Source organism: Macrosteles quadrilineatus, unplaced genomic scaffold (assembly GCF_028750875.1).
Source record: "Macrosteles quadrilineatus isolate MER2022 unplaced genomic scaffold, UCM_ALF_1.0 Scaffold_4__1_contigs__length_99947679, whole genome shotgun sequence".
Lineage (NCBI taxonomy): Eukaryota > Metazoa > Arthropoda > Insecta > Hemiptera > Cicadellidae > Macrosteles > Macrosteles quadrilineatus.
In genome coordinates, this window is record NW_026542597.1 from 65989666 (window position 1) to 66241599 (window position 251934).

The following is a 251934-nucleotide window of genomic DNA, read 5'->3' on the forward strand; positions in this document are numbered from 1 at the left end:
ATTATAATCTAGAATACAATTATGGCTTTTTTTAATTGCATAAAAAGTGTATAAAATGAATACAACTATAAGATATACAAATAAAGCTAATTTAATAGGTGAAAAACATTACGTAAACATTGATTTTGCGTAAGAGATTTTCTGATTTCAACTTTAAAATGGCAAAAAAGCTTAAATTTAATAATTTTGAATAGGATTATGGTATTATAAATTACACAAAGAGTATATAAATGGAATACAATTCTAATTTAGACAAAAAATCATATTTAATGAGTGAAAACATTACGTAAACGAAATACTCAAATTATTTTTGCTAACATTTTACTTAATTTGTTTATTTCCTTGCAGTTTATATATTTTTAACGCTTGAAAATGCTTTATTACACTGAAGGACTATATACTCAATTGTATAGAACCAATTTAGACTATAAAAAGTCAATAGTTTGCTTCATAATTCAAAAACAAAGTCAGATTTACAAGAATTTAAGCGAGTTTTGTTGTGCAAACCATACATTATTTGTTAATATTTTTCAAATTAATCACTATTGACTTTTTAAAACCTCATATATCAAAAGAGTACTAGTTGGAGCAAGGTAAGAAACCAAAAAATACCAATAAAAACCTATAGTTTATGCAAGAATTAGGTTTTAACACAGGAAAGAGCTAAAGACCACCCACAGTGACAAGGGGACTACGGACACCTGTGGTCACTATTACCTACAAACAACCATGATATGACTCATGATGACATTTAGTTTTTTTGGTCAGATATTGTAAATATTTGAATTATATACATCCTGCAGTTAATCCCATACTGATTGGTTGAAGCGTTCAAAAGCTATAGGACTTTGAAATTTCAAATTGAGACAACTTTTTTCACCCAAAAAATCATATTATTAGTCTTATTTTCAATTAAATTCTTGAAATTTGTTACAATTTGTCCTCTTGATTTAATGCTTAAAGGTATAGCATACCTAAAGATTGTTTTATCTTATTCCTTATCAAGAAATTGTGAACATTCATAAGCATACAGACAGGCAGATCCAGTGTAAGAGTTCCTTATCTATTATCAGGCTCATGTAAGGATACCTATACTTATGTCCTTCTAGTGTCAGTGCTGTAGTTTGAACAAGTTGGTCCTTCCCCCCACTACTGCTCAATTCATACAGCACAGACAGGACAGGAGGTCCTGAGGAGTGCCAGTAAATCCTGGCATAAAAGAATTGCATGGCAGAACGACAGCAAAGTTGAAACCTTTTTTCACTGTTGCATCTTCATTCTTTATAAAAAATTCCTCTTGATAGTACTGTATAAACATTTTAATTACAATAGATTTCTTCCATAAAAAACTTATAATATGTTGTTGAAATTAAATAAATTTGTTTATATTCTTATTATGGTTCTTTTATAAAATTTGATCAACCCTAGATCTGGTGGTCATTTTTATTCACCAGTGGCGGGTATATTTTGGCGCTTTTGTAGTGGTATCATATATTTTGCCACAGAACATTTATTTGTGAATATAAGTACACACATATATATATTTTCTATTTCAGTGATGAATTTAGAATATACTAATATAAAAATAATCTTTTCCTAGCAATGCGTTTAGGCGTAGTAGCAAAAGGTTTGCAAATTTTTGGATTATGCAAATTAGAAATTTCAAAAGCAACCTTCAAGAAAACCACAAAATAATTTTCTTACATATTTGATCTAAATGTAAAGTTTGTGTGAAATATAATTCCCTACGTAGAAATATCAATTTTTTTTTAAATACTCATAAAAATAAATTCTTTATACATATTTTCTTTTTAGAAAAACTACCAAATTTCTTTTTGTCACGTAGGAAATAATAGAATGCATCAACAAAAAATGAAATGATACTGTATAATAGGTAATAAAAAGATTTTTCTGAAAATATATAGTTATATTTAGTTGAATTCTAAAATGTCGGAGAAATTTACGTCTGAATGTAAAATTTTGAAGATTTTTTTACAAAAACATAATATTTATGACATTTTTAAAAACAAATAACATTTTTACAATCAACCTTATGGATTCACAGGGAATTGTAGGGAATTTATTGTAGTTTCGGAATATGTACTAATATTGTATACAATTTAATTGACAATCACCAAAAACAGCTGTTTTTGTAGTCAGGTGACCAAAACTTTCCACCGCCAAAATCTATTTTGAACTCTCTAGTTTTTCAAACTACCGTTTTTCGCTACATAATACTCACTCAATAATGTTTTATGCATGAAAATGAATCCTCAGAATCTCATCTTTCTAATGGTATAAGATTTATTGCGTTTAAAAACTGTTTTCATATTTTAATAATAGAAAAACCCGACCCATGTCATCTTGGTCTATAATCGACCAGCGCCAGATAGAGAGGGTCAAATTGAACAACTTGAATCGTAAAATACAAACATTTATGGAAGATTTTATGAACCTTGAAGAGGCATATCTCTCAATGTGTAAGGCCTATAATCACCATTTTGGTCTTAAATTGTGAGTAATTTAATGCAGTTTCAAAGCAATTATGGTTGTTTTAATGAAAAATAACGATACAGTTATGCATAAGGGTTAACGTTAGCCAAACTTTAAAAAAATTCAAAATTTGGTATTTTAGCCGTTGTTTGCGGAGTCATATCTTGAAAACTATTAGGCCTGTAATAACCATTTTGGTCTTATATGATAGGTAATTTAATGTACTTTAAAAATGGTTGTGGTTGTTCTTTATGAAAAAGTGATGCTTTAGGGTCAAAATCGGACAAACGTAAAAATAGTGCGTAATTCTGCCGATTTTTAAGCTTTTTGGAGGTGATCTGGAAGGTCGCCGAGGTCGAAAATTTGGATTTAGCAACTTGTTTCAATTACAAACAACATAAAAAAAAGAAACCTACTACCCCATTTCATGCAAGGTAAAATGCGTTAGGTTACTGGATTATATTAAATTTGTTATAATATGTGTGAACAGTGGTCTACAATTTCCTGTGATAAAGTCGGCATTGACATGTGTAAGTGCAACAATGCAAACCTTCCTCACTTCCAAGAGTGATGAGCTAGAGTGAAGATATAAAATGTAAACTGCATATTTTAATATCAAAATTTTATAAAAAAAAGTACCTATATTTGAACAAAAATTAGTGAAATTTGATTAAAGAAGGTCCGTCCTTGTTACAAACATTAATAATTACAACATCAAGAACTTAAACTGTGCAGAAGACATCAATTTTGGTAGACATTTTCTTTCCTTGGAAGCCATTAGAACATTTTTTTCAGGCCTAACTTTTGGAACATTTGTACTAACATTCTAAGTCAAGAAATTGAGGCTTATTCAGAACTTTAATTAATTCAACGAATCAGAAAATAATTTGAACATAGTTAATATTTCAAAACAAAATTTAATAAGGCTATAATAATGACAAGATTAAATTAAAATGCCGCTCGATCGCCCCACCTGAGATCAAGATCCATGCAATATAACCCCTGAACATAAATTAGAACTATTGTAATAGGCTTAGCTTAGCTTTAATAAGTAAATTCATTCCCCACTCTTTGTAAACTTTATTGTTAACCCTTTCTTTTCTTTTACCATAAATTTTGTATTGTAATTAAATAAATTTAAGTGTTGATACTGTACTTGGAGTTTCCATTGTATTCTTAACTTTAAGGTAGATTACAGTTAAATTAGCTTAGCTTAGCTTTAGATTATCTAATCTTAATTTAATATAGAATGGATATTCTACATAAAAAAAACACCATCCGTTAAAATTCATATATTATTAAATAAATTAAAATACCCAAGTACCCTAAAAACATTTTATTTTGTATCACTTGCACGTGTTTCGGCCATTTATGCCATGTTCACAGTGGAAGTACTTAACCTTATAATTTACTAGCTGTACCCGCGGGCTTTGCCCCGTTTAACTTCATAAGTATTCGCATGGCTCATTCACGTCCTGGTTGAAGTTCGTTCGCTACGCTCACTCACCTTTAGGTTGGAACTCGTTCGCTGCGCTCACTTGCCTTCAGGTTAGCTCGTTCGCTACGCTAACTCGCCTCCAGGTTGAAGTTCGTTCGCTACGCTCACTCACCTTTTGGTTGGAAATTAGCTATTGTCATAAAAAAAATAATAATAGTGCTGCACCCTGTTGGTAATCCTTGTAACTTTTATGCTATTGAACATCATAGAACAGAACCAACTTGTTTAGTTGAAACAGCTGTTAAGATTCATTAATTCCTTTTAAATATGAAAAATCATAAGGTTAACATGGGGAACTACAGAGCCACTGGGGCGGAGCCCGAAAGGATTTTTGGGATAAGAATATGCTTTAATGTTAATCGGGAATGTGAGCTATCATCATGCCTAATTTCAGCCCAATCCGTCCAGTAGTTTATGCGTGATTGAGCAACAAACACACACACAAACTCACAAACTTTCAGATTTATAATATTAGTAAGATAATATTAACTACAAACATTAGTTATTTCTTGTTTAAGAACAGGTGATATTTTATTTCAAGGGAGTAGATGGTGTTTTTCTTTAATATTAACGAGATGATGGCCCGTCCTACGTACGGGAATCGAGTTGTCAACTAAAGCGGAATAATTCAGAACATCTAGTTTACACGCATAGACACAAATTCTGGCAGTTTTAATGAGGAAGATCACCTTATTAACAAATGTCACGTGACCACGTATTTATTCCATTCGAATATAGACCTAAAATATGGCGATATGCATTTTAAATCTGATAATTTTACCATAAAACAGCATTTATGTCGATTTGAAAAATCTTGAAGTGAGATTGGCGACCGATTCACACTGGTTTTAAGTAGAGTAGCTACATGCCACCTCCAATTGCATACTGTACTACTTACAGTACCTTATCTTACCTCCGTGACCACTGAAACCTTTATGAGGATTCTTGCCTCCCATTCTCTTCTATCCCCTGCCTCTTCAAAATTTAGATCCCAGTCTGAGGATGCATTTAATAACTTTCAAATTAAAACAACTTTAAAACTATAATATAACTATAATATTAAAACTTTTTAAATTATAAACAAAATTTGCTTTAAAAAATAGGGTTTGCTTTTCCGAGTTTGGTTGACTTTTCTATCCGACCGACGCTCATGATTGAGGTCTCAAATTGAAGTTATGCACTCAGACATCACATCAAGCATCGGCATATATGTGATTTATTTATTTACTGTATTCCTCGATCAAAACACATAAATTTGATTTATTTTCAAATTCTTACTTCAATTTAAGGTGCATTTCACCAGTTATAATTATTAAGTCCTATATATTATGGTCTAAGAACCTCCAGTGAAATACCGGCTATCATTTGAGCTATTAGTTATTCAAATCGGACGAGTTTCAAGCAAACGCAAAGTAAACAATTAACATAAATTTTTTATAAGGTTTTTCTATTATTGAAAATCAATACCTCCAGTATCGTTTAGGTATTTTTATATATTTTCGACTCAAAATAATCAGTAAATTATAGGCAATAATTTAACCCATTGGTCGTTTGAATCCGTTAATTTCAAGATACTGTATTATTCAATGAAAATCATAGATTTGAATATTTCTCGGATATTACATTACATTTATTTTAACGATGCGGTGCAGCATGGGTAATCTAGTTTAGTTTTTATTTTAATCAGTAGAATAATAAGTACTGCACAACTGCTACCTTAACGGCTAATGGGGTTCTATTTGGACATTTGGTATCAACCATACAAAATCAACACACAATATCGTCCAGCAACTGGTGACACTGGGAAGGTGCATCGACCGCTTTGCTACCCTCCTGCAGGTAATCGGGGTTGAGATATTCAGACTTCAAAATATTAACTCTAAGACATGATCTAGGGGTTGCATTTGGACGGGTCAGTGTTAGGTCTTTCGTGGAAATTAGGCGGGTGAATGATTGGTCCTTCCTGGAATTAGGGACACCAAGATAACTGCGCTGGACGAGCACTGCGCTGTACGAGCACGCGCTGAAACAGCACGACACCCCTTCGAGCTTCTGCCAGCCTAAAGTATTTCATCTTTCAATGTGTCTAGTAATTATGACCACTCGGTATACTGGATATACTCACGTAATAATTTTTATTTTTACGCCTAAAAGGTATCAAGGCTGTTTATACAAATTATTCACAAATTCACTACGTAATAATAATAATATCTGCCCAAAAACTAACTCATCGTGCAAAAAAACTAATATTTATTGCACCATTCAATAAAGAACAGTTACAGTTGTTAAATAACTAATTCGTAGTTCAAACGAATGAAAATGTGGGACGGATAGTTTTACAATTGAATGAAAACGTGGAACGGTTGGTTTACAGACGGATGAGATAGTTGACACGGCTGATTCACATGTGATAGAATGGATAGTTCATCCGGATAAATATTAAAGTAACCATCGGATGAATCGGTTGGCGCGCAACAACCGGATGAATCGTTTGTTTCTATCGGATAGTTCCCACGAGACCTTGCCGTCAGACCGCCACCGCCCACCGCCGCGCCGTGCAGAACGGGAACACGCCAAGGCGCCACCACGTCAACCCGCCATCAAAAAGAAGAAGAAGTTTGAGGTGGCGGGTTGACGTGGTGGCTCGTTGTCCTGGTGGTGCTTAGACATGTTCATACACGTCAACCAGCCACCTCTTTAGTGTGGTGGTGGGTTGACGTGGTGGCTGGTTGACGTCTACGTGCGAGGTGGTGGGTTGACGACACCGAACATTGAGCGTACACGACAACCCGCCACCTCCTAAAATAGTGATGGCGGGTTGACGTGGTGGCACGTTGTCGCTTACATGTGAGGTGGCGGGTTGACGAGAGTAAACATGGGGCGTACACGACAACCCGCCATCTTTGTTGGCAAAAGCCGCTGTTGTCTGTGTATTATAAAATGCATCACTTTTTGCAGTTTACCTGGACTTGTGTTATCTAGTTTACTGTTGAGTTAACTAGACATTAGTTATTGTGAATTCATTAATTTTCTAATCGTTTTCCTAAAAAAGATCTGCCATAGAAATATTGATCATAATAAGAAATATTTAATCTTAATAAAAATTGTAAACGCGCATCCACGCAAGACAATTTTTCTTTTTAATCAACGGTTATTGTTTAAAAAAAAATTGTAAGATAAACTCACTACTAATTAACGACTTAGGGTCATTCTAGAATTACAATAACAATATTTGTTATGTTTTCGCTTTAAGACAAAAACATGAAACTTTCATAATTTTGAAAAATAAGTTATTAGTTTCATAGGATTTTGTGTAGGTGTATACCTGGTATAATACACATACTTATTTTCTTTTTCACTAGACTCGACCCAACCGGTAACGTACTTTGACCTCTTGAGTCAAGGGTATTGCCCAGAGAAGTTCAGACCAGACAGATATCCAAAAATCTCATTAGGAGATATCTTAAACCAAGATTTCTATTTAATTTATCATGCTCTGCTTGAAATTCCATTTCATGTTTCAGGAAATACCGTACTTTGGTACTTTGGTATTATTCGGAGGCCACTTGTTTTCTAGAGGGATTTTTTTTACCTAAGACAAAAAAACAAATAATTAGAAAGAACATACTTTAATTAACTTACTGTCCAAATATGAAATGATTGCAATTGCAATTAATTAGTGGTTTTTGAGTTCTGCCTCCCAGAAGGCAAGATTGATTTGAATGCGTCACCACCCCTAGCTGCCACACGAACTCCGCCGAGTAGATACTGAGTAAATACTGCGCGCTGTAGCGGTTATGTTAGGTTGGGTTTCCTCGTTTCATTATGAATCTAACAATACAACATGAGTGACGGTGACGATACCTGAAATACAGGCGGTGACAGGTGATGCGCGCGCTCCGGCCATTGGTCAACGACCTGACCTTGGAGGGGATTTGGCGATGGTATGACTCATCTGGTATCATTCCATCCACAACGAAACTAAGAAAGTTCTACAAACATATTTATGATAACCCAACCTAACATAACCACCGCAGCACGCTGTATAAGGTTGGCCTCCGGACAATATCAAAGTAGGATTAATACCGTACTTTTACTCTTGGCACAATGGGTTCGGGACATTCCACTAATGTACTGTTGAAAATTGTATGAAATAATTTATTCATATTTAAAAGTATCTTTACTAACTAAACTAAATCTGTGTACAACTTGTAAACAAATAAAATATAAACAATAACAATAATCACATAATAATTACATCTATCTATCCATCTATCATCTACTAAATCTATCTATACTATTATAAAGAAGAGAGGTGGTGTTTGTGTGTTTGTATGAGATAAACTATACGCTACTGAACCGATTGGACTCAAATTGGACAAAAATCAAGCTACCGCTCCGAGGATTAGAACTACCCCCCACCTTCGATATTGAACTAGTACTGCGGCGTATTGCATCTGTAATACGAAACTTGGGTTGGTGAAATTATTACAATGGAAAAAAGCGAGAAATCCTGGACAATTTGATATAGGCTAAAAATAAAACTGAATTAAAATATGCTACATTTCTTGAGCAATCATTGAAATAACCGATTTGCAAACAATGGAAACATAGAAAAAGTCATAGAACACAACCAAGTAGAAGAAAAGAAATAATGTATTTTTTTTAATTTATAATCGTTATTATAGACAATCTAATGCGGCTATAAGAGAGAAAAATTTGTAGAAACACTAAAAAACAAGATCAGCTTTTTGAGAAAAGATAAGATATTTACAAAAGATTTTGATTATATCTAACTGTTGTGTAGATCGTGAGTATTTCCATAATCTTCTGGTTGATAATTAGGTTGCCATGGGAAATGTGTTGGTTCTTGTGGCGCATCAATCATTACGTTTGAGTTATTTGTAAGTCGTAACAAACGGTTTCCATTTGGGTTTGTGGTTCTGCAACCCCATATCTGATGTTTACAATTTAGGTCCCCCATAACAACAGTCGAACAATTTTCTGCAAACAGCACCTGCAAGTCATTATTGTGTAGCCGTTTGTTCGGGGGTTTGTAGACAGAAATTAAGCGAAAGTCTGCACCATGACTTAAATTACTTTTACACCAACAGCTTCTACCGAAGATAAACGAGGTAAAAATATATTATGATGGTCCAAAGTTCTTCGCACAAAGATTGCAACGCCACCTGAAGCTATTGGATTAGGCCTATCTTCCCTGTATATAGAATACCCATTAATTTTGAAATTTTCCACATTGGTCAGGTGTGTCTCAGTAATGCACGCAATATCGATGCTATGTCTAACCATAAACGCGATAAAAGTAGCACGTTTATCTCTAAGCCCATTGGCATTCCAGTTTAGGAGGGTTAAATTGTTAATTTGAAAATAATTGACCTGATCCATTTGAGAGAATAGAGCTTATCACATTACTTATTATCTTTTTGAGAGTAGGAATGAACGATTTCACCACATCTAGGATTATTTGTTCAAAGTTTTGAAACACAGACGTATCAGGAGCATCATCAGATTGTTCTTGTGAGAGTGAATTATTAATATTGCGGCGGCTCGTAGCAGCAACTTTAGCAAATGAAACTCGTGATGTGGAAGGTTCCTGAGGCGAAAAGTTTGTATGAATCTCAGGAAAATGAGTAGCAGAATTCAAATCAGGGGGAGAAGGAGTATTTTCTTTTTTCTCAGTAGCATTTTGATGGCGATTGCGAGGACTACCCCGATTGTGATCCTTGTTGGTTATTTGCTGGTATACTTGACATGCTCTGTAGTTAGCTGTGTGGCTTTCGCCACAATTAACACATTGAGGAGCTGCAGTTTTTTGTTTAGGACATTCAGAGTAGTGATGTTGACCAGTGCACCGCACGCACCTTGGGTCCAACTTACAAAAGTTCTTCGTGTGCCCATCGCGTTGACATCGAGTGCATTGGGGAATTTGCCTAGATTTTCTTTTCATTTCGACACTTACAACTGCAAAACAGATTGTGGTTAAATTAAAGATAGCTTTGCCGTCGTCGTTGTTTTCTAAGTCTACTGCACAAAGAGGGAGTGGAAGTTTGTTTTTGTTGAGTAACCTAGTGACTCTAATGACAGGATAGTTTTGATCTGTTAGCTCAGTTTTAATTTCATTCTCAGATAATGATGTAGGGACGTTCCTGACAATCACTTCTAGTTTTTTGTCATGTAGGGGTTGAAAAGTATGATATTTAATGTTAGAAGAATCATAAAAGGCTGTCAAATTTCTAAAGTCATCTATATTAGACAAGTTCACTTTAAGGGACTGCCCTCGAACTTGAATCGAAAAAGTTGCCTTTACCATATTTCGGACATCTTTTATTATTTCTTGGTGGTCGTTTACGTTGTGCAAAAATATAGGAGGGATTTTTAACTTTGGTTCATTTACTTGGTTTTCCAAAGTAGAATCATCCATCTCGTGTGATTGATCCACGCCATTGCCATTACCATTAGAACTATAAGAATGTTCAGATAGAATTTGATATATTTATTGCCTTTACATAGTTCACTTGAATCTAAAACATAGCGTGTCGGTTGAGATTCAGAGGAAGAAAAGGTAAGTTTACGTTTTGGAAAGACAAAATCATCATCAGGATCACTTACATTTTCATCAAAAGGCATAGCAAGGAACTCGTTTGTTTGTTGTACATTATACTTAGCTTTGTTTACATTAGTTGTTGACATTCTTGTAACAGGAGGAGCTTGTAGATTAGACCTATGTTTGAACGAAGTTTTATTGTTTAATTTAACTATTTCCGCGATTCTATGAAACAAGTACAAAGAACAAACAAAGAATTAAACTTGTCACAACTTTAAAAGAGAGCCCGAGCTCAAAAATTCGTAAAAAAGATAATTATTCACAGAGCAAAAATCAACACAGTCACTATAAATAAATAAGAACCAGCTGTATCTCCCTACAAAGTTTAAAAATATAAACAAGCAGAACTAACTGTCAAATGAGTTTTGATTTCACAATTCCACACTACAGCTGGTTCAAACATATTAAATACTGCACGAATATTAGAACAGAGAGGGTAAGGATTATAAATTTAAAATAATGATGTCACTAGCCCGAATGTAAACATTATTTAACATTACTTAAATGGAGCTGTCAAACCATAATTATGTTAATGTAGTTTCATCAGTTACTCCATTTGTTTATGTTTATGATCTATTATACTGAGTCTGTTCTTATATTTGTGATATGCTGTAATAATATTTTACAGGGAATAATTCATTGTAAAAGAAATCATTCATGGATATAGGAAATAATTAAGATTCTATAATCATTGCCAAGCCATTATACTGAGTTTCATGAGGTTTATTTTTTTATTTATTTTTGTGTAAACAGCAATATAATCCCTCTGCCGTAGCAAATTTATAGACTTAGTGAATTTCCATTTACCTGATTATAATTTCATTAAAATTGTTAAATAAATTACCCTATTCTTCATATTTCTATTTTCCTATTTGTTTATATTTTTCGGTTTGTAACTGTTGTGATAGTTTTTTTGTTTGCAGTGCAAACCATTTAACACGTTCTTTTATTGTACCTTAACGTCTATCATTGGTTTTGTATCGTAGGTAGCCTAAATAAGTACTCACAGTATGAGTACTGTACTTATTTTTTACTTATACTTTTCCCCCTCAATGAATTCGTGTATTTCACGAAGGTGTCGAGACAAAACCCACCGATTAACAAAACTCTTATCACAAAACTGGCATACATTCATTGTTGACAAGACAAGCCAATAAACGATGAAGTACAAGTACACCACGCGACAGACAGCATTGAATTTTACGTTTAAGTTCGGCACTGCTCGGTAAGATTCGGAAGCGTTCGGCACAGCGCAGTAGTGGGGGTGGGGGAAGCTGAATTTTTATTTCAGCTGCAGTATTTTTAATACGGTCAAAATCGGAGTATTCTATTGGCTGAGGGAACACCATTACTGCAACGATACGGCATATTGCCATCGGCCTCGGTGGTCTAATGGATAAAGTGCTGGGCTGAGAAGCCAAAGGTACCAGGTTCGATACCTAACGGTGGCATTAACTTTTTATCTAAGATCTTTGCATTATCAGTAAGTTTGGTTTGTTTGGTTAGGTTATGACAGTTTAATTTTATAATCAACAAAATTTTAAATTGAATTTAAAGCATTTATAGTTTTATTTTATGAACAGAACTATTTTTTTTTTTTAAGTAAACCTTCATTCAATTTTTTCATTATCAGCAAGTTTGGTTAGTTAGGTTAGGTTATAACATTTTTATTTTATAATTAAAAAATTAATTTAAAATTTTTTAATTTTTATATAATTTTTTTTTCTAATTTTTAAACTCTCATTTTGTCCGTATTAAAAAACTGCAGCTGAAATAAAAATCGTGCGGCCGGGACCTAGCTGACCGATTTGAGTTGTCGGTACCAACTTGATATTGGATCTAAGTGAAATGGTACCTAGGTGAAAGGTTGCCTAAAAGAAGGCCTCCCCAATATTATTTTCAAAGCTCGTATAGATTATGATCTGTAGAGTAAGTGAGCTGTCCCCTACGAGTCCTATCTTAAACAACAGACAACTGACCATCCTAATGGTCTATTCTCTGTGCTTAAACCATAGACTAACCAAACACAAGGGAGTATGTTTTATCTATGCTTAAACCCTGCCTCTAGGCATCATCGTCGTCTGCCTCCACTCCACATGTGGTCTGTGTCTGTGGGTAGCAGAATATAAATATAGGCTTAGGCTATCTTGTCCGTTTATGCTTGATGGTTGTAGGAAGGATGAAAATTGTCTACAGCTGCCGCTGTGTTGTGTTGTGTTGTTTGTTTGTTGACAAGACAATGCTGCTGCTGGGTTGGATTTTTGATTTAGAATCCGAATCCCTGTAAAAGTGAGTTTTGTAATTGTAACATTTAAGCAATGGATAAACCTGAAAACAACACTAGAAATGCGTCTCAAAGCGTGTTGAAATTGATTCAACCTGAACTTCTATCAGTAGAAGAACTTGAAAATATCCTAAAAGAGGTTCGTGCCGATATACTTTCATAGATATCATGTTTGTTATTTGTCTATTTTTTATATTTCGAATCTTCTTACTAAAAGATAAAATTAATTTAAAACTCCAAAAAAGTGGTACAGTTTCTTAACTGGGCAACGCTAATATTGATTGTAACTATCGATTAATTACTAAACCTTCATGAGATTTTTTCACCATCAGCAAGTTTGGTTGGTTAGGTTAGGTTATGATAGTTTAACTTTATAATAGACTAGCTGTGTGCCCGTTCTACGCACGGGGATCTCATCATAGTCAGTTAAAACCTTCTTATATAAAAAAACAGCAGTTGGTTTGCATACTTTCAGATATGCTGACAAAACTATTCCTTCGCAAATACGGTATCTGACAGTTTCAAGCCAAAACTAATGCTTTGCAATTAAATGTCACCAGGATCTTGTTGGTCCATATGTTAAATGCAATGATTAAACTAAAAAAACGGTATCGGCATTCTTGACACATACTTTCTCCCATAAGTTTGTCAACAACCTTTATCATGTGTAAGTGGTGAGAGTAAATATACGGTACGGAAATGGGATTTGTACAATTTTGTTCAGAATTTAAAGGACTATAACATAATGGTTAAAGGTATTTAAGGTACTACCTCAAACTCATAATTTAACACTTTATTCGGGTTGACATTTTCATTATCAAGGTGATCTTGTCCTTTCCGTGAAACACTGAGAAATAAGGACATTAATGCGCTACCAACAGACATACACACAAAAATACAGAACTTAATTAGGGAATTTGCTACGCTTTAAGCATAAAAAAGTACATATAAAATTAGTATTTGAAATCTTTGTTAATGTCATAAAATTTTATCATAACAATTTATATTTGCTTGGACGGGAGATGACCTGAATTTCTGTCGAAATGCTAAGTATCTGAATCGGTTTGCTATATGAAATGAAGTACAGTAGGCCTACTATAGACGATTTAGATTGGTGATTTATAGTAAAAATTACCAAAATAGGCCACGAACTATTGATACATAAATAACGTTCAAAGCGTTTGAACAATTCATGATGGTTTGCTGAATAAATGTTTTACTAAAATGCGTTATCGTTTTCTTAGAATAAACTAACATTTTGGAATCCAGACAGAAAAAGCAAAAATTATACAGTTAAGACATCAATAAATTGAATAGGCCTACTCCTGTAATAAATAAGGTGCAACACCACTAACTAATTTTTAAATTACTGTGATGTGTTGGTACCTACGTAAAAATGATTCTTGCTGCTACCAATGGTTAAAAGGAAAAGAACCAGTACCGTACCAAAAACAACGTTTACAGTTAAGAACTGTAGTAGGCCTACATCCGACCAATAATATGCGTTAATCAAGATTATTGATGTCTTGGTTTTGGATTTTCTCGTAAAAAGTTATTGGCAATCAAAGTTATTTCCCATTAATTGCTTTATTTGTACACAACTCTTAATGTAAACTTATCGGTGTCAGTTTGAAAAAAACAACCTTATACAACATAACTTTCTGTTATTTAATATATTACGTATTCTCTAAACAATGATTGCTGGTATATCTATCAACATTATAAGGAAATGTGACAAAAATCACACAACGTTGGGTTTTTGGACGTTTGTAATTTTATTTCTTTAGTACCTAGGTAAGCCGTGTATTCTATGGAAATTACCGGTATCAAGGATCGTTGTCGAAAAGGTTGTTATAAATAATTGGGTAAGCGTACGTACCCAAGAGATGGGCTATGGGCCTATTGGCTGTATGGTCCAGCGATTGCATCACACGGTGAGTAGGAACTATTGACTATATATAGTCAATGGTAGGAACAGAAAGTGACACATTGGAAAATCGAGCTTAGCATCATCCGTAAACCTCTGTTACAATACCCCTCTGCAGTTGTGATTTTTTACTTCACACTTTACACAACCGCCATTGAAGAGCCGCCAATGAGTGGAACCTTGTTTCTAAGCTATTGATTGGTGACGATCATTAGTAAATTTAAGTTTCCCAGCCGTATACAACACTGATTCAATGTCTTCTTTCTGGTTATCAAAACTCCAGAACAATTTTATACACAAAGAATCTCTGGTTCCTGACCTGGATGATGCCTAGTTATTTAATTTACGATTACACTATATTATTCCACTTGCGATTAATTAAATCCTTTATGTAAGAAAAACGTTTTTAATCTCACTTGGATGGGATTTGCCTTCAAAACGTGATCGGAAATGGTTGCGGTGTTTGTAAACAACATTTGTAAACATTTCAGTGACAGCTAGAAAAAATAATCTTGATCCGAACAGCCGTTCGTTATTTCATAGATGATTATGTGATAAAAATTGGACGAAAACTTGACAAAAATCGCACAAAACTGCATTTTTGAACGTCCGTAATTTTAATTACAAAGTAGTGAGGCCATATTTTAATGGCTAAAGACACTCTCGCCAATCCAGCGAATACATTAAAATGACTTGGGTCTTGATAGGTACTCTCGTTTTCCTGGAGAAGATTGCGTAAAATGCCATCTTGAGTGTTACAGAAAGATTGAAAGACAGACAGACAGACAGACAGACAGAAATTTAGATGAGACTTGTTTCGGCTTCTTTAATGTATAAAACGTAAAAATAACCTAAAAATTTATGATTCTGAGCAATATACAGACAAAACTCTAATTTTATTTATATAGATTTATTTTAAAATATCGATTATTATAAATATTTTCAATTCGATAGTTTCAATCAATATTAGCGTAGCCCAGTTAAGAAACTGTATCCCAAAAAAGTGTGCACTACAAGAAGTGGTGCTTTAGTAAGAAGGTTCATAACTTCTGATGAACGTGAATTACCGGTAGATCTAAACTTGTGCCTATCTCTCAGTTTAAGCGTGTGTAAATTAAAGGTATAGGTCAAGGTAACTTATGTGAATCACAATTAATTAATATGATACTAGCTGTAACCCGCGGGCTTTGCCCCGTTTAACTTCTTAATTTTCAAGATTATCTCGTTCACATGGCTCAATCACGTCCTGGTTGAAGTTTGTTCGCTACGCTCACTCACCTTTTGATTGCAAATTAGCTGTTGTCATAAATGTAAAAGAAATAATAGTGCTGCACCCTGTTAGCAATTTTTGTAACTTTAATGCTATTGAACATCACAGAACAAAACCAACTTGTTTAATTGAAACAGCTGTTAAGATTCAATAATTTCATTTCTCATAAGGTTAACATGGGAAACTCCAGCCACTGGGGCGGAGCCCGAAAGGATTTTTGAAATAAGAATATGCATATATGTTAATCGGGAATGTGAGCTATCATCATGCCAAATTTCAGCCCAATCCGACCAGTATTTTTCGCGTTCACTTGTCACAAACATACATCCATCCATACATCCATACATCCAAACTTTCTCATTTATAATATTAGTAGGATTAACTTTTTTGTTTGTAACTTCTATTAGTATTAGTACTACTAGAAGGCTATTAATAAGGCCTTTAGAAGGCCTATTAGTACTTCTTGGCAATCAAACATGTGTTACCCTAAATGCATTCTATTTTGTAGTGTTATAGGCCTTTGGGAACCTTGGATGATGTGTGTCCTGCAATAAGTTATATCTGCTTAGTTAAGTACCGATGGCTTTTCAGAATATGTTTTAACACCGAAACAGTCGAGCTGGAAAAATTAGGTTGGGTCAATAATTAAATTCTCCTTTCATTTTATAGGGATTCCACCATCCACTTAAAAAACTCTACAAGCAATTTTTCATTATTTTTGTTTATTTCTTTTTTTAAATTTAAAATCCTGTAACCTACTTACTTAAATGTATTTCCCTAGCTCTTCCTATTTCCCTTAGCTACTTTTCTAAACGTCTCAATTGTTTCCTTGTCTCTCATCAAGTTTTAGACCTTTCCTTTCCAAGACTTCTTCCTTTTATCTCCTATTTGCCTCCTGAAGTGCACAATTCATCAACATGTAACTCATTTTCTCTATTTTTTGCACAGCTGCATACTTCCTCTTCCACCAAGATACATATTCACAAATTCACCTTGAAATTTTCCATGTCCTGTGACAAAGTGTGTTGAATAATAGCTCAATCTCCCAATCACACCGAGTCCAGTCTCCCCCTGATGTTTGGCATTTATATCCGAACGTTTCCCTATCTTTCTTAATCAATAAAAGGTTACAGTACCTGCAGACTGCCTTGTGGGTTTTGTTAATCCAGTAGGATTACGTACAATTCGGCAAATATATTGCCATCATCAGATCCAGAACTTGAAGGTTAAAATCTTGATTTTTCGACACACATGGTCACGTCAAAGTTTAAAATAGAACACATACACAAAACGAACATTAAATACATGTAGGCCTACTATTAAAAAACCGAACAGGATATAATATGATGCAAGCATCTCTCTTGCCGAGTCTCGACTGGTGGTCGTCAGGTCCTGTGAACTGGACTCTGACCCCAAGGCATCCTGTATCATAAGTGTCGGTCTCTGTCCAGTTGTATTAAAGTTTCAAATAATAAATTTGATTGAAGTGTACTTTTATCATTGACTAGGTCCTGAGGGCGGGTTTTTGTGGCCTTATAAATTTCGTAATTTTCCAGAGTTGTCATAGTTGTTCCTTTACAGCAGATATGTAACGCTTTTAAATTGTTACCTAAATCAGTGTAATTATGATTTTTGTTCACAAGATGTTCTGCGAAATTTGACTTTTCTGACTTAGTAGCTCTGGGAAGATGTTCTTTAAACCTTTTTCCAAAAGATCGCCCTGTTGACCTATGTAAATTTTATCGCAGTCATTACATGAAACTTGATAAATTCCGGTTTTCTCTTGTAATTCCTTATCATTTTTACTAGTGTTTAACATTTTCCCCAATTTATTGCTTGTCCTAAATGCTAATACTTTACCATGTTTTTTTTTCATGTTTGAGAGACATAGGAAATGAGCTGCCGTATTCGACTGGGACATAATCAGAATTTTTCCTGTTAGCAATGTTTGTTTTTGACATATTATTAAGTTGTTTTTTTATTAAATTATCGATAATGGCAGGGCTGTAACCATTGGCTATTGCGATGTGTTTTAGTATGTTTTTCTCTTCCTGATAAGCTTCTGGTTTTAACGGCACTTTTAACAAGCGATTCACGAAGCTATTGTAAGCTGCCATTTTGTGTGATAAGGGATGATGAGACGTTGCATGAATCGTTGTATCTGTAGTCGTGGGCTTTCTATAAATTTTAAACAAGAACTTGCCATTATCTTTTTTCAGGGTGATGTCGAGAAAATTTAGTTCATTATTTGTTTCTAATTCTGTGGTAAACTTTAATTTAGGATGAGCGTTGTTTGTGTAGTTATTGAATGGAGCTAACTGTCTTTGGCTTCCATGATATAAGCTATCTTTCTTATCCCAGCGCATTTGCCACTCATCTAATGTTTCCTCTCTTCTGGCACTCTTGCTTTCTGACGTAGTACCTGCGGCCTTGTCTTCCAAAATCTTAATCCTTTCTTCAATGAGCCTAGGTTAAGTGATATGGCTCTGGTCCAAAACCTAATCGTATCATGTGATACTGTGTTGTATGATTTCCCTACTTACAACAAAACTCTTCTTTGCATTCTCAAACGGTTTCCTTTAAAATCTTATCTTCCTAGCATCCTTACACCAGAACTCGCATACATAAAGCATTGCTGGCTCTGGCCTTTCCTGCTAAATTTGCCAGGACTTTTACGATATTTGCACATTTCCTCCTCATGTTTTTCAAAAGTCATTCCCTTTACCTACATTCACTCATTAATCAAGCCTGACGACATAGCAAGATTCCTGTTTTACACAACAATGACGTTTTCCAGAACTGTTGGGATCCGCCCATCCTACCTTCTGATATAGGCCTAATCAAATATTCTTTTTGGAGATAAAAAAACATGCAGTAATATCAATAACTTCTGATCATTATTCTTGTGTACCTATCGTAAATAATCATGCAGAAGAATGCAGGTGCCATCTCTTACAATAGGCCAGATACAATTGGATAAAAAAAATAATTATTGTTTCTTCGATATTTCTCCACTCATGAAATAATATCCCGTTATTTAGTTTCAGTAAAACAAAGATCTTATAAAATCTCATCAAATATGCTTAGTTTTTAAACTAAGCTTATTATTAAACTAAGCTAAAAGATGCTGCATTGTTGCAGTTAACTTTTAAATTCATTGAACCTTTAAAATAAATGTGTTTTGCAGTGAAACACAAATGTTTAAACCACAAAAAAAGAGTAGCCTACATTTTTATCATTTGCAACAAATCTAATAAATCCTTATAGCCCAGCTTGTTTTACCATTAATTTCAACTAGTGTAGCCTACATGTTGCTCGAAATCGAGCAATTGCAAAGAAGTAAGTTAAAGTGATTATTTAAAAACAAATCACTTATTTAAAAACGAATAAAAGTCATAGTTTCCTATGAGTTTAAAATACTCAACTCAATAGATTACGTACCTAACAGTTCCATATAATAGAGGTTTCTTGTAAATATTTTATCATTTTTCAAAATCTGATCTGGTTGTTTAGTGTATTCTACAAATTAATGTTACCCACTTAGGCCGCATTAAGTTGTCCATATTGAACTTCGCCAATGGTAATGTAATCTGCATGGTACCAACCATTGTCGCCAGGACGTTTACAAATTTCAGTACCGGTAATTTTTTTATAGCGATAACATTTTGTTTACATTAACTTACTTAAGAACTACCTGATTTTCTGCATAACCTCTCTGTCACAACTTTATTTGATTCAATTGGCATTAATTTGGCTAGTTACTGTTATAACGTAAACGAGAGGTCGTCCAGTGGTCGAAACTCGACCAAAGTAATGTAATGTACTCACTTCTCTATTTTCACCCCACACTGTAAATAAAACATGTGATTGGAGTTTCTTCCATTTGTTTTGATTTCCTGTTTATATTTTGTTGTTATTTCGTCACCAGCATGGCAACGCATAAGATCCATGTTAATTCTTTCAAATCTTTAAACTCATTTTTTGTGCTTATCTTTGAGCCTATTTAAATTTCTAAAGGGATTCTGCACACCTACAGGAAAATAGCTTTCTAACGGTATGCGTAGATTTTCCCTACGATGCACACGAGCTGAGAAAAAAGGTTTTAAAGAAACATGCTTGCCTATTAATATATAGATAGATTATACTTAGGCCTACCTAAAAAAATGCTGAATTCAAAGGCCTGATGTTGTTCTGATGGTTTTTTTGTTTCTCTTAAATGTGAATAATAATGTGAATATTGGTGAATCCTTCAATGAAAGTTTTATTAAGGTTTCTTGGATGTAATCATATTCTTTTAAAATCACTTGACTTTTATGAAAATACAAATTTAATGTCCTTGCCGTGCCAGTTTAATTCCACTTTCCTCAATCAAACATCATAAAGTTAAGTCCTTGGTTTCTACAAAATAGTAGCACTTCGGCTAAAATCCTTGTTCATTGTTTGTGGAAATCTTCATATTTTAGGTGTTCTTCATTATATAAGTTGACTAGCTGTACCCGCTGGCTTTGCCCCGTTTAACTTCATATGTGAGCTCGTTCGCATGGCTCAATCACGTCCTGGTTGAAGTTCGTTCGCTGCGCTCACACGTCCTGGCTGAAGTTCGTTCACTACGCTCACTCACCTTTACGGTTGGAGCTCGTTCACTGCGCTCACTTGCCTTCAAGTTAGCTCGTTCGCTACGCTACCTCGCCTCCGGGTTGAAGTTCGTTCGCTACGCTCAATCACCTTTTGGTTTCAAAATAGCTTTTGTTAAATATTAAAAAAATAATAGTGCTGCACTCTGTTGGTAATCCTTGTAACTTCAATGCTATTGAAAATCATAGAACAGAACGGGGTAGCGGATTTCTACCCCCGGATATTTACCCCCATGAAAAAACGCCTACGTCATTTTGACGTCACGAGGGGCGGGGCTTATACACGTTCGAGAAACAGCCCGCGACTGGAAATCTACCCCCGGAAATCTACCCCCGGACATCTACCCCCGGACATCTACCCCCAGACATCTACCCCCGGACATCTACCCCCAGACATCTACCCCCGGACATCTACCCCCGGAAATCTACCCCCAGTGGTCAGCTCTGCCACGTATCGGCCAATATTCATTGTGTTGTATAATTGATTTTATAAATTGCTTTACCTTCTTATATCCAGTAGTAAACATGCGATATGTCGATGTCTGTTTTAACATTATCCATATTTATAATTCAATAAGTTGTAACAGTCCTTTTCAACCCGACCTACTTCACTGATTTTTACGATTGAGGTGTCTTTTAAAAGCTTAAGATCTAGCGCAGCACAAAATGGTAATTAAAAGGATATTTCGATTATAGCTTAAAAAGGTTGACCCCTAAGCCTTTGATTTATTCCTAGAAGGTGCTTCCAATGGTTGACCAACTTTTACTCTATACAGTAACAGTTTAAAAGTGAAATGTGAGGAGTACTCATCAGATCAATTTTTAAGTCAGGTTGTGAAAACATGAATGATCGTCTGCAACTGTAAACAGGAGATGAAAAAGTTATGAAAATAATATAATATTGCGCACTTTTCACATAGTCAAGTGTTACATCGTACTGAACCATTGTTTTTACACACATTTCTTAAAGGATAAAGTGAATAAACTGTGGTGAACTTCCGGTTTATTCAATGTAGGCCTAGTAGGAATAATTGTTTAGTAAACCAAAACTCAGTTGTAAACTGTTAAATTGAGAAAGAGGATCAATAAAAGTCAGGTGTATAATGGTAAATTTTTCATATCACCTAGTAAAAAAATTAGTTTCTAGGATTTAAATGCATACTAAGAAAGGATTTAAAGTATTTTCTCTTAAATACCTAAAATAAGAAAATTCAGTTGTAAACTGTTAAATTGAGAAAGAGGATCAATAAAAAGTCAGGTGTATAATCGTAAATTTTTCATATCACCTAGTAGTTTCTAAGATTTTAGATGCGTACTAAGAAAGGATTTTAAAGTATTTATTTTCTCTTAAAGACCTAAAATAAGACAATCATTCAAATTCAAAATAATGGCCACATTCAATTTTTAAGCATAGCCTAACATCTTTTAATATATATATACGCCTAAATACCCCCATTGCAGCACATTCACATATTCAGAGCATGTATAAAGTCTTATTGGAAAATCCTGCCTTAAAACAAAACTTGTCAACTTATGTCCACAAATAAGTTTTCAAAAGATTCATTCATAAGAATACCATATAGGAAGTGAATAAGCAGGTTTCCTGCCAGTAAAATGTTAAAATGAGGCATTTTAAGGTAGTATACAGAACAGAATTAGGTTAAACCCGTCGATACTGACGGTTACTTTCAAGGCTTATGCTAATTCATATAACTGCGATAAATAGATTGAAGTAATACAAATTTTGAGCATTTAGCTCTTTAGCTTTTTTGATGAGTAATAAGTGTAAAAGCAATAATGACTATTGCGTTAGTTACAAAATATGGTTGATCATTCAATGAATAAAATATTTCCCATACCGTACGTCATAAGAGTTATTATTACAATGTTAACCGGTTTCTCTTCTTTTGGAAGAACCTTTAAATAGTATTAAAATCGTATTGGTCAATCTTTTGTGATAAACACTTCCGATCCGCGCTCGTGCATGCGCCGTTAGCTGTTACTGTATGTGAAAGTTTGTCAACCATTTAAATCACTGTCTGGAAATGAATCAAATGCTTAAGGGTCACACTTTTGAAGCCCTTTATCAACATATGGTTTTAAATACCATTTTGCGTTGAGCTGGATCTTAAGATTTAAAATTAGACCTTAATCATAAATATCAGTGAAGTAGTTCGGGTGAAAAAGGGCTGTTACAACTTATTTTATTAGGAAGATAGATAATGTTAAACAAGGCAATGACATATCACATGCTTAATACTAGATATTAGAGGGTAATGATTAACCGAAGTGACGTTGATTTACATAAAATAATTAATAAAATCAATTACAACAATGAATATTGGCCGATACGTGGCAGAGCTGACCACTGGGGGTAGATTTCCGGGGGTAGATGTCCGGGGGTAGATGTCTGGGGGTAGATGTCCGGGGGTAGATGTCCGGGGGTAGATTTCCAGTCGCGGGCTGTTTCTCGAACGTGTATAAGCCCCGCCCCTCGTGACGTCAAAATGACGTAGGCGTTTTTTCATGGGGGTAAATATCCGGGGGTAGAAATCCGGCGACCCAACAGAACCAACTTGTTTAATTGAAACAGCTGTTAAGATTCATTAATTCCATTTAAATATGAGTACTCATAAGGTTAACATGGGAAACTCCAGAGCCACTGGTGTGGAGCCCGAGAGTCCGATTAGAATAAAAACCACTTAGTTTTCCTATTTAATGCCTAAAGAATCAGTGTACCAAATTTCAGCGTCCTAGGGAAGTGGGAAGTGGGAGAATTAGTGATGAGTGAGTGAGTCAGTCAGTCAGTCAGTCAGTCAGTGAGGGCTTTGCCTTTTATATATATAGATAACGATGGTATTTTTTTTTTAAATCTCTATTTCTTCTACTTGGTGGCGTTCTATTTATGACTTTCCTATTTATCCATGGTTAACAAATCGGTTCTTTCAATTATTGCTCAAGAAATACAGTAGGCCTACTATGTTAATTCATTTTTCTTATTTGGTCAAATAAATAAAATTTTCCAGGCTTTCTCGATTTTTTACATTGTAATATGTATGAATGTAAATTGAAATAGTAAATAACAAAATCAGTAAATGTACTCAATGCGTTTCATTGAATTGAAAAATAAATAACAGCAATTAAATTAATACAGCTGATCAAAATGTAAACAATTATGTTCTTCATAAATATAACATGGTATACCCTTTTTAAGGGGAGTCCGAGGTCCTATCTTTAGTAATGTTAACTAAATGTCACTTTTCTCAGGAGTTAGAATAGGTAGGATAGTGAAACTTGGCATAATTTTATATTAACTAATTAACTAGACACAGACACATGATTTTTCATTTAAAATTTAAAATAACTATTTTATGGGTTTTTATAGATTTAACAAAAATTTGTTTCAAAAATAAAATTTATAAATTTTTTTTACATGCTTCTACTAAACATATGATGAATCCTTATGTCTGTGTTTAGAATAAGTCACTAAGACTACATGGTAAAAATTTCACAGCTGTATGTATTACCAGTCCTGAAAAAAATGACATTAAAGTTTAAAAAAGTAAAGTTGCGCAAATCGGCAAGAAAAGCCTCTAAGGGTCAACCAAGGGTCTACTAGTTTTACCTTTAAAACGTCACTGCAATGTTATGGAAAATATATTTTTTTATACATTTCTAGGTTAGTAATCAAAAATGTAAGTATACCATTTTTAAGAAGAAATTCTGTGCTATAAAAAGAACATAAAAAGTAAAAATTGAAAAAAATAAAAAAATTTTGACTTGGACTCCCCTTAAGATACCAATTAGATATAAATATAGAAGATTTTGGGGCTGATTATCTCACAATTTAATTTGTTCTCTGGATCACGGGTTTCAATTAAATCAATGCCATCACATGTTAAATCAATATACGTATTTATTAAATAAAATAAAATTTACTCTTCAAATAATACAGTACTAGTGTACCTGTTGCTCGAATTCGAGCAATTGCGAAGCATTACAGGCGTTATTTTAAAACGAATAACAGTCATAATTTCCGATGACTTTATAAGAGTCGACTCAAAGATTATGGAAATACTCAAGATGTACACAGCAGTTAGATGTAATCAAAATTTTTTGTAAATATCTAATCTTTTTTCAAAAGCTGACCTTGTTTTTTAGTGTTGTCTACAGATTTTCCCCACTCATAGCCGCATTAGGTTGTCCATAATAACGATTATAAATGAAAAAAAAACAAACATTATTTCCATTTATTCTACTGTACTTGGTTGTGTTCTATGACTTTCCTGTTTCCATTGTTTGCAAATCGGCTCTTTCAATTACTGCTCAAGAAATGTAGCAAAGTGTTAATTCAGTTTTATTTTTAATATATCAAATTGTCCAGTATTTCTCACTTTTTCCATTGTAATTTTAAAAATTACACCAACCAAGTATCGTCTACTACAGATGCAATACGCCAAAGAATATCGTCTACGTGTAATCTCCAAGAAGTGGTAAAAAAAGGCAGAAACCAAATCATACAATAGATATAAGTTAACTCCATAAGACATAATTTTAAGAGTTACTGTGATATTAGGATTTTCCACTGATTTGGTAATAGAACATTATATTGCAAAACATGGCACGATTCAGAAGAAAATTGATCTTAAAATCAGAAAAAACCATTGCAAATACTTAATTTTGACAAATTTAGTAAATCACAATTTAAATATTAACAGCTGTTTCATTCAAAAGTAGTGTAAATGTATGCATATGGTCGTAATGTAAACACATCTGAAGAGGGAACTTTAAAGGCCTCTGGGGCAGAGCCCGAAGGGAATTTACCTTGTTTCTCTTTTGATGGCTCATCTACAGACTAAGACCTCTCTTTAGAGACCCCTACCACGTTTCTACGCCCAGCCTTTCTCTGTAATTAGCTGTGACAAAACCCCGTTTTTCCTCCATAAGAATAACATGGGATAAGAATTTAAAGGCCCAAAGGAATTTACCACGTTTCTCTTTTGATGGCTCATCTACAGACCAAGACCTTTCTTTAGAGATCCCTACCGAGTTTCTACACCCAGCAGTTCTCTCAAATTAGCTGTCACAAAGAAAAACAGTTTCAAATTAATATATAGATTCTCAAATTAGCTTTAACCTCGTATCATATGCTTTAATTAATTAAATTACTCATCCATTAAATTATAGTAATGTCTACTACCTTACAATGACGTATATTTGGCCAATCTCCCTTATTCCACTCGAACTCGTCTGTGAAAAATAACCCCACAGAGCATTAACAAATTATAATAATAAGTTAACAAATAAAATTTGCTGATATCTAAAACCATTTGAAACATGAATAATTGATTTGCTAAAAGAAAAGATTTGCAAAAGTGACTAACATGATTTAGAATAAAATACAATTCAAGACAATTTACATCTGGTTTAAGAATAGTTTTACAAATGAACCTTTTGGCTTAGAAATTTTACATCAGATAATAAATTAATTAAATAAAGAAACTTACATTTTCTACGAGTAGTGTTCGTTTCGGAAGATGCCAATACAGTAACCGTTTATTCAAATCAACCTAGGTTAAGTCGGCGTTGTCAATGCCTTTTGAATCTACTAGTCTTAACCTATAATATATAGTACAAAATGACTATCGATTTCATACATAGTTTATACAGGGTGTTTATAAAAAAACTTTACAACTTTAACATTCTCCCATTCATGATCCATGGGACATAAACGTTTCCTATTGACACCACATGAAAGGGCTGCTCAAAAAGTTTTAATCAGCTGGCAGTTCAATCAGCTGATGGCCTTACATTGTTGTTTGGTAAACAAAAACAAATAATTGACAAGTCTCATTAGCATCGCAATGGAAGCACGAATCAAAGCGCAGTGTGTGGAGTGGTTCATTGAAACGAAATCTGATGTTGTTGTTCAACGGAGATTTCGGACAAGATATAATAGGAATCCTCCTTCAAGACCCACAAGATCAGGAGAGCGTTTGATGAAATAGATCATTCAATTTTGCGTCGTGTTTGGTCAGAACTGGAATGTCGACTTGATTTTTTGCGAGCAAACAACGGGAAACACATTGAAGTTAGGTAAACTTCTTATCATGTAAATAAAACTTGAGAAAATTTCCTAAATTTTAATTTTTGTTTCATAGCTGTAAGTGAAAAAATAAAGGTTTTATGATTGTTTAAAGTTGTAAAGTTTTTTTATAAACACCCTGTATTTCTGTGAAGATTTTTTTTAAACCTAATATTCGGTATAAATTCTCTCCCACTTGACAAAAAAAATTCTGAACTTCTAAATATAGTAAAAGAAAATTTCTTTAACTCGATACTGAACATACAAAATTTAAAAACTTTTAAAATGTAAAAACATATACGATTTCATCTTCTCCTAAAAAGTTTACATTTCCTTAAAGAGCTTAAAATTATTTAAAACATGATGAGTCATTATTCAAGGCTGACCGTTCAAATTCCATAACTCCCAGTTTATCATGAGCGAGCATTTCATGTTTGTAACTAACCAGATTCCTTATCAAAAACGGGTTTTCCAAATAGCTTTTAACCATCCTTCGGAATTATCTTTGTTAGTTGTGTCGTGTCCATAAATCAGGTAGTAGTTTGTGCGTGTAATGTAGGTAATGCAAGTAGTGCGCGTGTGTATGTGTGTCTATTGTCACAGTGTTCAGTGTAGTGAAAGTGTGAAAAAAAGCGAAAAGTGCAGTGATTGTGTCGTCGTAGGTGTATCCTTTTCAAACAATTACTCAATTCATTCGTGCTCAAACATACAACATTTGCTAATCACATTTATACTCCGATTCATATATCTTACATTCTAACAAGCGCATTTCATCCATACTATGTCCAACTAGATATTTCCGAAGTCACATACCATTCATAAAATACCAAAATAATAACAAAATCTAGGCCTAAAATAATTCTAGCTATTTACAAATATGAAAAGCTCTTTCCCTACACATACATTTCTTTTCATTCCAAGTCTAAAATACAGTTTACAAATTCATTTTCTTTACCAACATAATATGGTTCCGTTTTCAATAATATAATTTTTTTAAAGAAATTATATCATAAATAATTAGCACTTTATTTTGTTGAATTACAATCAAATATGGCGTAAATAAACATTTCATAGAATGCCATGTTTGTTTACCTTTAAGCTAATCATCGCCTAACTTTAAATCGACAATATGAATTTTTCTTACATCAGATAGATCACTAACATTTTGCACCAGAACTGTTACATCAGTTATAAAGTATAAAATGCGATAAGGTCCGATGTATCTGAAAGCTAACTTCTTCGAGAATTTATTCAACTTGTTGCTCAAATAATGAGTCTTTATATACACAGTTGAATTTTTCTTGAAGGGGTGTTTGTTTCTTGGATCACAATATTTAAGTCGATTTCTATTCTTCATGTTACTCCTCTTGATATTATTTATGGCTTTCTTCAAGTTTTCTCTCTTCTCATCTTCACTAAGCTTGCTTGAAGTTAGATCTTGAATATCCCACAAGTTAGACAATGTATTGTTGCAGTCGTGGTAAAACATCATCTTGAATGCTGATTGTCCGGTTGACGAGTTTTGTGCAGTGTTGAGGCTTGTTTGAATTAATCCCAAGTTTTGGTCCCAATTTGTTTGATCGTGGTGATAAAAACAGCGCAAAAGACTATTAACTTCTCTGATATAACGTTCACAACGATTTCCATTTGCTCTGTATGCTGCTATTCGCCTGTGTTGGATGTAGTTCTTAAATAAATATGATTTAAATTCTTTTGAAACAAAGTAGCTGGCGTTGTCTGAGACTAAGATTCTTGGTATGGAGAAATCTGTGAATATTTGCTGTAATTTATTGATAATTAATTTAGAGTTGCATTCCCTCATTGCATGTAGCCATACATATCGACTGAAGCCATCCACCACAACTAACATAAATTTATTTTGATTCTTGGATCTTGGGAGTGGTCCTAATATATCAATAAATACAGTATTCATTGTTTGTTCCACAGGGATTGAAATTAATTTGCCTTCATACTTAATTTGACTGCTTTTTGACATCATACATATTTTACATTTCTTCACTTTTTCCCGTACGATGTTATTTAAGTCTGGGTGGTAAAAATATTCATTGATCTTGCTTTGTGAGCGTGCGATGCCTAGATGTCCACCTAATAATGAATTATGATAAAATGTAAATATCATGTTTATCAATCTCTCGGGTAGATAAATCCTAGCTTTGTTAGATGCCGCTTTATACATCAAAACATCATTTTTCATAAAATAACACTCTTGATTTGTTTTGTTATTTATACTCTGAATAATTTCACAACATTTTGCATCATTTTGTTGATGATACTTTAAGTCATTAAATGCTAACGGTATTTCACTTATCAAATTGTTAAAATATAAGTTTTCTTTCATCAACCTTTGTTTCATCTTATAACTACTATTTACAGATTCATTTCTTTCAATATGTTTATTTACATTGTTATTTAGTTCTCTTGTGATATTTACAATTTCCTTAGTTTGCGATGTAGATTGAATTTTATTGTCCTCAATCGTTGTATCATCAGTTGATTCTTCATATAGCCTAGACAATGTGTCGGCTAAAATGTTGTCCACACCTTTCCTGTGCTCTACAGTAAATGGCAAGTTTAACAATCGTTCTACCCATCTAGATAGTCTACCAAGTTTCCTTTGGGTGTTCAATACATAGCTTAAGGCTTGATTATCAGTGATAAGTGTGAATGGTCGAACTTCCAAAAATTCGTGCCATTTTTCTACGCATAAAATCACACTATAAGCCTCTTTCTCGTAGACGCTGTATTTAAGTTCATTGCCGTTAAACTTTTTGGAGTAATAGGCTACTGGTAATAAGTCGTTTTCTTTGTTTGCTTGCAGTAATACTCCACCAGCTGCGCGGTTAGATGCATCAGTTTTTGAAGGACAAACGGCTTATTAAAATCAGCCAATTGTAATATAGGAGGGTGTGAAATATTCTTCTTAAGTTCTTCGAAGGCGTTCTGGCAATCCGCAGTCCAAATAAATCTAGCTCCTTTCTTTTTCAAAGCGTGGAGTGGTACACAAATGTCCGCAAATCGTGGTATATATTTTGCCCAGTAGGAACACATTCCCGTGAATTGGCGCACTTTAACATTTTTAGGCACAGGGAAGTTCTTAACAGCAACTGTACGTTCGGGATCAATCGTTACTGTATTGTTCTTAATAATGTGACCTAAGAAACTGATTTCTTGACAAAAGAATCTTGCTTTATCTACATTCACAGTTAACTTGTGTTTAGCTAATCTGCCTATAACATCCTTGACGTCCTTCAAGTGATTTTCTTTATCTTTGCTGTAGATAATAATATCATCGCAGAAATTAATGACGTATTTAAATTTGATGTCATTGAAAACTTTGTCTAAGTAACTTGATAACACAGAACTCCCAACTTGTAAACCAAAACAAACTCTTTTCATTCGGTATTTGCCGAAGATTGTACTGAATGAAGTTATATCCCGTGAGTTCTTTGCTAACGGACATTGTAAAAAGGCTTTGTTAAGGTCGATGACTGTGACATAATTTGCACCTCTTAAATGCTGGTACATGTTCTGTAAATCTCCAATTGGGTAATTCATTTTAACTAATTTTTTGTTTAACTCCGAATAGTTAACTACTAGCCTATCTTTAACTGTTAAAAATGCCGGACTACTCCATTCACTTGTGGAAGGTTCTATTATGTCTTGTTTTAACCATTCATCTACAATTTTCTTCATTTTATTTAAAGTAGGGGGACTTAGGAAGTATGGTCGAATGCAAATAGGTTTGTCGTCTGTTAACTTGAGTTCAACTTCAAGGTCCAAAGCTTCACCAATGCTGTCTGTAAAAACATTAGGATAGGCTGTTATTAATTCTTCTACTTCTTTCTTCATTTCCGAACTTCCGATCTTGATATTGTTAATACTTAGGTCGTCCAAGTCCATATTTAATTTAATCTTCATTTCAGGGTCAAATTTAAAATAACAATTTTGTTCTTCTAAGTCTATCATCAAACCTTTGTTTCTCATAAAGGGAGCGCCTAATATCATTTGGAAATGATTTTGTTTTATAACTAAGAATTCTTCCGTCCAAGATTTGTCATCTATTTTTATTCTTAGTTTGCATGCCATAATTATATGCATTGGATTATCATTTGCTGCAAGTATAACACCAGACCATTTATGACGCCTCAAAATTTGTTTTGACTTGCTTAACTTGTCATATAATTCTTTACTAATAAAATTTTTACTTGCTCCTTTATCTAGTAAAGAGTTAACCGTTATGTCTTTATTTAAGGATATATTTATGCATGGTAAAGATTCAATTACTTTTCCCTTTACTTTGGTTAGGTTAGGTTGTTTTAGTTTATTCCAGGATTTTACTATATGTCTTAAATGTGTCTTAAATTGTTTCTCATTTCTGTCATTGCAATTATTGTTTTGTGAGTTGCATATGGGAGTATAAGAGGCAGGGTGTGTTGTACAATAACTTATAACTCCCGGCGTTACTTGTTTTTTGGAGCTCTAAAACAATGTCTAGCAATGTGTCCTTTACGATTGCATTGATAACATATCTTGACTTGGCCTTTATCTTCATCCCATTTTTAATGAAACACACCAATTCACTTTCATTTAGATTACTTCTTAATACTTTGCTATTTATTTTTATCTCGTTGATGTAGATAGATAACGGTTCTTGAGGTTGCTGTGGTCTGAAGATAAGATCTTGTTTGAGTTTTTCCCTGAGTGTAATAGGTATGAATGTGTTTAAAATGTCCAAATGCAGGTTTTCAAGGGACTGTCCATTGTTTCTGAACTCTAAAATTTTGCTGGTTAAGGGAGGTTTAGTGTAGATTGGTAGTATCTCATATAACTCTTGTGAAGTTAGGCTAGTCTCCATTTGGATAGCTACTAGGTTCCTCAAAAATTGCAATAATGGATTAATCTCCAAGCCGTTACATATAGTAAATTTTTCCAAATAGGTTTGTAAAGGATTACTGAGTTTGTTGAAGATTTGTGAACCAGGCTGACTTGAATGGCTTAGATTTGTAGCTACCTGTGGATGATTTAGGTTAGTCGCAGGTAAAATAAAGGAGGGTTGTGTGATAGGAAGTTCCTCATTTATATTCATTTGTTCAGTTGATGATGTACCTTCTTTATTTATATGCACGTGTTTACCTATTTCTGAATCCATTTCTTCCTCTTCTATCATAGAATCATTCAATTTTTGTTCAAATGCAGCTAATGTTTCCTCTTGAACTCCTGTCTTGAGTTTTTCAAATTTAGTTTTATTTTGTTGTAATTTTTCCGCAATGCTTTTCAGTTTTTCAAAGTAGGATTCACCTAGCTTACAATTACTTAGATTGCTTATTCTCAGCGTTAAGTGGGCGATTTTTGCTTTTATTTTGGCAATTTGTAAGTTTGACGTGCTTTCCGTACATTGCTCAAGAAGCAAAGGTAGAAATTTTACTTTCAATATTCACAAATTCATCGCTTAGTGATAATTTCCCTTGTAGATAGTTTACACTTGTAGGTATCTCCTGAGCGGATCTTAGCTGTTTTCTCAAAGCTTCTACATTATTGTGAACAATAGTCTGACCTCTACAAATTAGTTCATAGGTCAGTTCTTCCTTGGCTAAATAATTTAGATTAAAAATAGCCATGACAATAAATCTTAATATAGTTATTTACAACTATTCTACTTGATGGTAATGTTCATATAGATTTATCATCCAAGATTACCCATACCAGTGATCCATTTGTGAGATTAATAGGGTTGGTAGCCTATTTATTTTTGACAGCAGAGTGGCGCATAATATTTATACCCTTTTTAAGATACCAATTAGATATAAATGTAGAAGATTTTGGGGCTGATTATCTCACAATTTAATTTGTTCTCTGGATCACGGGTTTCAATTAAATCAATGCCATCACATGTTAAATCAATATACGTATTTATTAAATAAAATAAAATTTACTCCTCAAATAATACAGTATTCTCAAATTAGCTTTAACCTCGTATCATATGCTTTAATTAACTAAATTACTCATCCATTAAATTATAGTAATTTCTACTACCTTACAATGACGTATATTTGGCCAATCTCCCTTATTCCACTCGAACTCGTCTGTGAAAAATAACCCCACAGAGCATTAACAAATTATAATAATAAGTTAACAAATAAAATTTGCTGATATCTAAAACCATTTGAAACATGAATAATTGATTTGCTAAAAGAAAAGATTTGCAAAAGTGACTAACATGATTTCGAATAAAATACAATTCAAGACAATTTACATCTGGTTTAAGAATAGTTTTACAAATGAACCTTTTGGCTTAGAAATTTTACATCAGACAATAAATTAATTAAATAAAGAAACTTACATTTTCTACGAGTAGTGTTCGTTTCGGAAGATGCCAATACAGTAACCGTTTATTCAAATCAACCTAGGTTAAGTCGGCGTTGTCAATGCCTTTTGAATCTACTAGTCTTAACCTATAATATATAGTACAAAATGACTATCGATTTCATACATAGTTTATATTTCTGTGAAGATTTTTTTTAAACCTAATATTCGGTATAATGGGAACGTCAAAGCCATTGGGGTAGAGCCCAAGGGACTTTTTCAAAAATGTTTGGCCAGTTTGCAAATATATGCGACACGCTCTTTCCAATGAGACAACAATGGATAAAATCGGTTAACAAATGGCGGAGGAGTTCAACCAACAAACTTTGTGTTCACGTAGATTTGATTATTTTTTATTTATTTTTATTGTTATGTAGATTTTAGTTCAACCAGCTGTTTCAAATATTAGTGTAAATTTCGAAGTATTCATCTGCCCAAATAGAAACAAATATTTTATACCTAAGAAATAACATGGGAACTATGAAGCCCACTGGGTCTCTGATGGAATTTCAAACATTTTTCGTTTGATGGAAAATCTACATGCCACAACCTATCCAATGATTTCCATCATTAAGGGCAACGACAATAAATAAATAAATTAACTGCGCCTTTAATAAATAAATAAAGCACTCCACGACTTTAACACCCAGGTTGAGCTGATGTGTAACAACTTCGGTGTTACATTCGTGGAGGCTAACTCGTGTGTTGGCAGAGGGGATCTACCCTGCTTTCTCCTGTACTGGGCCATGACGCGGTGGCTGTAACCACAGCCACCTCTAATACAAGGCCGCAGCGAGCAAAAAGTGGCAACGTTGCATCCGTGTCTTGGTCCGCGGTCGTCTTACCATTACAGTGAATGGAGGAGTCGCGTACCGACGTACATAATCGCGTTTCTACTACCCTTAATCATTAGTAATGACATTGAACTTGTTACTACATACAGCATGCCAGATATATGTGATGTGCCTGGATGCAAGAATAGTTACGAAAGCTCAATTAAAAACGAATAATACATACAGTGTTCTAAGATTCTAAGTGATCCGCTGTGTAAGCAACAATGGCTTCCTGCCATTCTTCGGTCAAATTAAACATCTTAAACAATTCTCGTTTTTGTGTGAAACATTTTCACGAATATGAAAAAAATGTAAGAATAAGACAATGATTTGTGTAAATATAGACGCGAGAAGCGAGTTTTAAGTATGAGAATGTCGTACTCTTTCCTTATCTATTTGTCTATCTTATTGATAAAAGCTGTTTTTAAGTGATTAAAATAACTTAAATAACTAGCACTTCAAAGAAATAAACTGGTGTTTCTGTTAAGTAGGCCTACTAGTAAAAAAATATTTACTACACCATCTCATAATAAAAGCATCATCGTCAAGACTCCAGTCTGAATGTTGATGTGATAAAACAATTCTATTAATACTATGGAAAGCCATATGGAGGCCTAGCTTCTGAAATCGTTTTAAAATATGGCAAACGTTTTGCATAGTAATTATTCAATGAAAATAAATTATTTAGTCAGTATGCCTTCAAAATTGAAACTTCAAATTTTGTTGTCGCCAACTAATGGTTTCCTCAGATAGACTAAAACATAATATTCCTATTGAAAATTGAAAATAAATTTTATTTGAACAAATTGTTAGATGTTAGTCTCTAAAAATCCCAAAGTCTCTACAAATATTGAAGTGGCAATAAGTTAGTCCTACTGTATATTGCCATTCTTGGTTGGTATAGTAGCTATATTTTGTAAAATTTAAGCCCAGTCTGTCTAGTAGTTTTTACTATATTGAACAACACACATTTATACAGAGACACCATGAGATTGTTATATAATAGTATAGATTATCAAATTAACAAAGGAATATGTAAAGTCCATCTATTTCCACATTCATCATACTTACAATACGATAAATGCAACCAAAAACATTATGTTTGTATTTTTAGTTTTAGACATATTGTGGTAAGTAGCAATTTTTCACTAAATAAAAAACCTAGATTCTGATTTGTCTATTTTACCATACCCCAAAAACCACTAAAATATGTAATTTAAATACTTTCATTCATTGATACAGAGCAGCAATACTCTCATTGTGGTTAATAGCCTAGCGTCTGTTCTTGACCCAGGCGGCGGGTGAGTGCGGCGTTGCCAGTTCGAACGTCGCGGCCTTGTATTAAAGGTGGCTGTGCTGCAACTGACTGTGACCATGGCGGCAGTCAGAGTGTTGTCACTGTGTCGGAAAACTAGTCGGAGAGGGAGGTGTGGGCAATGTCAGAATTGGTCACCTAAACATACGCTCTTTGAACACCGGATTCACTGAAATGTGTGAACTTGTCCTGGATTCAAATTTTGACATTTTTGGTGTGACCGAGACCTGGCTTCACCCTGACACTCCCTCAGACAACTTCAATATACCAGGATACAGTTTGTTGCGCTCTGATCGTCACCACATTTCTGGCTTATTTGAGGAGGAGGAAGCCGGTAGGGGCATTGCTTTATACATCAGGGAAAGAATAAAACAAGCTAATAAACATCCCCCAAAGAATTACCATGTCACTTCAAAAACTTCAAATAGAAATTGATGATATTTTTACACATGATTTTGAATTTAAAGAGAAAAAAGAATTGGTTTGAATTTGAGATCAAAATTACAGTTGAAAGAATTTGAACTTTGGTCTAAATTACCATGTAAAGGTAGAGGAATAGAATTATTCAAAGAAGTGCCTAGTAGCAACACATGGATATATTTAAAAAATGGCCTTACTACAGGAGAATGGATCACTTCATTAAAAATGATATCTGGTGTTGTACCAGTACGCAGCGTACCAGGGCGAAGCCAGGATGGAACCCTTTGCAGACATTGCAAGGAGCCTGAAACCCTTCCGCATGTCCTTGGCTCTTGTCCCTTTGGTGCCTTACTGCGTAATGCAAGACACCATGCTGTAAGAGCAATGATCGCAGAAGAACTACGAAAAAAAGGCTGGCAAGTAGTAGAAGAAATACATTGCACTGAAGATGGTGGATCGAACAGAAGATTGGACATTTTAATTTATGATACAAAATCTAAAAGTGGAATTGTAATTGATCCAACAATAAGGTTCGAAACATCAACAAATCAACCCCTAGAAGTAGATGAAGAAAAGAGGAAAATTTATAGTAAATGTGAAACTTATTTAAGAAACAAATATAATCTAAATTCTATATCAGTAATTGGCATAATGATTGGTGCAAGAGGGACTATTACAAAATTTTTTGACGAATTAAAAAAAAAAATATAATCTTCCATCAAGATTAAAAAATGAAATAGTCATAAAAGTGTTAAAAGAATCATGTAAAATCATTCAAAATCATTTATATGGACAACGTTATTAATCTATGTTACATGTTATTTATATCGTAAATTTAAGTTTTTTTTTACTGTGTCTAATAGGCAAAGTTTATTAATAAACTCAGTTTTCAAAATAAATAATATATGACTAACATATTTTTCCAGCCAACCTTCCACCTGGTATAGAAACACTTTCTGTTGTCATAAGACTAAAAAGCCAGAGACTGGGTCTGTATGTAGTATACAGGCCTCCCCTGGGATAATAAATGATGTATAATCCATGCAAGTGTTCATTCAATCTTAGTCCTGAAAACCCTGAAAAGGTCTGATAGCTGTACAAAGGTAAAAACCTGAGAAAGTACGTTACACCGGATAAGAGGGAGTCTATTGTATTTGCGATTTCTCTCTTAACTTACTTGTTTAGGAGCTACAGGATGGATGTGCAAGCCATTTTTCTTAGGTGTAACACGCTGTAACTCCTAAACGAGTAGCTTTAGAGAAAACATTTCAATAATAAAAACATTTTTAAATTGAATTGAAATTCTAAATAACAATCATAAAATAAAGGGTGTTACATTAGAAATATTTAAGTTGTTTTATAATACTAGCATTTACCCGGCGTGTGTTTCTGCGCTAACAACTATTATTTTAAATGGTAATTTGTTCTTTACAATCTATATCTTTATATATGTACTAGCTGTAACCCGCGGGCTTTGCCCCGTTTAACTTCTTAATTTTCAAGATGATCTCGTTCGCATGGCTCAATCACGTTCTGGTTGAAGTTTGTTCGCTACGCTCACTCACCTTTAGGTTGGAGCTCGTTCGCTACGCTCACTCACCTTTAGGTCGGAGCTCGTTCGCTGCGCTCACTTGCCTTCAGGTTAGCTAGTTCGCTACGCTAACTCGCCTCCAGGTTGAAGTTTGTTCGCTATGCTCACTCACCTTTTGGTTGCAAATTAGCTGTTGTCATAAATGTAAAAGAAATAATAGTGCTGCACCCTGTTGGTAATCCTTGTAACTTTAATGCTATTGAACATCATAGAACAGAACCAATTTGTTTAATTGAAACAGCTGTTAAGATTAATTAATTCCATTTCTCATAAGGTTAACATGGGAAACTCCAGAGCCACTGGGGTGGAGCCGATTGGACGGATCCCATGAAATTCTACACGTATGTACCAAGTTTCGTGGCAATCGGTTCAGCGGTGTCTGAGTTTATCACTGCCAAACATATATATATATATACAAACATCCTCTTTTATACTTATAGATTAGGTCTATAAATTATTATTATTAATTATTACATCTTTATAAATATATAGGTTTTTACTCTTTATGTTTACATATTTAATACAGTAGGGGAGAATTTAAACGTTGTTGAGTGCTCAGGTGTGCTTTGATTGGAATTTAATATATTTGGACTCATCTAAAAGTAAAATTGTTTTCTGTACTGCATTCTGTGGAAACATTGTGGCACAATTCCAAATAATGACTAATACAGAATGTTGTGATTATTCAAACCACTTACACTAATTGTTGTTGATCAGAAACAAATCTAGGGTTAAGTTTGGTCAATGGGATGCCTTTAGTTTACACTAATTTTGTTAAACCTTTACAAAAGGAGTATAAACTTAAAAATAATAACTGGGTCAGGGTACTTTAGTGGTTTTGACGAAGAACTAAGCTTATCTCAACACAGCTTTATTTGACCTTTTCATATTGACGAAGACAATTTCCAAAATTTCAATCAGGGAAGCCTTTTTATCACCATTAACCACAACACCAAAGCTACCAGTGTTGCTACCTGTGTAAACCAGTGTTTATTAACAAAAAAATATAGCCTATGTTTGCTGCATTTAGCAGGGGTAAACCTCTGGAGTGATTCAAATTATTTATTGAAAATAACGTCAACAGAAACAAACAAAGACAATCAAAAAACTTTTTTACATAAACGATATGGTGTACAGGGATATCTATTCTGACACATAGATAATATAATTCTTACAATAGTTTGTTTTACATTTGAGCGCTTTAGGGACTTGAGTCCCAAGCCACTAGTTATATTTATTTGTAAACATTGTAGTTCCAATAACACTTCCACTTCAGGTGAGACATTCCATAGAAAAGTAGTGGGCTATTTATAAAACAATATTTAATTATTTAATTCTTGGATACACTTTTTATTTTTTATTCCAAAACGTTCCTTAGTTTCTTATTAGGCCTCTTATTTAAGGAAAAAATATCATGCTTTCTAAATGGGTTTGAAAAAAATTTAATTGTATAAAATGTACAAATTGGTTTAGTTCTATAAGTAGGGTAGCCTAAATGATCTGTTCAACCATTTTTATTTTAAACTAGATTTGACCAATTAAAAAAATGTGAACAGGTTAAATATTTATTAATAGATGAGTTTGTTTTCATAAATGTATAGCTCTTGGTCTTATTATCTTTAATATAATCTAAAATTGGCTCAATATTTTTTTTTAAAGTAGGCCTATAAATACTAGAAAACTGTAGTATTCATTTGATATCCCCGAACTTGTGGTTTTTAGAGAAGTGTTCCATCTAGTAAGCTGCCTCAGTCAAAAGATGAATTAGTGTCCCTCTTCAAGACCGTTGCATTTCCCCTCCCACAAAGAGAGTTTCGAGAGAATTATAGAGGCTTAATGCAATCAAGGAAGAAAGCTGAACGCAAAAGAATTTGTTTAGCTTCAGTTAGCGAACAGTGAGTATTAGATGTAGGCCTAGTGGAAAGTTACCAGGTTCTAAATCTTATTTAAGTTACATTCTATTTTGCATTTTCAATGGCAAATCACAGGAAAATCCCAAACTTTGGATAGCTAAGAAGATTTTCTCTAAATGTTATGTTGTGGATATTCAAATGTTCTTCTTTGTTTGAAGTGAATTTTTGATGAGATTATTTGAAGTATTGTTATGGACATTTTCCATTAATATTTTTTACTCATATCGATGAAAAATGTCCTATAAAAAAGATAAGATGTGCACTTTCCAAGCTTCCAGGTTGATATCTTAAATAACTTTACTAATAAGTGGATTGTTGACTTTGTAATAAAGAATGACAGTAGACAGTTTCTGTGATGGTTTGAGTAGCCTATATTTTGGCATATTTGACAAAGTTAACAATGCAGGATAAACAACTTGAATGTGCTCCACTGGTATCAATTTAATTCTTAAGACAGCGACACACACTTTGGTCCGTATTGCTGAATATGAAGGGTGAGTGTTGAATAAGGTGAGTTTGTCTGCGTGGCCTTGTTCCTAAATATGACTAGTTGTTTCTTAGCCACGATTATTTATAAAAAAACCCAGTGATCAATGACAGCTGGGTAGCAGTTTCAAAATTTCAAAAAGCAAAATTTCACTTTTCAATGGATAGAACCAGTGACCTTTACGTTACCAGGCGAGGACCATATCAACTCAGCTACTAGTCTATTATCTCAATAGCAATACTATCTCCTGAACTAGTTTGTTTAGAGAGAACTTCTGATTAAGAACTTTACCTTAATTTTTATGTTGGGTAGTCAATGCTTTATGGGCGGGTGGCATATTTATTTATTTACGGTAATAGTTGTAGAAGGGAAACGGTTATTTCTGATGACTAACTATTTGGTGGTTGTACAATGGGTCTAATTAGCCGCTTGACGCTACTATGGTACTACTTTCCCCATACAGGAAATTACTCTTCCCCGTGAAAAATTGCTGGGATCATATAAATGGCTTGTAAACATTTCCCTTAAATTAAAATATTTCCCAATAAATAATATAAACAGAATTTTTTGTGGGGCGTTTTGTGTCTTGGCAGACAGTTCCTAGGACCGATCCCTGTGCAGCCCTAGAAGTGATGAGGATCCGACGCTGATCTTTGGTGGTGTTATTAAAAAGCAAGACACGGTCCGAAAGGTAGGACTTGATCATTCGCAGGAGGTAGGGAGGGACATGGAACATATGCTTGAGCACCCGCATCATGTTGCTGCACCTGGCGGAGCTGGTTGTTTTTTGCATTAGGTACTTGAATTACTGTTACTCAAAATGTACTACTGTATATTCAAACTCTGTTTCTTAAATCAATTGACTTTTTTACCATACAGTAGAACCCCCGCTAACCAAAATAAAGGGGGTAGAACCGTTTCGCATAACCATTTTTTTTTTGTTAATCCGTCATATGCTAAAATAGCCTATGTATTACGGTGTGCAGGAAAAATGAATTTAAAACAATTTCTATATAATACAGTGTTTTATTTTAGCAATAGAAATGTCACAACTGGTTAGGAAATATTTTAAACTAAACAACTGAAGTTACTTAAGCATTTTATATTATGTATTATTTATATTTTAGCCCTCTATTATTTTATTGAACCGTTTCGGTTAACCGGGGTTCTACTGTATCATTAATTGCATGTAAAAAATGTAATAATGCCTTTGTTTTTCAGTAAAAGTTTCACCTTTGGAGTAAATGAAGCTTCTAGTTCAACAAGACATCCAATAGAGCAAAAAAGTGATAGACTCAAACCACCTCCTGATTCAATCAATCACGAAAGGAAAAAGATACGTTTGAGTAGCAATAATAGTACTGATTTGGATAAAATTGTTATCAAAAAACGCAAACCTTCAGAAAGAAGTGATTCAGTTGAAGACAAACAATATTGTTTAACTAACCACCAGCCTGAAAATGAGAGGCTGTCATCCACCACTAGTGAAGATAAAAGCAGTGATAGTTGTAATGGTAGTAAAATAAGTAGGCCTAAAAAAATATCTCTAAAAAGGAACCACTTAGTTTCAACGGTAAGTTTTAGTCATTCAATTTTTTTTAATTAGACCTTTTTTGAGACGAATAATAACCTTGCAATTATTTTGTATCAAGTACGGTAAGCCTTTAGTTAAAATTATCAAGAGCTTTAGGTATACTTCAAGTTTCTCTGCAACCATTAGGAATTCAAAAATACTTCAATGTAAGATTAATCGTTTTAAGCTCCACACTTTTTTTAAGTTGAGTAATTTTATGTTTTGAGGATCCATAATGTAATAATGCCTTTGTTTTCCAGTAAAAGTTTCACCTTTGGAGTAAATGAAGCTTTATTTTACGCTGGGGGAAAACCAGACACTGGTTTGTTTACACATTTGTACCAAATTTGATGAATGACTTGTGTTGCTTGTATTTGTTATGATTGTTTTAAATGTGTTATTGAAAAATCGTTACTAACTCAACTGCAAAGAACTTGTGGCTTGAAAAAGTGCTGTAGTTACAGAACACTTCTGAGCTGCTCAAAATGTTCAAACCAATGGCTATTTATTTAATTGAAGTAACTTTGCCTTTTGAGTGACCAATCTTTGATCTAATAACAACTCTTTGTCTTTCATTGTTTTGTTGATTTGAAACCTTCTTTTTCAGTCATCCATCTCTTCATGTGAAAGCACGCCTGAAAAATCTCCATCCGAACCAGACAAAAAACGGAAACTGATTACTTGGCCCTAAACAGTTTTATTTAATTGCTGTGGTATTTTAATAACAGTAAGATTTACTGTACCTAGCCTTTTTATTTAATTTTTTAAGAGTGTTCTAAAAGCTTTGTGTAAAATTTAAAACTGAATTTACTCTCAGAATTGTATAGGTAAATTTAAATGATGATATCAAAGAAGTTGTTTTTTAGAGAGTGATTAGAAGTTTGTGTGGATTCCATTAAATTAAATGTGTTTATCTTTTGTTACAGAGAACTCAACACACCATTAAAATTCATCCATTCCTTATCAACCTCTCACGTAAATTGATTTTATCAGTAATTCTTGTTCTTGTTCGCTTGAAATTATGTTAGCAAAACGATTTTACAAAAGCAGGGGTTATAAATCTTGAAATAGCGTAGTCCTATAGCAGGTGTCTAACCCGTAGAGATAACTTTCCCAAAGGCCCAGTCCTTACTAAAAGGAAGACCAGTGTGTCCAGAAATAGGCTGGTCCTGAAGGTGACTGGGTGTTCTTTTCTGTATATACTTCTGAAATGTTAAGTGATTGTCATAAACAGCTTGTCACAGACAGTTTCTAACACCCTCTGGTCCAAGATGAAAGCAACTGATGTAGTTTGTCCAATTTTGTCTAAATCATCGGGTCTTTTTTTATGTAGACGAGTGAGAAGAAACAAGATGATGAGTTAGGGTTTCTGTGTTAAAACTAATCAAATATTTGCCGATCTGTGGTTGTAGTGTACTACAGTAGAACCTCACTAACTTGACAGTCAACAGCTGACTAGGCGCAGGCAAAAATAAGCAACTTTTCCACAATATTTTAGTTTTAATTTAAATTTAACATTTAATATTTGACATTTCTTTGAAGATTGTTTACTCAATATATGAAAATACATATAATACAATATGTAAATAATACATTTATATGTAAAAATTAGGCTGTTATGAATTTATTACTTTACAACCCCCAAACTCGAAAACCTCAGAGTCCACAAATAGTCGAGTTAGTCAAGTTTTACTTTAATTTGCTTCTTGATATTTATTTTCTTATTGCGTCCCTAGAAAAATAATAGGTACCGTACCGTGTCAAATTAAGAATAAAAGGTGCCTACATGGTTTTAATTGTTACCGTATTAATTTAAGCTATTTATTTATTAGCTGTTTCAACAAAGCTTCTAGAACACTAAATGTAATGAATGTATGTTTTAATACATTGAGGGATTTTAAATTTATTACAGATCAATTTTGTAAACATTGTTAACATAGTGATAAATATCAATTTTGTTTAGTGGTTTTATCCATCTGTGTGCAGTACTTGTTAAGTTTAAGTGCAAACTGTGTGCCAATAGATGTAAGATTAGCCTTTGATTGATCATAGCATGAAAAAGTCGAATTACATTTTTTACATTTGTTTGAATAAAATACTTGAGCCAAAATATGGATATTTTCAAGAAAATTTGACTATAAAACATAAATTAATATTGCATTAATTAATTGTAAATGTGTTTTAAAGCAACTAGTCATTAATTTAAGTTTAAGATTGTTAAATTTTGAAGTCTTTAAGGAATCCTCTAGGACAGAGGTTCCCAAACTTTTTGGTCTGGCAACCAACGTTTATCTTTCACTTTTTTCATGACCCTCCTAAATAATAATAAATAATTTGATAATTAATACGTACAACTATCATCTTATACATTAACTAGCAGTTACCCGGCACGCGTTGCTGCGCTTAACGACTATTATTTTTAATGGTAATTTGTTCTTTACGATGAATAAAAAAAGTGTACCTATACCAAAAATTAAAATATAATATTTTACTTAATTGCCATTGGATAAATGTTTTTTTTGTTTTTTCATTAGGTGTATAAATATAAACACTTTTAGGCGTACCTACCACCAGTGAGCACGCAACATACAGCTGTTCGTGTGAAAAGCGTGCATTTTCTAAATTTAAACCGACGATATTCAGGTATTGTCCTAGTGCCTTATAATGGTGATTGTGAAAGCAAGACACAAAGGAAATTGTAGTTGCTTATATTCTTCTTGTCCTTGAAAGATGCTTAATAATGCCTGAAAGTATCATTACAATCTGTCGAACGGTTTTGGAGTCCATAACGTACATACATAGTTCCTCTTTTATAGATATAGATATATCGAATATGTTTTAGTACACCACTTGCGAACTCGCTTTTCTGGTGCTCTCATGACTCATGACTGGACAGTAAAAATGGTAACTTACCCAGCTTTTGATTCTGGCCGAAAATATGTTAAATGTTTGAACACTTTCCGCGACCCATCAAAATAGATAACACGACCATAGTCATGACCAATAGTTTGGGAACTGCTGCTCTCGTATTAGAAAAATATTACAAACCATATTTTAAACAGTATTTTGCTTCATGAAACCCATTTTAGCTTGTAATGCATATCGATTTCAGACTAGGTTCATGAAAACTTTAATTTTCTCATAGTTAGTCCCTTTGCCTTAAGAGGGTTCCACCCGTCGGCTGGGCTGGTTACTGCATAAACATGGTCCTACAAAAAAGAACCTCGAGGCATTATTAAAGTGTTTATCGAGGTGAAATAAACTGTAGAATATTCACAAAGATCAAAACTATGTATTCGATAAACTGAAACTTCGTTATTGTTTTTCTGAGTATTTACAAAATAATTTTTAAAATCCGTAAATTAGTATTTTTTCACATGTGATTTTAACTTCTGAATAATAGTTAAAAATAGTTATTTGTGTAACCAAAGTCCCACTTTGCTGCACACGAGAGCAAAGCGCCGAGTGCGGAATGATCTTGAGTGCAGCAAAGGCCTTTTGCACTCGTGTTACACATTATATTTTTCCTACAGTCACTATAAAGCATATAAATAATTAGTTTTTCAATCATTATAGTTGACGTTTTTAGGTTCAGCTGGCAACACAAATAGGTGCCCTAGAGAAAGTAGTCCCCGGTCCGTATCACTCCGCTATTTTTTCCTCGGCAAGCAATGTGCTCCGCGACTTGAGAAAATAGTTCCGTATATTTTTGTAATTTGCAGTGGTTTCTGCGCCTAAAAAAATGCTTTAAAGTTATTTTCTTGTTTATTAATATCGTAGGAATGTTTTAAAAAACGTCCAGAAAGTTCAGAAATACCGAAAAGAGAACATAAACTATAAACACGAAATGACAGGTTAAATCGTAGTTATAATAGTCAATCAGCTGCTCATGGTATTATTTTCTTTAAGTGTTGCCATCCTATTTCCAAGCGTACACGGATTACGTGCATAATAGAACCACGATGTTTTGTGTTGTTTCGTTGGAATCCTGATGTGCGCCAAAGTATAAACCGTACGAAAAACTATAAACCTTACGAAAAAGTATAAATATGCAGCAATTAGCAGCTTTCTGTACTACAAACAGTACAAGGAAGCCAACTTTGTCGGGTGACTGTAGGAAATAGTTATTTGTGCAACTAGTGAGCAAAGGGAAAATTGACTCACTCGAGAGAAATACTTACTCACGAACCATAGGCGAGTGAGGAATGGTTTCTTGAGTGAGGCAATTGCACTTTGCACTTGAGTTGCACATTATATTTTTCCTACAGTTACCATAAAACAAATAAATTGGTAAAGAAACGTGACATATTTTTACACAGAAGTGAACTTTTAATATAAAATTTAATGATACAACAGTACAACAGCTGACCAGCTGATTTACAGCCAGTGCTGCCAACGTATTTCGCGCGCATATGACCTTGTATGCATGTTACGCGCTCACTATTTCGTGCCTTCACGTTGCAAATCTGGAGTGAGTGGAACTGTAGGAAAAATAATTTTTCCTCATTCATTGCAAGCAAGCTCTGATATGTCAAGAGCACACAAAAAAACACGCAATCATTGAAAATAATGTTGAAAGCTTTTACAATAGAGGCTTGTAATATGTTCTATCCCGAACTATATTACAATCCATATAATCCACCATCTTGAATTGAAATTCAGTCTGCCAGGTAGAACCCACTTAAGAGAGGAAAATACAATGTTGAACAGTGTTAAGATCACCCTGTGTTTAACATGTGGGATTGTAACAAAAGTCATAATGTTTGTCTTAAGTGTAATAGTGTTGCATGGTTATTTTACTGACTCTTGTCATATTTTAAAATATTTAGTTATTGCCATTCATATGGTTAGTGGGTGATGTCAGATGTTTCTATCATTATGAGCTTTTATTTTTCTGAAATAACCAAATATGATGTTGGTGTTGTGTTATGCACTTTCTTTTACATGCATAGCCTACAAACTTTCAAAATGAATTGAGTTGTAAAAATAACGCCTTAACTTGTTCGCTGCTATGGATGTTCCGGAACGTCAGCGAGACCACGGCGCCAGGAGCTAGGAACGTCCCCTTTCATTGTTGTTTAACATTTCCATGGATCAGCCAGCTTGTCACGAGCGTCCTATATTTCTTTGCAGCTCGGGACGTACTTTTCTGACAATAAAAAATATAGTTTCCCAAAATCACCACCAGGGTTTTTTTGTACAGGGCTTTGTCCCACCTCTTTCCTGCTGGATACTAGATTTCAGATAGTGACACTACTTTACTGACTACAACTGCGTAGTGCTGCTGACTATCAGAATCGCTTAGTACTATGTCAAAAACCAGTTTTATTGCAGAACATTGCTATCCAGTATAACTACTGTTGTTTTTACTTTAATTCAGTGTATCAGCAGCGATGTTACACAGCGTTGAGTGCTAGTTCAGCTCCTGGCGCAGTCGTGGCATCTAGCGTTAGCAGCAAACATGTTAATATCCTTTAGTCTGCTTTTCTAGTTTAAACACTTGTTTTAATATGTAAAAAAACTGAAGATGATCTTGCTAAACAGTAAAAATAAAGTTAAACAAAAAGATTAAGGATTTTTGTGAGGATAGTTCGTTAAGCAGGCTTACCTCCTAACAAAACTTTACAACACACAATTTTTTTCTATGCTTGTAGTATTGTTTTTTTTTCGTATGGGGATAACAGTTATGATAGAGTTTTACTATGTTATTTATTGCGTTCACTCTTTCCCATTCCTGTAAGCCTATTGTACAAAAGCCCCCAAAACCCGGGCATTTTACACTATTAACCTCAAAATTCAGGGTATGTACTCAGTAGTTAGGTTTACAACCAATGTCATATTTTCACAGCGTACAGGTCGGTTTTGCCATGTGGTATGCTTTTTAGGAAGGGTTAGGGATACTATTTTAAGTGAATGGAAATTACAGTAAAACTCCAATTATCCGAACTCCAATTAACCGAATCTCCAATTATCCGAATCGCTTATTTCAACAATTTTAAAAACGTAAAGCTACAGTAATAAGTTTTGCAAAATATCAAAGAATTGTTATTAAACACATTTAGCCAATTTTGGACTTTGATGGAACACTATTGACTTAATAACATGTATAGAACACTTGTACTATGAGCATTGTAAACTGTAAAAATGTTCTGATTGAAATTATTATTAATTAAAAGTTCACTTAGTACCGAAAATGAGGATTTTTCTTTAAAATTCCCGGAATACCGGTAAAACTCTGATTATCCGAATTTTTGATTATCCGAATGGGGTCTGGTCCCTATTGATTCGGATAATCGGAGTTCTACTGTATTTAGATATTTTAGTTACTTACTGTCTTTGCAATCCAGATGTATACAGCCACTACACACACCCGTTACACTACAGCCGTTTTAGAGATAACTCCATCGTCGGTTGCGTAGTGATACACTAAACCTGATGATTGTTCTTGCAGTTAACACAAAAATTCTTTATTTTCATTGTGTCTACAGTTAAAAATATTAGGTACATATTATACAACACATGACATGACACAAAAACATTGGAGCATGTGTACAGCAACATTTGCGAAGGCGGTAAAAAATAAAATATTTTCTACATATATTTAAACTCAATCCACCACATATTATGTTGTGTTTCAGAATTAAATTTTAGCATGGTAGGTAGACCTTAAGGAATAGATATTTTCTAATACAGTACCAAAGGCAGGATGAAGATCCAAACCATTTAGGCCGCAATTATTTTAAATTTATTCATTCTGTAAATTTACAATATTGTCTGGTTGTGTTTGAAAACCATGAATCTTAGGTGACCATACTGTGATAATAAATTTAAATACTAAATGTCAATTTCTCTGATGGTGTAAACATATTTGACTAGCTACTTAATACAATGTAAACAAACTTTTGATAAGTCAAATAATTTCAGAAATTTTATAATTGTTTAGTTTTAACTAACTAAATTGGTTAAACGAAAGTATGTATAAATTGAAACTAAAACTTGGGGTGGTTTTTAAAGCTTAATATTTATGTCAGAGTTGGATTAAAGCATTGGTTTTAAACCTCAGTTGTTGATAGTCAATGATCAAGGTCACTAAATTTAAATTCGATATATTGAACGCATGAACAACGCCTCTGTGTTCTGCCTATGATTCTATGTATCCAATGAATTATTATTTTTTTCCTTACTTACAGGATGGTAAGCAATCATAAATTTTTACTAAAGAGACTGAATCTGTGTTTTTTATAAGATTTTAAAACAATAAAGAATGATAAAAAAGAATATACTGTAGTTTAATTTTCATTTCACCACGAATTATTCTATTGTGATGAGTGTTAAATTTCCTCATTATTCAATAAATAAATAAGAGACTTTATGTTCATGAATAATAATATCCACCTGAGGCGGTGATACCGCTGTCTGCGCTGTGACATGTTACACTTCAGATTGTTTGAGCATATTGCTTATTGTTGTTTCAAATGAAGCAAGTCACACTGCTGCAGTCTTGGACTCCAACAGAACAGGAGCAGACGTAAAGTTTCGTCTTTGGCCTTGTATGCACACTGGACCCATCCACGTGGCGAATACTAAGGCCTGAGTCAAAATTAGGCCATATGATGTTTGCAGACGCCTGTCGCGGTGTGTCTTGAGCATCTCTGCAGCGTAATGTTACGGTGCATACGGCGGTGAGTCACCACTTTTAAAGCAAATACAGATATAAGGATTTGTTATTCTTGCCACAAATTTCCCAGGTTAAGAATGATTTTTTTGTATATTAATTTTATCATGTTGTGACTTAGAACAAGCTTGAGAGCACTTAAAAATATCCAATAAAACCATTAGACATTCTAATAAAATAAAAAGGGGGGGGGTTGGCCACCCTATCTATCCCATGTTAATTTCTTCAACTTAAGGTAAATTTTTCTAAGAAAGTAATAGAGTTAGGGATCTAACTTTTATCTACTGAAAATAGTGTATGATAATGAGTAATTCAGCTGGCAACTTTTTAAAATATCAATTGGGTAATTTTTAAATTTTGTTGAAAAACATCTGTTTTTATTAAGTTATTTGTATATTTATTTATTTTTAACTAGCAGAGTACCCGTCCTTCGTACGGGGTTGGCATACAAGTATAAAATGCTTATTACATTTATGGGAGAGGACACGGTTTAAGAAAATTTGGTCTTTTAATTTATAAGGTATCCTATAGTGTAGCACACATCTACAATAGCCCTAATGTTCTATCACTGCACCTAAACCATAGACAAAAATAAAGTTCTCATTGTGTGCCACAACTTTTTAGCCCGACAGACGTTGTCCTGTCCTAATGTGGTTTTATGTCAAATGCTCGTTCATTTTCAAGATGAGCTCGTTCGCATCGCTCAATCACGTCCAGGTTGAAGTTCGTTCGCTACGCTCACTCACCTTTTGGTTGCAAGTTAGCTGTTGACATAAATTTAAAAAAATAATAGTGCAGCACCCTCTTGATAAACCTATTACCTTTTTAATGCTATTGAAAATCACAGAATCAAATTGTTTAGTTGAACCAGCTGTTAAAGATTCTTTAATTCCATTTAAATATACTCATAAGGTTAACATGGGGAACTCCAGAGCCACTGGGGCGGAGCCCGAAATAATTTTTGAGATAAGAATATGCCTAAACGTTAATCGAGAATGTGAGCTATCAACATGCCAAATTTCAGCCCAATCCGTCCAGTATTTTATGCGTGATTGAGCAACACACAAATATACAAATGCACAAACTTTCAGATCTTACTAATATTATAAATCTGAAAGTTTGTGAGTTTGTGTGTATGTTTGTGTGTGTGTTTGTGTGTGTGTTGCTCAATCACGCATAAACTACTGGACGGATTGGGCTGGAATTTGGCATAATGATAGCTCACATTCCCGATTAACATTAAAGCATATTCTTATCTCAAAAACCCTTTCGGGCTCCGCCCCAGTGGCTCTGTAGTTCCCCATGTTAATCTTATGATTTTTCATATTTAAAAGGAATTAATGAATCTTAACAGCTGTTTCAATTAAACAAGTTGGTTCTGTTCTATGATATTCAATAGCATAAAAGTTAAAAGGATTACCAACAGGGTGCAGCACTATTAATTTTTTTTTAATATATGACAACAGCTAATTTCCAACCAAAAGGTGAGTGAGCGTAGCGAACAAACTTCAACCTGGAGGCGAGTTAGCGTAGCGAACGAGCTAACCTGAAGGCAAGTGAGCGCAGCGAACGAGCTCCAACCTAAAGGTGAGTGAGCGTAGCGAACGAACTTCAACCAGGACGTGAATGAGCCATGCGAATACTTATGAAGTTAAACGGGGCGAAGCCCGCGGGTACAGCTAGTTTATAATATTAGTAAGATTTTCTATCTCCTAAACTATAAAAGATATGTCCTTACATTATTTATATCAATTTTAATCTGGTCTTTCTGAAATTTTTCCATTAATGACATTCTGATATAATATGGTCTATATTTTTTTAAATATTTATTTAACCCAGTAAATTATTAAAAAAAAAAATATCCAATTTATATTTTTTTAAGTTATAGCTGTACTCATAAATATATATACACTCTTTCAGTGACATCAAAGGTAGATCCCTAACTCTAATACAATAGACTCCCTCTTATCCGGACACCTTTTAACTGGACATCGGTTCAACCGTACTATACTCGGCGGAAATGGCATCTCTTTAACCAGACAATTTTTATCAGCACATTGGTTTAACCGGACTAGATCGGCAGGAAGTGGGCAGTACTGAAACGACTGTTCTCGTGGGAAAGATTTGAGACCAGTGGTGTATAAACACAATGCTCTCCTAAATTTAAGTTAAATATTTGGGTTGCATGCATTTATGCGTTTTAACGAGTTTTTGGGGACTTAACAACCTGAAAACCATTATCTTATCCGGTCCCGAGGAGTCCGGATAAGAGGGAGTCTACTGTCTTATTATGCCATTTGCTTTCAAAATAAATGCTTTTCTTTAGAGAAACAACTATCTAAACTAAAAACCCTTAAACAAAAGTACTCAAACAATCTCAAAACCCAAAATATCTAACAAGCGCAGTCTATAAATTAAAAATCTGGCTGCAGTTAAAATAGTACAAAATGGAAATAAAAAACGAGCAGAAAAATGTGGTTCTGATCCTATATGCAGTAACACACTTGCTCGATAAGTCAGTTAATGAAACTGCACTAACTTGAGAATAGCGTGCAGTCTGCTGCTGAACTTTCAACTGAACAAACGGCAATATTTTAGAAAGAAAACCTCTAGTAAGACCAATGAAGTGTTGAAAAATCCTAAATAGCAAAACTTATTACAGCCTACTTAGTGACAGTCATAAAAATAAAAAAAAACACTCATAGATCAATGTCCCTTTTAATATTTGCTCCTTGTTGGACCTGTTGCAAAGTTTGATTAAATAAGTGACAAATATTACAAGTGACTTAACTAAGAGAAAAGAAACTTATTACCTTTTAGCATTGACTATATTGGGTCCTTAAAATTGAATAATGGTTGTATCAATAGTTGAAAGCTTTTAGTAATAGCATTAATAGCTTTGTAAATGGTAATAGGTAGTACAGTGACATGGAATCAGCATATAAAGTTCATGGCCTAGTCAGAAATTGCGACACTCTTCATTCTAGTATCTCTACCTATAAAGCTTGTTCACACTCGCTGCAACTAGAGTAGCGGCTACTAATCGCTATGTGTAAACAGAAAGTAGCGGCAACACAGTATGGTATATGGTATAGTTAAATATTTTAAAACGGATGATAAATAAAAACTACATAGAATGTCCATAAGATTAACATCTGAACTTCAAGGGGTTTTAGGTTGTAAGCTTTTTTATAAAATCCCTATGAAAACTATTAAACTTCCCTATTTTTTTACCTGAATAATGAGTACGGTATAGGTACCAAATTTCAGTCTTCTAGCTAGGAAAATAGAGAATTAATGATAAATCAGTGAGTGAAAAAAGGGCTTTCAAATTAGCAAATTAGCTGTATTAGCAATCCAATACATCTTCTTGGTATAGGCATATTGGGTATCAATTTAAAGCTCTTATCCTCTAGATGTGCCTTTTGTTGGTTTGGATGATATGCCGTAAAAGCCCTTCGTCCTATAGGCTTTAAAAATTTAATTTGAGAGTTTTTGTGCTGTATTATAATATGAATCATTTGAACTATTTCAACTTTACATTTGTTTACATCAAAACAGATGGCCATGATACAGTTTTGTTTACATCCATATGACAAATTTGAAATATGTGAAAAATTTGTAATTTTTCTAAGATGCCTCGAAGAGATTGTACACACAATGAAAATAATAGGGATATGAAGAGAAATAATCGTTTTCAGCCTTCTATATACTACTACTAGCTGGCCCGACAGATGTCGTCCTGTCCTAATGTGGTTTTATGTCAAATGCTTGTTCATTTTCAAGATCCAGGTTGAAGTTCGTTCGCTACGCTTACTCACCTTTATGTTGGAGCTCGTTCGCTGCGCTCACTTGCCTTCAGGTTAGCTCGTTCGCTACGCTAACTCGCCTCCAGGTTGAAGTTCGTTCGCTACGCTCACTCACCTTTTTGTTGCAAATTAGCTGTTGTCATAGTTTACAAAAAAAAAGTAATCGTGCTGCACTCTGTTGGTAAACTTATTAACTTTTTAATGCTATTGAACATCACAGAATCAAATTGCTTAGTTGAACCAGCTGTTAAGATTCTTTAATTCCATTTAAATATGAGTTATCATAAGGTTAACATGGGAAACTCTAGAGCCACTGGGGCGGAGCCCTTTTGACGGATCTGCACCAAACTTCACAGAAACCATCATTGAATAATGCTTAATAATGCCTGAAAGTTTCATTACAATCTGTCGTGCGGTTTCGGAGTCCATAAAGGACAAACAAACATACATACAAACAAACATACATTGGATTTTATATATATAATGTATAGATAAGTTATATCAAATATAGCATGGATTTTGAAATCTTGAAGTGAGGCTCACTGCTAGTTTTCATTAACTGTTTTCACTCTAGCCAAATATTACATTTTCGCATTTAAGCATAAAATGTTTTACTGTTTATAAACTACATTACCTTAATGTAAATTAATTTTGTAACGCATATTTTATTTAAGGATCTTTTCACGGTGCATTTCCCCCATATTCTAATTTTTATAGTTAATGTGTCAACTAATTAATACATTAAATTGACAACTGGGCCCAGAATCAAATCTTTAAAATATTTCATAACTCATCACAAGCCTGACTTAGTGACCCTTGCTTTCAAGATACACACTAACCATTCTCCTATCCAGTCAGTTGAAAAAAACTCTAAAATAACAGCTTACAATACTATTTTAAAAACATCCAGAGATCTTGTACGGTACTACAAGTGTAGCCAAAAACACAGTAATTAATTGAATGAACCAATAAAAACTTCATTTTTGAATATTTGGTGCTGTTTTGTACTCATCAGGAATTCATGGAATTGTTACTTTCCTGTCTCAATCCATTACTAATGTTCTGTAGATTGAGGTTGGTAAAAACCAGTTTAACAGTGAATGGGAAGGCAATTACTCCAAGGACTTGTTGATGTGCAACATATAATTTTGGTCATGTTACATCATGCTGACGGACTGCCAGTAGTGCCAGTCTAGATTACCACTATCATCTGCTGCTTCAGCTGGTCATCAACTCAAGGTATTGTATTCACTTATTTAACCTCAACACTTTTGTCCCATATTTTGAATTTTGAAATTTTGTTTTAACTTTGCAATACCTTACCAAAATTAAGAAAGTGTTTTGTTTATTTTAACATGACACTATATTTCACTGGTAAAAAAATATTGGTAGTTAAGTGAATAAATCACTTGATAAAATTTAACTAATACAATATAGTTGTGGTATAGCTAATAAGCATTTTGACAACACATTCATTGGAGTTTTAAAAAATTGGTTCAATAAAAAATACACAGATATGGTTTAGTCGTAAAATATGTTTAAAGAAAAATATTTTACTTAGTCTGTTACCTATAAAATTGTGTTTTACCTATAAACTCTTAAGTTACTTGAGTCAAGATTTAAATAATATCAAAATAAGGTTATTAGAAATATGATAATACATAATTCATAGAAGGGTATCGGTAGTCCAAATACAAACTTAATTGATGCAGGAAAGAGAATGCATGTCTAGTGTTAAATTTTAGATAAACGTCGTGTTAGTTGCCTGTACATATACAATAAAAATCACTGATTCGGTGGTTAAATTTAATCTCTTAATGTGCCCAATATTGATTTCAGACAAACATTAGATCCTATATTGGTGAAATAAAAATAGTTTCCTCTAAACCAACTCGAAGGATTAACGTTAAACTATTTCAAAATGTTTGTTAATGCAGGGTGTACAGAATCCAGAGGTTCACTAGTTAGTTAAAATTTCACAACTGTCAAACATAAACAAACGTCTACATAATTTTAAAGCTATTATTGGTATGAACATTTTTGTGCTTTCAGATTTTGAATCTTTTTATTTGTTTCAAAATGGCAGCCCTTTATATGTAGAAAATTCTGTACGAGTACTGTACCCTGATTTTTTTTATACAGATATCTTTATTTTGACTTAAATTCTAAATTTCTTAGTAGCTAAGCAATACTTTGACATGCTATAATACAATAGTACATATCCCAAACAATAATCAATAATGTAATAAAAAGTATTTTTTTTAAAAATAGTTGTTAAGAGGTCCGTGAAGTTGGCGTACCCATATTAGCGTATCCACTTTTGATCATACCAATCGTTAGTTCATCGTTAGTTCTCGATAGTTCCCAAATTTTTTCGTTAGTTCTCAAAAAATAAAAAAGTTATAGCCGATTATAAGTGGGTACGCTAACTTCACACTTCCGGGTTTTAGCACGCACCGTTTTCTGAGGAGAAATGTTTACATCTATATACCAATCGTTAGTTCTTCGTTAGTCCTCGATAGTTCCCAAATTTTTTCGTTAGTTCTCAAAAAATAAAAAAGTTATGAGGCATACAAAGTGGGTACGCTAACTTCACAACTATACAATTTCCAGCGGGCACCGTTTTCTTACTATAAATGCTTATATCTATACACCAATCGTTAGTTCTTCGTTAGTTCTCGATAGTTCTCCAATATTTACGTTAGTTCTCAAATAATAAAAAAGTTACGAAGCATAAAAAGTGGGTACGCCAACTTCACAATTATAGAATTTCCAGCGGGCACAGTTTTTTTTTACTATAAATGCCTATATCTATATACCAATCGTTAGTTCTTCGTTAGTTCTCGATAGTTCTCCAATATTTACGATAGTTCTCAAAAAATAAAAAAGTTAAGAGGCATACAAAATGGGTACGCCACCTTCACAATTATAGAATTTTCAGCGGGCATAGTTTTTTTACTATAAATACCTATATCTATATACCAATTGTTAGTTCTTCGTTGGTTCTCGATAGTTCTCCAATATTTACGTAAGTTCTCAAAAAATAGAAAAGTTAAGAGGCATACAAAATGGGTACGCCAACTTCACAATTATAGAATTTCCAGCGGGCACAGTTTTTTTACTATAAATACCTATATCTATATACCAATCGTTAGTTCTTTGTTAGTTCTCGATAGTTCTCCAATATTTACGTTAGTTCTCAAAAAATAAAAAAGTTACGAAGCATAAAAAGTGGGTACGCCAACTTCACAATTATAGAATTTCCAGCGGGCACAGTTTTTTTTTACTATAAATGCCTATATCTATATACCAATCGTTAGTTCTTCGTTAGTTCTCGATAGTTCTCCAATATTTACGATAGTTCTCAAAAAATAAAAAAGTTAAGAGGCATACAAAATGGGTACGCCAACTTCACAATTATAGAATTTCCAGCGGGCACAGTTTTTTTACTATAAATACCTATATCTATATACCAATCGTTAGTTCTTTGTTAGTTCTCGATAGTTCTCCAATATTTACGTTAGTTCTCAAAAAATAAAAAAGTTAAGAGGCATACAAAGTGGGTACGCTAACTTCACAACTATACAATTTCTAGCGGGCACCGTTTTCTGACTATAAATTGTTATATCTATACACCAATCATTAGTTCTTTGTTAGTTCTCCAATATTTACGTTAGTTCTCAAAAAATAAAAAAAGTTACGAAGCATAAAAAGTGAGTACGCCAACTTCACAACTATAGAATTTCCAGCGGGCACTGTTTACTGACTATAAATGCCTGTATCTATATACCAATCGTTAGTTCTTCGTTAGTCCTCGATAGTTCTCCAATATTTACGTTAGTTCTCAAAAAACAAAAAAGTTACGAGGCATACAAAGTGCCTATAATACAATAGTACATATCCCAAACAATAATCAATAATGTAATAAAAAGTAATTTTTATTACTTCACAATTATACAATTTCCAGCGGGCACCTTTTTCTGACTGTAAATGCCTATATCTACATACCAATCGTTAGTTCTTCGTTAGTTCTCGATAGTTCTCCAATATTTACGTAAGTTCTCAAAAAATAAAAAAGTTACGAATCATAAAAGTCAGTAAAATCGAATGAAGGTATAGTTCTGTTCATAAAATAAAACTATAAAATGGCTCAAATTTAATTTGATAATGTTTTAATTATAAAATTAAACTGTCATAACCTAACCAAACCGACCAAACTTGCTGATAATGAAAAAATCCGAGACAAAAAAGTAGTACCTAAGGTGAGATTCGAACCCGGCTCCTTCAGATTATCAGCTCTGCACTCTATCCACTATACCGCTGAGGTCGATGGTATCATGCCGTATCGTTGCGGTAATGGTGTTCCCTCAGCCAATGAGAACAGCTGGAGGGTAGAAGTTTCGCTCCCGAACAGATTTGTTGGGCAGGGACTAGCCGTTAGTATTAGTATGTTGTTTCTCATAAATTTCCACTATATTCACTGTTGACAGTCCAACAATAAAACCTGTTGTTTATGTGCTGTTTGCCGGTTTGATATTACAGTACAGTAGACTCCCTCTTATCCGGACACCTTTTAACCGGACATCGGTTTAGCCGAACTACACTCGGCGGAAATGACATCTCTTTAACCGTACAATTTTTATCAGCACATTGGTTTAACCGGACTGGATCGGCAGGAAGTAGGCAGTACTGAAACGACTGTTCTCGTGGGAAAGATTTGAGACCAGAGTGATTACGTGTCTACATAGGTACAATGCTCTCCTGAATTTAAGTCGAATATCACAAAAACAGTCTGTTTTAACGAGTTTTTGGGGACGTCGGTTTAACCGGAAAACTTGGTATCGAGACTGGCCTCAATCCCGAGGAGTCCGGATAAGAGGGAGTCTACTGTACTATCCTGTTGCTATCAACGTTTACGAAGAGAAAGAACTATATCCTTTTAATATAATTTTATTAGCTAGCATTCCAATCAAACAAAACATCTCAAACCGGAAAATTCAGTCTTGAAGTAGAGAGAAAATATTCAGTTGATAGCTGCACACTTTATACATGGTGTCCTGTAATTAAAAGACAATTAAGGAATATGTTTTAAGGGTCAAAATAAAACGAAAATCAAGTATAAAAAAAAACTGTACCAAAATAATTATCTTTTTATCGAGATATGTTTAGATTTTTTTAAAACCAATTTATATCCTTAAAAACTATAAAAGATATCTTTATGATGATTGGTATATATGGTTTGAAGAAGCAATAGACTATTTGCTAAAATAATCATTAAAAAACATTTGTTGTTTAAAATGAAGTTTGTTCAATTTTTATAACTTAAACTACGGTACTAAAAACTGGCTGATTTAAAAAAATATTTCTAGAATACTTTTATTTTGCATTTAAAATCTTTTATCTTTTAAGTTAAAAAAGATTAAATAATATATAGCTGGAAAATCACAAATTTTTTTTGTAGGGGCCAGGTAAAATTAGGCACACCCAGACAGTTTGGCCTTATTTCCCAAAAATTCGCAATAAGATTTTGTTGACAACAGCTGATATCAAAATTAGTCATAAACATTTTCTCGTAAACTACAGTGTAAACGAGGCTTTTAGCTGTTAAATTCACTACTGGTATTTTTTGTAAGAATAACTGATTTTTTTTAACTCAATGATTGAAACTCACTTTTATGTTCCAGAAAATGGACGAAGAAGGAACAAGATGGATTGATGAAGAGTTTTTAAAACTAGCTCTAAAAAACGAAGGCAAAGATGAGTTTTTGACAATCTCTAACTTCACTATTAAACCAGCTGTAGAATCTGGTAATAATTATTGTACCCAGCTGTATAGAGTGAAGCTGAACTACCAGAGAGGAAACGACAATCACTCAAAATCTCTCATCATCAAGGCTCCTCTTGATGAAGGTTCTCTAGCAAAGCCAATAATTGATGAAATTGGCTTGCTGAAAACTGAATATATCATGTATAAAGAAATCCTACCAGAAATATATGCTATTTCCAAACATCAATTCGGTCCAAAGTGTTATTTTTGCAAGAGAGAGGATGTTCTGGTGATGGACGATTTGACAGAAGACGGTTACATCATGTGTGACCGCTTGCAACAATTAGACGTGAACCATTGTAGAACATTCATTGTATCTCTTGCCAAGTACCATGCCACGACAGTGGCTCTTCACAAGAAAAATCCAAACTTGGTAGAAGCTAATGGTACACACCCAATGTACAATGGCACCACCGAACTCAAGATGATAACCTACCATGAGACCATGAAGCGTAATGCATTTTTAACGATTCTGCAAAAACTAAATGGTATGGAAGATTTGATTGAAACGATTCAAACTCATGGAGACAATTTGAGAGATGCTTTGGTGAAAGTGTTCATAGACGGTGGATCGGTAAATGTTTTGAACCATGGCGACTGTTGGAACAACAACATAATGTTCAAGTACACGGAGAGTGGCGAAATATTTGACTGTAAACTGATAGATTTTCAGATCAGATCGTACGGAACTCCAGCCGTTGATTTGTTGTATTTTCTGTTCTCTAGTGCCAAAAACGAGGTGAGACGAGACCATATGGAAGAGCTGTTGCGACTTTACTGTGATACTCTAAATGAAACGCTTTCAGGTTACAACTGCAAAGAAAGACTTTCTTTTGAAAACCTCCAACAAGAGATGAAAAATTCTTCTCCTTGGGCACTTCACATAGTTATAAACTACTTGCCAATGATATTGAACGAACCTGACGAACTGTCAGAGAAACTCAAAGAAAATTCTGAGAACTTGAACAGTTTTGATATCAATGTCAATCCTGTATTGAGAACTTTACTTGGTAAAACTTACAATGCTGTATTGCCAGAAGTCTGTAAAGATCTACTTGCACTGGGGTTGGTTGATTACTTTAAACAATTTAATAGCTGATACACATAGTAGGTTAGTACGAGTAGGTTGTACAGTAAAAATTTGAAATCTTTGTCAGAATCTCAGAATATTTACATAAATTAAGAGACATTAAGAAATGGTTAGCGAGTTTGTTATTACATATATTGCGATAGTTTTTCAAGTGTAACAAAAAGAGTTTGAAATATAAGAGTTGCTGAAGTAAGAAATAAAAAGGAGTAAATCAAATTGTTAGGTATAGAAAAACTGAAAATTGGACAATTTTAATGATGACAGAATTAAGTCTATATGTAAATAAATAGTAAAATAGGGAGCAATTGCTGTTAGCAGTTCAGTATTTAAATAAAAATCATCATTTTAAAAGTATGTATTTTTTTAAATTACACTCTCCTTTATGTTAATTAATGAATAGTCAATGAATAGTCATTTATTCCATCTTTAAACAATACAATATTGTAATTGATTTTGTCAAAAAAATCCTTAAACTAATACACAAAATTATCACAGTAGCTATAAATTATATCACAGATTGAGATTGGCTGCATTTAATTAATTGTAAACATGAAAACGACCAATATTCGACATGGCTACACAGTGTGAATTATTGATTCTAAGATAGAGTTTTTAACAACTAAAAGATGACAATAAAAATAATTCTAAATGGAATTCTAATAATAATCAACAAAGATAAAAAAGTTTATCAATCTGCAAAATTGATGACTTATAAAACTATATTTCCATGTTTAAAAAATTCTTTGGTACAGTAAAAGGGGTTTGCAGAAAGCCAGACAGACAATTTCTTTTTGAAAACCTTAAAAGGAAGTGATCTTGATTCACAATTCAGGTTGTTAAAAAACCTAATTTCTGACACAAAATGACTTTTGACAGTTGATTGTAGTCTACACTGTGGTAAATCAACCAGACTTTTGTTTCTGGTATTATAACTATGTACATCTTCACGTAGCTTACAACTATTTTTATTTTTCTTTATATTAACAAGACAATAAAATATATAAACATTAATAACAGTTAAAATACCTGTGCATATAAATAGCGGTTTGCAATGAGCTAGCCTATCCGATTTGGTAATAATCCTCACAGCATTTTTTTGAATAAGTAAGATTTCATGTATGTGAGAACTTCCTCCCCACAGCATATTGCCATAGCTCAAGACTGAATGAAAAAATGCAAAATATGCATGACGCAAATAACAAGAAGGTATATTGTTACTCAAACTCTTAAGTAGATACACAACTCTAGTTTTGAACAAACAGATTCAATATGTGGTAACCATGTCAAATTACAATCTATGACAATCCCAAGAATTTTTATATTACTTGTTTCATTATTCATGTCAGGTCTATTTTTTGTTCGACAGATTAAATGCTGTGTTTTATTTTCATTTAAAACAAGACCATTTGCACAAAACCATTGCTTAGCCTCAGTTAAGGTTCTTTCATAAATGAGAAAAAGATCATTTGTATTTACACCTACACTAAGAAAATATGTATCATCAGCAAACATAGTTGTTGAGGAAAGTGATACATTAGCTGGTAAGTCGTTTATTGATAAAAGAAACAATAATGGACCCAAAATCGAGCCCTGAGGCACACCTGTTTTCACTTCCACGCATGTTGATCGCTCACCCTCTGCATCAACAAACTGTGTCCTTTCACACAAATAGGATTGAAAAAATTTCAAAGGCACACCATGAACACCGTAATGTTTAAGTTTGCTTAATAGAATAGAATGATCAATCAAATCAAAAGCCTTGCTCAGATCACATGCAGTGATCTGAGCAATGCTCTTGTCCTCAAATGCCTTTATGACTCTGGACAACATTGAGTCTATAGCATCTACAGTTGACAATTTTTTCCGAAAACCAAACTGAGTTTCACTTAAAATTTGATTATTTGCTAGAAAGGAACACATTTGATCATAAACAACACGTTCAATAATCTTTCCAAACAAAGGTACTAAAGATATGGGACGGTAATTACTCACATCTGATTTCTTCCCCTTTTTGAAGACTGGGACAACCCTTGAACATTTCTGAGATTTTGGAAAAATACCCTCTTTTAGACAAAGGTTGATACAGATTGTGAGCGGTGACAGAATTGCACTGATCACTGACTTGAGAACTGTGTTGGACAAACCATAGGCATCTTTACCTTTTGATAATTTTAACTTAGACACAGCACTGATCACATAATCTTCCGACACAGGATCCCACTCGTTCAATGAACTTCTTTGATGGAACTCCATGTTCTGTAGTAGATCCGCAGAAGACACCATAGATGGTGGGATGGTCGCCTTGGCTGCCTGCACCGACTCGATGAAATATCTGTTGTGTTGCTCAGCCGAGATACCAGTGTCCTCCCTTGACGTTGATGATTCAGTAGATTTACGAATTAGGGACCATGCCGCCTGACATTTATTATTGGCATTTTCTATAAACTTCATATTAGCAACCATTTTGGCTTGTTTTACTGCATTTTTGTACAAGTTTCTGAAAGTTTTGTAGGCTAATAGAGCTTGGTTGGTTTTTAATGAGTTATATACTGTTTGATAAGCCATGACAGTATTTTTCATTGCCTCCAATTCAGGAGTATACCAATGAATTTTGGGTTTGATTTGAACTTTAGCAGTTTCTGCTTTCTTTGTAAGAATTTTCATAGGACAGCAATAGTTGAAGGCTCACTACTAGTAGGCTAGTTGCCTACTTTTTGTTGATTTATCTTCAACCTGAATCAACAACTCAAGCCCCTCATGGTCAGCTATGTGCGGATGAACAACAGAGCACTTGAAGTCTGTTCCACAGAGGTTTGTAAAAGCGTTGTCAAGACATGCTTCTCCTCGGGTAGGCTGGTCGTTAGTATACCAAAAGTTAAACTGCTTAAGGATATTCTTTAGTGCTTTGACAGAGGGGATCCAGTACGGATCGCACACGTACAGGATTCGAACCCGCGCATGTAGAAAGACCTCAACGCTACACTCTGTGCAACACCTTAGCCAACTGAGCACTTACCATGCCTCTGTCAGCTGAATAAGTGTCGATTTCCACCGTAAGCACACGACAATATAATTTAATTGTATAACGCCATTCTGGTGCAACATGTTGTACTCCTGAATAAAGATTATATGACTATGACAACACTGGTGCTCATAGGATTCAATGTACTACTTCGACCATCTCGCGATGAAATGCAGTAACGAGCTACAATCAAGAGTCGTCATCAATGGGTAAACAGATGGATATCTGAGAAACTGCAGCAATAATTAAAATTTTTCTTTCAAATTGACTATTGCGGAGTTAGCATCTGATTTAATGTTTTTTATCTGACTTTTTATCTCAACACATAACCAAATTCTTGTTAAAATATCTGCCCTAATAACCTTTTTAACAAACATAAAAGTATAATTAATGATTATCAATTGGACAATTTCTACTTATGTTTCCTCTTCCTTATACTACTAGCAGTTACCCGGCGTGCGTTGCTGCGCTTAACAACTATTATTTTCCATCCTTTTTATTGTTTAAAATACTTTTATAATGGTTTTTATGTTTACATATTTAACATTGGAGAAAATGTTGTTGAGTGCACAGGTGTGCTGCAATTGGGGTTTAATATATTTTTACTTATCCAAAAGTAAAATAGTTTTCTGTGCTGCTTTCTGTGGAAACATTGTGGCACTATTTAAAACCATAACTAATACAGCATGTTGTGATTATTCAAACTTACAAAACAGATGCCTGGTAACATCTGTCATATTTATTACTAGCGTCTAGACTGCCAGTGCAAGTCCGAGGATCGTGGATCAGATCAGTAGATCACCCCCCACCACCGCACCATGTCGTACGCTTCTGAATCATACCGGCGCATCAGCATAGCTTATCTAACTGTTTGCGGAAAATTGTTATCTGTATCACTGTCGCTGTCAAAACGTATAATTTGTAGATTAAATTTGAATTAAATATAATTAAACTATCATAACCTAACCAAACTAACCAAACTTGCTGATAATGATAAACTCGATTGAAGGTTTACTAATCGAAAAATAGCTCTGTTCTAAAAATAAAATTATAAATGTCTCAAATTCAATTTTACAATCTTTTAATTATAAAATTAAACTGTCATAACCTAACCAAACCAACCAAACTTGCTGATATGAAAAAAATTGTTGACAAAAAGTTAGTGCTCCCGGTGGGTTTCGAACCCGGCACCTTCAGATTATCAGCCCGACACGCTATCCACTATACCACAAAGGCTCATGACACAGTTCCGTATCGTTGCAGTAATCGTTGAAGTCACGCCATCGGCACTGAGCGGTGGTGGGGGGTTTTTCAATCTGATCCACGATCCTACCGATCCTAGGAGTTGCACTGGCAGTAGATGCTTATATATTTATTTGTAAACATTGTAGTTCAAAAAGTCTGACATTGGCCCACTTAAAACCCTCTGGGGCGGAGCCCTTTTGACGGATTTGCGCCAAACTTCACACAAACCATCCTTGAAAGATGCTTAATAATGCCTGAAAGTTTCATTACAATCTGTTAAGTGGTTTTGGAGTCTATAACGTATATACACATAGATATACATACATAGTTCCTCTTTTATAGGTATTAGTCAACGTTAAGACTATTAATTGTAATAAACTATGTGCAAAGTGCTAAATTTCCCGTCAATTAACATTTAATAATAAGGAGCAGGCAATATGTATCACCATTGACTTTTAAAATGCTATCCAACATTTTCATTGGCAAGTGTGATATATTCCAATGTGTTCTAATTCAAAAGAAATGCTTATTTAAATTGGTAGAAAATAAAGAGTATAAAAATCATATAAGCATTTTGTTGGTTTTCATAGAATAGTTTACTTGTTTACATAGCTACAAAACTACCTGCATTCAAGAACAATAGAGAAGGCTAGTAAAACAACAGTTTTATGATATGTTAATTTATTAAATTGTTTACTTTAATTTTAATACTTTACCATACAATCAAAAAAATAATCCACTTCATAGCCTGGATATTATAATAAATATTTAATACCTTCCCCAATAACTCCAACAGTTAAAATAAAACTTAAGAAAATAAAACAATCTTAGACGTACATGGAGATCTAGCATTACCCAAAATTGTACATGATATAAAAATTTAAAGTAATTAGCGTAACAGTACAGCCTTTGGGTTTATACAGTTAACTGTCCTATGTACATATCAAAACATATCTACACTCTGAGGCTTACGCTCGCCACAGTTGCGAAAACCAGGCACTCCTCCGATACAGCTGCGAATCAACATGAAAAGCGATATTAGGGTAAGCACCTTTACGCTAACAATAAATTAAAAACAAGTAACAACCCTAGAGCCAGGAACAATAGTGATGAACAATTATGATAGACATTAACACCCAGCTGGTACAAGATTGCTAAGTTTGATTTACAGAAATATGATTTACGATGATTAGAAAGCTCACAGATTAGCGGTCAACCTAAAATGTGTGTTATAAATTATGCTTTAGATTATGTAAATATTTCTCATTCTCAGATTACTTAGCCTAGCGGACAAAAACACAAAAAGACAAAAATATCTATTGATGAGCAAGTTTTCAAAATTTGTTAGGTACACAAAACTCTTCTGAAAAAAGTTTGAATAGAAACTTTTTTAGTCTTTTATTGAATATTTTTAACATTAAAGCTCTTTATTTGAAGCCACATCCAATATAAAATCTATTTTTTTACCCCTATAGACTCAAGAAAACAACAGAAAACCAGAAAGAAGTCTTTACTAAGGTAATAAGCTCCAAACAATATTAAAGTTATATCCAAAACATTCATCTAATTTCAATTTGATTATTACAATTGAGAATAGATCCACTACCGAGTGCAAGACATTACAGATTTAGCTACTAAAACGCAGCAAGTAAAAAATGATTCGTATGTACTTGGCCAATACAATGGCACATACCTTCAAAACTTTAATATTATTTCAATGATTTTTTCAGTCTACAATCTTGATGGGGGTTCAGCCACTGTACAGATTAGTTTTACTTTGCTGAAACTATTAATGTCCACTTAAATATTGTGAACTGAAACTCAAAAATTATTAACTTATGAAAAAAATGATAAAAAGTTATTAATGCAAACTTTTTATTTAAAATGGAAGTAAGTGATAGAATATTGTACAAAATACCAAAAAGTTTTGAAGCTACAGACATTCCAATTCTACTAAAAATAAACAGCTGCAAATATTACAGATTGCAGTTGAAAACTATTCTCAAAACAACAATGTAAGTACCTATAATGACGGATTTATGTAGTGGTTGTAAAAAATAAGGGTAAATTGAATGTTTCAATCATTAACGTTAATGCTTACAAAATAAAAACCAAAGGTCATTTAAAAAGGATCTTGGACGTACAACTCCATATTCATGATTCCTTAGTACAAAGTTTATACTAAATCACATTGCAATACTTAAGCAGAGCACACATCATATTTCAACCATCTTAGGACTTGTAGTGTGAGGGGTTGAAGAAGGTTGGGTTTCCTTTACCGTATCCACCCTAGAAACAGATTAAAACTATAAATAAGTGATGATAGCAAATTTAAACATTAAAATTTATCTGTGAAAACATACTTTTAGAATAACTTACTGATTGGCATTTAGAAGTTGGTGTACCACGAAGGTCAAGTGTGAGGAAGAAACAAAATTCTCCAAATTCGCTAAAAATTAATGAAGTCGTTATCATCTAATTTCTTTCATTTACACCGAATTTCATTATTGTTACCTTCAAACCGGTTTTAGTATTTTAATTTTTGAAGTGATAATAGAAGAGGGATATAACAGTATATGATTCATAAGGAATCTTTTGAACACATCTGTGATGTTCCATCTCGTATTAGTTCAAACTTGTAAATACATCCTTGGACATAAAGATCTATCAGTACTGATAGTCATTATGTATTTTATCAATTATACTAGGTAAGCACAGTAGTTATAAGTGAAACCTCGATAACAAGTCACCCTTGATAAAAAGTGTCATATTCAAATATCCTTAATCTATACTTATTTAATACGCAAGCAGATTTTTTGTGACAATTACTCCTCCGAAACTACTGAACCGAGTGTCATGTTTTTGGTGTCATTGGAAAGAGCGTAACGTGAAGTTGTGCAGGAAACTGTCTGTTTAGGGAAATAATGAGAGAGTGAGGCCATGGAGCCCTTTAAAGTTTCGTATTTCTCCATAAGATTAACATTGGAAACAAAAATTGTTATGAAACTCCAGCTGTTGTCAGAAATGTGAGAAGAAGAGCATATGTTAATTGTAAACAGTCAATAAGTTTTGCTAATTTAACAGTTTGCTGCAAACTTGCTGACTTGGTTGAAATTCGTTTTAAAATAACGCCTGTAATACCATAGATAAAACATACTCCACACTCAGCAATTGCTCGATTTCGAGCAACAGGGACACTAGTTTTATATAAACCCTAATCACATGTTAATTCAAACCGCCAAGCTTCATTACAAGTCTTATTTTATAATCCCGATGAGAGACTGAGGTTTTACTGTATATAAATTTAAATCTTGGAATTTAAAATACTAAACAAAAAGCATCTAACAGGGTGACGTCTTTGAGATAAAGTATGTTTTTAATCACAATAAGGTAGAATGTTTGAAATAGAAATAGTATGGTTGAAGTAAATGTACGAGTATGCTAGCTTACTATCAAGGATTTTTACCCAAGTATAAATTAACCTGAATAATTTATTTTACTACTATTAAAAAAGCACTAATTACACACAGACGAAGAATTTGCCTCATGATAAAGAAGTTAATAAAGTGGTACCAAATATAAGTTACAACTTACAACTTCCAAGGGTTTTCTTTTCTGCCAAATAAATGTGCTGAACATTTGGCTTTTCGTTATCAATATTAGATACGGACAACTCAATTCTAAGTTTATTATGAAGTGACAATATTTTTCTATGCGACATTTAACACAAACTGATTTTTCATAGGATGAGAGTGGGTAAAAAAAACTAAAGGTTTGGCTAAAGTTTATGCTTTGTAACCTAATATTATTTCATGCTAAATTTGATTTGTAGGAGTTTAAAATTCAAATGCAAGTTAACAAGTACTAAAGATGTATTAAATTTAAAAAAAAATTAAAAAACGTTAATGCGATGCAAAATTCAAGGGATACTTACTTACTATAAACTATTAACTACCACATTCATTTACAGAAACAGACTGTTATAATTATAAGTGAATAGCTAGGGATGGCCGAAACAGAAGTACCGGTAATGTTAAATTATACTAGTGCATGTTAGTGAAGCGAAGGTAAAAATTAAACATGCAATGGGATGCAGTTTCGTATCAATTAATTATGGTCATTCTCAAATAAACTTGTGTAAAGATTAAACAGGCTTAGAAATAAATCTTAGGCCAATTCCAAAATGGGTGACTGTCCAAAGTAAATAATTGATTAGTTTAGTATTTGTTGACTAATCACTGTTTTGGCTTGAGAAAAATACACGGACAGTTCCCTTGCTTAAGACGCAATTTTTTTCTAGATAGGGGAAAGATGGCATGGATCACAATCTTTATCACACGGCAAATTGCGATTGGCAAATTTTGAATACTGGACCTTCCAGCAACAAACTACGACTTTCAAACCACTATTTTAACCTCAATATATTTCTCCAATAGTTTCAACCATAAAATAATCCTAATTATAGGTCGGCCGTTTAGAAAACGACCTGCGCGAAATTTTTAGCGCATGTAGGGGAGGTAACGAAGAGGGAGGGTACGTTCCCCCTCTCCGCCAATGGCCTTTTTCTAAAGGTGTGTGGATAGTGACGTCACGTGCAAGCTGAACGTGTTTTATTTCACCAAATCATATGTTTTCTTGTAATTTCCCAAAGACTTTCGAATGACAATCATTACGAGTTAGCATTGAATATACAACACTATTAAGCGTTTTATATCCAAAATAGTGTTGTATTTAATATTGAATATAGTCATAGTGTTATACAGTACAGGGTGTGGCAAAAAACCGAACCATTTTCTGCAGAGCACTGTTCAGCGACAGGTTGTCTGAAAGTGGTGGGAGTAAGCTCGTTGGAAAGCCCACACAATGTCATTTTTTCTAGTCACAGAGCAGTGGTCGCCTGAGCTACGTGCGGTTGTTATGGAGTTGTTTTTAAAAAGTATTGAATTCATTCATTGCAACTCAGCAGCATAAGCAGTTTCGTGCATTCTTTCAATTAAGGCGACATGGAGAAGTTCCGTTGGGTATAACAATAATGCGGTGGGTTACTAACTTTAGAACAACGGCTTCTGCGTTGAAAAGGAAGCTGAAAGGCCGACTAAAGTCAGATCGGATGCCAGACAACATTCGACAGAGTTCGTACTGCTGTGGAAAACAGTCCTCGCAGGCCCACCCGAAAACAAGCGGCTTGCCGAACATGTCTGACTGCTCAGTTACACGAATTTTGAGGTTAATTTTCATCCCTACAGATTAGTTAGAATAATTATCTGTTTAATGGTGTTATCCATACAGATAATCACGACGGAACCTCTCCATGCAGAATTAATAAATAAAAGCACGGAACTGCCACTGAGTTGCAACATAGACTAAGCAAAACAAGTAGACTCCTCATCCCATTGTAAATATTGTAGCTTTGTTTTTCGTGTCTAGTTCATGTACGTCCACACTGATCGTTGGGGTAGACAACATTTTGTTTCTATTATTTTTGGGTTATTTTCATGATTTGTGCTTTACTATATGGTTATATAATTAGAAGACCAGTTATTGTTTATGATTAAATCGTTTTATTTGGTTAAATGAGGTTTTAAATTACTGAAATAACAAGAAACAAAATGTAAACAAAACATAACCTCTACAGTTGGACGTACAGAACTAACAATAAAATACCCCCGCCATGGCATGCCTGCAGACTTAGCGAATTTCCATTTGCCCGATTGGACTTACACTAAAATGTCTCCTTAACAATATCACATTTATTCCCTATTTAAATAGAATTAGTTTAACGAGTAGGTTTGCTGAAACAAGGAAGGGTAAAAAATTGTGTTTTTTATGTAAAATGTTAAAAGGTACTGTAGTTTAGTAAGAAATTAATGTTTTTTTCCAAATTTGATCAAAATTAGTTCATAAACAAGTAAACTACAACAGTTGACTTATTCTCAATAAGAATAACATGGGAATTTTAAAATTACAACTTTTTTGAATTTTTCTCGTAACCACCAGGCGCATAATAACGCTTCAAATACTAAATTATTTGTTTTTTAAGCTCTACAGAATGGTTTAGAAAGAAATTGTGAAATTTTGCGTTTTAGGGTCAAAAATGGGAAAACCCTATTTTTACCCCATAAAACAGCCCATAAACGGACAATCATCACGAATCTCGCCGCGATTAAGATATAGCCGCAATCACAAAGAGTCATGGAAGCTGAGATAATCGCAGGAGATTATCGCGGATGTTGCCACGATTGTGTAAGACGCGAATAACGCGACTGCAATTAGCCTATAATGGTGTTGCCACCATCGCAAGTAACGATCACACATCTTAGTGACGGCCTTTTAGTGAATTTCCTATATGGGTATAAGCTATCACCGTAGTACTCATGGTTAATACCTCTGGACCCGGGATGGCAAGGCGTATAAAAGAAGGTGTGTGCACGCACATTCCCCACTCCTCCAATCAGCCAATCAAGTATTTACTGCTTTACTGTTTTTCGTTTAAATAGTAGTGTTATATTGTATAACACTACTACAGTATATTCATTCAATGTTGAATACAACGCTATTTTGGATATATAAAACTAAATAATAGTGTTATATATTCAATGCTGATTCCTAATGATTGTCATTCCAAAGTCTTTGGAAAATTATAAGAAAACATATGATTTGGTAAAATATAATGTAAAATAAAATAAAGGGTGGTGGTGGGGTGGCAGAGGAGTGGGGGAAGAGCCATATTCTGTCTCACTCCCACAGCTCGGTATCTCTCTCTCGCACCAATGCTACGAGGAGGACGCTTTCTAAGCGGCTGACCTATAGTTAGATTATCAGATGAAATCTACTATTAAAAATATAATCAACTGTTGGACCATTTTACAAAATTCTATGATTTTTCATATAACACAAAAAAATTTCTAAAGAAGCCCCTAAATGAAACTGCTTGTAAAAGAAATCTGAACAATAGTTCTAAGAGGGGGACACTGATGGAAGAATTTAAGATGGGACTCAAGTCATGGGAAGCAGTGAAGAAAAAAGCGACAGTCAAGAGAGCCCATTAGTCTGGTTGCCGGTCAAAAAACCTGGAAGTAAGGTCCACCCAAAGTTTTATGGTGTTTTCTGTTTCTTCAAGACCTACATAACTAAAATCTGCAAGGTGCCACTTTGTCACCTTTGAGCAAATTGAAATATTCAAGATGGCGGCCAAGATGGCTTAAAAACTGTATATTTGCTGTATCTTTTCCTATAGAAGAGACAGGATAATAATTTTTGTGTCTAATTTTATGTTTTAAGGGTCAGAGAATACCAATAATTGATTATCTTAGTAATAAAATACCCCCGCCACAGCAAACCTGCCGACTAAGCGTATTTCCAGTTGCCTGAATTGATTTTCAATTAAATGTATTTAATTAACATTAATTTTTATGAGTACTTAGGCTTGCTGCTACAGGGAGGGTAAAAAAGTGTTTTTTTTTAATATTAATAACTTAGTATAAAATAAATAAATTTACCAATTTTGATCAAAATATATCCTAATATAAAAAATATATATAAAATATAATCAAAAATAACATGTGAATTTTAAAATAACAATTATTTGTATTTTCTCCGTAACTAATAATGGTACAAAAACACTTTGATATACTAAATTATTTGTTCTTTTAAGCTCTTTAAGAAGGTTTGAAGAGAAATTGGAAAATTTTGCGTTTATAGGGTCAAAAATTAGAAAAACAAATTTTTACCCCATAAAACCCCACGTAAAACCCCGTTCCCATGGTCCGATCATGCTGGTTCGGTTTACTAATCCTGTATATCTGCTGTATCTTTCCCTATAGAAGAGACAGGATAATCATTTTGTGCCTAGTTTGATGTTTTAATTAGAAAATTACCCAAAATAATAAATCAATATAAGTTTTTAATAAATTTCCACATTAATTTGTTGCCAAGTTACCTTATCAACAATGTTTTCAAGTATTTACTTGACTTAAAACATTATATCTATGGTTTCTGAGGATAAGTGCAAAGTGCTACATTCAAACAGAACACAGTCATCAAATCAGTTAACTTACAAGCAGTTCTCCTAATTGATGCTTGTGCTGTACTGGGGACAGTGCATTATCCTTCTTCAGGAACAGTGAATGACTTTATCAACTGCTTTTTAAATTATAGTTTTCTTGAATTAAGAAAAAAACACTGTTCTTTAGGCTAGTCAAAATACGGTCCAACATCAAACTTAAGGTAAAAGAAATAAAATATATTTCTTCCCCATATATTCCAAAATATATGGGATTTTGTCAAAAAAGGTGTCAAGAATATTATACTAAAAATCAAGAAAATCCAAGTGGTGGAAAGCCGCCATTTTTGAAAAACTTCCGCCATATTGGATTTATGTAAGCTTTTAGTAAAACATCAATTATTTGACAACTAATCGTCTTAACGATTTGCGGTTTGTCTTAATAGATTCCTCTTCAAGTTTACTTTAAGATAATAATAACCTTATACCATTTCATTATTGATTTATTTAAAATAGACAGCTTTAAATTGAAACAATAGCAAATTTCGAAGATTTTTTTTGTAAAACCTTTAAATGTTTGCAAATACAAACTCAGGTGATAAGAACATTCATATTTTGTGGCTCTTAAAAGAATCTGAATACAATTTTCAACAATTATCAACCTCATATCAGTTTGTATATTGCTTTGAAGATATATTATGGGATATATTGTTATTAGTCTTCAACTTGGAACGCTAGTCGTGACGCGGGCCGCACCACTACATCTAGTTCGATTAAAATACACTTTGAGGTGGGAAAAATTGCTTTGAGAACATTTAAAACATATTTTGGAATCATACATTCATACATATAGGGCAATGTATAAAAAGATCTGACAAAATCCTAGCATGAGAACACTGAACACTGTTTTTCATAATATGTTGGTGCAGACAAGCCTTGTATGGATTTGCACCTATTGTATAATATGCATGTATTCATTATAGTTCAATAAATTGATTGATTGATTGATTGAAAAAGTTGGGGTTTTGAAACATACCAAAATTCAATTTTTCATAATAGACAATTACATATATGTGTCCGTGAACACGATAACTTGAGTAATTTTTATACAATTTTGATGAAATTTGGTTTGAAGGTAACCAAGGATAAGGGTAACCAAGGGTAACCAAGGATTGAAGGTAAGGCAGGATAAACTTGAATGAGTTCGAGAAACAGCATGATCGGACCATGGGAACGGGGTTTTACGCGGGGTTTTATGGAGTAAAAATTGTTTTTTTCTAATTTTTGACCCTCTAAACGCAAAATTTTCCAATTTCTCTTCAAACCTTCTTAAAGAGCTTAAAAAAGCAAATAATTTAGTATATCAAAGTGTTTTTGTACCATTATTAGATACGGAGAAAATTTAAATAATTGTTATTTTAAAATTCCTATGTTATTCTTATGGGGAATATTGTAAAATGTTGTAGTCTGCTTGTTTATGGATATATTTTGATCAAACTTGGTAAATTTATTTATTTTATACTAAGTTATTAATATTAAAAAAAACACTTTTTTACCCTCCCTGTAGCAGCAAGCCTAAGTACTCATAAAAATTAATGTTAATTAAATACATTTAATTGAAAATCAATTCAGGCAACTGGAAATTCGCTTAGTCGGCAGGTTTGCTGTGGCGGGGGTCTTTTTATTACTAAGATAATCAACTATTGGTATTCTCTGACCCTTAAAACATAAAATTAGACACAAAAATTATTATCCTGTCTCTTCTATAGGAAAAGATACAGCAAATATACAGTTTTTAAGCCATCTTGGCCGCCATCTTGAATATTTCAATTTGCTCAAGGGTGACAAAGTGGCACCTTGCAGATTTTAGTTATGTAGGTCTTGAAGAAACAGAAAACACCATAAAACTTCGGGTGGACCTTACTTTCAGGTTTGGGTGAAAAATGCCTTTTGGCAACTAGACTACATATGCTCCAGGTCAACTTAGTTTATACCAGTTTGTATGATGAAACAGCCTTGTGGGTAATTAGGAAAGTTTACCAAATTTTCCGCATTAATAAAATTTACATACATAGTAACCAGTCAAATCTATCTGATTTTGTTACAGTTAGGTCCCGTAATCTTGGAACCTGAGGTTATTAGAACATGTACAGAATTGAGTTTGTGGAATGTTAACTACATGAACAAATTTGCAATGTCACAAATTTCAATATACCACTTAGCATAAAGACAAATCAAAATGTCTTTTGCACTTGTAAAAGCACACACTTGCGATTGACCTTTTCGGCGAACTATGGAACTCGGTATCTTCAATTACAGTTACAAAGCCCCATTAAACGGGCACAGTTTCTTTACTATTAGGACATAGCGTTACTTGCAGACATTAAGACCCTGACATATGCAGTTAATTGTGAGCTAGCTAATCAGCACTATGTATTTCTTCAAGTTAAATTTATCATTTAAAATTAAAAGGTGTTATGACATCGATGAGAAATAAAAGGTAACTGTACTACATCATGTCTCGGTTTTAATTTCGGCTTCTTTTTCCAATGACCCGGCACATTCTGGTCCACATTAAATTTAGCTTTGGGACTGTAACAGTGTTCTACAGGAAGGTTTTCAGCGACTACAGTGTTGGGTTAGGTGAGGTTAGTTGTCTACTCACCGAGCGATGCCCAGGCCCGGCTGGCCGGCGGCTCATGTAAAACGTCACCTCACGAGATAGAGAGCTCGCCGAACTGCTACGGGACAACTACAGCAGCACAATACAACCTCAGGATTCGTGAGTTGGAGAGACAGATACAGAGGGGTGGGGGAGGGGGCTGCAGAGCTGTGCGGTAACTTAACTATTGTACAATCAACCCCAAATATGAATAAAAAGATTATTGTAAATGTTTATTTAAGTTTCAATTTCTTAAAAGTTCATGGAGTGTCTAGTTTGATCATTAGTCAAAAGTAGAATTGAGTAAGTAGACCAGTTATTTCATTAGCCAGGACCATTTTATTAAATTATTAAAAATCATAATTATTAAGGACCCCTGTTTCAACCCATTAAAAATCTAATGGATAAAAAAAATTATTAAAAAGATGCTGATAACTGGACAAGTGCTAAACCACTCAGCTAACCGGCCATAATAGTTAGACTAGTTTATTAATTCATTGTGTTGAAAGACTGACACAAAAGAGTAATTTTGTTTTTGTCGATAAACTAAATACAGAATAAATTTAAGACATTCCTTATGTCTTATAACATTAACTCATTGTTAAAATTATAACAAATTTATTTGATAACTCTGAATATGTTTCTGCTCCATTAGTAGGGTACCAAAATAATCAACATAGAAATAACTAAGTTTACAAAAACTTTACTCCTCCAGCTAAAAAATCATGTGTAGAATTCCAGTTCTTGTTTATTGCAACACACAGTAGGATTAAATATTTTAAAGTATCAAGTATTTCAAGAATTTTTAAATTTTTTATGGAGCTAGATAATTATACAATTCAACTACATATAAACACAGCTTTGCAGCCTAAGCCAAGGATGTTCATTAATGATTATAAGCATTTTAAACTTTAAGAAAAACAAGAGTAGAAAGTTCATCCCAAGGTGAAATAACGTGTTAATAGTGTTAAATTAGGACACAGCATTTCAAAACACTTTTGAAAACAATTAAATAGACCAAATTCATTAAATACAACCATAGAACCCACACAAGATACAATTACAAACAAATATAAAATTATCTGAGTGATAAAAATCAATACTAAGCAAATTTGAAGTGAATAAATCATTTTACAATATAATGTAAACTGAATTTATACCACTAATTATTATAAAAATAATATAACGTCAAATTGATTTAAGCACACATGAAATTATCAACACCTATGCATATTGAAATAAAAATAATACTCACTTTTTAATAACCTTGATTAAAAATTTTTTAGTTTAGTAAATAAATATTGATTTAAATTTTGGGCAAAATTACAAGAGGCCTCTTTATATTAGCATGCAACTCTTTAAAACTCAAGTTTTAAACTCTCGAAAAACAAATAATTCAAACAAAAACACACTGCATCCCAAACAGTACATCTCGGACCAATTTAAAAAAATATAAGATTTCCAAACTAAATATTTTTAAGCATAGAAGACTTTTTCCAGCAAGAAAACCCAATAAAAACAACCAAAATACAGAGAAAAACAAACACCAAGTGCAAAAGCCCACAACAAAATCAATCAATATTAACACATTCACTTATTTTATTGCCAGACAAAGTAAGTTGTCGATTTGTGAACAAAGTTAGAATATTGATTTACTGAAATATGCATAAAAACGTGTTTGATATGCAGAGTAGCCTTAGGTAATGCCCAGTGCAAACATTCAAATTGGGACCAATTACAACTAAAAAAGTTTTGTCTTACTAACAATACCAAGGACTCTCCAGCATCATAAGAACGATACTTATTAAACTAACAGTCTTGGTAATTTAGTATATTTTGTTTTCTTTTGTATTAAAAGCCACGGGTAGGCTTTAAAATATGAGCCTAGATTGCCCTAGCATGAACAATTAGCTTTGAGAACTTAATTTAAGTATTTTACTTCAAGAGTAAAAACGTGTTAGTGTTAGTCTCAAATCTCAAGTCCAAGTTAAAGTTGTTTCAATGATAATATTAAAAAAATGTTTTTCTCGCTGATGTGTTCCTATTTTGAATCAGTTCAAAAATTATACCGTTAATGCCATAATGAAAACAAATTTTGAAAGCAATTTGCGGCAATACCTGTGATCATCTCCTGTGATTGTACTAACTATATTCCATTCATAAAATTTACGTTGTTTCATAGTTAGGATGAAGTGGAGGGGATAGATTTGCTTCTTCTTAAACCGCCTAAATTTTGTTAACGGACCATGACTGGATCACTGGTGTGTTTATTTATAAAAACAGAGAGAGCCCTAGGCAAACCCTTACTATACTCCGTTCACAAAATTTAGGCGGTTTCAGGGGAAGAAATCTATCGCCTCCACTTGACCATAACATTAAAATAATAGCTTAACATCTGAGGTTTGCCAAACAAAAGGTATCTAGAAAATAAGGCATGCTCATGATGTTTGAAAACATACTCAAATGCATCCATCATGCCTAAGACTAGTCATCTAAAACTTAAGATAACAAAAAAGGGAATTTGTGCAAGTTTTCAAAAAAGAGCCAATATATTAATCATTAGCATTGTTAATAGTTAATTTTGTGGTAAATTTTTACAAAAAATTTTAAATTACAATATTTAAAAATGTCAAAAAGGATAAGCAAATAATTTGATATGTAGGTGTAAGAAAAACAAGCAATGTAATTTTATAAATGAAAATACACTGCCGAGGTTGTTTTTGGGTATAGTTTAAAGGAATCTTCTTTTGTGAGGAGCACTGCTCTATGTGAGGGTATTCAACCACTGACCATACTAAAGTACAAAAATACACGCACTCTGCATCCAGTCTACAAGTACCTATATAATAGCCATTTTAATGTTTTGTTGTTCCGAAAAAAATATTGTTTTACGTGAAGTTATCATCAATATTATTTGCAAAAACATCATACAGAAGTAGAAAATGATTTGTACTAAATGGGCTTTGTTAATAAACTAAATAAAAACCCTTAATAAACGTTTAAAACACTGCTTAATTTAAAGGGAGGTTAGTTCAAACAAATGTAGCATTATCATGCTTTTTTTGAAAGGGCCGAATGTCTAAAACCACACGCAATAATCCCTACCGAAATCCAAAATCTTCAGCGAGCCTGACTTTGAATGGGTCAAGCTGCTTCCCTAGAACATTTTGAAAATTTAAAACTAATGAATTAAAAACATAAAATTGCGATGGGGCTAATTACTGCAATAACCAGCAATATATCCCCAGTAGATATTTTATGTGGACTTGAAATGGAAGCTGATAAAGGTTTTTCTCTCATAAGAAGCCATGGTTGCAATGTGAAAAAAGAAACCTCATAATATATGTTTATGCAATCGCAAACAATGATAAAACCATAAACTCTAACTGACTAAATGAGCCCTGTTAAAATTTTGTGATTGAAATACAATATTCGTTGGATTTACTATCAATATTATTTTGTGTAACAATAAAAATTAACATTTACCAAATATAATTTTTTTAAACATACTGTTTTAACGCACACTATGGACAAAAAAGACAAAAACGTGTATACAAAACTACATTTACTGATGACATACTTATTATTTACTTTACAATGTCACAAGTGCGACGTACAGTGCTTGAGCAAAGCAAACGTGATACGAAGCCAACATTTAGTAATGTGAAATGTCACAACACTCACAGATTATTGTGACTCTCCATCCGCACCCAGCTGCTCGGAAAGCAAATCAATCAATAAACAATCAAATAAAATATCAACAAACGGGAACTACAAGCGAAAGCTCATCAATGGAGGTAATGAGATCTTTCTTTTTTTTTGGAAATTATTATGATAGTTTAAATTTATTATGGAGGTTAAATTTTCTCATCATTTTTACTGCACTTTTATCATTCTTGACAATAACTTTCAACGTTATCTAGCAGATAATCTCATTCATAGAAAACCATCCTTGAATATACCTTACCTTAAATTTGTTGAGAATTAAAACAAAAATCTTTAGTCACATTATAAGTTTAAAATGTAATTCTTGCTTCAGTTGTTTACAGGTACTTATGATAGAGAATCTTGAATTGTCAAGGGGAACTAATGTCTACAATTCACAATTGTTTAGTCACTACCACAAAAATGATTCATAACAATTACAGTGCTTTCCCGTTGGTGCAAAATGACTATTAAGTGTTCCATATAAACCCTACCTACAGTTGAAATTAAAATAACTGCAGTAAAAACAATTTAGACGTGATTCAACACAGAATTGTCTACATGAATAAATTTTAAATATAATATATAATTTATAATCATGCAATCCTGAAAATATAACGTGGTTACACATTGAAAAGAAAGAAGATTCAAGCATCGACACACAAATTTAGCTGTACACAAATTAAATTAGTATGACAGTTTCCAGATAGGATAGCAAGAACGTTAAATTACTAAACAAGATATAAAAAGTTGATACAAGAATTTGTGTGTAATATTTTTCACCCTTGATATTCATTCAATAGGTAAAGTTCATTAAGTTTAATGTTGCTTTAAACATGACACTAGAGTAAAAAGGAATACTGAATGACTAACAATATATAAAGGAATTTCAATACTTACAATTTACAATAATTTTGATTTATAAATCTAATGCATTCTTTATTTATCACGTGAAAATGAAAAGAGGAATGGACAAGGTTTCATCTATGCAATAAAAGTCAAATTGTGAAAATTAGAGGTGTCAATTAATTTATAAAAACATAACAGATATATTTTTAAAATAACTTTTGGTTTAGGTTACGTAAAAAATTGATTTTGTTATTCAAGTTTTATTCATCAAAATTATTTAAAAATCAAAATAAATATTTCCAACTTTTCTTCAGTTCTGGTCATTATAATTAATCAATTGAATTTTACGTTTTGAAGTAAAAAATGATGATAAAATATTATATGAACACCTACTTATATTGAACTTTCCAATTTGAAATAAAAAAAAAAAACTAATTTTGTTAAATAAATTTTGTCCATTCCACTAATAAATGTTGAATGTAATAAATTATTAGCTTTGCATGAGAAAAACAAAGCAAATATAATATGTAAAGCTTTTAAGTGTTACATACCTGGGGAAGTTGGTCGTCAGGTTTGGTTGCGGAAAGCTCAAAACTCACAGGCCCCGAGGGACTGAGGAAATCTACTGGGGCGTTGTCATTGCCTGAAACTGAAAAGTGAAGAATTTTACAAATCATTATGACTATCAGGTTTGGTTTAATTTGAAAAGAATTTTCAGAAAACCATCCTTATATATAATATGTGAAGGCGATTTCTACAAAACATTACTCCTCCGTTAGTAATGGACGGATTTTTACAAACAATGTGTCAAAATGAAGAGTTTTTTTGTGTAGACGCCCCCTTTCACCAATTCCAGCAATAAAAGTTCTCGGGCTTTGCCCCACAGTCCATCAAAATCCCAATGTATTTCTCATGAAGAAAAGATTATGTTTAATTAAACAGACGGATAATTTGCATAATTACAGCTATTCATAGTAAATACATGATACACATAAGAGAGTTCGTTTTCAGTTTGAATGACTGGAGTGGAGTAAGCTTTTGTTTTCAGTTTCGATAACTGGGGTGGAGTGATTGATTATAGGCCTGTTATCTTTGAGTTGACTCTTTTAAGTCATCGGAAATTATGACTGTTATTCGTTTTGAAATAACGCCTGTAATATTTTGCAATTGCTCGAATTTGAGCAATAGGTGCACTTTAATATATATTATTTGATGAACAATAATAATAATTGTTCATTACTGATCTTTAATTACTGATTGATTGCTGATCAATTATGAAGTTTTGTTAGGTAGCATCATTAATACATATACCAAAGACAAATAGCCTACCATCTGGGTTCATAACCGTTGGGTTAAGACCCCATAATTTAATTTTTAAATTATGATATAATTAACTAAGAGCTTTTAATTGTAGAATAAGGAAGAAAGCAGCTAGCTTAACTTGTGCAGGTAGGTCATAGAAGGTACATAAGAGACACTGAACACACAATATTTCATCCCCTGAGGGACATTGGAAGTGGTTCTCTACATTTGACAAAATTGTCACTACAACCACTTGGCTATCCAGACAATCGGTTACTTACTGTGCTTAGTATAAGTGTTTGTGTTACCTGGGGCTGGTATGAAGAAGTTAGTGACAGGAGCTTGCGGCATGGGGGCGAACGATTGATTGTTCCCACCCGTCACTGTCTTCTTGTTGGAGGCCATTACGTCAACATAATTTGATTTCATACCTGGAAAAGCATATTTAATAATAACCTAATGCTTATTCAATTAACTGATGTTTTTTTTAGTTTCACTCAAGTGTGAACCATCAATAGTCAAGAGCAAAACTTGCAGAGATTAAGTAAAATTCACAAAACTTTCCTTACCATTTTTCTTTTCACAATGGTGGAATAATTTCATAATTCAGTTAACTATATAGAGTTCAAAAGGTTTATAAGCTTTTTAAGGGGGGAGGGGGGTATGGTAACCCTAGCTATTTAGAAACCCAACAGCTATAGGACAGTAATTTGTCTTGGTTCCTTTGCCTCATGTTCACCTTTCCAAGAAATTGCAACTTTATCTGGACTAGAGCTGGACAGGACAGTCTAACTACAAATATTCATTGGATTCTACCCTTGTTGTACAAAATCTGCATTAATCTGTTTGGCACAGTTTCTAAGGCGCATCCTTAATGATTCAGCGCCAGACAATAGCTGTACCAGTTGAACAATGTCGCCTTTTTGTAAAAACTGAATTCGTTTCCATTTCATTCCTGTGGTACATAATATGCTGATAATATCAGTATGATTTTTCTATTTAATAATGTTATCAAAATAAACTTACTCTTTCCTCTCTGCAGCTTGTATTTGTTAGTGGAAGCAGCAGGTGGGGGTAAGCCGGACGGGGCTGTATTGGCCATGGTGGGGCCGGTGGGGGCTTGAGTAGTCATGTTGGGGGCACCCATGGCAGGGGTCGCTGTTTGTAAAGCAGGACCAGCGGGGGCAGCAGGGGCAGGGATTGTGGGGATTGCTGACCCGTTCAGCTCACTAGCCTTGGGCGGTGGCTTCAGCTGGACTTGCTGTTCGTTTTCTGTAGAATCTGTGTTCACCCATCTCTTTGTCTTATCATCCCATACAATCTGTGCAAGTACATGTTGGCAGTCTTAAAATATGTCTTGATTTCAAATCAGTTATTGTATGAATAAAAAATGTATAATAGGTGTAAATGCAAACAATATTAACAGATATTTATTAATTATGTAGTCAAACATCAACACACAATCATTTATCTATAGTATCGGGGGACCGAGCCATGGCTCGGTATGGAAGTTGGCGGTTTCTTTTAAACTAATTTCGGCTTTTATTATTTATGTTTCAGTGGAATTTCAATTTATTATGATGGAAATTTTAACTTGGCAATCTAACACATTAATTTATTTTAATCTTGTACATTTCTTATATTGTAAATTAATAAAACAAATGTAAAAAAAATAAAAGAAGTATTTTTTACATTAGTATATATAGTAGGAATTAATATACAATCACAGGTAAATATCGTAGCAATCAGCTACAATAGCATTTATACAGCATAGTACAGCGTATGTAAGGCGTGTGTTTATTTCTTGGCACTAAATTCAATTTTTCTTTAAGTATAAGTTAAACTTCAGCATGAGCATACTCTCTAAAATACTATCATTTGATGGATTAGCTGAAGACAGTTAAGTCCGATTCAAGTGTATATTGCTCAGCATTTATCAGGATCGATGTAAGACAAACAAACGTGACTTACACATTTCACAAGACAAGTTGAATAAAGGTTGAGGCAACTTTTTTTTAACTTCGCCTAACTAATTGTCTGACATTTAAGCTACATAACAACTTGTTAACAACAAAGATGTGAGAACCAACTGGGCTATGTCAAAGTGAGTGTTTATGATCTACAGTGAAACTAATTGCCATTTTAACAGTACCAGACAATATGTACAATATTAAAAGCAGCTGAAATAGCAATATAATATAATTATTAAACTTCACACAAATATAACGTACAGATGGGTTTTTGTCGTCCGGCAGGATCATCTGGTTCTTGGGGCGCAGCGCCAGTTTGTCCCAGATGCCGCCGAACCAGCCAGAGCCACTTTGTGTCTTGTTGGCTCGGCGCTTGGATTTGTCCTTGCTATCAGTCTTGTCACTAGCGGACACTCCACCGGACGGCTGCTCTGCCTAGACACACACATCGGAACCACAGTGTACAACTATACAATCACTACAGGCACAGTAAAACAATCAGTAAAAATTATTCTTAAACCAATCTCTTTAAAGACAATTGGAAAAATTCACTATTTGGGTAAATAATTTTACAAAAGAAAAGAAGTAAACTTTGCAATATAGATAGATAAGACAAACCATGACATAATCAATGATAAAAAAGTAAAAAATGAGCAAAAATTAATAATACCTCAGTTCAACCCTAATTTATTTTATAACACATATAGGGCAGTTATATAATGATTGCTAAAGGCAATTCTGAATGAAAGAAAACTAAATCTTTAACGTTTCATTCTAATAAAATGATGGGTAAAATGAGATGAAAACACTAGGGACTATTGGTATGTTTAAACTCTGCCTAATGCTTGAAAAAAGCCAAAATGTCACAAAACAAATTTTTTTTGTGATTTGGAAATAATGGATTTTTCCTTTTTACATTATTTTTAGAAAAAATTGTTCATTTTTATAAATGCTAAAAAAATTAAATATTTCTGTCGCAGCCTGACTAGAAGTCTATGGCCAATCAATCCTCAGCCTAAATGGGTATTAAAACATTACAAAAAATACTTAAAATTACTTTATTGACAAACTCTAAAAATATAATTTTGATTCCTATACACTACTGTACATAAATGCATCACTATGCTAAATTTATCACTTCCGAAAAAACAATTTTGTAAATGATTATCGTAATTAGTCCATCCAACTATGAATGACACACTATCATAAAGTGGAGGGTTTTTTAGTTCTAGCGGGCGACATAGGCGCGTCAATTTCAAACGTAGGCACTGATCTAGTCCTGAAACTTATCGGTAAGTCTATCGGATAAGTTCCGCCGAACACAAGTTTCGGCATCACTCTAGAGTGCGGCCTCGGCTCGAAAATGTTCAAACTTCGCTTCAACGTGCGCAACAAGTTAGTTTCGCCCTGGCTGCGGTGTCCGTAGGGCATCAGCGCCAAGGGGAAATGTTCACGAGAGCAAGTTGCACCGCAGCAGCTGTGGGTACTTACAGGTTCTGGCTTGCTGACCGTCTACAGCCCAGACAGCATAGTGCAGCATGCAACATTCACATAGCAACATTCATCTGGCTTTGAAAACTCACAGATATCCCTTTGACATTTAAGATGAGAAACAATGTAATCAGTCTTATATGACTGGTGTGTTGTGTGTTTAGTCTTTTGATACCTAACCAGCATTTAGAAACTGAAGTAGTTTATATCTATACTTTCTGAAGGTTGTTTTTAAAATATTACGATAATCTGGTAAGGTTTATGTTATGTATTGGCTTAAAAGCTTTGTAGTTATTGTAGTACATGTCCTAAAACATAAACCTGTTCTTGATATGTTTGACTTAAGAATAACACAAAAAACTGTAATAGATATAGAATTTAAGGAACAAAATAAATGTGAAATAAAAACTACAGTAAGATAATAACAATTCCTAAAGTTTTTGAAAATGAATTTACATTCTAGGAACTCGAAATATCTTTCTTAGATTTTATCTTTATAAAAGTTTAGGTCATACAGTGAAAATAAACAAAAGTATATTGTTTCCAAATTTTATATTCATGAAAGTAAAATTTAGCTTACACCTGAAGTCAGTTCAAGTTAATTAAGCAGTGTTCAGTTAAGAAACATTAACATTTTAAATGTTAGCATGGTTGTCTTTACACATACATCAAAGTCCACTTTACCTCAAATGCTGTCCATTAATATAATGTAATGCTGCATTTATTAGTAATGATTACAGTTATAAAAAAATAAATCTATGCTGTATTAGAAAATTCATTCTGCAAAAGAGTATAAATCAAAATAGAAGGAAGCAATTTTTTTCTAACAGTTGTTTCCCACTAGGACTTCAATGGTGGACATACAAATGTTAGTTTATCTTCATTGTTGGCCATGGTTAAGTTAATGTTATATAATGAATGTTTGCAGATAACTTTGGTAAAAAGTTTTACAATGTTACAGTACTATGTTAAATTATTATAAAACCTTGTTTTTTTCTTTGTTATAATGTTTTATCTTATTTACCTAAAATATTCAGAACTTTGTGGAGAAATTTTCTTAACCTGCAACTGTTAGTCAATACTCAACATGCTACCAGTTTAAATAATTTTTCTCTCAAAACAACCATCAACTACTGGTCACTGACCTGTGGTTTGTGTTCCTCGGTGTTGGCAAAGTATCCGTAGCCAGACTTGACGGTGACCTGAGGTGCTACGGGCGCAGAGTCAGTAGGCTGCGGGGCCTGCTGTGTCTCCCACCCCCCGCCACTAGACACAGACCAGTACTCCGGGGACGAGCTGTTGTCAGGCGACATTGGCTCTGTGTAGCCTTGCGTCTGACCCATGGTCTGCGTAGGGTCGTAGTACCCACTCTGTGGCTGCTCATAATAGTCCTGCGTGTAACCGGTGTGTGGTTCAGTGTACGCAGGGATCTCCTGGGGCTGGGTGTACGTCGGGACTTCTACAGGCGCAGGCTACGGAGTGGATGTGACATTAGTTAGAGGACAGGTATCATGATTTTCTTGAAAAGAAAGTCTTGAGAAAGTAAAGAATGTGCTGCATGGAAAGGAAAAGGTGAGCCTAAAAATAAAATGCACGCAGCACCAGAAAATGGGAATCCTCAGATAGGGGAAGAAGAGTCACTGAGATGTGAGATGTAAAAAAAACATTTTATAGAGAAATGCAGGTAGGTACAACAACTCAGCCAACAAAAAAAGGTAAATCTAATATCATACCTGTAAGTTGTGTTCTCCGTTGTAAGAGATCGGCTCCATATCAGACACTGTGGAGGTTGACACACCGTGCGTCATCTGAGCAGATAGACTTGTTGGATCCTGAAAAAACAGGTACAAAAACAAAATTAGAAGATGTACAAATTTAAAAACTATTTGATACAACATAAAAGCCATTGTATAAAATAGAAATTTTCAGCAGAACTTGGATGGTTAAAACACCAAGTGACCAGGGTAGAAATTTGAATGGTACAAAAATTCAAATTAGATTGGTTGAGTAAATAAGTCTTAAAAATGGAAAACCACACATCAATGGACACAAGTGTTAAAAAAATTGTTGGTTTACAAAATGCTATTTTATCAGCAAGAGTCAAGGATTTGTAGGTTTGTTATGGCTCTGATAACAGCATTTCTGCTTAATTTTTACAGATCTCATAAATTGTTTGAAAGGAAATTAAATTAAATGTTTATTTGTCACACAGAATTTACATTATTGTGATAAATCCCCAGTATCATATGATACGTCAGTTTCTTTTATAGCTAAAAGGTTCACTGTTTATTACTTCAAGGGTATTGTACAAAACAAGTATTAATGACAACAGTTTGGGTAGGAAGTAGGCTGAACGCAATTTAAACATTATTTTAGATTTTCCTACTCTCTACCATAGCAAATATTGAGCAGTTCTATAACCAAGTATTGCAGATCACCATATCTCAGTAATATTACATTACCATTTTAAATTATTTTAAGTAGTTCATGACCCAATAAATTTTCAAAGGGGTAAGGGTTCAGCTAGCTAACCAGAAAAACTTTTGACCAGGGACTAAGAAATACACAGATAAAAGTAGTGATGGTTGAAACCAGCATCTCAAATTTCAAACCTAAATATGAAAATTTTACTTGTTTAATTAACTTACAAGAAAATGCAGGTAATAATAAAATTTTTATAGGCAATCAAGATTGAAAGAATTTGGAAAACCCTGACAAAAAATAACATGAATATGTGACTAGTACACTTTGACCTACTTTTGCATTATACCAAATTTCAACAGAACGTTTTTGACGGTTTTTTTAGCTTTGGGTCCTAAAACTCCCTGATTAAATTTAGAAACTAAAGTATTTCCGAAGTTTTTTGATTTGAGATTCGATTTTGACACAACATTACTAGGCTAAATATAACATTACAAAACATAACACATTACAACACACAAAACACTATATTACAATACTATATTACCGTACTACATTATAGTAATAACAATATATTATTTATTATACTATATTACTATATTTGAACACTGATATTAAATCATAATACAACACTTTTTCAGTTTAAAGAGAAATGTCAATTCTTTTTCAGAAACTTCAAGTCTAACTTGGAAAACAATATCACATAATTTACCTTAACTTTCATCTTTCCAAACGATTCCTAACCAAAAACAAAAGTATCATCATCACCTGCATTGTCTTGGCTTTTCTTTCAAATACAACTAGATATCCGACAGTACACATCTATTAAAATTTCAACTGAAGCACATTTGGCAAAATTGGACTTTGGAACACTCACATTGGTATCCTCGACGTGTTGTTTGAGCCGAGCCAGCCAGTCAGGGTCACTGGCCAGGTCTCCGGAGAACGCCAGCGATGTGTCCGCCACCTTTACCCTGTCTGCCATGTTGATGACGAGCTGTGCCAACGGTCGGTCATCTCTGGTGCTGGGCAGACGTACCATGTCTTGTGACAACCACTCCAGGTACGACAGCGCAGCTGGGAGATTACCTGCAGAACATAGATTGTGAAATCATAAGGCAGTAACAGTAAAGAAACATTTGTAACAAGTGTTGTAAACATTTTACATGCTGTCAAAGTCAACATCCTGGAACTCTTTTCTTGTATAAGTTGGATGTTAGAGAGCGAGTGATGAGTGTGCATGAATTTAATGACAGCTTTCTTCCTAAGATCAGCTAGGTAGGTATCCATTCCTTCTAATGTATCGCTAAGCCCCCTTAAAACAAAGCAGTAAGCTAAACTTTTTACTTAATATTCAATTATACTTCTTGACTTTTTAAGTATGATGTTTAGGTACGATTTTGCAAATTGAATCAAAACATGGTGATTCAGGAGAATTAAAATTTTGTTATCACAAGTGAAGTAAAATATGGTCAATGGATTCCATCCATAAAATGGTTTTTAACTTGATCAAAATATAAAATTAAGACAATAAAAACCAGAATAGTAAAGACTATATTTTGATGTGGAAAAGGAACAAGTGAAGTTATGTAAAGCCTCGTTCACACGGGGCGAGTTTACACGCTACTCGCCGGCGTGTAAGAAGCCGGCGAGTTGGCGAGTGTGCTTGTATTCGTTCACACGGAGCTTGTCCACTAGCCAACTCGCCGGCGTGTAGAAAGACGCCGGCGAGTCGGCGAGTGCGCTTGTAGTCGTTCACACGATGCTTTTTCCACTCGCTCAGTAGCTGGCTTGAACCAAATCCTCCACCATCTTTGAATAACACGCGCACAAGCACAAGCAACTGTGTTCACACTGGGCTACTTTACACGCCTACTCGCTCAAAAGCTGGCGAGTTGGCGTGTAAAGTAGCGGCAGCGTCAACTTTTTCCAGAGCTTTTTTACAAGCAGCTTTTGAGCGAGTACGTCGTTCACACTGAGCTATTTTACTAGCTGCGTGTAAAAAAGCTGGCGTGTAGCTTGTAAACTCGCCCTGTGTGAACGGGGCTTAAAGGAGATCTCAATGGATCCCTATGGTAGATTTAAGCTTAGAGTGAACGTAGGCCTACTAATATATTATCAATTATATTGTGTGGTAGAACAATTGTTGAATCTAAGGGTTTTCACTAGTAATAGTTTTTCTTAACACATGAAACGATGTACGTAGTTACTATGTCATTAAGATGCCTACATTTTTAATTTGAATAGCATTTCTTCGATTACTAACATCAATTTTTTATAGGGCATTACCAATCCATAATGGTACGTAGCAGTGGAATATTAAACAAATATCGAACACTGCAATATCAGAAAACCACTCGTAACTTGCTTAACTATGTGGCAAAAGTAATTTAATATTTTTAGTTTTATTATAACTGTCAAGATTTGAGGGAAAATCATGAAATTTCCAAAAGCTTCACCAACCATAGTCGATCAGTTTGCAGGCCAGCAGGAACTTGTAGTGACGCAGGGAGGGGATGCACCAGTCTTTGTTGCTGAGCTGCTTAGCGAACTCGTAGCAAACTGTGAGCATGATCGCTCGATAGGAAGCGAACTGAGCAAACGGTTTGTCCACCGACGCGCCGAGCAGTACAAGCTTCGGCTGGCGGTCTGAGTAACGGGAGAACTCCAGCTGAGCAGTCAAGTAGCAGAAGTGAGCTGCGAACAGCCTTCCTCTACCAGCTGTCAGGAGTCAAACCAAATATGTTTAATTCCATCCGACACAGATGCATACACTACAGTTATTTACAAGTTCATAACTTGTTTATTTCAAATTGTTGACTAAGACAAGTGTAAGTTTACATAGATTGGTTACAATCTAGATACTGTAAAAAGATTTAAAGGTGATGGAAACTGAAAGGTATTTATTAATTTATAGAATACAACTCTCTTGCAAAACATAAATTTGAATATGAAATTTTTGTTTCGCATTTCACTTTACAACACTTGAAAAAATGGTATCCATAAACACTTGTTGTTGGTTGTTGCTAAAGTAGACCTAAAATACAGTGATATTGAATTAATTTGTTAGCTAACAAGAAACATAAATTATATTTAACACAGAACAACGTCTTATTTTGGTTATTTTAGGATTAAAATTTAAGTAAAAAATATTTCTATGCTATAAGTAGTTCTGGATGTTCTTCGTCCTGTCGAACACATTTTTTAAAGTGAGCTTACAATCTGTGTTTAAAATATTACCAAGGCTAGATTAAGAATTTGAAATAAGGATAAACTATTGTGTATCCTTATAATAATTAATATTATAATCAAATTATGTTATTAATATGTAATATTTGCAATATCAAACCGTCCATTAGGTAGGACAACTTAAAATTTTAAAAAAAACTAATGATTAGATATCTGGGAAGCTTTCTGTCTATTCCTGATCATAGAATCCCAGAGGGCTCTGTCCCTTGAACGTCTAAATTTTTCTTGTTTTATTCTTTACATTCTTACTCCGTAGCAGAACACGAGAAGAGCTACCAGACATTAAACATGTGTTCCTGGTTACCAATATTTACCTAACGAGTCGCCCAGTGTGAGAATAGCCTTGCGATCAACCTCTACATTGGGAGTGCGGTTGCTCAGCATCATAGCCAAATGAGGTCTCCAGTCTCCCCATCTCTTGTCAGCAGCGCACTGCAACAACAACTTAAGATTAACTCTGTATAAAGAACACAGCTATAACACAGCTGATTTACAACTTTGTGAGCACATTGTTAGACAATAATGGCAAAAACAGCATGAAACAATAATCATTAATATCGTAACATTTCAGTACAAATAGTGGATTCAGTATACATCAATATGAGTTTGAGGACAGTAAATATTGAAATGTCAAAAAGGTAATTCTACTACTTCCTTCTGGAGAATCCATTTTGAAGGGGAGGAATATCCAATAAATTGTTTGGGAACTTTTTGTGTGCAAACTGCCTGGAACACTTTTCTTGGAAAAGTTAGTTGTGTATATTGTCATTTAAATGGACCAAGCGGTCCTCAATCATTGGGCTTCGAATAGGTAATTGTCTTGACAACAGAACCAGCGAATCTTGGTTAAAGATATCATTTTATCCATTTGACACTCAACTTTAACTTATAATACATTAGTCCAGTCAATGAATGAGCCAAAAGTAGGTGTAGAGTGCGTGAGCAGGTAACTAAGCGATTCCTTCAGAAACTTGTTCAGGGGGCTTAGGGTGTTAACATACCAAAAGTCCTGACTCCTAGGTGGTGAGCCAGGGGGTGGAGGGGGGAAAAAGGGGGGGAAAAAGGTACGCATTTTAGGTTTTTTGATTATATCTCGAAAACTATCAACTTTTTGTATACTATAGTAAATTATAAAATTGAAGAAGATTAAATTTTCTACAAGAAAAGTATATAATGTGTTTATTTTGGTTCAACAGATTACGAGTTATAAGTTATTTAATTGATATCTTATTAAAATACTCCTTCCATAAGAAATACATGTAAATTAGTATGCGAAATGGGGCGAATCCTATCCGCCCAAAGGAAATATAACTGATATTCTGGAAATCTTTACAAAATTTCCAGTAATTTGACACTTTAATCATGAAATTTTGTCAAAAATTAAAGCGAGGGTGAGCGTTTAAAAATGGGATGATTTAAGGTTTTTTTTATATTTCCAATAAAAAAACACCAAAACTCGACATTTTGTTACCTCGCCCTCGCCTTAATTTTGGATCAATTTAATGATTAAAGTGTCAAATTACTGGAAATTTTGTCAAGATTTCCAGAATATCATTTATATTTCCTTTGGGCGGATAGGATTCGCCCCATTTCGCATACTAATTTACATGTATTTCTTATGGAAGGAGATTTTAATAAGATATCAATTAAATAAGTTATAACTCGTAATCTGTTGAACCAAAATAAACACATTATATTCTTTTCTTGTAGAAAATTTAATCTTCTTCAATTTTATAATTTACTATAGTATACAAAAAGTTGATAGTTTTCGAGATATAATCAAAAAACCCAAAATGCATACCTTTCTCCCCCCCCCTTTTTCCCCCCTCCACCCCCTGGCTCACCACCTAGGAGTCAGGACTTTTGGTATGTTAACACCCTAAGCCCCCTGAACAAGTTTCTGAAGGAATCGCTTAGTTACCTGCTCACGCACTCTACACCTCATTCCTTGACTGGACTAACTCTAGTGTGTTGGTGGTGAATTAATGTTATCTAGTTTTCCTTTAAATTTGAAATTGACATTCTGCAATTTATCTTCAAGGAATCTATATATTAATTTGAAACTGTTTTTCTTTGTCATAGCTATTTTGAGAGAACGGCTGGGCGTAGAAACTCGGTAGGGGTGTCTAAAGAAAGGTCTTGGTCTGTAGATGAGCCATCAAAAGAGAAACGTGGTAAATTCCCTCGGGGCTCTGCCCCAGTGGCCTTTAAAGTCCCATCCCATGTTATTCTTATGGAGGAAAACGGGGTTTTTGTCGCAGCTAATTTGAGAGAACGGCTGGGTGTAGAAACTTGGTAGGGGTGTCTAAAGAAAGGTATTGGTCTGTAGGTGAGCCCTCAAAAGAGAAACGAGGTAAATTTCCTTGGGGCTCTGCCCCAGAGGCCTTTAAAGTTCACTCAGCAATTTTGTTTACATTATGACCATATGGATAATTTTACACTACTTTTAATGAACCAGCTGTTAATATTAAAATTGTATTCAAAGGTCTACTGAAACTGTCAAAATTAAATGTTTACATTATTGTTTATGATTTTAAATTGATTCTCCACTGCATGGCAAGTTTTTTATAGTTTCAACAAAATGATGATTTTATGATACGTTTTAAATGTTTTGTTCAAAAATCTATACTGTATTGCTCTTAGAAAATTTTAAATTATGAAATAAGTGTGACATATCATTTTCAAAGGAACATATAATTATTCCTTATCGGGTTAGCTTATATATATTGTAAGGTTGGCACTTGCCTTTTTTCCTACTTTCAATCACCACTTATTTTTGAATTCAAGAAAGAACACCAGAAATTCATTTATTGGTATGACAGTTTTCGATAATCGGGTTGAAAATTGTGTCAAAGATGAGTAACTTGAGGATGAGAGTTGTGTTCAAATTTTGGAATAGGCTAACTACGGAGTATGTTTCATCTATGGTTTTGGTGAAGTAGGTGAACTAATGTCAATTCAGGTATTTAAAAAAAATGTGTAGGCCTACAGGGTTTTTACTTTGATGTACACATGTAGCTAGGTCGAACAACGCATCTAAACCTCACTACATACAAAACATTCGGAAACACAACAGTGTCATCACATCTCATTGCATTTGCATAATTTGTTACCAAGGCTGGACTAGGTTATGGATTTGGTTCTGCAAATGTTCAAGATTTGTGATCAAATTTCCTACAATTATGGTTCATTCCATCCTCGAAAAACATGCACAGCTTTATGTGGTCGATATGGCCAGGCAAAACTACCCCACAAGTTAATGAATTATCAAGTAAGAACAGGATGATTAAATACACGGGTCGATGTGGCAAGAGAAGGAATTAAAATTGCTTAGATCGAAGTAAGAATGTTACTACTATCTGGAGAATCAGATATTTTTATCAAATACAAAAAAAAACTTATTTAAATGCTGAAAAAATTCTGTATTTTTATGACCAAAGATGAAGATTTACTTATAAATCTGGATTCAATCTGAATGATTTTTCTAAAGCAGATGGAATTAGTTGTTAGTAATAAATATTGACTCTTTCCGTAACATGATAGACAATTATATGAACTCATTCTCCCATATAGTGAAAGTGGCTTTGACATGAAACAAACTCATGAACAAACAATTATAAAGACTCCTAAAAAACCTTTTGGGCAACCTAAATCCGATAAAAAAGTAGGAAATATTGTGTTAAACGAATTCAACAATCACGTTTTTTAGGGAACACAATCGTCATACTTATTATTATGCTTATCCTCCCTTCATTTAACTTAGATTTTAATGACTTCACTCTATCTATCGCAGTTAGCTGAATTTACATAAAACCGCAAGATTAACCGTCGATTTCGACGGGGTTCCACTAGTAATAATAAACCTTGGAAATGAGGTAAAATAATCTGAATTATCAAACTACAAGAGTAATGCCACTCTTCCAAAACCAAGAGGGCTTAGTTAATCTATTGGCTTTAGTCCTACCGTGGCAGCTTGAGGCTCGTGGCCGGACATGAGTTGGTACAACGTCTGCAGAGGATCGTTGGTCTGCAGTCCATTTGCAAATCGCACCATCACGTTGTTGTGGGTCCGAGAGTCCATCTTGGACGCCAAGAACAAAGCATGTCCCCAGTCCTTGTTCTTAATTGCCCACTCTGCATAACCATAATCATGTTTATTGCCACATAACGTACAGAGTTTACAGGTAAATGTACAGCTGCTTGTCGTCTTCTTATAACATTTAAAATAGTCCTTTCTTAATTAAAACTAGATAACAGTCTTAGAAGAATTAAGTAATAACAACCAAAACATTTTGTAACATCTAAGAAACATATTTCATAGCCTAACTGAAAAGTGACAAAGATAATGCCAAGTTTAAAACTAAATAACAGGATTAATATAATTTAATAATAACATCTGTAAAACATAAAAAATGTACAAAACATTTATGGTACGGTAGTCCTGCAGATCAAACCATTTATTGTAAATTAACACCAAGAGAAAATAGGTGCATTTTATGATGTTTTAGTTTTTCAACCTGAAATTAAGGAAATGTACGACCATGTAAGGTTTTTAAAAGTAAAGACTTATTTTTCATGCTTTACTTTTATCAACTTTAATTAAATTATATGACATTTGCTCAAGTGTTTTTTAATATGTCGATGTATTGAAGTTGAACTGAAAAAAATGTTAATAATCTGAAAAATAGATACTTAGAGTTTTAGTGCTGAAAAAATATATTAAAGCTATATCACATTTAAAGGAGTTACATTTCTTATTTTATATAAAAATAAAAAGGAGATGACTTGAACTGTGAGGATAGTCTAATATACCCACCTAACGCCTCAGTCTTGTTGCCTTCTAGCAGCAGATCTCGGAAACGAGAGGTGACCTGGTGTGGAGAGAGTGGCGTAGAGTCTCCCCCCGCCACTGTCGTCTCAGGGAACAGTTCACCTTCAGGTTGACTCTGTCTGTAACTCTCCATCAGTAGGTCTGCTACATCTGTCATGTCCACTACCTACACACCAACATCACAACATAAACAACAACAGGTGACTGAACTTGCAGACTCAATCCATCCAAAGTTAAACTTACGTATGTTGTAATATAAGGTGAAAAACTGGGAACTACTACTTAGTACTTACATGGTTTTTAAAACATGATATTAAATGAATGGGGTTTAAACATAAGTCAACGAGATGAAGATAATATTTGTTACCATTTCTAGGCAATTCCCCTCTTTGTAGTTCCGCCAAAATATTTTTATCCACACAAACCCTTCACAAAATCACACTGGAATTATTGGGGATAGTGGGAGACAAAGAATGGGTGACGATTCAAACTTACACATACCTAATGTAACCAAATCAGGAATTTTGACATTAAATCTTAGAACAACTTTTTAAAGTTCAGATGATAAAATAAATTAATCTACATCATAAGCTTTGAGGAGACCAAATGGTAACATTAGTATATCTTACCACAGTACAATATGTTGGTTCTCATTCTACTTTCTAGTTTGTCAAATATAAAAATTACATTTTTTGTTACAAACTCATTTACTGATTAAAACTGTTCTCCCTGTAAAAATTACCAAATTTTGTTTGGTATGGTTGGTAAATATCCATCATAACAAATGCAAAATGGTGAGGTAATTTATATTTTAAGTAATGTGGAAAGCGAATAGGGTCCTCTTGTCGGGAATTTTCGATTTTGAGTTATTTATATATATATATATATTTGAATTCCTTATTAAATTCTGAATCGATTGGTGCAATTCCCACGCATGTATGATTTTTTTTTTTTGTTAAAGTTATAGGACTTTGAAATTTTGTTATGGAAAAGGGTCATTTTGAGAAAAACTGTTTTGAAAATTTCAAATACGCATAAACACGGTGTTTTTCGTATTCAACAAACGATTTTGGTATCAAAAGAAAGCTTATAATGTCCTCTTTGAAAGAAATACAAATTTATTTCTTAACTTACGATAGTTTTTATTTAAATAATTGTTTTATTGAAGCATGTCGTAAAAATAGCTTTCAGAAAAGGGACCTCTTGTCGGCCCTATGTTATTTCGCCATAAGATAAGAAAAGGTACCTCTTGTCGGGACCGCACAATTTGTGAGATATTTTGTTCGTCTTGAACTGAACTTCGTTGTAGTTCTCTAAATTTCCACTAGAATGCAGGACAATTCATTTTTTGGACTAAAATCTGTTTAAAAAGGGAATATTAGAAATGGGACCTCTTGTCGTTATGGCGAAATAACATTGAGCGACAAGAGATACCTTTTCTCAGACCATGCAGAGGCTGACAAAATGATTTATTTCGACCTTTTGCATCTTCAATTTGAGATTTTAACCGATACTGTCATGTTCTATGTTAAATGAGGTATAATAATCAATAAAAACCCGAAATTCAATATTTTCGACCTTAATTACTTATATCGGCCGTACTGAAAATTTTGCATCTCCGACAAGAGGTCCCTTTTTGCTTTCCACATCACAAATAAAGGTTAGGTTTAACCTTGTTATAAATTGTTAAAATTGTTATTATGATAAATAACGATTAACTTACACCATTGAGTTTGATTACAAGACATATCAGGTCGTAGAGGAGTCTTTCTGATGAATGAGTCAGTAGATCTCTCTCCTTCTTCAGATACTGAATGACGGTATTTTTGTGTGTAACTCCGCTGAAAAACGATACAATATATGAGAAAATCTACACTATAATATCTCAGGAGCCAGTTTTGACTCATAGAATATAGTTCAATGAGCCTCTTTTTTAGCGCAGGCTTTTATTGAAGGTATATATATATTTCCACTTTCGGGTTGACATACTTCAGTATTTAATGGGGAAATAAGAGATAAAAAATTATTTTTGCGTACCGTTATTCAGTTTGGGACGATTGAAAAGCGCGGATTATTAATGAGAAAATTACATTTCACAGAAGTAAACTATGTCTATGATTCAACTGAACTAATTCCTTTTTTTTTCTTAAAACTGACAGTAACTTTTACATGCTAGTGGAAGGTCTACTTCAAGATAGTGTATAATCAGGTTTACTACGGGTTACTTGTATGCATGATCCACTGGCAGAATAAGTAGAAGATTGCTAATATCTGCTGGGTAGCTGATTGGTTACAGTGATCCCCAGACAATCAAAAGATCACCGATTCAATCTTGAAAAATTTCAGTAGCTTTTTGATGGTTCGAAACTGGACCTAAACTGTCCTTAATCATTGAGCTTTTAATTAATACTACCCTGTCTAGAGCAACAAATGATGCTAGTCAGTAACAAAGCTAAACAAGATATCTCAATCTATTTCCTTTGCTCATATTTAGGTTTAAATATGCACAGTATGCCAATCTTAATTTGTAATAAAGTTCATAATAAGCACAGGACCAGCAACACAGGGCATGTTGTCGTAGTGGCGCACCTGATGAAAGGTCCAGGGTTGTTGAGGAACTCCAGTGTGTCGGGGGTGTCGGCTGCTGTCGGTCCTGTCACTCTGTACACCGTCACAGTCGCCTGGTGTTGACCGTAACTGAACGGATCTTGAGGGTCGACCGTCACCAGCTGACCGAGTGAATGGAACTGACCTGCACATGTTTATGGTATATGACACGTGTCGGCTATTAAGTTATCATCTCTTAATAAATACATTAAGAAGGAATGGATACTTGATTAACTTACCCGTGGAAAGAGTTCCAGGCAGTTAAAAGCACACAAGTTTGCAAGACAGTTAATTCACAAAAAACAGTCAGTGACAGTTTAGTAACTGTCATTCTACTTTTTCTTTCCCAAGAGGAAAAATATCAAATTGATTCTTCTTTAATGCATTTTAAGTGCACTTTTCTCCAAAACTAGTCCTATGTAACAAAGAAACTACTACTGAAGAAGGAGATATTAGCTCTGAATAGTCCATGAGTTTATTTGAGCATTTTCATCTATTTTTGTCAGTAAGGTAAGCTGCTGTTACAACTATCCAACATAAAATCCTTACAAACCCATCTTTGCCAAAAAAATGTCCATCCCTAAGTAAATTCACTAACTGAACAGAAGACTTCTCTTCCTATTGTCAAAGCTGAAGCCTGCTTTCACGTGGATGTCACGTCAGTTATTTTTTAACATGCTGATGTAAGCTAAACATTCCTCTCTTATATTAAGGTGCAATTTACAATTTTTGTTTTTGGTTATAATGTCAAAGGTTTGCAAACAAATTAATATATTCAGCCAAACTAGTTTTAAAGTTGGTTAAATAATAATAAATAAATAGTGTACAAAAAGCACCCTTTACTTAAGCTTGAACGGAAACATAGCTTACACACAAACATAGTTATTAACATACCTTAAACAATAGCTAACGTAAAGGTACCTAAACAAAGCTATACCTTAAACTACCTATAACTTAAGCTTAAAAAAGCTATAAGAGAGTATGTTTAGACTGCAACATTGTTGCTAGAGCCAATAAATTTCCTTTAAATGTATAAAATATGTTATGTCAATTAATTTGGATTTGGAAACATTTCGATAAAATACGAGAAAACCCCAATAGCTCTAACACAATTTAAAAAAAATTAGTCTTTGGCTTTTGAAGGTCCTGCAACAAAAACCTAAGTGTTACAACAAATATTACAAGTTTACAATAATTTCAAAAAAAAAATAATAACTAGGCCTAGAACAATTTTCAGGCTTAACAAGCTTTTTTAGTTTCAATGATTCATTTAACATACAAAACAGTTCCAATTGACAACTGTGTATAAAAGCACTACTCACCCCTGACATGAGCTGACGTATAGAGAGGAGGCGTAGACCGGTGAGACACAGTCTCGTCCGCTCTCACAACTGAGTCATCTTCCTCACTGAAACATTCCCTCACTGGTAGAAAATACTAACAAACATCGGACAGAGAGAATCTACAAAACAAGTTATGTTTACAACTTTCACTTAACTTCCGATTTCTTTTATTTTACTTGAAACATTGTGTGGAAAAAGTAGTTTTTAGCTTGTATAAATCTCAAAAACTTAGTTGACCAGGCAGCTAAAAATTACAAAATAATTTTATAAACTTATTTTAGTAAGCTGATTTATCTACCATTTTATATAGGCTACATCTAATTTCAATCCAAACCATTTCACACTACCTAGAATAACAATAGAGCGGCAAGGTACGCACAAGATGCACAGTGGACTAATACTGACTTGTACAGCCAATATACAAAAGTGAAATGGCAATGTTGTATTTCAATATACTATCCAATGACATAATGAAATGTGTGCATGTCCAGTGTTGTCACTCAAAGTTTTAAGTTAAATTCACTGTTTATTCACGGTTTTTACAATGGCATTTGCATTTTATTTGTCAATGTTGATAGACCGGGTAAGATTTGAGTCTCAAAAATTGCTATCCCCTTTTTATGCAAGATTTCTCAGCATTTTTTCTGGATGGAAATCTTGCGACATTAGAGTGATAGCAGAAGTCAACAACTTTTGTTTCATCAGATATTCACGATGTTGCCTTGATTTTGCAAAACTATGTAACTGCAAATGTAGTTAATCTCAATTTCTAGGCAATAGTGGGAGATTTTGGAACCAGTATTGAACATTTTGATTTTGATAGATTGAATATTTAAAATCGGCTAATTTATATTTCATGGTTTGGCCACAAAGTTTTTTTAGGTCCAGATTCAATCCAGATTTTTTTAGGTAAGTTACCGGTATGACAAAATTAACGCTTTTCACATTTGAGTGGGTACTCTGATGTCCCATACCGTAAAGGTTATTCTATGCACAGTGCTACTTGTTTGGTAGGATACAAGGATATAAGGAAGGATGGAAGGATTCTCACAGGTGCTGATGTGTGAAGGACAATCCAGCTGTCTGAGTGGACTGGTTAGCTGAAGATTTGTAGCACATACTAAGAGACTGTGACAATACGTGCCTTACTGGAGTGGAGTGGGCTGGTGCTCTGGTAAAAATAGGCATTGGTACTTGGCACATAACTTCTTACAAACGTTTTAAAAAAGCTACTTCAAATCGGTTATCGTTAGGGGTGTGCGAATAGTGATTTTTAGGTTCGAGCCGAGCCGAGCCGAACTTAAGCAAAAAGTTCCGAGCTTCGAGCTTTTTCGAGCCGAACCTTAACCTTCTAAAGTTTGTGGTATATTCCTGTTTTTACGCAAAAATAAAGATACAAAATACATGTAATTGTTTAAACTTACTCAAATAGGTGTTTAATAAGTAAATATTTTACCAAGCCCCTATATATTCAATGAGTTTGCTTATCCTACTAGGCCTATTTATTAAAGGTTTAATGGGAAATACAAGATAACATTCTTAATAAAAATGCAAATTTATTTTATACAAGTAAATAATATATCAATACAAAACAATAGATTTATCTTGGAAATATAGCCTATTTGAAAACTAACCAAACATTGGAAACTGAGATCAAGTTGATAATGCCAAAACTAGGAGATGAAAAAAATAACGGTAACAATAACACATGAATAGATAATGTAACAAATAAAAATCCATACTAAAGATTAGGATACACACTTTACCCTGACACTACATTTTAATTTCCTAAAAAGGAAGTATTTTGTTGAAATTAATACAACTCCTTAAATCATCTTAACAAATTAAATCAACAGCTACCTACTATAAAATAAACAACATAAAACCGAGATCAAAATGAAAATGACTAGGCTATATTATTTAAGGAATATCGATGAAAACAATTAACAGTGTAATAAATAAAAAACTATACAACAAACTGTTGTATGGTATCTTGCATACTCAAAAATGAAACGAACTTTGAAAGTGATATCCAATTAAAAATGCCAAAACTAAGAGATGAAATATTTTTTTTTAAATAATAACTGGTAGCAATATTACATAAATAAATAATGTAACCAAAAAGATACACTTCAAAACCCTGCATCAACATTTTACCAGGCAAAAAAAGGCAGTGGTTATTGAAATTATAGGCCTACAAAATGTTAAATCATCTTAAACATTTAATCATAAGATAATACTAGAAAATTAGGAACATGAAACTGAGATCAAGATGAAAATGTTCAGCCCATGTTATTTTAGGCAAGTAATAAAAACATTAACAGCTAAACAAATAAAAAATACATAAGAAACCGTTGTGAATATAAAAATATTTTTAAGCCTACGTACAGTAAATAGATAACTCAATCAGGAAACTACTTCCTTACGCAAAAGATATAGCCTAACTTAGAACTTTAGCATTTTTTATCTGCTATATTAGGCTATATTTCAAATGAGTACTAGGCAGTGCCTTGTTTCAGGTGTGTAAGCCTATTTTGTAAAATTGAATTGGCTATAACTAACCCAAAAGTATGGTAATCGAAAGCCACTTGGCCTATGGTAAAGATAGTTACTGAGATCAAGAGAAAGTTACAGCAGTAAAACATGAACACTCAAAAACTATCTAAATTTAACAAAAATTATTGAATGGATAACATAACCACGCATGTAGAAAATAATTATATTATAGCCTACTATAAAAATATAAATATACCAAACAAACACTCAACATCTTGAATATAAAAATATAACCTAGACCTAAACAGATAACTCAACCTGTAACCAGATAACAACAAAACTAATTGAATGGATAACTTAACCATGTATGTAGAAAATAATTATATTGCACTATAAAAATATAGGCCTACCAAACACTCAACATTTTGTATTTCCAGAGTTCATGAAAAAGTGTGGTTATGTTTATAATGTTTCATGTAACATGAAAATGAACGCCAATGGCAGTTAGTTAGCTTAGTTAGCGTTTGTACTTTGTATCATAAAATGATATTGATTTGAGATTGTGAGGGTGCATAACCATGACCCAAACGTCCCTTGTGCATTTTCGAAATATCTTAAATATCTATATTATGGTGCAAAAAAACCAATTCACTAATGTGTTCCTGGGTTAAACACCTGCGCCTTTCATTCACCACATTTCCGGCACTCGAGAAGATTCTCTCACTTGCTACTTCAGTGGCAGGAATCCCCAGATAACGCTTTGCAACTGAAGCGATTGGTCCATATAATTGAGAATGCTGTTTCCACCATGAACATGGATTTTCTTGCATTGGTATGCAAGGAGAATTTATGTAGGCCTGGACATGTTGTTTCACTGCATCTTCTTTTGAACTCGGTCTGGTTCTTTGTGAGAGAGACTGGAGGTGACCCCATAATGACATCTCTGGTAGACCCTCTGAAAAGAGTACAGAAGGTTGATACTTGTTCAACTTGATAGGTTTTCATGAGTAAAAGTTGTAAAATGCCAATAGGCCTACAACAATAAAGACAATATTGACAAAAAGAAAATGCCCTCTTAAATCCTTCCAAAATTCCCGCCTTTTGGCTAACGCAATAAGAAAACATTTTTTTTTACTCAGTAAACTAATCAAGCTGTTACTACATCCAGTACTCTCATAGAACATTACATTCAGTGTAATTGTCAAAGCCTCAACAAACTCTTGTGTAGAGCATTATAAAATTAATGTTTTCATTTTTTATATAAACTAGTAGGGCAAAGATTTGGCCCTAACTTTATAATTTTAGCCATTCTGCTGACTAAAAATATACTAGGCCTAAATACAACTAGGTTTTACCCTAAAGCTTGTACTGACCTTTTGGACCACCAGAAGTAGAAGAACCTATGGATGCTGGTGGGTTATCTTCAGCGTAGAAACTCATTGCTTCCCTCTCCAATAAGTCAATTGCAAGCTTCTTGTTGATATCATCTAGGATTAGTGCCTTATACCTCGGATCAACCAGCATTGCCAATTGATAATGTTTGCTAAGTAGATATTCATCTGGCGGAAATCTTGCATTGATTGCCTTGTCAAGGGCCCTAGCGAACATTGTGCCTCTTGCCCCAGATGTAATGAATTGTCTAATGACAGTTCTTATTCCATCAATCAGAGGTAGTACTGTTGGTATATAGCCTTCAGCCAAGTCCCATTCGGTAGAAGTGAGGTTGTTAGGTTTTATTGATGTCGATAGTTCAGCTGAAATTGCCTGCTTTAGAGTAACAAGACGAGAAAGCATGTTGTATTCAGAATTCCATCTTGTCTCGCAGTCTTGAACAAGTTGGAGGGGAGTTTTGCCTAATTGTTGTTGTAATTTGTTTAGTCTGGTATTTGCGGAAGAACTATGCTTGTAGTGGCTGACAATAGCCCTAGCTTTGGCCAGCATGTGTAGCATACCAGGAACATCTTTTTTAGCATCGCTGAGTGCTAACTGAAGGGTATGCGCAAAACACCGTATATGCGTCCATGGTGTCATCGACGCTGCACTGACCATATTGGCAGCGTTGTCTGTTACACAAAAAACTGGAATAGTACAATCAGTTCCTTGTTGATGATTCCAATCATTTAGTAATTCCATCAATTTAGAAGAAATATTTACAGCGTTATGTTCTTCGGGGAAATGAGAATTACTCAAGCAATAAGATTTTATATTGAAATCTAGATCAACAAAGTGGCCTGTCAGGGAGATAAATGAATCGTTTGCTGCGGATGTCCAGATATCAGAGGTCAGAGATAAGGATTTTAAATCCTGCATTGTATTTTTAAAATCATTTGATATTTTTACTTTTGTCTCTTTGAAAAGATCCGGTATAACACTGCGAGAAAAGGTCGTTCTTGAAGGTATTTGATATCTGGGTTCCACAATACCCATTAGGTTTCTGAAACCATCTTCCTCAACCAAAGTATATGGATGGAAACTTTTGGCCATCCACTTTCCAATTGCCTTGGTTATCAGTTGCGATCTGGGATGGTTGGAAGATAATTTCTCAGTTGTTCTAAAATGCTCATCTATTTTAAGTTGCTTAGGGGCTGTAGGCCTAGGCATTTTAGACCTTTTTTGTTCAGCTTTTAAACTTAAAAATCCCTTCTGTTCTGTGTCATATTGTTTATATATGTTAGCATGTTTATTTTCCAAATGTCTTATTATAGACGATGTAGTCCCTGTAGGAGTTTTGAAGGTTTTTTTGCAACTATTACATTTTGCTTCTTTGGAGCTTGTCTTAGTAAAATATTTCCAAATAATGGCCTGACCAACTGGTTGTGTAATACTAGAACTAGGCCTAGGACTAACTGGGTTGATCACTTCAACAGAAGTACTTGTAGAAGGTCCAGCTGGTGGGTCATCAATGCATTGTTCATCTTCACTATCCATCTTGTAATTTGAACGAAACTCAGTAAACTAAACAAAAGGTCAGGCCTTAAAAACTACAAATACAATCGAAATTAATTAAACTCGCTACGTCCAAACTGTTCTAATTGTACTTTCATTACACGACGTGACTAGAGAAATACGACGTGACTAGAGAAATACACGCACTTCCTACATTTTGGGCGAAACTATTTTTGTAACAAACTACTTTATAAAATAACAAATAAATTATAACAATGTTACGACTAGAGAAAGATAAAAAATTTTAAAAGTAAACAAACACTAAACAGAGATAACAGCCAAGAAGTAAAACCAAAAACAATAACAACAAACAACGATTCAGAAACGAAACGGCAACACGCAATATGATTTTTTCACATTCGTGCAGTACAAAGTAAAACCAAATGCAATCTTTAACCATTGATTATAGTACCTTTATAACATAATAAGCGTAACGTCAACAATTATGTGATTAAAATCATTGACGAAGCAATTGCTTTATACGAAGTTGGTCAATCATAACGATTTTAATGGAATAAAAAATCCACAAATATTATATACTAATATGGTTGTACCGTCAACCCGCCACCAAGCACGAAGGCACTAACGTGCCACCCCGACAATCCGCCACCACACGGAAGAGGTGCCACCACGACAACGTGCACCACATCAACCCGCAACCATTGATTATACTTCTTCCCCAAGATGTATAATCAATGATGCAACCCTAAACTGCTTCTTCTTGTTGGTGGTTGGTTGATGTGGTGTCATCTTGACGCGTTCCCGCTTTGGCAATGCTAATACCACGAATATTAAAACCACGGCCGCCTCTAACTACAGGCCGCGGCCTTCGAACTGGCAACGTCGCAAGTGGTGTTGTAACAGCTGTTTTTGTTTGGAAGCAGCTAATGGTATTTGTGTATTTACGAACGAATGGTTACTGGACTATGACATTATTGACTCCGCTTAAAAATCTACAGATAAATTCATATTGTTTCGGTTTTCAATTCTGTATGTTTTATTTTCAATATTTTAATAAATTTATATTAATAAATTTAAATCAATAAAGTGCGATTTAATGAGCTAATGTCACATGTCTGCCATGTTATCTTATCGGACGTCTGTCACTGAACAACACCACTTGCGATGTGTTGCCAATTCGACCAGACCGCGGCCTGTAGTTAAAGGCGGCCGTGATTAAAACAGACACGGTATTGTTCATAAACATAAACAAATGTGTTACTGGCTGGAAAGTGCAAATTTAAAATAGCTTAAAATGATTTGTCCAAACCATGTTGTTATTAGCACTCGATCCGGACCAGTTACGTCATTTGTTTACATTGTCGATTTTATAACAAAGTCGCCGTTCCAGTGCTTCTCAATCCAGTATTCTTTCTCACTCAGTCTCAGTTTAGTGTCCAATCCAAACATTGCAGCAAAAATGATGTGCAGTGTCGACGGCAGTGGCATTGGCTAGTTGATTTAGTCAGCTGATTTCGTCTTGTCATTGCGTAATTCTTTCGTTGGTTGGTTCTTCTGTTCTTCAGTTCAGTTCGGTATTTACTGAGCAAACATCGTGTAATGATGTAGGCTATGCTTATCGAATTACATATTGACACAATTATGAAACGGAGATTAAATTTAAATGAAAGTTAGTTCCTTATTTCCTATTTTAAGTTTTATTTGCTAGTTCAAAAAGTATTCGGCTCGAACATTTCGAACTTTTTGAAAATCACGAGCCGAGCCGAATAGGACGCTATTCGGCTCGAAAAAGCTCGATGTTCGAATACTCGCACACCCCTAGTTATCGTTTGCATTATTTACTTCCACAGTACATATTATACTGAATGGCGGCAATATTGACCTTGTATTGGGGTTCAGAGATTACTGACTGGGTAATAGAGTAATTATAATATTTAAACATTCATGTTTTTAAATTTGCTCAATCTCAAGAGGACTGTACCCAGTAATTTGCCCTTGGTGTATAAACTATTTCTTACAGCAATAAGTTAACACATGATGGTAGAGAAAAGAAGATTACACAACCAAAAAGTAACAAAACATTACTTGTGTTGATACTAAAATAAAATTTAAACAAGTCTCAAAACAAAGTGTACCGGTACATTGAACTTTAGCTCCTATTTTTTTCTCCTTTACTCACTGAAATTGTTGGAGTTTGAGTTTAGTAAATTTATTGTATTGACAAGTATTGAAATAGGTGATTTCCTGGTGTTTTCTCAAAGTTCAAATTCAATGAGTCGGACAAAGGTAAATATGGGACAAATTTGAGCAAGCATTTTTGGTACAAAAATTTTCATCACGATGCAATGACACATACATAAATAATGATTCAGATTTTATTACTGTTACATTATAATGCAACGACAGTAAAACAGCTAATTTAAATTGATAAAATCATTGTAAAAAAACTTACTGAAAGCAAGGTAAAGTTAACTAAGAGAAAGGGAATGTTAGGTAATTGTTTTCCCAGCTTCTAAATTGAGGTTTTGGAAAAGATAATTTTTCTGACATAAACTTGTCATTATAACTGGCGACTTTTTATAGCCAATGACTCACTTGTCTTGAGAGTGGCTTATCTCATTGGCAGAGCTGCGGCCAGAGTGGACACTGGCTCTGTCGTTGCTTGCGTTTCCATACTTCTCCGCCATATAGCGTTCGTACCACAACGCATACGCCGCCGGGTCTGTGCGTCGCATGTTCTCATAGTACTGTTGGTATCGGTAATAGTTCCAACTGTCCATGCCACCTGGAAACACATGTCATGAAAACTGCACACATATCTGACTGGATTCAGGATTTAAGGGTTGTACAATGGCTTATTCATTAATGAATATAAATATTGTAAAGAAAACATGTAAACAAGGCAGTGATGGAAATAAACTACCTTAAAAACATAACTTCTGTTGTTGAAAAATGAAAAACTTGATTTACCTATTAGATGATTTATTTTTGTTCTATTTACAATTTACATAGATAAGATGATGCTTACAAAAATTTTCTCAAATTTAATAATGAGTATTACTAAGGTATCTTAATGGGAAAATGCTCATTTTCATATTCTACATAACGAGACAAAATGTTCTAAGAATTGAAGTGAGCAAGACTACACACATTTTATTACAATAGTTTGTGGTTTTACAGTTATATTTGTTTTGTCCCTGAGGAAATTCAAGCAGTAGTTTTAGAAAATCCAAGTGTAGATCGTATGTAAACGCAGCGGTCCTAAAACCACTGAGCTATTAAAATGATACTGGCTTGATAATCGCTGGTCTTAGTCAGTAACAAAACTACACATGTCATATCACTCCATTCTACACAGATCCTGCATTCATTCAGCTTAAAATATGTGACCATCTGTGGTGCTGTCTTAAAGAATTGAAAATGTGTTTTTTTGTTTCTCTGTTAACATTTTTGCCAACTATTATCCCTGATTGCGACAATAGGACATGGTAGCCAACTTTCTTCGAGTAACCAATTATTTATATTTTCATTATAAAGTGTTCCTCTTACCTTGTTCAGGGTAGTAAGGCTGGCGAGGAGGGTAGTCTCTATGTCTGCGATACTCCAGGCCCGTCCTGCTTGAGGGACGAGACCTGCGACCAATAAACATCAGTTTAACAATAAGGTGGTTAGAAAAAATTAAAATATGGACAGAAAATACAAACTTCAATAGCTCCACCAAAACGATGCTAGTGACGAAAGTGAAAATATTCAGAAAACACAAAAACTATCTGCCCCCACAAAAACTATCACAGCCAGTTTCCTGTACATTCAAGTGCTGCCAACCTAGGTAATTTTAAAACACAGTTAAGGACGTCATTAGCATTGTTGTTCTCTAAAAATTTCAATTTCAAAAAATATGTTGTTTACAACATTGTTCGGCAAAAATATTCAATTAAGATTAAAGGTATTCAATCAAAGTTGTGTGGCCGTTCCAATAATTTACAAATAAACAACTGCTTACAACTGCTCAAAGGCCATTTTTAGCGGGCCACGTTATCATGTGGAGCTTATTAAGCGACGTAAATGCGGTGGCGAGGCACACGACAGTGGCTGCGACTGGCCACTCCAGTAGCACACCCTCGCTACTAGTCGACTGTCGCGCCACCAGCGGGCTATGTTATATTGTTTCGCCTATGTTTAAGATGCTTAAGTAAAAGTAGAAGAAATAGTTCATCTTCTTCACTTGACTATATCATTCAAACTGAAAAACTACATTCAAGTCTGTATAAAATTCAGACAGACGCGCGACCTCGCCACACTTGTCGCTACCCCTAGTCACACCTGTGGCTACCTCAAGCGACTGAGCAGTCGCGGTCGCGAGCCACTAGAGTGGCCACACGTAATAAGGCTCTTAGTAAATAACCCCCCAGAATTTGAGATTCAGAATAAAATTTCTATGGATAAGGATTCAACATTTGGAACCTCACCTCAAGTAGAAAACTATTTACATTCCACAACCAAATAAAGCTGTACCCACCTGTTTTCCCTGTAGTAATAAGGATCTTCTTGATAAGGCTCGTAATATCTCCTGTCTCTGTCCATCGGACCTAGTCTCCTGTGAGGACAATCACCACAGCAAGGTTATCCAAGCAACACACGGCACGTCAAACAAACTGTCAGAGTGTCTACAATACTTTGCATTACGTACATACAACCTCCACTACAACTAGTGGTTTGTGATTTCTGAAAGGCAGATCTACGGCGATTGATTTTGTTGTCGTTTTAATGCCAAAAACATTTTGTCATTTAACGCTTTATGGAAAAAGCGGAAAAGCTCTGAATTTTTGTGGATATGTCGGGGATTAAATCAGTTCGCCTCCCACCAAAGTGTGACGCAAAACACAAGACTACCAACTCATCCATATTGAATATTCAAACATGTATTTTGATGTATTAGTTATCTTATTTACTTTTTGAATTTAAGTTTTTGATCCATCACGATCTAAAAGAAAACTCAATTTACAATTGTCCATACTTTGTAATGAAAAGAACGTTAGTTCTGTAGATTCAAAGATAATGTTAGATAACTTTATAATAGGATTAGAATAATGATATTAAAAGTGAAACATTTTGATATTGTTCACAGCAAAGATTCGATGCTATAAGGCAAAAAAATTAGATTTCATTTTAAATAAAAATAAATCCACATGAAGAATAAGTAAACTAGAATTAATTTGTATGTAATTCTATTATCTACCAATAAATTAAATACCAAATTTAGAAAGCAATATTAATATTGTTTGGTTTTAATCTATTTTAGATCTTGATTTTTTAACACAATTGTGTCTTTATTTGACACAAAATTCATCATAACCGAAATTTTGTATAGTAGACACTCTGGAAATCACACTTAGGAAGCAAACAAAGGATCAACACTCTCAAAAACAGTTTCAAACCAATAAACCAAAGGCAATTTGCTGCAAACCAATTCAGATATTTTACAAGGACAAGAATCACTTTGAAAAATAAACTGAGCAAAAGTTGGTCAAGAAAAAAACAAAGGCTAGATTGGGCTGAATGTGAGCTAGACTCAACACAAAAGTTTGATAGTAGTACGTTGCCTACCTGGGATCCTCTCTATAGTACGGCTCTTCTCTATAGTAGGACTCTGGGCTCCTCCTGCGTCTGTCTCGCTCCCGAGGTCTGTCTCGTCTGGGGGAAAATTATTCAATGATGATATTTTATAGAGTACAGTACAAGCATGTGACTTAGACCAGATGGATGTAGAATTTTTAGGAAAATTGCGTTCTATCCATGCAAGTGTCCACTGTGATTTCTCAAATATAAGATACTGAAGCTAATTTGTTCCAATGTATTTCAAATTTAATGGTAATAATCTTTACTAACTTATTGCATATTTATTGGATATTGACCTAAAATTGTTATATTATTTTCTGTTAATTTGAAATGCTGAAAGCAATATTGAACGATTAATGGTGATTTGTATTTAGTGGATGAAATACAAAAATAAAAGAATTTCAACTATTTCATTACAGAGGTCCTTATCGAAATCCAAGCCTCGGGAGTCATATATTAAGAGCCAGTGATATATTTTTGCCTTCCCCTGATTATAATGTGTTAAGTGACTAGGGTCTGCCACCATATGTTAGGATAACAGACTCCCCAGGATATCTAGACTGTGCAAATTACCAACTACCAATGACACTAACCACCAGTGTCTTTGTATTTTTATTTTATATCTTATATCATATGATTTATTTTCACTTTAGTTTTGACACTATACGTCACTGACTGTGAATCAGTATTTATCTTGTCTCACCCTTATTTTTGCCCCCAAGATTGTCTCCCGACAGCTGACACAAGATGTTCTACTGTTTAACCACAATGGTTTACCAACTCACCTATCTCTCTCTCTACGCTCCCTGAAGTCATCCCTATCATAGTCCTCATGGTCACTCCTGTACTCCGGACTGTGGTTGTAGCTGTTGTCCCTCTTCTTCCGGTACTCCCCTCCCCTCCTCTCCTTACCCCTCTCCCGGTACTCCCGCTCACTAGAGTAGTCCCTCTCTCTCTCCTTCCTGTCGTCATCATAGCTGCTGCAACCACAACATTTGGTAGGTAGTTAATATGTGTACGATTTTTTAAAGTAGTTTCTGGAGCTAAAATCTATAACATTATTACTTTTTCAGGTTGTCGATTAGAGATAGTTGAAACGTAGAGCATTTGGCATTTTCAATTACTTTACATATTAAAAATATTAAATGAGTGGCAGGCCCGTGGTTTACATAAGAGACCCTATGGGCCCGAGTGATGATTTGTGCCCCTCTTCCCCCTTCATTTCAAGGCAGTTGTTTTTCTTTCTTGTGCTTCCAAACCACCTAAAACCTCATGGGCCCCTGCGCTCGGGCCTATTGACTAAATTTAAATAGGTCCTGAAGAATGGCTTTAAATTGTTTAACTTGACATCTCATCTATAGACCAACTGACACTAATTTCTTTTTGCACAAAAAGAACATAATTTAATGAGCCTTCCACAATCAAAACTCTATTTCTCCTCTTGATTTGAGTGATGCTACAATTCACAATAAGTGGTTCTTTTCTGTAATGCTAGACTAAAAATTAGCAATTTCAGAAATCGGTTATTGACATCGCCACACTCTGTTGGTGGTTAATCCAACTACGTTTATATTCTAAAACTAGATAGTAACATGGGAAGGGAACGTTTAATTCTACCAATAGTCAATTATATCATCCACTTACTCTTTGCGGTGGCGATGTCTCCGTCTCTCCGCTCGGTTGTAGTCGGAGTCAGAGTCGTCCTCCCTGTTGCTACTCTTCACCGTCTCTTTCTCTTTCTCACTCTCCGGTTCTCCGTCCTTCTCTCTGAACTGTCCGACCACCATCCGCTGCATCCCCGTCTCCTCCACTCTCTCCCTCTCCCCTGTCTTGGCTGCAACACACATCAACATTGATTAGGATATAAAATAGTCCTCCTTTTATGCAATGCCTATAAGCAAACCTGCAAGTCAACAATTATTAGGTCATTGTGACCCATGTGATATTTTTTATTTCCTTTATGTAATACCGCAATTAATTTGTTGTAAATAAAGAATTTCTCTCTCTCTCTCTCTCTATTATTATCTAAGATAAATAGTTTTTTAGCTTCACTGCTCCATTTTTTAATGTACTTCCAGACTTATATTTGATCTTTTGTTCACTGTGCGCTTTATGTTAAATGATAATTAAGATTTTATGTCCCTGAGGTGCCGGGTTTATATACAGCAAATCAACAATTGATTTTATCTAGGTGATAATGCTGCGACCCCTGGGCCTAGCCTGAAGTAAACAGTCTCGGTTAGAGCCTAGCGTCGTAGGACGTGAATGTATTAAGATGGGACACAAAAAAATTGCATATGTTCCAAAATTTGACAGTCATATTCAAAAATTAAACAATCAAGCTAAAAAAATAGTCATCTGAAATCATAACCAATGCAGGGAGTAACTAACATTTGAAAAATATTCATACTTTACCAGTGCATTAGCAAGGAACTTGTTTGTATCATCAGGTCACATTTTTATAAATCTGTAAAGTGTTTCCTTTACATTTGGTCTAACCTCAATTATAGTGTTCACTGTTGACTAATATCATTGACTATTGGATACAGAAGTTGTATTATTAGTCAAAGCTAATATTTAAAGAAACATTATTCAATACAGAGTAGTTAATTTACAGAAGTGGTTGTTTCTATACTTGTAGTTGTTGAATATTGTAAAGTTAAACACACTTCAATTTACTTGTGTGTGTTCAATTACATGGTTTCCAAGTACAGTATAACAGTTTGGATAAGCTGTAGTAACTAATTTTCCATGGTTTTAGTATTAGTTTTAATTGAATCACCTAACTTGATATTGTTCTGCAACTTCATTGGCTCAACCAGGGATGAAAATCGAATAGTGAGTTTTTTAACAACATCATATTATAATAAAATAAGTTGTCATAAGTAAAAACCCTAACAATTGTGGTTGAATTTTGTATTTTTTTTATAAAGTGATGATAATTCCTTAATAACAATAGAAGAAGTAGGGCCTTATCAGTTTAGTTCATCAAAATATCAGTATTTTTTTTTATTGCAAACATATAAAGAGAAGTAGCTAAGTTTAGAAACAACTAGATAATTAACATTGCAAACTTCACTGGATAAGCCTTTAAACATAATAATCATGTTTCTTAAATTTATATTATTTATTTTCTACTTTCATGCGTAAAAATCCTTTCTATAATCTGTGCTTCATCATCATTGTTTTAAAATGAACAGAAACATACCGTTCCATTCCATCCAGAGAACTGCCTTCACTGAGACACACATTATAAAGAGCTACTGATAAGATAACAAACCAGTATCTATAGACGTGGGAGAAAAAGACAATAAGTATCAACATCACACGTCTTGCAGGAAAAGCAACAACTCAAACAAATTGCATGGCTGATTGGCAAAAATTTAAAAATGTGACTGTAAAATCACTAAAAGATATACAATCTTTAAAAAATGTACTGGAAGTTTATCTGAATTGGAAAAGGGTCCACGCTATCTCAAGACAAAACAAAAACTTTACGTTATACACAAACGTTTAAATATTCCACTGTCACTGACAGTTGAAAGGTATAATTTAGGAAAAATTGGATTTTTGTTAACCGTTGAACGTTTATGTAGTTTATCTTTCTTTCAAACTAAAACCATCCTTGATTGAAAGTGCTGTAAGAGACAGTGAAATATTTTAATTTTTGAGAATAGTCCCAGGTGCTTGTGTATCCTACACTGCAATGAACTATTTACTACTAAGATAGGTTTGGCATCCTAACAAAGAACCTAGGCATCTGTGCCATTTTGTGTTATTAAATACAAGTTAAAAGTGTGTGTTTTTAATATGATTTCAAAAATAAATGCTAGAATCAATCGGAAAAAGCTTAAGAACATTAGGATCCTAAAAAAGATTTGATAGTACACTACACAAACAATGTATGACTAAAAATGGGAGATGATCGTGATGTCGCTGCGATCGTAGATTACAGCCATGATGTCACTGTGATAAGTGTACGATACATTATAACAAATTTGTGATTACTACAGCAAATAGTACTGTTATTTGTAACCATATCAGTTTAGTTTACATTTGTGGCTGAAATAGATAAATTTACATAAATTGTAAACAATTGATTTTAAAAACTGTCAATTAAAGGAACTAGGTTTTCTCTTATTTCAGGGAAATTTTCACATTTTGTGCTTCACTCTTTGAGTAACTACACCAGAAAACATGCAGTTTACAAAAATATCTTATTATTGGCGTGATTACAAGTACACTATAAAATCTTTTTTCAGCTGATCCATAGGGATAATTTACAGGGGAGGTATCATCTTATCTTATCATAGTTTAGAGTGTGACTACTTTCATTAAGGTTGGGCTGGTGGTAGTTTCCTAGATCAGTTAATGTGATAACTCATTCAGTTTTTACCAACAGCTCTTTACTGATGAGTTCAGTTAAACACCATGGTTTCAACTACAAGTAAAATTAATTGTTGGTAAAGTTACCACATAATCATAAATAAGTAAATATGACTTAAAGAATGTTTATATTATAGTTTTTCACTTTTCTATAACATTCCATAACTTATACAGGGAGCGGCAAAATGATCTGACGGTTTTCTTTGCCGCCCTGTCGAGCGAATGAGTGGCATAGGGTGGTGAGAATAGGGGCGTTACAAAGCCAACGTGTGGACATTTTTAGTAGCCATGGAGCCGTGGGATAGCTGAGCAACATGTATTTGTAGTAGAAGTGTTTTTAAAAGTGGAAATTCCTGTGTAGCTGTTCAGTACACGTTTCAATGTGGGTCCAAGGGGAAAAGTCCCAACTCAAAAAAACCATTTTGCTGTGAGTAGGTAACTTCAGAGCTACTAGTTCAGCATTGAAAAAAGCCAACAGTCTGTCCAAGTCCAAGGTCAGCCCGGACGCCAGAGAACGCTGAGAGAGTAAGAGAAGCTGTGGAAGTTAGTCTTAAGTGGCCTAAACGTTAATAAGCTGCAGCTCTGTACTTGTATGGCCGATCGGTAGAAGAGTATTATAATACAACCTGCATTTCCATTCATACAAAATGGCAATTGTGCAACAGTTGAAACCCAGTAGTTATGCAAAGCGCATCTCTTTTTCAGAACAAGTAGTGATTGATTTTCTTACATGTATCAACATTTTCATTATGAGCGACGAATCACACTTTCAACCACAACATACAGTCTTCCTCACTCTCTTTAGTTTCACACCACGTAGTCAGATTTTAGTTTCAATGCTGAACTAGAAGCTCTTAAGTTACCCACCCACAGCAAAATGGTGTTTCGAGTTGGGACTTTTCTTCTTTGACCCACATTGAAACGTGTACTGAACAGCTACACAGGAATTTCCACTTTTAAAAACACTTCTACTACAAATACATGTTGCTCAGCCATCCCACGGCTCCATGGCTACTAAAAATGTCCACACGTTGGCTTTGTAACGCCCCTTTTCCACCACCCTATTCATACACCACTCATTCGCTCTACAGGGCGGCAAAGAAAACCGTCAGATCATTTTGCCGCTCCCTGTATGTTTCCACCTCAATATATTCCACCAAGCAACACTACAAAATGGCGACCAGCGGCACCCCTGATGAGAAGTGCTGACCAACAAATATTCATTATATCTCAGTGGTGACAGTGAAATGCTTTAACTTTTCTATTCAGGTAAGTTTGTTATCCTACAAGGGAGAGGGGAGTGTGGAGTGGGGAGTGTGTATAACCTGTGACATGTTCCGTGCTTGTGCTGGTCTCAGAGTTGATCTGCCCCAGCACCAGTCTGTGCAGACCAGGAGGTGGTTGAGAAACAGACTCCTCAGCATCAATACCAGGACCCACATCATGTCTGCTGGTTTCCTGCCCACTAAAACACCAAAAGACAAATAGTTCAGAAGATTTGATCTGTAAAACTTTTTAGCCTTTTAGATGAGTGACTGCCAGTGTTGTGGAATTTAAAATAATTTACAACAACAGTTGGGTCTAGAATATTGTGAGAGAGAATTAATCCATCAACTAACCATTGAGATGGGTACATCAGGTAGGTGTGCATTTTAAACCAAATATGAAGTAAGGATGTGTGTAGAGAATGGTGTTATTACCAGAGTCTAAAAAACAGGCTACACATCTCTGAATTCCTATTTTACTGCAACCTTTAATTGTTGACTAAAGCAGTTAGGTGACTGCCTAAATCACGGGACAGAAAATTAGTTGCATGTTACATCTGCTGTAAGTGATCACAAACATTGTTTAAAATTATTTCACTATTAACTAAATGAATGTTGACACTACATTCCCTAAATAAGAAAATAGGATAAAAAATTTTATCATCACTACCTGTTAGACATGCCAGGGTCTGTTGCATCCATCCCCGCTCCGGTCACCATCCTTTCATCCTCCACGTCTCGAGGGAAGCTGTCCTCGTGTTCTGACATCCTGCCAGGGACCATCCTCTCAAAGTCTGCGCTGGTGTTGTTCTCGTCATCGCTCAGCTGACCAGGAACCATCCGCTCTTCCTGCTGTCCTCCGGGCACTAGCCGCAGAGAGTCCTGCATCTGGTGACCAGGAACCATCCGTTCATCTGGAGCATTCTGCTGTCCAGGAACCTGCAGTCATTTGGATTTAAGTGAGTTACAACTTTTTGCAGTGTCTACTTCAGAAACCCTGCAGTCTTTTGAGGTTATATTATAGGGTTGAATTATTAACCTAATGCTTATATATAACACATTAAGAAAGAAATAATGGATACACAACTGCCACTACAAAGTCTTAGTTAGTTCCAACATCTGGAATATCTGGTTCTATGACAAAGCATTTGTAAATTACCATTCTCTCCATGGTGATAGGTTCTGGTGATGCGCTGGGGGTCGGTTGTCCAGGAACTAGTCTCACAAAGCCCCCGCCACCACTTGGGGGCTGTCTGTGGGGCACAGAGTCTGTCCCTTGCCCCGTCACCATCCTGTGTAGGCCAGGCGGGGGTAGAGCCTCACCTGTACACAACATATGTTTATGTAAAAGAAGGTTTTCAACACCAGAGAAGAATTAAATATGTACTGTTTGACCATAAGAAACACATCCAATGTGGACATTCATTGCCAGATGACCGTTTTGTAGGTTATGGCTCTAACGCAATGTGTGAGAATAAAGTGTGGAAATGGGGTACATAAGAGACGAATCAACTGATAAATGTTGTTTTTACTAGGTCTATTCTCTCGTGACACGTGAACGGGAAGGACGGAATAGAGAAATGCCAGATGTGTGCCGAGACTACTTAACTACAATAACTATTTGATGTAATGCGGACTTTGTAAAGTTTAGAGAAAGAGGGTCCTCCTAATTATATAATGTAATGTGATTAGAACTAATTAATTGATACAATTGCCCGACACTGACCTTCATCATTATTGTCCACCTCTGGTGTCGTCTCCTCAGGTCCGTTGGAGTCCACCAGTTGTCCAGTCTCCAGGTATTGGTTCCTGTCTAGCTCACACCTCGGGGCGACCTCCTGGTTCTCCCACCCAGTACTCCACTGAAACCATACACCTGTGTAAGCGAATCATTCTTGTGGTTACTGGAAGGTTAATGGTTTTATGTCCCACCACATCCTAAGATGGTAGGTTCAAGGCTGAAACCATTTTCACATTACTTCAGGCTAGGTCATGAGAGTTGCGGCTTTATCAATTAGACGATCCTTTCATGATTGACAAGATTTGAACCCAGGATCTTAAGGACCAAACATGTGACACCACAGACCAGCTCGTTCTCCCTAGGTATAGTAGACCTAATCTTAACCGAACGCTGGTTACGGGGCCGGATCTAGGTATCCAAAAGGTCAGTTATAACGTAAAAAACTAGGTACATCAATGCTTGGTACGGTATTCAATGTTTTCTTCTATGTACTGTCAAAGCAACAAGTAACAATGAAGTTATCAATGTACATGTAATTTCTGTTTTTTTCCCATTCTCTTTGGATAAAAAACTCAGTTTTTTGGCCAACATTCAAAGATTTCAAGTGCCAGACTTAGGGCCTATCTCTAAAGTTTATGTAAATTTACAGGATATTCAATGTGTCAATAAATATAAGTACCTATGTGACTAGTGTCACTTATAGTTGCTCACTCTTGGACTGTTTAGTTACAAGGGCTACATTTTTTGTTAGAGATTTGATAGTTTAATTTATTAGCAACTTTAAATCAAAATGTGGTTTTTATTTCCAGTTTTTTAATCAATAAAAATGTTTACTACTTTTCATCATTGACTTGACTTGACACAATGTTGTGTGAACTGTTTTACTGGTTACTGGTTCTTCTATTCATTTGTATGTTTAAAACTTCGAGAATTAGAATGACTATGTTCTCATTTACATGAATACAATAGTCATTCAAATGCCATTCTAGTTTCTCCTACAGCAAACTATACAATTCAAACTTCGCTGAAAAATAATAAACTCAAAAAGTCAAAAATCATCTCTTACCGAATCAATATTATGAGTGGAGCTAATTTTCATCTGACTCATTTTTTTATGAAGGTTTTGCAAATGCTCTTCGTTGTCAGGCACAGTTTCTTGGTTGTCCGGAATGTTATTTTCCTCATTATTTTCCACACTGAGCTCTCTTTGTACCTCTTGCAGGTTTTCCGCTGATGATCTTGACACATCTACTTGGCTCACTGGCGTAACTGTGCTCTCAGGAGGGGCAACTTCTATGTTTTCTACCTCTTCAACTGTCATGTTGGTAACAGATTCACTCATCGTGTCATATCTCTGTTCAGTATTGTTGGTAAATGCACTCTGATCGTAGTAATCAGTGGGTTGTTGACTCAGTGGTGTGTTTTGGTCATAGAAACTACCAGTAATAGAATGATCTTGAGACTGCAGATTGTTTTGGTCAAAGTAGTAGTTGGATTGTGGTTGAGTTTGCTGTTGTTGAACGTAAAAGCTGTTGCTTTGTTCTAAAACAGGCTCTGGCTGGAAGTATTGGGAGTTCTGGACCATATTTTGATTATGCTCTGGAGGAGGTGGCTGGTGATAGGGTTTTGACTCTTTGTTCTGTGCATGCAAAGTTTGAGAAGGGAAAGAGTGTTGTTGAGGGGGGAGTGGATGGCCTTGAGGAGGAGGAGGGGTGGGTTGAGGAGGAGAATGAGGTTGAAATGGAATAGACTGAGATTGAGGAGGGAGAGAATGAGACTGAGGGGCAGAATTAGGTTTAGGAGAAGCAGAATGAGGTGGTAGAGGGGGGACGGAGTAAGGTTGAGGTGGACCAGAGTAAGGCTGGGGAGGAAAAGAATTTTGAGGAGGAGGAGTAGGTTGAGGAGAAGGAGAATGGGGTTGAAATGAAACAGGTTGAGAGGGGATTGAATGAGTCTGTGGAGGACCAGAATTAGGTTTAGGGGAAGCAGAATGAGGTGGTAGAGAAGGAACAGAGTGAGGTTGAGGGGGATAAGACTGGGCTTGAGGTGGAACAGAATTTGACTGAGGCGGACCAGGATACGGTTTGGGAGGTGCTCCGTAATTTTGAGAAATCGAGCTAGGTGGATGAAAGTAAGAAGCAGGCGTAGAAGGTGCAGGGTTCCTATTCACAAAGTTTTGCGAAGGGTAAGGTTGGGGAGCAAACTGATAGTTTTGACCTTGATGCACTTGTCTTTGAGACGGATTGTACAATGGCACTGAAGGTGGCCCATGATTTCCGACCAAATCGATGTTTTCAAAGAAGTCCGAAGCATTAGAGACTTGGTTGTACTGCTGTTGCACCATGCCCCGCCCACTTGCGAATGTGTTCAGCTGGTCGGGTATGAGGTCTGGAGTGCCATGTGGCTTCTTGTCTGGTGGCCTCTGATAGTGGGATGGCTGGGGTGGATGGTTTGGTATCACATTAGGAGCTGTTGTCTGAGTCTGACCCCATCCGTTGTTCCAATCCTCCTGCTGGCCTGAGTTGTTATCTTCCCAACCCCAGTCCCACGGGTCTGTGCTCTGCCGTCCTGGCTTAGTTTTCGGAACCTAGAAAATTTTATTTATATATTATAATAATTCTCTAAAAAAATATACCTAATAAGAACCATTCTCTAGCAAAAAAAAAAAGAACTAAGAAGTTGTTTTGCTACTAAAGAAATCTGTCCAAAAATGTAGCAATTTGAAAAACACATTAGTGAACCATAGCTAAAAAAAAGTATTATTGTTGAAAAAATACTTAAAAGTGGAAACAGCTTTTCTCAAACATGGTGGTAGGCCTATATTAATTGTAACTTGTAAATTAAATAAATTTAAAACTTGCAACTCAAAAAGTCAAATGATGAAATCTTACAATAAACTCTATATGGGAGTAAATCAACTCCCTTCAATTTATTTTATAATTTAGCCACCTTTCATCGGACTTGACTGCCTGTTGAAAGTCAGTCACTAAAAATATTTGTTGCACATTAACTACAGTCAATTGCTTTTAAACACTTATAGTATAGTACCTAGACTGTTGGCAAAGTTAATCAAAAGTTAAAATACATCAACCATCAATATTTCCCTATAACAATTTGATAAACATAAAATAGAAACATGACGAATCCATCAACGAAACTTCAGTCATAGATTTAAAACATTTGACTGACAACAAACAAACGAATCAAATTAATTTGAGTGTGTCATTACAACATAATAAGTTAGCCTACACACCTATGTTGGGGGAAGATGTTTAAAAGCAATGTCAACAATCCAGATGCAAAACTACAACTGAGCAATATATCGCCGCAACCACACGACGCTATCAACTGAACAAACACACTTGATTGTCTGGCCAAACACCTTACTGACTATTGAACCACGCCATTAATTACTGTATTGCATCTATTTATATTTAATCATTCATTTCAAGTTCACTGTTGTAACATTGGAAATAATCTCTTATTAACTGTCAACTATCAAAAATAGAAATCATTGGTTGATATATAAATGTTTACAGAGGCAGTACAAAATATGTTGTGTTAAAAAAACCCACCTAATCTTGCAATCCTGTATAGTTACACAGGGTTGTTGAAGTTAGTGTCTTTATCAGTCTATAAGGAAAGTAGCCTATGTAGTCAAAAAAACCCCGTAGCAAAACTGCATACTAGACACATTTTCAATAGCTTAATAAATAAAATGTTAATGCAAACAAGTATATTATTTTCCTTATAGCAAATTTACACTTAGACCTAGTCCTACACCTAATATATTATATTTAATCAATAAGTTGTGCATCTATGAGACAATCCATTTTGCTTCCCCTGCCTGTGCTCGGAAAATATTCGTCACCAAGAGCTTTAGACTTCAACTTTAGCTTGACAGTACTTTTTGCACTAAATGTTATCTCAAACTCAATTAAACAAATAAAAGTTGCTATGTCCTATCTTAATGTTTCTTTCTTGATTTTTTCAGCTAGGTTGGCATAGGGTACTTTTTATCACGCAAATATAATTTTTTTCCTACCACATTTTTTAGACTAACTAACGCTATCATTGTCTGTCATTATTGTTCCAATGAAAAATGTTTAAGAGGCTGGTTATTAAAAATAATTTTTAGCTGTCATTTTGTTGTTAGTGGTCCGATTTATATTTTCTTATGACAATTTTAAATGTTTAGTTTTTCCAATACCTGTAAAATGATATGAATGTTGACTAGATACTTTTAATTGACTACGCCTTTAATTGGGTAAGCCTTTAAGTTGTGGGTGAGTCGGTGGCTGAGTCGGTAGCTTCGCAGACTTCGGGCCCAAGGCAGTAGTGTCGTGGGTTCGGATCCTGGTCACTGCCACTAACTTTTATCAGTACAGTTCACCTATGTACTGTACCGGCTCACCCCTTGCTTTGCTGGATACGTTCCACGCACAGATCTGTAGTCTATGTGGACGGGCAAATGTAAGGTTAAAAGAGGCCGCCAAACTCTTACAAAAAAAAAAAAAAAAAAAAAAATTGAGACTTTTGAGCTAACCCCTACCCCCACTACCCCTAAACGCAAAATTAACCATAATTATTGTAGCCTCTCATATCTAAGAAGGTTGTCACAAAATGATTTTAAATATCTCAAATAGTTTAAAAGATAAGTGGGGTGCAAGTTACTTTTTAGACATCCTCATGGTAAATTGGATTATTACTGGTTCGATGTTTGTTTTCTTTATGTCAATCGTTTAGTTTTGTCAAGACCTGTAAAATGATACCAAAGTCGAATATACTTCCCATTTGAAAATTTTGAGCTACCCCCTCCCCCACTCTTAGGACAAAATTTTCAAAAGTAACCATCATTATTGGAGCCCCTCGTATCTAAGAAGGTTATTGCAAACCGATTTCAAATAAATTATATTGGGAGTCAAATAAATAAATTTGTTGTAGGGTATTCACAAGGGTGTATGTTAAATTTTACGATTCCGCCAATAATTGATGTTTGGCATTTTAATCAATCACCAAAGATGGATTTTTAAACAAACTCGTCCTATGGCTAATCTTTATAATTTTATCTGACAAGATCAATCCAGACATCTGGTCAACGATCGCCAGTTGGTAATGGTAATACACAAATTACATTTAAAAATAAACGGTACTGTATCAGCAATTTGACACATATTTTCTCCCATTTGCTTGTCAACAACCCTTATAAGCGGTGGCTTGGAGTGAAAGTAACTATGGTTTTTATGGGGAATATCAGAAAAGTTAGCCTAAAATAACTTTTGAACCACAATTTTTACAGCAATGGGGGTCGTAACACTATGTTTAGTTAAATTAGTCGTATGTTATTATTATTTCATGGTATGATATTTATTAATAAGATGTTAATTTATTTAATCCCTTATTCTTATCAGTTAAGGGAAACAATTATCAATATCCCTCTCATTCCTGGGCTGCAGCAAAATCTAATGATCTGTGGGTCCCGAATGTTTTAGGCAAACCAGGCTAGCAGTTGACCAATGAATTTTTTATTTAAGCTTGTGTTGGTTAATTTAAAAGGATTGCAAACCAAGCTTATATTCTCGTGATTGCAGAAAGTGTGTGCAACGATTGCAGGGTCAATCATTCTCGATTTTGCTGCGATTAAGAGTTCCAGGAATCATTCATGATTTCCTTGGGACGCTCCTGTTTTAGTACCATGGTATATTCATGGTTTCTCCACAACTGCGGAAGATTTTTATGATTTTGTCATGACCGTAAGCACAAGAGAAATTCACAATAGCATTGCAATCATGGCAGACGTTGTTTGCCACGACCATAGGAGACACGATTACTCCGTAAGCACAGGTGAAGTTCACAATTTCATTGCAATCACGAAAAATATTGTATTTTGTACATTGATTATGGAATATAAATTTTGTCAACAAAGCTTTCCAAATCTGAGAAAATTTGGCCGGACGTGAAGGTTAAACCTATTTTTCCCCTACCTGAAGTAAAAGTCTGGCCCACAGACCTCTTGTACTAACTGAAACACTCTGTTTAACTCTATACAGGTCAGAAATAAAATTTGATTCAAGACTTTACAACAGAACACTAGCAACCACTCAGGAATGATACGATTAGGTGGTACACTTACAATTGGGTGGTCAAAGACAAATCGGGGAACTGGAATGGGAGTCTTTGGACCCGGAACCATAGATCAGGAGCCGATGGGTCATTCTACCAGCATAAAGCTAAGGTTGGAGCCATTAAGAGGTGTGCTCAGTTTAACTTAAATAAATGGTAGGCCTATAAGGATAGACACACTGTCTGCCATTTGAGCTCTGAGCTCATCTGTTATTAGATCTACAAAGGTATGGAACTGTCAGCAGAGCCTAAACTGTCTAGGCTAGGACAGAGCAAAAGATTGTTCCTCCACTAGGATCCTGGCTGGGCACCAAAGCGTGGAGAGTAATGAGGGGGCAGATAAGCTGGCGAGAGAAGGAACAATAATCCTTTTGTGGGGCCAGAACCAGGCTGTGCACTGGAAGATGCCCTCTTCAAAAGGAAGCATAAAGAGGAATAGAAGGCAACAAGATCAAAGAGTTTGGAGAGCTCTTCCACGATGTAGGCAAGCCATAGGCTGAAGAAAATTGTTAAGACTGCTAACAGGATTTCTGATTGGACATTGCAGATTAAGAGCAAACCTTAGGAGAATGTTAATAATAATAATAATAAATCTTTATTTGTCGTAAAAATACAAAGGTATCATTGACAAAGTCATAAGATGCAATGCAACTGCCAGGTCATACAAGTATTTTTCCCCTTTTAAAACTATCTTCAGTAATAGCCCAATATTGAGGAAAGAAAAATATATTGAAAAATGTACATAACAAGTTAAAAGGGTACAATTACAGATTAGAAACTGCAACTGCTAAAAAGAAAAAATAACAAAGAATACTACACCTAAAACTGGACATCTTTACAACTGTAAAAATCGCCCAGTTTATAAAAGGGGTGTCCCACAACCACAAGTAAAGCTTATTTTTTAATTATTTTTTTCATTCTGTTTATTTTTAAGTGAATTAGTGTTGGTTCTGTCAATCAGGGAGAGGCCCCAAAGCAGTTGGCAGTTTATGAGACATCAGCAGCTGCAAGAGGGCTAAGGGTCTATAACTCTTTATAAAGTAAACAAATAGGAATACACCCCTGTGATAACCTTGTCAGATATTGGATTTTGTCAAAGAATTAGAGCAAGGGGCAGGCCTACTCCAAGGAGGACTGACAAATATAAGGGGGACACAATAGATCTTCTATGTCGCAGTGTATCCTTTTCCAATAAACAGCATCAGGACCACAGAACATAACGTTTCTTCCACCAGACTGAATAGTATGGGCATTCTTTGCAATTTATTATTGGTTAAAATCAAGTGATGTTTACAGTGTGATAATATAATGAAAGCAGTCAATTTTGAGCTGGCAATGATTGGTTGGTCATCCCAAGAAGTTACTATAGCCAGTAACTTCAGTGTGGAATTATGAATATGTTAGCCTAGGCGTCAAAAAAGGAGAGCTAGATTAAGACCAAATTATCTCGGGTAAGTATTTCAACACTTTCGAGACAAATTGAATAATTTACAGCCGTCATACCAGTAACCTATCAACTTGGAAACTGAGTAATATTGAACAATATTTTTGGAGCCTTTTGTGAAGTGTTGTTATGAATATAAGTTATGAATATAAGAGTTTTCCACGTACTCGAAGAATTAACAAATTCATTGATTTATCATGAACTTTATAAGTTAAAGGTTCACTAAATAAGGGCTATCTCTTTCTCACAGTATTCTAACTGTCATGTTAAAATATTAAAGTGTGACCAATACTAAACAAATACCTGGAATTAACCCTGGAGAACTCACATGGTGATCAAAACGGCCAGGTGGGTATTATTTTCAATTGTTAAATAAATATTCATAAAAAACTATTAATCCATGGTTTTATCTTGTAGTAGAAAAATTACCAATTTAATAGCAGAATAAAGTTGTTTTATTGATTCTGGTAAAAGACTTGAGTGAACCTCATCTTTTCTCATAAATAGTGAGTTATCCAGTGATAAATAAGCCCAGAAGGAAAAATTCCAAGATTTTTAACAAACTAACTTACCGCAGGATTTCGAGAATATGGGTTAGAATTTGAGTTGTTATTGAACTGGTCTCCGGCAGATGGTCTAGATGGTGGACGAGGATTTGCTGGCCACATTTTTAAACCTTTGATCTAAAGCTGCAATAAGACAAAATAATTATTGACAGTTTATTGATAGCATACACATACTTTAGGTTTCATATTATCATAGAAAAAAATAATTAAATATAGACTGTCAGCCGTACAGTGGTTACCATAATTACCATAGGTTCTGGCGCACACCACTGGAGTAGTTACGTAGCGCGTAGGCCGTAACTACATAGCACTCCCAGCGGTGTGCGCCAGAACCTATGGTTTACTGCAGCACAGCTGACGATCTATATTTAATTCTTTTTATCTATGATATTATTCATCTGCACCTACTTTTCTGAAAATTACCTCTAGATTTGCCAAAATCAGTAGTTGACCAAGGCATAAATTCAGCAACAATACAGCTGGTTTCTGGATACAGAAAAAGGTTATCGGTGCAATATTTACAGCTCTAACTTATTCTATAATCAATTCACATTATCATCAAGCTATTCACTTATATAGCCTATGTTTCAAAATATCAGTTTAAACATATTTTCAAATACGTTAACGTTACTATGGTAAGAGGAAGGCTTTACCTCACTGCAATGGTAAGTTAGATCGCAGATTCCAAAACTGTCTCGATTCCAATTTTTAAGTAAAAATAGCAAAAGTTTATTATTTTTAAAAAAAGATTTATATAGATAGCGTAATGTAACATAAGTGAACAAACAACGTATATCTAACATTTGGGTTTGCCTATATACAAGGAACCAATCTTAAGTTACTAATATTATAAATGTGAAAGTTTGTATGTTTGTTTGTTTGTGTGTTTGAAGTTCAATCACGCATAAACCACTGGACGGATTGGGCTGAAATTTGGCATGATGATAGCTTACATTCCCGATTAACATATAGGCATATTCTTATCTCAAAAATCCTTTCGGGCTCCGCCCCAGTGGCTCTGTAATTCCCCATGTTAACCTTATGAGTACAGTAGTAATGTGGACTGGAAGGGTGCCGAGTTTGTGAAATGCCGGGTTATCGGGAACTAGGGTTAAAAATAAGAACAATACAATTTTTAAGCTTTTTAACCGCCTTTTTTATTTATATTTATATTACAAGTCAGTATTAAGTCATCAGATATATTGTAGCTTACTTACAACAAATCCTTGGTACGAGTAGTGAATGATTTGACTTGAGCTGGCTTGAGTCCATGTTTAGGCCTAACTCAGACTCAAAAAATCACTAGTTTTCTGAGGTGTTGATGGCCGAGTTATCCAGACTGCCGGGTTATCGAGTGCCGAGTTTGCGGGACTCTACTGTATTCATATTTAAAGGGAATTAAAGAATTTAGTCAGCTGTTTCAACTAAAAAAGTTGGTTCTATGATATGGAAAGCATTAAAACGTTGTAAGATTTACCAACAGGGTGCAGCACTATATTTTTTTTGCATTTATGAAAACAGCTAATTTGAACTAAGCAGCAACAAAAAACTGTGATTCTCAATGAGAACTGTCAAAGTAGGATTGTTTACAGTTATGTTTATGTTTTTTCATCTTATGAATAACTAGCTGTACCCGCGGGCTTCGCCCCGTTTAACTTCATAAGTATTCTCATGGCTCATTCACGTCCTGGTTGAAGTTCGTTCGCTACGCTCACTCACCTTTTGGTTAGAAATTAGCTGTTGTCATAAATTAAAAAAAAATTAATAGTGCTGCACCCTGTTGGTAATCCTTGTAACTTTTATGCTATTGCACATCATAGAACAGAACCAACTTGTTTAATTGAAACAGCTGTTAAGATTCATGAATTCCTTTTAAATATGAAAAATCATAAGATTAACATGGGGAACTACAGAGCAACTGGGGCGTAGCCCGAAACGGTTTTTGAGATAAGAATATGCTTTAATGTTAATCGGGAATGTGAGCTATCATCATGCGAAATTTCAGCCCAATCCGTCCAGTAGTTTATGCGTGATTGAGCAACAAACACACGTACACAAACATACACACAAACTCACAAACTTTCAGATTTATATTAGTAAGATTTGTGATTGGTATTTTGCGAATTGTTGATAATTTATTTTTCTCTATTGTTTAGGTGAAGTGGTAGAACATTATGGCGTTGGTAGATGTGTAATAGGCTACTATAGAATACTGTAAATTTAAAAAAGCAAATTTTATCAAACTGTGTCCTCCCTTATTGCAAACGCAAAGCTTGAGTATAACTGCAATAAGCATTTTATACTTATATTCCAACTCCATACGAAGGACGGGTACTCTGCTAGTAGTTAATATGTTTCAATACAAAATGTAAGGTATGTATGGTAATTGTATGGTATGTGTTACCTCTCGCACCTGAGTTTCCCGTGTGCCGTCTGTTCTGTATTGTTTTCTGTTATCAACTTATTTGTATATTTTGTTAGTCTAATTTAAGTTTTATGTGTTTCATTAAGCTAGGAACTGTGTAGGCCCCTACTGGTCCCCAAAAAAAACTCTGTGGCAGAGACATCTCTTGTGTTTTAAAATCAAAGTCACCAGGGAAGGGTTGATGTAAGTTACCTAGGCTTAAATTAAGATTAAATTAACTTAAGTTAACCCTGACATTGTTAACTAATTAAGTTAAAGCTTACTCTTAGGTAGCCTACCAATAGCATTGTTTTAGTTTCAATGAGAACATTATTAACCACATAATAAAAACATCATTCCCGGGCCTTAAACTATATTTTAAGTGATGTTATTTAGCAGAGGCATTTTAGGTAGCCTAGGCCTACATAAGTTAAATTGTGTCCGTTTTACACAGAACTTTTTTTAGTAGGCCTAGGCTAGATAATTCACTTAACTGTGAGAATTATATTTTTAAAAGCCAAAGTTTCAAATTACTCAGGAAAAGAAAGTAACGACATTGTGTATTACATACCTTCAACTTCCTACGAAATCACAATCCATTCACAACCATTTCATTTTCACATAAGACCTAATAACTTGATTTCACAAAATGCCAACACATATGGAACAGAAAAAGTTCGATTCCTATGATAAAATTTATGAAACACTCTTCCCGCACAAATAAATTGGAGTTGAATATATTTTTTACATTTAATTCAACTACAAACACTTAACATTTAACTTTAATATCATAATTTTCTCTAACAATTCTTAATAACCTACACTATACTATAAACGTCACTCGAAAATTTTCTTCTGCATTTTCTTCTGCATTTTCTTCTGCTGATGTTCTACTTCTACTTCTTCTAGTGTTCTGCACTTTGGCATTTCACTTCTCAGGTGATAGCATCAAAGACATGTAAACGCGAATTGACCAACTACACCAGTAACGCATATATTTTATGGTATTATGAGTAATGTCAACACCTAGTTGAATTAGTCATCATCATAGATAAAACGGTTTTATCTTAATTCTTGTCTATGGTTTTATCTATGATAAAATCAACATGTAGGTCTTCTCTCAATGCAAAACCAAAACAATGGATTAAAACAGATTGGTTTGATTTGATTTGAACAACAATTGGATTAATAAGAATCATATTTAGCCAGAATTGTTAATTGTTAATTGTAATTGATTTTCATAGACCTTGTGATAAAACCATTGGCCGTTCGGCGTTCATTGTAGTTGGTCTTTGAAGTTACCTTTGCAGGTGATTTGAAAACGAAATCAAAATGACAGTGATAATTCAAGTCGACGTGTACGTTCGTTGTCATCGGCGATTCAGCTGTCTGCTTGGATTTTGAGTTGATGTCTTCTATCAAAACTGTTGAAATCTTGGTTTGAGGTTAACTGTGAAAGCTGTAGTTTAATAATTCCTTAAACCTACTAGAAATAATGTTGTGAGGTGGTTTTAGATTACAAGTTAAAGTTAATTGTTAAAGAAAATCACAGCTCCAAGATGGTGTTAATGACTATGATAGCTCGCATACACGATGGCCTGCCTTTAGCAGCGACTATGCAAGATGATGAACAGGTTAGCAAATAATTTTATGATGGAGAAAAACGTTGCAGTAACTTATTTTTAATTTTGGCAGTACTTGAATAAGTTTCTGACCACCGGAAAAGCCTGTTCTATATCAAAGCTAGATAATCCCTTGCCCTTCTTAATCTGATTCCTGAAAAATTAACTAGGCTAGGCTCTCTTGAACCCTAGTAGCTCAGGCTTATCTACCTGTAGGAGATACACAAACACATGTAAAAATGGATGCTGATCTATTAAAAATGATATCTGTTCCTACCATTGACTATGTATGCCGGTTGAGTAACAACGACGATTCATCAAAATGAAAAAATGACACCATATGCTTTTGATCTTAATGCTCACGGTGTCTTGAGATACATTAACTTACCACTTACCACACTGTTTGTCCAAATTTTTTGTGATAGTAGATTTATCTAATCTTGGATATTATTGTGAACGTTAAACATCTGGAATCTGTCCCCATCCACGGGTAAGACAGTACTTAAATCTGGGGCGGGTGGCGTCGTCCTGTAATCCAGCTACTAGGAGGTCATGAATTGTGGATATTTATAGGCATGCACTGTGGATGCGATACTCCTTGGTGTGGATTAACGTCCGCACGAGTGAGTACTACGACTATCCGCAGTACTATCCTGATAATTAGCTAGACCAATTCGTATATAGGCCTACCAAGGAAAATATGTGGTTCGGATTCCACTATAAGCTGTAGGTCCCTTAGTTGCCATTAGCTGTATGGGCTATTAATTAACCAGCTGTGTCTAAGGCACTAACAAGACTACAAGATCGCGCCACTCACCCTACACTCATCTCCATGACATACTTGGCTTAAAATACCTACTTTGTATGGTCGCCATTTAATAAGAAAGTATTAAAGTAAAAAAAAACTGGAAAAAACACAAACCCCAAAATGCCAAAGTTAGATAAATAATATAAGAACCACCCACAGAACAATAACTTATTGGTAAAAAGAAAAGCCCTTAAGTGAATCAATATGATAAACTTAGTAGGCCTAGGCCTATCACAATTAATTAGTGTAGATAGGCTAAGTTACATGCACACCCAGTGATAAGTAGGGTTCAGTTCTGCAGATAACATACAGTATATTATGGGATGAAATTATATCGTCAAATAATATCATCTGTTACTATTATGGGTCTATTCAAGAGGAGGGCTGCCTGTCATTCTTTTACAGCACACTGCAGCAAATAAGTTAAAAAGTTAGTTTAGATAAGTTTTTTAGCCTAATAACTTAATTATGACAAATAAAATATCATTTACAAAATTTGACCTTTTTATGAACTTTGGTGAGTCGGTGGCTCAGTTGGTAGCGTCACAGACTTTAAGCCCAAGGCAGTGATGTCGTGGGTTCGTATTCTGGTCACTGCCACAAACATTTTATCAGTAGGCCTACAGTTAACCTTTTTACTGTACCAGCTCACCCCTTGCTTTGCTGGATACGTTCCACGCACAGATCTGTAGTCTGTGTGGACGGGCAAATGCAAGGTTAAAAGAGGCTGCCAACCTTTTATATATATAAAAAAAAAAAACAGGTAAAAGAAGACACAAGTAAAATAAACGTCATTGTAGATCTCATTACCAAATTAGACAACATATAGAACTTGTTTTTATAAATGTTACCTTGTTTGTTATTATCATAAACTAAACTAAATCCTTTCCTATACTCTAATACGAGCAATGTTTGCTTGTATGTATGTATGCTTGCACCAAGATCTCGAAAACGGCTACGAAGATTTTCTTCAAATGTTGTAAATAGTTTATTTATGGCCTAAAAACGAGTTTACTGCAGTTAGAACTGCCAACAAAAATCTAATTGCATAGAAAAATGAAACTGAAAGTCAGATGTTTTTAACATTAGTCTTATTGGTTGCTAAGTAACCATGTTAGTTGAATTGAATAACAAGGAAAAAGTAAACAAAAGACTTGTAAGTAGTCTATCCACAGTATACTAGCAATTACAAATACAGTAGGGAAAAACATCAGTTACTATTGAGCAAAGATTTTACTGAAAATTGCTCGATACATTGTAGCAGGACTTTTTTTATCTATGATTGTAGTAAAGGCTAGCAGTGTGGAACTGTTTATGACGATTAGATTAGGGTATCTGCAATCCTTAAATGCCGTTGGAAGAGAGGGAAACAGGTCCGCGACGTAGGAAGTGGTAAAGGAAGTAGTAAATTCAAGTACGGTAGTCCGGAGTGTGGGAACTGTTTATGACGATTAGATTAAAGTATCTGCAATCCTAAAATGTTATGGGAAGGGAGGGAAACAGGTCCGCGACGTAGGAAGTGGTGAAGGAAGTAGTAAAGGTGAGCAGTCTGGAGTGTGGGAACTGTTTATGACGACTAGATTAAGGTATCTACATTCCTAAAATGCTATGGGAAGGGAGGGAAACAGGTCCGCAACGTAGGAAGTGGTGAAGGATTGTAGTAAAGGCGAGCAGTCTCGAGTGTGGGAACTGTTTATGATAATTAGATTAAGGTATCTGCAATCCTAAAATGTTATGGGAAGGGAGGGAAACTCAGGTGCGCGACGTAGGAAGTGGTGAAGGAAGTAGTAAAGGTGAGCAGTCCGAATTGTAGGAACTGTTTATGATAATTAGATTAAGGTATCTACAAGCCTAAAATGCTATGGGAAGGGAGGGAAACAGGTCCGCGACGTAGGAAGTGGTGAAAGAAGTATTAAAGGCGAGCAGTCTGGAGTGTGGTAACTGTTTACGACGATTAGATTAGGGTATCTGTAATCCTTGAATGCCGTTGGAAGGGAGGGAAACAGGTCCGCGACGTAGGAAGTGGTGAAGGAAGTAGTAAAGGTGAGCAGTCCGAATTGTAGGAACTGTTTATGATAATTAGATTAAGGTATCTACAATCCTAAAATTTGCCATGAGAAGGTAGGGAAACAGGTCCGCGACGATGGAAGTGTTGAAGGAAGTATTAAAGTCAAGCAGTCCGGAGTGTGGGAACTGTTTATGATAATTAGATTAAGGTATCTACAAGCCTAAAATGCTATGGGAAGGGAGGGAAACAGGTCCGCGACGTAGGATGTGGTGAAGGAAGTAGTAAAGGCGAGCAGTCTGGAGTGTGGGAACTGTTTATGACGATTAGATTAAGGTATCAACATTCCTAAAATGCTATGGGAAGGGAGGAAAACAGGTCCGCAACGTAGGAAGTGGTGAAGGAAGTAGTAAAGGCGAGCAGTCTCGAGTGTGGGAACTGTTTATGACGATTAGATTAGGGTATATGCAATGTTTAAATGCCGTTGGAAGGGAGGGAAACAGGTCCGCGACGTAGGAAGTGGTGAAGGAAGTAGTAAATTCAAGTACGGTAGTCCGGAGTGTGGGAACTGTTTATGACGATTAGATTAAGGTATCTGCAATCCTAAAATGTTATGGGAAGGGAGGGAAACTCAGGTCCGCGACGTAGGAAGTGGTGAAGGAAGTAGTAAAGGTGAGCAGTCCGAATTGTAGGAACTGTTTATGATAATTAGATTAAGGTATCTACAAGCCTAAAATGCTATGGGAAGGGAGGGAAACAAGTCCGCGACGTAGGATGTGGTGAAGGAAGTAGTAAAGGTGAGCAGTCCGAATTGTAGGAACTGTTTATGATAATTAGATTAAGGTATCTACAATCCTAAAATGCCATGAGAAGGTAGGGAAACAGGTCCGCGACGATGGAAGTGTTGAAGGAAGTATTAAAGTCAAGCAGTCCGGAGTGTGGGAACTGTTTATGATAATTAGATTAAGGTATCTACAAGCCTTAAATGCTATGGGAAGGGAGGGAAACAGGTCCGCGACGTAGGAAGTGGTGAAGGAAGTAGTAAATTCAAGTACGGTAGTCCGGAGTATGGGAACTGTTTATGACGATTAGATTAAGGTATCTGTAATCCTAAAATGTTATGGGAAGGGAGGGAAACAGGTCCGCAACGTAGGAAGTGGTGAAGGAAGTAGGAAAGGTGAGCAGTCCGAATTGTAGGAACTGTTTATGATAATTAGATTAAGGTATCTACAAGCCTAAAATGCCATGGGAGGGAGAGAAACAGGTCCGCGACGAAGGAAGTGTTGAAGGAAGTAGTAAAGTCAAGCAGTCCGGAGTGTGGGAACTGTTAATGACGATTAGATTAGGGTATCTGCAATCCTAAAATGCCGTTGGAAGGGAGGGAAACAGGTCCGCGACGTAGGAAGTGGTGAAGGAAGTAGTAAAGGTAAGCAGTCCGGAGTGCGGGAACTGTTAATGACGATTAGATTAGGGTATCTGCAATCCTTAAATTCCGTTGGAAGGAAGGGAAACAGGTCTGCGACCTAGGATGTGGTGAAGGAAGTAGTAAAGGTGAGCAGTCTGGAGTGTGGGAACTGCTAATGGGGATTAGATTAGGGTATCTACAATCCTAAAATGCCATGAGAAGTGAGGAAAACAGGTCCATAACGTAGGAAATGGTGGAGGAAGTAGTAAGGCTGGCAGTGCAGAGTGTGGGAACTGTCTGTGGCATTTATGTATCTGGAATTCTAAAATGGTGTAGGGATGGAGGGCAAACAGGTCCACAACGTAGGGAGTGGTGAAAGAAGTAGTAAAGGTAAGCAGTGTGGAGTTTGGGAGTGGATTAATGTATCTGCAATACTAAACTGCTTTTAGAGTAAACTAATGATTTTCCCCTCCCCAGGTACTCATAATCTAAACTGAAGTAACCTAACCTAACCGCTTTACTCAGATGGCACAACGCAGATGATTAATGAAATAGAATTAAAAATGTCTTACAAGGTATTCAGTTCATTCAACACTAAAAAGGTTAATACATTTTTCAGTCTGGACGCAGTATTCTTGAGTATCAGAACCAAGCCAAACTTCTATTCAGGAAGTTAAGCGCACAAAGCCCTCCACAGTGTACCATAGAAACAGGACCTTATTATTTCCAGTAAGTATCTCAAAACTACTTATGTAAACTAGCCTACTTTAAAACTAATACTATTTTTTTAAGTAGCTTCTTTAAACACATATATTGCTATAGCCTAATATTGATATAATGTAGGCCTACAAATCTTACTGATATTATAAATCTGAAAGTTTGTGAGTTTGTGTGTATGTTTGTGTGTGTGTTGCTCAATCACGCATAAACTACTGGACGGATTGGGCTGAAATTTGGCATGCTGATAGCTCACATTCCCGATTAACATTAAAGCATATTCTTATCTCAAAAACCCTTTCGGGCTCCGCCCCAGTGGCTCTGTAGTTCCCCAAGTTAATCTTATGATTTTTAATATTTAAAAGGAATTAATGAATCTTAACATCTGTCTCAATTAAACAAGTTGGTTCTGTTCTATGATATTCAACAGCATAAAAGTTACAAGGATTACCAACAGGGTGCAGCACTATTAATTTTTTTTTAAATTTATTACAACAGCTAATTTCCAACCAAAAGGTGAGTGAGCATAGCGAACGAACTTCAACCTTGAGGCGAGTTAGCGTAGCGAACGAGCTAACCTGAAGGCAAGTGAGCGCAGCGAACGAGCTCCAACCTAAAGGTGAGTGAGCGTAGCGAACGAACTTCAAGCAGGACGTGAATGAGCCATGCGAATACTTATGAAGTTAAACGGGGCGAAGCCCGCGGGTACAGCTAGTATTATATAAATATAGGGTAGTTAAGCTTAGAGATGGCTAATATTAAATAACAACTCTAAAATTAGTTATACTTCTAAGACATAACAAAAAAATAAAATAAAATAAAATTGCAATCTATATATATAATACGCTAAGCCGATTTTTGTGAACAGAACTCCTCCCTCATTTTTGGACCGATTTTAATGATTAAAGTGTCAAAAAAATGGCCCTGATCTGTAGTTTTGCAAAGTGTTTTTAATTTTTTTAAATCTTTATTAGTTTGGACAGGATCTTCAATCAAAGTTGAGTTTTCTCCCATAAGATTAACATGGGGGAATCTAAATATTTAATTGGAAACTTTGTCTCCACTAATTTGAGAGAACGGCTGGGCGTAGAAACTTGGTAGAGGTGTCCAAAGAAAGGTCTTGGTCTGTAGATGAGTTATCAAAAGAAAAACTAAGTAAATTCCCTTAGAGCTCTGCCCCAGAAGCCTTTAAAGATCCCTCCACAGATTTGTTTACATGTTGGCCATGTGGATAATACTTTTTAATGAAACAGCTGTTAATTTTTAAATCTATCTATATATTAATAGGCAAGCATGTTTCTTTAAAACCTTTTTTCTCAGCTCGTGTGCATCGTAGGGAAAATCTACGCATACCGTTAGAAAGCTATTTTCCTGTAGGTGTGCAGAATCCCTTTATACATTTAAATAGGCTCAAAGATAAGCGCAAACAATTAGTTTAAAAATTTGAAAAAATTAACATGGATCTTATGCGTTGCCATCCTGGTGACGAAATAACAACGAAATATAAACAGAAAATCAAAACAAATGGAAGAAACTCCAATCACATGTTTTATTATTAGTGTGGGGTGAAACATTAACATAAGTGAGTACATTACATATTTTTGGTCGAGTTTCGACCACTGGACATTACTCGTACTTATTTAACCCTAGATCTGGCGGTCATTTTATTCACCAGTGGCGGGTATATTTTGGCGCTTTTGTAGTGGTATCATATATTTTGCCACAGAACAATTATTTGTGAATATAAGTACACACATATATATATTTTCTATTTCAGTGATGAATTTAGAATATAATGATATAAAAATATTCTTTTTCTAGCAATGCGTTTAGGCGTAGTAGCAAAAGGTTTGCAAATTTTTGGATTATGCAAATTAGAAATTTCAAAAGCAACCCACAAGAAAACCACAAAATAATTTTTTACACATTTTATCTAAATGTAAAGTTTGTGTGAAATATGATTCCCTACGTAGAAATATCAATGTTTTTTAAATACTCATAAAAATAAAATTATAAAAAAATAAATTCTTCATACGTATTTTCTTTTTTGAAAAACTACCAAATTTATTTTTGTCACGTAGGAAATAATAGAATGCATCAACAAAAAATGAAATGATACTGTACAATAGGTAATAAAAAGATCTTTCTGAAAATATATAGTTATATTTAGTTGAATTCTAAAATGTCGGAGAAATTTACGTCGGAATGTATAATTTTGAAGATTTTTTTACAAAAACATAATATTTATGACATTTTTAAAAACAAATAAAATTTTTACAATCAACCTTATAGATTCACAAAGAATTGTAGGGAATGTATTGTAGTTTCAGAATATGTACTAATATTGTATACAATTTAATTGACAATCGCCAAAAACAGCTGTTTTTGTAGTCACGTGACCAAAACTTTCCACCGCCAAAATCTATTTTGAACTCTCTAGTTTTTCAAACTACCGTTTCTCGCTACATAATTCTCACTGAATAATGTTTTATGCATGAAAATGAATCCTCAGAATCTCATCTTTCTAATGGTATAAGATTTATTGCGTTTTAAAACTGTTTTCATATTTTAATAATAGAAAAACCCGACCCATGTCATCTTGGTCTATAATCGACCAGCGCCACTGAGAACTCACGTTTTAGTGGTCTAAAATCGACCAGCGCCAGATAGAGGGTTAATACGCAAGCAGATTTTTTGTGACAATTACTCCTCCGAAACTACTGAACCGATTGTCATGTTTTTGGTGTCATTGGAAAGAGCGTAACGTGAAGTTGTGCAGGAAACTTTCTTTTTAAGGAAATAATTAGAGAGTGAGGCCCTGGGGCCCATTAAAGTTTCATATTTCTCCATAAGGATAACATGGGAGATGATTTTTATTTACAGAAACATATGTTTGTTACTTGAAAATAGTCAAAGTCTACTACATAATAATTGCTGTGTGTTATGACTGTTAATGTATACTGCATTTCAATCAAGGATTGTGTACCTTAAAGTTTACCCATAATGGATCTTAACAGGCCCTACTTTGTTTTAATGCTGGGAATAGTAAAATTTAGTTGAAAATAAGTTACCATGATTTAGAAAACTTAACTATAATAATTTATGTATTTAAAATCACAAATCTTTGACATTATTAAATAATTTTAAATATAACAGCTGATTGACAAATCAAACAAATCATCTACTTCATGTGAATAATGTTGTTACACAAACATAGTTTTTTTAACCAATAACTTGAGTCTTTTTTACTTCTGGGTGTATTTTGAGTTTGCAATTATGAAAGCACCGAGCCAAGTAACTTTTATCTAATTTTCTTTATAAACTAACAGTATTAATGAATTAGTACATGAACTTGACAAGTTAGGTAATTAACTGTCAGTATGCCAAGGGGAAGAAGAGTGGGTCCTCGAAAACAGACAAAGGCGGAGGCACCCATCTAGAAAATCCAACTGAGTTTTTAAATATAGAGGTCAGTGGATTGCCAAGACACAGATTAGACTAATAAAAGGGGGCAGTGGTTTTATTGATGTGGAATATTAATACATAAAAAAGGGCCTCATTAATAGCACAAGGCTTCATGCGATCAGAATGGTTAACAACTTAATAGAATGTAAAGTCTTAACTGGGACAAGTGAGTGGGGACATATTTTGATTTCGAGGATAAAAATGTGCCCGTCTGAAACAAACTTAAGTTACCTTTTAAAATGGAAAGATGCTAATTTATGTTATCTTTGGCGTTTGCAGCACAAACCCTTTATTTAAAGATCAGCACTGTTCTTACCCAGATCAATTTCAGTCATGAGCAACTATATTGTATGTTGTTTTAAAGTAAGGCTACATCTTTTAATAGGATACGCATATTCATTACGGAAAATTCTGACCAGGGTAATCTTCCTGGAGGTAACTTTAAGACTAAAATCGTAGTATTCGTGGAAGTGCTTTTGTGTTAAAAATATTGTTTTTTTTTGTGTTTATTTTTAAAAGTATATTCTTCAAACAGCATTGTAAGACCCTCAAAATATGCTTCATAGGCCTATTGGTTTGATATGATAAAATGTTTTGTTAAATGTATTTTAAAAATCTTTAAAAAATAACTAGGAACACACTTGAACTTTAACACTTATTAATTTACTAAATATAATAGCCTACACATACAGCTAGAAAATGGCTGGACTGCTTCCCTTCTAAGGCTTTATTATTACTGTATTTAATTTTCGACGTCGAGTCAATATATAACAGGATGAATTTGTTTTCTAAATTCATATGTTATTTTGCGGGGCATTGAGCCGCACAGGTTCACTAGTTGTATTTTAAAGAACACACATTTATTTGGAGTTACTGAATTGTCCAAAAGAAGTATTTGCAATGTTATTTTCTGATTTTAAAATTGATTTTCTTCTGTATCATGTCATGTTTTGCAATATAACATAACGTTCCATTACAAAATCAGTGGAAAATCCTTTTATCACAGTAACTCTTACAGTTATTTCTTATTCAACTATCTTATATCTATTTTACGGGTTGGTGTCTGCCTTTTTCACTACTTTTCTTTTGCCTATATTTTATCATATTATTCTAGACAGATCATCATAGGTTCATGAGATTATTGTCAAAATCAAAATGTTTTCAATCATTGGGAAAATCTTCGATTGTGGAATACAATACAAAATAATACAAGTGCAGAAGGGCATGGTGCCAATTTGAGCCGTGTCCATATTTTGTTAAATTAATAGTAGTTTACAGCAACTGGATAAAACATTTTACAATATTTATATAGAAATATGTGTAGGATTTAGAAAGTCATTAAGCTGGAATACTGCAATATACAGCACACTTATATTTCTCCAACAGAAAATTCATCTGCAGAATAATTTTATTGTGCTCTTACCGTGTCTAATAACATCCAAACACAGAAACCTTGCCTAAAATGGTACCTATCTTGACAAATTATTTACAGTGGCCTATATTACTGACCATGGCCCACTGGGTTGGTAACATTATTGAAAATAACACGACATTTTGGCTGTAAAAAATGGCCTGATGAGTAAATACTATTTAAGCAGCTACTGTCATGACAGAAAGGTCATATTCCTTTTAAACTAGATCACATCATCCTTTATAAGATACGTTGATTACCAATATGTAAACGTCAATATATACGTAACAGCCAATTTACAGTATTTTTGCTTTTTGGAAATGTCCCATTGCTATGTCATTTGCATTATTTGTTGCCAATGAAGCCACCAAGACCATATAAATGAGGAGGCCCCTAACAGTTCAAGAATAAAAGCTAACTTCACTTCAAGTATTCCACTACACCTAACATTCCTTAGAGAGATTATTTTGACAACTTTAACTTTATGTTATTGATCAGGCTGAGACAACTAACTGACATCCCCCATGTCAAGGAATTCCAGCTTTAACAGTAACCCAACAACCAATTTCTCAAAACTGTGCTAGAAGGTTATTCATTAGCACAGAAACTGACGCGACGTGACGAAGGAAAAATCTAACTTACACTGTAACGGATATACCTCCCTTTGAAGTCAGAACGTGTGTTCCCAACAAACAGATATACTGTATATATATATTTTTCAAATAAAATCATAGATTAATCTGCATTACACTGATGAAAACGCGGAATTGTTTGACTACAAAAGATCCACCAATACGATTTTAAAACTATTTAATGGTACATCCAAAGGAAGAGATACCAGATAACATACTAATAATAACTCTTACACTTATTAGCCTTTAAACAATGCTAAATGCTCAAAATATGTATAATTTCACTCAATTTATCGCAGTTAGATGAATTAGCGTAAGCCTTGAAAGTACCGTCGATTTCGACGGGTTTCACCTAGTAAACAAATAAAATTACAAAACTTCACATTGGTTTTCTACATTAAAATTACGTTATATGTGTAGAATGTTACAGAAAGCCATACATGTGCCTAGGGGCCACTGAGGTCATAATCCGCCACTGTGCATTATTAATGAATCTAATATTGTTTCCAGCTATCTGATTGAACGAGATGTCTGCTACCTCGTGCTGTGTGAACGCAACTATTCCAAACGTCTGGCTTTCTCATACCTCGAGGATATTGCACAGGAGTTTTATTCCCAGTATGGAAAAAGAGTCAGTACAGTGTCCAGGCCATACACATTTATTGAGTTTGGTAAGTCCTTTTTTGTAGTGTGATTTATAGAACAAAGATTTTATTATTGTATAAAAATACAAAAAGGTAAAAGGTAAGGTGTTGGGGCATAGATTTTGGAAAAAAATATGAAAAATGATTGGTACATTTTTTTATTCTTAATCTATTGATATTATTTATTTTTTAAGGTTTAGACTAAAATAAAATATCATTTAATCATGATTCATTTTATATTTTTTTGTGTGCCTAGAGTGTAACTTAATGCATTGTTTCGAATATACTATTTTTGTTTACATTGGCTATTATGATATATTAATACTCAGAAATTATTTCTTTGGACGCAAAATAGGATTTAAGTTAAAAATCTATTTTTGTATATTTCTTGTTCTTGTAGTTTTTTGGGTTTTTCTGGCCCAATTAGCCAATTAGTCATTTTTTTACACTACCTACATATATTTAGTTTTGTTGAAGGAAAGGCTCTAGGCCAAGATTTTGAATCGCAGGATAAGGAAGATCTAACTTACCTTGAAAAATTATAGGTTGCCTAGCCCAACACACAAAAGACTAGAGACACTGATCACACAATATTTTGTCTCCTGGGGGGACTTTTTCAAGTTTAAAGAGAAAAGAGAGTGAAGAAAGTTAAACTGATGAAATTTGGTATAAACGTGTAAGCCTATATTTATTTGAACGAGTTCACAAACCAGCATGATCGGACCATAGGAACGGGTGTTTATGGGGGGTTTTATGGAGTAAAAATTGGGTTTTCCCATTTTTGACTAAGAAAAACATAAAATTTAGAAATATCTTTCCAAACCATTTTGTAGAAATTAAAAAACAAACAATTTAGTATATTGAAGCCTTATTATGCGCCTAATGGTTAGGAAAAAAATTCCAAAAAATTATAAACTTTAAATTCCGATGTTATTCTCATGGAGATAAGTATGTTGTAGTTTACTTGTTTATATATGAGCATATTTTTATCAAATTTGGAAAATGCATTTATTTGTTACTACAGTAGAACCCATCATATCCGGCCTTGGTTTTACCGGTCCTCTGTTTATCCGGCCCCTTCCAGGAAGCCAATATCAAAATGTTTTTCTCACAGCTTACGGACGTTTAGATGCAAGCACTAGTCTTTGTGACTGCTCAAGTCATCAAATAAATTGTTCTCACTATTTATCTGTTTATACATTTTTTGCTGTGTCACTATACTAAGTTGAGCTAGTAGGCCTAACCTTTGATCAGTTGGTTGATTATTTCCAAAGTAGGGTTAGTTAACAGTACAGTATATTATTAATTTTTGTATTTTACAAAATGGATAAAAATGTTGAATTGAAATCACATTCTGTGGTTGAAATGCATGTACCATTTAAGTCCTAATGATTTTCAAGTCCAATTTATAGTCATTTTTACCTTCATTAATAGTATTTGTTGCCTAGAATCATAATATTTATACGTTCTTCATTACTTAACCATTTTAACCTACAAATATTTTTTTTTTCTTATTACAAACATGTTTATTTTTTTTAATAATCCCAGAACAGACTGGAATGAGACTTTTCACTGCATATATTGATTACCTATTGTTATAACTGGTATGAATTATCATTTTCATTGTAGGTTGGTTTATCCAGCCAAATCGTTATCCGGCCAGGGGCTTGGTCCCGTGGTGGCCGGTTATGAGGGGTTCTACTGTAATCTATTTAAATTTTACAACCTAAGTACTCATTAAACTAATTATATTTAAATAGGGAATAAATGCGATATTTTTAAGCATACATTTGAGTGTAAATCCAATCAGAATCAGGCAAACGGAAATTTGTCAGGCTGCAGGTTTGCTGTGGCGGGGGTATTTTTGTATACTCTCTTCACTCCCTCTACACTTGACAAAGTCCTCCAAGAGGACAAAATATTTTGTGTTCAGTGTTTCTTATGTATGTTCTACCTATTCTTCTTCAAGGTAAGCTAGCTGCTATCCTCCTTAATCTAAAAGTCAAAAACTATGTTTATCTAAACAAATAAAATTACTTACCGTATCAATTTTATTTCAGACACATACATCCAAAAAGCCAAGAAGGTATTCACCGACTCGCGAGTGCGAAGAAATCTCAACTCTCTGAACACTGAGCTGCAAGATGTACAGAGAATAATGGTGCAAAACATTGATGATGTTTTACAGAGAGGAACTGTTTTATCAGGTAACAGAGTTGCTTTTTGTAGAAATTATGACAATTTTCTACAAGTGTATTGAAGCTGTTGCTCGTATTTACAGTATAGAAAGAACACGAGCAGCAAAAACAGCTGATCTAGAAGGAATTCGTGATCTATGAGGTTTGGACGTCTTGCGTCAAATATTGTATATTGGACGTCGAGATACAGTTCAAGAATTATATTTTGGACGTCGTGCAATGCATCCATTTAAAACACTTAGGGAAAAAATTAGTAGATTTTCCCTTGCTCTCTTGTGCTTGTTTATCATTTATTGTTATAATATAAATCAACTTTTACTGATTACTATTATTAGACTAATTTACAATATAAAAATGTTGTCATATTCTGTATGTGTGTATTTTTGTGTCGTAATGAAAAGAATTTTTCATAACTTGTAGCCTACTGAAAGTGGTATTCCGGCTCTAGGTCCAATTATTTCTGTTATTTCCTTTCCTTTTTATTGAAATTTAATGTTCATGTGTTCACCTTTGCCTCATACATGAAACTTCAGTAAAATGCCATTTATGGTATTGGCAGTGAAAAATACTAGGCTTATTGCAGAATTTTCTTAGTATACATACAAATCTGAATGTCCTAGGATTTTATATTCTAAATTCTAAACTATAGCGTATTACATGTATAATCACCTTTTACAGTTTTGAAAACTAAAATGAAATATTATTATGGCAGGTCTACACTCAGCTACTTATTTAAATGGGTTACTTTTGAATTACAAATCAGCTACTGTGATTTTTCTGGATATATTTTTATACGGATAGAAGCCAAGGGTCTACTCTAATAGGTGCCCAAAAGTCAACGCTATTTAATTATAACGTGTATCATATTTCATTAGCTCTTCTTTCTGATTTCCAGAGCTGGACACCAAAGCACAAAATCTCTCAATACTTTCACAGAAGTACAAGAAGGATGCGACGTATCTCAACATGAAGTCCATGTACATGAAGGCAGCTGCGGGCGCCGTCGTCGTCTTTGTTTTCATCATGTACTTCTGGATCCTTTGAATCACGGATCTAGCTACATATAAGCTAATACCTACAGATCATAATCACAATTCCCTTATACTCCTGTGGAGTAACTTTTACATTTATTTCAATTCATATTTTTACTTACTGTATTGTGTTGTCTGTCAAGATCAAGATGTATTTTATTAATTTATTAATACATATTCTGCTTATTTATACATTTTTCTTTCCATAGCTTAAGTTTTTTGGGTGTTGAAGCCCAGTTAGGACTAATGTAAATGTTGAAGTTGTTATGTATATATTGTGCTGTTTGTATTAAACGGGATGAGTATTTTCCATTATTCACTTATTTCTCCTAGTGATTGTTTTTAAGTTTATAAATAACTCTAGAAAAATGTAAAGCAATGTTGATATTAATTTTAATAATTAATTGAAGATGGTTTTGGTGCTTCCAGGCTGTAGAAAATCCCAGCATGCCAACCCCTGAGGCCAATGTTAATTTTTTGGCTATTTTAATTTGTAAAGGGATTCTGCACATCTACAGGAAAATATCTTTCTAACTTTCTAACAGTAATACAGTAGAACCCCTGATATCCGGCCTTGGTTTTACCGGTCCTCTGTTTATCCGGCCACTTCCAGGAAGCCAATATCAAAATGTTTTTCTCAAAGCTTACAGACGTTTAGATGCAAGCACTAGTCTTTGCGACTTGTCTGAGCTAAACTATTTATCTGTTTGTTTAAATACATTTTACTGTGTCACTAAACTCAGTTGAGCTAGGCCTAACCTCTAAACAGTTGGTTGATTAATTACAAATGGGGATTGGGAAATTAATCCTTTGTATTTATTTCACAAAATAGATAAGAAAGTTGAGTAGAAATGTATTTACTATTTAGGTCCTAAAAATTTCATTGCCGATTTATTGTAATTTACTTACATTATTTAATAGTTTTTGTTACCTGAAATATTAATTCTCGTATTTTCATTCGTTTACAACTTTAACCTACAAATAAATAATTTTTTTTATTTGTACGAACATGTTAATTCTTCTAAAAATAATCCTAGAATAGACTTAAATGATACTTTTGACAGCATGTATTGATTAAATATTATTAGGTATGAATTATTTTCATTTTCATAGTTGGTTGGTTAATCCGGCCAAATCGCTATCCGGCCAGGGGCTTGGTCCCGTGGTGGCCGGATATGAGGGGTTCTACTGTATATAGATTTTTCCAGCTTTCAGCAGCAATTTGTGGCGATTAAAATAGAATAATGAAGTAAACTGTTTCTATGGAAACTAATTAGTGGTTTACTATGTTCATTTTTAAAATTAATTACCTCTTACTTACTCTTACTCCCATGGCCACTCATATCTAGAGAGATATTTTTGGTAGAACCATTACCCGTTCGGTACTATTTTTTCTGATGCTCACTCGGCCGTTCAAGTAGTCAAAATTACAGGTCCGGATTTAAAAATATTTCAAATCAGTGACCTCTTCTGCGACACACAGAAATTGCTCCCCCACCAACAGTAGAATGTGATTGGAGCGTTAGTGTGACTCTCATCTAGTGCCTCAAGGGACATGTTATGGTTTACATTTTGTTTCTTGTTATTTAAAACTAGTTTAACCAAATAAACAATCTAAATTATAAAGGACAGCTTGTCCTCACGTTTTACAACCAAAAAGAAAAGCACAAATCATGATATTAAATTTTAAAAAATTGGAAATTTGTATGACACTTGTTCTTGGTATCACTCAGCATGAACCAGACTTTAAAAAACAAGCTTTTGATTTTACAATGGGGTGTTGAGAACATTTGGTTTAGTTAGTTTATCACATTTATATAAATGCCATAGCAAACCTACAGACTAAGCAAATTTCCATTTACCTGGCTAGATTTATTCTCAAATATTGTTATTGTTAGGCTAGTTTAGAGTAGTAGCCTATGACAAATAATATTGTACGTCACTCTTTTATTGTTTTATTGTACACTCTGTTTTATTGTATTTTTATGGTAATCCCCTTGTCCGGTAAACACACATTTTCCAGACTCGTAATGTAATATAGTATTACCACACAAACTGCAACACAAGTGTTAAAAAAATGGAATCTCAAAAACAATGTTTGGTAGGGGTCCCAAAAGAAGATGAACAATCATGAGGAAAATTTCAAATTGACTGCCATCCCTCCAACATATGGGTGAACTTAGTTTTTTAAACTCACATGTTTTGAAATGGAAGGGTATTTTTAATAGAAAGTTTTTAAAAGCAAGTTTACTGTAGTTAACAAGTAAAATCAAACTTTAATCGTAAAATTATATCTTCCCTTTTTGTATTACTTACTTTACTTAGTAATATATTAATGAAAGCAAATAAAATTGTCAACTGAACTGAAATAGCCTTTATTAAAATCATAATAATCTTTATACATAACACATTGACAATAAAATAGCAAATGTATAATTACACTCAAAAAGTTGAAAAACTAAACAATACTTCAAAAACAAAAATAACAGTCTGGGCACTATTTTATCACAGGTAAGCTCACTGCTGAATGGCGATAGCTCCCAAGCTTTGGGATAATCCTCCATTGACATCTTCTTGGCTGGATTCACCACAGGAATGTTGAGGTTTCCCACGATGTCCTCTTCTATTTCTACCTCCATTCCACCGTCCCCTGAAATGTCCTCTTCTTCTGCCTCTACCCCTTCCTCTTGAAAACTTTGGATGCTTCCTAAAAGGTCTTCCAGTGTCTGTAAAAGGTGATAACCTCAATTATTTCTATTTCTATAAAAAAATACATAATTTTATTTCAAGTAAAAGTTGAAGTGATTAAAACATTTTTCTGTGATCGAATCTGAATGTCCTGTCAACAAATTAGCCTTGACTAAGGAAGAGAATGGTGGAAGTTGTAGCCAGCATTTAAATAAAAATGAACATAGATGAATTGAGTAACTGACAGAATGCACACTGATTTCCACCAAGTTAAAGTTTTTGTAAACCATAGGATCTTTTATGTCATATATTACAGTTAAAATGCTCAATGATAAAATATAATTTTAGACTGTAGCACAATCGGTGACATATTCAAATATATGTTCTTTGAAAAAAGGTATCGGGGACCGAATGTTGCTCGGTTAATTGGGTGTATTGGTTAGTTGGGTTTAATCGTTAAAACAATATCAACAGACACATTTTATAATTTACGAAAAACATTTTTATTACAAACCATAGACATTTTATCACTGAAATAATGTACAACTATGTAATGTTGTGCTCTATAAAAGTATGCAATTTTAGTTTTATGATCTTGACTAAGATAAAAGTGCAACTCGCAGAATGATTCTCCCTTCTAGCCATTGAAACCCGTTGGCCGACTTTTACTCTCAAACAAAATCAGATTATTTTCAAATGCTTGTGACAACGATTTTTCGCCTTTGCGCTACCTACTACTTCTAAAGAAATTGAGATTATGTCTGTTTTTTCATTGGGATTTAGCATACGGTAATAGTTGAAATAAACCCTTAAATATGGTTTGTATTCTAATCTTATTTGGTTAAACAATAATAATTACAAGGACAGAGGCTTTAAAATACAAGGTTTAATGGTACATAAGTTGAATGGTTAAAATAGGGTTACAAAAATTGTTCAGGGGTGGGGATTCGTGCTGGCCGAATCAAAAGATTTCAAATTTAAATTTTCAATAAGTAAGTTATGGTAAGTTTTGAATTAAATAATCTTTTAGAAACAATGAGTTAAATAGGAAGGATTTTGATTTTAATTAAGAGAGGTAAATTGGGTCCAAATGGATGCTTGAAGAGTCTAGTCTGAGTCAATAACTTAATAAAAATGGAATGTTCTCACCAATCTTCTGTAATAATAATTTTCTTCTTAGTTTAAAGGCTTAAATTCTTCTTTCTTCAGTAAAATTTGGAAATTTTGACACTACTTTCTTTTATAATATGACAATTATTTTCACAATTAAGAGTTTAATGTGAGTTTTATGTGAGTTTTCTTCCAAAAAGATACCATAAATACTTTTGATTTTTAATTGTGTGTGTATTTGGACAATGACAAGTGCACCAGTGGTTGTGTATTAAAATAAGAAACCAGCACAATCTAAAAGACCGATAATATTCAGTTTAATTTTGTTATCTCCGGATTGCTGACAAAATATTTTTAGATAGAGATTAAAGGAACCTCTAATCAGGCATTGCCTTAGAGGCCCAATATTTTCTCGGTTGCAGTTTAAATGTGTTTTTTAATTTCTAACAAGTACTATAGAGTTATGAAATCTTCTGTCTTTTGTAAATATTAGTTTAAGAATATATATGTTAGTCCTATATGCATACAAGATGTTTTATTCACTGTATACAAGACATGTATATTATTAAGTTATGTACATAGGTTACATTTTTTGTTTAAAAGAAAATACAAAAAACTCTGTGCTGTATACAAAACTGTAATTTGAGAAAATAAATGAATTTGAATTTTAATTTGAATTTGAATTTAAACTTTTATGTTCTTCTTGGATGCTTTTACACTGCACACTCCTTTTCATTGATGTAAATCATATCAAGTTATGGGGTTCACATAAATAAAAACATGGTTGAATTTTATTAATATAATAATCTTGAACCCAGATGGATGGTGTTCTGATTGGAGGATTTGTTTTTGAATAATAATTTTGGATAAGCCAATGAATAAATTTTGATAGTAAATTATATATATGTTGAGACAATATGGTTTTAATAATATTAACAATGGACATGGATAAATATTGAAAATATAACAAGATTGAGTTTGAAATTAAAATAAGGACTATAATTATAAACATTGAATTTTGAGTCATTACATAGTATTATGACAAACCCCCATATCTAATTAATTTACTTGGAATATTGTTATATGATCAAATCTATTTTTACCCCTGTAATTTTCCTATCTAAACCCCCATGAGTTCTGTACTAAGACTTTTCGTTACCAAATTAGTAATAATTATACATCACACAGGTTTGTTTCAGCACCACCTACAGTTCCCTGCGATAGGCCTTGTGGTCCACCAATAAATTTGTTAGCTCCAAAATTATCTATTCCTAAAATTACAACCATATTCTTCCACTATTTTTAAATACATTTAGTTAAAACCTCCACAAACAATCAAAACAAGTGTAATATTTGCTCAATAGATACAACTGCGGTTTTCCCCTTTGTACTGTATTTTTTAGTTTGCTAGTATACTGTGGATAGCTGGTTTTAAACTGATATGTTTTGTTTATTTTTTTTTTCTTGTTATTTTATTTAACCAACGCAAGTTACTTGGCAACCCATAAGGCCAATGTTAAATTTGTTCATTATTTTCAAATAAGGTGTGTAGTGAAATATAAATTTTCCTGAGGTAGTAGTGGCTGTCACCAATCACGTTTTTAGGGCTATAAGTTCGTAATTCAAAAATTTACTCAAAATCCTTTTGCTGGATTTCAAGATACCTGCTTGTATTAGAGAATATGATAGCCTACATAGATGGGCTGCCTACTTCAGAATCTTTTAAGTCTTGGTAATATTTTACACTAGGGATGGCCAACGTTGGGTATTGCAAATGATTGTCAAAATTGACACAATCAGGAAGTGTGAAAATATACAGGGTGTTTCGAAAATCTCTCCCGAAACTCCGTGGGCATTTTCCTTAGGTCAAAACAAAAAAAATCACACAAACATATGCCCTATCTTGCGGCGTGTACGTATTTTTTACACAACTTCCCATAACTTTGGAGCCACTTGAGTTACCAGCTTCAAACTTGGTACGTGTTGATGACTAATAGGAACTACTTTTGCAAAGCACCAAGCTTCTACTTTGTATAATTTCAAAATGGCGGCTATTTTTATTTTTCAAATCTTAATAACTCAAAAACCATAGAATTTATAAATACCCCTGCCTGCAGCAAACCTGCAGACTAAGCGAATCTACTTGGCTGGAATTCCACAAAATTCTTCCCTTAAAATTGTCAGATTTATTTCCTGATTAAATATCATTAATTATAAGGATTTGTTAGGTTTGCTGCTACAGGGAAGACAATAAGGTGTGTTTTTAATTTAAATATGAAGTAATTATTAATTTAAGCTTAAGTATGAAGTAAAAAAAATTCACTTTTCCTTAAAATATGTCCTTAGATAAGCAACAGTTTATTTATCCTCCATAAGAATAACATGGTAATGTAAAATTTACACCCGTCATGATCCCCCCCTTCCCATAGTCTGATCCTGCTGTTTTGCAAACTCGTTTGGATAAATGTAGATTTACACGTTTATACCAAATTTCATCAAAATCAGATCATTTTTGCTTGAGTTATTGTGCTAACGTAGTCTACACATATAAATATATATGTATCTGAATTTGAGCGGATGGTGTTTTTGGCCTCTGCGATCCTCAAAACAAAAAAGTAAATTGGTCCTGGGTCTAGGTCTTACCATGAGATATACGGTAATAGCTACTATAGGCTACAGCGAAATTCGCTAACATACTTTTTTGTCCTAGTAAAAAAAGTATGACACTCATACCTTTGTGGTAAAATGTATATCTGGGTGTAATAAATACTTAAACTTTAATCTATAAACAAAAATTAGATTTCACTGTATCTGGCGCTATTTTGAACCAAATGAGGATGGAGTTGGGAAGACATATGTCTTTAGGTCCAATTGTTACAGATATATATATATATATATATTCCCACTGTCACAGATAGCATTTTCAACTTAGGTATTGTTGACTTTGGAAGATAGAAACCGTTGGTGAAAACTGTAAAAGCAATATATTTTTGTGTTTTTGAGCCAGAGTTCACTTTTATCAACGTACGTAAGCCTGCTATACTAAAAGAAATCCCTATAATTGGCAAAAAAATGCCCTTTTTTTGGCTTGATTAAAGTTTGTGTACAGCCTAAACCAGCAATCGTCAGCAGCACATTCTGTTGGAGGCTCAATTTCAATACTTTGGTTTTTATTCTAAATTTGGCTTCAACATTTCAAGGAAATTAAATGTCCCGAACTGTCTGTATAATAAGATCCAAGCCTCTTGAACCATTGCATGTTGAAAGTACAGTGAATAAATATTTCCATAGAAACCATTAATTTTATTCATTTGTCAGTTCATAAATGAATGCAAGACAAAATGTTTCCTTATGTCAAAATTATGATGAGGAAGAGTACAGACTTAAGAAACTTAAGAGTCTTGACTCCATTCCAGAGGGTACTACCATTAGTACTACAGTAAGTAGTTCAGTTCTGGAATATAAGTGAAAAGTTGCCGTGATTTGTCTATTCTTGTCACTACTGCTTCATAAGACCTAATTTGCAGAGGAACACTATAGGAAGCAACCAAATATGGACTTCTGAGGAAAATGGAAGTTTATAAAGCTACACAGAAACCTGGTGTATATTGCTTCAGTAAAGCGAGACCGATCCACATAGTTGAAAGGATTGCTCAGGGTAAAGTGCCAAAGGATCTGCTATAGGAAAATGATTGAACGTCGATGGAATATGGGAGATGAATGCAGATAGGATGAGGAGCTGGACTACCTGGGAAACTTCAAGAGGAAGAAATCGAAAAGTTCTGCAGCAACACTGTGAGCCGATTGAAGCCAATTTGCGATAGAAAAGAAGGACCTGAAGAAGATGAAAAATAATAGTAAGAACGAACTTGTTAGTATTAAGTATGTTATATATCTAGTATTAAGCATCTTTTGTACCCAGTGTTAGCATTTTATGTATCTTTTAATAAAGTATCCGTGCGCTTTCCTACTTCAGCGTATACGGAGCGTCCCCTGGGTGGCGGATAGGGGGAAGGTCGGTGGATCTGCTTGTCAGTCCTCCCGGCTAGGTCCGATGGACCCGCTGACCAGAAGTAGGTCCTCCATTCATAATGGGGGTTGTGGCGATGGGATAACCACCCTCCCATGTAAAAAAACCCCTTAAGCATGTTTTGTTTGTATCTAAGGTTAAGTATCTCATATGTAGGCTATCTAGTTGTATTATTTGTACGTAGTGTTAAGTATCTTGTGTATCTAGTAATAAAGAATTTCATGTACTAACTATTATTGAGTAGGATTTATTTCACTCATAATTATTGATAAATAGTTTTGTCAATATTCACAACTCTATGGTATAATACCCCTGCTGCAGCATACCAGCCGACTAAGAGAATTTCCATTCGCCTGGATTGATTTTCAAGTAGTCTATTAAATTAACATTTATGTTTAACAAGTACCTAGGTGTGCTGCTACAGGGAAATATATATCCATAAACAAGCCAACTACAACATTATACAATATTCTCCATAAGAATAACATGGGAATTTCAAATGATCATTTTTTTATTTTCTCCGTAAACAATAACCTTACAAAAACACTTTGATATACCAAATTATTTGTTTCTTTAAGCTCTTTAAATAGGCCTGGAGAAAAATTTATAATTTTTTTTTTCAAAGGTAAAAAATGAGAAACCCCCTATTTTTACCCCCGTTAAACCCTGTTCCCATGGTCCGATCATGCTGGTTTGCGAACTCATTCAAGTTTATTCTGCCTTACAACTTCAAACACAATTTTTACAAAATCGGACAAAAATTATTCAAGTTATTGTCTGGACAGACACATATATATATATATACAAAATATAAAAAAAATGAACAAATAGTGTTTTTGGCTTCTGAGGACATCAAAATGAAAAAGTAAATCGGTCCCGGGCCTAGGTCTTACCATGAGACCTACGTTTGGCTAATAAATACTTCAGGTAAATTCATTAAAAGGTTACCAACGATAAAAAGGATGGATATTTAACCCTAGAACTGCCCTCTGTTGTTTAAACGGCAGTTTTGTGTGCGCTAGATGTCCAACCTCCGTTAAACAGCAGTTGGGACATTTTTTCAAACGCTTACTATGCAATAATTACAATGATCCAGAAGCGTAGTAATTTTGATACTGTTGAAAAGAGGAGATTCTAAACTTTCATTTTCATATGTAAACAAACTTCGTAGCAGTAACATATTAATAATACTGCTATTATAATTTGAACAAAATTTAGCGTGCAAAACATTCTCGAGATGCAATCGACAAAATCTTGTAAAACATGTGTTCTTGAAAAAAATCGTGAAGTCTTTATTTTGGCCAAACAGAAAGCAGTTTGTAATATTGGAAAGAACATGAGTTGTTCTTTATTTTTGTAAAGAGAACTTTGTCATAAGACGTTAGGAAGTCTGAGAAATAAATTTTTGAAATCAGCTGTTTTGTCAACTGGCCATTTTGCCCAAAGCGCCGTTTCAACAGCGGTTTCTAAATCACTAATAAAAATATTGATAATTGACATAGCGTGACGTGAGTCAAACTTATTTGAAGCTGAGAAAACGTTCTTTCTCCAAATTTTAGTGCCTTTCAGTATTGAGATTCAGGTAACACATTAGTTGTGACTGGAAAAACAAGTTGTTTGCGTTCTGCTCGCCAGAATCATGAAGTGCGGTTTTCAGCGTGGCTACATTATTTGTGTTAATTTTCATAAAAAGTCAGTGTTTTAGTGTAAAAGAAGTGCATTGTCAGGTGGTATGTGAGTTAGTAGTAGTATTTATCCATATTACAATGGGTATTTTATTTTTCAAATTTGTGTTATTGAAATACATCCTAGCCTAGCATACAATCTGTATGTGTGTCTTACGTCACAATAATGCTTTTGAACCTTTTGTTTGTTTATATTTCTGTATATATAAATAGGCCTATATTATTTCTTGTTCAGAAATGTATTTCTAACTTGACCACAGAGTTTCGAAACACCCTGTATAAGAATATATCTGCATATTTCTTACAATACATTTTGGCCCTGTGTGTTTATTTCTTTATAGAATATTGTATGATTGAACTATGCTATTAAATTATACCTCCAGTTTCCCCTTCGTTGGGTTGGTCGTCACCTTCTGAGCAGCATTCTTTATCCATTGTGTTTCCTTCCTCGTTGTTTATGTCAGAGAAAAGGAAATTATTTGGTCCAAATGATGAACGTTTTCTTTTGTCATTCAGTCTTCTCTTTTGCTTCCTCTGCAATTCTTCTTCTTCTTCTAAAAAAGACATATAGAATAGATGTGAATATATAAAATCTATAAAAAATCACTATTGTGTCAAAAACTTAAATTCCCTCAAAAAATTACAAGGATCTGTTGTGTAAGCTGGGAGGAATTCTGAAATGCTCTTGATAACCCAAAAGTATGCATCAAACCTTTTTTTTTTGTAGTTATAAGCTGTAAGTTTTATACTGAACATTTATTTTACAAAAACAAAATGCTATTCCAGGCTTCATAATTAGCAAATGGGATTAAGTTAACTCTAAAACCAAATGAGACTAACCATCTGTCAGGACATTGTACAAATGCCTGTGATGATTCAACACAACGTAAATAACTGGGTTTTCAATTATGGACTTCCCAAACAGATTGACTCTTATTGTAGAAGTAGAATCTAACATGTGATATCTGAAACAAAAATAAAAAGTGATAAAGCTCAAAGGTATTAGTGAGGCTGTTGGGCCAAAGGAACAAAACTCAGGAAGTAAAGCTCAAGGCATGAAATAAAATGCAAGTTCAATTTCAGGGTCAACCCTTATTGATTCATTTCATTAACACCCGCAGTCAAATAGGTTTTATGGCTCTGATGTCCATTATCTTTTAAGCCAGCAGAACGAGGTTGGTCAATAAAATGAGCCATTTTTCAATTAATTGTAATTGTAACACATTTATGTAATTTTTGTGACCTCACCTTAAATTCTATTGTTGTTAGGAAATAGCTTACTATACTACATAAATTGAAACTAAATCAAAATGTAGTTCTCACTGTTTTCAGTTTAAAAAATTATTATTTCAAGTATTAAAAAGTTCATCTTCAAAACCCATAAATTAAGCAATATAATGACTTATCATCTCTCTTGATCACAGCATGCATCAGTGAGCACATCTTAAATTCACGGTAACAGCCGCGATAAAATTCCGCAGTCATTAAAATTTTTTTTTACTTGGCACTTCAACATCATCAGAGAACCATCGGAATAACTGTTAAGTGTCACCGACTTGCTGATTATTCAAAATTTCCCTGTCCCATACATAACTTATGTAGGCCTATTAATTGACAAACTTTTTCTGAGTCATTAAAATTCACGTCGTTCTTGATTTTCCAGTCGGCTACACAGCCTGACATGATAGTAAAAGTATTTAGTGAAAAAGGTGTGGATAAAAATATGGTATAAAAGACGTTACCGGTTAGGAGCAGTGCGTTCCGCTTGCAACAGTAGCGTGATCCCCGAGTGTCCTGCTGCTTGGTAGAATGACAGCTGCGGGAATGTCATGTCTTCAGGAACAATGTACTTGTGAACACAAGCCGAGAGAAGCAGACTATCCAAAACTCTGAAAAAGTGTGAGTCTACTATTGAAACTGAAAACATGATTTTACAAGGAAAGTATCTACAGCCAATATGGAGAAATAGAAGAGGAAGGTGCTTACAGGTCACTTAGGACACAAGGGCTCCTAAATCAATGATTAATTAAAACTATATTAGTACAACTCACATCATGCTTCATTGTACCCATGTAGGCTACCTAAGAAAATTATTCTTTGATTTTGATTGTAAGTATCACAAAACAAAATAAGTTCTCTCAACACATTTCAAAATGTTATTTAGGTTCAGAATAATTTGAATTTGTATGTATTACAATATATTCGTGGTGTGTACCCATTGCAAGTTAACACAGGAAATCTCAGTGAATAGAAGAAACTACTAATAAACAAACTATGCATCCAACAAGAACTAATTGAAACAGCCAAATCTGAAGAATGATCTGGTCTGACCAAGTAAAAAAATACACGTTAATTTCTTTACTATTAATTTCAACAGAAAATGTGTTTCAGTGACCACACTACCTTTTGTCCGTAGCCTTAAAGTTTTCAGCTTGAGGAAACACCCAATCAATTTTCCAATAGAGATTTTGGTGATTGTAGTCGAGGTGAGTAGTGTTTGTCCGATGTCTTTCAAAAGCTGGAGGTAGATAATGGAGCTGAACACCTCTGCTAAGAGCAGCTCTCATTAAACGGTACAACTCCTGTGACCGAAATTAATCTGAGGTTAGTTTACATTAAAAGCAAGTTCAATTTTAAGCATGTCACAATGGATTACAATTTCAGGACCTGTCTTAGATGTTATAGTTTAAGTATTTTCAAGAAATTTGCTAAATAAATAGTTAATACTGACACCATAAAATTAGTTTGTTGATTTTCTTGTGATTTGGCACAGTTTGTCAATAGAGAGTGTAACAATGAGTGGTGTGGTCCTACTAATAAACAATGCTGTGTACTCAAGGCGGCTCCAGACATGCGCCATTCGCCAAGCACCGAGCAGCGACTCGCTGAATCTGGAGTAGTGTGGATAGTTGCTTGTCTATTTGGCAAGCAGCAAACATTCGTGCTCGTGTTTTCCCGTTTATTGTCGGTTTTTGCACACATTAAAGTGAATGAATATTTGTTATTCCCAAAACGAACAGTTGCTCGGATAACAACTCATGTGTGTAGCCGTCTACTCGTTAATCGGCGAATAGCAAGACAACTAGATCGCCGAACATAAAATATTTCCTGCTTGGCAAATGGCGCATGTATGGAGCCGCCTTCATGATCATCAAATCAAGTATGGCAATCCAAGATTATGATTACTGCAGAGATTTTTTTACATACGGTAATTCCAAGTAAACTGATCGTACCACATAATCATAATACAAAACCTTATGCCAGCAATATAAGTAGGTAGGGCCTACTCTCACTGAGCCATGAGTATGAAATGTACCAATTAATAATTGTAATAAATAATAATTACAAATAAATAATTTATGTAAAAATTAGAATTGGGGACCTAACAACAAATTTTTTTATATTCTCTTTCATTTTAGCTATTATCAACCCTTCCAGCAGTAAACAGGGGCAACCTTGCTAGATGGCATTCACTCATATAAAAGGTATTTTGAGAGCCAATAAATAATTTACAATCAAGAATTTAGAGCTAACCTCACATAGCTTTTGACAGTATTAATTGACAGCTAACCTCACGTAGGACTTATCCAAAGCTTTTGACAGTATTTCTCACCCAAAAATGATTGACAAACTTAATAGTTAATAGCCTAGGAATCAGGAATTCATATTTAAAATGGTTTGAATCATACCTAACTGATAGAGAACAATATGTAGAAATATCAAGGACTGAGAAAAATCAAGTTATTAAATTTCAGTCAACATTAGAAAAAGTTAAATATGGAGTACCCCAAGGGTCAATACTTGGACCATTATTATTTATCTGCTACATAAGTGATATGCCGAATTGCCTAAGTAAATTAAACTCTATCAAAAATCAGCTAACTGTTTGTACGCCGATGATTCAAACCCTATAATGTCTGCAAAAACTGGTATAGAATTAGAAATTCACTCCTTTGTGGAGTTAGCAAAAATTAAAGATTTCTTTATCACTCACGATTTAATTTTGAACACTCAAAAGACTAACTGCATATCATTTTGCACTAAACAAAGACAATCTAAAGAGGAAATAAATATTTACATAGATAATGAGGAAATTATGCAAGTTGAAAATACTAAATTTCTTGGCCTTATCGTTGATAGAAATCTAAGTTGGGATCTGCACGTGGATAATGTCTTAAAGAAAATTAACTCAGGAATCTATGCCAACAGAAGACTGTATTATCTCTGTGATACGAATGTATTAAAGTGTTTATTTTTCCAATGTTCAATCCCATGTTTCTTATGGGATACTGTGTCTACGGTGGAACATCTGCTCAAAATTTGACAAAGATACTAATAGGACAGAAAAGAGCATTAAGGGCCATATTAAACTTTAAGAACAATGAATCTGTCAAAACTTACTTTACTAAATTTGAAATTTTGACTGTTTACAGCTTATACGTTTTAGAATGCATAATGTTTGTAAAAAATAATATAAATAGTTTTATTACAAATAAAAATATCCACAGCTATAATACTAGGAATAAAAATAAAGTAGTATTACCAAATCATAAACTAGAATTGTTCAAAAGAAAAACTTCATAAGGTAAGTGCCCCAAATACCAACACCCTAAGACCAGAAATAAGCTGTCTTAGGTCATAAAAAATATTAAGGTTATGTAAAACCTGTTTTTAATGGAATAAATCAATTTGCCATAATATTAACAATGAAAAAACATCAAAATATGAAATAAAAACCCTAGTTTTAACTACTTATAAGCATTTAAATGTTGGGTAGCAAATATGCAACTTTACAAAAAATACCGACAACAATGAAAATTATTCCGACATCTCATGTCCTAATTACCGACAGTATGTTTATAAGAGGGATTTAAACTACAAGGTAACTTTGTATTTGTAATAAATGTATTTTTAAAGATTCCTTGTGTTTTCAATTTCCTGAATTACCACTCGTATCTTAATATTTTGTCATTCACCACCCTAAAAAAATATCCTTAACCAACAGGTTATGTTTGACGATCTTGCTAAACAAAAGTCACTTAGTATTTTTGCTGAAAACAAATGCTCAAAGTCGTATCAAAATGTCTTTTTACCTTTAGCAAAAGTAAGTTAGGGTATTTTTAACAATAACAATCGTGATCAGTAGTAAAAACATCGACATCTGACGAAAATAAACACACTGCTTAGCACCGACATACAGCTTAGCAGCCGATGACGATAGCTTCGCCATGACCACCTAGAGTAGTGTTTGCTTAGTTTCCGAGTTATACTCAATTACATGTTAGCTTATATAATAAGATGTGGAAAGTAATCAATTGCATTATATTGCATAAAATCATTGTTTATTCTATAAAATCACACGACATGAACATATGAATAAAACCACCAACAAAGAAGAGAAGAAAATGCATTTTTACAGATTAAAATGGGTTAAACTTAGACTAATCAAAATTCACAATGTACGTAGTAACTTATGTACAAAAGACTTTACAACAATATTACAAGCAAATATTAATTACAACCTACAGCACAACAAATAAGAAAATACATTTTTACAGATTCAAATGGGTTTATCCACGGCCGCCTTTAACTACAAAGGCGGCCGTGGTTTATCTTAGGCTACTCAACATTTCAAAGTCTGTGGTACAAATTATGTACAAAAACCCATCAACAGTCAAACAACACAAACAAATACAAATACAAGCAAATAAGGATTAAAACCTACAACAAAGAATAAAATACACTTTTACAAATTTAAATGGGTTTAACTATGACTAATCAAAATTTACAATATCTGTAGCAACTTATGTACAAAAAGGCTCTACAACAACATTCAGGCAAAGAAATTTAAACATAGGCCTACAGCAAAACAAAGAAGAAAATGCAATTTTACGATTTCAAAATGTTTTAACTTAACCTACTCAACATTTACTACCTATATGTACAAAATACCTTGTTCAGTTGATTCACTGTTCGTTTACTTACGAACTAAAAGTAAGGTACCCTCGTCTGTCAAATAGTGGTTCTTTCAAAATGTTTGTTATTTCTACAAAAGGGACTTCGTCAACGTCATCCACTTCAGGCCAAATAAATTTGTCTCCTCTTCGGGCGAGATATTTAATTTCAGCCGTGTTGTCTTGAAGAACACGTAGCACTTGACCAATATATTTTTTGTCTTGATCGGGTTTAGCAGTTGGATATGGTACTACGACCCAATGTCCTACACCAATATCCTTTGTGTTGGGCCTTTCTGCACTTGAAAGTTTGTCAAAGTCAAATTCATTAACTGGTGGTTGAGGGTAGTCATTCTCGTCGAGCTCAGATGAAGCTTCTTCTCTTTCTTGTTTCTTCTTGCTCGTCTTTTCTTTCTTCACTTTCACGGTCTGTTCTTTCATGGCTTGTAGATTTCGCCTTCTTTCTCTTCTTTCTTCTAAATCTTTTGCTTTTTTTGCTTTTTGTTCTGCTAGGCTTCTGTGATACACCTTCCAGCTTTCAGATGTCATGACTGTAGGCATTTTTACGCTGTTTCTTTTCTTCTTTTTGCCAGAGTCTTTTTTTGGACCAGGCCAAAAAACACAGTCCTTGAAAGGCGATGGAATGATGTCTTTAACGTCCTGAGTAGAAGTAGATGGCGGGGGCGTTTGACTTCTAACAGCCTGTGAGGTAGATGGCGGGGGCGTTTGACTTCTAACAGCCTGTGAGGTAGATGGCGGGGGCGTTTGACTTCTGGCAGCCTGTGAGGTAGATGGTGTTGAAAGCTCGGAGGGGGTTGGTTGACAAGCCAATGATGAGTTTTTTATATCTTGTAAAATCGGGTTAGAAATAACAGTAACTGGCAAATCCAACTCAACAACCATGTTTTGACCGAGGCCCAAGTCTTCAAATAGCTCCTCATTCAGCACAATGGTCTCGTTTAAGTCATCCAGAGTCATGTCAAAGTTGAAATCTGCCTCCACAGCTGGTGTGAGAACGTTAGGGGCGTCTGCTTCTTCAGGCAAAATGGTGGCGTCGGGTTCATCATTGGGACCGATTGTGGCGTCGGGGTCTTCAACGTGATCAATTGTAGTGTCTTGATTGATTGGAAGATCGTTGGCTGCAATTTTCAAATCTTCTCTAATACCTCTCCATATCTCAAATAGAGATTCATCACGCCTTTTAACAGGCCCACCTCGCCTAAAAACCTTCAGTCTCTCACTCCCTATCTTCTTCTCGAGATACACCAACGCGGTATTTATCTTTTCCACATCGTCATTTGATTTTACAACCGATTGTGGTTTTTGCTTTTGGGCCAAGTTCCCCACTATTTTAGTCAAGTCAATGTCTTGGACACTCAAACTTAGCAAGCCGCAAGTTTTGAACCCGTGTTTAATGGTTTCCGGCTTCAAGGTGGAATTGATGACGGTTTGCAGAATGGCCGGGAAATCTTCTTTTCTCACTTTCTGTGATGAATTTTGAAACCGCCACTCGCCAACAGCTTTTTTCCACGCCGTTTTTAACGGGTGGAAAACAGCAACATCTAATGGCTGCAAGATGTGTGTGGCATTAGGCAAAAGGGCCACGAGCTCAATTTCTTTGGATGTACAAAATTCGCTTAACTCTAGGGACATATGTGATACATGACCGTCCAAGAACATGATCACTGGTCGCGGTACGTTGTTGGCGGTCAGGTATGGCTCAAAGGTGTTTGCCATGTACTCAAAAAATGACTCACATGTCATCCATCCTGCCTCACTTTTGCCTAATGCCCACCCATCTGGAACAGCCATCCCTACCTGTACCGGGATACGTTCGTATGCATACAATAGCATTGGTGGTGCAACGCCACCGTCCGCACTAACTGTCATAAGGACCGTAACATTCTCTTTGTCCGTGTTGCCTGCCACATTGTAAACACTTCTGTCTCCTCTTGCGGCAATGACCTTCCCTGTTTTGGGAGCAAGAAAAAAGGCGGTCTCGTCGCAATTGAAGATTCGCCGCGGATCCTCGAAGACACTCATCAACTGCTTTTCTTCTGCATACCGTTTTACTTCTGCACACCACTCCGCGACCCTCTCCTCAGTGATGGCAGCACGTGAAGTCGTCAGGGTCTGGCACTCCCGGACGGCGAGGTTTTTGTGGCGGCCCATAAAGAGTTCATACCATCGACGGCCAGGTTTATCGTTGACGAATGGGTTAGGCCTACCCGTGCTGGTGAGCATCCGCCCAGCACTATGGATGAGTTGATCTTTAGTGATGGGGAAACCTCTCGTCTTACATGTTAAAACCCATTTCACTAGGATGTCTTCTTCGTCCTGAGAGAGGATTGGCTTCCTACCCAACTTACAGTTTTCGTCGTAACGCCCAGACACTTTGTCATGGAGCGTTACCCTAGGTACTCCAAACCGTTTTGCCGCGGATGACACCGTGTCGGTACCGCTCCTAACCGCCAGAATAGCCCCTTTCATATCTTCGTCAGAATACTGCTTCCGCTTCTTTGGCGGGGGCGTTTTTGTTGCAGGCATTCTAAAAAAAAAAAAAAAAAAAATCAAAACACAGCATTTGTGTATATATTATTATATTTATTTATACCGGTATATGTGTTTGTTTTCGTTGTCAACTTTAACATGTAAGTTATTGGATTTTGTATTTCTTAACACAATTTAAAAAATAACGACAATAAAAACATTTAATAATTATGTCAACAACTTCAAGTAGTAGAAAGGCTAGTTCGGTATAAAAAATAAAGATTTGTTTTATTATTAGTAGTAAAAGAATTAAATCACGACAGTTTGTACTTGTTTTCAAACAAGTGTCGGTATTATTTTGCGTACAAACGTATTGGAATTAATACCGACAGCGCCGCGTCGGTATTTGGCGAAATGACGAAATTTTGCTTCAAATACCGACAGCATTAAAATTAAGGAGAAACAGGTTAGATTTCAATATTTTGATATCAGATTTAAAAGTATAAATGTTGACGTGATCATTAAACCAACTGTCAACCCACGTACATATGTTTTTAAACTTTTAATCTCTAAAGCAGAACTCTATGTTCCTAGTGAAATACACTAAGTTTCTTACCTGAAATCACAGTTGACATACAGCGTCCGACGTATTCAACTCGCTCAAACTCAGAAAAGGAGGGAACGGATTCTTCTTCTTCTCGATCATAGAAAAAAACACGGCGCTCACAGCTATCTAAATATTAGGTTAGTGGAGACGTATGTGAGCTTATTTTTTCAGTGTAAAAGTGAAAGTGTCGGTATTTGGTGCAGTGTTGGTATTTAGGGCACTTACCTTACAACGGTATCAGATCACAGTATCCCATACCAGATCACATAAGAAGCATGCAGGATGATAAAGGTTTCAAAGTGAAATTGAAAGAATTTTTGATACAGAGGGCACTTTATTCATTTGATGACTTTTTTAACTTTAGAACAGATAATTGATCTTAAAATTCAGAAAACAGCAACCTGGAGTAGTGTGATCAATACTTTCCTACTAGGTAATAATTTTGATTGTAGCCTACCTATTCATGTAATTATTTATGTTCATTGTTTGACACTATTCATGTAAACATGAATTTACAAATATGAATAAAGATCTATTGATTTGATTTGTATTAGGTTTGAGCGGGAAATATCTAACTAGCTTCAGACTCTGTATTATCATAGGCTGTAAAAAATAGGCCTACAGAATTTGAGCTACCAGTACCACTATCTTGTTAATAAAGCCTCCCATTAATATAGTTTTTAGAAGGAATAGAATGGTGACATATTTACACAGTAGAGCAACTCCATTATGCATCAAAATATGAAATAATGAATTTTAAGTTTATATAAAGTCTTTAAAATAGAGTCTATTTTTATCTGTGAAACAAGCTTACCAACGGGAGGTTCCCATTGATCGGGTTGTAGCATGACTTGGGGGGAAGTTTCTCAGATCGGCTAACAAGGCGAGCTGTTTCCTCTAAAAATCGATAATCTGAAAAAGTAACCCAAGCATTAACATTGTCAGTATACATGTGTACCAATAATAATTAATACATGGCAGAAAGTAAACAAATTTATTCAATTTTATTAGCATGTCATTCAGTCCTAATGCTAAATTGCGAGTTGTGACACGTTAATCAGAGGCAAACTAAGCACCGTCAAGATAATTTAAATGTTATAATTATTGTTATGCTAAATCACAAAAGTTAAAGATGTAAGTATGCCCGGGGTTGTTATTTGGAGTAGGCCTATATTTATTAACAGCTTATTCCCTATGTATGGGAACTTCGCTAAAAGCATTTAACTTAAATAGGCCTACAATCTAGAAACTAGACTTCAGTAAAAGGCATCAGCATTTCTTTTTACTTTTTTTCCTAGGACTCTAGGCACGAGTCCGGGATCATTTTTGACATTACTTTAGGTTAAACCTAGGGTTGCGGCATTATCAGATAAAATTCATTGGTGATTTGGAGGGATTTGAACCCGGGACTGAACCACCACTGGACTAGCTCGCTCCCCAGAATTTTTCTTACTGGAGAAATGTTTAGAGAGCCTATAGATTGTAAACGATCAGTATTTAAGTAACTTAGCCTATTTATTTAGTAAAATTCATGAAATTTGTTGCCAATGATTTACATTTTCAGGTGAATTTGTATTCCTAAGTTACAATTAAAGTTAACAGTTTTTAAAACAGTTAATCAATAAAAACTATTGTAGACGTCCCGAAATACTGGGGAGAATGGGAATTATAACAAGTACTGTACTACAGCAAAAACAAAATAAATAACAACGAACACAAACATACACATAAATTGATTAGAGCAATGAATTACTATGCAAACAAGCATTACCATTCAAAAGATCAATATTGCTGAAGTTCTTCAATGTTTTGAACTTAACTCTGTCTCGGATTCCGTTACATTCCAGTTCTTTCTTGTGAATCTTAACACAATCTAAGCAACAAGTTCTGACTTCACATCTAGGGCAAGTATACTTGGCTTTGTTTTTCCCACAGACCTCACAGTCTTCAATCCTAGAAAAGAAACGGGTAAAATGTTAACAAACATTTACAGTAATCATAGAAACATCCAAATGTAGGTATTGCAGTAGCCTACGCTAGGCTTATTATTAGCATGCAGTTATGAGATGTTAATTAGATTGAAGTTATTAGATGCGGTATTTTCACCCCACCAATGAAAAATCCTGTTTTATTGCAGCATTTTTGAAATAGTAATTTGAGGTTTTTTTCTCAGGATTTTAATTTTACAAAAACAGTCTGCAGGCGACATAAACTAACAGCTCGATACATTATAACCTAAACTTTATTTTACCTAATCCAACCTACCTTCAAAGGACTTAATGCAGTCACCAATTCACACAAAGCACGACCTACCACCCTGACATGCCTAAATAAGAACTAGCCTATGTAATTAGTCCACCAGTCCATCTATATCTCCATAATGTGACGAAAATCCTATTATAGAAAACATTATTGACTACAGATTCACTTGAAATGAATCTATAACGATGTTATCATGTTTAATCAACGATGTCATTCTTCTCATCAACCATGTTACAGTGGACTTCCTCTTATTCGGACTCCTCAGGACCGAGACCAGTCCGGATAACAGTTTTTTCCGGTTAAACCAACGTCCCCAAAAAACTCGTTAAAACGGACCGTTCACTGTGATATTCGACTTAAATTTAGGAGAGCATTGTATTTAGACAAGTGATCACTTGTCTCAAATCTTTCCCACGAGAACAGTCGCTTCAGTACCGCCATTGACTATATATACCTACAGGTATATATAGTCAATGGTACCGCCCACTTCCTGCCGTTCTAGTCCGGTTAAACAGATGTGCTGATAAAAATTGTCCGGTTAAAGGGATGTAATTTCCACCGAGTGCAGTCCGGTTAACCCTAGAGCTGGCACTAGTGTAACGCTGTACTGGCATAGGGATATTATTGATTATGTAATATCATTTTTAGACCATCATAAAAATTAGAAAGAGCAACATAACTATGGATTATTATGTATCATTTTGTTAAGAATAAGACAAAGAACAATAATATAGGTGGTTTACATGGTTACCATAAAAAAAACATTTTTTAGTTTTTCCAAATTGTAGGCATTATTAATTTTTTTATAAAATGTTTTTATATTCCGTCGTGTAGCTAAGTGCAGGTAAGACTTATCATCATAGGGTAAATTGTAAAGTTGTAGTAAATTTTGTGCTGATCCCAAAGATAGGTAGTCTATATAGCTTATTTTGTGTATTTTGTTTGATAGCCCTATTATTATGTTGATCGTACCCCCGCGCTAGTACCAAATAATCATCCAACCCAGGTCATGTACAAAAGCGTTCACCTTATATAGCCTAATATTAATAAACTTAGTACTGGGTACCCAAGTAAAAATTATTTATTAAAATATTTACTGATTATAGTTTCGGCTCTAAGGCCATAAAAAAAAAAAAAATTAGACTATAGGTAGGCCTAGGCCTACCATAACTCCTGCATTGGCGCCGTATATCCGGCGTTGACATTTCGGCCGCGGCCGTTCGCGCCGTATATCCGGCGCTAGGGTTAAAAGGTGTCCGGATAAATAGACTCCCATACTATACTCTCTTAAACTTAACCTGAACTTGTGACGGCGTAACAGACTAGCAATAGGCTACATACGCAGCAGTCGCAGCACGTATGAGTATGAGTATTTTTGTTTTGGGTTTTAGTTGTACCGGTAGTGAAGTAAAATAACGTCACTAGGCATATTGCCGTTGACAGAATCAGAGTGAGTTAACACTTAAAGTTCAAAAGTTGTTACTTCCAGTCGCTTGTCATCTGATTGAAAAGAGTCAGCTGTAGGCTTAGTTAACCCACAGTTCATTCCACTTGTAAATGTTATCCATCCTACCTTGTTTATTGTAATGTTGTATATTTTTACGGCGATATCCTAAGAAATATTCATCAGCGGTAAAAAATAATGGTATTTTTGGATTAAGGAGGTAAAAAACTATTTAGCAAGATATCAAAATAAAAAATTTGTTTGGAGGCACCTATACGGAATAAATACTGTCAGTCAGTGGGCCTATCCTGTAGCCATACTCTGTTCAAACTTTATTAGAACAACATTGAGCTTATTATTTATTAAGCCTATTCTTTAATCTAATTTACTCTTACATTTTTCTTCTTTTAGTAATGACAAGTTTAAAGTATTTAAATTTGCCTAATATAGGCCTATATGATATTCCAATTCCAATATAGTCAAAGACTCAAAGATAGTATAGTAACTTAGGCCTAGTTATCAATGTTTTTAAACATGGCCATGTGACATAACCTCAATAATTAGAGTACAGGAAATCCTACAAGCTTGGCTAAACAGACTACAGAGATTAAGCATAAACCAGCTTTACCTTGAATTGTCAGTAATAGGAGTTTCTTCATCAACTTCCATTTCTTTCCAAAATTATAAAACTAATGCCAAAATCCAAAATACCAGTATAATTAACTTATTGTAAATAAACAAGCTATTGAATAATGAATACTAGGTTCTAGGTAGGGGGAACCGGGGAAATGCTGATTGCAGCACTAAAAAAAAAACTAATGCAGTCAACATGTCAACAAGTAGAAAAAAACAAACAGCCTTATAGCTAGTGGTGATGTGGAAAGCGAATAAGGACCTCTTGTCGGGAATTTTAGATTTTGAGTTATATGTATTTGAATTCCTTATTAAATTCCGAATCGATTGGTGCAAGTCCCACGCAGACGCATTTATGATTTTTTTTGTTAAAGTTATAGGACTTTGAAATTTTGTTATGGAAAGGGGTCATTTTGAGAAAAACTGTTTGGAAAGTTTCAAATACAGTATGCATAAAAACGGCGTTTTTCGTATTTAAGAAACAATTCTGGTATCAAAAGAAAGCTTATTATGTCCTCTTTGAAAAAACCAAATTTATTTCCTAACTCATTGTAGTTTTCATTTAAATAAAATTATTTTATTGAAGCATGTCGTAAAAATCGCTTTCAGAAAAGGGACCTCTTGGCGGCCCCATGTTATTTTGCCATAAGATAAGAAAAGGTACCTCTTGTCGGGACCGCAAAATTTGTGAGATATTTTATCCTTCGTGAACTGAACTTCGTTGCAGTTTTCTAAATTTCCACTAGAATGCAGGACAATTCAATTTTTTGGACTAAAATCTGTTTAAAAAGGGAATATTAGAAATGAGACCTCATCTTGTCGTTATGGCGAAATAACATTGAGCGACAGGAGGTACCTTTTCTCAGACCGTGCAGAGGCTAACAAAATGATTTATTTTGACCTTTTTCATCTTCAATTCGAGATTTTAACCGATACTATCATGTACTATGCTAGATGATGTATAACAATCGATAAACACCCGAAATTCGATATTTTCAACCTTAATTACTTATATCGGCCGTACTGAAAGTTTTGCATCTCCGACAAGAGGTCCCTTTTCGTTTTCCATATCACAGTGACAGACCAACATACCAAACCCCTGAACCTGACAATATAGATGAATAAGTTTAGATCATAACTGAAAACTGAAGTCACCTTTCAGTAGACACGGCCGCCATTAACTCCAGGCCGTGGCCTTCGAAATCGAACGTTGCAAGTGGTGTTGTAACAGCTGTTTTGTTTGGAAGCAGGCATGGTGGAAGGAAAAAACATAGGTGTGCTATTCCCGTCATATTCTGACGTCACTCGGATTGCAAACAAAAGATCACTTGATTGTATTGTAACTGTCAAATTTGTATACGTATTTGTTTTGATTTGGTTGCTTTTGTTTTTATTATTATAATACCCCCGCCGCAGCAAACCTGCAGACTTAGCGAATTTCCATTTGCCTGATTGGATTTAAACTAAAATGTCTCCTTAAAAATATCACATTTATTCCCTATTTAAACAGAATTAGTTTAATGAGTACTTAGGTTTGCTGCAACAGGGAGGGTAAAAAAGTTTTTTAATGTAGAATATTTATAAAGGTACTGTGGTTTAGTAAAAAATTAATGTATTTTCCAACTTTTATCAAAATATGTTCATAAACAAGCAAACTACAACAGTTTACTTATTCTCCATAAGAATAACATGGGAATTTTAAAATTACAATTTTTTTGAATTTTCTCCGTAACAATTAGGCGCATAATAATGCTTCAATATACTAAATTATTGGTTTTTTTAAGCTCTACAAAATGGTTTGAAAAGAAATTGTGAAATTTTGTGTTTTTAGGGTCAAAAATGGGAAAAACCTATTTTTACCCCATAAAACCCCCCATAAACCCCCGTTCCCATAGTCCGATCATGCTGGTTCGCGAACTCATTCAAGTTTATCCCGCCTTACACCTTCAAACCAAATTTTATCAAAATCGGACAAAAATTACTCAAGTTATCGTGCGGATGGACACATATATATATATATATCTCTATATATAGATATATAAAAATTTGAACGAATGGTGTTTTTGGCCTCTGGGGACATCAAAATGAAAAAGTAAATCGGTCCCGGGCTTAGGTCTTACCATGAGACCTACGGTAATAGCTACTTCCCTATAGGGAAATTCGCTAAAAACAATAACAATCAAATCAAAGCAAATACATACTAATATGACAGTTACGTGATCTTTTGTTTGCAATCCGAGTGACGTCAGAATAATATGACGGGACCCATATAGCACAAATATGTATTATATAGGTATCAGATAGGTATCCATGAAACTTAGGATATGTATTTTTAATGTTTAATACCTATATGATACCTTTTAAATACCTATCTAATAAGTGAAAATGTCCATCTCAAATACTATTCAGGTATAATCAATACATATCAAATATGTACCTGTTACCCAGGGCCGTTGCGTGGTTTTTTGGCACCCGGGGCGGGATGCTGCCAGGCGCCCCCCCCCTCCCCTCCAACACAGAATGAGTGATGATACCGCTATCTTTGTTTTAATCCCCAAAAACAGACACCTAAAGGGATTGAATCACCTTACAAAAATACTAGAGTCAGGAATCTGGGATTGATTATTAGGGATAAATTACTTAAATTTTGTATGAAAATCTTTTTTAATTGATGGTAACCAAATCCCAATTAATGTAAGAAAATGTTAAAATGTTTAAAAAGTACTGTACTGTATATGTTATTAATTAATACAGAGCAAATTGAAATTAATGCAATGTTTTCAAAAATGGATTGCAATAAACTTTAAACAAATTCTTTACATATACTTAACGTAGATGTAAATATGAAACCTATAATTTACTGGTGGTTTTGGTGTTAAAACCTCTATCAAATGAGAAAGGAGAATTTTATCCTAAAATAATCTTCAAAATTATTTGTGCAAAATGTATGTTTTTACAATGACAAAAATTTTTCTTTTAATAACCAAAAAAATCATGTTAGGGCCTTAATACAAATTCAATATGACACAACCGAAAGTTTTCATAGCAATAAACGTTTTACTATTTATTAGAACATATAATATGAATAAACACTGAGCAGAGTACAGCACCTTCCAGAGAACTACAGCATGATAACTTTTTTACAGATAAATTTATAACTCTGGCACTATTAGTGGCCTAGAGATAGTTCCAGCATATCACTAGTGGGCACACTGAGTGGCCTAACATATCTGAGAGACATGCAGCACGTAATAATTACCAATACTGTACTTAGCTCAGGAATAGGACTGGGCACTATGAGTGGCCTAAAGCTATTTGGAAGACTCCATAATAGTCCGTAAGCGGTTGAAATTGAAAATAGAAACGTTGTTACCTGGAAACCTAAATAAAGAACCATTTCATTATAAATTTTGGAGTTATCTGTAGCAGCTTGTGGTAATCTAGTTCAAAAGTATTCTTATGCAAAACAAGACAGACTAAAAGATTTTCTCTCATTATACTTTACAAATATAGTTATATGTATTTTGATTTGTTTAGAGTCATGTAACTTTAGACCGGTTGTCAATGCTATGGATGAACAAAAACTACTTTGGTTTAATTTTTAAGGTTTTTTTATTTCAGTATTATTTTGTTATATCTTTACATCGCCTTGATGTTCCCAAATTATTGTTCAAAAGCTTTATTGAAGTATTATACATATTAAAGATTTTGTGTTCTTTTAAAATTTAAAACCTACTAGCATTGCTTGGTCCAACTCTCCAAAAACCTTCAAAATGTATAAACATGTAGTTTTATTTTGCTGGAAAGTATGTAAAACAGTAATAATTTGAATGTGCAAGGATCCAGTGATCATGCGCAGGTGATCAACTCACCCCCATTTGAAGGACTTTAACCCTAAAACGGGATTTTTTTTGTGTCTCAACGGGATAACATGTTACTGCAGATGAATTATTAAAAACTTGTTGTACAGCTTATACTGTATTTACACCTAAGGGTTATCCATTATGGATTGGTACAGACATTACAGTACCGTTTAGTTCACTCCATTTGAAACCTCCATGTATCTTGTCCTTACTAATATATAAACATTTTTCAAACTTAACGTGGGTGATATTTTAATTGATGGAGAGCGGAGGAAATAGTAACAAGACCAGGGTTTAAACTATTGAACCTTATCCCTTGCAAAAAAACAAAAAAAAAACTAAAAGGCTAAATGTCACTGGCGTATGAACATTATAAAATAAATGGTATCAGCAATCTTAATACTTTCCCCCATTAGCATGTCACAACCTTTAAGGTAAGCTGTGGGAGTAACTATGATATTTATATTTTATGGCAATATACAAAAGTTGCAATAGCTTAAGATCCGTATTTTTTACAGCAATAGGTTATACCACTTATATCGTTTTAGTGAAAATCCAACTTTCCGCTATTTCATGAGAAAATCACCATTTGAAAATAAACAGTCAGATTGCCTGGTGATACCAAGCATAGTAACCAAATACAAAATGAGTCATCAAAATCAAACCACAGGTGTCGTCTGGTGGCTCTGGACACATAATCACTACAAAAACCTCTTTTTTGTGGTGTAGAGAAACCATAACTCAAACAATTTGGCAGAAACAATACTTTTTCCATATACTATACATACAGGGAAAAGTAAAAACAAACTAGGGATAATCTCTCAGGGACGTGGGATAATAAAGGTATTTTCCCCCATCTCTGGGATAAGTAGGGAATTATTTTCGACGCACTTCGGGATATATGACCTCGTTGAGCCTCGCCTCGCTAGGTAGCGCCAGTGCGCTGAGGGTCGTCGCGGCGTGTGTTGCATTGCGACGAATTGCAGTAGATTGCGGCACGCTGCGCGCGCAGACGCTACAATCGATAGCGACCCAGACGTTAGGCTACCTCAAAATATTACGTTCCCCCACAGTAATATGAAGGGTGCATTAGATATGGGAATGGTCGTGAGCAAAATCAAACTTAATGTTCTCCGTACCGACGGTACCATGTTATTCGGCCCCCGCTATAATTAAAAGGGTTTATACACGAATATTTTGGTTTACGAAATGGATTGGTTGGTTGTAAATTGGTCATGGAATTTGAGAACGTAATGCTATTTGTGTTGGAAAGTATGCAATCCTTTAATTTACGTTATGTTTGCTTATGGAGAATACACGTGCAATTCACTAATTCAGCTCCCGTTTTCTCGTAAGAGAAACACGTGAACGGGATCACGGATGTTTTTACTCTAGTTTGGCCTGCCCTATCCATAATTTATTGCTCAAATCCACGGGTAACGCTCGTTAAAAAGTCTTGCGTTGTAAGGTGTATTTTATATAAGTGATAATGCCGTAACCCCTAGGTCTAGCCTTAAGTAATGTGAAAGACAATCCCAGGCTCGTGCCTAGTGTCCTTAAAAAAGGTGTATTTTCAGCCTTAGTGTTACACTTTTAGAAATAAACACGAAAATGGACAATTTTGTTGAGTAAACGTCTGCGTTCATTAAATTTGAATTATTTAACGTGTTTGCACTATTTTTCACATTCAAGCCACGGATTCATTTGCATAATGAAGGTCTACGTGTATTGCAATTTCATGCGTAGCGCAATGTGATATTTAAAACGTAATTTTTAAAATGCTGGCATTCAACCTATTAACGGACGAAATTATTTACATAATTAAAAGATAAATTCGATTTCTCCCACCACTCGTTGTATTGCTATTTGAACCGATCAGTCGGCAAATGACAAAGAATATGTACAGCTTTGATAAATATTTCGCATCACTGTTTAATTACGTTTATCCACTCTTATCTACTGATAAGTTGGTTGTTTTCGCTCGTTCGCTGTAAAGAAATATTGTTTGTCCTTCAAACCGCTCGTGAGTCGTGACATTTTAAACATTAGACACAAATCTTGCGTATAAACAGACAAGAATTTGAGGAATTTAATTATTTTGTCTAATGTAAGCAAATTTGAATCAGTGCTCAGCCTCTACTTTTTCATCTTTAGTTTCTAGTGCAAACTCCGAATGAACTTTCAAAATCGAATCATTCCAGAAATAAAAAATATGAATCTTCCTAATATATGTAATCAGCAACAATCGAACCTCAGTTTGATTTCATTGCGATTAAAACTAGTAACCTATCAAAGAGGTACAGTACTTGAATATTTCTGAAGAAACTTGTACTACCTGAAAAATTGAATCGAATCAACGACAAAGATTCTGTGTTGATAAAGTCACAATTTAACTATTTTCTTTTTCGATTTGATAATTTTCCATAATCGTTTTTTTGACATAATGTGACTTGGACTGGACATTGTGAAACACTTTAATCTTTGAAGTTTTTTATGACACTTTTCTAAAATTTTGGTTTTTGACATTATGATATGACTAGTGGACAGTCTTGGAGATTATATAGGGTATAACACTTCTTATTTAGTTTTGGACATCAGTAGTGGATCGAAAGGGAGGGCAAAGGGGGCGATACCCCCCCCACGAGACTTTTCTAAATAAATCTAACTATAGATTCAAATTGCAAAAATATCACAATCATGTCAAGATTGTAAACTGTAACATCGTTGTACGAATATGTTATATTTTATGCGGCGTAATTTGCTGAGTTGTGTGGTTGTGTTCAGTTCACCATCATCATTAGTCAGCTGTTCAAACTGGACTAATCCATACAATTCTGTGTTTCGGCAAACGCACAGTTGTAGAAAGTTCGCTATTGTTGTCAGTCACGTCAAGTCACCTTCTGTCAATATTCTTAACGTAAACTCCGATACGACAATGCCTTACTGTCAGCGAATACTTTCGGTAATATACAAGTACATAAAACAGTTAATTAAAATCTTTCATCCTGTTTTGAAAAACGTGCAGAAAATCATCCCAATGAAAAAATAATATGCCTACTCTTGTATAATGTAGGTGTTTAGAGAGTTTCAAAATTGTACCGTTGTAGTTGGTTGGTGTGTACACGAGTTTGATTGTAAAAAATACTAAAATTTGTGCTCAATACAACCAGCTTCACTATATCACTTTTATCAATATTTGTGTTTATTGACTCCGTCCGTGGAGGTTGACGTAATATATTCCCTTATTTCTATGACGAGTTTAGACAATGATTAAATAAGAAATGGAAAAAAATACTAGAAAGTTAGAAAGTTTAAGTGTGGAACATTTTCCATTCCAGCACTAGATGGTTCGACTCTGTATTCATCTTAGTTATGTTTAAGTTTTCAAAGATTTTCTACAAACCAATCAATAACCACTTTGTTGACTTTCGCTGTAGATAACTCAACTGGAAATCACTTTATAAAACATAATTTCATCCATATAGCAATATCCCTATCTCTTCTAAATAAAATTTTCTACATTTTTTTAAGTGGATTAAAAATATAGTAATTTGTTCGGGAAAGGATAGCTTGATACATCGACACATATATAAAACAACAACTGTGTGAATAATCTGCTTGTATGACGTCAATGGGTTGATCCGCTAGCGAAAGCCGATCTAGCGTAACTATCATGCCAACTGTATTGACAAAATATCATTTTAATTGGTATAGTTCAGTTAAAAATATGCCTTATTGCACTTCACCAACTTTACTACTGACGCAATCAGCAAAACTTTGAAAAGGGACTATATTTTTATTAAACTATAAAACTTAACAAACGTTAGCCAGTAAGTTTGGTAAGACGGGAAAGATCAGTTCTCTCAAGTTATGCAAACAATCAAAACCTTGATAAAATTCCTCTTGATAAAAAAAATATAAAATTACAATCAAAATATTAGTAATAAAGCATCACAAAACTGTTATACGTTCTGTGATTCAAAGCAGGACGTTTAAAATTGTTGTCATAGGATAATTGCAACCTCCTTGATATGCAGTTTGGTCTTTGAAATGCCTGTATAAGATTTTCTTTGTGCAATAAATCGTGTTATTTTTGCATGTAGACTTATTTTGTAATATTTTAGAGTATAAAGAAAATAAATAGCTTTGACCTCAACCTATAATAAGGCAAAACTTTTCTCTAGAACAATTTCAATTTATTGAGCTTAAAATATAAAAATCATCTTCTTTCACCCCTTTGATGACATCAGTTTGCGGAATCCTAGGCAATGATTTTCAAACACTAATAAGAGCATTAGCTGAAAGATTGTCAGAAAAATGGGTTAAGCCTTACAGCCTAGTAGTCAATTGGATAAGAACGAGACTGACTTGCTCAATTTTAAGGGCAACAAGCATGTGTCTGAGAAGATCTCGGAAAAATTGAGATCTGCTCGAGAATTCGAAGATGGAGCAGGCATCCAATATATATATTGAAAGAATCAAAATTTTTAGTAATATCTGTAATTTAGATTTATTTGTCTTTTAATATTTTTTTCTCGACTATTGATACAGTTAACATTTTATGAAAGTTTCATAAGAATCTATTGTCTCCCATAATTGTATCAACCAATCATTGAGATGGTGATACCACCTAGCTGCGTATTTTAACCCAAATTATTGAGTGCAGGATGAGTGTAGAATGCTGTGAGATGATATGTTTTGCTGTTGATTAAGATCAGCTGTTTCATTAGCAAGGCTATTTTTTTTAAACCCAATGAACAAGAACAGCTGGGCCCAGTTTCGAACGATCTTCTCAGGATCGAACCGGCGACCTATGATTGTAAGGTGAGCACCACTCGGCAACCCAGCCATCGAATCCATCTACATCCAAGCACAGTAAACCCTTAATATGTAACATACAAAAATACATTGACGCAATATCCAGACAAATGCAATTGGGTGGGCCAAACCAAAAACATCGGTATCTTGTATTTGACCCGCATTTCAACGGGAAGGTGTTAACAAGGTAGATAGAGATAGCCCGGAATCGATCCTGTGGTGGGAGGGGGAGGGGGAGGGGTGAGCTGGTCACATGGCTGTAGCTTACCTGTGTGATTATTTCATGTTAATTATAGCCTCACTTTCATACCACAACTACGCGACACAATAAGGAAAGTTGTGTACCTAAATAATTAGAGAGATAAACAAAATTAAAAGTGTAAAAAGATTGTTAAAAAAAGTTGCTAACTTATTAGCAAGTACGTGTTTTTGTTGTCGTGTTTGTCTGGTTGCATAAATTATGAGTTACACATTTCTATAACTACTAACTCAATTATTTTGCTGTGTAACAGAAAAAAACAAATGTTGAAAATATGATTTCTTTGTGTGAATGGATTGAATACAAACTTTGACTGTTGAGACAATAGCTTCAGTATCTAATAGTAAATGATAAAAGTAATACATTTTTTGTTGTAAAAGTTTTATTTCCCAAGTGCGGCTTCTTCTTAAATCTTTTTAGCTCTATATTGTAGAAATTCTACAATCGAGTATGTTCAAATTAAGGGAGGAATCTCTGTAAATTGTAAATTCTCAACTGTGTATTATTTGCGATAATTACATTTTTTCCCAAAAACTGCATGTTGCAATTTCTTTTTTGTGATAGGTTTACTATTTTCAGTGGGGCATCCCATAAAAAATAACTTCTATTTACATTGTGGAATTGTAACGATTGTATATTCGTGTAATACTTTTCTCAAATGTATCAAATATATACTACCTATATTTTTAAGACTGATAAAGTATATAGCAGTATTATTTTTTATTGCGTTTCACGATGGGACTTGTTTTTCAACCGTACGCTGAACTGTTTGTTCAAGGGAATCATGATTATCTACATAATGCAAAACTACATTCGGTTAAGCACTACTGCACAATTATTATTGAAAAAAATTAAAAATCAAAGCAGCACCTCTCTTCTTGAAATATTTTCGTGAACAAATCACGTTGTCACATTTTCCTTTGTCTTTGCAACGTTCATCAGCTTTCCCCAACACGTACATTAGATTAATACAGTGTTATAAGTATGCGACATATTCGTTTGACGATGAAAAATCTAGTTCCAAAACCCTCGATAGTCGTGTGACCACTCCAATGGTGAAATTTGTGTTGGATGTAAAAGGGATATAATTAATCGGCGTTATGTAGATGTGGGAGTATTGTGTGGGGGATGGGGGGTTGGCACGACTTGTTATTCTTACTGCTCCATTTTTCACTCGAAATCTTTTGTTACAAAGACAATTCACACTGTATTGGCAATGTCAACGCCACAATTGATCTTACACTCAAAGCGACGACAGGCGTATTATTTGTCATTTCTCTTTTCGCTCTACTTATTTCGTGTGGCTTTCATGAGTGAGGTAATTTAATTTATTTATGGAAAGGTTATCTATTTAATCATTGCTATGATTATCACCAATTAAGATTAAGTTCGACTCTGCGTACTTAACCCAAATTTTGAAGGAGGAGTGTAGAATGGAGTGATATTCCACGTGTACTGTTTTTACATCCAATGCTTAGCTGTTTTTTTTTTGTTTTTTACAAGAAACACAATATATTTAAAGCCCATCAAAATCAAGGCCCACTGTTGAACCATCGTAAAGACACGAACTTTTCTCAGAATCGACCAGTGAATTTTGAATTAACCACTTAGTTACCTTGCTGTGACAAGTATACCCAAATTATTGTGGTGTTTCCTATTTACCTAACTTTAAATCAACAACCACGTATCTATATATTTTTTATTGATTTTAACCACCTTAGTCAGTTTCCTACGGGCTCCTTCATGTCTTTTCAATCAGTGATTTTGAATCGTCAGCGTAATTATTTCATTTTTTCTTTCGAAATTACTCTGCCTTTTCTCTGTTTGTTGACTGTGCGATTTTAAGTTAGAAAAATCTCAACAGTTTTTCATAATGTAAGCATCTTCAAATTATACTGTAACTAGTGATTTTACACTTTTTTTAAGTACACGATCAAATCCCTTAAGTAATTTTTATTCGTATTTTTTTGCTTCATCAAAATCTTTGGCTTGCCAAAATCTTAAACTATTAATAGATGGTAGATATACCACTAACTTCACAATTCATTCATTTCAAATCATCAAAATAATACCCCCGCCGCAGAAAACCTGCAGACTTAGCGAATTTCAATTTGCTTGATTGGATATAAACTAAAATGTCTCCTTAAAAATATCACATTTAGGTACTTAGGTTTGCTGCAGCAGGGAGGGTAAAAAGTGTTTTTAATGTAAAATATTAAAAGGTACCTTGGTTTAGTAAGAAATTAATGTATTTTCCAAATTTGATCAAAATATGTTATGTTCATTTAAGCAAACTATAACAGTTGACTTAATCTCCATAATAATAACATGGGAATTTTACAATTACAATTTTTTTGAATTTTCTCCGTAACAATTAGGCGCATAATAACGTTTCAATATACTAAATTATTTTTTTTTAAGCTCTACAAAATGGTTTAAAAATAAATTGTGAAGTTTTGTGTTTTTAGGGTCAAAAATGGGAAAATCCTATTTTTACCCCATAAAACCCCCCATAAACCCCCGTTCCCATAGGCCGATCATGCTGGTTCGCGAACTCATTCAAGTTTATCTCGCCTTACACCTTCAAACCAAATTTTATCAAAATCGGACAAAAATTACTCAAGTTTATCGTGCGGATGGACACATATATCTATATATAACAATTTTAACGAATCGTGTTTTTGGCCTCTGGGGACATCAAAATGAAAAAAAGTAAATCGGTCCCGGGCTTAGGTCTTACCATGAGACCTACGGTAATAGCTAGCCTATAGGGAAATTCGCTAAAAGAGAAAAAGTAGAATTTTTATTCGACTTTGCAATTTAATTTGTATGGGCTACAGCTGGTACATACTATGATGATCAGGCAGCTTCAGTATCACAAAGTCAATGTTGCAACTTCCATCAACTATTCATACGGCTTCAATCTTTTAGCATGACAATGTATTTACTTGTTCTTGTATTAACATTATAAATGTGACACCCTGTGGTCACTATTCAATTTTAAACTATTCCCCTATCTCTCCTTCGTAATTTTCTCGTAGACAAAATCAAATTATGGAAGCCAGGTGGAACGTCGCTCGCAGGATTAGGAAGCCTGCCGTTGTGTAATGCTACCTCAGGGCTTCTCAAATCCCTCGACGTAAGGCAGGTCTTGCCATTTACTCCAATTTGACGTACAAGGTCAAATTGTATAATACATGGTCAATTTACAATTAATTTTACACAAATGCATGGTTCCAATATTTAAATGGACATTATTTTGCCTAAAGAGTTTATCTCAACCCCTCATAAGCAGGTATAGCCGTCAACTTCAATTTTGTAATAAGGTCAACATTTATAAAAATAATACATAGTTGAATTAATACATAAACACACATCGAGTTTTAAAAAAACTTGTCCTTGGTGTTTTACTGTGTCCACAATTCTCATTTTATATTGCCTTATTGACGTAATAATTAAAAGAAGTTGGTTTTAAATAATTAAAGTAATATTTACACTAGTCTAAAGTAGATACGAAAGAACACGTAGGTCGGCAAAGGTCACAGAGTTTAAACCAGCATCTACAATGAATCCATTTGATTGGTTTGGTGAAAAGCTGGTTTTAAACGTAAACAATAACAAAAAGATAACCAAAACACAACTGTTATTTATAAAGGTCATTGAATTATCAGTTCTACTTCGTTTCAGTTGTTTTTATATTTTTAGGATAGTTTATTTGCTAGAACATTTACTATCAAGTACAGTAAACGCATATTCTTTTTTAATAGAAAATGTACATAAAATAATCTTACTCTAGTAGTTTAGCGCATACCGTGACGTAAGTTCCGGATTTGAGATAATAGATCCTAAAGCCTTAAACACCTAAAAAGTTATACTTTTACACATCGATTATCAATTATTTATAGTAAACTGTATCACCCTCGCCGTGGAAACCTGTAGAACAAAATTTGTATTCGTCTGATTGGATTTTCACCCCTTAAAATTTCTTATTTAGTATCCCGTTTTAACAACATGAGGTTTTAACAAGTACTGTTGATATAGGTTTGTTGCTACAGAGGAGCACGTAAAATGTGTTTACTTGGTAAATTGTTAACAGTATAGTATGAAATTAAAAAATCCGAATATTATCAAAATACATATCCATAAACAAGCGAACTACTACAGTTTACTTTTCCTCCATAAGTACAAAATGGGAATTTTAAGATACAAAGAGTGGCTATCTAGGCCTTTATTGAAAAAAAAAACACATTTAAATTTCTGAGGTCTTTAAACGGTGTTCCTAGGTGAAGCAAGTGAACACAGGAGGCTACGTCGAAGGTTCTCCAAGATCTATTTGACGAATAAAGCCTAAATAAAATTGAATATATTTGCCTTTATCTAAATCCATTGTGTTACAGGGTGTCTCATGTCTGAGCGAACCCGCGATGTTATTATTGTTATTTGCTTGTTCATCTTTTATTAAAAGTTCTGTGCATAATGTCCTCATTGGACCAGAAATAAATGTTGTAAAAATGATATTTTTTTGTATCTTCCCCGTAAAATTAAATTGTACAAAAACGCTAACTCGTACGGTAATAGACTGTTCCACTAATATTTGAACAAAAACGGTATGAAACATATTCTTAAAAAATTACCACTGTTCTCGAGGGAAACATGTTTTTTTAACGAATTTCCACTATAGGGAATTTTTTTAACATTTTATTTAATTTACAATCTGTTCAACAAAAAATAGAACAATAAGCAAATTTGATAAAATTTAAACACAGTAGTTAGTCTTTATCCAACAATAGAGCCAACACACAAACTTTGCATATTTGGTACAAAATTTAAAGTACTGTAGGGAATATTAATATTTAAATGGAACTGTCAAAATAAATACAAACCAGCTGTTACGGCTATTAGTATAGACATTCGGGCCAGTGACGTTGTCCTGAGGTCTACATTAATAGTTTGTTTATTTGCTTGTCATCTGGTTTGATATATTATTGTTTCATGTTTACTTTAAGTTTTGGATTTTGTTATTAAATACAATGAAATAAGTGGCTCTAACAAAATGGGTTTTAATTTAATATATTTAAGGGCACAACATGGTGGCAGCGGTAAAGACCCAATAAATTGAGTAACAGGGTGTCTAATATATATGCTGCATTACAATGTCAGACTCAGAAAACTCAGATATAACAGTAAGAAGACAAACATCTAAAATGACACAACATTCAGCAACATTGGGCTTCATTGATAAATACTCCTTTAAACCAGAAGATTGGGGCCCATGGTTAAAAAAGTTCAATAGGTACAGAAATGCTACCAATTTAGATCAAATAGATGGAGAAAAGCAAGTAAATTTCCTTATAATATCCATGGGTGATAATGCAGAAAATGTATTAATAGCAGCAGGAGTAACAGAAGAAGATGAAAAGACTTATGATAAAGTGGTGGAAAAACTTAATAAGTATTTTACACCAAGGGTGAATTTGACCTATGAGAGAGCGAAATTCAATCAACGAGTACAAAAGCAAAATGAACCGATATCCGATTTTATAACAGATGTACATCAATTAGCTTCTTCATGTGATTACAAAGACATGAAAGACAGCCTTATTAGGGATAAACTCATTGTTGGAATAACAGATTCAAAGTTATCTAAGGAACTTCAACTGATGGCTGACCTAACCTTGCATGAAACAATAAATAGATTGAAACAAAGTGAAATTATAAAGAACCAACAAATTACTGTTAACAGATCAAGAGAACAAGATTTTGCAGAAATAGACCAAGTGAAAAAACATCCGAACTTGAAACAAAACATAAGACAATATACTTCTAATTGTTTTTACTGTGGAGGACAGAGGCATCCTAAGGAGGAATGTCCTGCTCAGAATATTGAATGCTACTACTGTGGATTGCAAGGACACTTCAGCCGATGTTGTAAAAAGAGACAGAATAATAAATACAGAAATCAGAACAATAAATACAGAAACCCAACCCTGAATCAAATTCAGGAAAATACCGAGAACAGATTGGAACAGGATAATAGAAGCGAGGACGGGTATTACATTAACAGAGCTGAAGTTAAGAAAATAAGAGCGACAACAAGGAACTACAATAAACAGAATGAATTTGAAATTGATGTAAAACTTGATGGGAAATTGGAACATTTCAAGATTGACAGTGGAGCCGACGTGACGATTGTGCCTCCAAGAATGGCTAGAAACAAATTATTGACTAAATCAAACATTGTTTTAAAAACACCTGGGGGGAAGTATTTAACAGTTTTAGGTAAATTTGAAGGTGTAATTCAGTATAAAAATAAAACAACTCGTCAAACAATATATGTGATCAATGGTCAAGAGGAAGCATTGATTGGGAAACCATGCATCTCAGCCCTAGGGTTCTTAAGGGTCATCAGAGGAGTTAAAAATGACATTCAGTCAAGTGAATATTGTAGCAACCAGAATATCAACACAGACCTACAGAAGATCAAGAATAAATATCCAAGTTTATTTAATGGGATTGGTAAGATGAAGAAAGGAGCTCAACTTAAACTGAAACAAAATGCGGTACCGATGGAGTTAAAAACTCCTAGAAACATACCTATTCCATTAAGAGAAAAAGTGAAAAATGAACTTAAAAGAATGGTTGAAGCGGGAATCATTGAAGAAGTTTGCGGACCTACGGAGTGGTGTCATCCAATGGTGGTAAGACCTAAACCTAATGGCAGTGTAAGAATATGCATTGATCCTTCAGCTTTAAACAACCATTTACAGAGAGAAAATAACGTTTTTAATACTGTTGAGGACTTACTTGGATGTCTAGGGAATTCCAAATGGTATTCAAAATTAGATGCTAATTCGGGGTTTTGGCAAATACCGCTAGATGAGGGTTCCTCAAAATTGACAACATTTATAACACCATTTGGTAGATTTTGTTTTAAAAGACTTCCCTTCGGAATTTCAACAGCCCCGGAAATATTTTGTAACAGGATGAAAAGTATTATTGGAGACATCCCAGGAATTTTGTGTTATATGGATGATATTTTAATTACCGGAGAAAGTAAACCCGAGCATGACAGCAGACTAGACCGAGTGTTACAAGAATTGGAAAAAGAAGGAGTTACCTTAAATGACAAGTGTGAAATAGGAAAAACAAAGATTTCATTCTTAGGTCACATTATTTCTTCTGGTATGATTCAAGCAGATCCCAAACACTTACAAGCAATAATCGATTTCCCCACACCCAGTGATGTGGGAAGTGTTAGGAGATTTCTAGGGATGTTGAATCATGTCGGAAAATTCATAGAAAACCTTGCTGATATCGTTCAACCACTGAGGGAACTACTAAAAAAAGATAGGGCTTTTGTTTGGGGTCCTAGTCAAGAACAATCATTTAAAACAGCCTTAAAGAGTTTACAAACAACTCCTGCATTAATACCATTCAATTTGAAAAGGAGAACTATAATTTCGGCCGATTCATCAGCTTATGGTTTGGGTGCAACACTTTTGCAAGAACATCAAGGACATTTAAAACCTGTGGCCTACGCATCAAAGAGCTTAACACCGACTCAACAGAAATATGCACAAATTGAAAAGGAGGCTTATGCAATAGTATGGGCATGTGAACGTTTCAAAAATTTTATAACAGGATTGAAGTTTCAAATTCAAACTGATCATAAACCTCTGATTCCTCTTTTAAGTAGTAAGGGTTTGGATGAACTGCCGCTAAGAGTTCAGAGATTTAAAATGAGATTAATGAGATATTCGTACGACATATTGTGGGTACCAGGAAAACAATTAACAACTGCCGACACGTTATCAAGAGCGCCAATCAACAAAACTGAAGAGGAAGATATTGAGAAACTTGCAGAAGAAGCAGAAGCATGTGTAAGAACAGTAGTTCAATCAATCCCAGTATCATCTAATAAATTAGATGTAATAATAAAAAATCAAAGAGAAGAATTACAGGAATTGTTAGATATTACAATTCAAGGATGGCCTAAAAATAAGAACCTATTAAATGAAAGATTAAAAGAATACTGGGATCATCAAGCAGAATTGTCGATCAATGAAGATATACTTATGAGAAATAATCAAATAGTGATTCCTCCATCCTTGAGAAAAGAAATGTTAGATAATATTCATCAAGGTCATCAAGGTATTAAAAGATGTAAAGAAAGGGCTAAAATGTCAGTATGGTGGCCCAAAATTAATCATCACATCGAACAAAAAGTAACCTATTGCCCGCAATGCATTGCTGACAGAGTGCCTCCTCGCCATCCTATGATTCCTACAGAGGTTCCTGAAAGACCCTGGCAGAAAATCGGAGTAGATTTTTGTGAATTCAACAATGATAAATACATAATTCTCATGGATTATTATTCCAAATACATCGATGTATATAAGGTATCTAACTGTTCAACGGCAATATTGATTAAATCAATGAAGACATCGTTTGAAAAGCATGGCATCCCCGAGTCAATTAGATCAGACTCAGGTGTGCAATTTCTATAAAAAGAATGGGAACTATTCAAATCAGAATACGACTTCACAGTGGAAACTAGTTCACCATACCATCATCAGTGCAATGGTCAAGCTGAAAGTGGTGTGAAAATCTTCAAAAACATATTAAAGAAGTGTAAGGATAGACATATGGGCTTATTGGCATACAATACGACGCCAAAGGAATGTGGTTATAGCCCATCACAACTATTAATGGGACGGATTTTAAGAACAAATCTACCAGTGAATAAAGCAACTCTACTTCCAGCCACTCCAAATCACAATAGATATAGACTTAGACAAATGGAAGAAAAGAGGAAACAGGAACAACAGTTCAATAAAAGACATAGAGTGACCCAGGTCAAGGATTACCCAGAAAACGCTAAAGTTTGGGTATCGGACCGAAGAGAAGAAGGGGTAATCAAGGAGAAGTTAGAGAACAGGAAATATAACGTTGAAACAAAAAAGGGAGGAAGATATATCAGGAATTCAAAATTCTTATTCCCTATGTTCTCCTCTGGAGAAAGAGAAAATCCTGATAAAGAAAACCCCCATACACAGACACTTCCTCCAAGACAGACACATACACCAAGATCCAACCTACATAATCATTCTTCAACCATACACAGACCTACCAGAATTGTTAAACCTGCCAAGAGGTTCATAGAAGAACTTTAAGAGGGAGATGTCCTGAGGTCTACATTAATAGTTTGTTTATTTGCTTGTCATCTGGTTTGATATATTATTGTTTCATGTTTACTTTAAGTTTTGGATTTTGTTATTAAATACAATGAAATAAGTGGCTCTAACAAAATGGGTTTTAATTTAATATATTTAAGGGCACAACAGACGTAATATGTTTAGGTTTATGACACTTGCAGTTTCTGTAATACTCTTCGTGGATTCTTTTCTATAGGGGAAATTTGAAAAAAATGAAATATCCCAAAAGAATCAAAACTCTACCAATTCAATGAGTACATCCAGTGTTGTTTGTATTGTATATTGCATTGTATTGTATTGTAGAACAGTTCATTTGGGATGTAACAGTTAGTCTTATCTGAGCCGAGAGCGTCACTCTTATCTCATAGTAGATAAACAAGCTCAGCTGTCAATAACTGAACTCGCATCATTGTTGAGTTTGAGCACAAACGAGTTCACAGACAAACTCGAGAAGTACTGGTAATTAATTCATCTGAAAAATTAAAAATTTTTCCAAAGACGTGTGGGTGATCATGCTCATGCTAGCAGTAGTGTAAACAAGTATAGATCATTTTCTAGTCCGGATTACGCTAAGCAAATAAAACACACATAACACTCTATTTTACGTCACATACTGATTGAATTTACATCTTCTTCTTGGAATACGCAGGGATTCATTTATAACAGTTTCTATTATTTTTTCAATCATTATCATTACGCTGTGCGAATAAATTGAATTTGAATTATTATAGCTATACTTTATAGCTAGCTATACGTGTATTATGGCATAAACATGGTAAAATTGATAAACATGATATAACATAATATAACATAACATGATAAACTTTGATAAAACATGGTTGTAATCCAAAGTTACACTTTTTTATTGACGATGACAAAAAAGATGAATTGAAAACAATATGTGTCGAAAACTAGCTCTAGACGCGTGATACAGTATCCTATTATGTAAAACCACAAATGACTCAAACATCGATATATTCCGACATTTCCAATCATAAATTATTCTAAATATTCGTCAACATTTGTATGTAAAGTGTTGAATAAATTGAATCTGAACTCTACAATCAAATGAAAATTAAACTAAAACTAAATTTAAGCAAAGCAGAAGCCAAAGTACAGAGCCAACCAGCTGGGAAAATGATAGGTAGGGTGAAAACTTTCTGTATACAGTATTGGGGATCTCTCTCCGATAAAAACTAAACTATAATACTTAATCATTGTTGCTTTAAGTCCCTAATTAATTATTTCTCTGCGTTTTCAAAAAACGTATTATTACGAAATGCAAATTTTATATACAAAATTCCCAAATACATCTAAGAAATTGTGTGGTAATTCCTTTACTCGTTAGTATTTTCTCAGATTCCTCCACAGAAACTAGATACAAGAGAAACATTTGACAATTTTACAAAGAGCGAAGAGTTAGAGAGAGAGTCGGAACTGAACTTTATAAAATATGACTTGGGCTAGAGCTAGGCGCACAGCTGCCCGGGAAGCGCTCGCCCCCGGTACCAAATTTCTCTTTTTATATTCCCAGCGCTGTATTACATTACCATTCCCCCGCGTATACTTTGTAGATAAGACATTTACATACGACTTTAAGGAAATAACGTTTCTTCTTTTCTCTCTGCTCTTTACGAAACGATCGCAGTCGTTTGAACATCCAATAGCTTTGATTTGTGGTTTTTGCAAGTCTGTAAAAAACCCCCTAATGACTACGGTTTAATGCTATGGTTTAATTTGTTTGATAAAAATATTTGAAAAAATAACTGAACGCTGATAGTCATTTAGATAATCTCTAGTGGTAAGATAAATTGGAGTACTGGTGTTTGCCAAAATGTTGTGCAATTTTATCCGGACACTTCTTTGAAGTTAATGTTTTTTTTATCAGGATACGGATTTGGAACTTTTACTATAACAGTATATTTTTCAATTTCTATCCTACCACTTTTTTTAAAATAGGGACTATGAGTGAGGAATGAGTAACTTCCTGTGAAATCCCCGGGAATGAGTAATGAGTGAGGAATGTGAGTCGGTGGCTCAGTCCGTAGCGTCGCGGACTTCGGGCCCAAGACAGCAATGTCGTGGGTTCGGATCATGGTCACTACTGAAATCATTTTATCAGTACAGTTTACCTTCGTACTGTATCGGCTCACCCCTTGCTTCGTTGGATACGATCCACGCACAGATCTGTAGTCTATGTGGACGCAAATGCATGGTTAAAAGAGGCCACCAACCTTAAAAAAAAACTTTGAATAATGACTACCGAACTTTTAAATCTATCTGACTTTAAAGTGGTAGCTAAATAATAATAACCTTATTGTTGTGTGTGAGCAAATTAAAAACGTTCTCTTAGATATATTTTTTTCTTCTGACGGCATATCCTGCAACTAGTGGGCAAAGTGGTTCTTTTTAGAAAAGAATATTTCCCACTTTAAAAAAATGGCACATTTTATTCTACAGTTTTTGGTATGTGACAACTGAAAACAATTTTTTCATTATTTTATTGTATGGTTTCGAGAACTGTTATTTTCGCACTAAATTCCACAATGAGACTCGCCGTCCTTGAATATACACTTAGAGGATTACAGTTGTATATTACCGTACTCAAGTCAGTCGCGCCAGACAGATAAGAATGAATCAGTTCTCTTTGAGTTATGTTATCTACCTTCCAAGGACTTTAAATGTAATCTAAACCACTCAATACACAAAGATAAAGCTTAAGCAATGTTTACCAGATTACCATTTACAAATTGGTAGTTCCAATACCAAAGGAAAATCCAAAAGCTTACATTGAATGTATTTAGATTCATTTTTAAAGATGAAACATGTTAAATGGTAGTACGTTGTATCAATTTATCATTAATGAATTGAAGTTATATGTAAGATGTCCCAAAATTTGTTTAAAACTGGTTAAATACACGAGGTACTGCCTACAAATTATTGTTTGGAAATTAAAATTTCGCTGTAAGTAAAAGAAAAGTATCCAAAGTTTGTGGGTTACTGGTTACGCTTGTTGGACGGTCTATTATTATCTTTTACTCATGTTTAAAAAATACTGCCATGATTAAGTTTTAATAGACACCTTATTCACAAGTGGTCTTACTAAACACCAAACAAAAATTTTCAAACAACCGGTTTTTACTAATATTAATTAATAATATTAATTAGGTGTATTCATTGGACAACAGAGGGGCGGAGCAGAGCTTCGAAATAAAAACAGGCATAATGTCCATCTGATATCGGCTCTTCCCTTAAAATTTAAACTCAATTGGTGCAGTAGTTTTCATATCATACACACAAACATCCAAACTTTCATATTAATAATGCTATTTCTAAAATAAGATCAACACTCTTTCGAAATTCGATTATAATGCATTATGAGTTAAATACTGTTTTGACATTAAATACATTTAATAACATAGAGTTTTCATAAAATTCTTCTAGTATAAATGGGATAAACGCGAGGCTCAAGATATTGCTATTCATAATAATATTGCAAATAAAAGTGTGTCTCCGGATGCATTTGGCCTGAATAGAAGTGGGAAATACACTTAACGCCGACCTAGTTTTAGTGTTATACTGTTTATTCAGGCTAAAACCATTGACTTAAAAAAACTCACCTTACAAATTATTCAAAGAGTTTTTACACACACACTACTGTAGCCTGTATTTAACGAATTTTATAAAGTTAATTTAGTGTATTGGTTAGAGATTGTGACTTCTGTCTGATGGTTCAAATCCCACCTAAGGCTTTAAGCTTTGAGATGAAGATATAACATGACTCGAAGCAGTATCTGAGGGGAAAAGAACTCTCTTTGCAATGGAAAACTCCTGCCACTGAAATACATTCGATAAGAATTTATTTTAACACTCCAAATATACCATTTATTAATTTTCCAGCGTTCCTATAATTTTAATAAAAAGGTATACGATTAGTGCTCAATAAACACTAATGTTAAGATTATATCCTAAATGGTTAAGTTTTCCTTGTTATGTTAAACGTGCTACAACAATACATGTTCGATTGCCACGAATAAACGTGAATGAATCAAAACCATTGCTCTTGAACAGTGATGCAATGGTATTTCATGACAATTACACACCAACAAATACAATATACTTAAATTAAAACAGTCACGTTAAGTTTTATCAAACAATAAAGTAAACATCCATTTTATCTTTCGGAAATACAATACCACGCTATGCTGCCACAAATGATTAGTGTAAATTCCCAGAAGCGAAATTTGCGATCGCAAATAGAAGCTCAAACAAGATATAATGCATCATAGGAAATGAGAACAAGTCTACACGAGACTCCACACGACATCAAGGCTTCATGTCGTCAATCTTAATTCCATCTCCGCCTGCCTAGGCATCGCCCTTCCGCTGTCCATCGCTTCCTGGCACATCGGCAGTCTCCGATCAGCTGTTCTCTGTGACTGTTACTTGATCAAAGAAGGCCGGAGCTGGTAAAATCATCAGTTCGGTATAAACTCGGATTAAGTTAAAACAAATCGAGGCCATATAAACTATTAGCTGAACAAAATTGAAAACAGGAACTTATCAAAGGAAATTAAAGAAATAAAAATAACTTTTTATAAAAATGGAATGTGAAAGAGAATCTTCATTTTCGTATGAATGTAAACTAGAAACACAATAATTATTCAATGAGACATCGAAATGATTTACAACTTCCCCTTCATAAAGGCTTCGATTTAAACTCTTCCCCGGCACTTAGGGAAAATGTAATAGGGATGGAATAGATGTAATGGTATCAAATAGATTTTTCATACATTATTTAAATTGTGTGTTTATTCCTTTTGGTATATTTCTATCCAAACTTTAATATTGACTATTACATGATGAAATTATATTTCCCCAATTTTGTTGGTTATGTAAGTAACATTATGTGAAATCATTGGCTATTGAAAATGATAGCCAACTATCCATCTAACAATAAGAAAACTGGGGAAAGATTTAGTAAAACCGAGAATATTTACTTACGTACTTTTATTTAAAATTCAACCAAGGACTAAGATGAAATATTTACCATTCAATGAAAAAGTTCCCAATGTAAAATACAACACAATTTGTGTTTGGATGTTTATATTTATGATCCAGTTGTTCTGTAACATTCAGTGTTAACTAAGCGTAATTTCAGCAAAAATCCATGAAAGCATTGGCTGTTCAGGGATAAAACCTGGCTGAGTGCTGAAGAACTTACTATGTAAATTGCATGGCCTGGAAATTGTATTTGGTAACCGCGCAAGGCTCTGTAAACAGCCTGAGAAAATGGCTCTAATGTTTGGTTGGTACTAATTATTTCTCTGTGAATGTATGGAAACTGTATTCTAGAACTGTAAATGTTAGACACCAACCACACACAACTAACTGGTAAAACCTTATTTAAATCAAGGAAAGAACTATCTATATTATACGGTATATGTATTATATTATTATTATCTTCAATATTATAATACGGTTTCAAGATAATGTTGCTCATTTTAATTTTGGTACCTTTATTGCACGTAACGTGCAATCTCTCAATTTTACGAAGTATATGTTGATGAATGTCACTATAATAACTTGATATTTTTGATAATGTTGATAAAATATTACCAAATAGGAAAAGATTCAATGACGATCGTGAAATGGAATACATTTAATAATCTCATTCATACATTGTTTTATAAACGTTAATGTCCTATAAATACGTTTACGTATTTTTTTTAGAAAAAGTCTAAAATGTAACACAAATTCCCGAGAACTAATATTTGTTTTAGGAAAAGAGAGCGATTGTTGTCGAGTGAATGTAAGGAACCGGAACTCACTTGTTATGCATCAAACCGACAAAACATTTCTGAACACCTAAGAGTTTTGTTTGCAGAATATTCCGTAAAGAGCATTACTTCTTTAGTATGTTTACCACAACTTTCCTCAACTTTTAACAAGTAAAACATTCCCAGAAAAGTTGGATAATCGAACCATATTTGCTCTCTTCACCACAATTCTTCAATAAATATGTACGGTAAGTGTTGTTTATAGGTCATTCCTGAAATAGTAACATTTTAGGATGCACTCTGCAATTTTCAATAAGTTCAAGTTCGTTTTTTAACAAATAACAAATTTTAATAAAAGTTGCATAATCGAAACAGAACTATCTCCTTTTCTGTCAAGTGGATATTCGTTGAAATTCCAATATTTTGTAAATTCTCACAACTCGGGCATATTAGTTCAGATAAGAAAGGTCTCGATTCTTTAGTACGTCTATGGCTTAAATCACGTTTTAAAAAGTGGAGAGGTTTACATAAAGGTTGTGCAAACGTAACAGACCCCTTCCCTTTCCACTTCGAGATTCGAAAAATATTGCTAATTTTGTAAAACTCCAACGTATTGTATTGCCACAGTTAAAAAGTATAATTTATTCTTTATTACGTAAACTACAACTCTACTTAAGTTTCATAACATATGAAGAGATAAACGTAAAATTGCACAATCGGAACCAAACTGTCCTCTATTTCGTTGGGTGGAGATTCGTCTCATTACATACACGGTTCTGAACACTCATGAAAAAGTGTCACTTCTTCTTTGGTACGTAGAAAGCAAATTTACTCAAGTTTTAACAAGTTAAATGATTTAAATTAAAGTTGCTCAATAGAAACAAAACCAAACCCTCCCATTTTCCACTTTCTAGTGGAGATTTGACGAAATGCAAAACCATAATGATTTCTTACGATTCGGACATATTGTAGCATAAACATCAATTATTACTTCTTTAGTACGTAAACAAAAACTGTACTTATGTTTTGATAAGTGAAAGCATTTAGACAAAAGTTACACAATGAACCGTTCTCCACCATTGGATATTCGTCGAAATGCCAATATTTCTTACAACTTGGACATGTAAAAAGTTCTTTAAATTCTTTACTAAGTTGACTACGATTTTAAACATTTAAAAAGTGAAGGCCTCCCAATAGCGGGATACGTTAGCAATTCCAAAACAGAAAACAGGTAATTCCTTACAACTCGGACAGCCACAGAAAGAAATAGTTATTTGTGTAACTAGTGGTGAAAGTGGCACTTTGCTGCACACGAGAGCAATGTTTACGCACGAGCCGCAGGCGAGTGTGGAATGATCTCGAGTGCAGCAAAGGCCTTTTTCACTCGTGTTACACATTATATTTTTCCTACAGTCACTATAAAGCATATAAATAATTAGTCTTTCAAACACTATGCAACACGTTTTTAGGTTCAGCTGGCAACACAAATGGGCCTAGAGAAAGTAGTACCCGCGGTCCATATCACTCCGCTATTTTTCCTCGGCAAGAAATGTGCTCCGCGTTTTGAGAATATAGTTCCGTATGTTTTTGTAATTTGAAGTGGTTTCCGCGCCTAAAAAAATTCTTAAAAGGTATTTTCTTGTTTATTAAGATCGTAGGAAGGTTTTAAAAACGTTTAAAAGAAAAGTCCAGAAAGTTCAGAAATACCGAAACTATAAACACGAAATGACAGGTTAAATCGTAGTTATAATAGTCAATCAGCTGCTCATAGTATAATTATCTTTAAGTGTTGCCAACCTATTTCCAAGCGTACACGGATTACGTGCATAATGGAACCACGCTGTTTTGTGTTGTTTCGTTGGAATCCTGATGTGCGGCAAAGTATAAACCGTACGGCAAAGTATAAATATGCAGCAATTAGCAGCTTTCTGTACTATAAACAGTACAAGGAAGCCAACTTTGTCGGGTGACTGTAGGAAAACGTAATTTCTTTGGTACCTCTAACGTTACTCAAGTCTTAACGGAAAAAATGAAGTTGCACAATCGAATTTGCTGGAGACTAAAGATGTCAATAGATTTCTGCAACATGTCCGCAATCACATTTGACAAAGCTTGTAATTGTTATGCGGCTCTATGCTGTATGCGACGGCGGTACTGCGGGCGGCTAACACGATTGGTGCAAGACGACGGACGTAGCCGAGGCAGTGGCAGAGGGGTCTATTGATGTAGGCGCACAGCGGCCGCAGTGAGCGCACTGCGTCCACCCACCCTACAGGCGCCCACCCCCCACCACCTGTATCGTACTACGTTGTATACCAAACAGTCTGGCCACTCGGTAAAAGTAAACAGTTCGTCTACGTGAAAAATTAAGATTTGAAATGTAAATTGCACCCTATGAAACCTCACGTTAAAAAGTTTGTGTGCAGTGGAACAAAATTCAAAACTAATTTCACAGTTCACCGCTACACACAAATCATATAGTAATTCATACCCGTATACGTATAGTTACAATTATGTAAACAACCCCGTTCAGATTCCTCTAAACAAAAAAATCAAGTTATCTTGTTTCAGGCAAAACTGCGGATATTTCTGGTGAAAATTTTGTTTGATGTAAAGGAACTAGTTTGCCATCCACGACAAATATTTATCCGTACATAGCTGAAACAGATAATGGTACAAACGTGTAAACCTACGTTTATTCGAACGAGTTCGCGGACCAGCATGGGAAAGGGGTTTTATGGTGGGATTTATGGGGTAAAAATTGGGGTTTCTCGTTTTTGACCCTTAAAACAAAAAATTTCCCAAATTTTCTCTAGACCATTTTGAACAGCTTAAAAAACAAACAGCTTAGTATATGTAAAATTTAAGTGTTTTTGTATGGTTATTGGTTACGGAGAAAATTCTAAATTAAAATTTCCCTTGTTATTCTTATGGAGAATAAGTAAACTGTTGTAGTTTGCTTATTTATGGATCAAACTTGGCAAATATATTTATTTTATACTAAGCTATTAATATTTTACTAAAAAACACACTTTATCACACTGTGTAGACAGCAAACCTAGGTCTCGTTGAACCTAATGTTATTTGAATAGATTTAATTGAAAATCAAATCAGGCAAATGGAAATTCGCTTAGTCTGCAGGTTTGCTGCGGTGGGGGATTTTTACACTATTAGGCTAAATTGTGTAGGCTATTTATCACGAAGACTACTTGGTTATAAATAACGTATTACTGCAGTTCGTCACATAGACACAACGGTTATATGTTAAACGAAAAACAGAACTCCTCTCAAACCAATTACTAAGTGTTTGTATTACTCAAACAATACATTAAGTGTTTTACTTCCAAACGAAACTGCGTATATTCTTGGGTTATATTTTTCTAAAAAGGGATTACTTCTTCACGCTGAAGAAAAATTTTAATAAGAAGAAAATATTATGTTTTGATTAATTTATTGAAACTGTTGCACCATGACCAAACCCCGGTACCTAAACTTTTGATCGTGCTTATTTATGTAACAGAGCAAAAATATCAACGTTGCATTACTAAATAAGTGGGGAGAATTTGTAAACAATCCATAAATGTCACTTGTACAACGTCGAGTTACCATCAACCATCTCTACATTTCTGTGTAAAAACGCACACCACCCTTTTCACATCAACCAATGGTGACGATGATGAATTTGTATTTTTTAACATACGACGTTGTATTTACATTGCAAGAATACAAGATTTTAGGTTTAGTAGTGACAATAGGAGAAAGATACCTCACTTTAGGCACGTTTTCCCCATAAGAATAACATGGGGATCATTTTTTAGCCACTTTTTCAAAAATCCTGATCTTTGCCTGTACACCCCTATATAAATGTTCAATACCATTGAACAACTTCATTACTATTTCAAATCCACATCCATTCGCATGTATATTCTCAAAATCGAGCGAGGTTTGTACGCGAACTCGGACGCGCTCCCGGCTCATGGCGCACTCCCTTGGACATCCTTAGTGGAAATCCACGAATTCTGGCTACTTGGGAATCCAAGCCATTTGACATACAATAAATCACCCTTCCTCCGAATTATCTTCTCTACCAAATACATGTCTTTTTACTTGATCTTTAACAACTCCTCTGTATTGAATCCTCCTCTGATTATATTGCCATTTTCATCTTTCAAGATATAAGTCACAGGCTTTGTATTCTTTACTTCTGCTATTGTAAATAGCTCCCCTGTCCAATTTGGGGTATAACCTTTACTAAAAACATGTTTATACTTGGAAATCCTTACGCTATCACCTACCTTATATCTTGGCTTTTTAACTTGCACTACTTTAGAAGTCAACCTCTCATGCACATATTTACTGTTCTTAATACTCACTTGGTTAGGCTTCATACCTATAGATCTATGCACCTTATTATTATATTTTCGAATTAACTTTGGAAGTAAATCCAACCATTTATAACTCCCCTGAGCACTAAATTCCCTATATAACCAATTCTTTAAAGTTCTCTGGAACCTCTCCACAATTGCAGCCTTAGTTGTAGAAAAAAGTGTGGTTTTAATGGCTTCTGTAACTACTAACCCTGTCTTATTCTTTCGTGGAGCAGCATAAGCATTTTTTAGAAAATGTATCTATTAAAGTTAAGATATATTTAATGCTGGACTTTTAACCATTTTGCCATATCTCAAATAGTTTTCAAGATATAAGTATTTAAAATAATATTATGTACTTAGAACATTTTGAGGTGTTTAAAATGTCAAGAGTCTTGACTTTGAAAATTTTCGTGATAACTGTAATTGCGTCCATATAAAATAATGCTAAATTTTTTAGGATTTTTTGATATTTTTATGTTGTAATATTGTTTAAAATAAAAAGTTGACACCCACTATGTGTGCCAGAATTTCAACCATTTTGGCGTATCTCAAGCCGTTTTCGAGATATAAGCGTTTTAACAGTTTTACGGACTTAGAAAATTTCGAGGTGTGCAAAAATGTCAAAAAGTCTAGACTTTGAAGATTTTTCATAGTAACTTTTATTTGTACCCATATAAAATAATGTTAAAATAATTTTGGAATTTTAGATTTTTTTATGTTGTATTATTGTTTATAATCAAAAGTTGACACCCACTATGTGTGCCAGAATTTCAACAGTTTTGTCGTATCTCAAGAAGTTTTCAAGATACAAGCATTTTAAAACTATATTATGGACTTAAACAATTTTAGGTGTGCAAAAATGTTAAAAACACAATGAATAAGAAAGTACTATCTTTTGATGATAACAAGAGGCTTATTCTGGAAGATGACATCAGTACTCTTGCTCTTAGTCATTATAAAATAGATCAAACATAAATCTATATTTGTCATTATTATTTAGCCTTTCCATTTCTATTATGAAAAAACCATATTTAGTTTTATTCCAACTTTAGAGGAAGAGATCACTAAATTGGTTAAATGAAACGTCATTGCCAACATGATTGTTATACACATGTTTTAAAACTTAAATCGTCTTGTCTGGATAATATTAGGAAATTTACACTATCACGTAAATGTTTGTGTACTTTGCTGCAAGATTAACACAAGTAAAAGCAGTCAATATTTTTATGTCGACCTTTTGACAAAAATGGTGTAATATTTGGACTACTCATGTTATCAAACACAACAATTGACTGCGGCCTGTGACTGTGATGTGAATTTTTGTGTACTTGTTTACTTCATCACACAAATTTCACACTATTTTCACAAATGTTACATGAATTGTGAATGTGATTGTGACTGTGATGTGAATTTACGTGTATTTCGTCACACACATTTCACACAATTTTTATAAATTTCACACAATTTGACACATATTTGTCAAATATTTGTCATTTGGGAGCGCGTCCGAGTTCGCGTACAAACCTCGCTCGATTTTGAGAATATACATGCGAATGGATGTGGATTTGAAATAGTAATGAAGTTGTTCAATGGTATTGAACATTTATATAGGGGTGTACAGGCAAAGATCAGGATTTTTGAAAAAGTGGCTAAAAAATGATCCCCATGTTATTCTTATGGGGAAAACGTGCCTAAAGTGAGGTATCTTTCTCCTATTGTCACTACTAGGTTTTCTAAAATTTAATACTCCACTTCACAAACACTACAGTACCTGCGACGGTGAAACAAACAAAATTTATAAAACATTTAGAGAGTAATTTTTAGAGAGTTTCCATGAAGAGAAAAAAGCCTCTAATGTACCTCCATCCATCCTTTGTTGCCATATAGTTCATAAAGATTCTAGAAAGACAGGTCGTAGGGCTAGTGACGGAGGGTCTAGTAAAAAATTAACCCCCAAAAGAGTTAGAGAGAAAACGTTACTATTGGTCTTAAATGAAAATCGAGAACCGAAAACAAACACTTGTCTTGTACATTCCATCGCTAGGCCTAAAGCTAACACAACGCTGTTTTATATTATTTTATTTTTATATTACCAGACTCACAATAAACACTGCCCACTGCAAATATCATGGGCGAAATTGGTTTTTTCAACAAATTATAATTTGTAATCATGAAAGGTAAAAAGTTTAAGGATGTGAAGACATCCAGGGAGACGAGAGAAGGGACGGAAACTCCTGTGGGATCAGACAAGTTTCGCTTTATTTCCCACAAACTGAGAAAATCCTTGATTCAGTGTACTCTACAGCTGTATTGGGATGTAGAAATTCTTAATTTCATTCAAAAGCATTTTATTTACGTTGGATTTTGACGTATCCTTCCTGTCTGTTAGTAATTTGTAAAAATAAAATCGCCTTATGTTAACAATGGAACTTCACTGTTGGAAAATGTTAAGACGAATGGTGCAAATTACTAAATAAAAATAGCAAGTTAATGCAGTTCACATTAAAATAAATATTACAAAAGCCTTGTGCTGTTGATTCACATGCAATAATATATATGAAATAGTTTATCGCCCCTCTCATTGTTTATCTTATTTATCATGTTCTCCGTAGCTAACTCAAGCCAAACATTTACTCATGATTTAGCATTATTGTTACATTATTTTTATTTGTACAATGATTAACGATCCAGGATTATTCTTTTAATACACGGAATTGAGTGATAATGAAATTAATACATTCCCATTCTCATGTGTTCCGGTTTTGTTTAATTGTGTTAGCATTTATTACGTGTATTGATAATTTGTCCAGGCGCTAAACGGGTTGAGTATGCACTGAAAGTCTGACAAAATTTGACTTTTGATTATTGTTGGGGACATGAAGTAGATGAAAAAAATCGATGATGTCGCATTTCTAGGGTGGTCACAACTCGGGGGGGGGAGGGGGGGGAAGTTGCGCGGGTCATCGGTTTACGTTTCCGCGTCTTACTCACAAACGGTTTATGATAGAAAGGTGGTTTAAGCGTCTATCAACGCCTAAATATATTGTCTTTCAAAAAGGTTATTACAACCTTTCTTCTATCTCTTATACTTTAGGCGCTAATCAACATTTATTGCAAAAAATAAAATTTAAAAATACTTTTAAATGAAATATCGGAAATATTGCGCTTGTTTAGGGCATGTTACAAACTATTTATGGTTAGAAAAACTAACAAGTAGTACAACAACACCAAGTTTACAGAAATCTGTGCAAAAACAACAGAGCTACGTTGATTTCAGTAAGAGTAAACGTCGAAAATTCGTAGTAGTACCGAGGCGCGCATGGACGGTACGTAGCCCACAGTCAATATAGGTTTGATGTTGTAAGTAACTATGGGAAAGCTGGATTTTTCTATGCTGTTAGACCATGTTGAGATGATCATTTTCCCGAAAGTCAACACTCCTCCCCCGTTGTGCTTTCCTCTAACCCCCCTTTTTAGATAAATTTACAGCCTCTTAGCAATTAAGCTATAACTTTAAAACGAGTAAGGATAATAACGCAATCTTTTATTAATAATTTTGCGTTACGATATTCTACAAAAAGAATTATTAGATAATTAAATATTTAAAAAGAATTATTACAGATTTCTGAAGAAGAAGGAGAAGAAAATGTGTTCATTGTAATAAAATATCAATACAGTGTTTTTTATTTAAATGCCAAGAACAATGGTCAAAGACCGTCTGTTTTGTGTTAAACACGCTGTTTTTGAAATATTTTAAAACAGTTTAAAAAAATTCCATGAATCACATACAATTATTCATAAAATAAACTGATTTCAACTACAGAATATACACAAATAGCACTACATACTAATAAAGATTAGATAACAATTGAATGAATAATGAAAATTTAAATGTAGCCTACTGAGAATCTGAATTTTTCCAACAACAAACAGTTAATAATTCATAAAACAAACCTGTTACTTTTATAATTTACTTTGATAGATACTTAACAAACAATATTTTATAACTTTTTTTAAATTACATAGATTTTTCCCATTTTTGTATTGATATCTCAATTCTTAAATTTAATAAATTATACTCCATTATCAATTCCTACCCTTTACTCCACGCCTCTTTAAGATAATTTCCAAGTGCCCGCCAATCTTTTCCATTTAAAAATTCAAAAAAAACTCATATTCATTTAAATATAACTCGTTAGTCCAAAATTAACGTATCTTTATTTTTATTGGACATTCTGCTATAAAAGGGTACACGTTTCATCCCGGTTGAGATTACATAGTGAACATACATAAATTTTATTTTCCATATAGAGTTAACTTTTTATTAGACAACCCCCTTTATTTGTAAAAAATGTTTTTAGGGATGGTTACGAATAAAAAAATATATCCACCATTTTCCAATATGGCCAACAACTTTGTTATTTTTTATGGAATACGCTGTATTTTAGTATTCTTTTAGAATTTAAAAGCTATTTTTTATTCATGACATTTTTTCTCTAAACCTACCCCATTTAGGAGTTACAGCGTGTTATATCCAAAAGAAAGGCTTGTGGTGTACATTCGGCATCCTGTAGCTCATAAACGAGTAAGTTGAGAGAGAAAGTGCAAAGAAAAAAATATATAAAATACGTTAAAAAATACTGATTTAGTTGTTTTAAAAATGGACACCATTTTCAAAAATGGTAGCTTACTTTGATATTGGAACCATTTATTTTATGGTTTTTTTTTTTAATGTAGATGTGATTTGAAAACTTGTTTATTCTTTGTATTTTCGCTCTTAAACTTACTCGTTTATGAGCTACAGGATGCAGGGTGTACTCACAAACCATTTCTTCTTCGATGTAACTCCTAAACAAGTAGCTTTAGAGAAAAACTTCAAGAATAAAAAGGTTTTAAAATTGTGCGTTTACATTCTAAAACAATCATAAAATACAGGGTATTCCATAGGACTAACAAAGTTGTCAGCCATATTGGAAAATGGCAAACATATTTTTAAAATTCAAAACCACTAAAAACATCTTAAAATAAAGGGTAGTGTCCCATAAGAAGTTAACTCTATATCTCATAATAAAAAAGTTATCTTTTGGTTCACTTTAGGTGAGACACCCTGTACATAATAAAATGAGGCTCTGGCGTACAGCAGCAATTGCACGATATTCATTCATATGTATCCACTACAGTCAGTATATGTACTGAATGAGCTACATAACGTTAATATAATCTATATAAAGCGGCAAATTCAAATACAAAAACCATAATATACATAATTTTTTTCATTGTTGCGGTGCACAAAAAAGCCAGAGTCCTGTAAAATCAATATACTGTACTATCTATAACCACTATATGCAAACAAACTGTTAATAACTATGAATCATTTTAAAATGTAAACTATGCACCCCAAATTTTGTATAAAACATTTTGTTGTGCGACCTCGTATAAAAAATCTAATAAGAAAAGTAACATAAGTTAATCAGTAAAAATTATTTTTTTATGTTTATGATATTTTTTAACTATGAATATTTAGGATACCATGGTAAATACACTTTTTGTAGAATATCGTAACGCAAAATTATTAATAAAAGATTGCGTTATTATCCTTACCCGTTTTAAAGTTATAGCTTAATTGCTAAGAGGCTGTAGAATATCTAAAAAGGGGGGTTAGAGGAAAGCACAACGGGGGTGGAGTGTTGACTTTCGGGAAAATGATCATCTCAACATGGTTTAACAGCATAGAAAAATCCAGCTTTCCCATAGTTACTTACAACATCAAACCTATATTGACTGTGGGCTACGTACCGTCCATGCGCGCCTCGATACTACTACGAATTTTCCACGTTTACTCTTACTGAAATCAACGTAGCTCTGTTGTTTTTGCACAGATTTCTGTAAACTTGGTGTTGTTGTACTACTTGTTAGTTTTTCTAACCATGAATGGTTTGTAACATGCCCTAAACAAGCGCAATATTTCCGATATTTCATTTAAAAGTATTTTTAAATTTTATTTTTTGCAATAAATGTTGATTAGCGTCTAAAGTATAAGAGATAGAAGAAAGATTGTAATAACCTTTTTGAAAGACAATATATTTAGGCGTTGATAGACGCTTAAACCACCTTTCTATCATAAACCGTTTGTGAGTAAGACGCGGAAACGTAAACCGATGACCCGCGCAACTTCCCCCCCCCCCCCGAGTTGTGACCACCCTAGAAATGCGACATCATCGATTTTTTTCATCTACTACATGTCCCCAACAATAATCAAAAGTCAAATTTTGTCAGACTTTCAGTGCATACTCAACCCGTTTAGCGCCTGGACTAAATGAAAAGTTGTTCAATACACGAATCAGCAAGAATGTTTAATACACGCAGTCTGAGTATTCAATGTTTGTGCTTCGTTTCAACATTCTTCGCAAAATTAAATTCAGAAGCCACACTTCCTTCCAAGAATGTTTCAATTTTCTGAGTTATTCTCACATTTGCACAACACAATGTATGCTTTTAAAAGAAATGATTCTCGTAAATAGTGCATTGCGCCACGTGGCATAAACATTACTTCCGTTGCTCAGAAAAACTTAGTCAAAAACTAATTCCCGAATCTCATCTGATGATAAATTAATATTTGTGAAAACCAAGCATTCTATACAGAAAGAAGTTCATAGAATTGCGCTTATTAGCTTATTAGAGCAACCACATTGCAAACCATAGTTATATTTACATAATACTGTATAGGTTTTTAGAAATGTGTGAAAATACAAAATGTGTATTTATATGCAACTATAGACAGTTCCGTGACTAAATTCAGTAAAATGTATAGTGTAGAATCTGCTAAAGAACTATTCTACTGAACATACCGTCGAAACCCTGTATTGGGAGCTAAATGATTATTTTGTAGAAAAACTTAAAAGATTTTGTAAAATAAGTTAAATTCTATAAATTAATGAGCAGAGCTCTTATACTACACTCCTGATTTTGTTTTACAAATACTCCCCTCGTACAGCTGAGGCGATCCACATGAAATTTAGCACTTTTACAGTAACCAACTATGGGAAGATATAAATCTAAAATCAAATTGGGCGAAAAAACTTTTCTCTGCAAGAATAATTTAAATTCATTCCGGTATATTTTTTTCGTGATGGCATTATTAATGTTATTCTTAGGTTGTCGGCTACTCATCACTAAAATAAATTAATCACAATTTACTAAAAAATGTGGAGGCTTGAGACGAGATGATCCCATCTCATAAACCGGTAGTTCACCTTCCCGCTCGAATCGAGTTTATAAATTAATCACAATTTACTAAAAAATGTGGAGGTATATTTCAAGTTTACATCAAAACTCATCTTCAGCCTCTAGTAACAACATATCAAGTAAATAAACTATGATTTATGATGTGTGTTTATAAATTAACTAGTGAACCTGTGCGGCTCAATGCCCCGCAAAATAACACATGAATTTAGAAAACAAATTCATCGTATTATATATTGACTCGATGTCAAAATTAAATACAGTAATAATGAAGCCTTGGAAGGGAAGCAGTCCAGCCATTTTCTAGCTGTATGTGTATTATATTTAGTAAATTCATAAGTGTTCAAGTTCAAGTATGTTATAGGCAGCGAGCAAGGTTATAGGGTAGTTATGTTTTAAAGATTTTTATAACACATTTAACAAAACATTTTACCAAATCAAACCAATAGGCCTATGTAGCATGAGGGTCATAAAAATGCTGCATGAAGAAAACACACTTTTAAAAATGAACACTAAAAAACAATATTTTTATCACAAAAGCACTTCCATGAATACTACGATTTTAGCCTTAAAGTTACCTTCAGGAAGATTACCCTGATCAGAGTTTTCCGTAACGAATATACTTATCCTATTAAAAGATGTAGCCTTACTTAAAACAACATATAATATAGTTGCTCATGACTGAAATTGGTCTGGGTAAGAACAGCGCTGCAAATGTCAAAGGTTATTAGCATCTTTCCATTTTAAAAGGTAAGTTTGTTTCATACGGGTAAATTTTTATCCTCAAAATCAAAATATGTCCCCACTCACTTGTTCCAGTTAAGACTTTACATTCTATTAAGTTGTTAACCATTCTGATCACATGAAGCCTTGTGCTATTAATGAGGCCCTTTTTAATGTATTAATATTCCTCACCAATAAAACCAATGCTCCCTTTTATTAGTCTAATCTGTGTCTTGGCAATCCACTGACCTCTATATTTAAAAACTCAGTTGGATTTTCTAGATGGGTGTCTCCGCCTTCGTCTGTTTTCAAGGACCCACTCTTCTTCCCCTTGGTAAACTGACAATTAATTACATGACTTGTCAGGTTCGTGTAGTAATTCATTAATACTGTTAGTTTATAAAGAAAATTTGATAAAAGTTACTTGGCTTGGTGCTTTCATAACTGCAAACTCAAAATACACCCACAAGTAAAAAAATCAAGATATTGGTTAAAAAAAACTATGTCTGTATAATAAAATTATTCACATAAAGTAGATGATTTGTTTGATTTGTCGATCAGCTGTTTAGTTTCAAATGAATTAATAATGTCAAAGATTTGTGATTTAAATACATAAATTATTATAGTGAAGTTTTCTAAATCATGGTAACTTCTTCTCCACTAAATTTTACTATTCCCAGCATTAAAATAAAGTAGTAAGATCCATTATGGGTAAACTTTAAGGTACACAATCCTTGATTGAAATGTAGTAGGTATACATTAAGAGTCATAACACACAGCAATTATTATGTAGTAGACTTTGACTATTTTCTAGTAACAAACACATGTTTCTGTAAATAAAAATTATCTCCCATGTTATCCTTATGAAGAAATACGAAACTTTAAAGGGCTCCAGGGCCTCAATCTCTCATTATTTCCATAATACCCCCGCCGCAGCAAACCTGCAGACTAAGCGAATTTCAACTCGTCTGATTACATTTTTACTAAAATATTTCCATAAATAAGACATATTATTCCCTATTTAAGTAAATAACATTAGATTTAACGAGTGCTTAGGTTTGCTGCTACGGGGAAGGTAAAAAGTGTTTTTGACCATACGTCAATAGTATAGGATGAAATAAATAAATTTGCCAAATTTTATCAATATATACCCATAAACAAGTAAACTACAACAATTTTCATTTTCTCCATAAGAATAACATGGGAATTTTTAATTACACTATTTTTGAATTTTCTCCGTGACCGTTAGGCATACAACAGCGCTTCAATATACTAAATTATTTCTTTTTTTAAGCTCTACAAAACGGTTTAGAAAGAAATCGCAAAATTTTTTGTTTTTAGGTTGAAAAATGGGAAAAACCAATTTTTACCCCATAAAACCCCCCATAAACCCCCGTTCCCATGGTCCGATTATGCTGGATCGCGAACTCGTTCGAATAAACGTAGGTTTACACGTTTGTACCAAATTTCATCAAAATCAGATCATTTTTGCTCGAGTTATCGCGCTAACGGACACATATATATATAAATATATATATAAATATATATATATATATATATGAATTTGAACGGATGGTGTTTTTGGCCTCTAGGGACCTCAAAATGAAAAATTAGATCGGTCTCGGGTCCAGGTCTTACCATGAGTACTACGGTAATAGCTTATTCCCTATATGGGAAATTCGCTAAAAAGAAAGTTTCCTGCACAACTTCACGTTACCCTCTTTCCAATGACACCAAAAACATGTAAATCAGTTCAGTAGTGTCGGAGGAGTAATTGTCACAAAAAACCTGCTTGCGTATTAAATAAGTATAGATTTACATATGTTTGAAATATTTTAAAATTAAGTTAGTAGGGGGAAAAAATTATATGTATACATTATGTAGATGTCACAGTTAATTTATTATTGTTTTTCCAATTTTAATTTTGTTCTCAAACATGTTTATACCTTTAATTCGAGAAGAGGTTGAGAACAAAATTAAAATTAATGCAGATATTGCAAGAAAGGTTACTTTATAGAAGGACTAATAACATAAAAATTGAACAAACTAGATGTCACTAGAAGACACATTGTGTAAAGATATGGTTTTCTATATCACGTGAGTGGCTAACAACTAGAGAGGTTGTATTGTAACGTACAACGCGTTTATAATTGCCCAATTATGGATTTAGGATTGTATAAGCCCTTGTAGCTACGTAGAATTGAACAATTATGGCTGAGAGATGATTGTCCTATTATCTTGTTGTTCTACCGCGACAGTTGTCGTAATATGCGATTGTAACGTAGCCTACGTACTAGGCTCATTATATACTTCGATGACTAGGCTACGGTAGTGAAACTGTTTACTAAACAATTAACGTGACAAGTATAAGTTTAATTTGTTTGTATGACATAAACGATACAAAAGCGTATGTAAATTTAATAGGAGTAGTCAAACAATAACTTCAAAAATAAGTCATTAAAGAAGAGGTTTCGTGCACAAAATTTAATTTTAATAGGGTTTAAGACATGACGAATAATTAATGTGCACTTTTAAATTCCAAATATTACTTCGTAGCTTAAAAATGTAACATTCATGATAACCTCATCACAAAAAAAATAAAGGGAATCTTTCATTTCGGTATATCGATTCTATACAGTGATTTGTCTATTTAAATCAACCAACAATCAACAGAATTGAAACTACAAGAAGATAGACGAAGAATATATGGATAAAAACCATAAATAGGACAAAATGTTGATCAAGTAATCAACCTCATAATCTCATCTTGATCACTTTCAAGACAATTGACTGGATGAAGATAAAAACGTGGTTTTGTAAATTTAAGTATGTACAATAATGGTACAATGTTAAGTATATGTTGGTAATTAAAATTTTTATCTGGATAACCAACCCTTTCTCATTTACAATTAATTTTCACCAACAACAGATCCGGTGTCGCAACACAGTCATTAAAAACGCAAGTGTTTTGAAAATATTAACACTTGAAATGTCAAGAACGAAAATAGCGTGTTTCGAGGCTTTGCACGCAAGCAAAAGGGAACCACCCTCGCTCACCGTTAATATGGAAATTAAAAGTTTCTTTGGTCATTCAGTTTCAGTCTGAAAGGTTTTCAGTGATAAGTACAAGGACGCTGATAAGCCTGTGGCACGAAGATAACATGATACAGTGCCAGATGGCGTGCGGCATGTTACAATGCGAATGTACACGTCTACCTCCAGCTTATGTTGTTTGTACAGCTCAAATTTACATTGGGAAACGTGTGTTTGAATGCTACTTTCGTAGCGTTAACGGTGTTTTGTTTTGGTAAAAAATATCTTCTGGTAACTTTTGCTATTTATTATGTAGTATCTAAAATCATCATTTAGAAAAGATTTTTTTTTTTTACATGCTCCTCTTGACTATAGATTACTGTGAATACACAATGAATTACTTGTGTACTTGGGATCAGTCCCTGGCAGAGAAGATGAACCAAATACATTCACATTCCCAGTATTTTCCATATTGTTAAAAAATTCCATCGAGTTTCTCTTCTATGTTAATGTACCAAGCTGACTACAGCAAGTGGGAGATGTGTTAATACTTTTTTTGCTACGGACAATGGTTTTTTGAAATTTTTTCTAAGAACAAGCAACCAAAACTAAATAAAAAGGGGAAAAACATAAGATTAATCAAATGTTCTACCTCACGCTAAAATTTCAAAGTTGCCTACTAAGACAAAATAAAATACAAATTTGCTTTGGGTGGAGTGATTTTTGTACATACATTACTAAGTCGTGTTGATTTTTCAGATAAAATAATTAATTGAAAAAATCAATATCATTAAAATATTTAATTATAAATTGACGTCTCAATAATGGAAATATCTAATTGGTTGAAATCATACACTAATTATTTTGAGGACACCATTCGCCTTAATTATTACGAAGAATTCTATGGATAGGCCTATACTTTTTTTATCTAATCTTAACATAAATACGTTAGGCTATCTGCTGCCTACTTTTATAGGCCTTTGGGTGTTGTCAGTTATTTTTCCAATACATCAAGAAGGTATTTTACAGACACATATTTACCTAAAACCTAAAATGATAAAAACAACCTATCCACATTCCTGATAATGCGTCTTATCAAAACTTGACCAATCCGTCAACTCTTTCAATATCACTTATTGATTTTAAATATATTCTCTTTTAAATTGTTTTCTGTTGTTAGTAATTTGAGGCTAATGGAATAAAAGATCAGTATGAGATTGATAGTTGACTAGACCTTGAAGAAACCTGTCAATATTAAGGGTATGGCTGTGTGTCAGTCATTGTGTGTTTTATAGGCCCTACTCAATTAGGTAAAAATACATAAACATTTTTGACGCTCTGCAAGTATGCATTATAAACTGAGTATAAAGAGCAAAATTATCTTAGTTAGGAAACCTACGTGAGTAAAACATTACAAATAGTCGTTTAGTAGTTTGTATACTGTTTGATATTGCATATCAATATTAACTCAAATATTACATGTTTTCCGCCGAACATTCTACTCTGAATCATAATATCAATATTTATTTGGAATATGTAGCCGTTTTATTATGTCCTACTTTTAAGGAAGGCAAGTAAAGATGTAATTCGGAATATAAAAAAATGCAAAATATAGGTAATTATATTTTTCGTTTCCTTGTTTATTATTTTTACTATATGCTTCATTTTAATTAAACAGTAGCAGTAAAACCGGCGTTGCCCGGAGCAAAAAAAATGCAATGCATAGACCAAATAGGCCTAATGGCTATAAAACCGCACTAGAAACCAACAATTGCATCGAAGTGTCTGGTATCGCTCAGTTCATATTAGCAAAATTTATTTGACTCCCCTTTCATACAGCACCTACCTGCATTTTACTCTTCAAAATGTACATGTCTTTCAAATTTACATTCTGTATTCATTATCCAGAAAGAAATACTGTGATGTTCATAGTATTTTTATTTGCATAAGTAACGAAACGCTTGAAACTCTTACCATTCGTTTGTAAAGCGTTATTGGCCTTCTATGGTCGAAATCTGCAAAAACTGTTCAATATTGTAGAACGATTTTGATCATTTTCACACACACGGAAATTCTGCAAAATCACGAACAACCACAACCTTTCTTTAATGACACATTTCACTATTGTTATTTGGGAAACTAATGTTATCAAAGTAAATGAAACATAAATAAACAACATATACGATCAGCTGGTTTATAGTGTTGAATTACATCTTACTAATATTATAAATGTGAAATGTGTGTTTGTTTGTGTGTTTGAAGTTCAATCACGCATAAACCACTGGACGGATTTGGGCTATTTTGTGATATTTGGCATGATGATAGCTTACATTCCCGATTAACATATAGGCATATTCTTATCTCAAAAATCCTTTCGGGCTCCGCCCCAGTGGCTCTGTAATTCCCCATGTTAACCTTATGAGTGTTCATATTTAAAGGGAATTAAAGAATTTAGTCAGCTGTTTTAACTAAAAAAGTTGGTTCTATGATATGGAAAAGCATTAAAAAGTTATAAGATTTACCAACAGGGTGCAGCACATTTTTTTTTGCATTTATGAAAACAGCTAATTTGAACTAAGCAGCAACAAAAAACTGTGATCCGCAATGAGAACTGTCAAAGTAGGATTGTTTACAGTAATGTTTATGTTTTTCATTTCATGAATAATTTGTGATATTTTGCGAATTGTTGATAATTTATTTTTCTCTATTGTTTAGGTGAAGTGGTAGAACATTATGGCTATGGTAGATGTGTAATACTATAGAATACTGTAAATTTAAAAAAGCAAATTTTATCAAATTGTGTCCTCCCTTATTGCAAACGCAGAGCTTGAGTATAACTGCAATAAGCATTTTATACTTATATTCCAACCCCGTACGAAGGACGGGTACTCTGCTAGTCATCTAATAATTTGCGTCATTATAAACATTGAGAAAAACAAAACAACTACACACTTGCCATCGATTAAAGAGACAAACATTTAACATTGGTTTTATAAATAGTTTTCAACTGTGTTCAACCCTTTTTTTACAGTACTGTATTCTCTTTGGTTTAATATAAGGGACCGGTGTAGCAAAACAATACTACTTCATTATTCGACATTTATAAAGGTTAAAGTCGAGTGAAATAATAAATTGTGTGTGTGCAGGTTAGATATTGATCACAGTGATCACGTGCCACTATTTATATTTTATGGAATAGTGTATCATAAACAATTGCATTTTTCATTTATATCTTATGAATAAGTCTAGGTCAATTATACAATAATTATATGTATTATACAAAAGCAGTATGAGAGAGAGAAAGAGAGAGTAAGTGTTTATATAGAGAGGGAGGTAATTTTCTAACGCATACATCGCTGTCATTCCAACGCCACGGGGATGAATAAACAAACAGCAAATATTTGTGTAATCATTACAACGATAGCCTATTAGCTATTAGCTGACGATTCACATATCCACAGCGAGTTGTGGCAAACACCATCGCGACAGTGTGTTGGCATTACTCTATCATGGGAATGTAGATAAACAATCTGGCAATATTCGATGTCACATCAATTACAGTATCATAATTAATTATGGTGTCTGTACGAGTATTTTCAGATGTATTCTAGTCAACGTAGTCACATCAATTGCAGTATCATAATTAATTATGGTGTCTGTACGACTATTTTCAGAAGTATTCTAGTCAACGTAGTCACATCAATTACAGTATCAAAATTAATAATTGTGTCTGTACGAGTATTTTCATATGTTTTCTAGTCAACGTACGATAATTTACAGGGTAATATTTTTTTAGTATTTTTTGTCCTAGGACGCTAGTTACGAGCCCAGGATTGTTTTTCCACAACATTATTACTACTTAAGGCTAGACCTAGGGGTTGCGGCATTATCAGATAAAATCCATGTGTGATTCGGCTGGATTTTAACCAGAGACCTCAGGGACCGAAGTGCCGCGCTCTAACCAAGACCATCTCGTTCCCCATTTTGTAGTATTACCATTGACTATTGGATACAGAAGAAGACATCCCATCTATATGGATCAGCTATCGCCAATTTTTTACTAAAAAGAATGGTATACGTATACTATTTATAGTACGTACACTATTGGGTATTGTTGGAGTTCTCTAACACATATTTATCGTTTACAGAGACAGGCTTATCATTACAGAAAAAAGATGATCAACTGCAGATACACAAGTTTCTCTATACAGTAGTGCAAAAATTACTTTTACGTTGTAAATTCTATTAAATTCTCATTCACGTGACGACTCAAGTACAATAATTTAACGTATTTCTATTGCAGCAAGTGTCAAATTATTTCGCTCCTCAGTAAAAAAATATTATTGCATATCCGGTACGTATTCAGCTGTATCAAGGTCTCCACGATGACGTCACCGTCATGCTTAATCATTTTACTACAATATTGCCTAATAAATAAAAATAGGAATTCTGACTAAGTGATTGTGGAAATATATTAATGTATTATATGCCTTATGTTTTGTTGTTATTTTATACACCTTACCTCCTTTTTTAAATGAACAAGCCGGTCTGTGAAGTTTGGGTACCCATTACAGCGTATCCAATGTGTTCATAATCGTTAGTTCTTCGTTTGTTCTCAATAACAGTTATAGTTCTCCAATATATTGGTTAGTTCTAAAAAAATAATAAATTATAGCCGATATGGGTGTTTAACTTCACACATTTACTTTTATCATTGACTATACACAAAATAGACTTCCCATGTGATATAAAAATTTGAAGTAAGAAAATAGATGAAGTTCAGGACCATCTCACCAGATCTTACTAGTGGAGGGCCTATTGGGTTAAATATAAAACCAATGCAGTATCATAGCAAACAGCTGATTGATTTATCACTTGACACAGAACATCGTCATTAGTTGGTAGACCATCTCAACAGATTGCACCACGTTTTTTTTACTTCAAATTTTTACATTACATGGCAAGTCTATTTTGTGTATAGTCAATGATTTTATCTATATACCAATCGTTGAGCAGCTGACTTTTAAACGAAGTATTTAACACAATACCATATATAAAACATATGTTTTATCTATGACAATACTATGTTTGTAACTATTTAAATTTCCGACTTTTCCTACACCTGAGGATATCTTAAACAAGTAAGCAACAGTCAGCTGTAGAAGACAACCATCCAGTCAAGGTGAAGGTGGTGACGTCATCGTCATGCATAGACAAAGCTCTATTATGCAAGTGAGTTGTTATGCATGGCACAACTACGGCTTGAGACGAGATGATCCCATCTCATAAACCGGTAGTTCACCTTCCCGCTCGAATCGAGTTTGTATCATTGTCTCCGTGGATACCAAATATTTATTTTTTAAATCCTCAGCTCATAACTTTGAAAGCCAATGGGGCAGAGCTCTTGGTCAGTATCGAAGCGGGAATAGTACTTAGTTATTCCTTAGCATAGTAACCATATTTTTTAACTGTGATTCTAATTGGGCACAGTATATTTTACGTGAACGAGTAACACACGGAAAGAGTTGCACAGACTAAGGCCGGGCGTATGCTGAGACGCACGTGACACAACGCACGCAAGCCACGTTTTGCGGCGCAAGCCACGCAGCACACGAATTTTTGACTAGCGCATGCTGAGACGCAGCACACGCAACACATGCAGTCGCCAAGTAGTAACTGATTTTCAGCTGTTGTAAACAGTTGTAAATTTCGATTGTGGCAATCATATCGATCGAAATTATTTATCGATTGATTTATTAGGTAAGGTTTTAGCCTATTGTTGTCGATTGCTCGCCATTTCGATGGTATAATAACACAATCGTAATAGACGAAATAATTGAATCACTTAAGTAAAAAGCTGCTTATTTGCATAGTACAATTGAAAACAAGCTGGAAGTCGTTTTGAGAGGTTATCTTTACATAACAATTATTTCGTTTTCTAGCTCTGTTTTTGTTCATTATGATTCAATATGACGAAAAATATAGTTTACCACACGGGCAAAAAGTTACTTTTTAACCCTCGCTGATTTTCCGACCTCTGCTTCGCATCGATCGTAAAACTTGACCTCTGGTCAAAAAGAGTCACTTTAGGCCCTAGTGATTAAATATACTATTTATCTTAAATTTCTTTCTATACCTACTCGTTTAGAACAACTTACAACTTGTTCAACTTGTTACAACTTGTTGCATTACAGACAATAGACAATTAATGGTTGTCTATTGTCTGTGGTTGCACCTAAGGAAAAATGGCACGTGGTGTACATTCTGCTCCTGTTCCTCCTAAGCGAGTAAGTTTTGAGAGGAATTGCAGGGAGTAAATACGTCTTGGTACTCAAAATAGCATCTAAAAAGACCATAAAATACCGAGTGTTTCAATTTTAAAGTTAGCTGTCATTTTAGGCAAATGGTAGTCATTTTTTAATAAATTGAATGTAGACATCATACATCATTAGACACTATTTAAGACTTATTTACCATATGCATTTTCCTCTCCAAACATACTTGTTTATGATCTTCAGGATGCAGAATGTACAAAGCAAGCCATTCAAGCCAAGTTCAACAAGCCATAACTCCTAAACGAGTAGCTTTATAGCTTTAATACCTTTAATACCTGCTGCGAAGTCGTTGACCAAAATTTCTGGATAGACTGTGTCAATGATAAACTAAAAATAATACTTACACTATTTACAATACTTTTGTCAAGATTTGAGCCTATACTCGGTGGAACGCATCAAAATACTCGTCAACTGAGTACAGTCGTCGGTCGACTAGCCAGGCTTTAACTTTCTTTTTAAAAGCGGACGGTTCACAAGACTTAAATCTTTGGGGAGATTGTTGTACATCTTCAGAGCTCTAATGCGGAAAAAGCATTGCGTTTTGGACAGCCTGCAGTAAGGTATGTGTAGCTGGTCTCTGCGAAGGTTGTGGGAGTATAAAAAGAACTAAAAGAAAACAAACGTTTTGAAATCACATTTAATTTCCAAACCAATCATAATATAGGCTACACGTTGTTCCATAAAAAATATTTAAGTTTGTCGGCAATATTGGAAAACGCGGTCATATTTTCAAATAAAAATAAAAAAAACATCTTAAGAAATAAAGGGGAGCGTCTCATAAGAATGTAAACCTACGTGTATTCGAACGTTTTCGCAAACGCATGATCGGAACATGGAAGTGGGGGGTTGTTCGGGTGTTTTATGGGGTAACAATTTGGTTTTCTCAGTTTTGCTCCTAATTAATAATTTCTAATTTACCAATAATTCCTCAATAATATACCAATTTATCTCCAAACTATTTTGTAGGGCTTGAAAAGCAAATAACTTGTGGTATCTTGAATTGATTTTTTACTGGTAAAGAAAAAAAACGAAAAACTGTAAATTCCATATAGGCATTGAGAATGAGTTACTGATGTAGTTTTATTGCTTATCGACTGATTGGTATATATATATTTTATTTTATACTAAGCTATGAGTATGTTACTAAAAAACAAGTTATTACCCTCCCTGAAGCAGCAAACCTAAGTACTCGTTATACCTAATTTTATTTAAATAGGGAATAAATCCATCCTGTTGAAAGATATGTTTTAGTGAATATCCAATTAGGAAAACGGAGATTTGCTCAGTTTACAGGTTTGCTGTGGCAGGAGTATTTTTTCTTTTATTTTTCCCGTAGCTATTAAGTTTAGTTTATGAACCTTTGATTTAAATTTTCAGCTCTAAACAGGATTTTAAGAACAAGTACAATGTGTTACGTGTACAAAAAATGAAATAACAATATTTTAAAATTATAAAGCTTCGTTCCGATAGTCCTATCATGACGTTTCTAAACTGCATGGTTTACTTCATACACCACAGATAATTCACATTGGAACTCAATCGACGCTCGTTTGTTTGTTGTCATCGTTCACACGAGTTGTGTTTAGTGTGTCTGAAAATCTGTGTCTGCTACAAACTGAGACATGCCACGCAGCACACGCATTTAGTTACAGAGAGCACAGCTGGTTAGTTGTCAAGATGGCTGAAAGTACCTATTACTCCTAGTCCGACAAAGGAATTGAGGAATTGGTTCGTCTATACTGTGTTTTGTGCTTGCACCCAAGTTGTGTCGCATGCGTCGAAAACTGTGACATGCCGGCCCACGCGTGTGTCAGACACATACACGCGTGCGTCTCAGCTTACGCGGCGCCGTTAGATAACATGGTAGCACAGTTTTCTGCCATGTGCTGCGTTGCGTGCGTTGCGCCGCGTGCGTCTCAGCATACGCCCGGCCTAAAGCCATTAGATTTGTAGTATACAGTAATGGATGATTAGTCTACACTTTCTATCCTACGAAGCTTACAAACTCAACCAATACGGTACAAGTAGTGTACCATGCACCGACCAGTTTGTAAATCTTTCGAAGTCAGTTCTGGATGTTTTCTCCGCCGATGGATGCAAACAAGGATTAGCGACGGAGGCAATTTCCGCAGGACGGTCCCGGCGCTTATTAGATCTTATTTCCGCGCAACAAATTGCACCGGAGTTGAGTTAAGGTAAAAAGTAGTACCTCAATTTTACTAAGTCGATCGCAAATATACAGCTTCACCAGCCTTCACACTGAATTCTATTTTAAAATAGAATTATTTTTAATCTGTGCAATTTATCAATTTAGTAACGCATACTTGGGTGAGTATTAACTAAGATGAATATTATACCAGGGAGAAATAAACGGTATCAACAATCTTATACATAATTTCTCCCATTAGCTTGTCAACAACCATCATTGGTAAGCGATGAGAGTAACTATGATGTTTAATAGGTAAAATCACACAAGTTGCATTATCTTTTGAACCGTAATTTTTACAGGAATGGGTGGTTGCACTATTTTGTTTAGGAATTACAAAGACCCTAACAGAAAAATTTCAATCAGAACAGGTTTTTATCAAACATTTTCCGTTTTTTAGTGGGGATAGTAATATAAGTTACAATAACTTTAGAGCCGTATTTTTTACAGGAATGGGAGATCTACCAATTTGTTCAGAATTTAAAGGGCTACAACTTACTAATTTTTTATCAAAATCGTTCGGGCCATTTTTTAGAAAATTTTGATTTTTCCGTTATTTCATGTATTTAATTACCGGTAAATCCCCATTAAAAATCAAAATTTAAAAAATGCAAATCTTCTGGAGATAGGTACCATGTATAAGTACATACTGGTACCAAATTTCATAAAAATCGGACTACAGGTGTGGTCTGTAGCTCTGTACACATCCACACATACAGACCAACGATCTAAAGAACACATTGAGAGTTGTCTACTTGTCTATAACGTTGATACAGACAGACAGACACACACAACGGACAGACATCACTTCGAAAACCACTTTAAGAGTTCAGGGGTATATCAAAAACAGATATATCCACTCAAAACTCAAAATAGAAAATTTTGACGAAAACAATACTCCATGTACAGGGAGAGAAAGTAAAGAGAGTGTAGAATTGAGTGAGCAGTTGGCCTGTGCATTGTTTGACTATGATCAGCTCTTTCATTAGCCAGGATCATGAATTGAAAACACACCAAGGGGAGCTGTTTCCAGTTTCACACCTTCAGAAAGCTACTGACTTCTCAGGATCGAACTAGCAACCCTCTGATTGTTGAGACTATCCTGCACGTCAAACCATCATTTGACTCGGCACAAATAATAGTTTTGCCCAAACTAGCTTTTTAGTAAGTTTACGACTGGTCATAATATTAAACATTTTAACTCAGTTTAATCATTGACAAATATAATAAATATTTGTCTATGGTTTAATCCAATTGTAATAGTATTTGAATGCACCAAATTACCACTTTTTACAGCTGCTTATAAAGGGAGACGAATTGATGATAGTAAAATGTATTCTCCACAACGTACAAAGAAAATCGGACAGCGTCTCTATCATATACATAATTTGTCGTTGTCAGTAACTCTACTCCTACTACTTATATCTTCCACAAATGCCACATTATTTGTGCATACTATCTTCACTTTTTCAACCTCGTTGTGAGAGAGAAGTGTACGAAAATTATTTATCCAACTATTTCGTTATCGCGACTCTTGAAACATTTGAGATCATTCTTTCTACTTTTAGCTTTAGTTAGTTTATAATAATTCAAAACTGATAGACGTATATATTAATAGAATTGTATATATTATAGTGAATATGAATATGATATGATTATCAAACGTTGAAATTAGATTCGTCTAATCCTCCCAAACAGTTGTCAAAACAACCTTGGTAAGTTTGGATGAAATGTGTTTTAACCGTTATTGAGTTTATGTTTCAGAAAGTTTGCATTGAAGTGGATCCCATAGAGCTTCGATTCGCTCTGGGCTCCGCTCAATAAAATACTTACTGTTTAATTTAATTCATCCCCTTATGTACTAATATTAATACAATCACACAAAATAATCTTTATAAATAAGTTTAATTAAAAAGCCAATTGTTCATAAGAAATAGTTAAATACACGGTTTTCTATTTTTCTTCTTTTTATAATTTTTGTTTTGTTTTGGGGTTATTAAATTTTTCTGGGTTTTTTCGTTTTGTTCAATTTTAGTTTGTTTTTTTATTTATTTTTTTATTTATTTTTTTTTTGGGGGGGGGGTTTAAACTGGACGTGGTTTTCCATCTCTTTTGGTCTTATTCTACTTTCTGTTTCCTTTTCTTAGTTGTTATGACTTGTATTCTTCTTTCTTATATTAAATTCTCTTGGTGTTCTGACTTATTCTACTTTTTGCCTTTTCTAGTTGTTATGACTTTATTCATCATCCTTTCTCTTAGTGTTATGGCCTATTCTTCTTTTCCTGTTTCCCTTTTCTAGTTGTTGTTATTACTTTATTCATCATCCTTTCTCTTGTTGTTGTGGCATATTCTTCTTTTCCTTTTTCCAATTTCTAGGTGTTAATGACTTACTCTTTTCAATGTTTTTTTTCTCTAGATGATATTATTCTTATTTCTGTAGCCCTTCTCTGTTAAAGCAAAACTCTCCCTCCTCTACCATTTTCATTCCACCTTCTCAAATTGCAGTCTGAAAAAACAACAAAATTAACCAAATCTGCTCCTTCCTACTTATTTCACAGTAGGGTACTGTATTATTTTTGGTTTCATTACAATAATTTGTTAATATCGGAACTTTTTTACACTATGAGAGTCTTTTTATCTTCTCCCTCTTTAGATAGTATAAAAACATCCAACTATTGAGTTTGAGTTTTTGGTGGAAATATCCGTATAATTTTAATGTTTTGTCCACCGTACTATTTTATACATTTAAAACTAAGCCTACTCCAAAGTTTAATTTTTCCTAGGGACTTAATTTGTAAAATTCTTAATATTTTTCAAATACCATAGTATTAAACATGGAGTAACCTCTTATTCTATCAAAACTTCAAAACCATAAAACTGTAAATCTGCATATTATATTTCTCAAAAATACTTTGCAAACTATTGGCTGAACGCAACATATAAGTATTTGGGAGATAGATTGATTACTCACTGTATGTGCTTGTTGGTCAAATCAAATCCAGGAATTTCCAAATTCGAGTTTTTACTAAGTCAGGCGTTGTCAAATTGGAGTTTTTTTTCAAAGTCGGGCTTTCATTAATGTTTTTAATTTCAGGTTGTCCAAGGTTAAGGTCTAGTCCAGTTTGTCTATTCCAGGTAAGTCCAGCTTAGTCAAGTCTAAACACAGAATATAAATACATGTTAGTTAAAAGTATAGGCCTACATTTTGCGACATAATTTTTACTTAATGGAATTTTAAAAATATACTTAACAAAACAAGCAATATAATATCAATAAGATAACTTATTTATAAACAAATACCATTTTTTTTTCAAAATCTACTTAACCCATAAACAAGAAAACAACAACAATTAATTTACTGATTCTCCATAAGATAAACATGGAAATTTGAAATTTGTGATTATTGGAAATTTATTTGTAACCATTAGGTGTACAACAATGCTTTAACACGGTATATACAATTTAACATAACGTACTATTTGCTTGTTTTTTAGCTCTTCAAAATATAGGAAATAGTTGGGGAAGAAACTGTGAAATGTTATATTTAGCAGATAAAAAATGTGGGGATAACCCATTATTTTTACCTCATATAACCCCGTTACCATAGTCCAGATTGTCTTTCCGACTTCTGGGGAAGTCAAAACGAAAAAGAAAAGGTCTAGGTCTTGCAATAAGACCAGCGGTAAGCTTAAATAAGATATTTTTCAATTGTAAAAATTATAAAGAAAACTTAATTTCATGCACAAGATCCAGTTTATGAACATCGATAAAACACAATAGTGTCATCAATCAAACATTTACACAATTTAAATACCGTAAATGAAATGTTAATGTTATCATCTATGGCTGCCAGAGCAAAAATGTTATTGATAATATCCTTCATGTAAGGAAGCTGAAAGAACAAGAAGTTTTTTTTAGTAATTTTGATTAAATTAATATACTACTCACTCAGAAAGTTTGCCTCTAGGTAACTGCCAGGTTATGTACAACTGCTTCCAGGTTTGCTGCAACAATATAAATGTATAAATTAATTAGTGTGTAATGTAAATAAGAGTTAAAAGATTCCGTTGAAGTTCTTTACCACAAATAAGTTTGGAACCTCATTTCCCCACTTCTGTGTCACTGACCGATTAATAGTTAAACACTTTCCAGTAGTTTTATTTTTCACGTTTAATAAGAACCGCCTCAAATTCAAAAAAGCTTTTATAAAAAAACTTTTACTATTCACCATCATAAAAAAAAGTGTAGATAAAATTTGGTAAAATAGCAAAAAATATATTTGATAGGTAATTAAAAATCTCTTTCAATAGTCACAAGCTTCTCATACATCTTTTTTCTGTAGTACAGTAAGTTAGTATGCCTAATAAAAATAAAATCATTGTCAAACATAGGCCTAGTTAAAATAAACTAAATCCTACCTTCATTCAAAAAAGGATTTCAATTTGAGACGGTGGACAGTTTTCCTCTCCTACGCATATTATCTTGGTTTTACCTGACACAGCAAACTGTCACTAACTCAACAGCCCTTGTAATGTGTAGGACTATTTAGTTTATGTGGATATTTTTAGTTTAGATAATGATCCCATTCTAAATTGGGTAATCAATTTGTGTTTTAAGAACAGCCTAAACAAACATATCATCCTAGTTGTTAAAACTTACTAGGCCTAGTCTAAGTAAAAGTAGCACAAACTCACCTCTTGCTTTTCACACTACTTCAAATCTCACTTCCTTCATACATTCTTCCTTCACTTAAATCCTCCATACATTCTTCCTTCACTTAAATCCCTCATACATTTTCCTTCACTCAAATCCTTCACATTCTTCCTTCACTTAACTCCTTCATACATTCTCCTTCACTTAAATCTTAAATCCTTCATGCATTCTTCCTTCACTTAACTTTTTCATACTTTGTTCCTTCACTTAAATTTGTTAAATTCTTGAGTAGGTAAAATGCCCTATGCTCTATGCCCTTCTTTTGTATTGTTTCATACATTTCCATACACGTTTCATTCATTAAAAAAAAACCCTGGTCCAGTTAATTAGGCCTATATGGTTTTTTCTTACAAAACTGTTGTTTATGTGTTCTACTAAAATTTGGTAGGATTCATATTTTAACTTAAATTTTTAATCTATTTGTGTGTGATGGTATAACAAACACTTGTTTGTTCTGTTTTTTGTTTGATGTAGGTAGTTCTGTTTCTGTTCTAGTCTTGGCTCAGAACCGTGGTTGATGTGGATGTTATTTGGTGTGGATGGTTTTCGTATAGTACGAATTTTACCCTCAAACGGGAGGTGCTGGGGATTTTTTTTATTTTTATTCTACCTGATCTTTTCTTTTTTTTTTGTTCATTTTCTTGACAGAACATTTTCATCACGGAATTGAAAAATTCTCCACAAATACACATTTTTAATGTTTAACGGCTTTAATCATTAACCAAAACTTTTCGTCTTTAACCAAAAGTCCAAATAATTAGTTCAATCAATTGGTTAATCAACAATCCGACGCGAACGGACCAAAGATGTAGTGTATTCCAACGATGTAAACTACTGAGTTGTAAATACTAACTGAGATGTTTATATCGTTGGTGTATTCTAAAGGCTTTTTAGCAATAATAAAAGTGGACTGTATATAGGGTTATTAATTTAATTTTGCAAAACAATAGAAAATGGATGGACTTTTGGTTTGGTTTAGAATTTAGTTAAGGTTACCACACATGAAGTTCTGGAAGGTCTAGAGGATGTAAGCCTAACAAGCAACTTATGTTTCTTCTGATGAACCAATCTTCAAAATAGCAGTTTTAGATTTTCACACACACAATTTGAGTTAAAAATAATGCGGTCAATTGATTATAGTTCCTCAAAGAAAGAGTTTTGAATGGAATAATGTAAGAGGAGAGAAAATGAAATAGCTAGACAAAAACGATATGAAGAAGGTAAAAGACATTGCACTTGGAACCAGAATGTTTACATTTTCAAATTTGTATCAATTGATTGTTGTGGCCATGTGGGGATTTTTTATGCTCTCTCTCTTTCACACATATGATCAGCTGGCCTTTTAAATACTGAACACCGTGTTTACATCCGGTTTCGAGCATTCAAAATGGTGCCGCCAATTAATTGAGACTGCCGCCGACTGTGAAGTGTGTGCTGTAATTAGATTTTAACTGCTAAAGGTGTGAAAGCCATTGAAATTCATCCAAAGATTAGTGAAGTGTATGGCGAGAACATTATGAGTGACGGAATGGTACACAAGTGGGTAAGGGCATTTAAGGATAGTCCCACTAACGTTCATGATGAGCAATGCACTGAGTACTGGTGACAGTATGACGTGCCACCCAGTGTGTTGCTCATCATGAATGTACTCCCACTATATGTTCCTTCTCTAACCTTGAATTTAATATGTTCCTGGGTTTCACCATTCTTTAAGTTTGTGTAAACACTTTTAAAGTGAGGTGTCACTTGAAGGTGGTTTAAATTTAACATTTTTGAGTTGCCCCCAAAATCCCCCTTTTTGGGGGACACTAGAAAATTTCTAAATCATAACATAAAACTTCCTGCTAAGATTGCATGACCACCAAAAGGATATCTTTGTATATTTACTTGGAAAAGTATTAGAGGGGTCTTGACTTTTTATTCACCCTGTATTCCTGTATATAAATAAATATATATATGAATTCGAACGGATGGTGTTATTCGCCTCTAGGGATCTCAATACGAAAAAAGTAAATCGGTTCCGGGTCCAGGTCTTACCATGAGTAATACAGTAATAGCTTATTCCCTATATGGGAAATTCGCTAAAAACTTTTCTTGGGTTAAAAATCTATTCAGTCTTTTACTGGTGAAAATATAGGTAAAATTGTACAAGACCATAAATTAAGCATGAGGAGCGAGGAATGCGTAAGTGGAATACAGTATGCTTAATCTAAGAAAAGACCCAACTCACTCTAAGAGGTGGATGGGTGTCATACAAGATATTACCAAAATGTTAATTCAGTTATTTCAGTATAACAAATAGCTTTATGCTCTTTTTCCTGGTAATGGGAGCCGCCTCCTCTACCTGTAGACTTACCAAATAGTAAGTTTTGTTTTTATTGGTAGTAATTGTTTATTTTGGTAAAGGTACTCCAAGAAATAGTTTCACAGTACAGAATATCATTGAAGCAGCATGCAAGGACGCAGAGATCTACAATAAAGGTGGAGTTGTGAGTTGATTTTATGCAACACATTTCAAATTAGATTTCAGCAAAGTTACAAAACTTTAATGTTAAATCAAACTTATCCCCTAAACTTTTAACGGCTCACTTTGGTCATGGTCGTTGAAAAAATCCGCATAAGATTTGATATCTTTCACTTTGTATGCCTTCAAAAATATTTACTTTCACACCAGGTTTACCATTTACCAATTTACCATTAACCAGGTTTGAAATGCTCTAATTATTTAATTTTTACAAGAACTATGGTCGTCATTAAAATCTTGATCCTAAACCAGGATTTTAGGTCAAACGAGGTACTAATTTAAGGCCACAAAATAATGTTTCTGAAAAATCAATGCTGTTTTAACCAACTCTGATTGGTTGAACTCGATTGCAAAATATCTAGCAAATAGAAGTTTAGCTATGCCCGATATCACTGTTGGATAGGATAACTAGAAAGTGTTCTTGTTCAAAACCATATTATATGAATGGTATTTATAAATCTGGCATTTATCAAATTCAGTGTGACATTTGTGAGATGAAGTATGTTGGACAAACAAAAAGAAATTTAAAAACTAACAAAAAAAAAACAAACAAAAAAAAACAAAAACATAAAAAAGTAACACCTGGTACTACTCTGGTTAACTAGATCGTATGTAAAATGTTATTACTGTAATCAGTTAATTAAAAATCGCTTACCATTCGTCACATAAGGCGCCGAATAAAACGTCATTCTCCATTTAACACGGATGACACGAACTGAAAAATACTGAATCACTTCATGTTCTTTGAAAACTGAAATATTTATTAAAATCCATTCAATTTATCAAATATCCCGTTCGACCACAACTTTGTAAAATATAAAATTAGTTTAGTTTGGTACAAACTCATTTATACAGTAACAATTAATTGTTTTTTTATAAGTCTTAAAATCGTAAGTTGTATATTGGAATGTCTAGTGATTTTTTTAAACTTCACAATATATGTTTACGTTTAGTGACGATTACTGGGGCGGAATCGAGGTCAACCCCACCCCACACCTGTGTGCAGAAGTTGAGTTCATTGTAAAACCGTATTAAACATTAACTAATGTTGTTGTTACATACAATAACTCAAAACCTATAAGGTGCCCAAAATAAATCTTATTCGAATAAGCTTTTATGGGGGGTAGGGGATAACCAAAACTAAAAATCCTAACCCCCAATTCTAACTTGAAGTCCTGCTTGGTATAGAAAATGTGAAATTTTCTTTCGTGTAACTTACTGCAGATTGATCACATAATGTATAATGCAAAAAAATCAATGAAATAAAACGTGTTTGTAAGTTTTGCTCTAGGAAAACTGCAGGTAAGGTACTAACTAATTATTTTAAGAGTGCACAACTTGTTTGCGCCCAACTTTTTAGTGGTCCCAGTCCACGCATGAACTAAAATAACAAATATGAAATTTGAGTTGAAAATAATGGGGAAAACACCTACTAAAGAGTTGTCTAGAAAACTACAGAATGCCAGGGTCAGATTTATGATAATTTATGGAAAGACATTTTTTCCTTTGAGGAGGTAATTTCAATTTTATCTTTAAGAAAAATAGAATATAAAATTAATAAGAGAGCCAAACGGTAATAACAATTAAAATTACCACCATAAAAATGGTATAATGATTACTTTTTATCAATAAGTTTATTGGTACCTTGAATTGTTTATCAAATTTCATGAACATTTCTTCAATAGTTTTAAATAACATATTTTAATGGCAAATAAAGTTACAATTTTATTGCTACCATAGTGTTTAACAAAATGTTTTATTTATTTTATTTTTCCGTTTCCGGACAAATAGAGAAGATTCTTTATTTAATTAGCTTTTCAGCAGTTTTAAGCTATTACGCAAGACGATAATATATTTTTTACACTTAGGCTACCGGTACTTAAAAAATACAAAATTCGTTAAAAAAATGCTTTTGGGCTAGTAATGAATAAGATATCCTTCAGTCATTGATCAAGAATACTGTCCTATAGAATGATGGAATGGTAGTTTTCTAGTTTTTGAGATTGACAGGTAGACGGGACAAGGGGCAGAATCCAGGGTAGAATCGCTGCAGAAGCGTGGAATCTCCATTCTGTTGGTTCTGTTTACTTCATTTGCGCGGGAAATTCAAATTCAAGTGAGGAGTCTGCGCAAAAGTGATCTACATTTCCCGCGCAACCTACTTATAAGAGGTTATGTTTTAACTATTTGGTCAAAAATGTTAGTAGACAAAATAATAAAAAATACTATTATAACAATTTATTGTTGGAAATTTAAAATATTCATTATATCTTTATTAGGGTACATTAGTTTTATCTACGAAGCACTTGTTAAAAAACAATTAAGTTATTATTGTTTATAAATAAAGAAACGTAATAACAATTTGCTATTTACAATACGACAGATGAACAAACACTACTACTTTTACATGATTGTGATGTGAATTGTTTTCATTCAAGTAATAAATTAATTAATTTTAATACCTAAATAGCGTTATCAGCACGCCGGTCAATGCAAACCGTTTGCACAGACGCGATTTTCTCTGTACACGCCATAGCTTGACGCATTGCAGGTGCGTATCAGCCAATAGGAGGCGAGCTTAGTTTGCTTGTTGGAACCGACAAGGAAGTCTTGTAAACAGGACCGCGCCCAGCACCTATAAAGCTCTTTGGTCAGCGCGTCGAAAACGTAATCCACATTCTGAGTTGGAATTAGAAGGTGCTGTCACTAGGGAAGTGTTTAAACCTAGAAGTGTGTTATAATTCGTGTTGTTTTGTGGTTTTAGTTTGTTTTGTGTAGTGAACTAGTTTTTCACGCCGCACCTCAACTGCGGATGAATACACAACACTGACGTCATCACCAGCTTCTACTATTCAAAGTATTTCGAGTAGCCGGTGCAGTGTGGCGTTTGTAGTTTTACCGGCCGTGTTTATTAGTCTGTAGTACATCTCTTTCCGAAATGGTGAGTAAATTTACCATAAAACAATTCTTAAATTATTGTTGGTTAAGATTTTGCAAAGTATTACCATGAAACTATACGGATTATCAGGATATTTTCGGATAAAATAAGGCTGAGAGCTAGGGATCGTCCCGTCCATTGTTGCTATCGTAACACTTCTTGTTTTGCTATTTAGGCTAATTTAATTCCTGAATTTGATTTTCCATTTCACATCCTTATTTATATTTTAAACATAAGTTCATATTTAGCAGGTAAACTAATAAACAAAACGTTTTCTTATATTCTAATGTCAAGGCCTTGAAGTTGAAGGCTGTTGAAAATCCCCCAGGCTAGACCTAGCCTTGCCTAGGTAACAATCCAACGTCGATATGTGGCTAATTTCTACTTGTGTGTGCAATCTTGATAGATATTTTAAGGACAAATTTAAGTAGCCTAATCTGTCAACCACCACTAAACTTAATATGACAACTAACTTATAACTTAGGCCCTAGGCCTAACTTAACTTATAAATACAGGTAAATAAATTGTGTTTAAATAAAAAAATAAAATAAAAATAAGTTAGGTAGGCCTAACTTAAATTTATTAACTTGAGCTTAACCCTCCGAGTGTTATGTGTTGTAAAAGCGACTCATAAGTTAACACATATTCTGCTGTAGTGTTATGTGTCGCTTTTGCGTCTCACAAACACTGTTTACGGCGACAGCTCTGGGACTGACTGAATCGGATTGAACTGCATCGAGTTAGGTATCGTTTTTTTTTCAGCAGATTCAGAGCTTTCTCCTGATGTCTGTTTCTATACGCTTTTCATTTTAGTTCCGAAAATATTGTAGCAGACAGCTGACGTGTGTATTTGTAAACAGCTTGGTTAACCTCGCACCGATGACTGATGTGTTTTATAACGTTTATCATTGTTTTAGTGTTAAAAATCAAAAGTAAACTTAAGGTAGTGATATACGTGGTGCTTTATAAGAAGATTTAAGTGATTTTGAAGGGCTGGTTGATGATCCTGAAGAAGTAAGTTATAACTTAGGTAGCCTAACTTAGTGATATTGATGTAAATTATCAGCCAGATATCTAGCTATGGTTAGGCTATGCATTCTTAGCTACGCTATGTACCGAAATCTGTTTTTTGCCCATAAGTTTAACTTATTTATTTGCAAACCTACTTCCTTATATTAATTATATTTTTGGAATCCTCATAAAATTCTGAACAAAGTGGCTATTTTAAAATATTTGTAAGTTAAGACCTATAAATTATAACAATTTATATTGAGCGCAAACATACATTTTTTTCATTTATTTTATAATTTTTGAGAAATGGTTAAACCCACAAAAATTGTTGAACTTTTTTTTTTGTAATGTTTTATATGTTACATTGAGCCCATAATTTTCCAAACAAAATCATATAACTTATAAAACAGTAGCCTATACTTTACATTGTTTTTAAGTTTCTAAGATACATTTTAATAAAACCCTGCGACTGTGCAATAAATGGGCGAACATTAAGACCAAAACTAGAGACACTTGGAGGGTTAACTTAGGTAGAGTAGGTTGGCTAGACCATAATAGGTCAAGACTAAAAGGTAGGATGGGCCTAATTACGTTAGGGCCTATCCTAATTAACTTATTACCATTTCTGTTAAAAGACCAAGCTCAGTCAAGCATACAATTCATAAACTAATTAAGTTTAAGTTACTTAAATAAACTAAGCTACTTAAGGGTAACTTACAGTTTCTTAGCTGGGCTATGCTAAGTTAATATTTATTGAAACTAACTATGGATTGAAAAATGACTAAGCAAATAAGTTAATAACCAATATTTTTAACTACCTATATAAATTTTAAAATGACATTGTTGAACCTTACCTGGGTAGACTTCCGTTTGTAACTTATCTGTTGGCACAAACAACCGAATGAAAATAACGATTATTCAATCGTTTCATTCGATATGTTGATCGATATTTTCTTTTGGTTGTTAGTTCCAACAGATACGGAAGTTTAAGTACCAGCACCTGCTGACCTATTGAGATCATACCCTTCACAACCATGATTTTACTCAACACTTGTTATTTTTAATGTGCTAACTTAAATCTTGTATGAGATAACTTAATTTAAGAATTAATTTAAATGAAAACAAGTTTACCGTATACAAATTTCTTCAATAAGTTACGTTTTTGGGCTTCCTGAGCGCCGGCGGGATTGCCGTCCGGTATTAGGCGGCACAAATCCGGTAACTTAGGGCCTATTAGGAATTTTGAATCCTGTATTACTAAGTTACTTAACTTAGGCAGTTTCAAAATATTTGGTACCGTAACTTATTGGTTAAATAAAACAATTTCTGGTAACTTAACTTAAGTTAATAAGTTATACTTATGTTATTATTATTGACTTCAAACGTTGAAAATTAAATCAGGAAGTATTGGTAATAATTTTAATAACAACAAATAAGGTTTAACTTACATTACCGTACCTATAAATAGCCTATAGCCTATACAGATTAATTCATAACCTAACCTTAACCTTCCGGTATTTGGTATGTTTACCTCACCCCCTAAACTAAGTTACATAAGTTAACCAAACTTTGCTAAAAAAGAAAAATTTGAATGAAGGTTTACTAGCCGACTTAATCGATATTATAGCGTAGCCTAAGTTTGTTAAGACACTGCACTCCTAATAAGGCCTAGGCCTTTAAGTAAGTTAACTTAAGTAACTTCTAGGCTTAACTTAAGTTAAGTAGGTACCGTACTCATATCTTGGTAAGATAATTTAATAATTGGAACTTGTTTATAAGCCTATTAAGTTGGATTTGTTTAACCCTAACTTATTCCTAAACTTAAGTTAGCCCTAACTTAGTAAGTTAGGCATGGCTTATCTTAACTTATGTTAGTCTAGGTAAGTTAATTCATATAGGTATTCATGATTTGGCAGGTCTAACTTAATTTATGCTAAGTTTTTTTATTTAATTAAGTTAGGGTAGGCCTGATTATTTATTTATTTACCGTATAAGTTAACCATTTTAGTTCATACATAAATATTCGTTAAAACTTATTATTATCTTTTGTTAAAACTCTTGGCGTTTATAATTTTATATAATGAACAGAATTTTACCTTCATTCGATTTTCACTATCGGCAAGTTTGGTAGGTTGGGTTAGGTTCTGACAGTAGGCCTAACTGCCGGACGCCTAATCCACGTCCGGTTACCAGACGCATATCCTCTGCGTTCTTAATAACTTAAGTTGGCCTGGGTTTGAATCTTATCAATCACTAATGTAAGTTAGCCAGGGGTATGGAGTCAAGCTAGGCAGTAAACTTACTTCAAGCTGTGGAGGTTGATAAAATTATCTTAACTAAACTTAAGCTAAATTAGCTAAAATATTTAACATAGCCTAACCAGGACAAAGATTTGTAGCCTAAGTTAATAGCTTTATGGATAAACTGAAATTAAGCTAGGTCCACCAGAGGTTAGCTGCTGTTTTTATAAGGGCCGGTCATAACTACACCTGGTCATATAATTCCCCAACTGACCGTGCATTACTTACTTAGACTAAAGAACATATTAAATGTAAATTAACTTAACTTAGGTTAAGTTAGGCGTTAACTTACCGGTATTTAGGTTAGGCACATCAACTGGCCCAAACCAATGTTTTAATTAGCTTAACCCTCTAGGAGTCAATCGAAGTAAATAATGCGACTTTTTTTTGCCGCAAGTGTCAATTGCCACGGTGACTTGGTAGGCCTTTAGTTTCCGCTGATATAACTTACTTAAGTTAATCCCACAAAATCGAACGAACTCGGTCATTGATCTTACTAATAAGATATGATCAGGAGATTCTGGGCTTCATGATGAGTATAAAAGACGGACGTTTTCCGAACTTTTTTCTAATTTTGTGATAGTTTTTCCACATGTTATTGTTTGTTTTGGTTAACTTTTACTAAGCTAAAACTTAGTGAACGAATGTTTATCTTGTAACTTATGCAACCTATTGTTGTGTCGTGAGTTGTTTTTAACTTAGTAACTTTTTAACTTTAAAATGGGCGATGGTCTGTGATCCAGTGATACAAAAACTATTAACGCACCAGCACCAGTAAGTTAGTTGACACTTTAAGGATGGAAACGCAATCAAAATTCATGTTTTTGGCCCCTGGACTATATTGTTAAGACAATAATAGGAAATGCAATCATAAAAATCTCAAATAAAAATTATCAATTTATAAAACATTTTTAAGTTAGCATATGTTAGTGATAAGTTTAACTTAAACATTAAACTTTGTAGGCCTACATTACATTTTAATGTAAAAATTTGTATTGAATTAATTAAGTAAATTAACAAAATAATAGTTTGCTAATGTAGGCCTAAGTTGGCCTGAGTTAAGCTTACTAGTAGGTACCTAAGCTATTTGAGACAAATCTTTTGATGTTAAGTTATCTACTTATCGGCCTAAGTTAAGTAGTTGACAATTTGATTCTTTTTTAACCGTTTTTATGCAGGCTTCAATATATTTTCGTATAACTTATTTATGTTAGTTAAGTTAAATAGAGAAACCAATCCTCCCTCACAGTTCTTAGTGTTTATACTTTTAAGTGGTTCAAACTAACTGAAAGTAACTTAGGCTATAGAAAATTGGCAGTAAATTTGTTATTTTAATTACAATAAACTTGGCAGAGGCAGGATACATGATTCAGCAACAATGGTCCGTTGCACCATTCCCAAAACCACGTGTGCTGTACCGGAGCAGCCCTTAGCATTGAAGTAGCACTGTACGTACGCTGACATATCACACTTTTTAACACCCGCTTTGTTCGCAGCATTTTAAAAAAAATTTTCTTCTTCAGGTTTGATATCGTATAAATTGTTCTCTGTGCATTTGCTAAACCATTGTTTAACTTAGGCCAGGCGCACACAGGCGATTTTGAGTCTAGCAACCCACTCGGAGACTCTGAAGTCTAGCGACAGTTGAGCTGGAGTGCGCACACAGGCAACTTTTTAGTCGTGAATCTAGTCTTGAGACGTGTTGGACATACATTCGTTACAGCGTTCCAAATGGATTTCAATGATACAGCCGTAGTAAGTTATGTGCTTTGTTGCTGAAGTTTCGCGCGCGAAAGAAAAAGAGAAGATACTCGGTTCATCCCATATATAGTGAGCGACTTGTGAAAGGACAGTTCCATGTTTTGTACAATGACTTTTTCTTTAAATTAATATCCGAATAGGCCTAGTCTTTCAATGACTTTAAATATAAAGGCGGCCTCTTCTCAACTTCATCAATTAATTTTTGACACCCTCATCCCGCACACTCATACTTGTAATTAAAATTCACACAACAAGAGAGCAAACACTAGAGAAGTGACAGTTCTGGCCACGAGTAGTTAAACTCCTGGGGTGAGACTGCGCGACGCAGAGACAATTTAGTTGCATGTGTGCGCATCTACACTTGTTTCAATGGATACCAAACCTGGAGCGACAGTCCCGCAACAATTGAGTCGACTGTCCCTGGACTGTTTCCTTGGTGCCCCGTGCGCACTCCAATTTAAAACAATGTTGAACATTTTAGTCGGGCAACTGTAGCTCGACTCAAAATCGCCTTTGTGCGCCTGGCCTTAAATACCCAGAACACTTCTTTAAAATTAGATTTAAGCGCGTTATCCTGGATATCAAAGTTTTGATAGTAAGTTGCATATGCATTGCAATGGTCCATTGTATTCTGTAATTTTGGTTGAACAGTCCATCTGTTGACTTTTAATTGGATTAAATAACATAAATTGTTCGCTTTTACAATAATTTTGAGAAAACTTTGGCCAGTTCTGTGCAGTACATTCCTACTCTTTTGCATTTCTTGTATAAGTTAGCTACGTACAATGTAATGTAGAATACTGGTAACGGAAATAAAATGAAACAACCTTTATAGAGTTGTGATTAATCTTCCATTAATCTAATTCAGTAGAACCCCGGTTAACCGAAACCCAGGTTAACCAAAAAGGTTCTATAAAATAATACAGGGCTAAAGTGTAAGTAATACGTAATGTAAAATGCTTTAGTTACTTCAGTTTTATAGTTAAAAGTATTTTCTATCCTATTGTAACATTTCTGTAGCTAAAATAAAATACTGTTCCTATTAAAATATAGAAATTGTTTAAAATTCATTTTTCCAACTCACCGAGGTAGGCCTAATACATAGGCTATTATTAGCATATGACGGGTTAACCTAAAAAAATGGCTCTGCCCCCTTTATTTCAGTTAGGCCTAACTGGAATTCTACTGTAAGCAATAAATTTTACATCCAACAATTATTAGTCATTTGCTAAACTAAACGCGTAGGTTTTAAACGTAATTTTTACCAATTTTTCTCATAATAGCTAAACTTTTAAAACAACATTCAGATAATTTTAACTAGGCTTAGTAGAATACATTTTCCACACTGTTATTTATTGGGAATTTGCACAAGTGGTGTGGGGAACAGTGCGGCGGGGTGCCTTATTCTCGTACCAGGGCGCGATCCAGTTAGATTATAGGCCTACATTGATGGTTCAATCAAATGAGGAATCTTTTGGTATTTTTAAAGACAAATGCTCCAACCTAACTAACGCAAAACTTGCATAAAAACAGATTTCAGATTTTACAGTGGGACGAGTTGTCTTAAGTTACTTACTAGTTATCTAAGCTATCTAAAGTCAATGCCATAACCAAATATAAGTTAGTGACATTGGTTTGAACAAAGCTTAGAATTTCAGTTTCCGTTAACAACAAATTCAATCCAGCACAGTACCGAACAAAGCGACTGGATTGAAACCAGTGTAACACAATCATAATTACTGAATTTTGATCTGAAGTAAATTAAAAAAAAAACCATTTAAATTCTGTTTATAACTCTGCTGCTTACTGAAACTGAAAACCCCTGAGAATTCGTCGTTTAGGATTGTGACAATTGTTTTCAGTTCAGTAATGATCTGGTAAAAGAGTCTAGGCTAGGTCCAACCATATTACCCAAGGGTTTTTTGTCCAAGGGAAGGCGTGAGCTTGCTGGATCATTACGCAACTGCCCGGGCTGTTAAGTTAAGTTGAAAATGAATAGAAGTGGAGTTCCATGACAGCTAAGTTACCTATGCCACTCACTACAAACAAAAAGTTTCTGCTTATTTGAGCATTAGTTTAATGTTGTGAAGTTTAAAAAGACGTTTTGTTTAGTAAATTTTGTGTTGGATTAGAAAAGAAGGCTCTACTAACATGTTGTACAGAGTAGACATATTTAATAGGTCTCATGTTTTATGGGCAATTATTAGCGTAGACTCGCTAATTAGACACCAGTGTTCATAGTTTGTACAGTACGGTATAAAAACTTGTGCTACAAATTGGATGATAAGGTCCTACCTATTATAGTAATAATAATAATAATTATAATAGGTTCTACCTATTATAGAAAACTATAATTTGGACCAAGAATTTAGCCATTGGCTGTATTTGTCTTCTTTAATTATTCTATCCTCCAAATAATTACTTGATCAGTCAATCGACAAGCGAGTAAACCGGCAATTATATCATTATGATATAATTGCCGGTTTACTCGCTTGTCGATTGGCTCAGAACTCATCCAGTCGCTGAATATTGTGTATATATTTGTACTTATCATATCAAACTGTAATTTAATAACCTTGAGGTTCTTTTCATTGATAAGAAACTAAACAGAATATAAAACTTACTGCATAGAAAATGTACGTAATCGTTAGTTAATTTACACTTATTAAGTAAGATAAGTAGTGCAAGTAACTTGTCAAATGTATTCTATACTAAAAGTTAATTTTTTATTTTTTATTAGTGTACTTAAAATATAAAAATATACTTGATTTAGCCTATAAAATCCAAAATCACAAGCATGTTTTAATGTTTCATCCTATTTAAATTTTTCCACCTCTATTTTAACGTTGCTAACAAATGAATAAATATGGTGGGTCCAAAAGTTAAAATTTTAAACCTTAAGTACAAAATTGTAGCTTTTGTAATATGGTCTTATTTTGAAAAATCAAGTTGCATAGCAATTTCAGTTTATGTACTATGATAAAATTCAATGTGTGTGTAGCTTTTAAAAAATAAGTATATATTATATTTTTGGGCTAGATAATAAAATGCCTTTCCTAACAAAAATTTGCTGTTGGAAAAAATGGTCAAACTTGTTTTTTAAGGCAAGATTTTGATTTAAATGTAGTCTTTGACTTATTCTTTTAAACCTCAACCAAGGATAAGTATTTTGTTAAGTTACTGTACGATATTGTGTATGGATATTCTCACTTGTTATGTAACGGTCACAGATTTTCTATAATTTTCCATGTATTTTTTCACTTTTGGTTCTGAGTAAAAAAAAAAAACATAACCACTTTTTTTTTTAAAGCAAAACCCACCATGTAAATGCAATAGAAACTGAACGCTTATTGTTTTTTCGTAATTATTTATGTTTCATAATTTAATGGCTATAAAATTAGACCTACTTAACTAGCATCTGAAGCTCTTTGGAAACTAACTTAAAGCCTTTACTTTGTCAGTAGGCCTAACTTATTTCACATTTCTTTAAATGGCCGAGGTTTACGGCAATAAAACGAGTATATATCCCACATAAAACTTAGTTATACATAGGCCTATGACCTAGGCCTACTACTTAAAAAAGTTTATACTGGAACTAAATTGTAATGATAAATTTCAATTCCAATTGGTCAGGTTCGGATAAAGCAAAGATATAGTGTGACACCACCAAAGGAATGGCAGTACTATAAATAAACCAAAAGCAGCTGTTTCTATAAATAAAATATATTATTGGCCACAGGTAGGCTAATAATGAATTGTGTTGAAATCTCTTTCTTGACTTAATGTGAATTTAAGTTGTTGTTTCACTTTCTAAATCAATCCTTTTGCTTACAAGTAGTAGGTAAGTTTTCTTTCATGACATTGTCCCTGACAAATGTAGTAGGCTATTAATTATTTGTTTCTTGTAGGTACTGTTTGTTTATATATTTTATCTTAACAAACTTTCTTTTTTTGGTTAAGTTACCAGTTAAGTATTTTTTTAAGGGGTTTGTAAAACAAATAGGCCTAATATAGTTTTTAAAGGAGAAAAATGCTTCTACTTATTATCATTTGACTAAAGATATTTTTATGGGATAGGGTACATACTACATTAATGAGGGTTAGGCCCATGCATTCTTCAGACTTGTTTACATGGATGAGAACAAAACCATTGTTAAGTCATTCGCCTATTGGGTCTGATGATGATTGGGGTGTCCAATCGAATTTGATCACCTCTTACCATCAAATCAAATCAAGTCAATCTTTTATGTATATTTATTGTCTTGTGAGTTAACAGTATAACCTAAGCGTAAATATAAGTTTTAAAGTGTTATTAGACGTATCTTTTATTTACTTTCGGTAATGGTTTTGTACGTGATAGCCTTCAATTAACATTTGCTGGTACGGTAGTTTTTCTAAACTGTTATTTAAAGTAAGCCTATTCCCGGGTGAGTTAAGAATTGAACTAAAGTGGCTTTTCAGTTTTTAAATAAATAAGTAGCCTATTGGGTTTGTATGATGAACAAAGGAGGGAGTCTTTTTACATCTGTACCCTCGGCGTTTATTTGGGCACAGTTGTATAACCTATTATTAAACATGTCCAGGACCAATTGAGTCTAGGAGTCCGTTAGCAAACTAATCATTGTTTAGACCTAAAATTTAGGAAATATGTTACTGAACAATTGGTGTGGTAGGCGTGAAATGACTTCTATAAAATTTACGCCTGGCGTGAATGTTATGGTAGCCAACAGGATCTTTTGATAGAGACTTTTTTGTTTTAAGTTAAAAATCGAATGCTGACTTTCTTGCAAGACTGGTAAGACGGATTTGTTATTTTTTAAACAACTCAGTATGATAAACATGTTATTATAGGCCTAATATTTTCCTTCTATTTTTCCAGGCTGACCAACTGACTGAGGAACAGATCGCTGAGTTCAAGGAGGCGTTTTCCTTGTTCGACAAGGATGGTGATGGCACAATCACAACCAAGGAGCTGGGAACCGTCATGAGGTCACTAGGCCAGAACCCCACAGAAGCCGAGCTTCAAGACATGATCAACGAAGTTGATGCTGATGGTCAGTAATAGACATACACTAATCTGTTGTATCAGAAACGACTAGGCCTGTAACTGCTACAAGTAAGGTTACATAGCAAAATGTCCTGAAAACTGTAGGAAATATTTTTTTAAATTTTAAATTGCTTTTTGTTTTCAATATCACTGCAGTAAAGTGGTCGTTTTAGCTTATTTTTAATTTCAATTTCAAAGTAGAAGCATTTAATACTCAGTAAGGTTCAGTTAGCAGCAGTACCTAATAATCTTTGTTGACTCCTTGATCCTGTTTATTTTGCATTCTAATAAATTTATTTCCTAAATGGTGCTCAATTAACTGTTACCAGACTAATTTATAACATATAATTTTATAATACCCCCGCCGCAGCAAACCTGCATACTAAGTGAATTTACATTTGCCTGATTGGATTTACACTAAAATGTTTCCTTAAAAATGTCAAATTTATTCCCTATTTATAAGCATTAGTTAAACGAGTAGGCTACTTAGGTTTGCTACAAACGGGTAGGGTAAAAAGTGGGTTTTTTTTTTAAATATTAATAGTTTGGTCAGAAATATCTATTTTCCAAATTAGATTAAAATTATGTTCATCTACAAGCTAACTACAAAAATTTACTTATTCTCCATAAGAATAACATGGGAATTTTAATTTTTTGAATTTTCTCTGTTACCAGTAGGCGCATAGTAACGCTTCAATATACTAAATTATTTGTTTTTTAAGCTCTACAAAATGATTTGGAAATAGATTTCAAAATTGTATGTTTCAGGGTCAAAAATGGGAAAACCCTATTTTCACCCCATCAATCCCCCCCCCTTACACCCCTGGTCCCCCTGTTCCCAATTGTCCAATTACGCTGGTTCGCGAACTTGTTCGAATAAATGTAGGGTTACACGTATGCACCAAATTTCACTGAAAATGGATCATTTTTGCTTGAGTTATAGTGCTAACGGACATATATACAGTATATATGTGAATTTGAACAGATATTGTTTTTAACCTCTAGGGACCTCAAAACAAAAAAGTAAATCATTCCCTATGTGGGAATAAGTAATCTTTTGCTTTCCTTTTATGGGAATAAAAAGATTATCTTTGCTAATAATCTTCTTTAAAAAGAAAAAAGTTATTAGCAAAGTTCCCATAACAACCAAACTACTAAACACGGATAAACTATTACCGTAGTACTCATGGCAAGACCTGGACCTGGGACCGATTTACTTTTTCGTTTTTAGGTCCCCAGAGGTCAATAACAACATCCGTTCAGATTCATATAGGCCTATACTACAATTTAATTTTGAAATTCTTGCAATGCTTAGGATCTTAGGTGCTGCTGAGCTAAAGGTGCAAAAATGTAGTTGAATGCAGCACTAACTTATAACACTTTGTGTTTGGGGTACCAAAAATTTGTTTAATAAAAGGCCTGTAGATATTTTGTAGGTGTAATATGCTTGTAAATCAGGATATGAGTGGGCTTTTGGTATTCACTATTTCCCCTTCCACTAACTATTTGTGTTTGGAGTACCTAAAATATGTTAAGAGTCCTGTAATTATATCTTGTTGGTTATATGCTTTGTAAAGCAGGAAACAAATGGTCTTTTGGTAGAGGTCGTGCGGAACGAGGTGAAGCCTGAGATTTTCGGCGGGAACGGTCTAAAGCGGGGAAATCCATGGTGGGGGTAGGAGACGAGCCGATCGTCGCCTCGCATAGCGACACTTCCCCCACCACACCACTATTCCCCTCCAAGCTTCACCTCGTTCCGTACGACCTCTATACTCTATTTGCCTTCCACCCTCAAATAAATCTTACAAACACCAGTTTTACCTAATTTTAACTTGCCCTCCATTTGGACAGAAAATCATAACAACTTTGAAAAGGATTTATACAAAATAATTAGGTACACTTAATTTCAAAGACTAATTGTTTTAGAATTCATCTAATACAAGATACATTCGGTACGTATTAACCACAATCGTTTTTGCCTTTTCTTTTAAGGTATTTGTCCAATTTTATTGAAATGTTTGTGCACGTACAGGTAACGGCACGATCGACTTTCCCGAGTTTCTCACAATGATGGCCCGAAAAATGAAAGACACAGACAGTGAAGAGGAGATCCGAGAAGCGTTCCGAGTGTTTGACAAGGACGGTAATGGTTTTATCAGTGCGGCGGAGTTAAGGCACGTGATGACCAACCTGGGTGAGAAGCTGACAGACGAAGAGGTCGATGAGATGATCAGAGAAGCTGATATCGACGGAGACGGACAAGTAAATTACGAAGGTAAACATCCAATGTAGCATTTAATACTGTGCAATCATTCGCATTTATGATTTTTTAGTAGAGTTGCTTTTGTTGTTTTGAAGGATTCCTCTTTGAATATATCACCTTTTTATAGGGTGTAAGTAAATGAGTGTGTGGGTTATTCATGACTCTATTATACATGTTAAAATTAACACAGGAATTGTAGTTTTCTAAGTATGTTTACAAACATAAACTTTCCCAAAATGTTTTTCGGCTGCATGCTAAAATTTACATTAGGACCTATTCACTTTAAAAAATAAAAAACCCTAAAACGTTTAATATACTGATTAATTATTTATACACTGTGATTAAATATTTATTTAACAGTTTGGCAAACAACCATGAAAATTTGTTTAAAAGAACTTCGCTGGTATATAAAATAGTGTTTCTTATAACATAACATAGGTAAACAAAACATTTTAAAATGCTAGCCTATTGCTAAATAGAAATATGGCCCCTTTTTCAAGGCTTGTCTCTCAAGTATAAAGCATAAATTATTAGACTCGTCAAATTGCACTACACTATGTCCTCTGTGTTGATAAGCTGCAATGCCCCCCCCCCCCCCACAATTATTCCCAATAAATTTGACAATGGGAATCACAGTGATCCCAGGTAATAAAACAGTACTTTCTGCAACTCAGAAATTTGCACTAACAGAGAGTTAAGATTGAAGTATGATTGATCATTTGCACATAAATAGCTATTTCATATGTTCAATGAGAAGTAAGATATACAGAGGAAACATGCTTACGGAACAACCGTGCGTTTTTAGCTCGGGAATGGTGGGACGGAAATATACTAGTACTGAGCCAGGAAGAGCCCGAACAGCTATTGTTTACAACAGCAGTTACACTGCACAGGCTCTTCCACCAGCGTGATCATTATAGTACCTGATGGTGAGGGTGAGCGAAAGGGGACGACCAATAGAATTTGAACTAGACTCAAGCGACTGGTGCTAGACTCAACTTAAGTGTACCATTGAATGTTTCCGCTGTATCTTACTTCTCTGTGATATGTTTGAATTCACAATAATTGCATGGGTTTTATTGTTGATATTTTATAATTTACAATTTTGGGTTTTATTAAAATATTTGCAATAGGTAATTCTAACTCAAGCCTATCAAAATGATTTGATAATCTTGATCAGGTAACTCCAAATTATTCAACTATAGCTCTTTAGACTACCAGGCAACAGACTACCTGTTGTATCTTTTTACACTCAACTGCCTTCTACCTACAAAAGTCTTTGTAGATAAAGTCACTGTATATCAATCCAGCTGTAGAATTTTTATTTCTAATGTAAATTGTACACTCTTGCTTAAGATAACTCGCAGTTTATTACTTAATGTGTTCATTTAATTTTTTTGTTAGATTTAGTAAATGATACAACAAATAGCTGAACTTTCAGAACTGACTCTACTGATTTTCTTGTGTATTCTATCCTATTCATTTGACAAATCACAATCTAATGTCCGGTAAAATAAAAATATCCTAAAAAGTGACAATAATACCTTTTCATTTAAGCCACAGGATTAAACTTCTCCAAGACTTTGTTAACAATGTAGGGGTCTATTCCTAATATTTGAAAAATACTTTCTCTTAGTAGGGAACAATACAGAAAATCTCGGATATGATTTAGCTTGGGATTAAAAGTTTATATATTTGCATTCAAGAAATCTTTTAAATAGTTTTATTTATCATGTCCTGTTGAATAACGATCTTGTGAAGAGTTTTTGTTTTATGGTTTCTTTGGAGTGAAGCGACTATCCTCTTGCGAGGTTGTTGTTCAAAAGTTGGTTTTGTTATTCTTTTGTGTCTGCATTTTAATAGGCCTAATAATTTTTATTGTTAGATTTTTATTTTATTTTGGTTGTAAATTGTACATAGATGTTAATTTTGTATAGACATGCAACTTAATTTTGATCTATACTTAATATGACTCAAAACTATTTTTTTTAACTTTCCAGTGTATTTTTTATGTGTTCCTAAAAAACCAATTGTATGGACTATTTTTTTTTTTTAACTTTCCAGTGTATTTTTTTATGTGTTCCTTAAAATACCAGTTGTACCTATGGTATCTTTATTTTTCTTCATCTTGTTAACTTGTCTGAAAATTACTACTTACTGGGAGGTTGGTTTTGACGAGTGGATTTCATTTTACAACGTGTCTTTATTTTGTTTGAGTAGTAAAGCATAAATGGTTTGCTTTACCTTGTAGAAGGCTTGTCAGAATAGTTTTTTTTTGCAATAGTGTATTTTCAATGTAATGTTTTGGTGGGTACTGAGTAGAGTTTTCCTCTTGCAGATTTCCATACTCTTGCTCAAATAATTTTCTCAAGGTGTTGAGTGGTGGCGGTCAGTGCTACTTTTTACTGGAATGTTTGTTAGTCGCGGGCATGCATTCGTTGGTAGCATGTAGCCTCTATGTCTCACTCGAGCTCTTTACTGTCTTGTCTCCAGACACACTCTTAGCTTTACGACAACATTCACTTTTATCAAATAACTGAGTTCTTGTTTGGTTCACAGTTAGAAGCTGTGTATCAAATATTGCCATAGGATGAAGTCTATAAGTTAATCAATTCATCCAGCCATTGTCTTTCTTGTTTAACTAATATTTGTGTCTTTGATTGGATTTCCATTAACATTATCAGTGTTTTATTTGATAACAAAAAAATATTTGCATGCTTATCCATCAAAACATAAAATAAAAATAAAATTTCCTACATAAAATATAGAGTACATAACTAGGATCGTTCAATGAAGTAAATTTTTGCCTAACATAATTTGTTTTAGCGGTATCTCAAGAAAATCAAACTGTGTAAATACTGTCAATGTACTCATATTATGTAGGTTAGCAAACAGTGTTTGTTTTTAAATTGTAATCTGCAATCTACATTCTATTTATGGTTGGAAACAAAATTGAATTTATTTTCTATGTCTGACACAAAAAACTGATATTGATGCTATTCACATAGAAATTGACTTAATTAATCTAGGTCATAAACTGATTCATGTTGCCCAGTATTCAAGTAGGCTATATTGACACATATTTTATGATTAGAAGCACCAACGTGCAGTATTGTATGATTGTGTCTGTAGGTAGATGCTAAATAAAACATCCATTCAAACAACTGCCATGGAAGTAGATCATAGCAACATGTATTAGTGCATGTGAGGGAAGATTTTCGGCGATAGCTCATTCTATGGGTTTCAAATCTTGATCTTCAGATCTTGAAGGGGGAGTGAATAATAAAGAAAGTTCTCAAAATGGTTACGTACAAAGTTTGTGTGAACATCATGTTAATTTCTATTTCTATAACATTTCTTTAGAACTTGAGTTGGTCTTTTAAAAATTCATCATTATGTTGAGGTTTCTTCTGAGGTCTGCAGGTTAATCGTTTCCCCTTTTTAAAGACCCATTCTTATAGGCACAAATGGTTTTATAACATACCATATCATCTCACTTACCATTAGTTTATTATGCTAAAAATTTAAATCTTGAATATGAGGTCTCCTTTTCAAATTTAGGATATCAGAGACATAGAAATAAAAATATTAGGTTGGTTTAGTTTCATTCAGAAATAAAAAAATAGTTAGTTATTACCGTACTTAATTTAAGTAAGTGTATCTCTATTTGACATTTTGCCTTAGCTGCAAAAAATCATAACTTGCGGTAATAAAAGGTACTAAATTATTGTATATTTGACTAGCCAACCCGTGTTTACACTGTAATCCTACTCAATTTTAGTGAACACTGTATTTTTTGGACATAACTCTTGAATAAGAAAAATGGTTAACATTGAGTTTATTGATTTCTGTGACGTTAACAACTTTTAAACTTCATTTTTCCCTCCAGTTGTGTTTGTTTTTCATGATGTCACTTAAGACTATCAACTTTGGTGAGTGCTTCTTTTGGAACCATGGGCACCTTGTCTACCTAATGAGGTCTGCTTGATGTAAAATTGTCTGTCCTTTGTGTGAGTGTGTGTTGATGAGACTAATGTGTCTAAGATGGTAACTGGTAGTTTGAAGGGCGAATGTGAAGTTCACCCGCCTGTTAGAAGCTGTGCAGCGATTTCGGTCTACACCACTGGCAGAACAACTTTGTCCTATCCGCAAAAAATAAGACATACGGGTTTTAAGTTGTGATTAATATCAATAATCAGCAGTTATACAGATTTAAGATAGTTAAATCAGCTGATCGAATCACTTGAATCAGCATCAAAGTCAAAATTAAATGCAGAATTAGAATATAGATTTTTTTTTTTTTATGAAATGGGAGTGCTATAGTTTTAATGACTAAGTTTAAAAATAATGCCCCATTTATAAAAAATTGATTTATTTAATATATGGTGTACCAACCGAAAAAGCCCTTGGGAATTGATATAGATGATATCATCTATAACCGAATATTTTTTTTAATCACAACAATAAGATTGATATGGTATGCAATAAGATATAATTTTAAATCAAATTAAAATAAATTAACTTATGAAAGTAAAAAAAAAAATACATGATCATTCTAAATAATTTGACTGACTTCACAATTGGTTTGTTTCCTTTTGGATTTTTTACACAAGTATATAGGCTAATCTGTTCTTTGAATAATTTTAATATACATATCTCTCAGTTTCTTCTGTCATTGAAGTTACAACTAACTTTCTTTATAACTTTGTTTAATGTTTTAACATCAGTTGATTTGCATGTAAATGCAGCATGCTGTTGTGTTTACTTGAAACAGCTATTGAATAGTTGTTTAATAGATCCAACAAGGACAAAACTAATTAACTTGCATGAATGGTAATTTGAATGATTTATTTTTTCCACAATCATCCCTTTTAATATTTTAGTTGGGCAATAAATCACTAAAAAAAACTTTAAAACACTTTCATGATATTTATTATTATTGTACACAAAATGTCTCGTATTTACAGAGAGAAAGTATCTTATGGTTATAGTTTTATATATATAATTTGTTGTCTAATGAGACATAGAAGTTCAGGTTTGTTGTATAGTGTGTTACTAAATGAACATTTTAGAATCACTTTGGTACATAAGCCAATGGCCTTTTTCAAGTAGATTATGGACTGATGTGTTTTATTAACTTAATGTTGATTTCTCTGTTCTCTGTTGCAGAGTTTGTAACCATGATGACATCCAAGTGAGGCGTTGTGGGTATTCTAAGTGCGATCAGACCTGCATTTCTGCTTTCAATTCTAACACTACAATGAATTGGAAATGAGAGTAGCAAAAACACAAACACTAAAGTGAGCTTTGATGTTTTCAGTGGTAATGATAAGTGAACAACTTTAATATGTTCGTGTACATTTTTGTAAAAAAATATACTGTTATATATGGTACATAATCTTTAAACTGTGTCCGCAAGATATAGCAGCGAGTGATTTCCGTTCCCTCGAGGAGCCTCCGCTTAGTTAATCTTAGGAGTGTAGGGGCATTCACATTCCTTAAAACGATCCCATGGCAATCGAATCGGTGGTATTTTTAAGTTACAAAATCATCATATAAAAAGACATTAAAGTGTTTACTTCCTACGATCTGTTTTTATTTATTACTTTCGCTAATTTTTGTCAGCTCGGCTTATCGTTTTCTTTGTTGGTGGTATCAAACGGTGAGGCACATTCTTCAATTAGTTGCGACCTTGTAAAACTATTGTGAAAAAATAATTATGATAGAAATGTTATGTAATGTGTAAAATCAAGAGGCAAGTAGATTTCCGCAACGTTTGGTAATTGGTTTAGTTTCATTCCTGTTAAACGAGTTAAAACTAATATTTAGAGTACATTTATTCGGTGTAATTTATTTTTGTAATTAACAGTAGACATATTGTTTCACGTCTGGATGTATATAGCGTATGGTGTTGGGCCGTACGCCGTACGCTCAGAGATAGTAGCAATAGCACTGGAGGAAGGGTGGCTGAGCATAGGCTAAAAGTTACTCGCTGGTGCCTTAACCTCACTTCATTCCCCTTGTTTTGGTGCTTTCTCCATTCAGTTTTGTGTTTGAAACTACTTCATGTTCGAATGTAGCCATTTAATAATAATGCAAGTGTGTTTCTCCTGTGCACTACAAGGTATTTAATTTTAAACTTACTTATTATTTATTTTTTACTGCTGTTATTGTATTTCTTAACTAAATTTTTTTAACTTCCATTTTCATTTGCTATGTTTATTTCAGAAATAAATTGTTTCCACATATACGATTATTTTATGTGTGTTCAATGCTCCTTAGACATGTCCTTCCTAGTATTTGACAAAATTCAAATAGTTAACTTGTAATAACAGCTACTTGTCCTAGGCAGTTGGTTTACAGCTTACTCTGCTAACTGAATCTAAAACTCGTGGTAACTGTGTGTAAGCATCTTTGATGATCTTCTTTAACTGTAGGTGTAAAGAGTCTTAAGTAAATTAACTTATAACATTTTTAACTCTCAGTATGTATGCAACATGCGGTCACAGTTTAATTTGTTCAACAAAATGCAAATTTATTGTAGTTTTGTTTTTCATAATTTCATTGTTAACATTTTAGCTTCACACTTTGTGTTCTTTTGTTGTAGTGATTAACAACACATAAACCTTCAGCCTTATATTTTGAATGTTTGGCTAAAGATAGATTAGGCCTTTCACCTTATACACCTCTTGTATTGTTTAACTTGGACTGATATATGTTCTGCCATAGACAAAAAGAATTAAATATAGACTGTCAGCCGTGCTGCGGTTACCATGGTTACCATAGGTTCCGGCGCACACCGCTGTAGTTTACGTAGCGCGTACGCCGTAAATACATGGCGCTCCAAGCGGTGTGCGCCAGAAGCTATGGTAACCGCAGCATAGCTGACGGTCTATATTTAATTCTTTTTGTCTATGGTTCTGCCAAGTAAACAATAAGCAAGTCAGAGGGAAGAGCACCAGCAGGACTAAGAGATTCAATAGCCACTCATGTGCATAAGTTAAATCCACATTACTGAGATAAATAAGAGTGCCTCAACACTGTCTAAGGCTGGGGCTCCACTTGCCGTAAATCGTCGCGCTGCAAATTGTAGCGCGCTACACACGACAGTTGGTGGCTCCACTAGCAGCAGAGTACGAACTACAATCTGCAGCGTCCTCACATGCACCGTGGCTCCACTAGCAGTTTAGTGTAGCGCGGAGGTAAATTTGACCCTGGATCATGCCGCAAATTAACATTCGTAGTCTTGTTGTTATCAGTGTACTTTTATCAAGACGACGCCGATCACAGCATCCGAAAATGTTGGATCCATCCAATTTTGGGCAATAGAAAGTCCGAAGGGATGTTCTACACATTGCATCTAAACTACAAAAGTATTCAGACAGTATCAACACGTTTGAAGAAGAAGAATACCAAACTAAGAGAAGCAATTGGAGTAGGGGAACGGCTTTCAGTGACATTAATGCAATTTTAGTGTACTGAATTTTAACTAATTAATTTTAAACAGTGAACCCTCGCTTCATCAATCCTGGGTGTGTCGAATTACCTACTCTTACTTTAATGGTCATTTTATCTCTATTTCTATTCTATTTCCATTTTTTTATTTTTTATTGCACTCATTTACCCTCAGAAGTAATATGTATAACCAAAGTAGGCCTACGCTGAATATCAATGAGTTTCTTGAGTTTTTGTTGTACATATTAATAATAATCTAAAACAACCATTAGGAACTTTTCATTATAGGGCTAATCATAACAATTTGACGACTGCTGCATTTAAAAACAAATTGAATGTGTTTACGTATTTGCTTCTCCAATCACTACTGTATTAATTTATAATATGTATAAAGTAGAAACCCCCTACACAACCTCTATAAAACAAGATCCCCACACTCCCGATATAATAAGTTATAAATTTCTAATATAATAATTTCACAGTCTATAGTTCAGGCTCCATTGATTACAAATCAATCCACAAAAATCAAAAACTAAGGACACTAAAAAGTCGATACTGATTGTAGCGTGTGTCTCGTGCCTGCATGCTGGTCGGTTGTACGTACACTTTGACGCGGCACTACAATCTACAGCTAGTGGAGCCACCTGTTCGCTGCAAAATGTAGCGTGAAAATGGTCCGAGTTCCATTCCCGCGCGATGCTACATTCTACGGCGCGCCGTAAAATGTAGCGCGCTGCAGACTGTCGCTTGAGGAGCCTCCTTCGTTTGATCGCTGCCTTCCCATTTCTTCAACTGACCAGCTACAATTTGCAGCGCTGCAATCTACGGCAAGTGGAGCCGCGGCCTAAGATGCAGTACAACTGCTTAGCTATACAGGTTTAATTGAATTTTAATTGTCCCCCCTCCAACTTTTTCTACATTTTTTCAAATATCAATCTCAGACCACTGATAATAATGCCACTACCGGTATCCGTTTAAAAAATCTTGATCTATTCCAAAGTTATGAGAGCTTTTTATAACTTTATTTTTAGCCCATTTCAACATTGTGCATTTACAAACTAAGACCATAATCTCAAAATAGTGATAGATAAAGATAAGTATACACCACCAGTCATTGTCGACCTATTTTCACTTGGTTATAACGGATGCAATTTTTTCAGTGCCATCTTGGATCTGCCATTTTAAATGTGATATTTTTTTAAATATGAAGGTGATGTTGTGACCCATCATTTAGAATTAATGTTTTAAGCTAAACTCTATGCCGCAATCCGTTTTTCCTTTTCATTTTTTTATTGTCATTTTAAATTTAAAAATTTTCAAAATAAAATTTGATAAAAATAAACAGATTGCGGCATTGGGTTCAACTTAAAAAAGTAATTTGAAATGTTCAAAATGGCGGATCCAAGATGGCACTGAAAAAATTGCATCCGTTATAACCAATTGAAAATAGGTCGACAAGGACTGCTGGTGTATAGGCCTACTCATCTTTTCCCAGGACTATTTTGAGGTTATGGTTTTATTTTGTAAATGCACAATGTTGTAAAATTCTTGTTTGAAATAATGGGTCACAACCCCTCTTATGCATTTGAAAAACATATTTTGTATCTAATATGGTGACGGAAATGACCACCTTGTGAAAATGAAGTGCTTACTACCCAACAATGTTTGGATGTGGTCTAGGATTGATATTTAAAATAAATTAGAAAACAGTTGAAGGGGGGGACAACTAAAACTCACCCTGTATAAATAAGCCATTCAAGTAAATCTAAAACATAGTAGGCCTACACAATGAAACACATGGTAATAGTTTAGAAAGTAGTACAATCACAAATGTATAACTTACATTGAATGCCTCTAACTGGAAACATTATCATTGAAAAGATCTTTCAATCTACTAATATGCTATGAACCAACCTATTATTAGATATTCTTAAGGTGGAGTATGTGCACACAAGAGCAAGAATGAGCATCAATGTATAGATTTTCTGGTAAGCTTGCCTAACAGTTCAAAAGTACATTAGATACTTTGCTGTGGACCAAAGATTTAACATATGGTGAAGGATAGTCAGTATTTTTATGAAGGTGAAAAGAGAGACAATTAAATTTGTGTTTATTGAAACGTGTAAAAACCTTTTACCTACGATCGTTTTTTAAAGAAGCCGTTTCAGTTCAGTTTCACGTAGTTTTACTCATAACACCATTGGTAACGGACCAATGAGGTTCAAGAATTGAGAGAGAAGAAGTAAAATTGTAAAGATTCAAACTTCAACTAATCAGCTGTTAAAGTCAATTTAAATGTTGAAAGGTGCAATAATTAGTGTTTAGGACAATATTTTGTTGCATCACTGTCAGTGGCAATGAGAGGTTATAAACAAAAACAATCTCTCTTAGAAGTTATGAGTAGTGATTTTTAGTAATCACAACACTGTCGTGCAACTCGCAAAAATAGTGTTAATGAGTGTCAAAAGTTTTTTTTTTTCAATTTTCTACTCGTGTTGCTAACACTATCTTTACGCAATCGTTGAGTAAACTACTACTGCACCCATACCCTACCATAGAAAGTGTTTCTTACTAGGTTTTCAATACGAGGATAGGCATGTTTCAATACGATAAACGTGACTTTATCGATTGTACTAATTAATTGAATGTGAAAGTAAAGAAAAAAAATAGTACAAACAGTACAGTGTACTGTAATTTAAATTTATGAATGTGTGGCAGAATAATAGCTTTTGCCGCTAACTTTCCTCAATAGCTAAAATAAACCACTTACCTTTATAACGAAGAAGTGCCATGTGTAGCAGAAGGTGGGTCTCGAAGGAGAATCTACATTTTAATTATTAATTAGGAAAAGAGTAATGGGTTTAGTTATTGATCCAACCATAATATTCTAAATAAGAAAAAAACAACCATTGAAAATCAATGATGAAAAGAAAAAGAAATATGATCCAACTATTCCATATTTTAAAGAAAAATATAACTTACAAAATATTGACGTAATTGTTTTATTTATTGGGTCAAGAGAGACCATTACAAGTTTATTACATACATTTTGGATCAGATTTAAATTGGACAATTCTAACGAAAATTTCCATTGTGACAAACTTCAATATTAATCCTAAGAAATCATTTATACTCTTTAACTGATCAAAATCAAAATTATTGTCTAGTTTTAATAAGTTAATATTTTCGGTGTAGCCTAAATTGTTTGTTATCCTTTGTGTTCAGCAGCTTGCTTGTGATGAAGCAAGAAGTATTTATTTAATTAAAAGATAAATTATTAAAAGAAAAAGATTTGCCTTAATTTATAAAACCAACTTATCTATACTATTATAAAATTGAGGTGGTGTCTGTCTGGGCAGCTGTCACGACTAGAATACTAAACCGATAAAGCCAAAAACCACAAAGATGGTCCACATATCTAGGAATGTCATCGGCCTATTCACTTTCCTGAGCTCCTCTCAGGCTACGCCCCTTGGATTGGATGTCCTAAGTTTTGAGGTGAGGTTTTCAAAAGCAAATATTAATTGGTATCCATGGAAGCATGAGAAAATTCACAATGTTTACTTTTATGTTGACATTTCAATGTAATTTCTCACAGATTAGTGGATATTATAAATACCCCCGCCACAGCAAACATGCCGACTTAGCGAATTTCCATTTGTCTGAATTGATTTTCTATCTAATCTATTTAAATAACATTAGGCTTAACGAGTACCTACATTTGCTGCTACAAGGAAACTAATAAAGCGAGTCTTTTTAGTAAAATATTAATAGCTTATTATAAAATAAAGTGGCCAAGTTTTAAAAAACATATTTTTTTAGATAAAAAATTTTCTTAGGTACAGTACTTTATAGATTTGATTTACGTAGCTAAATAAGGTAATAACAAGTTACATTTATCTTAAACAAATCATCGGTAAATCACATTCATGAATCCATCTCATAAATGGCAAACTTAAACTTAAGGTATGGTGACAACTGTTTGTGCAATTCTCTCAAAGCAGGAAAGTCTCTAAAAAGCTACATCGTATGGATCCATGCAGGATTATTTATGCCTGAACTGCAAAATATGGCCAAGATTAAGAAAATGTCATCGGTTTAGGTTCAAGGTCAGGTTCAACCAGAATTGTGTGTTCACCAGATTAAATTAGCAAGCAAACACAGAAAAAAATACAGATACAAAGGATATGTATGTAATCATATACAATAGACCACCATAATGGTCTATTCTCTGTGATGCAATGTCCACATCTTTACCAATGAAACTTGTTATAGATGTTGATAGTTGTGAGCAAAACTGATAAGTTAAATTTATGAAATAGTTGTATTTTGTATTTATTATATTTATAAACATTTTATTTATCTATAGCTTTATTAAAATAGATTTAATTGAAATCACTTCAGACAAATAGAAATCCGCTTAGTCGTCAGGTTTGCTGCGGCAGGGTTTTTTTTTACTTTAATGTCCGTTTTAGTTCAAATTTGCGGCATTGTATTTTACTAACAAAGACCTTCAATTTGATGGTGCATATAAACCTAATGTTACATTTAAGAGTTTCTTCTGACTCCTGTCGGGCCCCATCCCCCGAGGAGGTAGCACATCACTGAATAATGTGTCAAAATAATTTCAGTGCCCAGTAACTGTGTACCAAGTTTTGAAGCTCCACCTTTATTACTTTTTGAAATATTTAACTGTCCTAGGACTTTTTTCAACCTGTATAATACCATAGACAAATAGAATAAATATAGACTGTCAAAGGAAGGTTCCGGCGCCCACCGCTAGGTTTGCCATGTAGTTACGGCGCACACCGCTGCAGGCGAGGAGCGCAGGAGACGTATGTGACCTGCTGACGCTGCAGCAGTGTGCGCCGTAACTACACGGCAAACCTAGCGGTGGACGCCAGAACTTATGCTAACCGCAGCACAGCTGACGGTCTATATTTATTCTATTTGTCTATGATAATGCATAATATTGGTGAAGAAAATTTAGTTAAATTACATTTTGTATTAAATATGAAAACATAGGATTTAGCATTGGTCATACAATATATAATATTAAAACGTGACAGGGTTTTTTATTTCACGATTCTGAATCAAGCACTTGACGGATTTTTGTGTTGAAAGAAAGATAATTTTGAGAACTAGGGAATGTCGAAGCCATAATTTTAATTTAGGGTCCCAGTTTTAGAAAATAAGTTTAAAATTTTAAAAAGTCTAGCAGCCGACGCTGACATTCAACACTAGCTTTTGGTATAAAAACATTCGCTTAACTAACAGTTGTAAACATTAAGCATGTGTGACACAAATTCAGCATTTGTATAATCAAGACATACATAGGATTGACTTATTCATACTATACTAGTGTACATGTTGCTCGAATTCGAGCAATTGCAAAGTATTACAGGAGTTATTTCAAAACGAATAACAGTCATATTTACAATGAGTTTAAAAGAATCAACTCAAAGATTATCGGTTTGTAACTCAGACCATGTTTATCTTCCTTATTGATAAACCTAAAGCATTCCGTCCGGTTTTCTACTTCTCAAAATGCCTCGCTGTACAGGCAACACAGGTCATTGATAGAGGGCCAATTGAGAACGAAAAGTCGTTTTGGGGTATTTAGTGTTAGGGCGCATTTGTAACCTAATAGTTGAGATTGTCCAGGGTCAGGTGCTGACTGTGATGAGTTAAGCCTATTTTACGCGTCACTCCCATGTAGCACAGATGGTTGGGCCAACGTTGGTAAATTGTGGAGCCACACAGTTGGCCAACGGTAGAAATGTCACCTCTTTAAACTGTTTTCCAGCCAACCATTGACCAACCGTTTTATTTCACACAAAATATAAAGATTTAGTACGAAAAGCATAATTATTAGTTGAGTAAATTGATTAAATAGTTCATAAAAACAAATTTTGAAAAAAAGCTAGAACAAAATTTTTTGGCCCAGACGGGTCTCGAACCCGGGTCCTTCCACTTATGAGCATCTTACTTTACCACTGAGCTATCTGTGATTGTTGATATAGAGAGTTTTCAAGTGGTGAAAGAGTAGCCGACAGTTGCAATGGTCGCAATACTTCAAACATTTTTGATACTACACAGTATAATATGATTCTGTTAATCTGTTAAGGAATCATAAGTAGTTATTTTTTTTTTGGAGTTAGAGAGGATACTGGTATTTGAATATAGATTAATTAATTACTGTTAGATTATTAATGCTATTATAATTGCCTGTTAGCCTATATGATTAATTACCCTTTCCCCTTAAATTGTTGCAAATAAGTTAAAGAATATTAATTTAAAAAATATTTGCATTATTATAATTATTAAAATTCATTGTTGTAGCCCCGGAACTGTAATATATAAAATATCTGGTTTTACAATACCTTTATCAGTTCCAAAAACTTTTGGAACTGATAAAGGTATTGTAAAACCAGATATTTTATTATAATTATGTTGTGAAAGCTAGACCCAGAGAATGAAAGTCGTGTAAACTCAACTATGGACCATCGTTGGTCCAACAAAAGTATCTTTTGTTGGTCCAACGGAGTGAAAAACGGTTAGACAACGGTTGGCTTGATGTATGATACCCAGCAATGCACATTAATGTATTTCATTAACAATGAACCAATGTTGGTCCACAGTTGTAAATATTGGTTGGCCCAACTACGAGATATACAGTTGGACAACGGTTGGTTGGTTGTGGAAGCTCCAACCAACCATCGACCAACTGTCCCACAGTTGGCCAACGTTGGCCCAACCATCTGTGCTACATGGGATGTGTAGCTGCGGTCGTTACCACGATTACGCCTCCTGTCAGTCCTGGCTATGTTTCGATGTCGTCGCGTCGGAAGCATTTAAAAGAAAAAAAACAACAAATAGGTAAACAAATTATAGCCACACAAAACAACGATAAATGCACAAATTTAAGTTATAATCATGCCAACACGATCCGTCATAGCGACACAAAACAACGATAAATACACAAATTTATGATACAACCATACTAACGCGATCCGTCTTGAAGGTTATGTTTACACAAACTCAAATAGTAAATAAATGTACTCAATGTGTTTCATTCAATTGAAAAATAAATAAGAGTAATTAAATTATACAGCTGATCAAAATGTAAACAATTATATTCTCCATAAGGATAACATGGGAACTTTCAAAACCACTGGGGCAGAGCCCAAGGGACTTTTTCAAAAATGTAAGGCCAGTTTGCAAATCTATGCGACACGCTCTTTCCAATGAGACGTCAATGGATAAAATCGGTTAAGAAATGGCGGAGGAGTTCAACCGACAAAGTTTCATGTAGCGTATTAATTATATAGATGTAATGCTATACTCATTGATACGTTTATTTATTGGGTTGGGTAAGAGGATGACAGACTATTTAAATATGCATGGTAAAATGCTAGATGTTCTAATTTATTTTTTATAGCAGTCTTTCAAATTTTAAGTTTGTTATAGGGCAGTATAATTTCTTTGAACTAACAGCTGGTTGAATATAAAAATATTCTTTAGACCCATTAGTTTATTATTCTCTGATTTTGCCATTGATTATAGAAAATAAGTAAGATTCTATACCCACTGATGTATACAAATTGAGACTCTGCCCCCCCCCCCCTCCCCCCACGAGTCTTTATACGAAAGCTTATGCAAATTATTTTTCTGTTTGACTTTTTTAAGAAAGAATAGGAAAAATAACAACGTTTACATGACTTGTTTTAATTCATCTTGGCATTTTTTTTTGTTTACAGTAAATGTTTAACCGCTTGAATTAGAAATGGAAATATTGATATACCTTAATTTCACTTTTAGTTGACTACTCAATTCCCGTACGTAGGGCGGATC

The 251934-nt window shown here is 34.1% G+C and overlaps 7 protein-coding genes across 17 annotated transcripts; 5 read left to right on the plus strand and 2 right to left on the minus strand.

The window, feature by feature from the left end:
* The first annotated feature begins 12788 nt into the window (after positions 1 to 12788).
* On the plus strand, positions 12789 to 46261 carry LOC128991918 (ashwin-like). Its single transcript, XM_054415202.1, has 4 exons — positions 12789 to 13039; positions 39082 to 39254; positions 40981 to 41332; positions 41940 to 46261. Exons 1-4 carry the CDS (start codon positions 12935 to 12937, stop codon positions 42021 to 42023), a joined length of 714 nt encoding a protein of 237 aa, XP_054271177.1. The 5' UTR covers positions 12789 to 12934; the 3' UTR covers positions 42024 to 46261.
* A 7726-nt stretch (positions 46262 to 53987) lies between these two features.
* LOC128991768 (uncharacterized) lies at positions 53988 to 60084 on the plus strand. The gene is made up of 2 exons (XM_054414950.1): positions 53988 to 54055; positions 58501 to 60084. Exon 2 carries the CDS (start codon positions 58504 to 58506, stop codon positions 59740 to 59742), a length of 1239 nt encoding a protein of 412 aa, XP_054270925.1. The 5' UTR covers positions 53988 to 54055; positions 58501 to 58503; the 3' UTR covers positions 59743 to 60084.
* A 4522-nt stretch (positions 60085 to 64606) lies between these two features.
* LOC128991291 (protein transport protein Sec16A) lies at positions 64607 to 128231 on the minus strand. Of its 11 annotated transcripts, none has more exons than XR_008490627.1 (32): positions 127955 to 128231; positions 124986 to 125102; positions 117913 to 119433; positions 116832 to 116967; positions 116265 to 116428; positions 115776 to 116044; positions 115166 to 115305; positions 111099 to 111288; positions 110240 to 110434; positions 109443 to 109529; positions 108355 to 108432; positions 107385 to 107467; positions 106431 to 106620; positions 99484 to 99603; positions 98412 to 98497; positions 97072 to 97234; positions 96206 to 96323; positions 94468 to 94648; positions 93616 to 93785; positions 89966 to 90083; positions 88866 to 89123; positions 87280 to 87491; positions 85715 to 85813; positions 85127 to 85453; positions 83982 to 84002; positions 82752 to 82925; positions 81547 to 81841; positions 80829 to 80951; positions 79770 to 79867; positions 78349 to 78378; positions 74668 to 74754; positions 66238 to 66289 (listed from the first exon to the last, which is right to left on the minus strand). XR_008490627.1 is itself a non-coding variant. In XM_054414053.1 (31 exons), the coding sequence occupies exons 2-31, from the start codon at positions 125079 to 125081 to the stop codon at positions 66233 to 66235; spliced, it is 5850 nt and encodes a 1949-aa protein (XP_054270028.1). In that variant the 5' UTR covers positions 125082 to 125102; positions 127955 to 128231; the 3' UTR covers positions 64607 to 66232. The 11 variants fall into 11 exon arrangements, 9 of the variants coding, with proteins under 9 accessions (XP_054270028.1, XP_054270036.1, XP_054270032.1 ...); XR_008490626.1 differs by lacking the exon at positions 78349 to 78378 and adding an exon at positions 77770 to 77821 and having other exon boundaries at positions 66263 to 66289; XM_054414053.1 differs by lacking the exon at positions 78349 to 78378 and having other exon boundaries at positions 64607 to 66289; positions 79770 to 79861.
* Positions 128232 to 128744: 513 nt separating this feature from the next.
* Positions 128745 to 143631, plus strand: LOC128992193 (vesicle-trafficking protein SEC22b). The gene is made up of 5 exons (XM_054415657.1): positions 128745 to 129017; positions 133843 to 133952; positions 139959 to 140119; positions 142153 to 142299; positions 143186 to 143631. Exons 1-5 carry the CDS (start codon positions 128943 to 128945, stop codon positions 143332 to 143334), a joined length of 642 nt encoding a protein of 213 aa, XP_054271632.1. The 5' UTR covers positions 128745 to 128942; the 3' UTR covers positions 143335 to 143631.
* A 2049-nt stretch (positions 143632 to 145680) lies between these two features.
* On the minus strand, positions 145681 to 166338 carry LOC128993434 (box C/D snoRNA protein 1). The gene is made up of 8 exons (XM_054417331.1): positions 166220 to 166338; positions 163657 to 163838; positions 162700 to 162797; positions 155238 to 155416; positions 154577 to 154723; positions 153675 to 153799; positions 153212 to 153388; positions 145681 to 146047 (listed from the first exon to the last, which is right to left on the minus strand). Exons 1-8 carry the CDS (start codon positions 166258 to 166260, stop codon positions 145839 to 145841), a joined length of 1158 nt encoding a protein of 385 aa, XP_054273306.1. The 5' UTR covers positions 166261 to 166338; the 3' UTR covers positions 145681 to 145838.
* Positions 166339 to 180317: 13979 nt separating this feature from the next.
* LOC128993005 (uncharacterized) lies at positions 180318 to 183768 on the plus strand. The gene is made up of 2 exons (XM_054416755.1): positions 180318 to 181886; positions 183712 to 183768. Exons 1-2 carry the CDS (start codon positions 180318 to 180320, stop codon positions 183766 to 183768), a joined length of 1626 nt encoding a protein of 541 aa, XP_054272730.1.
* A 40193-nt stretch (positions 183769 to 223961) lies between these two features.
* LOC128991399 (calmodulin) lies at positions 223962 to 242881 on the plus strand. Its single transcript, XM_054414228.1, has 4 exons — positions 223962 to 224246; positions 234195 to 234369; positions 236395 to 236637; positions 241795 to 242881. The coding sequence occupies exons 1-4, from the start codon at positions 224244 to 224246 to the stop codon at positions 241821 to 241823; spliced, it is 450 nt and encodes a 149-aa protein (XP_054270203.1). The 5' UTR covers positions 223962 to 224243; the 3' UTR covers positions 241824 to 242881.
* Positions 242882 to 251934: the final 9053 nt, after the last annotated feature.

Excerpts from the sequence above, each read along its gene's own strand:
- LOC128991918 (XM_054415202.1), top strand. The coding sequence starts at position 12,935 with ATGGATAAACCTGAAAACAACACTAGAAATGCGTCTCAAAGCGTGTTG. Across the intron at positions 39,255-40,980 it reads TTAGCTTCAGTTAGCGAACA|TAAAAGTTTCACCTTTGGAG; the intron begins GTGAGTATTAGA and ends TTTGTTTTTCAG. Across the intron at positions 41,333-41,939 it reads GGAACCACTTAGTTTCAACG|TCATCCATCTCTTCATGTGA; the intron begins GTAAGTTTTAGT and ends CTTCTTTTTCAG.
- LOC128991768 (XM_054414950.1), top strand. The coding sequence starts at position 58,504 with ATGGACGAAGAAGGAACAAGATGGATTGATGAAGAGTTTTTAAAACTA.
- LOC128991291 (XM_054414052.1), bottom strand. The coding sequence starts at position 125,081 with ATGTGGCCAGCAAATCCTCGTCCACCATCTAGACCATCTGCCGGAGAC. Across the intron at positions 108,433-109,442 it reads TACTATAGAGAGGATCCCAG|GAGACTAGGTCCGATGGACA; the intron begins GTAGGCAACGTA and ends TTGTCCTCACAG. Across the intron at positions 93,786-94,467 it reads CAACAAGACTGAGGCGTTAG|AGTGGGCAATTAAGAACAAG; the intron begins GTGGGTATATTA and ends ATGGTTATGCAG.
- LOC128992193 (XM_054415657.1), top strand. The coding sequence starts at position 128,943 with ATGGTGTTAATGACTATGATAGCTCGCATACACGATGGCCTGCCTTTA. Across the intron at positions 133,953-139,958 it reads ACAGGACCTTATTATTTCCA|CTATCTGATTGAACGAGATG; the intron begins GTAAGTATCTCA and ends TATTGTTTCCAG. Across the intron at positions 140,120-142,152 it reads ATACACATTTATTGAGTTTG|ACACATACATCCAAAAAGCC; the intron begins GTAAGTCCTTTT and ends ATTTTATTTCAG.
- LOC128993434 (XM_054417331.1), bottom strand. The coding sequence starts at position 166,260 with ATGGAAGTTGATGAAGAAACTCCTATTACTGACAATTCAAG. Across the intron at positions 162,798-163,656 it reads CAATATTGATCTTTTGAATG|ATTATCGATTTTTAGAGGAA; the intron begins GTAATGCTTGTT and ends TTACTTTTTCAG. Across the intron at positions 153,389-153,674 it reads GTACAATGTCCTGACAGATG|AAGAAGAAGAAGAATTGCAG; the intron begins GTTAGTCTCATT and ends TGTCTTTTTTAG.
- LOC128993005 (XM_054416755.1), top strand. The coding sequence starts at position 180,318 with ATGTCAGACTCAGAAAACTCAGATATAACAGTAAGAAGACAAACATCT. Across the intron at positions 181,887-183,711 it reads GACCTAAACCTAATGGCAGT|TGGAAACTAGTTCACCATAC; the intron begins GTAAGAATATGC and ends ACGACTTCACAG.
- LOC128991399 (XM_054414228.1), top strand. Across the intron at positions 234,370-236,394 it reads CAACGAAGTTGATGCTGATG|GTAACGGCACGATCGACTTT; the intron begins GTCAGTAATAGA and ends GTGCACGTACAG. Across the intron at positions 236,638-241,794 it reads CGGACAAGTAAATTACGAAG|AGTTTGTAACCATGATGACA; the intron begins GTAAACATCCAA and ends TCTCTGTTGCAG.